Consider the following 224,674-nt stretch of genomic DNA (forward strand, 5'->3'; position numbering starts at 1 on the left):
GCCTAACACCTGTTCAGCTGTAGACTCCTACACCATTAACTCCTATGAGTGACTCAAACAGAGGGAGATGTTCTGTAGCTGGCCAACACCCAGTTCCCCCTCTTTATGTGTGCTGGTATCGTGGTATAGCTGTGAGCAGAGGTCCACCTAGCTGTTAGCCACTTTCAGGGTTTCTGTAACATGTCTGCTTCTTCACATTTGGGATGCTGACACTAGTGAAGCAAATGTCAACTCCAGCAACTTCCTTGAGCCTTTGTTTTAGTTACACAAAATGACTGAAGGTCGAGTGCAGTGAAATCACCTGGTGCTTTCGTTTTTTTTAATAAGCTCCCTTGTTGGTCTGTGGAAGGATGTGATGTTGTCCTGCACAACTTAAGCCTCCGAGTTGTCATAAGCTGTTGTTGTTTCTTCACATTGGACTAACGTACTCAATGCTTCACTGCATGTTTTATGAGCGTCACTTCCTACTACTGCCATGTTTCAGAGTGTAGGTTACAGGACAGAGATTGTGCTGCACTTTGGATTAGATGACTACGGATGTTCAATCAATATTGTGGGTCCTGAGTAATATATATTGTGGTGTTTTCCTGTCATGGTATATTACATTTTTGTACATTTTTTGTCCTTACTATAACATCTTATAAATATAGTTGCATAATGAGCATAATGTACATTCTGACAAACAGAGACATAACCGTGATAATTCAATACCAGGTATTATGATTCCCCAACATAAGTGCATTATGATTATAAAAGCCAAGGGACATTCAGGTAAATATAAGGCTTCCTCCCCATTAAAACAAGCACTGACTGTTAGAAAGCCTTCTTGCATAAGAATTAACTGATTATTGAACATAAAGGATAGAACTGTACCATGCTGAGACATGGCTTTATAAGATCGGAACATGACGGAGACTATACAGTACAGAGCAGTGAACATACATTCTTGTAATGAAAGGTTGCATTTTTCTTCGACCTCCTCTCTAATGTACAGCGATGATTCCACAAATGCTATAAGTGACGTGATGGTCCACGCCTACTTCCTATAGGAGTCACACGTGTGATTACAGGTCATCTAACATTCCTGAGCCTTCACCTTCTCAGCAAGTGTTTATTTTCTTTAATTATAATCATGCAGATATGAAATGAATAGAATTGAATAAACAAAGCCTTGAGCCAAAGCGTGGATTCTATTTACAGTGGATAATTGGTATGGGTATGTCTAGACTCCAGCCTATTAGACACAGCTTAGCCGACCATGCCGCTGCTGATACCATTGCTCGTATTAATCTGAGCAAATAATGAAATGGAGAATGAAAAATGCACCTGAGGCAAATCTGTGGATTCTCTCTGAGAATAATAAGCGGAAAACAAAGATGACAAGCATGTGGCGGTGATGCATCAAGGAAGGCGCATGGGTCATGCGCTGATATTCATCACATCTGTTAAAAGATAGATGGCTCTCTCATCTTCCTCTGCCCTGCTTCTGGGAGAAGGACGTACGGAGCACGGTTTACATACACAAGTGTCGCTGTACTGTTATGTAAGTGAAGCCGTGTGATTGGCATATGCTCCTATTTCTGTCAGCAAGCTTCCCCATATGTTGTTTATCAACCCAGATGATGTGATGTATGCAATGATTCTTCATGCATTTGCCCTTGCAATGATATCATGTGTGAATTTAGACCATTATATTGAGTCAGCATCTGTCAGTATATGTATTTCTGTATAAGCATTGTTTTTATAAATCATCTTCTAATTGGAACAGTAAGTGTTTCATTTGCTTGGATTAACACTAGTTCGTAGATATGTTGCTTTACCTCATCATAACATCGGCATGTATTTGTGCCAAAATGCAGCTTTTAACACTAACAGTTCTACATGCATTTTTCTACTAATATAAAAGTGTGTTTCACTTAAAAAGTCCCACACAGAGATGAAAAGCGATGGACCAGAGTTGCACTCTCAACCAAGGCACCACATCAAACTTGAAACACAATGCTAATGTGAATATTAAAGCTTAAAAAAAGAAACGACCGATGGACATCCAGACCTATCAAGGGCTACCGTGACACTGACGGACTGATTTGTATGTACTGTTACACCACTAGTAATATTTTTAGGGTAGTTTTTGTATTTTCCAACCTCCCTACTGGAAGGTAAATGGTCTTATTTAGCACTTTTCTAGCTATTGGCACTCAAAGTGCTTTACACTGCTTCTTATTCACCCATTCGCGTTGGCCAGCTGCATAGCAACTAAGTTGGGGTTTAGTGTCTTGCTCAAGGACACTTGCGACATGTGACTGGAGGAGCCGGGGATCGAACCAACAACTGTGAGATTGGTGGACGACCGCTCTACCCAAAGGTGAAGTGGGAACGTTAACTATTGTGCCTTAATGTTGAATTGGCCTTGAGTTCTACCTTTTACATCCTCCCTCAAACTGCTTGCTTAGACAAGCTGTCTCATCCCATTTTCTATTTTTTTTTTTTTTTTTTTTATCTCAGCAGTTTCTCTGCTGAAGGTGAGAAGTGTGTGAAAGCTTGAAGGCTGTTACAGCCCCAGCCTGGACCTCCCAGAGGGCCAACAGTGGCACTGGGTGACGTGGCTCCGATGCCATCACAGAGAGTGCACGAGTCCGCTTATTGACCCTGTACATCTCAGTGGGCTTTGGCGTGTTGGTTTTGAATGGTGTGGTTTAAGGTCCCGCCTGCCAGCAGACTGGCTGAGTCAACACTCACTTGTTTTTTTGCACGCGGGAAAGATTTATGATTCATGAGGGTAAATTATTACAATTTGTTTGTGTTTATTTTGAATTACTGCTTTTCCCATCAACACAGAGGCAACAACTAAAGGCCACTACATGGTTACTGCAGAAGATGGTTTGGGCCTTGTAAGTGCCAGACCTCTTTTCAAAATGCCCCGATAACAAATGTATCGGTCATACAGCCTAAATAAAGCTCAGCACAAGTGATGTTCAACATTCACATTCTGAAACTGTAGTTTTAACAAGGACCATCATCTTCACCTTCACCTGCTTTTTTCCTTCTACAACAGCCTTCTGTGTGCAGCTGCATACTGGTGCAGGGCCAAGAGTTCATGCAAGTATAAACACAGATTGTTGTGGACAGTATACGAATACATAGATTTCCTTCTACGTTAACTACGTAGAAGTTATAATTATAAGTTATTACAAGTATTTGCAATAATTCGCGACACAAAATTTGCAAATGTACATTTTCACCAATGTTCTTGACCCATTAGATGTGTTTTGGTGACAGGATACAGGGTCAAAATCAAAAAGCTTTGCGGGTAAAGTATTTTTCTTCTTTTGGTATTTACATCCTCTAAAACAGCATATCGAGCGTAGCACAGAAAAGATGCTTCAGAAACTCCACGGGCAGGTTTGCCCTATGATATCCTCTATTTTCCCATGTACACACAGCAGCAGTGGCTGGTTTTTCCTTTGCCGCTAAGGGTCCAGTAACATAAGCAGTCACTTGGAGGGGTCGAGAAAGCTGTTTTTAATGATCCCCAAAGGCAAGCAGTATATTTACCATAATCCCAAGCCTGAGGGAGCATCAACTTCTAATCACTTCCATCTTCCCTCCCCACTGCAGATAAAGATCAGCGTCCATTATAAACCTCATAAAGCACCAGGCTTTAAGATGATTGTCTCAGGCTTTTACATACTGTAGGAAACACTGCATTCAAGCTTTGTGTGTGTGTGGCGTGGTGTGATTTTTCACACCATTTGTTTTTGGAGACGTGATGCAATGACGAGGAAAAATACTTTTACATGTTGTCATATTTTCTAAATATCACTGTTAAATTATATAAGCACATGAAAACATTCTAGAATTCCTTTAGTGGTGATTTGTAGCAATATAACATTCTGATATATCAGACCAAGGTTTGACTAGATTGAGTCTGATTTGCTCTTTTGTTTCACAGTGTCATTCAGTTTGACTTAAAGTAAAAGGACACGCTGGGTGCGTTGGGATTGGGCTCAAATATTCATACAAACTTTCTGTTTGGTATTTTGCAGGCATGGGAAGATGATTGGTATAGATAGAGGTAATCATCACTTCCTGTACTGCACATACGTGCATTTCACGGAACTGTTACATATCATGTATTTAGCCCATTTCAACAGGTGAGAGATTATGTGAGGATGGAGTTAAATATCGCCATGTCAGGGCCACTCATCAAAGTATGACATGGCTAAATTAAGTTTCTTCAGAGAACAGTAATTGGGTTATAGTTAGGTTTGTACAAGGAGGAGAACATATCACTTCCTGGGGGGAAAATTGTTGGTCCACCATATTGGCAGATCAAGCAAATTAATCCCTTCTTTATTCTTAATCCCCATCCTTATCATAAGATTATGAAAATCCAGATCCCTCCCTCCTCTCAGATATTAAATTGCACCCATAATATAACTCCTGGCTTAAAGAGAAAAAAAAAAAAAGGCCTTAAAAAAATCAGCCCAGGCCTTCAGCCCTCGCAGATCAGGCTCAAGTGTTCTTTGTTTTGAATTTCTTTCAGTCATTTCCAATTCCTCCACTCCACATGCCCATTTCACTGCACCATGAATAATGTCAGGGGGCAACCAGGCTTTGGTATTCAGTAGTTGACAATCTGCTTAAACAGAAGCAAATTGGGAAAAAATAGCTTTCAAATGCACTTTTATTCCTGTGTGTGGGGGAGAGGTTGAGGCTGGGTTCTTTTCTCAGCAGAGGGCATTTTGCTGTGACAACAATTCAGCCTGTATGTGTGCATGTGTGTGTGTGTGTGTGTGTTTGGAAACACAAGGCTGTAAATTTTAATCATTACAAGGTTCATTCAGAAAATGAAAGTGTTTACCGTCATAATAGTGTTGTGCCTTTGTTTTCTTGTGCTATCACACATACAGACTTTTGTCCTTCTGTGTTGTCCTGTCATGTTCACACGTGCCAAGTAACGTTTGTTTCTGGAGATTCTGTTGATGACGTTGGTAATTTACGTTGACGTTATTAGGGCTGCATGTAAGAAAGGAAACTGAAAGTGTTCTACATTTTCCTGGAAAAAAATTCATATATATACTCACGTTGTTTTATCTGACCAACAGACAAAATGTAAAGATCTTCCTAACAAAAATTGTTCTTATGCAATTTCACTGCAATCGCAAATATTTTTTGCTATAAATGGATAAACAGCCGAACGGGTTATGTTCCTTTGAGCATATATTTTTATGAACTTTGATGTCCTAAACCTCTTAATGGATACAGAGTTATAAGCATTCTTGTAAATGTGATATCTCAGGGACTGTTTCTACTAAAATAGAATAAATGCCCACTTGGTGTCAGGCATGATTAGTTTGTGGTGGTCAAAGGACAGAGATCCTGGTCATTGTGGCCATTGAAGGTCACATTTATCTCTGAAATAGAATTTAGAACATTACTTCGACTCTGAACTTATTAGAATATGTCTGGATGTACGGTCAGCATGGACAACACGATGGTGGAATAATTAGCGCTGAGGTCTCACAGCCAGAAGGTCCCTGGTTTAAGTCTACCTGCCCCCCTGTGGCCTTTTTGTGTGGGGTTTGCATCTTCTTCCTGTGCTTGCTAGGGTTTCCTCCAGGAATTCAAAGTCCAAACATGCATGTTGGGTATCTGATGACTGGAAATTTCCCCTGGGTGTAAATGTGAGTGTGAATAGTTTTCTGTTTGTGTATGTCGCTCTGTGTTTACATGGAGAATATGTGGATAGATGGATGGAAGCAATGACATATAGGATATAAAGTGAAAAAGTCTCTTAGGGAGACGGTGGGACTTTAGTTTGAGACGTTGTAATTAATGATTGTTACACAAAGTGATGCGTGTAGTTACTATAGTGTCACATTTTCACTGTACGTAGTTTTTATGTAGTTCGTCTGGCAACTTAACCTTACACTCAAATTTGTCTGCGTAATCGTAACCCATGTTGTCATCTGATGCTGTGGGAGGAGAACATGTCGCAGAAGTCCAGTGTAAAGCACAGGTGGAGAAAGAGACAGAGAGCAAACAGTAACTATGACACCTTTAGTCTGAATGTTGACCAGAAAAAGAAACACATTGTGAACATTTGACTGAAATGATCAACATTGTAAATTTGTTAATAAAAAAAACATAACCTGATCGCATTCCCTATGGAACATGTTTGCATTTACTGTTTGGTTGTATAGACCATTCATTCTTAGATAGATAGATAAATAGATAGATTTAGTTTTTTCTTGTGATGTGAGCCAGAAAACCTTTTTTTAATTTGCTTGTAAATGTGCTGTTTTATTGGCCTGGTACCCTGTGTTTGTGTCCCATCTCATGCTAATATCAAAGGCAACAGTTTTTTTTTTTTTTTTGATTTAACTAACATCAACTGCTATTTCAAAACACTTGGTCAGGAAGTCGTGATGATGCTGTTCTAACAATCTGTGATAGTGAGCAACACACAGCTGCACACTGCGCATTGTGCCTTATTTTCAGTATACAAGGAAAATAATGCTGACGAGCTAATTTGAAGGACAAATCTAGATGTTTTATAATTCTGCATTACATGACAGAAAAACAAGACAAACGCCGCGGGCATATGGGATTTCTAGCCATACCTGCTGTGAACACACACAAACTGTCAAAGTAAAATTGTTGCTGTACAATTATGTGAAAAGATAAGTCCACAACCTTTAAAATCACATGTTCAAGCTTTGTCACGACGGTGACTTTTACTGCTGACAGCCAAGTGACGAGGAAACCAGGCTGTGTGTCATTTGAGCAAACCCTCTGCCACCTTTCGTCTCGGGTTAAATCGAACCTTAAGAGGGCAAACAAAAGAGAGCTGCAGTACCTGCCACTGGTGGCGTGGGGCTGCACTATTAAAATACTGCATCATTAGCACATTATTAGTGTTTCTAAATGTCACACAGCCACAGAGGGGACAATGAACCATTGGGAAACAACCTTCATGCACAAGGCGAGCTCCTATTTAGTGTGAGGTCTGCGTTGACCTAGCAGAAAGTCACACTGGAGATCATTATTAACCTTCTGCAGACTGTGGCAGAAAGGGAAATCTGTGTTTCTGTGTATGTTATGCACAATGAGACACAGGGAGAGAGAGGGAGTGGGGTCTCTGGGTGGCCACAGAGAGAGCGAGAGGGAAATAAAAAGAAATGGAGAATACTCATAAATCAAGTCCAGCAAGTTGCAGCTTCAACTGTGGTTTTTTTTTTTTTTTGCCCTTCTCCATGTTTCCCGACATTTGGCGCTTCCATCTTCTTCTCTTTTAATCTCATCAACCGCCCGGCTCAGCGGCAGGCTGTCCACTGTGTCAGATGAGGTCTGTCGATATCTCTCATCAAACAGGAGCTGATCAAAGGCCCTGCCTATGCCCATGCAGGCAGAAGGATTAAGCCACATCATGCTCAACCTCCTTGACAAAAAAAAAAAAAAAGAAAAAAAAAAAGCCTCTCTACGCACGAATAAAGAGATTAAGTCAAGAGTGAAATCTAATTCAAGGGGAATTATTAGAAGGGGCTTTTGCATTGTGCTCCACACCTGACAAGATCTGTGTATGAGTGTGTTGCATTTGTAAGCTTTGTGCTGATGGCTTCTCACCGCATACAAGCAGATTTGATTTGCTTTCAGCTACTGTATTGATTAACATTGCATTGTCATAATTCTTGGTGCTGCCAGCAAGTTGTTTTCCAGGTAAAGCCTGTTTTACACAAACCAAACCATTTCCACTTTCACATAATAGACAGTGATATGGGTGAAACATAAACAACTAGACAAAGGTGATAAGCGGCTTACACAGCCAACTTATGGAGTCATTATTTCTTCATTTCATTATTTAATGTTTTAATCTGAGCATAACATTTGTTTACATGTTAGAGGCTTAATGCACCTTCATACACTTTTTGAGCATATTTATGCAATATTCTAATTAAAGATTCTCAATGTTGACACAAACTCCCAGTTTATACAAGTTTACATGTGTGATCTCCTCATCCCACATTCTATGTTCAGACCCCTTAGTTCTGCTGATCAGCTGCTCCTGTGTGTTTCATGCCCTGAGTCCAAATCTAGAGGTGACAAAGCCTTTTCGAACAGTTCCCCCCTCACTGTTGCCCATCTGTTGCCTTTTTAAATCCTGGCTTAAGAATCACTTTTATGCAGTTGCTTGGATTCCCCGTAATAATTCACTCTTTAAAAAATGTGAAGCATCAATGATTTCTGCTGATTATTGTGTTATGAAGGATTCTTCTTTACGGTAAGACGATGACCACCTGCAGCACTGGTTAGAACATGTCGGCAGTGTAGCAGAGCAGAGGGGATTCGTTTTTAGTCTCATGCTAATGCTATCTTAAGTTGACCGTTGGAATTATTTTAGTATTGTAGATGCAACTTCAGCTAGTGCTAAAATGAAACGTAAAATCAAGTCACTCTGCTATGCCGAGGCCTCCTTCTCCCTGCTCTGCTCTGCTCCCACACCTTCTGTCCAGAACTAAAAGTCACTCTGAAATTACAATAATAAAGAACACAATCATTCTGTAGGGTTACTTGTTGTTATCTGTCTGTCACTGTTGATGTTAATCATTTTAGAATTAACTTAACTTTAATATGTTAAAACAATACCAAGCTTTCTATTTCTGCCTGTGAAGCACTTTGGTCAGCACTGGTTGTCTTTTAAATGTTCTCCCATAGGACACATTTAAATTGACTTGATTTGTTTCAAAAGTTACCTTGTAATTGCAGAAATGCTTTAAAATGATTCAATTATAATTTAGGCAGTCATCCTTCGAGTGGGTTAGAGCCACACTATTGGTCTGAGGATCAATCAAAACATTATCAGTCCAAGGGCAATCAGAAAGTGGCATTAGCTGGGGACTGGACTTCCTCGGATCCACTCCTCACAAAAGCATTTACAGGATTTGAATTGTCAGTCATGCTCCTGTACAATATCACTCTAATGTTGTAGCACAATACACTTCACAGACTCACAAGACCAAATCAGTGCACTGGAGACACATAGTAACGGGTTCATTTTACAGACATTGGAATCAGAGATACAATCTGTAAAAAAGTTAGTTTACTGTTACCCACCTTTTTATTTAGAGAAATCTGAAAGGTAACAGGAAAATGACCAGGGCAACAATGGCCACACTCACTGTTCATTGGATACAATGTGGCTTTGAAGATGTTTCTCTTTGATGTAAATAAATTACATAAAAGTCGAAATCATGCCTGATTAATTCGCTTTACAAGGAGCAGATAACGTTAATTTGCTACTAGCATCATAGTTGTGATCACTGTTGTATCTGTAAAAAAGGAAAGACAAAGCTGAAACATTCCAGCTCTCACTTGTTTCTCTGTGCATCATATTAATTATAAGGGTAAACCCAGGGTCACTATCTCTGAACTAATGGCACCATCAGATCCCAGAGTTTCCTCCCAGCTTACTGCTGATGTTTAAAATAATCTAAATTTTTCCTAGATAGGTTTTATTCCATCAAATGGGAGGATGTTTAAAAAGAGCATCTGAAATGTGTTTAAAGTTTAAACTCGACTGGTAATCAGGACTACATCTACAAATGCACAGAAATAGTTTTGCTAAGAAAGTGGAACAAAGAGAAACAAAAGTAAGAAAAGAAAAAACGACAATATTATTCAATTTACATGTTTGTGCAATTTATGGCTCATTCTGCTTTGTGATGTCTTCAACATTGCCTGATGAACATTTCCTAGATTCAGGTGTTTGCTTTTACACTGTCTGGGAAAAAAAAGTATCTGCGCCAAACTTTGAGCTAATTCTCATAGATGTGAAGATATATTTGACAGGTGGAACCTTTGACTTGCTGGAATAAATCAGAGAATCCCCAACAAATCTAGAGAGCGATTCTCTGGGGAACCCAAATATATTTACTAAATGTTACGTCAGCCTCAACCGTCTGTGTGGTCCAGGTGTGGCTCACGTACCTCATGAGTGAACAAGTATACCAGCTAATCAAGCAGTAGATGCATGTATATGGAAAAGAGTGGAAAACATGACATGTACTTTATTACATGTTTGCTGCACTTGAGATTTGTTAAGGCATCTGCTTGACCAATCGCGTATCTCCCCACCCAGTAAATACCTGGAAATGTACTTTGCACTACCTCCTGGTGGTTACTCCCCAACCTTTTCCCCCAGGCTGACAGAGAACAGTTGAACCAAAGTAAACCCAGGTCAATCTGCACAAGTTCAGTTGCAGGTCACTAAGCCAGTGTAGAGGAAATAGTTTAAAATGAAGTTGCAGACATTCAGCTGTGTTGAAGGGACTTTTGCCACATATTTTCTGGCTGCTCTGTGATGTTCAGTATCCTGTTTTAACTCATATTACTTGAGCCAGAGTTGCACACATCATTCAGTAAATATCAAATGAACAAATCTTTGATGTTTTGCTGCACATTGTGCTTAATGTTCCCTGAAGGTGAACTGGAAGTCGCACAGCTACAGGTCAGAGAACGCGACGTGTCAAACAATACAGCGTAGGTGGCAGACTGAGGCTAAGCATTTATCCACAATGAGTTATGAGTTTAACGTGCTGAATTCTGCAGAAATATTGAATCAGGAACTCAATCAAGAATAAATATTCTGTTTTGCAGAAGCTAGAAGCTAACACTAGTCCTAACACTGGTTCTTATTTAAGTTGTAGCATTTGTGAATAACTATGTAGTCACAAATAAATGTCCTTAATCCATCAAATTCTCACATGAAACAAATCAAAGTTGAGAATAAAATTGAATTCTTTGTTTACATGTAGCCACTAAATAATGTACAAGCTTGTAAACATACTCAGCAAAGAAGCGTGTACAAAAAAAACATCCGATGGACACACGGTGGCTTGGGAATAAAATTTGTAATGGAGAGGATTAAATCAGCACAGATTCCCAATGTGTTTTCCTCCAAAACCCGCTTTGGATTCTGGCTGTGATTTGTGAAAATGTGAACATTTTACACTGAGATATATTAAGATTCTTTCTCAGGTATCTTTTACAGCAGCACTTTACTATTTTCGTAAATGTCTTTTTTCCATTCATCTTTTTCTATTTTAGCCTTGCCCAGCAATTACAGCACCCATTAATGTGTCCATTCTCTCCCCTGCCCTCCATAATATTCCCCAGATCAGTGTCAAATGTGGAGGACTGAAATAGTCTCTCTATGACATGCATGTAATATACCAGCCTTGAAGGATGATTCACTATTTATTCAAAAATGTTGGAAAGCAGAGGACCTAAAGACTAGTAATGTTTCTTCTACAGTTACAAACGGGACAAGAATAGCTGCACTGCAACATATTATTTAACAGAAATCAGAGCCAGACAATCCCAATATCTGGTAGACATTTTGTCAATGCAGGCACAAGTGAACATCCTTTATACTTTATTTATATAAAGTCATTAAGTGCAAAAAAGACAGACCACCAAAAGAATGGCTCTGCATTTAAAAGGCTTTTCTGCATCTTTATTCTTCTTCTTCGCTCAGTATCATCATGCTTCATTTCTTCAGTGACCTTCAAAAGTTGCCTTGACATTAACAATGTGTGCATGTGAAGGGATGGTTTCTCGCTGAGGGGTTTGCAGAAAACTGACTGATCATTTTGCTGCTGGGATGTGTGGGCGAAGAATCACGGGCAGGCAACTGCCACGGGAACTGCAGTATATGATAGTGATGCATCGCACCAACACTTGACAAAAAGGATATTAAAAAAAAGAGCTTAGCAATAGTGGGAATGTATCAGACTTGGCACCAGTAGACCTAAGTCGGGGTTACAGTCCATTCAGACAACTGGAGACAGCGGTGTCCTTAACTGAGAGAAGATTGCAAATCTTGTTACATAAAACTCTGATAATGTCCCTTCATGCCCAAGAGAGAGTAGAGTGAAAGTGAACCTTAAAGAGCCATAAATTACTTGGGGAAAAAAAGGGAAAGCTTTAAGACATAGTAAGAATATTATTTCCTCTCGACAGAGAGTGTGAAACTATCAGCTCACCAAATACACTGTCCACAGAAGACTGTGCATTAGGACAACAGGCCTACATGAATACCAATCAAGCCGGAACGATCTTAGAGGTGGGGAGAGGAAATATCAACCCACAAGCTGTATTAACTCATCTCAGAATCCACAGGATCAGAGATTATTAAACATACAACATGCACACGCTGTACACCTGATAATCTTAGCAATTCTAAAGCACTGCACCGACTCTTTAATGGACTAAAACAAGCAGTGTCCATGTAACTTGCTCCACTAGCTGCTGTGGATAAGAGAACCAACTAAAATATGAATCGTATCCTTCACCTGCCTGTCATTTTTTTTTTTTTTTTTTTGAGTGAAACAGGCTCATCATGTCCAACCTTTTCAAAGGGTTTCTGGCACTAATGAGCAGTCATTCATCACTGTAATAAAACCAGCCGGAAGATTATTCCTGCAAGTTTCTGTACTGCTGGTCATCAGCATGAAGTATGGACGACTCTCAGGTGACATTATGGGCTGCATTGTGTTTCCGTGACTACGGTATCTATCACTGTATCACTAGGTCCATGATTCCCTCTGTTGTTAATTCTATTTTGACTTTTAAAGATAATGCGCTTTAGTACAATGATACAATTCAGTATGTGCTAAATATATACATATTATCAAATATTTAGGAGCTCAAAAAATATTTTAACCATATTCCTAATTAAACTAAGTAATTCATATCATGCATATTTGAACTGTACATTTTCTATTTAATCACGTAACATTAAATCTAAGAAATTGAGGTAATTTCAATTTAGTTTGAGTCATATCAAAATTTTAAATAGGACTATTAAAGACGACAGTTTTAGGACCATGCAGGTGTAGACAACGGCAAAAAGGGAGAGAGATAGATGCCACATTGTGTCCACTGAACAGTGAGTGTGGCCATTGTTGCCCTGGTCATTTTCCTGTTACCTTTCAGATTTCTCTGAATGAAAAGATGAGTAACAGTAAACTAACATTTTTACAGATTGTATCTCTCATTCCAATGTCTGATGTCTGAGTGTGGTGCAGGCCACCAATGAATATTTTTAAAGATGTCTTCATATTGCAAAATTCCATGGTTTATACCCAGTGATACATACAGGTAGTGATAAATTGCCATAGACATGAATCCATCAATAATGACCTAATTGTGTGCATGATTCATGATGACAGCACTTGCTGGAAGGTAAGAGAGCAGGTATAAGACCTAGACTAACCTAGTCTAGACCTAGGAGGGAAGAGAGAGATGATCCTAGAGATTGATTAAAAGGCACATGAGGTGTTTTCAGTATTTTATTCACACTTTATTTACTCTAAAAAAATGCTCCCTCTTGTTTACTTATGTGCTCTCTTTTTATTCTGTCTCTGTCTTTCTTCCTTAGCACTTAGCCAATGGGAAACCTGATCATTGTTTCTAGTGTTGATTTATTTGGTCTAGACAACTACAGGAACATGCAGTTATTGCAGATGATAAAGTCCAGCTTTTATAATCCAATTCAGCACTGGGTTTGAAGAACCAACATAACAAAATAACCAGATCTAGGATGAGAACATCCAGCATTACTCATTTGATCTTGGATCTATTGAGCCACAGCCAAAGAATGAGGTCCTGGTTAGTTAAGTGCTTATAAATGCAATCAATCTGTACAGGCCCTGTATAAAAAATGGGAGGCTGTCAGGTGAGAACACTCAGATGTGAGAACTGACAAAAGATTGTGCTGTGTTGGCTCTGGACAATATGTCAGTTAAAAAAGAAGTTCTTTAAGCTTGTAGGGGAAAATAGAACTATTGACACAAAAAAGTTGTGTTTGTCTATGTGAATTTGTCATTTTGAATACAGCCACTAGGTTTACTGGGCAACTGTGGTGCAGGAAGTCCCCCACTAATCTCCCAGTTGTTGGTTCGATCCCCGGCTCCTCCGCTCACATGTCGAAATGTCCTTGAGCAAGACACTGAACCCCAACGTTGCTCCCGTTAGTGTTGGCCCCCATTGGTGTGTGAGTGTGCGTGAATGTGTCAAAATCTAAGTCACTCAGAAGAATCTTTAATTGCTTAATGACTGAAGTTACCACTGAGCTAAGTAAAAATGTGCCCCGCTGCTGTTTCATGGCCACAGATAATTAACAATGTCAAAGTAAAAGAAGCTACATTCTACATATATATGAGTGATTATATGAGTGAGACAGTGTTCAAAACCTGCAATATTCAAGACAAATATGTGACAGCACCATAACTATGATGCTAAGGAGACAGAGATAAAGGAAGGTGCATCTGGATGTCTGAAGCTGTAGCTCCAGTCTGACTTAACCGACAGGATAATGGCTGTAATAGCAGCATCACTGAGGATAGTACTGACACAGAATCATGGGGATAATGACAAAAAATAACTGAGAAATTCCTGTCAATTTGCAACCTCAGGCAACTGTTTATATATCACCGCAGGCTGCCTTGCTCACTCTCTAAAGAGATGAAATCTGGAACTTTGTGCCAGCATCCAGGCCTTTTTAAATACAATCCTAATTCAGCACATTTATTCTTCATTATATTATATAAAAGTTGTGGCTACGTTTTTCAATCAGTATTGTTGCTCACATCAGAAAATACAAACAAACGGTTAGAATTCGCGACACTGCATGCAACATGCATGTGTGCACATAAACCTTCTGCATACATTGTGCTGCCTCCGAACACTTGCACGAGGCGGGAAATGTTTCCTCATCAAAGTCGCTCTTCTCTTCACTTCTGTCATGGAAACCCAGTGGGAACCTGGGAGAGAGCAATGCTAGTGCTCTAAAGCGAAGGCCCACGCTGCTGCCTGGCTTTCACACTGAAAAGTAAAGCCATCATAGTTCCTGGCTGGTGCTTTTCTTGCCTTTTTATGGAAATGTCATTTTGTTTTAAGTTCTTTGTGTTGGGTAAACAAAAAGACTAGATGGAAATGAGAGTTTAAGATAAATGGTGGAGCCTAGTTGCTATGCCTCAGGGAATGTTTTCAGTGTGTGAACCCATTGAAAGAAATGTCATTTTTACTGCTTTTATTGTAGAACAAACTGTTCCCTGGTGAGCCCTTTAAAGCATGTATTTTCTCATGTAAAGTTGAAATAATTAATTTTTTTTTTTTTTGCTGCTCTTTCCCTGTGTTGCTGTTGGAGAATTTAAAAGCTCATTGTTGTCAGTACCTTTTTGTTCACTTGTCTGTGTTATCTTTCCTTTGAGGTAAAAAAAAAAAAAAAAACTCTACTGTGAAGTGGGAAATGTTTATTTGTCTGTAATAAATCCAGTGAGGAGAAAATACTTATTTTTCCTTTATCAATCTGCTTGCTGATCTTTGTGTGCCCGGGCCAGTGAATCCAATCAGAATGCAACCCTTAAGCCCTCTGATTCCACCAACAAAAGTTGATGGTCTCCCAGCTTGTAAGCTCGCTATCAGATAATAGGGGGGACTTGACTACCAGCCAGTGTGCCTCAATGAGGGTGGTCCTGGTGTTTTCACCTGACGTCCACTGTGCCTTTGCCGGCCCTGTCTCACTGTTCTCTCCAGGGAAATCTCCCTGGAGCAGCTGTCCTTATCAATGTGCCGGCTCCCCGCTCACTGCCTGCCTGGGTTGCATTCTCCATGACAGCAGCACTGAGGTAGCGGTAATCTGCCAAGACTTCAACAAAATTAAACCGCCAACCAGGCCACCAGGGGAGAGGCAATGGGAAAAGATTTCCTGCTCACTGTGATATGGCAACAGAGGCCACAGACATTAATATGGCTTTGCATCTGCAAGAAATAAGCACTGCTAAAAGTACAAATCTTCTACTGCTGGATTCGTTTTGAAGGGTCAGCTCACCAAGTACTGTAGAACACAACAGTCTTTTCTCATGACTGCGATCTGTCATCCCACATATTGTTGCTATGATTTGATTGAATTTGTCTGATGTCACGTCAGTATAACTGAGATCTTTGAAGTTCAGGTTGTTGTACCGTTGGCAAATGGCTGCTTGTTACCAAAACACATTTGCTTTAAACCACCACATTTATAGGATAACCTGTTTAAAATGCCTTTAAATACATATTAAACGTTCGGTAAAGCCCTCCGTTTTTTCTCCTTCTTTCCATTTGTTTAGAATAGTGTTAGGCAATCTCATGAGGATGTTTGCAAGGAACCATCACAACGGATGGTGACACTGCAGTGTGCGGGGGGGGGGCAATGAACGGGGGTTTATATCTATATATTTTGTGGCATTTCATATTGTCAGTCAGCAGTTATATCCATCGCAACATTTCTAAATGTTAGCTTTGGGGAGATCACTGAAATTAACATCATTCAGCAGCATAACATTAAGATATAGGTAGACAACACTAGCAGCTGTAGAAACACTACAAAGTTAATGATATACTGTACATAGTTATAGAGTATGTGGTATAAGGAGATTGGAGTGTATGGATGGGTCCCAAAACCAAGGATCGTAAGGGACTAGTTTTAGAGTTGGACCCAAAAGGGCACTTGACACAACAGCTTACCTAAGCCAATTGGCAAAGCAGGATTGAGGTGTAGTAAGTCCTCCGACTCGCTAGGTGGTGCTGAACTGCAGTCCCTGAGAGGGGAAACACAGATGAGTGTCTTAGCAGAGACTTGTGTGATATGGAGTCTAAAACATGAGACAAGAGCTACTAAAGTGAGTGGGGAGGCGAGCAGAGTCTGCAGGAGAAGCCGGGGTCTTTATGGGGGAAGAGTGAGTAGGGTCCTGGCAGTGTAGGTAGATCCCTGCATGCAGAGAGGGTGAGTAACTTGAAAGGTTAGGGGAACAGTGGGAGGGGTGTGCACTGGGGAAGTTACAGTGGTCTGGGCCCGTAACACAGAGGCAGATCTGGTAATGAGTGAACCTTGACTGTTCTGAAACATTCACCATGTTTGTTGCAACTGTGGCAACAAAGTACATTAATGATATACGTATTTTAGTATTTTTACTAAAACTAAGCAAGTAGTTTTTGTGTCTTAGTGTAATTTGATGTTTCCATAACCGTAACAAAGTGTTTTCTATAACGACAAAGGTCCAGTACATCAGTCGCCACTATAGTGCTATTTGAGGAGGTGCCTGCTGCCTATGAGGGGCTATGTCCTCCACACCCCAAGAGACGCCTGGGATGTATTTCAACAGATACCTATTGCCATAGGAATGCTGCTTGGAAAGACAGCTATAGGTTATATACAAGGGTAGTGACAGAAGTCTTACAAACTTAAGATGGAGGACTTGCTGGTTTACTATCATTTAGTTATGTTTGGTAGGTTTTAGTACTTCAGATAAGACTATATTAATATAACGTGATGAAGTTGATTGACCAAGGCAAGAAACATTCCAAAAATAATCCAGAGCTGACTGAATGAAAAGAATAAATATTTTACCATTTGGAATAATCTGTAACAGTGTATGGTCTCTTATTACAGCTGGAACAGGTTAAGGGTGATTGGCAAATTAATTTCTCCACTAACAGAGTTTTTCCATATACGCACACAACTAATGCGAATAAATGCAAAAGCAAATGCAAAATGAGGGAAATTAACACTGTTACTATCAAATAACACCATGCTGAGACATGGTAGATGGTTTGTCATTTTTGAAGCTCTTTTTGCCATATTCAAGCTTTTTCTGAAGCCTTTTGTTACGCTCCCCGTGCTGTCGTTGAACCTCCTCACCATCAAATGCAATCAGTTATTGAATACCAAACTGAATTCTTCTTATTTGAAGTATCTCGGGAAAGCAGTGCAGCCTATTGAGGGCTAAAACAAGGAGAGCGAAGAGCGGCATGAGGATTAGATAAAGTCTGGCACATACTGAGATGATAATAAGCAAGGCAGGAAAGTGAGGGGCAAGAGAGGGAACCAGAGAGAGAGAGAGAGACAGGAAGAGACACAAACAGATGAAAACAGAGAGGGGGTGGATATAAAATGATTAAGGGGCATGCTATACACAATATCATGATTTGAACAACACAAACAGTTCTGTCAGATGGCTCTGCCTCACCATCTGTTCTCTGCTGCCAAAATGTACAGCGAGCGAAGATTTGTGACGCTTCATCGTTTTAAACTTGAAACATAAACAGCTCCGTAATTCAGCATTGCACCAACTAAGGTCATGTGTTTGTACATATAGACACAATAAATGGGAATATTTTGAAGCATACAGTGAATGTAGTGTCTGGTTCCCTGCGGTATCAATCATATTACGTACGAGTGAAAACAGCCCTGAAAATGTCAATTCCACATATATCGTCAGATAGTTTGTGTTGTTGGCCAAAGCCCAAGAAGAATACAGCAAATGAATTTGAAAAAGAGAAACACAACTAATAGGTTACAATGAAAGTTCATGTCTAAGAAAAAAAGCCAGTTCATCCTTTATTAGTGAGATTCAATTGTTTTTCATATGTTTTTTTCCGAACAGGTCTGGTAATACATTACCTGTGTTGTTGTAGAGTTGTGCCATTTGTCGCAGATGATTCTTGGTTTTGGTTGCTCTACCTATATGCACCTTACCCACATTTTGAGGTCACCAGTATCCACAGGTACAGTGTGTGGCACCGTGCTTCTAGTTAAGTGCAGCATGCGTCATTCTGTTCTTCCCAAACACTGCTGTAACTTGGCTTCACTCATTTTCGGTAGCTGCTGACGCTCATCATCATCCTATCCGGTTTTCCTCATCAGGTGGTTCCTCGTGCATGCAATTCGATTTTTGTTATATAGAAATTATACTTTAATCTGAGTAAACTTCTCAGTTTAGCCTTTTGTTGTTCAATCCTTAAAAATGATATAACTAACATGAAACATGATACAATTTTGAAAACATCAACATCTTGGTGATATTGCATATTGCAATTATGTATGAACAGATATACTGTACAGTGTGCTCACATACAGGAAATATGGCGGCAGACTGTATTAAAAGCTTGACTATTATCATAAACAATAACAACACCATTGAGTATAAGGTTAACTGTGCTGTAAATACTCAGGTATTTTTGCGCCTCTGGCCCCGTTTTGTCCGGAGCCTGACAGTCTGGACACACAGACTAAGGGCCAAAGTGCTGCTGGTTTCCTAATGCTGCATAGACACACACATGCACGGATACACACACACACACACACACACGCACAAACAAGAGCGACATTTCTTTTGCATGCCCCTTAGCCACCCACCCCCCTCCCCAGCATGTAAAGTGCACTTGGTGTGATCACATATACTAAATACAGTACAAGGAGAGAACACAATATCACCTCGCAGTATCATTCAGAACTATTGATTTTTTACTTTTCATAAGAGGAAGGTGCATTATAGTAATATGATGCCCGCTTATCCCTGCATTATGATAAATGGGTGTGGATAACTCCTCAATCATTTGAGCGTCTGCTTACCCTTAATGTGCGCAGCTTCAAAGGTAATTATTTGAAACTGGGTTTGGTTAAAGCTCTACACGAATTATGAGTTATTACCATACTCACTATTTAAAAAAGAAAGCAAATCAGGATCATCGCTCATTACATTACACCTGATTTGGAGGAAATATTGCCCGACGGCCTTAATACACAAAAAAGAAGAGGTATCCGAATCGTTGGCATCTGCAGAAAAGAACTGAAAGGCCGACGGATCGAAAACTTCGTCAGTACGTCCTTAAAGCTACATACATGTGTTTTTGACTACTAGTGGCAAAGCTGAGCAAAGTTTTTAATTGTGAAGCTGTATTTTTGCTGCATCCTCCACGTCCATGCAGGTGATAGTCCACATATGGAAATGTGAGGGTTGACTTATGGAACTTAACTATGGACAATGGAAGTTATACACCGACTAGAAATACATGCAAAAGGTCCAGTTTTAAGACACTTATTATTCATCAGGGCTCTAATTAAAAGCAAACTTCAGTTTTTCAAGACATTTATGCAGTGTCACCGGATGCAGGCAGATGCCACTGCACTATTGCAATTCATTTCTACTCAGACTCTTAACAGATCCTCAACGTTTATTTTCCACTTACTACTACTGCTCCTCTGTCTTTGTCCCTCTTCCTGGGAAGGTTGCCCAGCTTTCCAGTGGGATACTGAGGCACTTCCAGGTCAGATTAGGTATGTGATCTTTCCAGTGTATTCTGGGTGCACCCTGGGGTCTCCTGGCAGCTGGACATGCCCAGAAGACTTCCAATGGACGTGCCCAGAAGGCACTCTTATGATCCTTAACATGCATAGAAATATTAATGAAGTTATTTCAGCTTAGTTCATTCGACACAAAGAGAAAGATGTCCCACGTAGCTGCAAATGTTACGGTTAACACAACAAAGACTCATTTCAATGATTGTCCTTTATTTATAACACATTATATCTCAATACATTTTGTAAGTTTGTAAGAGATGTTTGCAAGGCTCAGTCTTCTAACCACATTAGTACATTTTGCAGCAATAAAAAGTCAAGTCAAGCAGAGCGCGGACTCTAGGTGGAGCAGAGTGCATTCATCTCATGCTAATGCTACAGTAGCATTAATTGCACATTGAAGCTAAAGTTTAAAAACCTGTTGGTCATGGTAAAGACCAAGAAATGTAGCAATGTGGTAACAAAGAGAGTGAAGAAGAAGTCTGCAAATAAGCAAACATGCTTCTAAACAATGGTTCTTTTGTTTCTGGTAGCAATTACAAAAAACAATAACACTGAATTAATTATGATGAATATGATCAGCTGTTATAAATAATTAGTTAATAATAAACTTGTCCTCACTAAAAATTTAAAGTTAACAAATCACAGAGATTAGAAACATTGTATCCTCATGAATTATAAACCAAATATTGGTTAGTGATTAACAAATAGTTCCTTCATATTTTATGAATCAGTTGTAAGTATTCCATTATTTTACAAACATTTGTTTTCCCTTATATATTTACAAAAAATCTATACAGAACTAAGTTCACCACAGCTTTTCCAGGCACATGGGTGTTTTAGGCGAGAAGTAGTTGAGGAATCATGACCTTATCACTGCATTATTGACTCCTACTGGGTGGTTATTGTGTCTGTACAAATAGGGCAATAACATTAACCTCTGCATGTTACGTTCTATCAGTGAAGCATCTGGCATGCAGGAAAGAAGACAATGCTGTTGACTCCATGTGTGTCAGAGAAGACAGCTGTCCCTCTCCCGGCCTGCAAAAGCAGTTAGGACTGCAGCACGGATTAAAAATGGGTTATGTGCAGTAATAAATCTTTCTTATCTGTTATAACTGATGTGTGGGTGTCTAGCTAAATCATTCACAAAGAATTCTGCATCCCCCTAATCTAATGTGTAAACTGTTCTACCCATGTAAATATATTACAAATCATTTGTAGATCTTTCTTATCTTTACAAAGAATCCGGAAACCTTTCTTCATCCCCCTAAGTAAATGCTCTGCACTTATATAGCGCTTTTCTACCTATTCGCACTGAAAGCGCTTTACACTGCTTCTTATTCACCCATTCACACTCACAATCACACTCACACACTCATACACCGATGGGGGAGCTGCTATGCAGCTGGCCAACACTCACAAAGAGCAAGTTAGGGTTCAGAGTCTTGCTCAAGGAAACTTCAACATGTGACCAAAGGAGCTGGGGACTGACAGTCTCGCCTGTGAGTGTAAACTTGGCATTTTTTAGCAACATGTAGCATTGTAACAGATGAAGTAGAAAGGTCTTCATGCCATGAAGACCTGTTGTGAGTATGGCCATTAAGACATGCTGCATTAAATGTTTTTAGCAAACTCCAACATTAAAGGGCCTCACCAATTTTCAACTTGCTCTCCATGACTTTACTTTAGGGTGTAAATGTGTATTAATGCTTTTAACTTCGAAATATTAAAATAATCCTCTGATTCTAGCTGAAAAACTCCTCCAGATGACATTATCTGGAGGAGTTTTTTATCGTTAGGGGTTCAAATGATGTCATCTGGGGGAAGCTTTGGAAAAGCAGGTTGACCATGAATACAAACTCCATAGTGTGAGCAACAAGAGGATGTAATGTGAACTGAAGGCTCTTTTCAAGTGATGTCATCTGGAGGCATTTTGCAGCCAGAAATAGAGATTACTTGATATAGGGAAGTCAAAGGAAAGTTTATTGGAAGTGACGTACATGTACTAGCCACACTACAACAAAAAGTAGCAACTTCGAAATCAGCGATGACGCCCTTTAACTCACCGTGCTACACCATAGCAGGCATCACAAATTCCATACTGCTTAACCATCTTCTATTTAGGGAAACATCTGCTTAATCACACCATCACCACCTTTGAACATGCCAAACCTAAACTCCAAGCTTTTCCAATAATCACATACTGTAGACTGTGGGCAGAGCCTTCCCATTCCATTTCAGTACAGAGTCATTGTGTAAGGCATCTCAACACTTATAACGAACGCTTTCAGCCTCTGTCCACAGACTGGACTCTGCTCCTTTTCAGTCGCATGCAAACACTAAGAACACACACTCTTCCTTCATAACATGAATAACATAGTGGAACAACCATTATTTAAGCGCACAACTTCTTGCACTGGAGCAAATATATGAATACAAAATAAAAGATTAGTATTGCATACAAGCCTATATTTGTGCGTACTAGCTGAGGTGTGAGGTGTGTTTCCATGGTAGTCGTGGTTGTGTACGTCATCAACCTCACATGCTTCAGTCTTACTGACTGATGATGAGGCCTACCAGCACTGTTCCTGTTGTAATTTTAATGTTTCTGACATGTCCAGTGTGGAATCAGGGTTGTGGGATACAGTACACGAGAAGTTTGTCATAATTAGAAAACTAAGCTGAAGGAGCAGGTCAAGTGGCCATAAAGTGAAATTGAGAACTTTAAATGGTTAAAAAGTAACTTAATTGAGGTATTGTAGCAGTAAATAAATGTCTGTCATTTCCGAAAACACTGTGAGAAAACACTTTATACTGTAAATTGGATGGATGCAGAAATGTTCGCATACATTTACAGGTTGTTTGTAAAGGTGGAGAAAACCTTCAAAAAGGACCAAAATACTTGCAAGTAATTTATAAAATATGCACAAATTACTTTATAACCATTTTTTTAGTAATTCAGTAATAAATCAGTAATAATTAAAAAGAAAACAAATATACAATTTTTTATAGTTACAACTGAGCATAGTGGTGGGAAGGTTAGCGATGCCACCTCACAGCTAGAGGGACCCTCTGTTTGAATCTACTGGCAGGCTGTGGCCTTTCTGTACCCCACCTCCCACCTAATGACAGCTGTGATAGGCTCCAGCCTGCACGACCCTGAACCGAATTAGTTAATACTAGATTATGGATTATGTGTCCCGGTTTATTAAATTTCTAAGTGATTTTCTGACAAACCACATTTTTTTAAGAATGATTAAGATTAAGATTCCTCTGTAAAATGAAATGGCTTAATTTACACAATCAAAAAACATCTGAGATGTCATGAAATTCAGAACAGCACTGCAGCTCAACCAAACATGCATTTAAATAATCAACCTATGAACATCTAAGAAGATTCTTACTCAGCAGTATCAGTTCATAAGATGTTACTATGGCCGACATTAAAAAGAAAGGAGAATGACTATGGACTGGGCTATTCGCAAATGGTTTTACCTTCATAGTCCTCCTAGATGATTGCATCTGCAATACAGGAGGTGAAATAAAGCTGTACGGCTGACTCTATAGCTACCATCAGATGACTTAATCAGGCCATAAAGAAGGCCCCACTTACAGATGCTGTGTTGCCCCTGTGCTCCACATTTCATCAGCCCCAGGGAAGGGTGAAATATGCTTCCTCTGAAGGTAATGTGCCCTATCTCTGTCCACGCGGTGACAAATTTATCGCCCCCCCCCCCTCAACTATTTACTATCCATCTGAACCATGATGATCTGGCTTGTGTTATTTAAGCTGCAGAGGTACAGCCATGTTGATAATACGCCTGTTGTGAGGTGCCAAACAAAGGGGCGCAGCAAAAAGAGACAATAAAAATATATTTGTTTTCCTGTGTGAGGTTTTGTAGTCCCCGTAGCCGGTTTGCCATGACATGATTTAAGTAAAACCAAAATTGGCATGCATTAAAGGACTGAAATCAAAGACGCATTGCAGCTTGAATCATAAAAGCAAATGTATTCAGGTCAGTCCACCTTACATAGCAAAGCTCTGAAGGTGGGATGATCTTATGCTGCTACCACATTGTCATGGTCTTCTAATGCCAGCTAAACTCTGCAAATATGCTACAGTGCACTGTAGGTGGCCACTGTCAAATTTTAAAGTGTAGTAAAAAGTCTTCTTATTTAGCAGGACTCACCGAAAGAATTGATAGTTGAAAAATGGTTTAACCTGCAGTATCGGTCTTTCACACTCTAGCTTCGTTTTGTCTGAAGATAAAGCTGAGTGTGTGATATTCCTTTCTCTTGTATCCAGAAGATCATACCTAATCTGAAAAAACTGATTAAAACTATAAAAATAAAACTATATCAAGTGCTGACTGTGTGACTACCTTGGTTAAATAGTTTCCAGAAAGCAATTAAAACTAAACCAGAGGCAGGTGATATTTTTCTCAAATGCAACAAGAATTTCTCTCAGAAAGCTAATTAGCTAAATGTAATGAACATAATTAGGCACATTCCAAACTACTCTTCACTTCGCATTATTAAAACATTGATTTACATATGCATCTAATATAAATAAAACCATAATTAATAAAGAATTATTTGCCCATTCTATTTTATAAAGGATTCGTGTTGGCCAACAGTGTCTCAAATAGGTATTTACATATTAAATTAAGTGTTCAGTCTCCTTGATTGGTGTCTAGATGTTAAATATGTTGGCGAGCTCATGCATTAAGTCATGTACTGTCTTCAACCTATACACACCGTACTGCATTCACACCAAGCACATGATCCACCTCAAGTGCTGTGCAGAGTTGTCACGATATGTTAGCACAACACAATCTCCTGGACAGAAAATGGTGTAAGAGCCACTCCAGGTTGCTGAGAAGGGCTGAACGACTAAATGAGCAATTATACTGTACATTTAACATACGCATAGTGCTGCGAGATGATTTAGTTATAAAAACCCACTCACACACACTTGCATGCAGCCATTACATTGGGGTATTGCCTTGCTTTACAAATTTGTTGCCAGTGGCTTTTGGGTGAATTTTTATTTTTTTTGTACTTCTAAAAGATCACACATCCTTCTGTACAATAGGAAATATAGTTCCAAACAGAAATTTCTTAATAGGCAAGCAGTTCAATTTTCAATTCAACTTTATTTATATAGCGCCAATTCACAACAAAGTCATCTCAGGGCACTTTACAGAATAAAGTCAAGATTATAAAGCTGTATAGAGAGAACCCAACAATTCTACCTGGAGCAAGCCATAGGCAACAGTGGAGAGGAAAAACTCCCTTTAACCGAAGAAACCTCCAGCGGAACCAGGCTCAGGGTGGACGACCATCTGCCTTGACCGGTTAGGGTGAGTGGAAAGTGAAGAGAGAAAAGAACAGAACAACAAAAGCAACAACAAACCATTGGGCAGGTTGGTAGGACCAGTAGCTGCACACTGGAAGACACACAGCTCCAAAGCCGGGGACACCTGCAGAAAGGGACAGAGAGAGGACAAAGAAGGACAAAGACAACTATGGGAGAAAGAGACACAAAGTTAATGTCATACAGTGGTGACAAATAAATGTCGGGTGAGAGGAGAGGAGAGATGGACGAGAGAAGGAAAGGAGCTCAGTGCATCGGGGGTGGGTCCCCCAGCAGTCTAAGCCTATAGCAGCATAACGATAACTAACTATAACTTTTATTAAAGAGGAAGGTTTTAAGCAGAGACTTAAAAGTAGAGAGGGGGTCTGCTTCCTGAATCTGAACTGGGAGCTGGTTCCACAGGAGAGGAGCTTGATAGCTAAAGGCTCTACCTCCCATTCTACTTTTGGAAATTCTGGGAACCACAAGTAGGCCTGTATTCTGAGATCGAAGTGGTCTACTGGGATGATATGGTGCTATGAGGTCTTCAATATATGATGGAGCCTGACCATTCAGAGCCTTATATGTAAGAAGCAGGGTTTTAAATTCTATTCTAGATTTAATGGGAAGCCAATGGAGAGAAGTTAGTGAAGGAGAAATATGATCTCTCTTGCTAGTTCCAGTCAGCACTCTTGCTGCAGCATTTTGGATTAATTGCAGTGCTTCTAGTTATGACACCAAGATGCTAATATGCTTATAGAATCAATGGCAATAAGCTGAGGTTTAGCAGGCAGAATGTTTACTATATTAATTTAGTGTTAACATACTAAAATTTGCATATCTGATGATAAGCACTATAAACAAAAGTACCGTTTGATTTAGTGGTCATATTACAGTTTCCGGTCACAAATCAAAGTACTGGTTGGGTCACTATTTAGGAGACATGGATGTGTGTACCAGCCAAATGGTTTCAAACATTTCACTGAAATGCAGAACTAGAAATGTCAAATGGCACAAGAAGAAATGTTGGGGAATCACCAGAGTCATTAGGTTAGATATGAGTCTAATTTCAAGTCACTGCATTCAATAATTGTTTAATACAGTCACCTGAAAGTATTGGAACAGCAAGGCTAAATGTTTATTTATTTATTTTCTTTTTTTTGTTTAGTTTTGTTTGTTTGTTATGTTGCTCACAGATGACATCTGGGTTTAAGATCAAAAGATGAATATGAGGTTGAAATACAGCTTTTTTTTGACAATATGTGCACCTTGATATGGTAAATAACAGAAAACAAAATGCCTTTTGAGTTAGATGACCCAATTTTTAGGCTAGATGAGTGTTTCTTATTATCCATTTGTGGCTTTGATATTGATTTCCAAAATACACAGCTGTAAATGACTACTCTTACTTTTGGCAGTGGGTTTTATTTGGGAAGACTGAGAAAATGATAAATCCATCTAAAAAACAGCTGCCAGCAAATAGAGGCACAAATATTTCAGCATAGCCAATAAAAAAAAAAAAAAAATGAAAGAAACCACTGGTGCTCTGAGCTACATACCCAGAACAGGTCAACAAAGGAAAACAACGATAGTTGATGAACAGAAATACTGTTACAGCTGGGAAGAAAAACACCAAAATAAAATCAGTGAGATCAGACACAACTTCCACTTAAAGAAAAACGACATGAGCAGAAATTCAGAGGCCGTGCTACAAGATGGACACCTCTCATCAGCAGTAATAATCAGGAAGTTTTATATTGTCAACACAATGACTTTGCTAGCGGGAAAAAGTGGAAAGTGTTAACTTGTCTGAGTTAATCACCAGACTGATGATGTTTTTCACCTGCTGAAAAGGTGATGAAAGGGGCAAAAAAATGCACCTGAAAAAGGCTGATGTCACAGCACTTTTGCTCATTTAAAATGTAGGTTGTTGGACACAAAAGGTGTCATCCTCTGTGTTGTTGTGACATTTTGAACATTCCTCTCCTCCCCATCTTCTGATCTTAAACCCAACTTTGTGTTTGTCTGGAAGAGAAACACACATAATTGGGGGAAAAAATGTACAATATGCAAATAGAGCTGCGAAATAAAAGACTCTTGTTTTCATGCTATCACTTATAATGTTTAATGTATGACAAATACCTGCTAATAAGAGAGAACAAAGGATGCAGGGTGAGAAAAAAGAAAGACAATGAACTGACGGCTCAGATGTTGATCAGGACCCCTGTGCTCAGTGTTAAGTGTATGCTGTTGCCTTATGTTCTCTCTGTCTTAGCTGTTTCCTCTCCGCTGAAGGAATTGTTCACAAGATCAGTTTCATCAGGAAAAATCTGCTATTTACTATCTCTGGCTCCAATGTCTGCTGTTTCACATCAAACCATCACCTAGCGTATAACAGCCCTCAGAGAATATGTAGCCTGTTCATCTCCCCTTAGATACTGTATCTCTGCAAACTGACATCAGATCAGTATTTGCTCCACAATTTAAAGTATTCTTCTATTTCTTCAAAGCTGTATTGTCACTAAGTCAGTTGAATATCTGTTATAGGCTTTTATTGCCGCGCTTGAATGGGAGAAAATTTGCGTTTGCACCACTAGAAGTATTAATAATCTGCTTCTCCAGATCCGTGCAGTAGTAATGAAGAACACATACTTTTATGTTGTGAGACAGTCAGAGACAAGACAAAACAACAATATCCCACTGGTGAAGCTAATAAACCAGACAAATAACCATTCTGGTGTTTAGAAAAGGAATGAAGTGAATAATAGTTTGTGTTATTGCCACTTCAATATTAAGAACTATATAAGGGTATTACTCAATATACTACAATGTAAGTCTCAGTTTTTTACTCTACAGGTTTAGATTCGGCCGAAAGCACTGTTTCGAAATGGTCATTGCCTCTAATCAGAAATAAATCTTTATTTTAATCTAAACCACTATCAATACCTGAACATAAGCAAGTAGTTTTGTTCCTAAACAAACTGTAAGAGCCCAAAAACCTTTGACAGCCTGGAACCAGCTCCCAAACTGATCCAGCTATCAGAGGCCATCCTTAGTTTTTATTTCCAGTAGAAGTTTTTCTTTTTTTTCCTTTTAAAAATTGTGGATATGTAGAAGTTATGTGTGTTTTGTCTGTGGCAGCGACATTAAATTCCTGCAGCATATTCAAAGGGCTTCTCTTTTGATTTCATTTAGTGATTCGCTGCATTTCTCACAGTGCCTTTTTGATATCCCACAGAGAACAGGCCTTAACCTTGTTGAATCACTTGTGGTTTATATACTGCGTATAAGTGGTAAAAAGAATAGAAAATTTCGAAATACCTCGTTCTCCACTTGTCCTCAGTTTGAATCTTTCGGAAAGTGCTGTGGTTTCTAAATTTCCCATTTCTTCATAAAAATTCCATTATTCCATTTACTCAATAGCAATGAGGTGATTGTTTGATTTTTGTAACTATGATGTTCGAGCTGCTGTCCCCATTTTAAAATGAAACTAAAACTTAATCCTGCGAATGAAAGGCTGTCATCAAAGAAATAACTCAAAAGGATATAAGACTGATATTGTAATCAGTCTTATATCCTTTTGAATTCTTTCTTTCACCTCATTGCTATCAAGTGCATTTCTGTCTGTTGCTGGATTAATGTATAATTGGCTTTTTGAACACAGCAATCACAAATCTCTTTTTGATACTTACCTGACTATGGGTTGCACTTGTTCTGCGTCTGCTGATTTGAGGATTCAAGTAAAAATATTTCAAAACATTTCACATCTGAATTTAGTCCAGGTTTTGCACTTTGGGGAGAAATATACCAATTTGATATCCAAGGCTTGATTATTGACAATTATATAATCTAGGGTTAGGCAATTTCTACCAAACTGACAAAGCAGAATGTCTACAGTTCGACAAACATTGTGCTGCCTCTCCTCCACCATGATGGATGATGTTATTGTCCAATGGCCCAACGCTTATCCATCCAAGTCTGCCCATTCTCCAAGCATTTAAAGTAACGCTGGTGGCACTGATTTATCTCCTGGTGTTTGAGTTTCTCATTGGAAACTAAAATTACATTTTTTGTGGGTGAATTCAGCTCTGTGCCAGTGCAATGCTAATACCCAACCGTGTATATGGTTTATGTAATTATTCACGTCTACTTCTTCCCCCTGTAAAAAATGTTGGACTTTTTACTGTAAAGTCATTTTTTGTATATTTATTTATTTACTGTGGGTTAAAGAGAAGCTATTTTTCCAATTGCTCCTTATGTCTGGTTCCAGTGGCAGAATTGACAAAGAAGTTGACATTGAATTTAAATAACAACATCAGTTTCACGTGAGGCAAAGCAGTTAAAATTACAGCAATAAAGTTTGGCGACCGAACTCTTTCAGAGTGAATCACTAATGTAGCAATGCAGGGTGAGAGATCCACTATACTGGATGTACTGTAGTGCATTGATGGCACTTGAGTAAGTCTCGTCCAACAACAGCAGTGGCAGGTGAAACGAATCAGCTCTCAACACCTTGTGTGATGGAGGGTAACACATTGCCGCCCACTCCCTCCCCATGCCAACAGTAGGGTTAGCGGTGACAAGACTTTTCACATTCAGTTAAAAGTGGGGCAAAAACACTGACAACATTACCTGCAGTGGCTTAAGCACCAATCACAGTTTCCTTCCATTACAAACCAGGTCCAACTCGATATGCTCAAGGATAAGCAATGTGCTTGTCTTTGCCTGTCAAACTGACACAAAAAGTAGAATAAATGACTGAGCCTCAGTTGACTGGAGTTTGACATGCTGTTTTTTTTTCTCACCCTTCTCAACATGTGGGTTCCCAACAGCCTTCACCTCATCCCTTGTCGATATAATTTCCTTCCACTTGTCCTACTTGCACATATCTCTCTGTAGTAACTTAGACTTTATGATTGCTGCTGCCTCTCAGTCACCTACACACACACACACACACACACTTTACTCCCTTTATTGTAGCCTCAGATCCCTTGCTTACCTCACTCTGTCCATCCACACCTCCACCGTTCACACAGTTCCTCTCCATCCTCCACTCACTTTAGTGCCTTTGTGATCAGAGTGACAGCCTTTACAATATGTCGCTGTGGATCCACCTCACCTTTAATATTTCAATAAATGCCAATGCAGGTTGATGTTGGACCCTGGAGAATTAGTGGCGTACGTCTTTTCTGTCTTTTTCTCCCTGCCGGTGTCTTGTTGTCTTCCTTCTACCTTTTTCCATCATAACAACAGACTAAACAAACAGGCCCAAGTAATTATCATATGCAATACAGAAGAGTGATGGATCCGTGTTCAGTCAAAGCTAGTGAGAGAAAGTCTCGTTAAAGATTCTTAAGTGTTGAGAATTGAGTAGAATTCATTGAAAAGCTGTATGTGGAGGTGATGAGTTTGAAATGAAAGCCACTAAACACCAGTCTTCAAAGTAGCAAATCAAATATTTACATTTAATCAATAGAACATTTTACAGTGAATCGAAGGTTAAAAATATCGAATAGTAGAGTAGTAATAGTAGAATACTGTAACTTAAAATGCTACACTCAACTTAGTTTTGGGTCTTAGCCACAGTTAGTGTGGACAAGTATTGCAAGGTTGGTTGGCTGGTTTGTTCTGGGTGAAAATTGTATCTTTTACCATAAACATTTGTACACATTCATACCTGAGCCCTTGGTGGAACCACCGAGGGCTTTTTATTGAAAGATCTCAAAAACTAGGTTGAATTCTTATAAAGTGTGGTTAAGATATCCATGCTCCAATCTGGTCGAACTGAAAAATCTTTGGCAACTTGGACATTTCAACCAGAGCAACCGCAGGCTACATTTTAAGTTTGAATTTATGACCAAATGCCTACAAAAATATCCCCAGCTCTTATTTCTATTTAGTGCTAATTAGCAAATGACTGTAGACTGTTAACTGGGAATTTCCTTCGAGGTTGTGCAAGAAGGCACAATATTCAGGTTACATCAAGCAAAAGTTGTAAAACGGTAAACTGAAACATAATAAGATACCTTTAAGTGGAAATTCTCAATGTGTCACAAACACTCTCATGTGGCAGCACATCAATAGCAGAGCAACAGATTAGCCCAACTTTCACTTGTACAGCCAACAAATAAACCAAACCACTGCCACACTTTACATAATCCTGATTTACTGCCAATTACTCATCACAATGAATATTGGTTTTATCTGAGACATCCTTCAGCTAAATATGGTTAAATCTCCTTGAGTAAACTCCTGATAACAGATGATATCTGCAACAGATGACTAAACACCATGACTAAAGAGCATCTTTACTTTTCATTATCTTCCATCAGCATGTCTTATTATTGGCTTATTGTCACAATCGCTTTAAATTAGGCTGACACATGATTCTATTTTTAAAATCACGGATGTTAATTTACAATTTTAGTTATTGAAGAGAATTGGCTTATAATATAGAGGGGCAACATCTGTGGGTATGAAAAGGAGGAGCAAAGCAGCACGGTATGGAAGTGAGACAATGCTCCAAACTCCAATATTAGAACATGGCCTGGGGATAATGGTTAGCACTGGGGCCTTTGAATTCTTAATCCAGAAGACAAGAGGCGTGGATTAATCGTGGAGGAAATCTATCCCAGCGACAGGTCAAGTATGTTTGATAGGCATTAACAAGGGGCAGGATGTTAATACCCAAGTTACAAAGCTACTGATGTGATCACTTTAGCACATTTTTTGAAATGCATCCACTGACCTAAAAACATAACAGAGTGTTAACAGATTGTTTGTACTGGTATTAGACAGGAAAAGGAAAACAGAATCAATAAATACATAAATGAATAGTCTGCACTTTAGACCGACTTTGTAAGAGTCGGGTTGCAGTTTGCACCTAAGCTGTATATTAGACAATACTTTAAGGGTTAACGTAATACAAATCTCAATAATCGTTCTAATGGTTCTAGAGTAAGAGGGGATTTAGGATAAATAAATACCCTAAAATTTATAATCATTTATTTGATACCATTTCATGTTCTTTATTAATAGGTATCTGCTAATAAAGACTTTGATCCAATAATTATTATTGACTAAATTGTTGATTATTTGTAAATGTGACAAACTAATAAAAAAGAACAGTAGCCTGCTTCATGTCACAAACTGTAGTGTCCACAAAGTGCTGCATCAAATTATTGAAGGTCCCAACTTTGGCTGAGTACGGACACCAAGTGCAGAACACACTTTAACATTTAGCATTAATTTGAGTCTGTTACTCAAAAATTACTCACAGAATTACCATTAATTGGCAAGATTTATCAGTTATCATTTAGGAGAGCTGCAGTTTAACAGACTGAGGGGACAAAACACAGTCAATTACAATAAGGAATGGATCAGATTTTTGATCAGATCAGCTGTATTTTAGTTGATATAGTACATTACAATATGTTTCGATCTAATAAATACTGTAATAAAAACATATGGGTTCACATACTAATGCCTGTGTATCAAAGAATATCTTTCATATTACAATAAAAGATTGGAAAAATTCAATTTATTGAGGAAAAGGGACTTTGTTTGGCTCTACTGCAATCACATATTCCAGCTTCTCGTGTTGTATTTCTGTTTTTATCGTACTACAGTGCACTTGGCACAGCTCGAAACTCACTGTGAAGAAGGTGAACTGGGTTATTGGTTTGTCCAGATTTAATGGGACCATGAAGCCAAAATATTTTTTTTTAATTTCCTTTTGTGATTAAATGGATTTTAACTAGTTTTCCTAATCATCGGCCCCACCAGCCGGCTGATGAAGCCTCCTTGTTACAGACATAAATAACTGGAGGAGTAAGACTACACCCCTGTTGCCTTCCTAGTTTATTCAGACACCAGCTTGATCAATGCCCTGGCTCTGTGTGGACTAGAACTGGTGTTCGTAGGCGTCACTGCACTCGTTTGTGTGGACTACCTTATAGACCCCCTTCTCCCTCTGGGCTGATCACACTCTAGTAGGAGACCTTTCAAAGGAGAGTTGCACAAGTTAAAAGACTCACTGATTCCTGATAATGATGTTCTACCACTTTCTTCACAGTTAGCTGTTTTCTGTAGCTGTTGGTTTTAGCATTTGTTGTCTTTTTCTCTCGGTTATAATGAACTTTGAGTTCCACCGTGTGTGACCTCAGTGACAAGATAAGTAGCAGCTACAGTCGGTCGATTGTTCACCGATCAAGCATCGAGATGACATCATTATGCTCTCAAATATTAGCCGCAAGCAGCGCTATCTGCCTTTCCCCACATTCCTGTCATTCCTCTCCTGCTCCTTTTTTGCATATTCATTGTCTGTGTAATCTCCTTGACGTGTACCCAGGGGAATCAGGGGGATAACCTGAAGAGTTCATCTGTGCCTGTGTTTATCTGGGCCACGGCATGGGGGTGGGGGTTTAGGGTGCAAAGCAGGTGAGCCAGAGCTCAACTGGGTGTGTGCATACATGATTTATGTGGCTTACACACAGTGATAGAAATGACCTTCCTCGGGGTCGGCGCCATGTTAGAAAGCACATGATTACTGCAGGCGTGGTGCTACACATGAAATAACACGTTACCACAGGTTGGCGACATGTCGCTTCCAGGATTCAATCAAAGCTTTTCTTTTATAGCTGCAATCTTGTGTTTTATACCCAGACTCAGAAGTGGTTCTGAGTAAGAAAAGATGTGCACCTCTTTTATGTTTTATGTTGCTCTTAGTTGGTGATTGACACTACATTGATTCATCCCACAGCCACTTAATAAAAGGTTTCACTTTTAACAGTGTGCTGCATCGACATCAGCTCAGAGTCCATTTTAAAACAAGGAGAAAACATCAAACCGCTGTTACTTCATTATTACAGTGTGACCAGCTGTAGCTCATGTGCAAAGTGCAGCACCAGCGTTAAACATTGGCCACTTAGCGTCTCAAAATGAGAAATATGACTAAATAGATGGATCACACAGGTTGTAATATCTCTCAGAATGCACAAAGAATTCCATGAGGTTATGTGGGGCATAGCTGAAAGAACAACAGAGTAATTAAATGTGTCCAAGAACACATCCCAGCCACATCTACGTGTTAGACTGCATGTGAGCTTGTTAGGGGGCCGCTAACGGCTGCAGTGGTCATACATTGTTTTACTAAATGAACATGCTGCTCCTTTTGCCCTTTAACTCACTTTGGCAATTCAATCCAAAATCAATTGTGTGCTGAACCATATGGTGTTTTTTTTGAACCCTTGTCAAAACAAGGGGACAACTTGTAGTAAATGCTTGTGGTTGAGACCTTGTACGCAGTTCAAAGTGTCATGATTGCAAGTGGGACCTTGCATTGATGGTTTCAATGGTTGTTGACATACAGGCCACGACAAAATGTGTTGAACCAATCACCTGACAAGCTTTAGACAATATCTATAAAATCATGTATTTATAGTGCGCTATAAATAAAGAGAGGATGCTCATTCTGCTGCTTTCAAATCAGCTGTAAATTCACGTTGCACTGCTCCTTTTATTTAGTTGATTCTAATTAAATATATTAAAGCACAATTTGACACAAATGTGGATGGCAGCTCTTTAGTAGTGATTAAAACCTTCCTCCTTGTTGATTGTACAATTTAGGAGAAAGGGGTGTAGAAAAGAAACAATTCAACTGCCTTTATTAAGACTGAACCAATCATCCACAGCTCATAACACATTGGATACACCATATTATATGCAGTTGTTTATATGACAGTGTTGTCACAGCTGTCAAACACAGGTTTTGTAAAATCCCAGACAAAATGGAAATGCAGGCAGCATGTATCATTCTCTGCGGAGGTGGTACTGTAGGTGACATGTTTTTCCTTAATTTATGGGTGAAAAGTGTGTGTATGCTTCTTTTTAACATTCCTGCTGAGAAACTACTCATACCATCCAAACCAGTATTACACTGGGATGCAAGTGTAATATGATGGATATGAATATTCTGGTGTTACAGTACCTAACTTTTCCAAAGTCTTAGTTTAGGAACTGGACTTCGATTGTGCTGTATGTGTAGACCAGAACATCTCTTTTCATGTTTCAATTGCCAGGTAATTTTATTCAGCTTCAATAAATGTCTTGTTTGTAGCTTGACACAGATAACACTAAACTTACGGTGAGTATGTGAACATCAGGTTTTTAAACTCTAAATAGTCTTGGCCTTTCAACAAAAGTCTGAGTTTGATACTTTTAGATGTTTAGGTTTTGTTGCTTATTTAATGTCAAGTTGAAATTCCCTAATTTTTATTTTATCTGTTTTGGTTTGTTGTAGGCAACAGTGCAGAGGAAAAAACTCCCTTTAAAGGAAGAAACCTCCAGCAGAATCAGGCTCAGGGTGGACGACCATCTGCCTTGGCCGGGTGACCGGGGGTTGGGGTGAGTGGAAAGTGAAGAGAGAAAAGAAAAAGAGCAACAAAAAGCAACAACAAAACATCGGACAGGCTCCAAAGCCCGGGACACATGCAGAAAGGGACACAGAGAGGGAGAAACACAACCACAGGAGAGAGAAGACAAAAAGTTAATGTCATACAGTGATGACAAATAAATGTAAAGAGAGAAAAGAGGAAAAGAGAGCAGCTATTTACCTGCAACATAGTCCCTCCTAGAATGATAGTTTCAGGGGGACATCTAGGAGGAGCTGTCGGCTTATCATCCAAAGGTGAGGACACCATTACATCATGGCTCTTATCGTAGCTCCTCTGCTGCTTAGACCATCTTTTGTGACAAACGTTTGCAGGCTTAAGTGTCTGAAATCATCTCATCATCATCAATCTTTTTGGCGTTTCTGCATCTCTTGTTAGTGAAGCTCAGCGTGGCCTAAAACTCAGCTATTAGCTTCTCACTTTTACTCAGTCACAACTACTGGTTAAATGCTAATGTTAATTCACTGACTTAAAGTGACGACAGGCCAAAATAAAACGTGTGTGTGTGTGTGTGTGTGTGTGTGTGTGTGTGTTGTCTGCAAGTCTGTGGTGACAAAAAAGTGAACCTAATGACTGTATATGAAGTAGGAAGTATCACTACTTAACTGAGGGGACGTAGTTGTAGTTGTAAACTGTTTTTCACCTTATAACTGTTGTGCATATCAGGTAGGTTGCTGCTTACATCAGTTCTCTCAACCTGCAATAGTTTTAGTTACTCACGATAAGCTATGTGCATTTTGGTGTGTGAGATACAGTTTTTTCAAGTGCCAAAACATATTTCTTCACCCATTTTCTCAAAACCCTAAACACAAATCCCAAACTTCAAACTACATTCACTAAATCCCAGACTTTTCAATCAACACCAAACTATCACCTTAAAACCAAATATCCTGTGTTCGAAACGAAACAATGTGTTCACATCATACACACAGCGAGTAAAAACATATTCACCACAGGACATTCGTTAGACACAACATAAAATAATCTAGGACACAGCATCCAGGGCAGGTAGTTACAGTGACCGTAAATGTTTATTGTAAATGTAATTAGGAAATAATTATCATCAGTCAAAGTGAAAACTACATTTAGCACTTTCCTATCACAATCACTGTAATTGAGACTCACAAGGCAACTGCTTCCCTCATTTTCATCCTATAAACGAGGTTTGTTCTTAGTCTCCCTCGTCCACTTCCTCCTCGTACATCCATTCTCACACGAACACATGGAAGTTCATCACACGAAACTCTCTGTATGTCTCTGTACGTGTAAAAGATCACAAGTGTGTTGGAGTTGTGTTCTCATTTTGCTGCCAGTGTTTTTAATTTTGCAACACAAGTGTGAAATGTATTTGGTGACTGTTTTGTGTTTAAAGTTTAGTAAAAAAAAAAAACAGTGGATGAGTTGTGCAAATTGTGTCTGAATACCTGAACAGTGTTTAAGGTTTGGCTAAACGAGTGTTTGATTAGAAAAAGGAATTCAGGCCACTGAAAATATGGTTCAGAGAATGGGGTTTAGTGTTTTACTGTTCCTCCCAAACTGGACAACTGAAAAAAACGGTGACATATCTGTTTCTGTTACTTTCACCTAATATTAGTTCATGCAAGTTTAATGCAAGCTGGACTATAAAACAGTGCATTCAGTGGATTTGCACCACCATTACAGCCTGTGATGCTTTGGACTTTACACACTGTAAGGAAAAAGTATCCAAAGGGACATTTGAATTTATTTCTTTACAAAACAAAAACTCGACTTTACTTTCTTTTAAAGGGCGACTTTACCATTTTTTTTAAACTTGCTCTCTGTGGCTTTAGTTTAGGGTATAAATGCACATTAATGCTTTTAAATGCTTTCCCTCCAACGTCCCCATATTAACATGTTTCTCTGCTTTATCTGGGGAAGTTCTGGAAAAGCAGGTTGACCATGATTACAAGCTCTATAGTAAGAGCCACAACATGACATGCTTTACAGTGCATCCAGAAAGTATTCACTTCCACATTTTATTATGCAAAATTCTACAAACAATACCCCATAATGACAAGGTGAAATAGGTTTGTTTGAAATCGGTGCTAATTGATTGAAAATAAAAAAACAAGTATTCACCGCCTTTGCTTAATACTTTGTTGAAGCACCTTTAGCACCAATGCTAAAAGCTTGGCACAGCTATTTTGGGGCAGTTTCCATCCGGTCCATCAAGTGGGATGGGGAGCCTACGTGCACAGCCAAATGGCACTCCTTTCATATGTTTACTGTGAGCTTAGGGTCCTTGTCCTGTTGAAAGATGAACCTTCGCCCCAGTCTGAGGTGCAGAGTGCTCTGGAACCGATTTTCATCAAGGATGTCTCTGCATTGCTGCATTTCATATTTCCCCTCAATCCTGACTAGTCTCTCAGTCCCTGCCACTGAAAAACATCCTCACAGCATGATGCTGCCACCACCATGCTTTACTGTAGGGACGGTATTAGCCAGGTGGTGAGCGGTGCCTGGTTTCCTCCAGACATGACACTTGGAATTCAGGCCAAAGAGTTCAATCTTTGTTTCATCAGACCAGTGAATTCAGTTTCTTGTGGTCTGAGAGTCCTTCAGATTGCTGTTATGTGACTTTTACTGAGTAGTGGTTTCCGTCGGGCCACTCTACCATACAGGCCTGCTGCAGAGATGGTTGTTCTTCTGGAAGGTTCTCCTCTCTCTTGAGCTCTTTCAGAGCAACCATCAGGTTCTTGGTCGCCTTCCTGACTAAGTCCTTTCTCTCTCGATTGCTCCGTTTGGCCGGCCTGCTCTAGGAAGAGCTCGCTGGTTCCTAACTTCTCCTATTTACAGATGATGAAGGCCACTGTGCCCATTGGGTCGCTCAACGCTGCAGAAATTTTTCTGTACCCTTTCTCAGATCTGTGCCTCAATGCAATCCTGTCTCAGAAGTTTAAAGACAATTGCTTGGACTTCATGTCTTGGGTTGTGCTCTGACATGTACTGTTAACCGTGGGATCTTACATAGACAGGTGTATAACTTTCCAAATCATGTCCAATTAACTGAATTTCCAACAGGTGGACTCCAATCAAGTTTCCATGTCATAGCAAAGGCTGAGAATACTTATGTACATGTGATTTTGTTCATTTTTTATTTGTAATAAATTTGCAAAGATTTCAAACTTCTTACACTTTGTCGTTATGGAGAATTGTTTGTAGAACTTTGAGGAAAATAACTAATTTGATGCTTTTTGGAATAAGGCTGTAACGTAACAAAATGTGGAGTGAAAATGTGAAGTACTGTGAAAACTTTCCGGATGCACTGTACTGCTGTTTGCATTTAATTTTCTTTATATTTTTCACTTTTCACTAACTGCAAGTTGTTTGGCTATAGATGGTATGAAAATAAAATTGAAAGGAAACACAACAGCAGGGAATATAGCAGAATATAGCAACTGAGTTGGGGTTCAGTGTCCTGCTCAAGGGCCGGAGGATCCAACTAACAACTGCGGGATTGGTGGGCGACCGCTCTACCTTTCTGTTCCACAGTCGCAAAGGCAGTAACAACTGAGATTACAATTACCTCGTTACTCATTAAGGCTAGTCATTGTTTTTAGCTTCCAGATCGGGATCAACAATTTCGTCATATACTGCTGACCCGTCTTTAGACCACCCTAAGAGGGGACTTCCCAAATGGGCATCCAAGTTCAAAGTTTGCCAGTGTTTTCTGATAAAGTGCCTAAACCCATTGGTTCTTGGGATAGTGCTGCACACAATCTTGATTTTTCTTTAGGAACTAAGATTAAACATTTTTTGTTAGATTTTCAACAAAAATCTTTTTGAGAAACCTAAAAACAAACCCGAATATGCACCTGTCCTCTGGGGTTCTATATGTATGAGCACTTGTATAAATCCCTGTGCTTTTCCACGTCCACACAGCACACTTGCCACTGCCTTTTATAAAATGAAGAGTCCTAACGGCGGAATGTATTGTGATGCCAAGTCATGTTCCGGAGACCTTTTTGCCATTCTAAATGGCTTCACTTCCTTATTTATAGTCAGCTGTCCCATACTGCTGGCACCTGCCCATGTCCACACTGCACGTCAATCTAATAAGAAGCACATAAACAGCCTGCTATTATTCAGCAGCAGAGACTGACTGCATATAAGCATGTTCGTGATTTATATTCACAGTCACACTCTGGCCTACAGGCTTTTCTATAATTTGGGTGAAATACGCTGGCAGTGTGAACCTGTGATTAGAGAGGGTGTCGTGTAGTCCAGAGGTCATTACCATCTAACAAAAATCTCATTCCAAAAAAAAGCTGCACTAAATTTATCTCACTAACAAGTGTGTGTGTGTCCACATCCCGATTTCGCCGTCCAAAAAACTATTAAAAACACATCTGGGAAGATTCTCAGTCATCCAGGTCAGAGATAACCAAACATGCTGTGGCGACTGAAGACTTGGGGTTTTTGTTTTACCCAGCGTTCATGCGCGTCATTAGGGTCATGTACTGCCAAAGTCAAAGTCTAAGCAACTGTTAAATGGTGGTATACTGTAGACCACCTTTTAAGTGGAGAGAGGAGTGTTTCCATTTGACATAAATTGTCTACTTGTTGTCTAACAAAAAATGTTTCTGTCTAGAATTTATATATCGCTGCCTTCAAACCCTTAACTTTCAGATTTAGCTCATATGTTACACTGGCTCACATGTTCAGTATGACTATTATAACCAGTGACTTCACCACAGACAACAATCTTATAAGTCTAAGTCAGGAGGCTGTGATCTGTAGCAAAACAAGATAGTGAAGCAGGGGATTTTAACAGCCGTGTTTTCAAATGTAAAATCTGTTACTCAGAGACATAGACATCACCAAAACAATCGATGTTCATAAATGTTACTAAACAAGGACAAACACATCAATGCAGTAAAGTAACTGCTTTATCGTGTGTCGTTTGGCAGATTGAGCTGTTTTTCCTCCACATGCTACCTGTTCAACTTGACTCAACTCTACTCACCCACCCGATGTCTAAAGGAGACGTGTCATGTGATGAGCAGCTGCGCTGTGGGAAAATATATCTGCTGTGGAGAACAGAGTCCAGGTACCATGCCGTGGCAGGATGCTTTTTGACAAGACCACTGAACAGAAAGAATGTCATGAGAAAGGAGCTTTAAAATTGAGTTCAATTCATGTTTTCCCTGTCTGCATGTCTGCTAGGACATGAATGACATACGTTTGTCACCTCCGAAGTCCATACAGACTCTAAACGGATGTCTACGTGGGGCTCAAACTTTAGTGTTTGCATGGACTTGGGTGGGCAAATTGATCCAAAAAAGTATTGATACCACCAATACTACGCTTTGTGTTGATTAACGATAATAAGGTAAAGAATGAGCATTTCCTGATTACTATGCTACTCGCCTGTTAATGCACTAAAAGTGAGCTTCCACTCTAAAATTCCTGCTACAAATTCTGGGAGCGCTTGATTTTCAAACATTTCACCGCCATTTAAGGACAATTGCATCCTGTTCAAACAACAAATACACTCCAGGTAAAACAAGTGTCCCCCACTTAGCTTCTAAGCTTAACTTAGAAAACAAGCAGTCAAGGGATCCGATTTGAAATCCTAATCTAAAACAAGGGCCTATCTCATGAAAGACGAGCCTTGTTATGAACTACTAGAGCTGTTTTACAGTTTTCTAGTTGTAAAATTGCTATATTAGATTGAAAATAATACAGTCTAGCTCCTATAACCTGGGTTCACACCACATTAAGTTTGTAATTAATAACAAATCGTCAGACATTTGAATCTGAATTGTGTTTTATTTTCAGAGAGTTATTGAAGGGATATCAGAGATGAGAAAGAAAATAAGGAGACAATCTGAATGCAGCATGTTGCAGTAAACAAGGTGCAGCATTTAAGGAGGGATAAAAAAAGAGAAACTGATTAAGAGTTAGGTAAGAGTGAAATGTGTAGACTAAAAGCCTGATTATTTAAGGAAAATCGAATCAACTTCAACAGCTTAGAATTTGCTATATAATACTCGGCACTCAACGACTCAATGATACAACAGCTAAACGGCACCTTAGTAGCATGTGTGATAGAAAAGGGACCCTGGCCCGGTTGGATCTGATTGCAACTAAACTTTGTGGTATCACTGTTGGCGACCATGAGCCTAAGCTAGAATTGCTGCACCAAACTGCACCACATCACACTATCAGCTTTAGGTACGTTGGGCACTAATTGGACATTTACTGTCACAGGTACTTGGGTTGTAACGTTTGAATGTAGCAACTTTATAGCAAATGAGGTACTTGAATGCCCACAAATAAAGTTGGAAGATGTCTCCTTTTTATTCGGTATCTACTGTGAATAGCAGCTTGAGGTAGAGCGAGTCTCCGCTCTATCAAATGTCTATGGCGGAGGGAGAAATGATCTGAAAATAAAACACCCTTATTGAGAGTGAAAGGGACCTGCCCTCGGATGTCTGCACACAGCGTGGCATTGACATATTTGATAAATAGAGGATAATCACAGTCTTCTTAAAGCGTAAGGGCTTGTGACGAAGAAATAAAAGCACACACTGTAATTACCCTCTTAGTCTCTTCTCACATCCCCAGTCTCGCATTTAGGATCCTCGCCGGTTTGAACTGGAACAGAGAGGAGCGGGAAAAGGTCCTGAGGTACCCAGGCTCTCCATGTGACCTGGCCAGCTGGATACCTCACTTCACGCTGTGACTCAAACGCTTTGCCTCTGATCACAGCAGTCCCTTAGGGTATAGACTAGGACATGTTTACTGTTGACAACCCGAAAGCTGTTGAGGAAAAGTGGAATCTTGCCTTCACCGTGCGGGCTGGTCACTGACTAAGATATTGTTTTTTTTATTTAAAGGTCAAAATCAGCAAACACACACACATTTATACTCGTCTAACTGATTGCATTTTTTTCTTGAGAACCACAAATTAACAGAAATGTTCGCACTAAACTCTCTTTTTCAGTAGCCACTGATCCATCCCCCTAACAGTGGGGTGAATAAGGAACAGGAGCATAAATAATGCTGAAAGGCTGAGGGCATATGTGAGAGGGGGGAGCTTATCCATATAGACCTGTTTTCTTTGGGCCGTATTAAATCACATGGTCTCATGTAGCCAGTGGTTGAGGCCGCTCACAGGGCCACAGGCAACTTTTAATGGCTGAAACCTCCAGCCTGACAGTGCTTTATTAGGCTGTGGGCTGACACTTAAGACTGTGACACAGGGACTTCAGCACTACGTTTGGAAAAGACACCTTGCTCTTCCTGGCTAGAGAGTGTCCGGAAAAGTTATGAAACAATCTGCAGAAATATCCTGGCTGTGGTGAAATCATAGGATTTTAAATGAGATGTCAAGATGCCTGCCAATGACAGCTGAGCTGGGAGACGGATCAGAGTTCTGTGGGATGTCTGGTCTAACAGAGTGGTTGTAAAATTTAAAATTACAGTTGCATTACATGGTGAATGTTAGGCTGTGTGATGAAACTAGTAATAGTAGTGTGAAATAGTGAGTCCCTGTTTTACATAGGAGTCAGTGATTATGGCCTCAAGTGAAACCAATCTCACCAAAAAGGGGATAAATAAGCAAAAATCTCCAGTCAAGTCACCTGAAAGAATCAGAAAGGCTGTTATTACTTGAGCCGGTGCGATAAGAATGAAAGAAGACTATTAATGCCACTGCGTCTAACATCGAGAGAAATGGAACGAATCCAAAGCGTTCGCTTAATTGCATGCAGAGATACGTCGTCTGCTACTTCAAAAGCCAGAACTGTGAATCCTGCCATGAAATGACCTGACTGTATGTGCACCCATGAGCCGCAAATGTTCATTATCCTCTCCCAAAGAGGGCATTTGAAAGATCCGTGCTTGATCAACAATTTTTACAACCTCTTCTGGATTGTGGTGGAACTTATTACTGAGGATCTTGCTAAAGGCCATCCCTCAGAGCGCGGGAGAGAATCTACTGTACATCAATGAAAAATGCAAGCGCTGCTGCATCAAATTTTTAAATATGCTGGTAAAGCAGTCTGATGTGTTAGGTGTTCAGGGCGAGTGGTGTCCTGAGACTTCTGTGCTGTCATGCACAGTGACCTAATGGTCTGCAGAGCTGTAACTGGAGCATACATATTGTTTCTAGTTCGCCTTTCCTCACCTCCGTGTCTAAAAAGTTGCCTCCACGCGACCTTCTAAAACTGATTCACTGCTCCTGGCTGCTGCTTCTTTATCCCTATCCAGATGAGCAACTGTTGTAGCTGTGGCTAGTGGAGCTTGGGAACAAATGCCCCCCTTTTAGAGATTATTCCTATCAGCCAGCTGTGCATTGACTGAGCTCCTTGCAATGTGAAAGAATCCCGCTGCCTGTCCCAGATTAGAGCCCTATCGCATCACATTTCCATTGCAGGGGAGTAAAATGTAATATACCAAGCTGTCACTCACAGGTTATACCATGCTAAGAGAATATGGAACTGGCAGGTCAAAGGCGGTAAGATAAGCAAGCCGTAATATTGCAGGTGTGGCCTCTTTAGTGCCAAAATGTGTGGCCGACCTGCCCCTTGTGAAGAACTAATGTTTCCAATGTGTTACATGATCTAACTCGACTGATTTCTTTCGTCTCTGGGCAAGAACTATAGATAGAGTAAAGCACATCCGTTTTTACATACGCTGTAAAATTAGCTGTCCTAAATTACATTATTTAGTTCACATTATATCAGTTATCAACAATATTCACTTTGTACTAGTGTTGGTCAAGTTAGAGGCAATTGCAGGGCAGACAAACCCATTTACTTATTGTTTTTGAGTGAAGATAACTCAAAAATATCAGATACAGTAGAAACAAATGAGGCAATGACACTACTGTACCATTGTGAGGCAGCAATTCACAAAAAGGTGCTTAGGGAAAAAATGGAGGGAACTATTAACAGGGTCCACACTTTACACTATGGTAGGAATGATCTGAGCACTATCCAGATAAATACAGCTCCTTGACATAAGAAGCATTCTTACTTTATCACATCAGAGATAGATAGAGATGGTGGAAATGGGGCGGGGGGGGAGGTCTGGACTCTGACTTGGCGACTCCACAACATTTTCTTTGTTATTTGACCATTTCTGTTAAGTTTTGGCTTTTTACAAGGGGTCATTGTCTTACTAGAACCCCAGTCACAGTTCTCTTGCAGACTTCTTTATGTTTTGCTTCATTTATTCTATCCTCTTCTTTCAAAAGCCTTCCAGAAGCTGCTGCAGAGAAGCATCCTAACAGTATGACGCTGCCACCACCAGGCTTCATGATGGGATGGTGTTTTATTGATTATGTCCAAACGTCTGGTTTCTGTCAAACACAGAGTCTAGTCTGATGAGTAATCTCCGTCGCTGAAGCTTGTAACTGCTTGAAGAGTGTCATAGATGTCACAGTGGTCTTCCTCACTAGTTTTCTTACACATACACTTTTTGAGGACAGCTTGCTCAAGGCAGATACTTGTGCCATGTTGCCATTATTACTTAATGATAGATTTAACCGTACTTCTAGACGGATTCACTGAAATGTTCTTGTATCTATTCCCTGACTACTTCTTTTTAATAGGTTGATTGAAGTGTTCCTTTGTCTTCGTGGTGTAGTTTTTTTGACCATGATATGCATTATTAGCCTTTCAGCTACAGACATATTTCTACTACAATAATTTAAACCACACTTTAGACACAAATTAGCTGCACCAGTGTTTATTAGGGTCAGTTACGAGGGTAAAAACAGTACTTATGCAATAACTTATTTTATGTTTTATACCTAGGAACCTATTTTAAAAATCTGTTTTCACTTTGACATGAAAGAATTTTTTTAAATTATATTGTCCACGGTTCAGTGTCAAAAATGAATAAGCAGAAAACGTACAAGGAGGTTGAAAATCATATAAGTATTGCTGTAGAGGTGATCTTACTCGTATCTGATGGTCCAACAAGTACTTCACTCCGGTGAGCGTTTTATGACAAACGTTGAACATTTATTGTATTTGTCTCTCAACTTAGCCGACAACAAAACTACAGTAATTGCACAGACAAATTTACAAACAGTAATCTCACAAACACGTTCACAAACAGTTTCATCAACAAGTTTCTCAAAGTATGGCTGAATCCACAGAACTCGGTAACAGCTACACACTGAAGCTTTCACTTCTACCTGGTTGTGGTCCCCATCACCTTGTAGTCATTTCCTTTGCCCCAGCTACCATGTCTCTTGTAGTCCACGTCTGTTCCTTTCTATAGATGAGCTGAACAAAACCATTGCAATGCATTGTTTCCTTGACAACTGGATGAACCCCTTTAAAAGGTAAAGCCACATGATGTCACTATGGACATTAACAGTACGCCTGAACATATACCTCCCAATCCAATTAACCTTAGAAAACACAAGATAAACCCTTACTGCTTTACTGTATGCGTCCAATGTTCAAAGGTTGTAACATAACAATCTTAATCCAGCAGAACAAATGAATTCTTTCACAGTGTAAGAAAGCTGATAAACAGAAAATCAATTTATCACCTAACACTGCACTAAATCTTTCAGAGTTAAATGCTCACCCCTGTAGGCCTAGATGTGAATTTTAGGAAAGTAATTGAAACCATTAAATACCCTCCTGACGCATTTAATACAGAGATGCGTTTTACCGCTCACGTTCACACAAATCTTGCAGAAACACCTGGTCCAAATAAGCAGTACACTGTCAAAAACAAATGGCCAATTAGTCAGGATGCACCACCGAGTTCAACTTTTGAAAATTAAGGAATCATCATTGCACAAGACAGGGAAGTTAACATAAATTATGGGATATAGAAATAATGTTGTCTATAGTTTTTAGCTTCCGTTAAAGATTCTCCACTTGTTCCAATTTTGTGCTCATTTCATCAGAGCCATGATGATGCAGACTGGTTAAACAGATATTTCTGGAGACTAGCAATGATCCATCACCTTCAGCTCCCATATAGCCTTGAAATGTAAACTGAAATGTACTTAAAGCATTTACTTCGTTTTGTATCAGTAATATGAAAGATTGTAGTCTGTAAAGCTTTTCAAATGCAAAAATAGCACATTGCTCACTTGCCATGCAGGTCATTGCCACACACAGGCTCTTTGTTAAAGACTCTTCTCCCATGGAAAGTACACTTTGCATGGCCCACAGGAATGCACATGTGATAAAGCAAAGGACTGTAAGTTGGCGCTTTCCTCCGTTAATAAGGCTTTTTCTCAGTAGAGGGCAAAAAAAAAAAAAGAAGTGTGCTTTAGGGACTCAATTATTCCTCGTGTTCCTTACTCTAGTAATAGTTACATTGTGACAAATTCATTGTTTTGAACTATTTCAAACATATTTACAATTAACTGCACAATCATATTTTAAAACAGTATCTATAATTTTGGCCCTCGTGCATACAAGTAGGAATGGATGACCAAGGATGATAAAAAGCCATATTTAAAAATTCCAGAGGACTTCAAAACCCATAAACAAAATCATTTCATAGTACTTTGGCAAATTGTCTCAAAACCTATTTGGCTTTACCTGTTACTGCATGCTGACCCTCAGTTAAACACAAGGCTCCCTTTACAGCTCACTTCACATTTCATCCGAGAGACGGAAACATAAACCAGAACAGTACATTTATCTGTTTGCTGCAACTGCTGAGGCAAATGGACAGGAAATCGTTGGCATCAAAACAACTCTGGCAAAGGTCAGTCAAATCAGGGAAATGAAATTAGTCACCTTGAAGAAAAGCAGAGACCCTGTAGCAGATGTGGGGGACAGGATGGGAGGAGGAGACCCTTAGTAAACTCCATGTGATGAAATGTATTTATTTGTGGTTGACTGTGTGTGTTTACAGGCTAATTAAGGTGTATAATTGGGCCATTCCAATTTCTTAATTAGCATGACTATAAAAAGGATTAAACTGATGAATGCCGCTGATTGCTTACATTTGAAAGAAGATATTAAGAAAAATCTACTCTACTCTATTTATCTACTCTTTTGTTGTGCTACACAAATCACTATTGAGCACTGCAGGAATTTCTACAGCCAAGAAATGATTAAAAGTACGAGTTTGCAGCTGAAGACTGATAATGTGAAGCTTTTGGGATATCTTTTAATAGCAGTTGCATTTAATTTTTCAGACAGTATTGCACAGTCTCATCTTCCGGAGCAGTTTTGTTCATTCGATTACCAAAAAAAAAAAAAAAAACTGTAGAAAAAGGTTGAAAAGGTCGCGACTGGCAAATTTGTTCCTATTGTAGGAGCCACAGAGGAGCTGCCGGGTCTTCAGCGAGGGGATTCATTAGACGAGCAATTCATTTGCTTGTTAGCAAGGTCTCATTATGTCAGATACACAAAGGCTGCAGCTATTCATAAGCATGTTTCAAAGTTGTCACACACCACATGAGGCCTGAAATTACACACAACATAGGGAAGAACTAGAAAATTTGATCATGCATTCAACTATTATGAAGTAATTTGCCTGCTAACAGCACTGGTTTCATTTTCTTTCCTCACAACAATGTAAACTTCTATAAAAATGCATTGTTTGTTTTTTCACATTTATTATTCTGTTTACTTAGGTCTTCGATGTAAAAGAGTTGTTGCAGAAGTTACTGATGTTACTTTGATAATTATTAAATGTTCCACAGTTTAATAATTGTAAGTTAAGAAATAAATGATTTACCAATGGTGTTACTTTAAAAGTCCTTACTGTGCGTGAGCATGGCTTGATGAGTTGGTCATTTGATTTTGTACCAGATTACCAACTCATAATTTATTAAAACAAACAGGAAGGATATGAGTTTCAGGTGCAAAAGCTACTTAGGGCAAAGGTTAAACTGCAGTCTTTGTCAAAGCTACTGTACAATATAACCATCCCTGATTCCTGATCTTCTGTGGTCTTCTTGGGTTCTACACAGCTCTTTGTAGTGTTCATTTTCAAAAGTATAATACGTGAAAATGCTGAAGAACTAGGGATTGTTGAAATTCTCTGAAAGACAAACACTGAGTTGTATTCACATGCATGAGAACAGTTGAATAACATCTAATGGTACGAATTAGATTTAATAGATGTATGTTTTATATTTTAGTCTGCTGTCTCAGAGTGAAGACGTGGGCTTTTCTTATTTAAAAATGAAGAGTTTCATGACTACACAAGATAAAGCCTCAAATGCTTATTCATCACTATGTATTTATAGACAGTTGTGGTGCTGGATATGATGGCGTTTTCTATGAATGCTGCTGCTGACAGCTGCATAAGACTCAGAGTATGAAATTAAATTCAGTTGCTGTGAACCAATTTTACATAACAATTTCAACACTTGAAAGTGCTAAGTGCAGCATTTTGTGTTTCTAAAACACTGAGGCCACATCCCAGTTGCCTGCACCTCTTGCTCCAAAGCATCACTCAGTTAGAAGAGTCGGATGAAGAATGGAAGAATTATTAAAAGCTATTGCTGCGACTGTGTGCTCTAGATCGCATCTTTCAAGAAGTGTCAAATACATTTTGAGCCCTTAATAAAAATCTGTGTGCATTTGACCAGCTAAGCTGATGTCATGTTGGCCAACACTCACCAGGAGCATCTAAGTTGGGGTTCGGTGTCTTGCTCAAGGACATTTGGACATGTGACCGGAGGAGCTGGGCATCAAACCAACGACTGGGACATTGGTATAGAATCGCTCTGCCTTCCTGCCTCACAGTCGCATGTATGAGTAATAGTGTTACTCACAACCTAAAAAGTTACTTTAAGTCATGGGTAATACATTACATTTCCCAAGTAACACAGTATAAAAATGATTCCTGAGAGTCAATAACAATGGCAAACATTAACACAATGAATAAAGTCGGTCACTGTTGTAGTAATTAAGTTAATTCTGATCTCCCCCATCCTGTTTACCACCTACCACCAAACTGAGAGTGTGCTAAAGTCCCATAGTCCGTAATTTACACCCGTGTTATGCCACAGTAATAAAGGGATGCTCCAGGAGGGACCCATTCCCTGATGCAGTTAAGAGAGCTTGATCCAGCCGAATGTCTTCTTATTATGCTGGGAAAAATAGAGAGGAAAGTGAGGAGTGAGGACTCGACGATTACTTTTAGCTTATTAGCCAGATGCAGTGGGGCATTACTTAGCTCCATGCTGTGCGGCCTGCCATCTCGACTGCAACCAGGGACCTGACAGCAGAATCCTGTCATCTGCAGCACATTTTAGGCCTTTGCACTTTCCTTCCAGACAATGTGGCTGACTCCTTTACTAGCTCTCCAGGGACGGAGAATGACCAACTTTAACTAAATGTCCTGTGCAGTGGTCCAGAGTAGCCATTTAGGAATGCAGTGTAATGTTCCCTCCGGCACACGCCGCCTCTCCAATTAGAGGTCAGAATGGAGACACCGTTGTAGATAGATGATGTCATTGTTTGGGAACGAACACAAAGTAAAATGAGGAGTCATGGCTCACTGGCTCCCCAAGTGCAACTTTTAGAAAGCTCGACTATGGCTTTTTCCAGCAGTTTTCTTTTGGCAAGTGTTGCAGTTGGGCAGGAAAACACAAAGAAATTCAAATAAGAAAATCGGCCTCTTTCCTCGGTGGCACACTTCACGTTGACTTATGTAAAAAATAAAATAAATAAATTATATGCAGCTTCAAACCAAGCAGGCGGCTGCTGTGAGGTTTCTTTATACATGCAAACAAGTGTTATGTGGGGTGGACTGTGTGTTTACTCTGCCTGAGGACACTGGCTAGATTTGCCTGGGGCCCCCCCCATAACTGCCATGACGAGTTCAAATAAAGACATCAAAACCACCTACGGCAAGATATGTATAATTTACTTTGAGTCGGCTTCATGAACTTACGCAATTAATCATACGGAAACACAAAGTGTTCAAGAGTGACGTTTTCGTTTTTACATGAAGCTGGGCAGCAATATTACTAACATTTGGTTGGACTGAGTGATCACTGTTTGTGTTTTTAGCGTTTTATTATTCACTGTAAGGTTGAGTTAGTATTTCAGGTACCTATGCTACGTAGTCGTTAGACCACAGGTTTTCAATCTGACCTGGTTTAATTTTTCAACAACAAAACATGTTTTTCTAAAAGAAGTTGAGTTTTATAAGAATATGTTTCTATGTTATGGTAGAAAAAGGCTAGAAAAGTCTATCAGCTTCAGCTGGGTGATGCCAAAATACCAAAATTTGATTTTATCGGCTCCATAAAACAAATTTCTAAGCTTTGCAATGTATGTTGGATCATAGGACTGGACACTGATTGACAAGTGGTCTTCCCAATACTTTAAAGACTATTTCTTGGCTACACGAGGGCAGTGGCTTTTGATTTTAAGGGGACCAGGACGGTTAAAGTAAGGCCTTTATTCTGCAGCAGTTATTTAACCGTGCTGAGTTTAGTGCAAGGGCATATTCGTGTTCATAGACTTGAATTATTCATGCAGAACTAAAACAGCATGTGTCACTCTAAGGTAAACAGACTAGCTCAACGAAATCGCCCTCTGGACCACACTGTTATATTCATCATATCTGAATTGTGTGGCCGATTGTGGTAAAAACCTTTTATCTGTGTATTTGAGGTCTTTAATTTCACAATTCCATTTTATCTCGAGGAGGTTGTGCACTGATCGATGTGGGCACTAAGACACACAGAACCTAGCAATTATCAGTTGTGCTAATGTGCTTGCATGGATTTTCTAATTTGGTTGGAGGAAAGCAATACTGTAACAGCTAAATCTCTGGCCACTCGTCCTCAGTCAGCATCTCCCTGACAGTACAGTGAGAGATGTCGAAAGCAACCGTGCCCACACACTACAGTACTCTACAGTTCCTCTATCTGACATTTGCTTTTATCTGCAAAAACAGAGCTGGACATTTCATTAAAAGAAAACAGAGTCTTGCTGCTTCTCAGAGCTTAATTGCTTTTTAAAGGAAAAATTATTTGGACAGTGATTTGCTTCGGAAACTGCCAAAATATTTAAATTAAGTCAATTTTGTAATGTTGATCCTTTTACCTGCTATATAAAAATACAAAGTGATTTTTATGTTGTTATTTTGAAAATGAGATACTTGGTGTAAAGCTGTATAAGTCTATTATCCTTCTGTATTGAAAAGATAAAATTATGCGACATTTTTTAAGTGGTATCATCAATGGTATCACAATTTCCACATCCACTTCAGTAACCAGGTTACTCAGAGTTGTTTGGACTTCTAAAGACCACTTCATATTAGTTTCTGTGTTCATTAGACTCTGGTTCTAAAACTACATGATCCTTTTTTATTCGTAAATGTACTTGTAGTTAATATGAGTGTCCTGGCATCATATACCTGTGTTTGCCAGCCTACACCGGGCTGCTCCACCCACCGGTGGGAATTTTCCATTCAGTGTCTGCACCTATAGCCACAGTGGACATGGAAAACTGGATCATATGGGCACTACTAGCCTGGGTTACTCTCCTGCTTCAGCCATATGTCCGTCAAAGAGGCCAGAAAAAACGGACATGGATGGTAAGCTGAAAAAGCCTTTTAGGCCTCAAAATAAAAGTATGTCTGAGAGGAGCTTTCCTGGAAATTGAGGAATTGTACCAAAATTGCCAAAACCAAGACAGCCTAGGAAAAAAAGGAGAACCATCACAAGCCCATTCTACAACTAAAGAGCCAGGATTGATTGACTACATCAGCCGTGTGTCTCGAATACCTGGAATGGCATCACCAAAAGAAGACAAAGGAGGATGATGGAGGTTGACGTATTGATTAAAAGTAAATGCATGACTAAGGTTAATTATTAATGAAATATAGCCATAAAGATGTGTGACTACTTTTGAATATATCAATATTCCCTTATTCTCAATTAACCAAAAATGGTTGAAAGGATTTGAAATGTTATGTGTGATCAGACTTTGACCTATGCTTTACTGGGTGTGTAATGCTGGAATAAGGAGGTTCCAAAGAGGCTGTGCAGACACAGGCAGCTGGAGAAAAAGGGAGTTACCTTAACAAAAATAGAATGATGGCACTGTAGCAATTAACAAATGCGTGCTGCATGAACGGTGGATGGGAAGACGTGACCTAATGTTGTTAGGATTGGATAAAGTTATAGACATGTAGGTATCAGCCCTCTTCCACGAGCTGTAAAGTCAGCATTACCTAATGTAGGAAAAAGAATATTAAACCCCTAAGCTTTCTGCTAGTTAGACATGCATGGGGACACTGTGTCAGTCAGCATCAAGATTTCTGATACAACCAGGAGTGCAGCAAGACCGACAGGAGACATCCAAGACCCGCCTACCTAGGCGAGACTGCTACAGGCAGGTAGGCCACTGGGCCTGGAGGTGAGACTCCAACACAGAGGAGGGAAACAGATGATGGGATCAAGCTTCAACCACTCATTTTTAAATTTTTACACTCTTCACACAGCCTTATTCTTCAAACACCAAGACGGCTGTGAGTAGAACGATAGCCAAGATAGGGCAAGAATTTTGAACACTATAAACACTTTTTAATGTTTGATGTTAGCTTTTGCATCTGCTAAATAAAGTACAACATCTGCAGTCAAAGTAAAATCTTCCTTTCTTTATGGATACACTTTTTTTAAACGTTTCTTTAAAGTGTCCGTAGCGTCTCCTCGTTAATGTAAAAGAAATAGATTACGTGTGACTAAGCCAGGTTGACTAGATGAAGACTAATATCTCCTAAGCAGTAAAAGTATACTTTCATATTTTATTTAATTTTATTAGTAGCTGTTACATATAAGAAGGAAGCTGCCTTTAATCAGTGCGACTTTATTAGTATCTGTGGTTTCAGGCTTATGCAAATGCTAGTGAAGAGGCAGCAGGGGGAGCATCTGAATGAAGGTAGTGAACAGCTGGATGAATTCCTTCGCTTCAGCCCAGATTAGATAGCTGTTCTGTTCAGCCTCAGGCAGGCTGGTAATTGCCACTTTAATGTGCTGGACTGGATTCCTGTACCTGAGTCCCAGAGTAACATCCTGTAACATCATTGCTCCAGTATTTGGAAGCCAAACTTCTACAACTACGACGATATGCGACTTCTTCATCGGCATTCTGGCCTGACCTCGGCATCCTTCATCTTCCTCCTGATCATAAGTGCATCCACAGAGGCTCTAGACCTAGTTAGGTCACATAGTGCTAATGCAGTTTGCTGTACCGGCATTTTCTAGATAGATTCTCTGCATTTCTTGCTACTCTGAACGTTACAAACATTGACTTATCTAATCTCACTGACGGAATTAACAACCTGAACTTGCCCAATATCCCCTATATAGATGACTTGTTTTACACTACAATAATGGACTTCATAATATGCTGGACACACTTTTCTTCTGAAAACCCGGAGTGTTGCTTTCTCCCACTCTGCTCCATTGTACACTCCTGCCCTTCGTCAGCTCAAAAGCAAAAGGCCGCAACCTGGAACGTTTGTACAAAAAAACTGGTCTTATTATTTACAAGGACGTGTTTCTCACACACAGAATTCACCATCAAGAGGCCACATCATCTGCTAAAACTATCTACTATTCATTCCTTAGTAACTCTGAGGAAAGAAACTCTCAAGCCCTTTTTTCCACTATCAATAGCAAACACCCGGACTCTTTCCCATTACACATGTATTCCTCTGCTCTTTTTAATAGTTTTGCCCACAACCCTGGTCAAACCTTGTCTCCCTTCTTTGTCTTCTTTCTTATCATGCCTCCCTTACTTCACGTATTGTCATTTTGAATCCATTTGAAAACTGAGGTTATTACTCCCAGTCTTAAAAAACCTGGCTCAGACCCTTCCAATTTTAATTAATTCTTATTGAAAAAAACAATCAACTGTTAGCTGCAGATTCTGGACTACTCACTATTCTCATCCTCCTTGACCTTACTGAAGCATTTGACACAATTTCTCACCCTATCGTCCTTAACCGTTTCAATTCTATTGGATTCACAGACACTGTTCCCACCTAGTTCACTTCATACATCTCTGGCCGCTCTCAGTTTGCTTCATTAACAGAACTACTCATCTCAACCTGCCCCTGTTAATACTGGTGTCCCTCAGGGCTCAGTCCTTGGCCCCCTCCTCTTCATCATATACCTGCTCCTCCTTGGTTCAATATGTAAAAAACATAACATCCAGTTCCACTGTTATGCAGATGATACCCAGCTCTACGTGTCCACCAAACCCACCATCGCGCTTCCTTCCTCTTTTCCGACTGCTTGTTGGAATTTACTGGTTTTCACAAAACTTAATTGCAAAAAAACTGAACTTCTTCTTGTAGGAACTAAATCCATACTCTCCAAAACCAGAAGTTTGTCGATATACATGGACTGTTAGACCCTCCCACCCTCCCCAATAGGTTAGGAGTCTGGATGTCATCCTGGACAGCAGACTCTCATTTTCTGCCCATCTACTTCCATCTTTATAATATCAACTGTCTCCGAACATCACTCACTCCCCACAGTACAGCCACACTCATCCATGCTTTCGTTACATCCCCTTTAGATTATTGTAATTCTCTCTTCTTTGGTTTGCCTCAAAAATCCACCTATAAACTTTAACTGGTTCAGAATTTGGCTGTCCGTATTCTCACTACAACCCCTTTCACAGATCATGTTACTCACATCCTCAGACAACTCCACTGGCTCCCAGTCCTTCTCTGCATTGACTATAATATTTTACCTCTAGCATCCAAAGCCCTCTATAACCTCACACCCCCATACCTGTCCGACCCCCTTCAGTAACATACACTGTCACGCTCCCTACAATCATCCTCAGCCCATCTCCTGTCCAACACCACAAGCTCACCTGTCTTCTATGGGGGCTGTTTATTTTCTGTTTTCTTGTATACTACTATCACTAATCTGTTTGTTTCTTTATCTTGTGTCTGTAAGGTGACCTTGAGTATTAAGAAAGGCACCTATAAATAAAATCTATTATTATTATTATTAATATTATTATTACCTTACTCAATCAAGTACATGGTTTACAAAAGTAAAGCAGTAATATGTAAGTAATATGACTTATATTTTATATTTATGTTATATATTCATTATTATAATTATTATTAATAACATATTATATTGTACAATAACTTTTATAAAGCAATCTCTAACCACATAAATTGCCACATAAATTGCAGAAATCAGGTTTCGATAATCATTTACCCCGATTATGGAAACTTTAACATTGTTGAGGATAAGGTGTAAACTAAGTATAAATGAGCCCTAAGTCTATTGGTAACCAGATCCCTGCCATTTTCTCAGGATGCACCACAATAGAGACAAACAAAGGCTGCCTTCAGAAAGTCATAAATCAAAACACTCGTGGGTTCTTCACTAGTGCATACAGGATGCACCAAATCATGATCAAGAGCTCATGTAGTAGGTCAAGTAAGGTTCTGCCTATTCCACCTTTACAGCACTTACAACAGCACATTTTAGAAACCGGGGCATCGTATAAACATGACAATGAACCCAAGGTTGCTCCAGGTGGGTCAGCTGCCACTGCTTGGATGCCATTTGATTTGAAATTGGTTCTATCTACAATAAAAGAAGTAGAATGTGAACACAAACTGATGACAAGGACGGCTTCAGTTGGACAATTACAAAATGGAGCCTATGCACAAGATGGTGTTAATTATAAATTACGTTTTTTTTAAAGTTGTTAGCTACGTAAAGAAATCTTCTGGTTTTTAGAAGTATTAACCTTCTTGTGTACATTCTGAAGGTTTATCTACGGTGGTCCTAGGGACAAAGCACATACCAAAGCAAATTAGCAAACATTAAGAAAATGTGCTGCAAATCAGAAAAAATAAAATATGAAAATGAAAAACCAAAATAAAATACGCTGCAAAAACAGCACAAAGGTTATTGAAACGCACTATAACACATATTCGTAATGCCACAGATAACAGGAAAGGTATTATAATCAAGAAGCACAAAGTATTGGACTACAATACAATGACAATTTAAAAAACATCAAGTCAATACAGCTGAAATTCCGAGTGCATTTTTACATAAAAACAAGCTCTCTACATTTATCAATTAGGAATTTCAGCCATTCCTTTAATAGTATAGTGTTTATTTACATTGCTGTCAAGACTTTGTGCTTCCTTGTGGACAAAAAGAATTTGCTTGATAGTTTTTTTAAATATAATTATCATCCCACAACAGCTTAAAATATTGTGAAACATATGTCCGAATTGCCAACTCTTGTTTAGAGGGAAGCAGAACAGACAGGTTTGTATATGTTTGCAGCTCCTAATGGCAGAGGGAGGCTGGTGTGATTTGAGATAAATGAATCTGACCACCTAATACCTGCATGCGGGCATTAGCTGCTGAGCTATACTCTAACCCTGCCCTTTAATATCTATACCAGGATTTCTGTGTGTCTGTGTCTATCTGCTCAGATAAACCCTCCACTGACACTACCACCACAGGTTTTCTCTTCCCCCTGTCTCGCCTCGTGTAGAAGGCGCACGCTACTTTAACAGAAAGTGAATACAGCCTTGTGTGCTTCTGAAAGAGCATTGATTTTTTACTTTGCAGCACCCAAGGTCAGCACGAAGAACAACCCAGGAGGATCTTATCACCTTAGAAGTACAGGTCTTTCTCCCAGTCCATTTAGTGAAGGGAAAATAAACACATGAAGTTGAGAACACAGTAGTCTGACTTATTTTGACCTTGCATAATGGTAAAGTAACAAATACCGTGCTGTGGTTTGAATTGCGAAAAAAAAAAAAAAAAACCTGAACAATGTGTTGTGGAGTTACGTATCCCTTAATTCATGGGGCTCGTGCTGTAAGCTGCATGTCCGTCTGTTCACATTGCTTTGTCTGCTTATCTGCATTTTCTCCAACAAGATTTGCCTCATACCCTCAGACTTAGCATTCCCACGGCAGTTTGTGATATCATGCTTAGTAATGGATCTAATCGTGGCAGGTAACAATGCCTCTAAATGAATTCTTTCCCAGTGAATGACTCAAACTTAGCTCAAAGTGCCTGAGCAAAACTAGAACAGACAGCAGGAAACAGGAGGTAATGTTGCATCAAAGAGGGAGAGAAGATGCAAATTCTCCAAACACAAACATTACTCATTACACGATTGGGTTATTATGGAAATTCCCTCGACGCATACAATACAACTATAAGACTGAAAGAAACACATTTTGAAAAAACAATTGCTTTACTCTTATCAAAAAAAAATTAGCACATGAAACCATGCTCATAATGGATTTCACAAATTATAGTTTATGTCAACCTTGCTTCTGTATGTACATCAAATAAACACATAAGAATATCATTTATTTAAGTAAAAGTATTGTGATGGTTGCCCCTGCTGCCACACACCTGAATTGAATGTTGTCACCTTAGTTTTGTTGGGTGACAATTAATTGACCTTATTTGAGTTGTGAAGACCTTAAGTAGAAGTATTTTAGTAGTAGTGCATAATAAATAAATCACACATTCTTTGTTTTATGCAGCATTGTTACTTTATTTTATACGGTTGACAGTGCAGACGTTCTATTTGTAGATGCATTAATTTGAGTTACCAGATTGATGGGTTCTGCTGTTGGCTGCTGGAGGGACATCTTGTTTGGCCAGAGCAAAGGATGCACCCCTGGAAGGTACTGAAGGTCAGTGGAATGTAAACCTTTATGTGGAGGCATGGATCGGTCCTGAAAAGTGAGGCTACAGGAAATGCTTCAAAGTTAGTGGGAGTTTAGTTTGGTGACAGAGACTCAACTTCTGAGCACAATACAAATATTTTCTATAGGTTTTAGTTCAGGACTTTAAGGAAGTTATTCTTAAATCTTGCTTTATCAATTGCACAATCAGCTTTGATAGTGTTTTAGCTCATTGTGCTGTAGGAACATCCAAGTGTGTCCACAGGACGTGACACTCCAAGCTGACTGTCTGCCAGTGATAGGCTGTTTGTCGGCCTAGTCTTTGTGGTGTGCCTCACCTTTACTCCTCTAGGAAACTCTTCTGTAGTCGATCTTTAAGTTGTCACTTTTACAGCAGGAGCTGCAGCCTTTCACTCCATAATGGGAAAGTCACTTGATTGTAAACAGTGGCGTTGGTGTTCATGCACTAACCAGTTCACTCTGTCCTGTTTCGGAGTCGTTTGAACCAGTTTCCTCTCAGCTGCGTGAGATAGTTTGGGTCTTTTTTTCCAGACCCCTTCCCAGTAATTTGTATTCATGTACACTTGTTTGAACTGATGATTTTGGAATCCGCAGTTGTTCAGAAATGTCTCTTGGAGCCTTTTCGGACTTGTGTAAATCTGCACTGAGCTCTTTGGACTCTGTCACTGTACTGTGTACTGGTCAATCCAATGAGTGCAGTGCTGTCAAACAAACCCTTTTTATGTTGTCACAGAGAAGCCACCAGCTGCAGTCAATCTTGATCACAACACATCACAACAGGATGTTAGGGGGCTTTGGGTGATGACAAAATCCTTTTTACAACATGAAGAAATCCTGCTTGCTATATTTTTAAACAATGTAAATTACAGACGGTTTTTCCTTTAATCAGTAAATACATTTATGTAGTAATTACACATTTACGCCTGTTGAAAATTGCAATATTATTTTAGGCAAGATAAATTCCCCAAACTCCGATGTCTATATGTGGAATCATCATACAGTGAACTTTACTGTATATAGTATCTGTTCAATTGTGTACTTCTCAAATAGCTCCCATTAACAAACAGACAATATTTCCATTTTACAAATTGTAAGGGAGTCAGCATAATACCCCGCTGATGCTCCATAATGGCTGTCATATGCAGGTTGTACTTAGTAATTTAATCTAATTGCAGTGTAATGTAACTGAAACCGGGGTAGCGTGATGGAAGTGAGTCCGCGGGGAAAAGGATGTAATTAATGAATTGATTACCGGTGTTCTTCATTGACAAAGCAAGATCTCAAAGTGATCGGTTGGGGTGACTGAAAGATGTAAGGCTGAGAGGTGTGTGTGTGTGTGTGTGTGTGTGTGTGTGTGTGTCTGTGCTGGTTTGTAGACTGTGGCAACAAGACGAATGAAAATGCTGGAGGCAAAAAATTTAACTCTGGCCTTTGTTCCACTGATAAGTAGTGGCATGCACACAGTGTGTATAAAGGGAGATGTCAAAGCAGGGAACTAGATAACACACACTTGGAAAAGGCATCCGGATGGATCCATGCGTGAAACAGTCTTTGGGTTGAGATGAATTATATTTGCTGTAAGAAACAGATGCATAAGAAGGTGAATAAGAGATGGAAAGTGTGTTATGACACACACCGCATTCACAGACGCAGGCTCTTTCTCTGGGAGTGAGATATCAAAGTAGCTTGGTATTGATCTCCGGGAACAATCGATATGAAGCCATTGCACCTTGCTATTTGTTGCTCAGCAGTCTGCCTTCCCCTGAAACGGGTGATCATGACACCAAAACCGATGGCTGTGTGCACCTATATATTCTGTACAGTGTTTGTATGTCAGGCGACTGTGGGCTGAAACGGCCCTCACATGCTGTTTGTGCAGCTTGCTCTGCATGTCTGCTATTTCCATCCCTCTTTATTCACGTTATCACATTTTGTTTATTTCACTTTGTTCCATTGCTGATGTAGCCTCCCACTTTGTCTCTCTCTCCTCACAATATACAGTAAGAGTACCACACACACACACACACACACAAACACCATCAATTCTATAATTCAGTCTCCACTAGCAACTTTTGGAGCTTGGGGAAGGAATAGAGGAGGAAAAAGAAAGCTGGTTATCGATTTTTACATGACACCCCTCATTTTCCAAAGTGATTGGGCTTCCACCTCTCCCCCCACGCTTGACCAACTCTCGCCTCAACCACATTTTTCCACCATCTCAGCTGCCTTCAGTATTATCTGTGGATTTGCTCGACATGTTTCAGGCACAGCGAGGGCAGCGACTCTAGCAGACATCTGTTAGAGTCACACCTGCATGCTTCACTATGCGGGACTAAGATTTAGATGTGCAAACAGGAATTATTATTCAAGATTAATTGTTAGGATTAATAATTGGGATATGAATTTTCCATGTAAAGATGTGACTAATTTTATGAGCAAATATGCTCAAATGAATGAATTTGTAGGCAGTGGGGGAATCGGATATGCTGTATATTTTGAGTCTCTTCTTTCGGTTGGTTCCTTTTCATTTTCAAACACCAACAGCTTGTGTGGGAAAAAATCCTGTCGTTCCTGTTGGATGATGCCCACGTTGTTCTGTACCTACAGTTAGTGCCAAGTAGTGTCAGTGTTTGGAGTCAATGCAGGAAGCACTGTGCCCTTTAGCCCTTTACTTGATGTAGATTATTAGACCACAAGGGCTGCATACATCACCCACCTCCTTCATTCAATGCAGTCAGACACAGAAATACAAATTAAGAAATGAACAAAGATTTGGAACATGATAAAACTTTTGCAATGTTTGTTGTGTGTTAACTTTCCATAAGTAAAGGAAACCTGTGTTCTCAGATCTAAATAATATCCTCTTAACTGCATTTTGTTCAATGTAAAGTGAGTGTCACTCTATGAGTGTTTTTAAAAGCACTGTCTTAAAATACAAGCTAGCATCTCTCTGAAGGTCTCACCTTCAAGTGTGGCCATTTGAATAACCTGCTTTTTCATTCTGATGTGGTAGAAATTACTTATTGTTTGATGCCAAGTAAGCTAAAGACCGACATACAATTTGTCATCACTCCTAAAACAAGTTTTTGTGCCCTCTAGCCAAATGAAGCAGCTCTTTTCCTCAAATTATGAATGGAACATGTTTACTGATGTACTGTATGTCTGAGGAAACCACAAATGAATCTCAAAACTACACTCCCCTCCCAAATTATTGTGTATAACTGTGTATTCCTTTATTTTGGCTGTAGACTAAAAACATTTGGGTTTGACATCAAAAGATGAATATGAGGCAAGAGGTCAACATTTAAGCTTTTATGTCCAGGTATTTACATGTGGTTCTGATACACGACTTAGAAAATAGCACTTTTTGTCTGAGCTCACCCATACAGAGCTCCAATGCAAGTGGTCTATGCTGCTGTGAGTATTTATACATGTGCACCGGTGTTGTTCTGCAATTACACGGACAAACTTGCAGTTGGCAGTGGGATTTCTGTGCCACCGTGTTGAGTGTTTTTTTCATTTTGGTGCACTACAAACAGTGGCAGCTGAAGGGGTGAATATTTAAACATGGTCTCATCAGTTTACTCCAACCTATTTAGGACCTTTGCGTTCCCCTGTTAGACTTGAAATAAAAAAACAACATTTCTAGTCATACGGACCCACATTAAAGTAGTAGAAGGTAGCAGCCATCTCAGTGGGAGCTGGGTGTTGGCTGTGTCTTGGTCTGGAAGCAGTTCTACCTGAAGCTTGAGAGGAGAAGTCACCATGGCCAACAGCTGCTTGTCTCTCTGTGCTGTCTACCAGCTTCAATGCCTGCAAACCCTCCTGCCAAGTGCACGGAGTCACAATCTGAATTCCAGTGACGGAATTTCACAGTGCAGTAATCTGTCCTGTTGTACACGTGTGTTCCTCCTTTGCACTTCGTCCAATTCTGCTTTTGATCCAGTGTTTGTCGGTGACCAGCTGTGATGTGTAGCTCACTTTAGGATTACGCTGCACTTTTAGGTAATGTTTTCTGTTATTGGAAATAAAATCTATCCAAGAGGGAAAACTGGAGCACTAAATATAAAGTCAGTGTTTACTGCAAAGGTTTGTCTCTTTTTCCCTTGATCAGTTTATGGTAAATTACTTCCCTGCTTTATTTTCTATATAGTTTTAAAAAGACAGGGTTATCAAATGCACACATTTTCCCAGGGAGCATGTCTTAAAGGCACTATTGGATACAAATTTAGAAGCATATAAATGTGCAACACCTACCTCTCCACCCCCCCAACACACACGCACACAGCAAACAAATTTCCCTGCAATATTTTCTTACTTTGCAGTGTTTCACATCATTCGTGTTTTAAATGGTGGTCTTGAAAACGACAAACCATCTAGCATTTCGTTGTTTCTCTCCTCCGAAACCATTGCTTTCTTTCCCTCTTTTCTATTTTTTTTTTTCATCTTTATGAAATGGGATCCAGCTCCTGCTCATTTCTGCTCAGTATCCTTTGCCAAAGATCTCTGAAACAAAATGGAGACGCTCCCACAGGACCATCTACAAGGGAAGAGAGCTGAGGCAGAAGCAGCTGTGTTCTGTCTGCCATAACTTCAGAAAAGGCTCACAACTGGTAATGGCCATTTTGTGTGGCTTGTTATAAAATGTTATAAGACATTAGATGTTCTATACATGATTGGATCCCGTATTAACGAGTGGAATGCGGTAAATAATGTATTGCTCCATTTGAATTCTTACAGACGGACTCAGAAACATAAATCTGAGCAAAAACGATATGACATAAAATATATCATCTGAATCAGATATTAATTCTTTAGCATCTTGTGGGACACATGCAGTGCAGATTTGTGTGTAGAAAATAAATATGGCTGTAGAGCAGGCGTCCACCAGTCCCAGGGTTGTTGGTTTGATTCCCAGCTCCTCCTGTCACATCCTGTCACACCAGTGTCCTTGAGCAAGACAACGAACCCCCCCAATTTAGTTGCTCCCAGTGTTTGTGATTATGGATGAACAAGAAGTAATGAAAAGCACTAAATAAGTGCAAACTATTTACCATTTACTAAGTAGAACTTGTTGTGTTGTTGAGTGTGTCAACTAAAAGTGCTAAGTACTTAAGATCTAAGTACTTCTGCTTAGGTGAACTTAAAACAAGCACCAGTTTGAAAAATGTGTGTATGTAGATTTATGATTGTTACCTCATCAATCAGACAGGAATGCAGTTGAAAATGATGGGCCCTTTTCTTAATGTTTCTCTTTTCTGTGCAATAACTAGGCTGCACATCAGTCCGTGGACTTGTTTGTTTACAATTGTGGTGTATTCAGGTACACTCTATTAACACCCTGTGGACAAAGCTGGATTACCTCCACAGGTAAAAGGGCCATTTGTGTCACTTGGGTAAAACATGTCTGGGGCCGTAAAGTTGGTCACTACACCAACCAGTGGTAATTTAATAAGCAAAAACGATAAAATTATTCACTGACAACCTGTTTTTCACAAGACAGCTATGATGAAATTTAACAATAAAGGAAAACACATTAACCCTTAGATGCATAAGTGGGTCAAAAATGACCCGTTGAGGTATTTTTCATCTTTCAACATCTTCATAATAAAAAGTTGTTATCATGTCATAGTGCAGCTATATCTCCAAAATCATGTTTTTGATATCATGCCACTTACATTTTTAACTTACTATTTATACATTTTACAAAATTGTGGTTTTTGTATTACTACCCAAAGCTTGTATATGTGGCTCTAAAATGTGGTAAAATAAAATTCTGTGGACCTATCACACACTCTTTCACACAATCGTCATGAATGACCCAGTACATTCACTTGTGTTGCCATAATTGTTGTTTACCTCAGAAATGCGTGTGCTTGTCCTTGATGACTACTGTATGAAAGAGTTTCTTATAATCTATCATCAAATTTGCCTACTTTATAGTTTGCCAAAGTAGGTAGCCAACATTACAGTACTTATGGCATGTGTGTTTGTTTGTGTGTGTGCATTTATTTATACAGCTACATATTGATCATTGGTTAATCAAGTTAAAAAGATCGTAAAGTCAACAGTCGTTGTGGGAGATGCAATGTACCTGTCTGCAATGATCACAGGCAGAGACAGCTGCATACAGGGATGAGACAAGAAGACAAGAAAAGACAGCTACACACACACATATACTCTCTCTCATACAGGATGTGAGAGCGTTCTACATGTTGACATTGTTCTAATGCTTATGTGAAATGTTCCTTTCAAACTTTCAAAATGTTTTAAAAATTTTTGATTAAAATATTTCAAACATCAAATCATTCTTGTGTGGACCAAAATATAATATAAAATATAATACAAATGATTCTTTTTCATCTAAAGTGTCTAAGTCTGAGCATCTTTGGGTTTAAAGTACTTTGGTTTATCCCGTGAGTTCATTGTCTGATTTGGCACAGTTTTTATGCCCTTCCAGATGCAACCCTCCCCAATTTCTACCAGGCTTGGTACTACGGCACTACACAGCTGGGGATGGGAAATGGCTGATGGGGGTTCAGTGTCTTGCCCAGAGACACATAGAGCCAGGACCAGGGATTGAACCAGTGACCCTATGGTCCATGGATGACTGCCAACCGAGCCATAGCCACCCCCTGAGCTACAGCCACTGAGCATCTGTGGAAGACTTTCTCCAACATTGAAAATATTTCCAATTCAAAGTTCAGTTAGCTGCTTGACCTGTTTCACATCTGTTAATTAAAAGCACTTTCCATTAAGTAATTTTCTGTCTCTGTCATCTCATGTTACCAAAAACTGGTTTATGAGCTAAATTTATATACAATCCATTTAGACATAGAAGAATGAGACAGAAAACCCACCTCATATAAACTAGTCAATATTTTTTGGGATGCAACATTAACGTTGCGTTCAGTCGGATTTCTTTATTGTTACTATCAAAATGAATAAGTAAATTCTACAGTGTTTCTAAAGGATTATTGAATCAGTATAAATGTTATCAGTAATTTGGTTGTGCCTCTCAAGTGGAACAGCATATTAGACTAAATGTGAGTAAGTCCAGCTTCTGAATCAACAGCTGGACATGTTAATATCTTTTAAACCAATCAGCTCTCCATATATCACTCAGTGTAACGTTTAAGGGCCCACTGGGGCAAGCAGGGAAAACACTAATGTGTATGTGCACGGAGCTGCACAACATGCAAGCTCATGTGCCAGGTGAGCAATTTTTCTTCAAGTCTGGTAGAATCCCTGGAGTGTCCTTAAAGCCAAATGGTTAAAGCACACGCTGCATGACTGCAGCATCCTGAGTTTGATTCCAGCTTACAGTAGGATCCTTCCTGCATGTGTTACCCCCCCTCTCTCCTATGTTTCCTGTCTGCTCCGTACTGGTGTCTCTAATTAAGCCAGAAATGGCAAAAAAACTTTTTTTTTTTTTTTTTTTTTAGTCTGGCATCATCCCTATGATACATCAATGCTTGCTGCAACCTTAATCTTGTGAGGTGGTTACATTTGCAATTCAGAATCAAGATCGTAAGAAATCTCGCCCACATGAATTTTTGTCTAGGCAGGTCGGACTCTTCTCAGACAAGCCTTATAGGTGTTGACACATTGATATAGAGTAGTTGCCTGTATGTGGCCTCTCAGGAAGCTGCCGCTCTGTAGACTTTGTAGTGTATGAGTATGTCATTTTCATGTTCTGTCCTTAGTGGACCTTTGTTTTCAGTTGTTTTTTTCCACTGCCAGAAACAACGGAGGTTTTCATAATGTATTATTCTGAACTTGCTAAAGACACCACACAAAAAAAGAATGTGAAAGCTGTAGACCTTTTCCATCAGCCTAAGCTCCTTTTTGGATGCTGGACTAAACACATCTCTGTGCTTCAGTTTCTGCTGAAATTGTGATGATCACAATTGGCGCTCAACTGGCTCAAGGTATTTGCATGAATTTGGACCGTTGTCAGCATCCGGTTGTAGTGTCGCTGGGTACACTGAATCTGTTGAGCTCCGTGGAGCTGCAGGGTTGCACTGCCAGGTTTTTATATGCAGCTCTGCTAAGAGGGTGCTACTACTTCTATGTATATACATGGTGTTCTTTGCACTGCTGCCATGCTGTTCAGCTGAACCCTTTGACAGTCACTCTCCCCATTAAGATACAGAATGTACTGGAGCGCGTTTGTTCTAAAACAAAAAGCAAAAAGTTACCCGCAGTACTGTGGGAAGCTTTCAAAGAGCCCAGAGATCTATGATTATCCCTTTAACCTGTATGAGCTCGTATTTACCAGCTTAGCCGTGATAGGATCAATCTACAAAAAGAGTGGAGGTGATTCAGTTTTGCACACACCAAAATCCTTTAAGCTGACATAATATTTACATAAATTATATATGTTCAATAAATATAGTCTGTCTTTGCAGTGACAAAACATGGTCTAATCACCCACTGCTTATGGGTTAATCTGATCAGTTTATTTAAAATGCTATGTTAAAAGAATACTTTCATTCGCATGGCAATTGAATCATATGTAAACATATTGTCATAAATTAAATCTTTTTCACAACAGCACTAATAATTACCATATTAAATATAATATTTAAATGTAAAAAAGTAGTTATTAACTATTAATAATTTTAGATTTAGAGTTTGTGTAGGAGGTTTGGTGGACAAAGGCGTGCAGACAGTAAGCCATACTTCCTAGTTTGACTAAAATGTCATGATTTCTTGTACAATTTTATGCAAATACTATAGCTGCAATGGTGGAAACTGAAGATATAATGGATTCCAGTGAATGGTTAAAAATTTTCAGTGTGACTCAAGACATTGTCTGGCATATGGCAGCCATTTTATTCAAATTTTAAGTTTTTTTTTTTAAACCAAATTGTCACACCAATGACATTGCTGGGTCTATTTATTTACTAGCAGTATTTTGTTGTTGATTTGGCATGTAATCATTTCTTATAATTTTATTGTGATTTATTATAAATCACTTTTTGATAAGATGTTTAATTTGTTTGAAAGAGAAACTGCTGCAATTGTATTAAATAATGCAAATTTTAAAACATTTTAATTTGTTTCATTATAGTCCTACTCTACCTTTAACTAAATATATTCAAGTTGTAAAAAGAAAGAATAATTTTCATAAACATTTAATGCTGGTTATATTATAGACCTAGTTAGAAAGACACAGCAAAAAAATAATAAAAGTTCATTAAGCTCTACTTGTGCATTCATCAATTTTAGGAGTTAGTTTTTGTTCATAAAACGTTTTGTACGTAAGAAGAAAAATAAATTTTATATTGAAATGCATTTTGTGTCGCCCATATTTTACTTTCTCAGCAGAATGACCCGACAGCGACTACAGTAACGCGACTACTGGGTCATATTCCTGTGGTTGTGGGAATTGTAGTCATTATTACGTGCAAGTGTTTTCCTTAGATACTATGGAAGACTACAAGTTCCAGATTCCCCAATGCGGAAGTAACGCATCACAACACAGCAAGGTTGCTGCACGACGGCAGAGAAGATGGCTCACGTTGTAAAGAAAAGAAAATTAGATAAAACCCGGCAGGACCGGCTTTATTTTGACAGCTACTCCGATGTGACGATCCACGAGGAGATGATAGCGGACCATGTTCGAACCAACACATACCGGACGGCAATACTGAGGAACAGTGAGTCCATTCGGGGCAAAGTCGTGCTGGATGTAGGGGCAGGAACCGGCGTTTTAAGCGTCTTCTGTGCACAGGCTGGTGCGAAAAAAGTGTACGCGGTCGAAGCCTGTTCTATCGCCGAGCAGGCGGTGAAAATCGTCAAACAGAACAACATGGAGGACAGAATAGAAGTGATCCGAGGCACCGTGGAAACGGTGGAGCTCCCGGAGATGGTGGAGGTGATAGTGAGCGAGTGGATGGGCTACGCTCTCCTGCACGAGTCCATGCTCAACTCGGTGCTGTACGCGCGCGACAAGTGGCTCAAGCCAGGCGGCCTCATCCTGCCGAGCAAAGCCGAGCTCTACATCTCACCCATCAGCGACCCGGTGGTGGAGGACCGCTTACATTTCTGGTACACCGTCAAAGACCAGTACGGTGTCGACATGTCGTGCATGTCCGACTTCGCCCGGAGGTGTATCATGAACTCTGACATCACGGTGAACTCGGTGACCGTGGAGGACGTGCTCTCTCACCCTGCCCGCTTCGCCGAGCTCGACCTGTACGCGGTGACCGTGGAGGACCTGCGCTCCGTCGGGGGCCAGTTCCGGTGCGAGTCTTTCGGCTCGGCGGCAGTGAACGCTTTCTGTGTCTACTTCACGGTGACTTTCCCTTATCCGGACAAGCCGCAGGCGCTGGTGCTCTCCACGTCTCCGTTCAAACCGGAGACCCACTGGAAGCAGGCGGTGCTGTACCTGGACGCCCCGGTGGATGTGGTGCAGGACACGCCGGTTACGGGAACAGTTAGTATGTATCCCTCGAAGGAAAGCGCCAGACATATCTGCATCCACGTGGACTACACGATAGGAGAGCAGAAAAGACAGTCCAAGACCTTTTCCATCCCGGACTGGAGCTCTGAGACTCAGCTATAATTTGGCACCGACCTGCCAGACAGTAGTACACTGAAAAGTTACCTGTCACTACTAACACTGTGGGGCTTTTGACAAGTTGGGTAAATTATTATTCCTGTCATACATTCTGCATCACATTATGTTTAGGATAAGAGAAACCTTTAATCGTCCCACAGGGGGGACATTTCAGGCTAATCCAGGACAGATTGTGGCTCACACACACACACACACACACACACACACACACTCACAGCATTAGATCTTCTTTTGTCTTCAAACAGTTAGTGCATTTCCTGGGCCCCCAACACAAACACACAGTATGTGAAGCACATTAGGTTGGAGTTGTTATGTCTCTCCTTATTTTCACCGCAATAAATAATTTGACACCTACAATGAAAGAAAAGTGCATCTCTTTTTCACCTTTTCTGTGTTGCAATGCCGTTAACAAAGGAAGAATAAAAAGAAATCCATTTTATCGATGTCTTTTTAGGTATGGAAATAAAATGAAAATTAAAAGGCTTAATTTTTTCTCACAATCAAGTCTCAAAATATCTTTTTTAGGCAACAGATCAGCATTAGAATGTGCCGGATGTTTAAACAGGGACCTCATTGAGCTCAGGGGTAAATGCAGGAACTCTGGTCAAAAGAGTTACAGTTAAACTTGTGGCCAGGCCAAAAAAAAACCTGTTTAAATGTTGTCACAGGAATTCACTTGTACACTATTTGCATTTTGGGACAATATGTTTTGTATATTAAGAAAATCCACGTTATTTAACTTGGATTCTCTACCTTTGATGGTGTGTGGACATACTGAACTGCTGCAATGTGGCTCGTTTGCAGTGTGGATAACCGGAAATGGGGGCAGGGCACATTGTTATACCCCTAATGGTATAGTTTGATGTGGGTATGTACACCTCCTTATTACAGACTAAACATGGCTTCGTTGGTGGTTTTACACGTGTGCTATATACATTTAATACAATCCTGCAGACATCTGATATTTGAATAAATTCACTTATGCATATTGTGCAGAATCTGATCAGGCTGCTGCATTCAGATGAGGATCAGGCCAATATATTGACTTGGACTTGCTGTAGTCAGGCAGGAAGTAAGTGACTTTGGCTGCTTTTCAGTTTTTAATGAAGTACCCATTATTTTGGTTTAAAACTAGCTTATATGTTGACACAAACAACAGGCTTAATTAAAACTAGAAATTCAGCTTTCTGCAGAGGTGCATTGAATTGCAAAGGGGACAGTGTTTGCACAACAGAGTTTGCAGCTGCCATGAGCAAAAGCTTTCTGTAAGAGTGTGAGCTGAAGAGTGATTGTGTACTTGTTAGCACTGTAATATGTTTTTTATTTTGGAGGCCATGTTTACATTTTTTTTTTTACAAATTACTGCTCAAAATGGTATCTGGTCATAGATCACCAGTTCATTTACGACATCACAGAGTCAGTGGATTTGGTTTGGGTGTGTTTGTTACAGTTTATGACAGAGACAGGGTTTGGTAATAAAGCACCTCTGTGTGTATAATCAGAGAAACTGTTGGCTGAGCTCACTGCTCATCAAATTACAACACAACAATTGCTGAGATAATTAAGTTAAGAAAACTAGCCTTACCACAGTGAAGAAATATTTTCACACATAAAATTACTGTATTCATTTTTTTTTAAATTGATTTATTTTGGAAAATGTGCAGTAGTATAAGCTTAGGGGCGGCAGTGGTAGAGTGGTCACGCACTGACCATAGGGTCAGAAGCACAATAGCATAAGCTGAAATACTAATACTAATACAATAAGGGTTTTCTTTATGCAGGTGTCATTAGCAAATAAGATTGTTAAGCTGTAATTATTGATGCTTTAATGTGTCATATCTTAACTTGTTTAGGATCATAAGGGGCTGAACTGCGGGAGGATTGGTAAACCTTGGCAAGGTCTCCTCTCTATCTCAGGGCCTGCACACAGACAGAAAACCATTCACACTCGGATTTACATCTAAAAGATTAAATGAGTAATGCTGGATGTTCTAATCCTAGACCACATAAATCAACACTCGAAATGCTGGTCAGCAGGTTTCCTAATGGCTACATGCTAATGACAAAAGGCAGAAAAACAGATGGAGAGAGAATATAAAGAGAGCAAATCATGTATACGTAAAGCAGCAAGAGATTGAAAGCACATTCGTACAGCAGCTATGAAGCATTTAAAGAAGCTGCAAAATGCGGATAGACCACGGCAAAATGTGTCTGACAAATAAAATATGAATCCTACTGGCACCAAGATAACATGTCCCCTGATCTGATTGTGAATCATTAATATAATCTGTGCATTATATTCAGAGAACCTGCGAACGGGTGAAAGTAAACTGGTGCATGACTCTTAGGCCTATGCTAACTATAAGAACTATTAGTGGAGAATGTGCAGGTGAATTAAATGAAATTCAGACATTCCTGTGTATTGAATTGTGTTATCGTACCCATACACTACTGTTGCTGAGCCAGCTACATTATCCAGTTAACCTGTTAAACCACATACAACGAATAGGGCCCAGGTCCTCGAGGGGCTGCAGCCCAGTTTGTTTCCACCCACTGCTGACTGACTAGTAGTGAGCACAGCCAACAGTTTCTGGTCCAGCTATAGCAACAGGTTGAGCACAACACAATTGTCAGTAAATTTCAATTTATGTCTAGATGCTGGTCCAACCTTTGTCCTATATCCATAACCTGCAATACAAACCTTTATGTCTAAGTGTCCATAAGCCTGTTATGTCTTTACCATTATGTAAAGTGTAAAATTAGAAACATGTAAAAAAGAGTCCAGACAAAGTTAATACCAGATTTAATACCAGAACCATTCTCTTCATAAAATACGCAGCATTTGTATTTATATGTTTTCTAACATTCACTATCCCTGCAGGTGATTTATTTTATTTATTTCTTTGCTGTATAATACTATGTGACTTCCAAGGGAAAGACAAAATGTTGATTAAGCCTTTGTGTAGCATACATTTAGCTGCATGTGAGGATTAGAGGAGAAAGCTCCTAATTATATAGCTGTTAGCAAATACTCATAGATTCTCAATATGACAGTTGATCATTCAGCTCTATCATCACTGAAAAATGCTCTTCGTATCTTTCTCTGTCCCCAGAAACAATACGAAGCTGCTCTTTAGTAAACACATTGGAAACTAATCACAAGTTGCAGTTTCTACAAATCAGGGAGCATTGTCAGCCAGATTGTTAATGAGTGAGTAACTAAACTGTAGCTGTGCAACTTCCGGTTTCCATTTGGATTTAAATTAGCAACAAGACGAGTATCATAGAAGACGCTATCAAAGAGGCTAATGTGTATTTCTATAGTCAGATTTCAATATGTTACATTATTTCTGCATCATAAACATGTTAAAGCTTGTTGGGTGAGATACAGTTGCACAATGCACCATTTTAAAAACCACCCAGAGATTTTATAATTTTAGTGTTGTATGTATGTATAGAGAAAACTAGAGGGGGTTGATGTTCGCAATCTTCCGAAAAAGTTGCAAATACTCTGCCCAAAAATGTAATAAAAGTACCTGTAGGTCTAATCCATTGTTCCTTAAATTTATTCTTATAGTATTATACTGCAGTATGTGAGTACATGTACTATAGTTACTTATCACTGCTAGAGAAACACCAGATAAAATAGTTTAAACATAATATTGTGGGAATTTAAAATACAAATCTGGTATAAACTTGAATGTTTGTAATTTCCTATGAAAGTAGACAAATTGGCTTTATGTTGTTGTATGTCCGTTGTAAATGTAGAAATGATGGTGAGTTTATGAGTTTGGAGCCAATAAGTGAAAATTTATCAAGTTCTTCACACAGAGGATTCAGTCTCCTGATAATCTGTCATATATAGAGTACAGCTGAGTGATGGCAGCTGCAAATCCTATACACAGTACTCGTGTGTGTTCACTCTGCATAAAGAAAGCACAAAAAACAAACTGTAGAAACTTGTCAAGAAAACGTTGTCCTCCTTGAAGTCCCTCCTGTCACAGCACACTGATGACAAGTATTTCTTTGGTAAACTCCAGCTATAGTGGCCAAGAGGCACCATATGGAGCAAACACTCACAGCTTATATAGCTATTAATCCACTTCATGTCAAATATTGACTATTTCCGTTGTTCAACGATGCTTAATAAGCAGCTGGGGAGGGTTGCGTCAGGAAGGGCGTCTGCTGTAAAAACTGCCAAATCAACATGCGGACAATGATCCGCTTTGACGACCCTGAACTCACGGGATAAGCCGAAAGGACAAAAAAAATAAAAAATACAACTATAGAAGTTACTGGGTTAAAATGTGAACACTTTAACACAACACTACACACTAAAATTAAATTGAATTACATTTATTCAGTACCAGTGAGTCACTGTAACCCAGTTGGGTTTGCTCCTTTGCTTGGGTCATTTTACGCATGGTAGTATTTTCACTGTAGATGCCCAACTCTGGGTCAGCGTTGTGTTTCTGTGGCAGCAATAAAACATTGGGTTTGAGTCTCCGGTATTTTCTGAAACATTTTGCATCATAGGTTTGTGTGAGATCACAGTCTGAGTTGAAATTAGCAAAGACATTTCTACCAGATGATTGATCATGTCCAAAGATGGGCCACAGTCTTTGTTATTTAGATTTCAGAGGACAGTGACAATAATTTAACAGAGGAATGTGTAGTGAATCTGCAGGAAAACCTATAGTTCTTTTAGCATCATTCCAACAGAAGTGATCACAGCAGTGTTTCTTTTGGCTTCTGAATGAGTTTATTAGTCTCTCGATGAAAATGTAAATTAGTTTTAGGCAAGTTTTGGCCATTTGATTTCTGGTTAATATAGTTTTTTTTATTTTGTCACAGAAACAAAAGACCTTTTATTCTTGTCCTGCATTTTTAATATTTTTTTTAACATTTCTAACTTTTAGGCATTAGTGGCTACAGCTGTCACCCTCTTTGTTGTGCACAGTTACCATGGTTACAGATGTTCTTGTCTATTACAAGATTATTGAAAAATCTGTTACTGGCATAAATAAGAAGAACAGATTTTTTTTTTTATTACCTTCTCTGAGACCACAGTCTCAAACCAAAATCTGTGATATTTTATACAAACCTGAAAATATGAAAAGTTCTGACATGTGAATTGAAGAAGATACAGTTGAGTGCGAAGAGTTTGCACCCCCTTGTTATGAAATGTCAAAAAGAGTAAAAGCAAAGATTTTTTTTTTCCAGCAACTTTAGATTTTATTTACATTCAGCTAGTACAAATGTTGTTTCATAAATTTTACGTTATTTGACTATTTCTGTTACTTCTGATAATGGAAGAAATATTTGTGCGAGCTGAATGTGCATCAAAAATTTGCCCCCAACTCTACAGCGCACTGCTAGCTGACTGGTTGCTGTGCATGCTACCTACATTTGAATAAAGGCAAAAGCTAGAATGTAATATTTTAGTAAAATGTATAATTCTGACAGTTTCTAGGTCAGAAATCAAATTTGTGGTACTGGCCACCTTATTCAATTCAATTCATTTCAACTTTATTTATATAGCACCAATTCACAACAAATTCATCTCAAGGCACTTTACAGAATAAAGTCAAGATTATAAAGATGTATAGAGAGAACCCAACAATTCCCCCTTGAACAAGCCATAGGCAGCAGTGGAGAGGAAAAACTCCCTTTAACGGAAGAAACCTCCAGCAGAACCAGGCTCAGGTTGGGCGACCGTCTGCCCCGACCGGTTGGGGTGAGTGGAAAGTGAAGAGAGAAAAGAAAAAGAGCAACAAAAAGCAACAACAACTGATGTCTTATCCCTGTTGCACAGTGTCGATGGCATTGAGTTTTATCCAGTAAAAAACATGTTCATGTGACACGTATATGGATTTGATCGACTCATCATATACTTGTTCATTTATATCGACTTGCAGCCAGTGTTTACCTGTTACAAATATGGCTGTGACTCAAGGTTCCACCACAACATTAATGAGCAGAGTGGTGATCGGGGGGAAAGATGGCATCAGAAATAAAGCAAAGCTTTCATAGTGTCAAATGCTGCTGGGTGGTAATAGTTCCTTTTAATCTAAAGCATGAACAGGTAACAGTCAGAAGATCATCTGAACCACTCAGGGATTGAAACAAAGCCAACACATCCCAGTAATTCATAGTAGATCAATGGGAAAAACTCCTGTTCACTAATGAATCCAAGAGTAAGATTTATGGCAGTAACTAAAGGGAACAGGAGAGAGAATGACACCGTAGGGCTTCACAGCTACAGTGAAATGTGTTGGGAGGAATATTCGAGCCTGACTGTGTTTTGCCTAATCTGGAGTTAGACACCTGCACTGGATTGACAACCCTCTGACTGTCATGGACTTTACCCCACAGTCATCTGACCTCAAACCCAGCGAGCTTTGAAAGAGGCAAGAATCCAAAAGAAGGTCTTTGTATTTACGGTGACTTCACATGGGTTACCAGGCTTCACACAAACCTACAGAGTCCATGCAGCCTGAGTGCATGGACTCTGAAATCCACTGTTTACAGACATTTTATAATATTAACTTATAATGTTAAGCAAAATAAAAGTATCATCACTCGTGCCCCCCGAATATATGTACTGTATTCCAACAGTCTGTGGACATTTTCTTTTCTAGTCATCTCTGCTGACTTCTTATAGCTTGTTTTCATGTCACCCTGTCAACTCATTCTTAGTTGTAGACCTTGTGACATCAGGTCTAATTAAACTGCTGTGAGATGCTACTTATTAACAGTAGTGGCCACATGTCAAGCAGGTAAATCAGCTTTTTAACAGAAAGAGATATTTTGGGCATTTGAGGAAACAGGAGCTACAGTTTGTGATTTCACAGATGCTGCATGGGTTGGAGTGAGACTTTAAATTAAGAAAATAATTATTTGTGTCCATTTGTCAATCTTCACCTGTATTGTTTGGTTTTATATGTTTCTTTTTATTTATTGCTAAAAAAAAAAAAAAAAAACAGTCAAGACAGTTGCAAAGGTAATTTAAATTTTAATTAATAAAATAATTTCACAAATTTCAAAACATATATTTTGAAATCAACACTCCATAGCAAACCCTGTCTCCCGTGAAACTTCACTACAAAACAAGGTTATGTTTTTATGCGGAGGGTAATCACTCGATCAACGGAAGACACAATACATTTATGGATGGATAGGGAGTTGCAAGGAGATGGTTTGGTTGATGGAGGCCATAGAAAGTGCCGGAATGACATGTGTCAGACCCGAGTTTAAATCCCAAGTCTCGTGTGTGGTTTAGGCACTTTGTAAAATTGGAAATAAAATCTAATTTTGTTTAAAACTAAATGTATATGTTGCCTGCGAAGTCACTGCGAAGTTTGTTTTCTACTGAGATTATTACAACTGAGTAATGGAAGAATCTTCTTTATTACACCAACAGGTTTCAGCAAACAGCCTTCATCATTTGGAACGATTCTTTCATTAGTTAATCAGCTTTGCCAAATTCTGTTCTCTGGATTTACTCTATTTGAGCACCTTGTTGACTGGTTAAGTAGTTAAACCACACCACAATCAGTCTAAACATCCCCGTTGGTACTGAGAGGTGTTGGTGGATCCACAGGATTTGAACCATGTTCTGACTTGCTTTCAAAAGTCATCCTGCTTTGGGCCGACTTGAAAACCGCGCTTGCGACTAAGGTCAAATCACTGATAATGTCAAAGAGGCTTTTTTTTTTTCCCTGGGTCACTGCCTTGTTGTGGAAGGGACACATGGAGTGGCTCTTTGCAGTGGCTTTTTGTTGCTGTCAAGCGCTATTGTGCCAGAGAAAAACCAGTAATAAATCCATACATTTCAAAGTGAAATTAAATTGCGCTCTTGCAGCTGGCTTAATGTGCAGCCACACTGGGTGACTCTCTGCTCAGCTTTTACTGGTGCCTGAAAAATAAAGCCCTGCAGGCAGAACAAAGGAAGGTGTCCAGAGAATGGAAATGTCAAATGCAGTGGAGGCAGCCACGGTTAAGCCTGGAATCACACTCATGCATGCACAGCCACTCTCAGCTGTTAAATGCTAAACTAATTGTCATCCATTCCTGCCTGAAATGATTTGGGAACCATTAGAAACAAGTGTTGAAACTTGAAATGGGATTATTTGTCTTGTATTGCTCTGCAATTTAGTGGCCAATCAATAGACAATGTGCTTAATCTAACTGATTTCAAGACTCATTGTAGAGTGGAGGACATCTGAACTAGCGGGAAAGACGGGAGAGTCCAGGACTTGAAACAAAGTCACAACATATGCAATTGTCTTCGGGGCATGTGTTTGAACTTTTGGGGCTAAAATGATGGGATTAAGATGATCAAATGGAAAAATGATGTGCCCACGTGCCTCACTTACATCCCACATTTTCTTTCTCAGACAGTTCTAGGGACATTAGCTCTAGCTTCTCTCAAAACTTCACACCACAGGGCTTTTTTCTCTTTGCATTCACGCTGCCAGTAGGACCTCCAAGGTGACACAGGCCGCCCAAGATTTGCTACGCATTTATGTATTCCTGTATGGATTGGTGGTGAGTCTTGCCGACTTTTGTAATATATTTTTTCCGCTTTCCCTTTTGGCAAACTGGCAGTCAAAGATCAATGGCTTTGGGCTTGTCCCTTCAGGGGCCGCCACACCGGAGCGTGTATTCGCACATTGATTTGGCATCTCTTCCCATATTATTCCGGCTTGGGACCAGCACCTTGATGGCTGGGTGGGGCCACACCTGGTGGGGTAGGATTCGATCCCGTGGCCTTCTGGATCCCAAGCCGGTGCTCTACCCACTGAGGCACCAGGCCCCATAATTTGGCTTGTCCCTTTAGGGGTCGACACAGCGGAATTGTGATTGTGTGGCTGGCAGAGAATGCTTTCAAACCTTGGATGACTGACACTTTCTATACACCGGAACCCAGCATCAGAGCTCCCACAATAATCACCTGACTTCATACTCGCGATGGCGCGATAACATACGCACCTGAGATGTGTAATAGGGTTTGAATAGAGCACTGTAGTCATGAAACACACGTGGCATAGGTGACACGGTTCAATCCCTAAAGAAAGATGGGAACTGGCAGTGGTTTTTATGTCACAGTAGTGATATGAGTTTGTCCTTGTGTTGTCAGCCTCTAAAAGGGAACACAGTGCACAGCTGTGTTGACCACAGTCTGTGCCATTCAGCTCATTTTACAAGGCTTCTACTGCTCTCAAGATTTGGATAATATTGTGTTTGATGTCTCGTATAACAGCAGCCTATTAAAATTATGTCACTGTAACACAATACTCACACAAAACCACCTTCACTTCAAATTATTTCTAATATTTGGGATTTTACTAAGTTGCCAAAAGGCAACTAATTAATCGACATTGTAAAGTGCGTTGTCTGTAAACTGATGGTTATTTTGCCTCCATGTGTGTTGAATACACAAATTATTCATTTTTAAACAAAAGTAGCTTTTTCATTTGATTTGAGATAATCATTAAATTTCATCTGTAATTTGTTCCTGTTGATGTTTTAGGGACCAGGTAAACTTGCATTTCCAAACTCTCCATGGGTCCTACAGTTTAAATCTCATCACTCATCACATAAAAACTGAGAAATCATTAAATGCGTCTCGGCAGAGATCATTTTCGATCTTTGTTGAAACCTGACTGGACTCCGGAGCCACACAGTATCTAATCATGGCTGCTCATTCATCCTTGCATGCTAATGACACCATGATTAAGCCAATAGGATTCAATTCCCACAGTAGGTTAAAGTAACCAATATTACTGTCAGCATTTCCTGCGAGGATAAACGGAAAACATGGTATTGACTAAAGCTAATTTGGTGGACCAGCCCCTCCCCACGAGATGTGGACTTCATTTCTCTTGGGCCCAGCAGTCCAGACCATTTGTCATCATTATCACTGGCACAGGAACTGACCCATGTGTCTGTTGCTAAATCCCCAAATAACTCTGTCCAACTGTATGTCCCTATACTTTGTCTCACCAGTAATAAAACAGTACGAAATTTAAATGAGACTCTGCATTTATTCCAGCCCCCAGCAACAAATCTCGGCCGAGAAAGCCACTGCTTATCGCAAATGCATCCAACGGAAACCATGGAGGTGTGACTTCATGGACGGGCAAACACTGGACAACGAGGACAGATCTGGGTGGTACCTGTTAAGAAAGTAAATCACTCGCAGGGCCACCTAAAATATGACTGGGATGGTCCAGATTCACAGTCTGAGGCACACGGCCCTCAGATTGTGACCAAAGTACAAATCCAGCAAAGTGTGTGTCCACATCCTCCTCCCTTCTCACTAATCCTTTTTCAATCATGCACTTTTTGGATTATGCTATTGTGTGATTCTTCTCAGGTATTGTTTCATAACTCAATATGATATTTCAATTTGGGCAAGTTGGGTTATGGGTTTAGGACACTATGCAGGATTAGATAAGCAGCAGCAGTCTGCAGGCAGCAGATTGGAGCGTGTTAGTGCCAGGCTGAAAGAAGCGTGACAAACCTTTGACACAAAGTCCAAATGGAGCAAGTGCATAAGGGTGGTGAGACTGACCTGATTCCGTCCTTCCAAGTCCTCCCATGTTTCACCATGAACCCTGTATTTGTTCTGCGTCTTTCTAAGAGTCTCACCTACCAAGAGACGTTTAAATGCTTTGCATGTTCAGACACTTTTTAAAAGAAGTAAAGACAGCAACTCTTCATCCACCTTGATGGAAATGAAAGTGAAAGTTACATACAACTGAGCGTGTGTGTGTGTGTGTGTGTGTGTGTGTGTGTGTGTGTGTCTGTGTGTGTGGCTGTAATGTGTCCAAGTCAGAGATCAACCACAGTAGAATGTAACTTAATACATTTACTCAAATACTCGGCAGAAATTTGAGCTATACATTTGCTTCAATTCATTTTGTTTCGCTTTATACTTATATTTACAGTATAGAGTAGGCTAAAATTAAACCTATGAATACATAATATTTTATAAAATATGGTTTCTTTTTTCTAAATTAAACATAGAAATAAAATAAATAAAGCATAAAATAAATATGTATATATATGTATATATACACATATATACACATATATACATATATACATATATATATATATATATATATATATATATATATATATATAAATCTATTTAAAAGCAAACAAACAAACACTTCCTTTCTGCTCTTTCTCGCACTTGCATCTCATAAAATGTGAACATTTTTCTGATAGAACTTTGCTTTGATGTTTTCTCCTTGACTTAGATTTTTGCTGCCTTGTACCTCACTTGTAAGTCGCTTTGGATAAAAGCGTCTGCTAAAAGACTAAATGTAAAATGTAAATGTAAATGTATAAAAGTTGGGACGATGTGTAAAGTGTAAATAAAAACAGTTGCTGCCATTGTATTTGATGGCAGCAACACATCTCAAAAAAGTTGGAACAGGGTGATGTTTACCATTGTGTAGCTTCCCCCTCTTCTTTTAACAAGTGTCTGTAACCATCTGGGAAGTGAGGAGACTAGTTGGTGAAGTTTTTTTTTTATTTTTATTGGCAGCTACTAATTTTCTATCATTTGTTGCCCGCAATGTTTTTCAGATGTGTTGCGGTTAAAATTCAAGATGAGCTAATATTTTCGATGAAACGAAATAATGTCTCGGTTTTAGATAAACCTATATAAAATGTATTGGCTTATTTTACCCCAGTGAAAAAAGTATTGAAAAATAATTATTGATGCATTAATGTGTTCACCACTTTCATATTGCAGCTTGTAATGACTGAGTTGATTTTAACATATTTCTATGTTTCTTTATGTTAATATGTTTTAAATCTATGAATTTGAATTACTTTACATACTGCTGGGGAGCTTGTTAATGTAATCATTTAAAGTCTGATGATTAAATTCCTAACCTATTCAGAAAAGTAGCTATAGCTAACAAAGGAATTTAGTGAAATAAAATCCGATATTTGCCGCTGAAATGTAGTGAGGTATAATGTAACAGAATATGTAGAAGTACTCAAATAAAATAGAAATACCTCACAGTTGTACTTAAGTCCTGTACTGTACTACGTTACTTTATACTATTAGCACCAACAACATACAGCAGTAGTAATACTCTAAATGTATGTAATTGTATAGGTTAATCATCTAAATGTCAACACTGTCCGTTCTGCACATTTGTTGGCCCCATCGCCACACACACGATGATGCAGCTGGAATTTGGTGCAGAAAGGCTTAAATACTAGATTTGTATTTAATCTACCCTGGACTTACAAACACTTCTCCAGATGAATGCTACAGTATCCTACAACTGAGCAGACATAATAATCCAGTACATCAGTGCGTGTCATTCAAAGCAGCCTTAACCACCAACGTCCCAATAACCATCACAGGATATGATGAGAAGAAAAAAGAAAACTAGGAGATACTGTGAGATACATAGACCCTGAGCCACGTGATTATCGGGCTCTCACGTAAAGAGCCATGTGTTGAACCCACTGATGGATCTGAGCACACAAAGGCTCTTGTTGTCACATCCTCCTTTCATTGTCCTGGCTGACCTCTTGTGTGACACAGTCTCACACTAGGCTGTTAATATACCCAAGATACCCACAGGTGTTGAAGTATTTCAGTCTTTTCCTGGAGCCTGTTTCCATTTACAGAGCAAACCTTCTGCCTGCGCTTAGTGTTTTTAAGCCTTGAGAATGTGCAGATGAGCTTCACAACTGTATTGTGAGTGGCCATATTATGTGGTGGCTTCAGTCAATAATTGGGAATTAAATGTGCTCTTCACTATAGTTTCCTACTGTGCACTCCTCTTTCCTGTCGCTGACTGAATTAGAAAGAGACTCGTGTCGGCCAAGTTGCCCTTGAGCTCACAGAGGAGAAAGACAAAACGAGAGAGGGCAGCTGAATCCTTAACCTTCCCTCTGTGTGACAAATAAAGCGAGAGATTTCAGCAATGTGTGAACCATCCCGTGAAGCAAAACGACCATGTTAGGGTCTTTTATGTCTATTTTATTCATTCCTCCCAATGACTGAACTGAACTTGGTTTGGTTTTGAGATGTCTGGCTTTGAGAGCTCGATGCTCACGCTCTCAACTGTTACTGGACAGAATTCATTTCCTGAAATGCTGGAACTGCTTTACCTGAAACACAACAAAAACGACATTCTAGGATTTTATTTCAAACCTTTATTTAACTGACTTTCAACACTATTTTTGACACTGTTTGGCTTTTTTAATTAAGCAAGTTTGCTTGTTAAGTCACCTTTTAATCATTGGGGAACTGAGCCCAGTAATTGGTGCAGTTTTGCCCACTGCTCCTTCACCTGCCACTTGCCTGGCAGTTTTCTGGCAGGCAGACCACTCAAGCACACTTACAGTGAAACAGGCAGCATTTCTGCACAGAACTGACGTGCAGCCTCCTCCTTGTTGCAAATCTGGATACGGTGGTGGCAATGTTTTTCCTAAGTCCTGTGACTTTAGTCATCAAAATCTAAATGTGCTTGAATTAAAAAAAAACAAAAAAAACTTAAAGTCACCTTAAGTTAGTTAGTTTGGTTCCAGTTTGGATATTGTACATAGATGCCATTAAACTTTCCTTTGACTTCCCTCTATTAAGTGATCTTTCTACTTCAAGTCAATAAATGCCTCCGATGATGTCACTTGGAGGAACCTTGAGTTCAGATTATTTTGCTCTTACTATGGAGTTTGTAATCCTGGGCAATGATGAACTCCTAATGATAATGATAATCATTTAATGATAAATGATTGATGATTTTTCAGCTGGAAGCAGAGAAATATTTTAACATAATGAAGTCGGAGGGAAGTTTAAAAGCATTCATGTACATTTACACACTAAACTAAAGCCAGAGAAAGCAAGTTGAAAATTGGTGTAGTCGCCCTTTATGTCGACATAGAAATTGTTTCTTTGTATTTCTGCAAATTACCAAGTTACACATCTTAATTTTAGTTGCACTTTAGAAAAAGCATTTCTGGAAATGGGGTTTGTAATATACTCAGAAACCCCACCAGCTCTAAAGCCTCTCTGCTGCCTGGTTCTGTTGGATATCACTTGCTTAAACCTTCCACATGCATCAGTAATGATCATCCACTTCTTTGTGGTTCTGTGAAAGTGCTATTTTCATAGGAGATTGAAACTGTTCAGAGATACCTATGATCATAGTGAGTGGCAGCTTGGGCAGCTGTTCAAAGTAAAGACCACATTAACCAGAAACCTTATTGCTCTCTAGCTCTCGACAACAGTTGAAGATGATGTAGCCCACCCACTTTGTAGTAAGCCGAATTTTTTGTACAGTTTTTGTGCAATGGAACAATAGTATCACTTGTGCCATCAAACCACCTAATTAATTTTTCACATGTTGCTCCACTAATGATGCTGCTATTTGCCCCATTTGCATCCGATCTCAGTGATATTTACAGTCAGATGTGTGTCAGTGGTGAAAGTTCCCAAATTCTAAGACAAACGAACGCTGCGGTGGATGTGGCTGTGTCCACACTCAGCTGCTGCTCACAGGCGAGAGCGAAGAAAGAAACTTGAGGTGAAAGTCAGTTGTCAGAGTCTCACCGCCTCATTGCGTGTGCGAGCAGTGAGTGTGGTCACTCTCTGCTGCCTCTGAGGCTCTTACGAAGCACCGGCTTGGGATCATATTTTTGATTAGCCGCTTCATTTTAACCAAGTTAAAGAGAAAAAAAAAACTAAATTAAACGCTACATCTCACTTGGAGGGATTTTCTCATGTCGTCTCCACGCGTGTGTCCAGCTGTAAGAGTCGCTTAGTGAGGCTGAGAGCTCTCCTCCATTCCCCGGGAGCGGCGGAGACGAGCGTGTCGCTTCTCTACGCGGTCAGTCTGCCGTTCCTGTGCCGCGCTAAGGCTAAGATGTCCCGACTAAAAGCGGATTTATTTGGCTGCAACAGGCTACACAACTGGCTATCCTCGACGGCATGAAGCTCTGAGGACCAAGGTGAGAGCCCCGGACCCCTGATTTCTTTTGATCCTTTCATCTCTAAGCGGATGCTGGGGCGCAGAAACTTTTGAAGCTATTTGCTGCGACGCGCACTGAGTGAGTGGGCGGTCAAATTGTGCGTCGTGATTATAGAAAGTATTTGGAGAACAGGTGCTTTTTTGGCTGACTACCATTGTGTGCTTTCATTCATTACTTATCCATGCGCGAGCCACGCGTATGGTGCTAAAAGCAAAACCAAATGAGAAGCAGCCTTAATGCTGTGGGTTCTTACCACTGCAACAGAGACACTAGCTTTTCACTTTCACTGAGCAAACTGCCATCGCTAACTCTCTTTAAATACTTCAACAAAAATTGTTCCGTTTTTCTCTTCTTCTTTCTTCAGCTTCTTTAAATGTTGCAAACATGAGCACAGCTCAGGTTAACATATGTAATTCGGGCCTCCGCGGGCCTATGTGGGCTGCATACACACTGCACACATTAGGTTTTGTGGTTAACTTGTGCTCTGACTTGACTTCTTCACATCCTCTCAGTGGTACATTTTAACCAGAGGAATCCCAAGTTTAAAGTTGAGCTTTTTGATCAATTATATTTAATGCAAGACCAATTTGTCCTAACTGGCCGCTTGATTTTCCCAGTGACATCCTCACTGGCGCCTTGGCACTGGAGAGACCCTTTGTTATGATGAAATAATTATTCGATTCAATTAGAAGACCCACCCCCTTTGACTACAAAGTGCTACAAAACTACAAAAGCCTCCAGTGCGTCCAGATCCTTTTTTATTTTTGGACGTTTGGGACAATTACGCACCGTTTTGATTTATTACATATTATACCGTTCTATTTTAGTCCCGTCACAACGGGTGTTTATGAAGAGACAAAAATAAATTTGCACGGTGCTTTAAATATTTTTCTCAATTTTTGCTTATTCAGTGATTGACTACAAATAATCACCAGAAGTTAGAGCTTCTCCTCCTTCTGTTTAACGCCCGTGTTTCTTTGCTAAATTACCGCGATGAGGCGAACTCCATGAGTTTCTAACAGTCCCAAAACAGGTGTACTGAATATGTGTGTTTGTGTGTGTTTGTGTGTGGATGGGTGGGTGGGGGTAAGAAGGTGGTTAAGTGGAGAACGACTAGATGGGTGGGGGAGAGAAAGTATAGGTGAGTGTGTGCGTGGGGGGGGGGGGGGGGGGACAAGCTGAGTGTGCGTCTCATCTAATAGAGCCTCGGAGCGCATTATCTTCCCCGTTATCTCCGTCTGGGCGGTCGCAGCTATTCGTCGTGCCAGAGAAACGAGCAGGACTAGATGCGTTAATGTGAGCGGATATTCTCAGCAGCCGGGTCTAATTGGTGTGATTCATGTCCCCGAAGAGTGGCCGAAACCGTTCAAAGCCCACAGAGAAGGAGAGAAAGAGAGAAGGGACGAGATTCGCCCATAGAGCCGCACACGCAGGAGCAGAATGAAGGAATTATAAAGGAGGAGGAGGAGGGTGCACACGCCAGCGGGTCAAAGTTTTGTTTTGCAGTAGGGGCTTCATTTCTGCGGACATCACTGATCCCTGATGGAATGACACTTTGAGAGAAGATGATGGACACTTTGGCACCGGAGCTGCTGCTCAGAAATCCTCCCGTTCCCATCAGGCGCGGTGCTGACCGAGCCCTCAGAACGGTGATCACTCATTTGTTTTGAAGTGGCAGGAAAATTCCCCACTTGATCGTACCCCCCACCCCCCACCCCACCCCTCCCTCGGAAACGCCAAACCGTTGTAAGAGATGGTGCGCACAGCGATTCCTCGGAGACTGACGTGCGTACTCATCACATTCCCGTTAAGGAGCGCGTCTTAAAGAGCTTCATTCTTCATTCATGTTCATTCTGCTGCTGTGAACTTGTTGAACGGCATTACAGAGCAGGGGCACAGGGAGCTCCAGGTCCGAGAGGGGCGTTTAAGAAATGTAAGTTTCTCCTTTTGCTCGTAAAGTTTGCTTTGTGTTGCACTGAAGCGTAAAGTCGTCACCTAGCGTTAAAGTAACTGATAATTATGGATGGGAGTTACTCTGCTCTGGCCTGGCTGCGTTTAACGCCTGTAACGAAGACATAAAGAGAAGTTTCTTTTTGGACAGTTGGAATAACTTTTAAGATTTCAGAAAGCACATATGATGCCTTATTCATGTTTCCAAACGATGGGACCCTGAAATATTCCAAAAACTTAACAATTTCCTTGGGTCATGTTTGGAGGCGCCCCCTTGTGGAACCTGTTTCCTAATCTTTACCTATTCATCAGCCATGATTGCATTTGTGTCATGCTGCAGCCAATTGGCCTCCCTTTAATACGTCATTACATGAGCAGCCTATTCTGGTTAGAGTTGTTTTGGAACGTGCTGTCAGTGTTGGCTCCATCTACATAGGCTTTAGCTTCTCATTTCATTCAAACCTGCTTGGTTTCAAAGCCGATTGGGCTTTTTGGCCCAGTGAGTTTAACTTAAGGCACATTTGTTACACTGCAGCCTGTGGCTCTGCATGCTTTGTACCTGGGATATTAATTTATAATAGCTATTATGTGCCAGACCTAGATGACCTTTCCTTAGCCTTCCATTGGGTAACACTGAACACTTATTTTTGCTCATAACCATTATGATAAGGCATAATTGCCTCTGTGTTCAGGGTGAAGGCACAATATTGTGCATTTCAAGTATAGTATTGGCAGCTGGTTATTTAGAGGAGGGTTACTGATTTTTTATATGCCTACATTGTATGTTTTACTCACGTTATAAAATAATGACAGCTAATAAATGAGTCATTCTTTGTGTCACTTTAAAGCATGTGGCTGTTCCAAACGTTTGACAATATTTCCAGCTTGAGAGAGCTACCTGGGTGAGCACATTCTTTTGAGCTAAAGTGGACATTCTGAGTATCCAGACTTGTCACTGTGGTTGCAGAATAATGTGCCAGCAGCCTTTTAGGAAAAGTGTCTTTAATAATGCATGTGGTGTTCCTGTGTCGCAAAAGAGAAGCGTGCTTGCTGGCAAGGGGAGGCGGAGGGAGGCTGGTGGAGCCTTGTCTCGCTGTCTCATTGGGTGTCCCGCATGCTGGAGTAACTGACGCCCGAGGGTGTCCAGCGTGACTTGTGGGGAGCATCGCCACAGTCACCCTGTCAAAAGCGCCGCTCTCGCACACGCAGAGTGCATGTGGCAGCTTCAGAGGGCTGTGGCTGATGCAGCTGGTGGAGGCCAGTGAGGCACGTCTTCAGCAGTCAGGGACCTGCTCGTCTTCAGAGGCCTGACCTGTCTGGCTCCAGCAGACACTGGATTTAAGGCGAGGCTGCAGCCACACCCTGCTGAGTGAATGATCTCCTACTTCTCGTTCAAAGTGGGGCTTTTTATTAGCACACACTAAATCTTTTCAGTGATTCTCCTGAACTTTTGGTCACATTTCAACGAGGAAAAGCCTCAAACTAAAATTCGAAATTCTTTTGGGTTTAATAGGAACTCATCACACCCGAGGACCCAGTACAGGCCTAGTCTGGCCCAACTGAAACAGCTTAAACAGCTTAAAGCTTCCCTCCCATTCCCAGCAAAGTCTCTAAACCAGCTGTCAGCACTCCACCCATTCGCTACCTGTCGCAATTATTTAAAGATCATAAGTCCGTCGACTGAAGGTGGCGACATTTTAAGAAGCGGAAAAGAGCGCTAAGCGATGGGCTGACTCGGAGGCGAGCCCCTGGGGTGCATTTTAGACATGCTTGCTGTTCCACAGGAACGCTGGCTGTCATGTTTGCAGGTCCATGCTTCACTCTCCATATGTTTATTCATGAGGACAGCGGCCCTATTGGCAGGTTGTTAACAGGCAAGATTAGGGATTCTGGAAAGGCAGGCAGAGAAATCTGGTGTGTGGAGCACAGAGAGAAGGCAGGAGGCTTTATTTTTGTGAAGCCAGGCCAGCTTATCTTTATCTATCTTTCATCTGTTTCTCACTGTCTGCCCTCCTGTCTTTCTGCCCTTCTCCCTCCCAAGCTCTTGTTTCTCTTTTAGTGAAGCACTGGTGGGGAATATGAAACAGGTAGAGTCAGAAGAGATGAAAGTGGGTAGAGACAGGACAGGAGCAGGGTCAGAAATTGCCCTTGAAAGTGCATAAAATGTGTGAAATTAAAAACGAAAGGGGGGAAAAAATAGTCCAGACATCAGTGGCAACCTTGTCATTATTCCACCTTATTCTGGGCTGAGTCGGCCCTAGAGTAACATTTTGTAGTATTTTTAATTCCTTGAAACGTTGAATAGTTAAGCAGGAGTGCGAGGACTGCCCCCTATGGACCACCATAGATAATTTAGGGGAGATTATGACCTGGGCAGTTCTTCCCAGTGGGAGTTGGGTTTGAAAAATGTTCTTCTTTTTCATTAAGAAATAACTTCAAATTTGGAGCAGTGGACAAAGTTGGCGCAACGCAGCCAAGCAGCAGGAGAAGATCCTGCATCTACACAAACCACTGGTCAACAACAACAAGAAATTGAAAGGTGGAAGGTTGGAAGATGAAGTGGTTGTTGAGAGGGAGAAAGAAAACTCTGTGGCTCAAAACAACAAACTGTGTTTCTTTGGCAATTTCAAGATGTTTCAGTGTTAAAGTAACAAAAAAAGAGGAAGAGGGCAGAAAATGAGGGCCGCATTCCTCCATTTGTTCATTTGATGATATGCATGATTTACAAGTGACTCCCACTAGTAGTAAAGAGCAGCTCGGGGGACATGCGTGTCATGATTTGGAGAAACACTCAGTCATGCTCGAGTGGCCCCGGGGATGGAATGGGAGTAGACAACGGGGGCTGTTTCTCCGGCCCAGAGACAGGCAATAGGTCAGATGTAATGGGTGGATGTTTGGGTGGGTGGGGGGGGGGGGGGGGGGGGCGACCTCGCCTGGCAAACAAACCGCCACCCGGGTCGACCTGGGTCAGCGCCTTGTGAAAAATGTATGTGAGCTGAGCTCGCAGGTTGCGCCAGTGGCAAGTTGGCACCTACAGTCTGCTGATGCTCAGTTTAGAGTGAGTGCACATGTCACCAGCTGCTCTGCTGCAATTTAGGGAGCCTGAAACTGCTAATAGCAACTTGTCTTTGCTAGAATTACTTTAGCCTAAAAAACAAAACAAAATGCACAACTCAAAAAAGTATTTGGTCTTCAGAGCACCATGATGAACTTATTTGTCAGAGTAGCTGCGTCTGTAGCTTGTTACTGAATATCACTGAAAAAAATGTTCAAATCGAAAACCACCTTAAAATGGTTTTTGGTGTTTCTATCCTTATGTCTGTCACATTCTTTCATGTTTTCTCCACTTAAATGGGTTTTACCTACAGACATGTCTCCGGCTTGTGTGCAGTTAAGAATGTCTGAGCGTCACTGGGAGTAGGAAGCAAGTTTCTATCACAGCATCAAAGCTTATTGTTTGGGCATTTGTTCAACGTGGACGTACAGTAAATCAGCTGCTACAAACCTGTAAAACTGTAAAACACACACATCACAGCCTTTGAGAGACATCTGCCAACTAACGTGACACATGAGTATTTCAGAGAAAAGTGACAGGCGGTACTGTAGCAGTGATGTTGCTAAACGAGGCGATACACAAAGCCAGAGAGCGATGAACTGTGTGTGTTATCATCATGAAACGCTCGTTGTGGTTGTTATATGTGCAACGTCAGGAGGAATGAAACCCTGTTCTCTGATCCAAAGAAACCAGGCACTACTGCAGTAAAGGAAAAATACCCCTCACATTGGAGCTAAGTGCAGGCTAAACACACAGATTCTGTCAATGATCGATCTGCATTGGTGATCAGTGTTAGGGTCATTGATTAAGACCTACAGGATCAAATCTCTTGACATTAGTTAATTTTGTTCTCCCTGGAATATTCTGGTAATGTCACGCATTACAGCCCCTGACTTACAGCATTATTAAACAGAAATGTATAAAAGCAGCAAAACACACTTTGCACCCGAAACCACCAGTCATTTTTAATAAACAGCCTTCAAACACGCAGTAACGTAAAAACATCCACGTGTGTTCGAAGCTAACAGCTAATCGTGCACTTCGAGCTACAGTAACAGGCAGGTTCCCCTTCATCAGATAACGACCGCGGATGATGGCGTGGCACAATTTTCGGAGCTAATTCAGGTTCAGTGTGCCGTTCACAGAAGTATATGAACACTTCTTGTCCTCAGCAGGTAAACTTTTGAAGTAACTGACTCATAGATTTCAAGAAGTATGTGAATTTTTGCAGCAGCAGCCACAACAACAACCGTTTTTTTTTTGGTGGTAAAAATAGACACATTATTATTTAACATTAAGTGTTTTGATGTGTTTAAAATACTATATCTTCAAGCATTAAAGCACTTGAAGCATTTTTTGTACCTTCCCACTCATTTACTTCATATAAATAGCTGTAAAATGGAGTTGAACCCATAATGTTCTTGCTGTTACACCTTAAAATTCAATCTAAATGTTTTCTTTTATGTTTGACACTTAAATGTTTATATCAGTTTTCTATACATTTTTATATTATATTTCATATTATTATTTTTATTTTATTTTATTTTTACATTATATTTCACATTTTTTTTAAGTTGTTTCAATACATAAGGCAAGTTATTCTAAATTGTACGCATTCCTATTCACAGCCGAGCGAACAAACACTTTGACTGCAGACCCCCAGCGACCTCTCACACTTACTGGAAGTGTTTAACACTCTGTGCCTACAGTTCAATATATATATTCCTGTACATGGGGGAACATCTGACTTCCTGTGAGCATGTTTTCTCTGATGTCCTCAAACTCTAATCGATGGCTGGAGGAAGCGACCTGCCCTAAAATAAGCCCTTTTCTCACTTAAAATGCACATCCACACTTCCTCCATCTGCTCTCCTTTTCTCTCCCTCACCTCATCTCCTCAGAGGGTTATAAGCAGGGAGTAATGAGAGGAAGGGGCCGCTGTGTCCAGGATGGTGGAGTGATAATGACCCCACTTTTGTGATCTCTATTGCTTGTTATCGAAGCCTCGCCAGCGCTTGTTGTCTCATTACCCGTGACTGGGACCCGTCCTCATCCGGAGGTTGCACATGAAGCACACGCTCTCTTACACACATGCAAACACTCGCTGGCCGTCGCTTTAGTCTCCTCCTTAACACGCTAATATTATGTCTCTTAATGGGAACAGGGAGCTCGGTGCCAAGAGTTCCTCGGGATAATTGGCTGTTTCCTCACCTGCTGACATCTCCCCCATTCACATTCTTACATTTTACATATCAGGTGGCTTCATTTCGTCCACCTTTAACCTCCTCCCCCTTCCTCAGTCCTCCGGCTTGCAAAAAGCTTGTGTCCTCTGTAATGATTTTACATTGTCTTTCTCAATAATCTGCGGCAACACTTAATCCTGGTTCCCAGCCAGACCTGTGGATTATGATCAGTCCTTTCTTGAGGGTGTTATATGATGTTCTTGTTCAAGCTGACACTAGTGGAATTTCATTTTGAATTGGATCGAATCTTCAACAGCAAACAAGGTAGAGACAATATAGAAATGACATAAAGAAAACAAAATACAAGGTGTAAGTGTGAGACAGCACAGTCTGGTGCACAGTCTAACACAATCCTTGTGTGGGGGGGGTTGTAATAGTTGGAGTATTAGGACAGAGAGTAGGAACAATGTAGCAGTTGCATGAGGTCAGCTCTTAATAAGTGTGATGCCCTGTGGAAGAAACTGTTCAGCGTCTTACAGTTTTAATTCTTCATACATTTGTTCACAGATGGATTGTTGTTATGCTGTAAATGGAAAGGACAAAAATAATAGTTGTCTTCATGAGGAATATTTCTCGATTCACTGTTTCATGTTTTCGGGAACCTCGTCTTTACCATTTTTCTGCAAGTGCTATGTCATTCAATTAGCATTAGCATTAAAATTAGGGAGCTTTTGTCTTTATTTAATCAGGTGACCTCATTAGGAAAATGCAGCTGGTTTCTGATGCACAGAATTTACATTTTAAGGAGGAGAATGCAAAAATCATAAGTATCATTATTATCTCTACATACACATGTAAAACAGTGACAGTGTGTCCTCAAAATGTCTTTTTCATGCATATGTCAAATGCTCCAATACTGCTTATCATTGTCTCTGTGTAATGTGTCTCTGCAACAGCAGTGCTATATTAATATAAAACTAATATAAATGCATAATATATATATTGGTATATATTTTTACTGAATTCATTTTTTATGTATTACTGCTTATTATTCATTATTGGTAAAGAGAACATTTGCATTGATTATTAAGTGTTTGCAGTTTTTGCAATAAACAAGCTAAACACACTGCAGGGTATGTTCACCACAGCTACACACAACAAATAGATCACTGATGATTGGAAGTTGTGTTTGGTCAGCACACGAACACACACAAACACACACGCACAAACTGACTCAGCTGACTGATTAAGCAGCACTAAAATGTCTGCTGGCCTGTCTCTGCCGCCTCTGACCGTTGACTCTGGACTCCATCAATCACCTTCAGTCAGGTTGCTGTGTGAAGGCAGGCAAGCTGCACATAGCTGTATCAGCTGGGTTACTGCTGTGTTTCTGGCCTGACAGATATCACGGTGCACACACTTTGCAGAGTGTGTGTACGACTTTTAAAAGTAAATCCAGTAACATAGTTTTAAAAAAAGAGAAAACGTGTGTTTAGGTTTCTGATTGTTGCCATTGGGATTTTAAAAAAAAAAAGACAGGAAAGAGAAATGTGTTTCACGCTGAGGGTCAGCTACATTGAAATAGGTGCTTAAATAGAAAAAAAGTTAAACAAAAGGAAAAGTGAGGCCACAGCTCACAATGCTAGGTGGTTATAAATGGATGCTGCATACCCTCAGAAATAAATCATTGTCTGTGATGTAGTGTTGTGGCTCCACTATAGATGGATCTATCACTTCAGATATAAAGCCTGAGTGCATTATGAAGCTATTTTTGTTAATTGCCATGTAGGACTACTTAAAGCAGAAGGTAGTGTCTTGTGTTGGTATTTTTACTGGAAAGCTGCAATAGTCACCTTTTTTATATTTTTGACTTGAACTATAAACTGTTGTTACAATATATGTTGACTATGTATCACCTTCATTGAAGAACCCAGACAGAAGCGTAAGAAGAATCTAATTTCACGCAGAATGACATGTTCAGCTCACTCTTTTGGTGTTTTGGCTCACAGATTTACTGATTTGGCCTCCTCTTAACGTCCTCATCGGCATCTTTGCAGTTAGAGTATAGGCTGCAGTTCTCTGCTACCTGCTCAGCAGCCAACAGCAGACAGACACAGTTTGACAAAGCTGGTGGACATAGTGCGGCATTAGTACATCACCCAAATTCGGTGGGTACCAACAATAGCAGTAACAGAGAGGGAACATTGGGCAAAGGGTCATCAGGTGTGCACAAACATTTTATGGTTAATGGGTTAATGGGTTGGGCCCCACAATAATCCGCTGGCCTAAATCGAACATCCATTTAAACTTCACATCCTCTATAGCCATTACTTGGGAACCTAACAGTTTTCTAATAGCTACAATAAATAATTGTTTCATCAAATGCCGCTGAAAAATTGTCCCATTTCTCGTTGGACATGCAGCAGACTGAAATGAAGCGGCGTTTTTACAGTAGCAGTACAGGATGGGGCTTTCGATTGGGGCAGCAATCTTGTCTCGTCTAATTATAATATGAGCTCTCTATCATTCCAGCCCATGCAGTGTTGGTTTCTAGAGGGGTGTGAGGAGGGTGTGCAGCACGTGGGGTGATGGGCGGCAGAAAGCTGTAACAGTAGGCCTGACACTGCTGAGTGAGATGAGCATTTGGTGTGAAAGCAGCAGGGTCCAATTTACCCCGATGGCCTCACTTACTGATTTTCTGTGTTTTGATGGACAACAAACACCAACATGGCACCTCTTTCCTGCACCCGTCCAGCTTTCTCTTCGCACCCCTGCCACGGCATCAGCTAATGTTCTCTCACTGTCAGTTCTGTTCCCATAAGGGAGGTGTATTTACCCCCTCTTCTTCTGTTTCCCGTTTTTCTTTTCCGCAGCACCCGATCGCCACGCGGGACGAGGACCATGACTGACAGCCAGGCAAGCTGAGGAGACCTGTCACTCATCTTCGTATCAGTGTGTCAGAGGGCTATCTCCTTCACGCCTCCCCCTTATCCTCCTCCTCCTCCTCCTCCTCTACCACCATCCTCCTCCCTCCCTCAGCCCTCTCCTCTTATCTTCTGTATGGGCTGGTAACCTCACTATCATTGTCTGCCACTCCACAAACCTCAAAGAGAAATAGTAAGAAGAAAAAGGAAAGAAAAACAAGAAACTCCTGAGCCCACCTGAGGGGAGTTTGGCATGCCTCCTACCTCCAGTTGAATAAGTTGTAGTAGGTGCAAGTAGAAGAGGGATTCCTTGTTCGAGCGTTTCAAATAGGACAAACAGCTCCTTGTGAAGGAGCAGAGAGAGGACCAGTCATGCGTTTCCATTTTGCATTGATGCTCCAGGCGCTGTGGACCGGTGTTTGCCAGGCGGCCATGCAGCACTACCCTGCAGCATGGGGCCACTACGATGTGTGTAAGTCCCAGGTTTACTCAGATGAAGGCCTTACCTGGGACTACATGGCCTGCCAGCCGGAGGCAGCAGACATGACCCAGTACCTGAAGGTTTCTCTGGACCCCCCCAACATCACCTGTGGAGATCCTCCAGAGACATACTGTGCCCTGGTGAGTACATGCAAGTGCAGACAATTTCCTTATGTAAGTCTGTGTATAGACAGTTTACTTTGCTCATTCTGACCCCAGAGCTGTGACAGACAGTATGACTCAGATACTGTATGTGGCTGCCACTGAAGAAATAGAGGTTTGTGCCCATTGACGTCATGCTCTTCTGTTTGAAGAGCTGTTTCCCAGTGTGCACTGCAAACAGTGTGTGATTTTCTGTTGACGCTGCCTAGCTGCAGAAAAACATGGTGCAATGTGACTTTACCAGTGAACACACACATCTTACTCTGTATCAGTCACAGCAGAAATACAGTTGTGTGATTTCTAGGCTTTTCTGTTGCATGTGTGTGTGTGTGTGTGTGTGTGTGTGTGTGTGTGTTAAGATGGATGAGTGAATGCAAATATTCAAACAATGCACAAACTAAAACCCCACCAGTCCTGATGAGAACTTGAACAGGATTTTAACAGCAAATACGCATATTTAAAAATATTTGCATCCCATTAACCACTGTCGCAGTTTCTGTGTGAAAGTGCTTTCACGGCTTTGTTATTGTAACTCAAACACAGTGGATAAACATGACAGGACTGATCATACACCTACATTGTCATTTTCAGCATTTATATGTTGAATTGTGCCACATTTTGAGCTTGAATGCAGCTGTTTTTCAGCATATTTCTTTCTTCCAGACGATCAGTCTGTACTGTAAAACTGCTGTGGGTCTCAGCCCTCCTGTTCACAATTCAGTTCTCAGGTCGTTTTAGTCTTGAAACAAGCTCAGTGGCTCTGCGTGGATACAGTACAAATCCATGTTAGTTATACAGGCTGAATTATTTCAACAACTCACACGTGTTGCCACACATGAAGTCTTTTTAAGATGTTCATAGTCCCCCACAGGGTGACTCATACTGATGTTGGTGACTTCTCCAGTGGCGCCAAAGTGAGGTTGACATTTGTGGAAGTAATTGAAATTTATCATCATCTGGAAGAAGGCATGAACCTTTGGTACAAACAAATGTTTGTATCCTCTCAGGATAAGTTGTGACAACATTGGTGATTCTTTAGCATTTTATCTAGTGCCACCATCAGGTCAGTCGGCATGCTAACGTGCTAACATGCTAACCTCAGGGGATGTTCACACCGGTGGTTTGTCTGGTTCAATCCAACTTTGATTTCCCCCTGTAGTGCGATGTGTTTGTGAGAACCCAGCAGCAGCACCAAGACCCTTTACTCAATGTGGTCTCATCCGATCCCAAACAAACTCCAGTGCAGTTGACTTGTGGTGAGAGCGCGATCTGATCTCAATCCGGCCTAAAACGGCACATTTTAACTAAACCGCTAGTTGAGAGCTTGACTTCTTTAAGTAAGCAGTGTCTCGTTTTCCAGATGTTTATTCAAAGTTTTTTCAGCATCCTGTTGGCTGAGATTTGCTTGGTACTGTCTATTGCCCAGATAATCAGCATGGTTATGAGCAAAAGCCAGTTGTGCACTTTATCCATGTTGCAAAGCTATTTTTCACTCGTAGGAAAACCGAACAGAATCTTTGTCCTGTGTTTACTTTCTTTTTCTCACCCCATTTAACCAAGGAGCAGATAAGACAGTTCTTGCATGACCTGTAGTGATGCATTTTGAATCACTTGTATCTGAAAAAGGAAACTGAACCAAGGGGAAATGGGCCAGGTTTACAAAGTGGACCACAGTAAATAAACCACAGTTTTGAAAAAGCACTAGCGTGATAAGCCTGGTAGATCTCCATCGAAGACATAAGGTTAAAAAAGAAAATTAAAGGGGATATCAGTTATAATATTTAGTTTTCTTTTAGAAATATTGAACTAATTAGATCTTTTTCTGTTGAATTTCATAAATAGCAAAGTGGGGGCCCTTCAACACTAATATCGAGTTGAACTACAGTAGAAGTGATATTTTGTGGAATCAGAGCACAACAGCACAATAAATAGCATAATTGCTTTTTTCTTTGAAGTTTCTGTGCTGCTGTTGGTTCTGCAAATTACACTGCAATCATGAAAATCGCTAATTCCTGGCGGAGCTGAAAATAAAATGAGCAAAAGATGCATATTAGGTCAAGTATTTGATTAGCAAATGGGCCTCCTCCTTATTCTGGGTCCTTTTTGCTTTGAAAATCACAGCTGGTCGCCTCAGATTATTGCTAAATGATGAATCCATTTTGGGCCATCGTGTGTTACCAAGTCATCAAAGATTCTCTGTGAACAAACGCACTCCTCAACAGTTTCAAGAGCTCTTTAGATAAATAGTGAGATATTCCAGGAAAAGTAGTAACTTGAGGAGTATAAATAGACGGTTGCCATCAGCAGAAAGTCAGCAGAGAGGGAGAGACAGAGGAACAGAGACAGATTAACAAAATACAGATGACAAAGACAGTGAGCAAATGATCAAGAGGGAAGCGAGCAAGAGCGAAAATGGGGGAGACGGAGACTCAGAGGACTCTGTGCAAAGCATACGGCGACTGAAGAACTAATATCTCCTGTGTGGGGCGGGATGGAGGCTCTGAAATGTGAATAATTCAACATGTTTTGTAGCTAATGTGTTTTATTCATAGGACACATTATTCAGCACGACGTCTCTCGGGCACTTTTCAAAATTGCTGACTCCCATGATCAGCCAAGGTTGGCTGAAAGCAAACGGGGGTGGGCGGGGTGGGGGGCTTCTTGGAGGTCATTTTCAAAATGGTGTCACCCCGTGTCGTGCCTCGGGCAGCCGCGCGACCTCTGATTGATCCGCATTCAAATCTGAAGTGGGCCTCGTATTTGCTCTGGTAAACTGGTGGCTTCCTGGGTGATGGGATCCTTCGCTGTAACAAGTGTATTTCCAGACACACAGTTGAAAGCGAGTTTATTATTATTATTATTATTGCCAGCCTCTTAATAGTCGGATGATCACTTATTGAATTAGCGTCAGTTAGCGCTGCACTGTCGCCCTCGTGTCTCCGGCAGTCGATGTGATAGGAGTGCTTCAATTAAGCAGGCAGCGGTTAGCTCCCATATAACCATTTCCTCTCTCTACTGTCCTCTACTCATCACCAAATCACACTAACAGCAGTGAAATATGACCCCTGCCGCTCACTATTGAGTCCAATTCTCTGCAATTGGTTTGTGTTTACCCCCGGCAGTAACGTGGCTCCAAATCAACATCGGAACAATTATCTTTGATATTCCAGCTACTCTGACTGCCAGTACGCTGCTGCAGTGCCAATAGTGGTTTGTCAGATCATTGCAGATTCGGGGCAATTATCATTATGCCGCGTTATCGGAGAATTTCATCTCCCTAGTAATTGATTTTGCGTTTGTAGAAGCGGGTGTATTTTAAAGCCTGGTGTCTGCTTCCTGGAGTGCTGAAGGAAACAGACACCGAAGCCCGATGAGAGCAGACAGAGAGGGATGAGACCGCTGCAGCAGCTCGAGGGCGTGGCGCTGGTATGAGCATGGTTATCTCAGGTTGCGGCCTTCATCCCAGGGTCACAGATTAAGGGAGACAGCAACACACACACATATGTGTACGCACACACACACACACACACACACAGCACTCTCCCCCACAGTGAAGTTTTTATTCTGCTTCCAGCCCGGTGACCTTTTCGGTAGCAATAAGCTGGCATTCACTGAACTCTAGCACAGGAATCTGCCATCATATGAGATTTCACTGTCCCCTCCAGTTAGACTCAGACTGGCCTCAAAAAGCCTGGACAGGTCACACAGCCTCAACCTGTTCATGATTGAGTTTGTGCCGGATTCAAGGGAGCACGTTCACTCTAATGTACATACAAAAAAAAATACTGCAACATCCCATACGAGGCTGATTCTTATCCATAGATGTGACTAATTGACAGCTGCGAGTCAGTGTGTTTGCATCTTTACTGTCGTGAGTAAGCTGACTGAGAAACCCGGTGAGACCAGGGGAGTCAGACCAGAGGAGGAGACAGACATTCCTGGGGAACGATAGGGAGATTAGTGGAGTTGAGTCGCGTTACAATTACGTCATTTTACTCATTTTATAATGAAACTTTTACCATTTCATAATGAAAACGAATCACTAGACAGACAGGCACAGTTTAAAAGCCATATTTGACAGATTAACAGTACTCACAGTGAGCTGGTATGCAGTCATTTTACATTTTTGCTTCTCTTCTTCTCACTTGACATATAATTTAGAAGTAAAACTGAAAAAAGCATCAGATCATATAGTTAATCACCTTTAACCCATCATTTATGTGTATTACCATTATTTAATGCTCCCCGAACACGAAGCAGCACAGATCCACAGAAAAGGACAGAGAGAAAACAAAATCAAGTACTTTCAGTTTTAACACAAATTTACTTTTACTACTCTACATTATTGTTTGTTTATTTGTGCTTTTACTTAAGTACAGTTTTTGAGTACTTCTTCTACCACTCCTCCTATTTAAGTCTGACCAAAGTCTAATTAAAACTGAAACTAACAAATATGTTATTTAGACTGTAGGAGTCTAAATAACATATTTGTCTATATAACATATTTGATCTACATATATCCAAAATAAGTCCATTGTGGTGGAGAAATAAAATTTCTCATCTGCTGCAAGTATCATTAAATTTCCAGTAACCTGTGATTGTTAACACACTAATCAGTGTAAAAACACAAAAAGTGACTTTGTCAAGGCAAATTGTGTTGCATTGAAATGAGGTGGCCAGTAAAGGCAGATTCAACTACTCCTTCCAGCTTCTGTGCCATACAGACAGAAGGATGCAAGGGAATTCTGAATGTTGCATTTCTGCAGACATGAGGTTGAAACTAACTTTACATCCATTCCAACACTGCAGGGATCAGTACAGTGTGCAGTCCAGATCAATCAGCAAAGCCTCACGCGTGTTGGTTGTTCTTTGATGCACCAGGCTTTAGACATATAAACTATATAATTTACACTCAATTTAAAAACCTTGTATGTGTGTGTGTGTGTGTATTACTTTGTGTTTGTAGGTGTGTGCGGATGTGTGGATGTCCTTATGCATTTCTATGCAAGTACTGAATGTCTTTATTTGTGCCATCAATTTACAACCAGGAAATGCTGATGAGTGCTGAAACCCGAGTCCCGGCAGGCCGGTGCATTTCATAGCCAATCAAATCTAAATGAGGAAACGAAGGAGATTATTAAAAAAAAAAAAAAAAAAAAAAAGGCTGCACAGCATGTGGCTTTTTCCCATGTAAGCACAGGAGAAGTCATAAGAACTGTGCCATGATAAGAGAAGGTAGATCACAAATACACATTCTGCTTAGCTAATGAGAAAAGAAAAATAAAAAAAACTTGGGAGCCAATTTAAGCTTCAAAAGTGAACATCTGGCTCTTTTCTAAGCATTAGCAATTCTGCATAAGCCAGTAAAGGTGGACATATTGAAGCGTGTGGTCCTAAGGCTGCATTTTCACACAAACCTTCTTATTTCCATCCAAGTTATGTGTTCAAATCCTTGTGTTTGACGTGTGATATAAAGATTTGGGGAATGTGGTGACTCATACTGTATACTACAGTATGTACTCTCAAGCAGAAACAGTAAATATGTTTGAAGTGTGACGGCAGGACACCGCGCAGAGCATGTGTAAGATAAAAAAAAAACACAGCATGGTTTTTGCAGAAAGGTTACATCAAAGGCAGAGTAGCGATTTTCCTCCTAACAGTTTAGGTTCACATGTTACTTCAGTTCTTTCAAACCTGTGTTTTGCCAATTAACCACTTTACAAGTTCACATGAATGGACAGAACTCAAGCTTGCAGGGTGGTGTTCCTTCTTTCTTTGTTTCTAAAGATGTTACTGATCATCTTCTCATTTAGTGACTATATATTACTTTATATATATATATTACTATATATTACTTTGTCATCATATCATAATTGAATACTTTAAGGTCACTCCTGTGCTTACTTGAGCTAATGGTATGTTCCAGGTTAGATCAGGCTGAGATGTTTCTCAGTTTGCTGAGAACTGGGACAAGAGGTTGCAGCTAATGTGAAAGGTTTTGTTTGGTGATTTTGCCTCTTTAAAAGCCTGAGTTATGCTCATGCCTCAAATCTACAACTTAGGTTCTGCGTAGCCGCTTACCCCTGTACAAAAATCTGACATGCATGTTCAAAGAAACGTAAACACGCAACATGGATATGTGGAATGAAGCTGTGGTCCACTCAGTCTTTCTGTCTCAGTTGGTTCAGTGTTAAATAGGATCATTTGCTTGATGTCATTTCAGTAAAAGTAACTGCTGTTCCACATCTGTTAGCTCCAACTTAACATTGTAATGAAATCTCACCACAGTGGCAAAGAAAAGTGAACACGAGGCCACAGAACCCTCGACATCAACTAGCAGATTAGCAGTGTGATTGCACCGTGACACAGACAATAGTACACGAGTCAAAATGCTCACAGTCCACTAGAGCGGCTTCTGTGCACCTTCAGGAAAACAGCCTGTAGGTCGAGTTTCTCAAATAAAATGGCGCATTGTTACCATTTTAAACAAAAGGAAATTTGTGAGCAGAATAAAAATCACCACAGGTTGAGGGTGAAATATTGTAACTCCTAAAGGTCTGTATGCTTGAATATGGTTCACCAAGCAGGCAAACAGCTCTCGTGATGGTAATTTAGAGTCACAGCATGTTCACTGCTGTCTCCATGACCAGCATAATATCCATTCAGGTTCAACAAGATCTTTTCGCGGTGTGTCTCCCAATAAATGCATGTGAGAAGTCCGACGGATTTACACTGTGATATACAAATCTGACCTTTTATTAAGCTGAACCTGATTAGAGGTTTCACACAGACAAACTGCCCCTCTTCACCCCCACTGTTCCCCACCACTCCACTCTCTTGTGCAGCCTCTCAACAGGCTCCACCCTGACATTTCCTTGAAAAACGAGTGCACTGTCAGCAGCAATATGTCTCATTTCATATTGTAACATTCAGTCAATGCACAGGTTAGAGGATGATGAGAGGGAAAGAAAAAGAGACTGCAGCTTTTTTGCAGGGCTTCACTGATGTTTGTGTGTGTGTGTGTGTGTGTGTGTACTGATTGACTTTAAACAAGGTCAGATTTGAGAAATGTCGTAGCAATTAACCAGCATTGAAAATCTAATTACTCGTGCAATTGAACTGTTTAACATCAGAGGATTAAGTCAACGTGATCCTTTTTGTGAAGCCTCTTTCATCTTTGCCAAACCAAATCAAAGGTTTATTGAAATTTGCGACGGAGGCCCAGAATGTGAACCAAAAGCAGCTTAAAAGGAAAGACGTAGGAAATTCAGAGTTTGTGTGATTAGTGATAACTATCTGGAGTGACAAACAAGGCCGGAGTTATTATTTATGTATAATTCACAGTGCAGGCAGTGTTGGAAATTTTCCACGTATGATTTTAATCTGTGCTTCGGGGAATTCGGTGTTTTATGTGATTTTAATTACCCTAATCAACGCTCACCAAACATTTTCAATTCTAACGTAAGGTAGCTCACACTGGCCTGCACAGCCGTGGTGGAAGAAGCGCTCAGATCATTCCCTCATATAAAAAAAAAAATATTTGAAGCACCCAAAGTAAAAGTACTCTTTATGCCGAAGGGCAGTTTTAACATTAATTACTAATTACTGATCTAGTATTGTGATCATCACTTTATTATTGCAGCTGGTCATGATTATGATGTGTGTTGAAGTATGAAATTTCAACTACATTAAAAATCTTCATAACTGCATTAAGTATAATAGCAAACTTTAAGAACACTAGTATCCACTGACAGGTATTGCCTCCTTATGAGTCGAGCAGTAATTGTCACCCTTAGGGTCTGTACTGATGCCCACTGCCCAATTGCTGCTACCAGAATCTTCAACTACGATCCTTTTTTTTAAAAAGAAAAAACGAATTCGGCTGCAGCTTTTAAAATCTGAGAATTCATCGCTTTTTTATTCAAACCCAAATATTTTGGTTTACGAGCTGAAAGAAACGACAGGCTTGTGTCACTAGCTTCTGACATTTAGTAGGCGAATGAATCAATGACTCAATTCAAATAACTACTCCAATAATCAATAATTATAATAGTAAGCTGAGAAGAACACAAACCAACACAAACTTTTGTTATTATAAACATGCTGGTGATTTTAATGGCAGTTGAAAATGAAAACAAGCCAAATTCAGTTTTATTCTTGAAACCTTGCATCTCAAGGCAGCTCCATCCAAAAGACAAACATACAGCACAAATATCATACAACGATCTCAGTACTTATAGCAATCAGACACAACGCGGCATATTCAGTTCAGATCAGGATTTCAGATCTCACCTGGCACCACACTGATTTAAGAGAATATAGGAAGATATAAGAATTTTCAGCCTGTTTTGTTTAAAATCAAGTTACTCATTGCTAATAGCTGAATCCCTGAAATCACATTAAACAGAAATATTATAAAACAAATGAGATTCAGCACCTACATCTTTTTCATGTTTACCTTAATGTGAACCAGCTTTCACTTTGTAACTGGATACATTCATCTGAAACACCACCAGCACAGTGAGAATAGGTTGAACATTGTCTGGCAAAACATGGAACAGTCGGACAGTGAGTCTGAATCTATCTGGCCAGTGTGAAGGTTATACACCTGCTGGTCACATGAGGATCACATCATATTCTCCCCAATCCATCCCGTGCCATAAACTTTGCATGAGCACCGGGCGCCGTCTGAATTTTTATCACTTTCTTATTTCCTCCAACCTCTCATTCTTCCAGGCCTTCAAGCTCCAACACAATCACAGAATTGTCAGGCAGCCCGGGCCAGGCTGAAGAGAACTCTATTAAACAGGTGTTGGCAGAAAAATCCCACACTTTCTGTTGTGGGCATGTTGTGGCTCAGCCTTGAATAATCCACAGTGGGAGTAAGACCGAGCAAACAAACACTCAGTCTTACATATTCTTGTAGACATTCCGTCACATTTATGCAGTTAGGATTTCCTGTTTGTCTTGAAAATGATCGTGTGGTGAATGTGGATCAGGTCTTTTCTCGGTCATTAAGAAAACATGATTTTTTTTTTAGATACAAATGATTTTAGTAAGAAGCTTGAGATTTGTCTTTGTTGTATGTTAAACAGGAAAACCAGCTACATTCATTCATTCACAGCTACAGGCAACTTAGGGTCATTCATTAACCTAACATGCATGTTTTTGGACTGTGGGAGCAAAGCACAGTACCCAAGGTAGATTTAAACCAGGGGCCGTCTGGCCGCCACCGTGCTGCCCCCAGCTGAACCCAACATGCATGGATCCACTCAAAAAGAGATCCGGCCAAGTGCAGCCAGACCCGAGCCAAGCAGTCCCGAAGACTATTAGACCTGATCCAAAATGCGGTTGAGCCAAACTGAGAGGGAACATAAACCCCAGCAGCACCATGTTGACTAGTCCGTTAATTTGGTCAATTAACGAGCAGTCATGGTGGAGGAGAGCAGCAGTATGATAAGAAATATGTTGTAAGAACCAATGCGAAGTCATAGACCTAAAAAGATCTGTTACATAAGAGCCTGCAGCCACAGGAAATGACAATGAATCCAGCCTCACCTTGCTTGTCAGGTGAAATTTACAGTTCTCACTGTCCCTCTGCCTCACTAGGAATCTCACACCATGACTGTGTTTACATGCACTTAATAAGCCTGGTTACTGGTGATCTGCATATACATGAGGCAGAGGAGCAACCTGCTTTCTCCTCCACCTCCACTTCTTTTTAGAAGCCTGGCTCACTGCCTTTAACTGTGTGGCGACAGAAACGCTGCTTTCTGACTTTTGTGTGTGTGTGTGTGTGTGTGTGTGTGTGTGTTTGTGTCACAGCAGAGTGACAGCACTGGGGGAGAAAAATAAAAAGGGGGGAAAAAAAACGGGGAGACACGTGCAGCTGATCCACAACAGATACTTTCTGAATTAAAAAAATCGGTGAGGGAAAGCAGCTTATTTAGACTTGTACACGTCAATTTGTGTTAGTTAAATGCTCTGTTCGACTTCCCACAGAGGCCACGTCGCCCTGATACTGATCTCTCCTTTTATTCCGTCTTCTTGTTCCTGTCTGCAGCTTTTGTTATGCACATGCACAGCTGGAGAAAGCTGATTAGACGCCTGCCTATGCGTGTACATGGCAACATTTCTGACAGAAATCGACCTGGGGGAACCAGATTTCCCAGATCCCCTACCCTGATTTTAGGAACAGGTTTTCCGCTTACATGATATTTAAACACAATCTGCTTTCCCAAGAAAGCTGACCATAACCTGGAGACTTAAGTCCATGTAAACGCAGTCCATGTATCCTCTGGTCTAATTACACCCCCCTGGATATTCCCTTTGTGAGTATTACTACTCATGCCCTAGATACCACTGCAGTAAAACTTTGTCTGACCTGTTAAGGAACATCTGAACCTGATCCACCTCTGGTCCCAGGTCAAGTCTCTGTTTATAGTCCTGTTATAACAGTGAGCAGTAACCAGGTGCTGTGTAGTTTGAATATAAAGTACTGTTAATAATTACTGGATTCATTGTATGAGATACTACGTGTGTGCACGAGTTGTATTAGCAGGACAGAATGGATGCTGCATAAGTAGCTAACAGAAATTGACTTGATCTCGGACTCTGTTGTCACAATATAAAGTCAGTTAAAACATTTTGCAATACAACACTAATGTGCTTTATACCATCAACCGGAGCAATATCACCTCTATAGCCTCCAATATACATGTATGTGATCTTTACTTAGGGTTGTGTATTTCCATTACAATCCTCTGCGAAAAACAGAATATCGCTTTCTTTTAAACTAGGCTTGTTAATCCTCAAAGTTAATGTTGCTGATGTCGAGATTATGGGCAGGAAGCGGCAGCATCGATAGCTTCCCCGAATTATCAAAGAGATGTGAAACTTCTGCTGAGCTTTCTTTTAGTCCCTGCGTAGCCACGAGCTGAGTGACATTTTGCATAGTGTTATTTTTTCTACGTACAATCAATGCTCCCTAGAAAGGCAAGATATGAGAAGTAGCTACGACACTCGGATAGATATGTAATAAAAGCAGCCAAGTGTGAGTGTAACAGCTGCTTCTCCTGACTATAAATGGAGTATTGTAAAAGGAGGACATTTTTATTTCCACAGAGAAAAGTTTCCAAAAGTGAGGTTAGTGAAAAAGTTTGCATGCAGACAACATCAGGTGCTGCTTTGTGGTGTTGTGCTGTGAATGTGTGACTCGTCTATCTGGGCTCCATCAAGGCACTGAGTGTTGGCTCACCGTTTACACCACCATAACAAGATAACAGGAGGCCGCTTTGACTCCAGCCTCCCACAGGGCTTTTTCTGTTGACTTGAAAAAAGAAAAAAAAAAAACATTGTGAAAGTCTGGGGCAAATCATGCACCTTCTTTGCCATAAAGTATGAAGCTAAACGCTTGGAGAAGCTGAGGAATGAAAAACTTAGTACTTTTATTTGTTTCGATGTCCAACTATATGTTGGACTGTGAAAGAGCCACATAGAAAACATTCTCTTGCACATGTGAGAACAAAGTCAATAGGAGACGGGCTACTGTTTCATTATGGGAAAGAAAAACATAATATTTCATCCTCACACAGCTTTTGGTTTCCAGATACTGAAATGATGAATCCCCAGAAAATTATTATTGAATATAAGTCAAGGAAAGAACGATCTGTCATAGCACAGATTTAGCTGCTGAATATCGTAAAGTCTCCTGCTATTGACAAGTCACCCAGAAATATCACTTAGTCTGACTGTTAAATGTTCAATGCGCCCAGTGGATAATGTGAACCAACCATATGGACTGTCTCTCTCTCTCTCTCTCTCTCTCTCTCTACTGTATGAGTTATTATTTGATGAATGCATTTTAACCTTCTTTCCTCTTCTGTTTCTTTTCTCTTCTATTGCTCTGTGGGCTAAAAATCCCTCTTGCAGTTATGTGGGCTTTTGTTGCATTTTACAGATCATTACTCATGGAAAATTGTGGTGTAGAACCCCCCCCCTCATCCCACCATCCACCTTTTTCCCCTGTGGTATTTACACCTCTGTGCATGAGGGTTGGAGAATAGATGGCTAGAGACAGTGGGGAGTTGCTGGAGAAATCAGTTGACTTTTAATTGCTCTCTGAACCTCTGGGCTGGATTTCCCTTCAGAGCAGATTTTGATTTTCCCTCCCTCACTGGGACATTCCTAACAAATGCCACACACACACACATGCAGCAAAGACCAGCTGACTGAGTTCAGAGTGTGGCATACAGTCACAAGCATATTTAGAGGCACTCAGGACCTCATTTATTGCTGCTGAGGGCCTTTATTGGCAATGTGAATGGGGCGACCCCAGTGATTAGGGATGGGGCAATATTTCTCTGGAGGTTATTTGAAATATAATATAGAGTTAGCAATATGATATATCCATCCATTATCTGCATATCCTATTTGGGCAGCGGGGAGCTAGAGCCTAACCTAGCTGTCATCAGTGTAGCACACTATGGACAGGTCTCCAGTCCATCTCGGGACTGCAGAGAGAATTACACAGACAGACAACCATTCACAATCACATTCACACCTACGGGCAATTTTACAGTCACCAATTAACCTAACATGCATGTCTTTGGACTGTGGGAGGAAACTGGAGGACCTTTCTGTGCAAACTCCACACAGAAAGGCCACGGCCGACAATATTGGCCTGTGACAGCTGGGATAGGGTCTAGCCCCCCGTGACCCGAATAAAAAAACATCAAAAAACATCAAAAAACAAACATCTGAAAAGCAGAATGCAAATAGTTTCTTTTAAAAATCTATCTGCGAAAAAGTAAAAAAGGGTAATATAAAATCAAATATAAATATAAACCTAAATCAAGAATGTGCCAGTTACTGTATATGCAGACTGCAACCAGTTTTACAGATTGTTGAAACACACACACACACATGCACCGATTCAAAAAGCTGGACCAGCTGCCACTGCTATAAAATTATTTTGCGTCGTGAACGAGAGCAGACACAACAGGGGAAAAATCATTCTACATTTCTTCCACAGCATTGGCTCCCATGTGCTCTCTCCTCTACTGAGCAGCATTTCAAAGCAGCATAATATTGGAACAATAAATATATTTTGTGAAGTGAGTGTAGGCCGTGTGGCTGCATTTGTGTCTGTTCCTGCATCCACACCACAGGCTTTCATGAATTCTGAACTGCAGCTTACATCTCACTATTCTAGTTGACTGTTCACATCTATTTTAGGATGTAAGCTACTGTATATGCCAGAGTAATGGGAACTGCTATGATGAAAAAAAAACATTTCTTAACACCAATGGGTCTTTCTGTCAAACTCTAACACTACCATTACAACAATGTAGTGATAGGCGTCTCAGGTGAGCAACATTCACTCACTGTCATGGCAACACTGACAAATCGAGAATGCAGCGTTAAAATACAAATCACATGTAGGCCACACACCTTGGGATCACTTTTACATATTCATGTCAGATACAGTACAATTGCAGCTTCTTCCCGCTTCAGATGAATCGGAAAACCATAAGATCTGTATCAAACGGGAGGGAAAAGCACTGCAAATGTGACAGCTGCCGGATTAATACATGCTGTGTAAGAGATTCACTGTGTGTGTGTGTGTGTGTGTGTGCAGTTCTCTTACGTCAACATTTCAATTCACGAAGCAAGGAACAGAACACCCGCTGAGGTTTTTAAGGAATATCAAATAATTAAGGCTTTTAAAGGCAAAACGGGGACTGACGTGGTGCCAAACGCAGAGTGTGGTGTTGTTGGCTCGTAGCAATAGAGAGCTCACATTTTAATCAGAATAAAGATAATTAAAATAAGGGCAAATATTACAAGTGAAAGCTACTTTAACGGGAGTGTAATGTTTCCATGCGTGTGTGATGTGGCTGGCTTTGCTCCGTGCAGGCAGCTTTTAGAGCCGTTCTGTCATTCTCCTTGTTTGAGGGGGAAATGTGAGGCTGTGTACTCTTCACCCCGCCAGGCTTTGTAAAAGACTCCTGGGTTAGCTGACATTGACTGACAGCTCTCAAACCCTAAGATCTGTTGTGTCTAGCCCACGCTAAGCACAGGGCAAACTCGGAATCAATAGCAACGCTATCAGTGATGGAAATTGAATGCTCAATCCGAACGCTGAGTACCCCCTCATGAACTGCGTGAGAGCACTTTTTTTCCGCTGCTCATCTCAGGTATTTCTCTCCCTGCCAGGCGCAAGCTAATAGAAAGTGTAAAGTTTGTTGGAACACTCACCTTTTTTTTTTTTTTCCTTTGGAGCATCGAAAATAGAACCCAGGAAGATGAGAGGAGGACACAGATGGAAGAGTCTTTTTTCAAAGTAGAGAATCAAACTTATTATAAAGTGCTATTACACTTTCCTGGGTGCACAGGTTAATCCTAACACTGACAATTAATTTGACATTTGCTGCCGTGAATCATTGTGAATGACTGCTTCCCGATGGGGGCAAAAAAGCTGAAGTAAGCAGACAATGGGGGGGGGGGGGGGAAGTCAAACGCATACAGGGATAGAGATTTGGAACTTTACAGAACTCGGAAGAGCTGTCACTGAGATTTCCTGTTTAAGTCAATGCACCTTCTGGGGGAGCTGTAAATGCCTCCTCTCTGCACTCACTGAAGATGCTTTGTAAGCCAGCGCTCGTCCAGCTCAGGGAACTGGAATGGTCGGAGCCCAAGACGGAGGTCTGGAAAATGTGCTTGTTTAATTAAAGAAGCCAAATAACCAGTGCAGCTATTTACACCTAATTCTGACATAAATCTGCAGTTATCGCACTGGTGAGACTGTACTTTCTCCAATTTAGGAAGGACCCGGAAGCTTTTCCTTAATAAGCAATCCTCCTGATTAAGCTGGGGCAAGAGTTACAGTCTCTCTCCGTGGGAGAGAAAAGGACAAGAGTTGCTGAGTTTAACTAGAGGGGAGGTAGTTAGCAAAGTGCCATTATAGATATTGAGATGGTTTGCGTTTTATTAACCCGAGTCAGGACAGAGAAAGAGCAGTTGGTAAATTGGGAATAGACTTTGCAGTGTCTGCAGGACCGTGGCCTAAGGCTGCTGGGATACAGATCCCTGGCATTTCGACCTCTCCATCTCCCAAGACATCTCAGGCAATACTGGCCGCCTCAGTCCATTGCTCCGCTAATTAGCAACTTGTTTTATTTCCTGTGGCTGCTAAACTGGTTTCAGTCGTTTTATTTCAGGCCTCGCTGTCTGGAGAGGACATGCACTGAACAACTCCCACAAGGTGCCAGGCACTTGTCACAGAAGCACGAGGCGACAAGGGTGCAAATGGTAATCTGTTCATTATGTTCGCAAGGACAGCGAGCGATTGAGAGGCTTGGCATGGAAATGCATTTTACATCCCCTCTGTCTGCACATCAGAGGCTTTAAATGAAATGATTTAGCTGGAGGTGCCAGGCATTAGCTGCTACTCTAGGACACGCATTGTTGTCACGTTGAAGGCTTCTCTTTCAGTCTATTCCCCCACAGTAAACACGACGGAAAGACGCCAAGCTGCAGACACTATGGAAGCGAGCGTTGGCGTTTGATATGAGACCGCCACCACCACCGCCCCATTCTAGCCTGAATTCCCATAGATCTCATCGAGCTTCCTACTACTTATATAATTACCTGGCTTGCTCTTTTGCCATCGCCCTTACTGTTCTGCAGAATATCAGTGAATATCAGTTGTCGACTACATAAATGTCAGATATTTTTACGGATGATGCATTTCTGTCTGGCCTCTCAGCTATCAGCACAGGCTCATCATGTCATGTTGGGTTATTTCCTCAGATGAAGATGAAGATGTTGGAATTAGGTAGGTACCATCCAGCACAGAGAGAAGTTCTCTAACAACTAGCAGTTAGTCATTTGTTCCTTGAGAACAATCCCCGTGTTAATTCTGTGAATTTTTACCATAGGTTTGCTTTATAACAACCGGCACTGAGGAGTTTAAGCTGCAGTTTTTCTTTAAAAAGCAGGCTTTTCTATTTATACTGCAGAGGATTGTTCAGGACCGGAGTTGCTCAGCCTGTTAAAAGAAACAGTGACTTCTGGCAAAATACATCATTGTCAGTGAGGCAACAGGTAGTCAACCCCACCTGGCACCACATTTGTACAATTCGCTGTTATTACCAAAGAATTGAACGCTTATTGCTGTTATTTTCACACTCTGGGCTCTTGACACAGTGAGCATGGGCCTCTCATTGTGGAGAACTCTGCAGCTCCAGACAGCAAAAGAGGATAGTTTGCAAACTCAAAATAATGTTGTCGCTTTTTTTATTTGCTTCATGTTGTTGCATTTCTGCAACATATCTGCATATCTGAGAGAAAATGTACAATTATTAGAACACCGAAGGTAAAATGTACAGTAATGATAAATAACAGCAGAAGTCAGGGATTTTTATGTAATAACCTTCAGCAGAACTATATTAATGTTTTACTTAAAGGACTTCTGTGATGGGAGGACCACTAATGATGAGAGGACCTTTTCTCAATTCCCCTCCATTCATGTGAATTATCCACATAGACTAGACTGTGTCTCATCCTTTTTTGCTATCAGCAGCTGATTAGCTTAGCATAGCATCAAATATCTTGTCATCTAATCGGATTCGTCAAAATATTTCTGACCCGAGAGAAAAATATATGAGAAGATCAACAACATTCGAGGCTGCAGCTGTAGTGTGGTGATGCTCTGTCTAATAACATGCTGCAGAGAACTGTCTCGCCAACAATGCACGGTGAGTGACGGTGAGGATGGAGCATGACAGCATATTACTTAAACCATTAGCGCCTATGATTCACAGCTACAGTGATGGGCTGTAGCTGTGCTAATCATTTAAGATCATTGTATCTGGTGTTGGAGCAGCTGCCTACAACTGGCAACATAGTCATTTTGAATCACACATGACATCGCTAGTGTCACTGAATCCCACTGAGGTCGGCTGTGTAACCACACACTGTCTCACTGCACATACCGGCTGTGCAAAATGTGCAAGTGCTCTGCTGTCAGTTATTCCGAAAGTCATTTTCAGTTTTCCTCTGCAGCGACGGAGAAATGTGTTGTAGTCCCAGCTGAATAAAATACATCCTGCTAATAATCCTAATTAGCTCCTCTAATGTCCTCCCCCCTCCTTCCCAGCAGACTCCTATTGGTGAGCAGTTGAGGTTTCTTGCCACAACCTTTTGAACTTCCTGACTGACTGATGCTGAGACTTTTAGAGAAACTTGTTGTAAGTGTTGGAGATTTGTACTAATATTTGTGGTTTTTCAGATGATGAATGTCTTTGGTCACTTCCTTGATTTTTTTAGCGCCACCTGTAGGTGGCCACTTGTGTTTTTTTGGTTGAAATGAATCGACCGTTTGCATGAATTGCCAAGAAATGTAGTTCAGCCATTCATGTCCCTTCTAACGAAACCTGGGATTCTTATGCTGTAATGCTCACTTTCCCTTACCGCCTTTACTGGCTGTTGCTCATTTACTGCTCTACAGTGAAAATGTTTCGCCTTTCTCTCCATCTGCTCAAAGACGATAACGTTTAGAAAGAGTTTTAAAGTTTATTGTTAATCTTATTGTGAACAAAAGAGACACCACAACCACATTTAGATCAGATATTAAACTAAGAGGGAGTGACCTACATTTGCAGCTCCATTTATGATAAAATGGAGCAAAACCTGGCCCGAGCCCCTGATTCGCTGCTACTGACTCTTTTGAACCTGCGGAAGTGTGTTTGGGGAGTAGATCATGAAAGTGTTTGTCTATATATGTGATGGTGTGTGTGTGTGTGTATGTGTGCACAATATTGTAGCACAATATTGGCACAATAAATACATTTTGTGAAGTGTCTGTAGGCTGTGTGTGTGTGTGTGTGTGTGTGTGTGTTTGTATGTGTGTGTGTGTGGCTGTCTTGCTGTGTATCCGGGTGCCATGTGGCATTGAGCAGCTCAGCTTTGCTCTGCCAAGAGATAAGAACACAGAGTAAGCCGCTCGCTGTGCCAGCCTACTGGATTTCACCTCTGAATCGTCTTTGTTGAAAGTTGTAGGGCTGCTCTATTACTAATGTGGCAGTTCTTGCAGAGGGCCTTGTTGATTTTGTACGCTCTACACGCTTAGCGCGAGAATCTGAAATAGATTATCATTGAGGAAGCACTTGAGAGAAATGAAAAAGGAGTTAAATCCTGCAAGGGCTGCATATGGAAATTGTAAGAATGTTCGAGCATTGTTGAAGTGCAATTTCACATGCTGATGAGGAATATTAGCATGTCCTAAGCAAGTCTCATTGTTTTGATTATGTAAGCGCTTTAGTCTAAAGCATGTTGGACTGTATTATTAAAAGATCAAAAAGATTATGTGACAGATCCACTGTGTTGCTGCAGATCCGTGCACGGTGAAATGAAAGGCGACCGGCTCCTGAAGTAAAGGTGTTAGACCGTTGTGCTGACTGGATTCATGCCTTGCAGAAGAGTTCTGCCAGTGAAATATTGGCGGAAGTCAGCAAACAGCTCTGCAACAAGAAGGCTGTGCCTGCTGGGAAGTGTAGGCGGAGGCTGGCACATGGCTCACCACTGCTTACCCTTGTTAGGCTGCCTTTTCAGCTTGTTTCACGTGTGCAGGACTGTCAGGATTAAGTCCCATACTGATCATTTCATGTCTGTGGAAACTGTGCGGTCACTGACCTCTTTGTCTGGCAATATGTGTTTTTGCAACGCCGAAGACTTATTTAAATTAATTTAACTAACAGCTCAGGTCAGCAGAGATATCTCAGTGGATGTGCTGCTAAATAGCTGAAGAAACATTGAAATGTATCAGTAATTGGTTTGACGCGTGTGTCCATTGAGAGATTACTGAGTTGGCCAAGTGGTCACAGGATCAAAAGGTCCAATGGGCCCTGGATCAGAATCAAGTGAGTGTGATTATGTCTTGTTGGCTCTTTGAGAGACACAGAAATGGCCACAAATAGTCTCGAAATATCCACAAAGAATCTGAAAATTATCATAAAGAGGAACACGATTGCCACAAATTGCCACAAAATGACCAAAAAGAAGCACAATTTGACTGAAAATGATAACATTTAGTGTCTGTCAGAGGTTTGGGACTTTTTTTGCCTGTTGGGCCCATTTTCTAATAACCAGTCCATATATGTGTCATGTTTCTGTTTTTTATAATCTTCTTATTCTCATGGGCCTTACTTTGTGTTCTGCTGCTCCTTTGAGTTTAACGTTCTTCCTCAAGCTTCCAGGTCCGGGCTGATACTGAGATCTGAGCTGAAATCAGCAGAGTCACCTTCAGTGTGTTCAAAGCCACAACAGCCGCGAGGGCATCGCATATTTGTTGAGCCCTGAATAGTGTCTCTCAGGCGACGACAGGCTATGCTACCTTGTTAGTATTGATTACTACAACATTGTTGAAGTTACATTCAGAACCATTAATTAGGAAATACATTTCACCTCAAGGATACACAAGTGTGTTATCAGACACACTGGTTGTATCAGTGGACACATTCAGTTTAGGTTTGTTATAACTATCAACACAATCAACATGCTCTGCTGTGCAGCTGGACATGTCAGCAGTGGTGACAGAAAGTGAAGCTTTTTAAAATCTTTTTTATGATTCCGATGCAACTGCCATCATTAATTATAAAGTATTAAACTGCATTCCATGTGTTTTGTCACCCAGCACCAGGCAAAGCTATTTAAAGCTTAAAAAAAATAAGTCTGACAAGAATCAGACGATACCAACTTTGTTTCCTGGCTTATATTTTTATTTAAATGTTAATTTGTTCCTAATACAGTGGAAATGAATATCATTCAAAGACAGGCACAACGCCCTTTGTAATAAAGATGCATTCACAGAGATCAAATTTATCATCGAAATATGTTTTCATCTATGACTGCTGTACCTGTGTTGTCATGGTAACGTTTAGTACATTAGGTGTCAGATAACTCATGTTATTCACCCTATTCCTTTTTTCATGTGGCCTCTGTGGACCTTTTGGTGCACAAGCACAGCATGGAACTAATATGATGTGGACACTTTAGTGCTCACTGTAGTTATTCATATTTAAGTTCATTACATCCAATAAGTTGTTTTTTTTGTTTGTTTTTTTTGCAGAATATCTTTTGGGAAACTGCTTTTTTGCTCTGACTTAGTAGAATCTACTTAGCAGAAACTATTCTCCTAAAGACTCATAGACAGTCCAGAATTACGGAAACCTGCAGCGACAGATGACGTGACATGAGGATGTTGTCCTAGCCGACTTGATATCTCTCCAGCTCTAATATTTTAATGTGTTCATCTTAAAGCATTTATCTAATTATAATGAACCCAGCTGCTCCTCTCTAACTCCCATGGCTGCTTCCTGAAACAATTGCTGTGGATATTTAAATGAAAAACTTCTTCTATTTTGGTTAATGTACACTGACCCTCTGCATATCTATTTGTTCCATAATTGTTAGTTCTTTTTTTTATTTTAACCTTTTTACATGTCCTTACAAGTTATACCTTATGAATATTCAGCTCAGAAACTTTTACATAAAGACCTGGTAGAAATACGATATATGTTTGAGTGACAGCTTCTAAACAGCCCCTCTCCTCCCAAACCTTGTCTTTTCAAATCCCTTCTGGACACCGCCTGGCTGCCTCCAGCATAAAAATTTAAATCCCACCTGATAATACCTCTTGTCACAGTGACAGCTGTCATCAAGCCAGCCGTGTTCACTGTTTAGTTTGCTTTTCAAATTAGCAAGTGTATATTCTCACAATGGTCTTTGTTTTTCTTCCTCTGAAAAAGGGAAAATGCACCCTCAGGGAATGCATCCAGGCATAGAGCAAGTTTTGTTCACGTTGCTGAGAATTGACAGGCAGTTTGATTTGACATTTGCTGCAGTTTGCTGCTGCAATTATTGAAGCTCTTCTGAGTGTTTCAGTTTGGATACTCATGGTACTTTATTACGTTTGCTGCCCACTGCAACGTGGCACCAAATGCCTGCTGCCATATCTGGATTTTTCTTTAGGGTTCATTATAGAAACTATAAAGCTGTAAATCCTAATCTCACTCTCACAACCCTGTGAGCTGTTGACTGGACTGTTATTTGTGTATAGCTGCTTTGGAGAAAACTTCATGCAGTGTCCACATATGAAACCCAAATTCAGTTTGGACATGTATGTTGTATTTTAGTGAATATTGGATTTGAAGTCTTGCTGTGACGTACACTAATAAATAATAAATAATGAATTTTGCTTCAGATGTACAGGTTGTCATATCAGCATCTGCTCAGTATAAAAATACCTCGGCTGCATGCAAAATAGCAAAACAAACATCATGTTCAATTGCGCCAACATTATGGCAATGATTTAGGCTTATTGTCGGTCATAAAACAGTGTAAGTGGAGCCTGTGGAGTAATCAGCTAATGTTCTGAAAGCAACAAACAATATTTAATCAGTGCAGTGCAGTTACCTCCAACCAGGTCTGATCTATTTGTTTTAACACTAATCGTAATCTGTAAATTTAGTGGATATTTACAGAAGTGCATGTAATACTAAACGCAGCAAATACAGTGTACTGGGGATGTTACAGTACACGAGCCAGTGCCCAGCATTTGGAAGTGAGTTTGGATGTGCAGCAGGCTTCAGCCAGGAGCAGATCAGCCTGAATTATTGAGATCCAGCCTGGCTCCTGATCATACCCTTCCTCCGCCTCTGGTAGAGACATCCTGCTGTGAGGAGATTCAGGTTGAGGTAAACACTGCGCTGTCTATCTGTACCTCATCTTTGTTTCTTGTATCTTTCAGCGTTTCCATAAAAAGTTATAGAATTTTTTGATATTTGTTACAGTTTTAACTTGTGTTTTCAAAAACAGGCCTTGCACCAAGTTAAAATCCATATATTTGAGCAGAGCTCCCGGAAAGTAGCAGTGCTTCTGCTGTGCTCCCGTGCACACGCAAATAAAAGCTGGCATATATATACACACAGATGCACATCTACTGTACGCTGTGTGCAGCATTTGAAGCTCCCTTCTCAGTCTCCGACTGTCAGTATTAGCGTAAGGGTGGACCCCAGTGAGACAGCAGAAAAAGACGCAACAAATCAGAAGAGACCAAGTAAAATTCCCTCCAAGAGGGAGGAAACAAAAACCGAGTGGCCCATCAACTAAACATGAACACGGCTGGGAGAATAAGGGCAAACTAAATGGAAGCTAAGCTGAGGGACGGAGGAACTAAGGGAAACCAGACTCTGTAACTAAAAGGGCTAATCATGAACAGGTGTAGACAACAAGGGCTGGACATGAGTTGGTGTAATAAACGGAAATCTAATGAAAGTGAACAAAACCCAAAGAACAAGCATTAAGCAGAAAAACTAGGGAAGCTAAACATTGGTGGACGGCAGGGAAACCTGTGAAAGAAGTGCAAACTAACTCAGCAGCAACAACATGTAAACGCGCCAGAACAGACACGGTGAGGAACAACTGAAAAAAGGAAATCAAAAAACGTCTCCTAACAGGTACGAAATCATCTATCTAAGTGCAGAGACGATCAAAACTAACCAAACCTCCGACCAGATGTGAACAGGCGACACAGTCTAAAAACAAGAGTTCAGGAGAACCAGAAGGCAGCCTGGGAGAAAATGTAAGGATCTGTGGGGTGAGCTCCGTTAAAAGGCCGGGGAACAGGTAAAAAAAAAAAAATCTAAATTAATGAGGTGAGGAAAGCGACTGAAAAGAATATAAAGAGGGAGCAGGGCTGAGGGACTAAGTTTGGAAAATTTGCTTGGAGGCAGATGAGCACAGCTTTATTTTGCAATACATGAAGGAAGGACAGTACACAACCTTCAAACAGAAATCTTTTTTTTTTCCCTCTAGAAGTAGAAAGTGCACTTTGTTACATGGCTGCCTATATGTTTTTCCACAGAGTTTAGATAGCAACTCAAAGATGTCATCTTCTAATCAAGACGGTTTGGAAGTAACACCACTGGGTTCAACTTCAAGTTCATCATTCTCATCCAAAAAGTGGCTAGAAATGTTAGCAAGTGGCCCCCTGTGCAAAAAGGATTAGCACTTAGAAATCGTAACGAGAAGAAATAGTGGGTACATGGCTTGAAACACTTGACTGTGTTTCCTGCGCTTGAACACAATATAAAAACTTCCTTAAGACCACAGGAAGACGTGGAGTATCAGGTAATGTATGATGAGGGTTGGTGATATTATAGTGTGAACTTTAACAGTTCCAGCATCACTTCTGGCAGTGAAAACCTACTGGCTGCAACCTAAATGGAAACTTTCCAATTCTGTTCAATTTTGACACAGCACCACAGCTTGTTTTTAGCTGTTTATTGATATTTAGGAGATTTATTTATTCAGGTAAGTTGGCTGCAATTTTCCATTAAGAAGTTAAAACTGGGAGGAGGTTTTGGCAAAGCTGTTGCGTCTCGCTGCCAACAGACTTTCTCCAAGGGTTTCAGCCTGGAACCACAGACACTCACACACACACACACACAAACACACACACAGTGTAAAGTGAGTGAACAGCACAGCTCCACTGTGTGTGCAGGTGTGTGTGCAAGCAGCTTAGGTCATTAAGGCACAATTTTGTGGATCAGAGTCATATTAAAACCAAGTTTTATTAAAGGGACGGTCAACGATGGCCCATTTAGTTCTATTGTACGACTAATTGCTAAAATATGACAATAAGGACACAAGGAATATGAGAAAAGAAATACTGTCACAATGCCTGAGCTTGTTCAGTGTTGTCCGCCTCATATTTTCAATACGTCAATAGATCCTTGTAACCTTAACTATGTGGTCATATTTGATTGCTGAGTACCTCGTTGCAAACACATGCACATGTTCCTGGTGTTACACCAGCCCAAATTCTTGTGGAGCAACCTTTTCTTTTTTTTTTTTTCCCCAGATTCTGGAACCTGACTGCAGGGATTTTCTCCCTGCCTCCACAGCAGTGAGGTTGGGTGATAAGACCTGGCTTTGCGGAGGCCTTTTTAATTCTTCTAGACCAAACCAAAAAGCTCATTCCTCCGGGGATATGGTTTTGTGCACAGAGGAATTGTCGTGTTCAAACAGCAAGGGCACAAATGCAAACTCCGTCTACAAGCTTGCTATTGTGAGAATTAGTATTTTTAGATATGAAATTAGTGAATCGAAGTTTAATTGGGAGAATGTGACATCTCACTCTCAGCCGTTGATCCTCTGTGAGGGAAGAACCTCTGCTATATAACACCACTGTACAGTTGCAACTGGACCGAGTGCATACACCCACTGAAAAGTACTAATGGGATTCAAATTAATTAGGGGCAGAATTCTGCACCAGCTATCAGTTGTAGAAGTCGACCTTATTTTTGCTAATCTAAGGGTCTGAATTTAGTCCCACTGCACAAACGTGTGATTTTTTTTTACATACTCTTTAATTCACAGCACACAGTACAGTATGAGAGGGAGGAGAGTCTTTTTTAGCTTATACTAGTGGATAGTTATGGTGTATATATATTTTTAAATAAATGATGCACTACATTTAGAAGCAGCGAGTTTCTCTAACCTAATTAAGTGATGTGAGAATCTACACACAGTCTTAAAAAGTTTAATAAGACAAACTGATGTTTGTCACATCAGATGGCTTGGCAGACATAAATATGTTTTCTGTCTATATGCTATTGATATGTTTGGCATCCTAGTATTTGATACTTTTCATTTACTTTGCCACTTTCTGACAGTTTCAACCCCAAAACTGAGAAATTATAATCTTGTAAAAGCAAAATTCAAGGCAGAGCGACTGTGTTGGATTGGATTATATTGCACAGGTGGTCATAATGTAATTCCTTATCGTTGTAAGTCAGTTGTTGGACCAGTAGAGAGGTGAGCATTGGAGAAAAAAGGATGTGTATTTATGTCTCCTTCTTTTTGTTCTTTTTGGTTTCTTTGTTTTTATTTTTTGCTTTGAAAAAAATGAACTTTTTCTCCTGTTTATTAGCTTCTTTTTCTTTATCATCAGCATTAACTAAGAACTGAAAGCTTACAGAGCCTGAGTTTTCTCGCAGCACCTTTTACTTTTGTTTGTGTTGAATATCCGAACAGAGTAAACCAGTTGACTTTTTGGGGTTTTCGTTATTTCGTCTAAGAAGTCATTGAAATATGTGCATAAAGAGACCAAAGCGACCATGTTTAAACTAACCCCACACGCACAGTCCAAAGGCCAAAACGTCCCTGCAGTGATGAAATCGACCTTAAATTTGTCAAAAACAGCATAAAGACACACGCAGAGCTAAGCTTCAAATGCAGTCAGTGGACGGATAATGCTTGAGCGATTAGATCTATAAGGAAGGCTGAATTACAGCCGGTCCTCAACCCCGGCCCCCCAGTACTGTTGAGTCAGAGGAAAGGTGGAAGTTTGATACTCTGCAGTGATATGCATTAACTTTATTTTTTCCACCGCCGCGTCAGTGACACCTTATTTACGTTGAAATGAAACGCCGCTTTGAGTGGTATTGACATTGTTGATCTCTGTTGCACCATAAAAAGCTGCAGCTATTTGCTTTGTGCTGCACCGTGCTTCTGATAATGTGTCTTGTTTGTAGATGATGTTTTGCTGAAGCACACAATAGGTCTGTTTAACCAAATAGTGAACTGTGTTTACTTTTTCTCTGCATCGTTTGAACCAGGAATTTTTTTCCCCCCTCAGCATCTAGCATCCCCTCTCTCCCCCTCCCCAGTATCAAAACTAGGCCAGCTAAACAGGGTAGGCCCATCACAGTTTGCCGGTGTGGTTGAGAAGAGAGATAAAGGCTGAAGTCAAAGAGGCGGTGAAGAGGCAGAGCATCTCCACCGATATCCCAAGTCGCATCCGAGAGCTTTCGAGGCGTTTGCTTGCTGCCATGTTTGGGGTGGTGACAGAGCTTCACATCAGATAAAATCAACTTTCAGAGACAAAAAGGAAAAGGTGGAAGAGAGAGGCACATACGAGAGCAGGAGAGAGATCTATCTTTCTTAGTTTTCTTTTTTTTTGGGGGGGGGGTTGCTTAGTGAGTAGGGGTTTGAGATGTTGTTGAGGCTGGAAACCTCACTGCAGCACAACAGTGTCACTGTCAGTCACAGACCAAAAAGCCCAGCCCTGCTTTGGGGGGGGGGGGGGGGGGGGCTGGATGTGTGGGTGGTACTGAGGAGCTAAGCAGGAAGCCAAGGGTGAGAATAATACAGTGCATCCAGAAAGTATTTCCAGCCCTCAACCAAATTCAAATAGAAGTGGCCACAGTAATCTCACATGAACTTTATTATAAAACTACATTGGGTTTGTCCTCAGAAACAGCAGAGAAAGTGTTTTACATACATGTGAGTCCGAATAGCTGGATCTTCCACGATTCGATCTAAGAGCCTGATTTTGCCCCACAGTAACATTGCAGATACATGGTGGAGCTGAATGTCTGATTTAATATAGAATTGTTTGGCTTCCCCAAATAATCATGATTACAGGATAATTAGGTCTAAATATTAAACTATTAGTAGTTCTATTAATAACAATTTGAAAATGTAACAATTATTGGGACTAATTGGGATTATGCCTCCCTCTCTCTCTCTCTCTCTCTCTCTCTCTTTCTCTCATTCTCACTCCCTCCTCACTTCGTGTTGAACCCAAGATCTAAAAAAGTTTTTTTGGGGGGTCAAGAAAGGTCTTAAATTTTGAGATGGAGACTCTTTCGAAATTACATAAATTCAATGTATTAAATGAAACATAGTTAAACAGAAACCTGTTGACCTTTACCCTCATGGAGACTTTTATTTTTCCTACCTGCAGATGTTAACCAGCTCTCCATGTTCTATCGATTTCTTTAGGAAATAACAGGATTTAGGAAGAAAATAAATCCTTTGCCAGTGACGCTAAGCTAAAGACAAACTGATTCAGTGGGTGTAAATATATAACATATATTAAATACAGCATACAAACACCTATATTTATACAGGAGAGAAATGCTGGTTCAGCTTCTTTGTCTGATGGAAAATTGGGATTCAACTGTTAGTCGACCAAAGCGTAGACCTGACAAATCAAGTTCAACTAAGAAAACTTCTAGTTGGGCACAGCTCTAGTGTTATATGTGAACTTTTAATGCTTCTCCCAGGTGAAACAATCTTCCTTCCTACAGTCAGTAAGACATTTCAAGCCTTTAATATTTCTGCAATAAAGTAGGCGTGTGTGTGTTCTATGCTTCTGCTCTACATATTCTATATTGCTATTACATCGATTTTTCTTCCAAGTCTGGACTGTCATTTACGTGTTCAGTATGTGGTCCACAAATGCTCAGGGGGTCTTCAGCTGAGGACCCTGGTCTATGTAATATTCTCTCACCAAACCATTTTTAAATTATTTCATTCACATGAAACACAGATAAATCCTCTGTATCTCTTATGTACGACTGTACTGTGTGTGACGAATTCCAGCAAACACCGGAAGTCAATATCATGTCCATTTGTCCAGGTCCCTATTTCTAGTTTCTTATGACATACAGTCACATGAGTCGGTTCAGGCTGTTTGAACTCTCTGCGTAGACGTCTTTTGGACGTTCATTGACGCATAAGAAAAGGCAACACCAGGATGTCTCTCTGGGACTGTTCTGGAGGTCAAAGCTCCAAATTTGTGTCCCTGACTTTAAACAGACAATAGATGTTCAAAGTTCGTATTGTGTCTATGCAGACAACAATTAATCCAAAGACAACCAGAATGGGTTCAATTACTGGAGGTCTGTAAGAAAAATATTTAATTGGTTGTTGTGTTTCGAAAACAGTATATATAATGGTTAATGTTCTGAACTTATATAGAGCTTTTCTACCTATTGGCACTGAAAGAGCTTTACACTGCTTCTTATTCACCCATTCACACACACAGTCACACACACACTCATACACCGATGGGGGAGCTGCTATGCAGCTGAATGTCTGATGTCCAAAATGAATGTTAGGACGACTTCAGGGTGTTAAATTGAGCCAAACCTTGGTACCGGCACATTAATCTGCAGAATTATCAGCTAATTGTTATTTGAATTAAGCTGCAAACCTCCCTAAGACTTTGCAGTGTAAGGTGAAATCTCACTGTAGCTGCACAAATTCGGTGTTGATAGCGCATATTTCTCCAGAAGTTCATAAATAGTCCAGCACCAAAATAGGACATGGGAACCTGCAGTCAGCACTGTCCCCTTTCATGATACAAAAACCTACTTCTAATACCTCTGCATACCAGAAAAGATATATCCAGGGTAAAGTACTTTATTCCGTGTCCCAGATCACACTTCACACTGTAAGACAACAGTTTAGCAGATGCTGTTCATATGAAAAGCTGGAGAAAAAGCTGGGGATGATGGCACATTCCCAGGACAGCTAACTTTAGAAAGGAGATCCTAGAATGTGGTAATTTCTACTCTTCTGTTTTTTTTTTTTTTTCTACTTTGAGCTGTGAATCAGTGAACACCTGAATGATGTTCATCACACAGTTTCCCCAGAGTCACGATCTATAAAAACAAACTCACTTCAATAAGTCTTTCAGATTTTCTTCTAGCATTAGTCAGGAGAGCAGACTCGTCTGATATGTACCAATCAGCTCTAAGTTAACACGACTCCCCATCTGTACGACTGTCAATCTGAGCAGCTTCTCATTAGCGGAGAAGCTGCTTATACGAAACAACAAAATGACATGTTCACTTGTGCTGGAGATGAAAATACTCTTATAGTTTCTATAAACTACAATATGGAGTCTTTACTAAAACACAATAGTAAGATGGCATTGAGGCTTTTTCTGTAACATTTGTTTTTTGAAATTATCACCTGATCATTACCATTGTCACCTGACATACACTAATTTCAGATCAGAGCACTTCTTAAAATTTAAATCTGAACATACTAATCGCACACACACACACACACACACACACACACACACACACACACTGCTGCAATCAAAAAAGCTGATTAATGAATGATTTGATTTTAAGTGTCAAATGTGGTGCAGTAGAAGAAATGCTTAGCATGAACTTTAGCATGATGCAAATATTCCACACTGTAAACCAACACGGAGCTTCTCTCTTTGTCTGCACAATCTGCAATATTTATTTATTATTTAACATGGGCCAATCGGCGTCTGAGGTCTTTTTTTTATTTTTTCTTATTTTGGCTTCTTCCTATTTTATACCCAATCTCTGGCTCTTAAAATCACACCAATGATTGTGTTTTCCACTTAAAATATTAACCAAAACCCCTTTGCAGGTGAGGTTCATAGACAAAAGATTTTTTATGATCGGATTTATTTATATGCACCGTTCAACATTTTAAGTGTTGATATTTCAGCATGGTTAGTTATGAGTGTAGCCATCCACTCCTTCTTCATCCTGCAACATAAATAAAAGCAAGCTGTTGTGTATATATTAAAAAAAACGGCAAAATGCAACAGATCATCAAGCTCAGAGCTGACTAGCCCCTCTCTTAACGTGCATCAGCAACACACACACCAAGGGCTGAGAATAAACTCCGTGTTTTCCCCACTGCATATACAGTGATGCCTTTAGCTAGAGCTTCTATCACTTTTAGTGAGAAATTGTCATCCAAAGCATTGGTTGTGCTTTTTGAAATATTGAAGGAGATTTGTGATGTTGCCTCATGTGATCACTACACTCTGCCTTCACAGCTGTTCCTGCAGTGCGTTACCCTATCGTTCTGTTTGACACTGGCCTCTTCCAGGACAGCACCAAAACCCAACTTGCCTGCATCTTTGTCGGCTCTTACTGATTCCCACATTGCATGGAGCCTGCTGGTAAAGCCTCTGATGGCTTAGAATCTGTTGGAGTGTTGGAGTTTGAACGTCGAGCTTTGGTAAATTGCAAAATATAGATTTCGAAACGATTAGTTGCTCAGCCTCAAGTACAAGGCCCATTTCCAGAAAAGCTACGACAATGTGTTAAATGTTCATAAAAACAGAATGCAATGATTTGCAAATCTTTTCTTTTTGTTTGTTTTTTTTCTGGCGATGAGAATTGTATGATCAACATCACACTGCAGAGATATTTATTTCAGCTGTTTCAGGACTGTGTGTTGCAGCCTGTGCACAGCATTCACAAGTGACCCCATTAAAGTGGGTTGCAGCCTGAAAGCAAAGTGGATCTTCAGCTTCTGGTGCTAGAAATGTACACAAGAAACTTGTGTACATTTTTGTAGGCCAGCCCCACTCAAACACACACACTGCACTGCATGGTCTCATTAATTACGATACCTTGGTTTAATTCATAACTAACACACGGCTTAATTCATCTATAATTTGGGTAGAGTGGAGTTGATTAGTGGAGTATTTCCCTCTGGCCCTGTTAAAGTGTTTTTTTCCTATTTTTGCATTTTTTTTCCTCATCTTGTGTAATGGCAGCTCATCAGGGGTTCTGAGACAATCAGCTGGTGGAGAACCCTTGACTTGCTTTTGACGGCTGTGATTAGCGAGACGGTGGATGCTTGAAGTTATTGTCATGGAATCAAGTGGATCTACTTGTGTATTAATGCAGATGGCTGCAGGCTATTGAGATCTCCCTGTTTTGTTGTTTTTATTTGATGGACTGATGCCTTTTTTACCCTGGTAGGTGGTGAAACACAGACGATCTTGGTATCAAACCTGTGCTGAGGTGCACCTTACTGTTCCTGCTGACATTAACGGAGCCTTATCATTCAAATTAAAGGATTTATGATGATATGTGATTTGTTATACCAAGGACTTTTAAAAAGATCTTCGTAACTGTAGTGATGATGGATGTCTGTGTTAAACAACACCAAGCTGAATGTATTTGGAAGAAATCATCCAAAACCTACGTTTGCTGTCTCTGTCTGCTGTGTCGAGAGACTTTCCCAGGGCTTCTAGAGACTTTTCTGGAACTCAGTCCTATGTACAAATGTCTGAACTGGAAAAGATGAGACTCAGCAGGGGTAGGTGATCTGGACTCCTAATTAAAACACACACTATCAGCAAACATTGTGGTGGGTGATTAGTTGAAAAGTCTGTTTATTTGCTCACATGGTCTGCGACTCAGAAATAGCTTCACTTATATTTTGTCTAAAATGATATTCGTCACTGGGTTCAGCTTGGGAGGTGAAGCTAAATCATTTGATAACTTGAATACAGCAAGACTTCTTTAGGAAGCAGTGTTGGCTAAATTTCATTTTTCATAGTCGACTGCTGCATGTTTATTATAGACTTATTATAGGCGTTTTTTTTTTTTTTTCATTATTTTTTATTGTGAAATTCTCAGTGGGTTAATCTCAGTGAGCTTCTTATTAAAGGTGGTGCAACAGGCCGTGCCAATAAACCCACTTTTGAACCAGAGACATTATGGGCAGAGGAGGAAACTGTTCAGTTTGTGGTTCCACATATTCTGCAGGACAGTGAATAAGACATTAAACACTTTCTTAAAGTGCATTGGTTCATCTTTTACATTATCGTTTATTTTTTCTTTGTTAATGAAAAATGTAAAACACTGTCATAGTTTTTGTTTTCACAAAATACTTTTTGTTTAGCTTTAGTTTCCTCTTCATCAAAATTAACACTTAGAAAAAAAAAAAAGAAAAAAAACACTGTTAAAAACGAATATCATTATTTATAACTTAGGTTATAAATAAAAGAATATCAGAAAAGTCAATTCTTGGCCAAGTTTAGAAATTTTTGAAAATATACAATGCTGTCAAGAACCATACTTCCAAGGCAATTCCTGTGTGTGTGTGTGTGTGTGTGTGTGTGTGTGTGTGTGTGTTTGCCCTTATTTTACTCCAGTCTTCTGTGTGACCCGCTTTAAGATGAATTTGTGTGTGTGTGTGTGTGTGTGCGCGCGCGCCGCCACTTTGCCTGTCACTGTGTTTGAGTGTCGTGATCCTGCGAGCTTGGAGAGAGGAAAAGGCCCGGGCTCTTTTTCCCAGGAGTCGTCTGCCAATCATTTTCTCAGACTCAGTGGTAAAGGAGAAAAAATGGAGGAGAGGCAAGAAGACAGCAAAAAGAATAAAAGGGAAAAGAAAGAGAAGAAAGTCTCCCTGTAGAATGACTAAATAGACCTTCGGTGATCTGACAGTGAGGCCTGGAGCTGAATCCCAACTACACTCTGCACAGTTAAATATCCACACAGGGAATGCAGAGCTTTACCACACTATTGATTTTAATCATCTCCTAAAAGCTCAGACTTTGAAAAATAAATACAATTTAGAGACCCTAAAGACAGGAGTAGAGAAAATAGAAATTCTGTGAATCCACAAGATGATTTTTTACTGCCCTGTCTCTTTCTTGTGACCCCTTTGAGATAATTATAAGGTGCTAAATGTACCCTCTGCTCCTGTTGCTGCTGAGCCAGCCACAGAAATGCTTACTAACAAAAATATATTTTGCATGCACTCAGGACGAAAGTGACTCACTTGGTAGAGTGGCCACCTACCAACCATAGAGTGGGAGGTTTGCGCCACCCGCTCTTGCTGACCACATGTCAGAGTGTCCTTGGGCAAGACACTGAACCCCCAACATCATCCCCATCCCCAGCCAGTCCCAAGCCCGGTACAAATTGGGGAGGGTTGTGTCAGGAAGGGCATCAGGTGTAAAAACTGTGTCCAATCAACGACCCTGGCGACCCTGAACCCACAGGATAAGCTGAACGGACGAAAAATAAAATCATTAATTCATTTTGCATGTACACTTGAGAGGTCTGTGGAGCCACACGCGTTCAGTGAAGTTTAAAGATTAAATATTATTGATTTATTGATTGATTAAAAAGTAAAATCAGATGGCAATTTCTGCACATTCTGCAACTTAAAAAGTTGCATCAATCAGACTGAAAGCAGTGGCATCTGTCCGCAAACTAACATCTCTTTATCGGCCTGAAGATTAAAGCAACTCTTTACAGGGGAATCAAGCATCTGTTAAACTCAGCCACTAAAGGCTAATAGTTTTCTATTCTTTAATTGGTTCGATCTGAAATTCCATTTTAGTTCATTCCACAAGTGGTTTCATTAGTGTCAGTTTAGCTTTTAATTTGTGGGCTCCTCTGTTCTGTTTGAACTGTTTAGTTCGGGCCAAGTTATGCACAAGGCATCAATAAAGCAACGCTGCATGGTTAACTAACCCTGTTATTAACACCCCAGTGCTCTTGGTTGCACTTCCAGTTTTCAGCAAGCTAAATTAATTAACACGTGCGGCTCTCAGAGTTTGGGATTTAACGATGATACCATATGGAAAATTAAAGGATCATTGTAGCAGAGACACGACTGTCTGTATCAAATTTTCAAGATTCAGATTCAGTAGTTGTTGGCACATTTCACCAAAAATGTTTTTGTCTGTCATTTCAGTGACTCAATATTTCATAACACACATTCTTTACATGCTTATTTATCATCAGTTTGCATTCCATACACTCACATGCACATGTACTTTTAACTGAATTTTGCGGGTCATTGTAATCTCTGTACACCTTGTACCTCTGATCCTAAATGATGTTGTTAACTTTTAATTTTATACATTGTTTATATATATTCATATAACTGTCATACTGCTTACAGATGTGTAAGCCACAAATACAATGTTAATGTAATCTTTAGGTAACTACGTTACCTAAACTGCTTTCCACTGCACCCACGAGGAGCCACCAGCGACCCTACCGCTGAAAGATGACTGCTCTAAGGCCTGAGCCAAAAACTTACACCAATATCTTCATTTGGCATCAGCTGAGGTCTATGAATCGTCTTTACATTATCAAAGTGATGACTAAAGGACCTATAGGTAGAATTGGAACGGCAAGGCCAATTCACTTGTTTCAGCTAACGATACCTGAAACGTTTACCCTTGGCTACGGTTCGAATGTTCTTTTGTGTTTTAGGGTTTTTATCTCCACTGGCAAATGATCTACTAATTTGTACAGTAGCCTTATTGCCGCAGGCTTGTGAAGGTTTGTATCCATAGGGAAGAAGCTGGGGCAGCTTCCTGTACCGAGCTTAGCTTCTTTTCTTGGCCAAGGTGACAGTGATCCATGTCCCTCTGGAGGACTTCTCTACAGGATATGTAGTGTTATTATACCATTAAAAATACCAGTGGATGGAGAGACAGCAATGGCGGATGGAGTGTCAGGGAGAGTGTGATATACTGTAACCTTTGCTTCATGATGTCAACTCCCGAGGGATTTGTCTACTCAAAGATAAGGGCTGATCATGGCTACAGGCTAGGATTGTTTTCAAGTCCTAATGTAGAGTGAAAAACTCCAAAGTCCTCATGTTATCTGACAGGACAGTTTGATTGAGAGGTGTTCCATTGCAGCAGCCAGCAGATCGATTATGCCCTGGTGTAATGGTGCACAGCACAAATGTCATTTTAATAAAAGATGAATGGCACTTGTCTTGAAAATGGTGGAAAATAACTGTGATCAAATCCTGGTTTGTTTGGGGCGACTGAAATAGCCATTAGAAATTGTGCTTTTATTTTAAACTGTTAAAGTTTTAGATTTTTCTTTAATCTAACAGGCATATTGTTCGGGACCAGATCCAGAGACTCAAACAAAAACTACTTTTTAACTTTTCTTTTAAATGGAAGTTACTCATGAATTACTAATGTTGAATTACTCCGTTTGTCTGTTTGCATTTTAATCTATGATCCTCACTATTATTTAGCTGTGGGATCGCTACTTGGGAACACTGTCTATATCACTGCTTCCCAAGTATAAGCAGTTGTACGATACCCCAAAGGCTACTTCTGCAGTTTGTAGGGGAGGAAATATTCTAACATAGTATTACAAACCTGGAAAAAACTAAATTACACCTAAAAATCGAAATATCCACATACACACAAAACTAAATACAAACGTGTGACTGGGAGTTTGAAAAGCAAATAATTAAAGAGCATATTAATAAAAAACAAATGCATAAAATGTAAAATCTTGAAGAACAATAAACAGTTAAAATGGTTAACTAAAGGTAACATTTGCAGGAGATTAAAAAAAAAAAACTGCCATTGCATTATACATTAGCATTAATCTGTCAACTTAACTGCCCGTATTAAAGACACACTCTGAGCCATCAACCAACGGCTGGCTGGAGCCGTTGATGTGTGTACTCGCCTCACTTTCACAAATATACTATCTCTTAAGCAGGGGGCATCATCCTCCAACCATTTTGCAGTTGCACCCTGTGGGTCTTGCTCTGCCGTGTAGAAGATAATGGAATATAAAATTGTTTTATATCCCCTGAATGTGCAGAGGCTTCCCCTGCTATTGTTTTAGAGCTCATAAATCTTCGAAATCAATGCCACTGATTGCGGTGAACGCAACACGAGGACATTTACACATCTTCTCGCCTCATAACCCTCTCTAGTGCCGAATAAGCAGCCCACAGTGTAGTGCTCAAGGTGGTTGAACAGTGCATCTCACTGCCTTGGATCATAGATTACACATTACATTTGCTAAAATTCTGCAACCGAGTATATAGTTTTTCATGTGTTGGACTTTTAGCTGTCAGTTCACACCCCAAAACACACGCAGAGAAACAGGTATAATGATGACAAGCGATAGTATAAGGAAAGAATATTAGCATAATCTCCTCTTAGTGGAGGTTTTTTACTTGCTCAGTGCCAAAACATGTCAGACAGGACCGTGGATGGTTCGTCTCCCTGAAATGCACGGCCACCAGGCAACGCATGGTTCTGGTTTCTAATATTGCTTCTGTGAAATGCGTTCTATGAGCATCTGATCAGATAAATTGGAACAGAATCTGATACCCTTCAGTTATTGTGGTTAAAATTAGTGCACTTTTCTGTAAAATTACACCGAGTGCATGAACCACAACAGTAATTGCTTGGTGCGGATGTCAGCGAAGGTTTGGTCATTTTTTCGGCAGGCGGAAGAGAAGTTACCAGAATCTGTTGGTGGCATTGTGGAGCTTAAAGGGGCGTTGGTGGTTAATTAGAACCGTTACCCCTCCTTCAGGAGGTTTTTTTGAATGGCCTCGTACAGTTCGTGGTGTGCAAAAACCTCGCTTTTTCTTTAATTTTCTAATTTCACCATCAACAGCCTTGTATATTCCTTAGTCTGTTTGTTATCAGATATTCGGATCACGTCCTCTGGTTTAAGCAGTTTGTAATTTAAAAAGTTCTTTGTCAAACTGCTGTATTAAAATCCATGAAAATATATGCTAAACCATGCTTCTTCACAGCCAGAATGTAGTGTGTGTGTGTGTGTGTGTGTGTGTGTTTGTGTGTGTGTGTGTGTGTGTGTGTGTGGGTGTGCCACCTGAGGTCCCCTGTCTCCTTGTTGACCATGGTCCAGGCCAGTCGACCTCTGGTCGACCCTGAGCCATTTGAAAATATGATTGTAATCCTTGTGAGGATTTGGCCTGGGTGTCTATTACAAATGTAATCTGTCACACTGGCATCCAATATTCATTCCACGTCCAGGTTAAGCCCCTCTGTCTGTCTGCTCCACCCATCACTGTGGGAGAGAGAGAGGGGATCCGGTAAAGGTGCTGGCATGACTGAAGAGAGAGAGAGAGGTTTGAAATTGAGAGAGCACTGCTTCAATCAAGCCCCTGGGTCGGGGTGAAGAAATCTATCGAGGAACACAAGGTCTCATTAATGCAGCAGGGATAGCTTTAACCCCCACCCCCATCTTGCGTGCACACACACAATAACACACACACACACATATCCACCTTGCAAAGGAAAGAGAGGTGAAACATAGAAGTGCAATGGTTACCTGTAAAAAATGACATTATGCCTTTCTGGGCAGATGTTGGGAGAGAAAATTAGAAAATGTAGACCGTTATTGCTAAAATCTGTCTTTTTTTTTTTGCTCCCTTACTGTTTTGTGCCATCAAACATTATCCTTTTGTGAAGTACAGTAATACAGCTGTGATCCTGTCTGTCACATGTAGTGTTGGCTCAACTCGTTTTATTTAAATCCAATTTAAATTGACAGTGAATGAGGCTTATGATCCGTAATCTTGATACATTAGTGCATTTTTTTTTTTGCAAACTATGGGATTTAAAATAAAAAAATAAACTCCCTTGAATTCAGCAAAGGAAGTTTGACAGTGGCAGTTCAAATAGTTCATGATACTGAAATGGTCAGGTGTCCTTAGGACTTCTTAGGCTCTGGTATCAAAAGGTATTTAGGGATAAACTCTACTCAGTCTCCGTCTCTCATGTTACGTGTGTGTTATGGTTGTATTGCCCCTCATTGTGGGGGTACCCCTGTCCGTCAAAGTGACCAAAACAAAATCTCACCTGTCAAACCACCTCAGGGGAAACATTTAAAAGAGAATTTTTTTTTTTTATCCTTTCGTTACGACTGCAAATGAAGAGTTATTCTTGTTGAGGTCTGATATGTGTTTCATTCACTTTGTCTGCAGCAGAAACTGATGCTGTTAGCAGATATGCATCACAGTAATATTGTACTATTTTTATGTATGTTTTTAGAAGCTTTGAAGTATGATTGTCACGCCAGTTACATTGAAATGGGGCAAAACTGGCAAACTTATTTTTTAAATGTAACTTTTGATTAAATTATTTACAGATGAAAATATATGATATGATGGTAGTAGTACTAATATTTGTTTGAGCCTCAACCTTCTAACCGGTCAGAGAATTATTTCAGCTTATATGGTTTAGAGTTTAATGCTGAAGTGCTGAACAGAGCAACTGTAGCAGGACGGAGCAGGGTGAACGAGGGCTGGATGGAGGAGAGTCACAGTGCAGTGCTGGTTCCATAGTGTAGCTTTAAAAATCAAATGATAATGTCATTACATTACATCATAGGTTACTGTTGATACCTATTGTTGAACGCTATAAATTCTAGATCGTCCTTGGTGCCAGCGCTAGTATTCAAATCTTAATATGAGTGTTGGTTTAAGAAATGTGCAAACAGCCCTGCTACAATAGCAATGAAATAGCTAGAAGTAGTTTTGTTTAAACAAATATTATAAGTTTTCAATTCAATAAGGTCCAGTCACGTTTGTATCGGATTAGCACCATTTCTGTGCACACTGAACACTTATGAAGTGAAATGTGCACAGAAATAAAGAGCAGGCTGGTTTGATTGGTGGAATCCCATCTATCTAAATGGCTTGTCGACACTTAAGAAATTTATATTGCCCCAAGTCCCATCTTCCATCAGCAGTTACACTGTGGTCGGACAGAGGCTGTCAGCCGCCACAGTCATATCTCATTCTAAAACCAGACGGAGGCAAGTGATCAGCAACTTATTTGCTCTGTACTTCTTTTGTATATTCACTGTATATCTACCTGTATATGTTTTTGTGACCCATGTGAGAAAATCGGAAAAATGAGGTGCAGTAATTGTTATTACATATTTAGGTTAATTAATAAATGATGATGTTAGAAGTCACAATAAACTGAAAAGAACATTGTAGCGGCTAAAGTTCAGGTGCCTGTTTCTATTTCATTTTAAGCAGAAAGAAGAACATGTTCTCCTTAGACATGTATTTCTTTAAAATATTGATTATTGCTCATCGACATTTTGCATTTGCAGAGACTAAATCAAAGATCTCAAAACTGCAAAGTGCTTTCATTTACTGGTGTTCTGGAGCCTGAAACAAGTGAATTATCATATCTGTAACTTGTCTAAAAGCCTTGGCCGACATAGCAAGAAATAAACACTTACTGACCTAAACGGGACAAACAGTGTCAGTCTCACATTCAAGTGCAGCTGGATAAAATTTGTCAAATTCATTACGCTCTATGTTGTTGCATTGTTGATTTTCATTCCTCCAGCCAGTTGGTGAAATTAGCCTGAACAGTTTGACAATAAAGGGGAAACGCCAAAGGAATTTAGATCAGATTCCCGATGATTTGTGAAATCCACCCACAGACACATATGTGCTGGTACCCATGAACACCACACACACACACACACACACACACACTCGATCCCAATGCATCATATGCTAATAATTGGATTAAGCCCATGTGTTTTGGGTGGGACAACAGCATCTCTATTAGTGCTAATTTAGCGTGACCTCTCTGCCCCAGCAACCTCAGCTGCTGGCTTTGTAATCTGGCTACCGCAGCCTCCCCCCCCCCCCCCCCCCCCCACCTTCCTAGCCACTTATCATCACACTGGGATTAATAGAAACATCTTTTGTAATTACAGAAATGTTGCTGTGCTGGATGCTGTCAATTATTTAATGTGTGCCAAACCATTAATCGGCCAACGGAGGCCTGAGAGGTGCCCTACAGTAAAACACAGAACTCTCCGCCATTGATTTTCGCGAGGCCGTGCACTCAGCATTTTATCTCCTTTCTCTTCTCCGCTCTGACCACTGATGTTATTGATCTTCATACGTAAAGGCAGTATTTTGTCATTAGGCGAGAGGCAGAGGAGACAGTAATGAAAGCATTTTAACCTGTGTGCTCGGGGAGAGCTGGACGACTGGCCAAGGTTGCCAGGTGCTAGACGCAGCAGATTTTCAGCTGCTCTGCCACAGAAATCGATAGGGATACATCTTTGTCTGATTACAGAGATGTGCTGGTGAGGATAGACGTGTTTGTGTGTGTGTGTGTGTTACTGTAATAGCTGATCACTGGATCTGCCTGATTCAAATGCAAAGTTGCAAAAGGTTCAACCTCAGCCATGATAACAGTCTTACTCCTAATGCTGACCGCCTGACTTTCTGGAGCAGTCTGCATTCATGAGCTGCATTTAGTCACATTTACTGTACAATTCTACTTGTACGTGAGTATTTTCACTTTCTACTACTTTATACTTCACTTCATGCCTGAGTACAATTTAGTCTTTTACTCCTTCTTTGTACAATTGCCTAACAGCTACTTATTTTGCAGAATATTTTAGACCTACAGCATTAACATATTATCATCAATAATAAATTGTTAGAAATTAACATGTCCAACAGTATGACAGCAAAACACTGCTTACATATTCATGGATCAGTAATAATCCAACTATAACTGGATAATATAATTATAATTTTAAAAAAAACATGTCATTCTATTAATTTTACTTTTACTTTTGTTTTTTTTGAAGCATCAGTATATGACTTTTACATTTTTATATGTTTCATAACTTATCTTAATGTGGTGAGGTCAAAGACTCCTTCTTTCTAAAACATTAACAAAAACATAACAAAATCAACTAAGTTTTTCTTTTTAACTTAATGTAAAATTGAAGTTTTACCTGAATTTATTAAACTTAGAATGTCTGGTTCAAATTTTCAAAGGACTTTACAACGTCAACATGAATTGTTGGAAATAAGTTGCATATCCTCTCTTTGACTGTAGTTTGAAGAAAACATGATAGAAAACCTGTGTCTAATAATATAGGATTTAATATATATATATATATCAAAGTAGTAGAAGTATAATTGTAAACATGTTAAAGCTTGGCGTTAAATTTAATCCCAATCCACTACCTCAGATGTTGTTCTTCTACAGTTCACTTTCAACAGCTGCAGCTTTAAGACCCTTATGAAAAATGAGAAACTGATGATTTACAACCATCCATACAAGAGTCCACTTAACTCAATAAGTTTTACATTTTCAGAACTCAGGACTTACTATTAACCTAAGATCGTCTATTCCTAATCTTATGCTAACGCTACCTTAAGTTGCATGTTGTAGTTTTAAGTAAATTTTCCCAGGAATTTTAATTGAATTGAGTGGATTTGATTTGTAATGTAATATCTTTGAATGCAGTAATTTCAAAAGTTATGAGTACTATTTATCAGTTAGTATAAAGTAAAGGAAAAAAAAGGAAAAAAGGAATATTGTGTAACTGAATTCAACACAAAATGTAGTTTATATTTAAATTTCCACATTTAAACCATTTGTAAACACATTAGGCTATAATTTCAACAAATGTATATATTAATGTTACAGTTTATGTTATAGTTTTTCAGACAGTGTGACACAGTAGAGAAATTAATTACAATAATTAACTGGGCCCAAAAAGAAACATGTTTTCTCCATCTCCATCACTGAACAGCACTTCTAGGTTTCCCTCTATGAATTCTCGTTTACAACAAACCACAGCAACACAGTCAGTCCTCCTGTATGCCAAGTGGGTTTTTTAGAGACCCTCCACACCCACTAAGCAGGCATAACTGTCACCTGTGAGTTATTACACATCTGTCCGTGGCTCCGCGGTGCACCAGATGCTGCAGTTAATGGCACACCTAACCCCCCACCACCACGGTCCACTAAAACCCAAGTGGAATTTTCCACTGCCTTTCTTCCTCCTCCGTCCCCCTCGCCCCAGCCACCACTGACCAGTGCTGGGAGAAGCCTGCAGGGGATGGTCCAGACAGGATATTAATGGGGCCCGCCAACAGTCAGAAGGCCTGACAGTGCCTGGTTTCATTGTCACCTTGCCTTGGAGGACGAGGGAAAAACTTGCAAAGCTTATTAGCTGAATGGAGCTGTTTCTCCCTTTAACTTATGCGATCTCTGCCTCACTGCTTCATTAGGCTGTCTTACATCAGAGGCCTGCTCCTGTCCCTGTTTCCTCACCACTACTTCTCCTTACACACACACACACACATGCGTGCACACACACACACACACACACACAGACAGGGTGACATCTCCCACCTAATCAAGTAGTGGATTATCTTGTCCTGATAAATTGGAGCTTGTAGCACTGGAACGGTCCTCTTGGAGGAGTGCCTCCTCCCCCCTGACAGCTAGATCAAGCCTCCAGGGAGCAAAGAGTGAACATTGCCTGGTAATGATTTGTGGTAAATCGGACAAATGTTTTTAGCGAGACCTCTTACATGCAAGAGGCTGGATAGATTTCAGTTTTAAAATCCTATTCAGATCATTAGGTAGGTTTACAAATAGATTTTGAATTTGTTTTTTTATGCCTTTTGACCATTTAGAGTACACCATGGGGGAATAATACACACTAGATTACAACATTTGTGAGAAAGAAATTAAATTTTAGATAATTAGAAATTAAGTCTCTATTATTGGTTTGGGCATGAGATGATATGAAATAGAAATACTGCATAGTTAACAGAGGTGGTAACTCCTACAAGATACGATAGCTAATGTAAAATTATTTTATTCATATTTAATGAACACTACACACATAACATTGTAGATGCACATGATGACCTCATTTGAGAATCTGATTCCTAAGCTCTGCAGAAAAAGGTAACACATAAAATAGAGAGCTGGAGAAAGGGAAAGCCTGCCATTCTTAAACCGAGTTCCCTTAATGATCAACTCTGAAAATGATTAGATTTTTTTCTTGTTGCTGGCCATGACTAACTCTTTTGTTTCTTTGCACTCCCTCTATTGCAGGAGAACCCGTACATGTGTAATAATGAATGTGATGCCACCACTGAGGAACTTGCCCACCCTCCAGAGCTCATGTTCGACAACGAGGGCCGTAACCCCAGCACCTTCTGGCAGTCCACATCCTGGAAGAAGTACCCAAAGGCCCTTCTGGTCAACATCACTTTGTCTTGGAACAAGACCATTGAGCTGACTGATGACATTGTGCTCACCTTTGAGTCAGGCCGGCCCGAACAGATGGTCCTAGAAAAGTCTCTGGATTATGGACGAACCTGGCAGCCATATCAGTTCTATGCCACTGACTGCCTGGATGCCTTCACCATGGAGCCCAAGACGGTGCAGGATCTGACCCAGCATACCCTGCTGGACATCATCTGCACTGAGGAGTACTCACGAGGTTACGTGTGGAAGTATGACAAAACTGTACGGTTTGAGATCAAGGACCGTTTTGCTCTGTTTGCTGGGCCCCGGCTCCACAACATGGCCTCACTGTACGGCCAACTCGACACGACCAAGAAGCTGAGGGACTTCTTTACCATCACAGATCTGAGAATCCGGCTGCTCCGGCCTGCCACTGGGGCTACTATGGTGGATGAGAACAACCTGTCCAGATACTTCTATGCCATTTCTGACATCAAAGTGCAGGGCAGGTAAGACCTAAATTTTTCATAGCTTCGCCTCTAAGTTAAGCGGGCAATAGCCCCAGAAGTCCCAGGTGTGCATGTGACTGGGTTTGGATAATGCAATTAATGCGAATTTGAAAGAGAATTTGCATCTTTTAATCAATTAAAAGGGGTTATTAAGGGCCCCAACAGGCAAATTTCTGCCCTTGGATGCCCTCAGATTAACCCAGCCATGTCTAAACTAATTCCCCGAAGCATTAATGCTTCTAAACGTAATGGTAATTCCATGGGCCGATACCTCAGTGGTTTTGCTGTGGTTTCATTGCAATGACAGCACACCTATCTGGGAGTAGAGAAAAATGCTTTTTCCGTTACCATTCCTTCCAATTAGGCAGTGGATCTATAATGATGTGCAGAGTTCGCCAGTTGTCAGCATGTCTTAATTAACCGAGCCGCTTACGGCTTGCTGAAGCACTTTATTTTAGAAGCCACATTCACCCGGCTGTCTATTAGCCCATGGAAGGCACTAGAGGTAGCATTTCAGCCGTCAGGTTGCACGTTGTAATTAGTGTTTGATTTATAGAGTCCGCAGAGGGTCATATAACATGAAAACAAGTTGCCATTATACTGTTAGCGGAAAGACCGACAAAAGCTTCGGCCGCTTCCTGATGCTACTACAGGAGTCGCTGGGGCATAGATTTGAGTGGATCTGGTTTTACAATGTGTGGTTTTTCAATTAAACAGAAGCGAATGTGGTCGAGAGTAGCGAAGGGATGAAGATTTAATTACACATGTTTTGCTCTTCACACACGAGAGAACATCAGAACCATTCAAGGATATGGGTGGAAGTGTTGAAGTCAGGCTGCCAGACTGTGGCTCACAACAGTGTTTGTGTGCGTTGACTCTCTCGGCCTCAAGATAGACTTAGGAAGTGGACTACAAATAGAAACAGCAGCAGCACCCTCAAAGCAGACATCCGTTACTCCAACCAGTGTAGCTGTGTGGAAACATAATCATTTTCTCAGCTGATGAAGAGGGTCATCATCAGCTGTCATTGTACAACATTCCCTAATACGTACTGTAGTGGCGGCATTAAAGAATAGAATACAATGTCTTTACTGTCACTGTACGAAGAACAGCACAAAAAAATTGAAATGCAATTCAGGTGCCAAAACAAACTAAGAATAATTAATATATTAATAATTAAAGTTAATTAATTAAACCTAAGAAAAGTAAAAACACAGTGTGGATTTCACTTATTTATAGTGTCAGATGCCTTCAAGCCACTAAATGAATCTCTAATTTGTTGATTTCTTCAATATGCCATTAAAATGGAGTACAGCACATTGCTCTTGCACTATAAATGGCCAGGTACCCTTGAGCACAACGGGCCATGATTATGAATCCCTCGCTCAGAAATTGAATTTTTGACTTTTCTTGTGATTGAGAAGGTCATTCAGCAAAAATAACTAGAGGGAATATCCTAACACAAAAGAGGCCGTTGAAATGAGGGGGGGCTGTCACAAGCACAGATTATTTATTCTATCTGACTAATCATGACCGAACTCACATATCCCTGTGGGGCTGTAGAGCTGAGCAATGGCTGTGCGCCACCATCGGGCCGTTTACCAGCCCGCTGCTTTTAGAGTGACGCTTGCCTGAGTAATGTTCCCCACTGTTTACCAAAGGTAACACACAGTTCAGCCATAATGAGACACATTCTGCACAGAGAGGCATCACTCTCCTTTCCACCCCTCCCACAGTGAATCAGTGCTCAGCAACGATTTCCGGGTGTCGTGTACGAGACGCCAGCTCCTTAACCCCTGGAATACAGTCCTTTGAGACTTGGCGGGAGTGTTTTTTGCAGGGGCAGTGAGGTTGGCATATTTCACTGCGCTGGACTCAGCTGCCATCAGCCTAGATCAGGAGTGAGGGCGTGGGGAGGGGAAATACAGTAGGAGAGCTCGCCGATTGTCTGCCCTTGCCACAACAGTGTGAGAAACAAAGAAAATAAACCTTAGCTCTTCTTCTTCTCCAAAGTAGGTCAACCTCGAAAAGATAGCGAGGGGAAGGGGAAGAAGCAGCACTTTGCAGACAGTTCTGCCTCTGCTCATGTAGCTAAAGTTTTCCCTGGAAAGCCCGAAGAGCCATGCATGACCATGCTATTGTGGATGATTACAAGAGAGGAGCAGACCAGAGGCGCGGAGGGGGAACGGAATCGATCCAATGAATTACAAATCAAACCAAGCGTGGAGCGGCGAGAGAACAGGAGCAATGCACACCTCCCAGTGACTTAAATGAATTTGACACCCTCATTGTTTCAATGCATTAGCAGTGCTGAACAGGAGAGTTGCACAGAGAGTTGGAAGGATTGTATCTACTGTATGACTTTGGCAATAATTGCTTGGCCTCTCTTTTGTCATGTGTCTTAATGTGACTACATTCAATTATTTCACCAACTGCATCTCCCCCCTCCCCCCTTATGTGTGATCAATATAGTGTCATAAAAGCTGGAGGAGATTCAGACCACTGGATCTCTTTCTCTTTCTCTGTTTTGCACTCTGTCCCCCCGTCCCGTCTTGCACGGTTTCAGCATTGTCTCTGAAGGGGCTCTGGGCCATTGCCTTGAATTAAATATGAAGCCCCATTCCATTCCTTTGCCACTATTTAAGGTGTAAACACCAACCACATACTTGTGGAATAACGCTACGCACCACAAATTCACCTAATAGCAAGAATTTCTCATGGTATTTATTAATTGCCTAAATCCACCAAAATGTTCCTTTTATTGGCTAAAGTTTCAAATGACCTCCTAAGCCTTGCAGCGGGTTTTTTCGTGGGTTATTAGTTTTAGACCTCCTTCCCACCGTTTAAGTGAGCAGAAGATAGAGAAAGGACGGTTTGTTTCACCAGTTCACCTTTGCTGCAGTGGGAGCTGTGATTCAGTTTCCAGAGCACATACAGTACGTGTGTTGGGCACTATCAGGTCTGAAGCAACCTCACAGGTTCACAACCACTTTGACTGCAGGGTAGACATGAATTTTGAATAGACCAACCTTTATTTCTGCTCTAGAGTTCCCTCGGATTATGGAAAGAGTCCTAAGCAGTGACAATGAAACTGAGACTGTCTTGTAAAATGTGAGGCCTCAGTGCAAATAACACTGTCACCTACTATTTAGACACAGAATCATTATATTTTAAATAACAGTTCTGATGTCTGAGAGAATATGAACAAAAAAATCCATACTGTATATGTATGTTAAGGGTGGAGGACTTGGGGACATTGGGGTTAGTGTGGGGATTCAGCAACATCGCTGTGGCTGATTTGCTCTCTAGTTGGAATTTTCACCAGGTCTGTTTACGGGCGATGTCAAATACAGTATAACTTCATGTCAAATGTTTCGCTACTTATCCAAGCAGCTTCTTCACTCAGCTTCTTCACTTCAGATCTCTTATCACATTTATCTTCTTTAAAATCATGGAAATGTTTACTACACACATTAACAACTTGGCCAAGTGGAAAACCAGCCTGTTTAAGACCAGCATGTTGCTCGATAAAAAAAAAAATTCATTGATTGATAAATTGATGTGTATTTTTATATATAAGCTTTATACAGCAGATTTCTCTCTTTAGAGAAACTGAGTAGGTTTGGTTTAGGCTAAAGATTAAAAGTGTGAAAAGGATGCATACTGCCAACTACAAATGTTGGCAGAGGAGTTGCATTGTGGGTAATGTAGGTATCATGTTTTGACAAGACAGAAGGCTGCGTGCGGAAAAAATAATACATCTGTGGTTCTGCTGCCTTAACTGGGTTTGATCAGAGGTGCTGGCAGCCAAAAACCGGGAACCATTACAGAGACACTGGTTTCCAAAGCCCTAAAAGTGAGGCTGGTCCTTCAAACCAGTCGGAGAATTTCAGTTCTTTCTGCTTGACAGGCGGTTTGTATATATTCTCCTTTTATTATACAGGGCAGAGTGTGGCAGAGCACATCAGAGCATGGAGAGGGAGGCTTTCCAGAGCTGATTGATTTGGAGTTTCATGCTAATGTAGCTTCATTCACATTTGCCTAATTGTATGTTTTGCAGTGAGAGCACATACTGTTAGTGTTGTGTTTAATGCATTACGGCACTGGACTAACACTGGGAATAAATTAGCCAACTAACCAAAGCCGTGATTCTACTCTTTATGTGTTTTGGATTAAGTCCATGCTTGTGCAAATCACTAATATCCAAAACTGTGATGAAGGGATGCTTCTTATCTGAGGCATAGAAAAATATACCATCTGTTAGAGATTAGACAGTTTGGCCCTCTCCCAGTGCACGGGTCATGCTTTTGGTGCATTCTAATTGCAGTGAAGTTCAGTGCATGTGCGCTTTGGATACAGCTGTTTCAACTACAGATCAGCAATTTGGTGAGCGATGGCTCTATCGGATCTCCCCCTAAGGGAGGAACAAACAAGAAGTCGATCTGCCTTTTTCTCTCTCCCTCCCTGTTCCTCCACAGTGCTTGGCTTGCTCTTAGCCCGGCCTGTAGTCGACAGATAATCTATTTGTGCTAATTTCATGTTTCTTGCTGCCCTCTTCCCTCTCGAATACGTCATTCCACTTGTCCACCCCTGTTAAGTCTTGCTTTCTCTGTACCACGTTCAGTCACCTTTCCCTGTGCTCCACATTTTAGCCTTTTTTAATCAGTAGTGATTGTGGTGAAGAAAGCCATGTTTGTGGGACAGGCAAAGTAATTGGTCTAGATAAACTGGGCCATCTGTTAACATCCATGAGTCCATAAGTTTAGTGGCTCTAATCCAATGACCCGTAGCTTTTTTGTTAGTCTGGCAAAAACACGCTATTCATTAATAAAGGAGGTTTTCCAAAGGACATTAATTGTGAACAACAAACTTAGGTGATTTGGTTCGAAAAAATTAGTAATACCCCACTGAAATACCTATTCAGTAAAGTAAAACTGCCGTAATCAACAGTGTACTAGAATAATATCATGGCAAATGTATTTAATGGACTTAAAAGTACTTTAAGCAAAAGTCTGTTTGCAGATATAACGTCTGATAAAAGAACACATCACTGAATATGTATTACTGATGTATCCATGTATAAACTTTTGCACTTTCGGTGTCTAAATCATTTTTGGTAAAGCTAATAATGTTATAGCCATCAAAGGTAGGAAAGCATTCGACTTGTAACATTAAGCAACTTGCATGTTTTTAGGTGTCGTTCAGAAGATGATTTTATCCAAACAAGCAGTAAGTAAGTAAGTAAGTAAGAAGTAAGCAGCAGACACGAGGGACAACTTTGGGGTTCAGTGTCTTGCCCGGACACACTTGGACTTGTAACCAGGAGGACCAGGAGTCACACCACTGACCCTGTGGTTCATGGGTGTTTCCCATCTCAAATGTAGTGGAGTAGATTTCATAAATACAGTTCACAGTAAATAAAACTGTACTTAAAGGTGTACGGACAGCTAGTAGTGTGACAGAGACACTACAGTCTCTGCCATTGTCTCTGGGCGCATCAAGTAGCAATAGGTCATAAAGTATAACTAAGCCATCCAACTTACCGACTGAGCTACAGCCACCCCATCATGGCGTCCACGACCTCTTCCAAACTGTGCTACTTTATTGCCGCCTATGCATTTTTCAAGCAAATATTAGCAAACAATTCGAGGAAAATCTATTTTATTCCAAAGGTTTAGTCTGATTATGGGATCACATTAGCAGGTTGCACAGTTTTTAAAATGGTTAATTTGGCAGCCTCGGTTACACGGTTTTTTTATTTTTATTTTTTTAAAAAAAACAGAAATACACAATTATGCCTATTAAATTGTGCTTCTGCTAACGGAGCTCCCTCTAAATCCTACAAGCTGCTCCTTAAGAGCAATATTTGTGTGAGCATACTTAATTACTTTCCTCTGCGGCTCATAATACGTGTGCTACTGCACATCTATTATAAGAAATAGCTTTTTGGTTATGTGTATGTTGACTTTTGCTTCATACTATATTGTAGAAAAAAAAATCCATTGTCCATGTTTGCATTTTGTGAATGGCATAACCAGATGAAAATCACAGAGTGCCTTCTGACCTACACCTGCCTTCCCCCCTCCCTGCCCTGTTTACCCTTCCTCTCACTTCAAAGTGCGCAGAGAAATATTTCTCTTTATTTATTTCTGCTGTGCTTGAGTCGGTTCGGTTTGAAGCTCCGAGCTGCCCTCCTACGCTCGCTGAGTCCACTGGGAGTGGAAGCGTGGGTTGGTTTATCAACTGGTGAACTCCAGTTTGTAAGTGAAATCATAACTGTTCATTGAAGGTTGATGGTTGCTTGCCAAGATTTTATAGGTTTTTTTCTTTTTAGCTTTTTATTCAACTTTCAACCCCTAAATTGGTTTATAGGATAAGTGGGATAAATGAGTGGGTTTAATTCTAATATGGGGACTGAGAAGGATTAGGGCTTTGGTGGAGGTCATTGAGGGTCTCTTCTGCTTTTGTCCTGCTATAAACCTTAATTTATGTCCACATGGTACAGATCTGTATCTCCTGGCATCTATATTACTGACATTACTCACTTGGCCTCAGATGCTACCATAAGCCCAGACTGCATCTTTATTCCCTTTGTCTCTTTCTGCCTCCTTCCATGAACACCTCCATCACCTGTTGCTCCCGACTTCTGCCCAGCGCCTTTCTTCACCTCCTTTGCCTTTGATCTTCAGCCTTTGGTTCATCTCGAGCTGCCAAGTTGAGGAGCTCAAAAGAAATTTTTATCAGTCGGGGCAGGAACTTTTCACTTAGCCTGTCCACTGGAGGTGCCTCTGTGATCAGATCAGATCTTTGAAAAGTATACATCAAGTTCACCAACAGCATCTTAAAGTTTTTGAGACCAACCTCCTTCATATGATAATAAGTATTTGGATCTGTCTTCAACACAAAGCCACGTGCTTTGCTTTTCTAATTCTCATGCACTGCCTGCTTTGGCTTTCTCTTTTAAAACTATTTATAAATATAGATAAGAATATCATGCATCAAGCATTTACTACATGGGCCCGATTGGAGCTGACGGTAGCGGGTGTGTTTGTGTGTGAGGCAGGATTGATATAGAATAGTGGTAAATTATCGTAGAAGTCATCCCCTCCTCTTCAATTAACTAGATATTTCCAGCAATAGGAACTTAACCTAGCGTTACACGTGCAAACCGTCCATGTGGAAAAAAGAAAATGAGGACAGGCTGGATTTGAAGCGTGATAGGTGGAGGCAGAAAATGAAGTGCATTGTGACGGCCGCATCAGAGTGTAACACACCGTATCTACAGGCCACAGCTGCCTGTGCAGTGTCATCTGCATATGGCTGCTGGCAACATCAGGCCTACATTGGTTCTTCATGACAACAAACAAAAGGACGGCACGATTTCTGGATGGTGGCACAAAAATGTTTACTGTGGTGATGTTTCTGCTGTCAGTCGAGCCTCGGCTCAGTGGATGACACGTTAGACCAGCACTTTGGTTCAGACTGTAGACTTGCTGTTTCATGAATCAGTTGCTTAGTAAATAAAACCAGGAGCGTTTTCTGACCTTGATAACATTTTTTACCTACCTAAAATACCTAAACGTTTCAGCACACAGGACTTTGGAGTGCAACTCGGGTCTGTGGTTTAACAGTCCTGTGCTTTGTGCACCCACTATCCACCCTCATCAGCTCTTTTCCAGTCAGTTTGAGGTAATAAATGTAGACCCGTGTTGCTATAAAACATGTTGCAGAGACATAATCCATCCAGTGATTACAGTTCCTAGCAGTAGCAATGTAGTGGAATGTAGCCAAGGTTAATCCAGGGGTTCTCCAGGATACATTTAGATATCAGAACTCTTCATCTGTTGTCACCATTCGGAGCTTTATAGGTTGAGATGGCGTCTCAGCAAGACACAGATGAGTCCTGGTAGTCTTGGTGGCCTCCCTCACTAGTCTTAAGACTTATTTTCACTCCGTTTTTGAGGATGACATGCTCTATGCCAGGGGTGCTCACACTTTTTTGGCTTGTGAGCTACTTATAAAATGACCAAGTCGAAATGATCCACCTACTATAAAAATACAAAACATGTATTTATTTATGAATATATTGAGAATTCTTTATATGGACAATATGTGTTGGTGTAGCTTGCATAACTACATGAACCCATATTGCACAATACCACTCTGTACATTCTTTGTAATTACCTTACTCGGATGACTCTGAGACGAATTGGGCACCACTGCTCTAGGCAAATTTAAACTTTTCTTTTATACCTATATGATGGATTTATTAGTACTCTAAAGCATTGTCACTGACTATAAAACTGTAATAGTATCCATGTCCGGACTTCTACTTTTCACCAACATTTTCATAGAGTTGCTTCTTGAAGTGTTCCTTTAGTTTTCATGGGCTAGTTTCTGACCACGTTACTGATTCACCATTAATTGGACCTTCCAGGTGTATTTCTACTACAATGCTCTGAACACACTGCACTCAGATGGTCTCTGTTTGACTAATTAAGTGATGCTTGTAACCACTGTTGAACGCAGCACTGATGGTTTAGTTACTTTAAAGATGGTGAATACTTACACTATTTCTATTTTCTATATTTTTATGGACCTGGGTCACTTTGTTTAACAACTCCAGTCACTATGTTTTCGCTTTGACATTAAAAAAAAAATGTGTGGTTCAGTGGATGACAAGTTGTACAAACACATAACCATCATATCAGCTATTATATCGGTAGCGTCCCAATGCTGCACTGTACTGACAGAAAAGTGGGGGAAATAAAAGCATTTTGTGTTGTGAGTGTTGCTGTAGGTAGGAGAAAGCAGATATCCCTTGTATGGATGTTGATTGTGTTTTGTTCCAACAAGCAGAAACTTTATGCTCAGTGTTCAAGGGCATCTGTCTGAGGAGCACATTGTATCCGTCCTATATTTCTTTAGAAGGTGAATATGAGTGTGAGTGCTAAACTGGACTTTTAAGTCCTAGACTGTTAAACTATCCTTTTTTCCCCCCAAACAGATTCTCTTGGCTGCTTTTTAAAACCTCCTCTGTCTTTCCCCACGCCTGCCTACCCATTTCACATACGAATGGTAGGATGAAAGGAGGATGGATTTTGACCGCCTATAGTCTCTGTTTGCTGAATTGTCCTTTTTCTAAAGACAGACCAGCTTAAAGCTATTGTACTGTACTTTCACAAGGCTCAGTTTAATTTTTTTTAATATTCATAACACAAACAGCAGTGTTAGCTTTTTGTTGTTTCTTATCAACAATTGCTGCAGCTACGGCGTAGCTGCATATAGAAAGCTATGTAGGCGTAGTTTGTGTGAGGAAAAGCTTTGAGGTAAAAGAGACCATTTTTGCTTTAGAGATACAACTTTAATATTACTAATGATTTGTAAAGCAGATTGGTTTATTTTATTAAATACATTTAAATTCAAAACACATTCAATTTAGGAATGAAATAAATTATTTTAAATATAGACTATAAAAAATGTTTGTGTGTATATGTATATCTAATATTGTGAATTTTTTTTATATTTTTGGCTGTTGTTTAGCCTTGGAAACTTAAGATAGCAGCAATTAAAGTAAACTTGTACATTGTACCAACAAACCCCATTAGTTCCATTATTTCACAAAATAATCTGATTAATCTGATCAATCACAATGAAAATCCAGGAAAATTAAAAAAAATGATGAACAAGTTTTAAAATAATTGTTTATTATTTAGATTATTTCTTTATTCAGTTCAGTTGACCAAATTTCCACTGGATTGTCCTGTTTTATTTCTAAGTATTTAGAAACATACTTCCCGGCATCTATTTCATCAAGGTCCTAGATGTTTCATATAAAATTACATTATAGTTATTCAGTGTCTTTTTGTCTATGTGTCACAGGAGTCAGAAGGTTTTCTTTAATATTTTAAGCTACAACACTGAAAAACACGTTCACACACCTCCCAGCAATGTTGTTCTTAATGCCATTATTCAGAAGAATAAGTTCCTTCGGCTTTTCATAACTGCTGGGCCAAGTCAACAAGTTATAAAGTAACAGCTCAAACAATGTAATTAATGTTACTCATATTTCAGTAAATTAATTGCTGTTGCGTCGTATTTTCAAGGTTTCTTAACTGTTTCTTTTTTAAAGCGTATTGTGTGTTTACAAACCAAAAAAGTTTACAAAATGCCAGTTGCAAATAGTAGAGTTCAAAAATTCCACCAGATACACTTGTATTAATTGTACTGCAGATTTAATACATTTTGAAATTAAAAAATTTAGATGTTTCTTTGTTTTGTAGGAAGCCAGTAAATTTTGCAGTGAAGAAGCAAATCCCAGTGATTTTAACCATAAAAATTATGTCCTGGGAACAGTGTCAATGACACAGATGAGATCAGGTATAAGATTGAATCGAGTACACTGAAATTTGTCTGTACAAACAAAATCTAGCCGCATGCTGCCATGTTGCTGACACTTAGCCCACAGTAGGTGCACAAGCCAATACCTTATTCTTTATCACGGGCCAGAGGAATCGACCGAGCCCAGAGATATGAAGTGACACGAAGATTTTTATCAGCATCAACAAACAAATCCCTTTGCCATTCTGAGAGATGGGGCAGCATCCATTTTTCACTTTAGAAGCTGAAGCTTACACTTCAGCTTGATACAGTATCACTTGTTTTCCTCCTGAGTGCTGCTTTGCTGATAATGCAGATCTTATATTTTGTACATTGATTTCTCCCCCAGTGGGTTCACCATTATTAGTAGCCAGCACAGACAACAAATTGGATTTATGTCTTAGACTGGAAGACTGCACTGGAAGATGTGCCCTGCATGACCAGAGAACTCAGGCTTCACTTGGATGTATAAGGGATGTGGTGGAACCGTATCTGGTGTTTCCATAGCTAAGCCTGTGTGTGCATTTCTGAAAACATAACCTCCAGGCAAGATATATCTCAGATCTTGTTCCATAAATTCAAATCCAGTTCGGCAGGATTTTAAATCTAAACTCCCTTCAGCACATACACACTTATATGACAGGCAGCATCTTGATACATTATCACTGCAATACAAGACAAATGATTAACTAGTCTCTGTTTCCCATTGGGTTACACTCAAACCATCTCACTGGCTACACTGAGGTGTTTGTTTATCAAAAAGCTTTTGTAGCCAGTTTCCTCTGTTGGGCACAGAAACCGGACCCACCAAAGGAATTGTTCTCTGCCTCCCTGTCACCACAGTACATTCAACATTCATGTTGTGACCCAATTCATTAACGAAGATGCCTTTTTTCTCTGCGTCTTCTCTGCATTCATTGGCTGTAGCTGCCCCTATAATGGGCCCTTCTGTCAGGTCATGACTAATCCCCTCTGTGACCTCTTCCTCACTCACAGCTTCCACCACAAGAGTGATTCACTTACTAGTGGAGGATGTTAAGCAGAGCTGTCTGACTTGGCGATGCAGGAATAAATAACAGGTGCATAAAAGGTTGCAGTCATTCACTTGCATTTTTGTCTTAATAGTTTAAAACTTTTTTCCACATTTGTTGTGTGGAAAAAGGAGAAATGTATACTTTTTACATTGGATCTATGTTGTATTGCACCTTTTGCAATTTAAAGTCTTTTAACATAACATCTTCATTTTGAATTTTTATCCTCGTAACATTCGTCATGTTTAAAGTAGTAACGAAGTCCACCTCTGTGAAACTTGGGGAACTCGCTGAAATCCACACACTGTAAATCCTAATTGAGGAATTTTGTGGAAATATTTAATATTTTTGAATTAACTTCATTTAAATATCTACATTTTATATTTGAAAGCTAATTAAACTTAAAGAACCTAGTAATGAGAGTTGTTCTGACTTGAAGTTTAACTTAACTTTGGCACGACTGTGACGCAGGAAGGCAGAGCAGTTGTCCAGCAATCTAGCAGTTGTTGGTTCAATCCCCGGTTCCTCACATGTCAAACTGTCCTTGACTGAAGCAGTGTAAAGTGCTTTGAGTACCAACAGGTAGAAAAGATCTGTATAAGTGCAGATCATTTAAAATGATGAGTTGAATCAGTGCATTTCTGAGTGTTTATTCAACTCATTAAATTAAGTTGATAAAACACAAATCTACTGTATTGGTAGATGGTTAGAGTTGAATTCAGTCCCATCCTCTGTACACTTGTCAGTCATTTGAGGCACGAATTTAGCAGGTACTTTAATGTATATAACTGCAGCACCAGAAATGTTAAGAAATAAACACAATAAATCAAGGCTTGCACAACGGACCACTGAGATGAACCTGTCATTGTTCAAACAATTAACAATAGCGATAATGTTATGGCTGATCTTTGCCATTTCAAAAACTCCACATGAACAAATAAAGTATCATTTACTGCAGGAATTTGAGTGACTTTGTTTCACCTAATGTAACATGTGACACCTGACAACCCGAAAAGTAAGTGTGAGGTACTGAACAGGACCCACCTTGTCAATTGAAAGAAAGTGGAGCGCGGAGTTTTAAAGTAGTTCATAATAACCAAATACCCAAAAAAAGAGTTGGCCATCCTCTCCTCAGTCAGACATCCCACTGAGTTAGCCATATCGGCATGGGCGACATGAGAAGAAACCCTCGTCAGTGAAGAAAACACCATATGGCAGTACTTCCCCCTTGCAAGTTGATGCAGATACAGCACTTCTAACAGAGGGAGATGTGTTGACAGCGTCATCATACTGTTTCTGTTTGTCTCACTTCATGTACAGACACACACTCTCTCTCACAGATACACACACACACACACACAAACAGTGACAGCACTGACATGGTACGATCCTCAACCTCCCCGAGCGAGATATTTGATTCTGATCTGAAGATGACAGGGAGAGCGATGAATAAAAAACTGCTTGATAATGGGACCATTGAGTCAGGACAAGTGATTCGGAGCCAGTTATCTTTGCGGAGGCCAATGAATGCAAGAGCTCATTATGTATGGCCATCCGACGGTGCTTCAGCCCTCAAGCTGAACGGGAGCACACAATAGAGCTGCAACTGACAAAAGAGACGAATAACAGTCAAACAAAGAAAACGTGGTGTATTGAATTTTCCAGACCTCTGCTCCATTAGTAAGGTAATGTAACTTTGTGGAGCACAATGACTCAGTGTTGATGTGGGGTGATGACTTAGATGATGTTGATTGGAGGATCTGGGCAAATTACCACCACCTGCAAAAAATTCGGTCTCTGCTGTTTATCGTTTCGCATTTCCTGGCTCTTGAAGAACGTCAGTGCATTCACATGAACTCGACTGCTAACATCTGAAACTACAACGTATGCAACTTAAGCTAAAGACACTATAGCAAGGGATTGTGCATCATTCCTACACATTCAGCCCAAGCCCCTCTCTCCCTCTTCACAGCCCTTCAGGTATTGGTTGCTATCATTCTCAAATAAAAACAAATGTTTGTTCAGTGTATGTATGTGTTGTTTCCCATGAATCCATTGTGCATGTGTACATTTGAATCCAGCACTGGAATGGTCGATTCAGTAATTAATTGATGATTGGCACAGTCATTAATAAGTGTACAAACAAGTTGGAAATGCTCTCATACACTGATTGCAAATTTCACTTTTTTTTTTTGCATTCAGCAGCTCTTTTCTTTTTTTCTTTTTTTTTGGCAGTTGGGCTCTTGTGACGTTTGCTCAACTCCAAACTTTGATGCAGTCCCAAATTAAATTTAGATCAGTGCTATCTAACTCATGAGAGACTCGCTGTCTTTTTCACTATTTTACTATGAACACCCGCTTCAGATGTTATCAGCATGTTCACGGGCCAATGGTCATCAGTTTGTCATCAGGACAGTAGGTGAGGATTAGCAGGGTTTAGGCAAAACAGTTGCTTAACTAGGTTTAGAGATGGATTGTGTGTGTGTGTGTGTGTGTGTGTGGGGGGGGGGGGGGGGGGGGGTGTTACTGATACTATCAGAAACAGGAAACAACAAAATGCACTGCCTATAAAAGTCCTGTGTTTTGATCCAGTTGTGCACCTCCCTTCCCCACGTGTCCAGTGACAAATACACCTTTTCTTGCTGCTAATCTGCAAAGCTGATTCATTTCGATGAATAGTTGTTTAGCCAAATTGACATCGCTGGTCAGTCAAATAATGGCCTTCAGATGTTGTCTAATTAAAAAGGATTTGCGGCCGTTTCTAGGCTCTAACTAATCACAGTCTTTGCTTCGTGCTGACCTGGAATGCACCATTTAAAAACCTATGGCCCATATGTAATCACACACACACACACCCACACATCCTCTCTTCTTTTGCACACACCTGCCTGCCACTTTGAAGCAATTCTTCACATCTCATGCTGTTCTCATTAATCACTAGGACACCATGCAGCCTCTCAAATCGTTTAGATTAAATGTTGCCCCCTCCGATCCATCGTGGGCTCTTGGATTGAACTAAGCAATAAAGGCCGCAACCGGTTCAGTTATTAACGACTCTCACGGAGAGTTTTTAGAGGCGAGGTGATGCTAAGAGCAGAGTTAACCCCTCTGCTAGCTGGGAACCTGCCAACATTGTCGGTAATTACACCTGCGCTTTGGGTCCTACCCTGGATTCCCATTCTGGCCCTTTGTGGGCATAACCATGGGAAATGTCTGCTACTGACATTGGGATTAGCTAAGCAGTGAGACGGTTGCCACAGTTTAATGGCTGGTGACATTTTCAAGAAGCAACAAGATAACAGAAACAATTAAGGACTTTTTAAATACGTTCTGTATGTTGCAGGGTTTTTCCGGAGCTCCTCCCTCGCAGGTTTAGATAAACATAAGAAATGAATCCACTCAAATTGTCTTTGTTTTAGTCCATATAAATGTGAAACATTATGCTAGTGATGACTTCTAACAAATCGGTGACACTGTCAGATTATTAATGGGAGAAGGAACCGCTGTGGATGAGGCAGACGCTTTTGCTGCTACAGTGCATGTGAACTCACTATTTCTCTCTCTCTCTTCACTCACACACACACACACACACACACACACACACACACACAGAGGTCAAATACAGTCTAACCTCTGAGAATCTGCAGACAAGCTTCCAACCCAAAGTGATCAATGCTGCAGGATCTTTGGGTAATTCCCTCCTGTGAGGGCTCCAGTGATGTTGCTTATGAAATGACAGGATGAGTTATTGTCACTTCTCCACATGACCTCACCTTCAATCTGTATCACACCACTCTTTTACCAGTGATGGAGCTCTCTCCCTCCTGTACAGTGTATTTTCTGTCGCTGGGTCCACAGCCAATAGTCTTTAGCTGAAAGCAGTATCACTGAGGCGCAGCATGTCGATTCTATTGAACTGGCTTGGCATGTCAGAGCCAGTAAAGACCTCTTGATTGACTCCTGCTTGGATAGCATGTCCAACTCCATACATTAGTAATGCTGAGGATTCAATAGATGGATGGTCTGAGCGGATTGATGCAGGCAGGCCACACATTTACCTCGATGTAGGGAACTGAAGATGGAGTGGTGACAAAATACCCTGTAATGGTATCTTAGCATTGTCATGAAGACTAAGATTTGTCTTTTTTATTTAGAATAAAATTCGTTTGAAAAAAAAAGAAAAAAACTACACTCGAATGTAGCTCAATAAAAGAATCATTAAAATAATTTCATGGGCTGCAGTTTTGAAGTTTACTGCCATAGTCCAGCTGCTGGGTCACTATTGTGGGCCATTCGGTGGCTTAATTGGTTACTTAGGCGTATCCTGTTTCCAATAGGTACTTTTCCAATGTGAGCACAACTGATATAGCTCATATTGGAGCTGAGGTAATTTGTTTATAGCCGTATAAAAGCCGGTTCAAAAATGAAGAGGAGTCATTGACATTTTTTAGTACAGGTAGATCTCGGGGGTTCTTCAACCAGCAGAGTTGTATCAGAAAACTCTGACACAAGAATGAAATTTGTTGCATGTAATGTCTGAGTAGCAGATGGAGAAGATAGCAGAAAATCTAATAATGTTGATTCACAGGACACTGAATAAATAATAAAAAGAACCTTTGATAAAAACAACCTGACCTTCCGATAATACATGGCAGTAACAGTGATCCAGCATAAGCTGTCAGAACTTCCCTCGTTGCTTAACAATTTCCATAAAAAGGAAGAAACCACCCTCCATCTTCTTACGGACATTTTTCAAGCAACATGTTAAAGTGTCCTTGAGCAAGAAACTGAGCCCAAACTTAGTTGCTCCTGGTGAGTTTTGGCCAGCTGTAGAACAGCTCCCCCAACAGTGTGTGAGTGTGTGTGTGATTGTGTGTGCAAATGGGTGAATGAGTTTCAATAGGTAGAAAAGCGCCATATAAGTGCAGAACATTTCCCATGAAGTAAACCTCTGCTATTGGGGTCTAAAAGACAGCAATAGTACAATTAAACTTTGCTGAAGATCTTGAAAAGATTCCTGATGAATATTGGCAGGCCATTCTTTAGTTGATGAAACCAAACTAAATGAGATTTAATCACACGGGGTCCGATATTTTTAGCTCGCACATGGCAAGGATTAGTCCAGTGACTGCACGGTGCTTAGTGGGACATTTATAGATGTACTATAAATGCAAGTTTGTAAAACCCAAGTACTGATGGAGGAGGTGAATCCTAGCAGGGGAGGAGTTTTCAACGTTGACTGACGGAGTAAAAACTATAATCTGGAAACGTACTGTGAGAGGTTTAAAAGAGCCGATACGTTTTCCAGTTGTACATGCAAATGTCCCGTTCTTGTAAAGGCATTATCTCAGGAAGAGTTTGAGGAAACTTTAAACTTTTGTTATTGCTGTATGTGCCAATATGATTGGCCTTCAATGACCCTAATTGTAGGGGTCATTGTTTCATTCATTTCTGTTTAAGGAGCCCCCTCAATATTTGCCCAGTTTGCTCTTCCTGATAGTACACCTGTGCCTAAACACCATCGGGGTGCTAAAAAGCTGCTGAAGGGAAAGCAATAAAAACTCTCCAGCAAAAAGTAGCTGAAAATAATTTTCGGTTAAAGGTAAAGATATAAAAAAATTACAAACATTCGAGACTGTAATCTCATTAATGGTGCATTTACTGAGTTTGGTTGCAGTTTGTTCCAGAACATGAAACTTTCATTATGCTTTAATTTGTCGAACATTGCAAACCAATAAGCCTTATTCTTCTTGCGCTTTGGCTAAAAATAACTGTTCAATTTTCTTAAATGGACAGGATTTGTACAGTTCCAAAGGTTGTATGGACATCAATCAGTGGTGCACTTACTTGTTGTACAATGTCCATTCATGCATTTTATATTCCAACCTGCTTATATATTAGTGAGAAGGGAAGCAGGGAGGGGGGAAAGGGATAATTAAAAGGGGGTTTAGGGGCGAATGGGGTCCATTCTTGGAGAGCTGGTGCTGAGACCCAGTTCCTTCTTCTTCCCACAATGCACTGAGGGCTGGGGGAAAGAGGCGGAGGAGGCAATTAACAGGTAATACGTTAGCAGACATGCTGATCCGCTTTAAGCCAGTGCAGACGGCAGCTGCAAGCTACATGTCAGCGGGGAGGAGCACAGACTTGTACTTTCTAATAGAGCAGTTTGTGCTCGGGGAGATCAGGTGCAACGAATATATTGTACCGTAGATTTCATTCTTTGTGTGTGTATGTGTTGTAATTATCCATTTCGCTCACAACAAATCACCTGCACACACATGCAGCTCAAGGTCTTTTTCCCCAACATTTCATTTTCATCACACGTAATTAAGCCCGAGTGTTCTCAGAACCACCCCTCTGCCCGCCCCTCACAACCCCAAGTGGGTTTCCGCTCTGTTATAGCAGACACAAGCTGGAAAAAATGTGCATTAACAGGGTGTTTGACCCAATTGGCTTTCATATGAAAACACCTGGGTGTTAGATTGAAATGTAATTGCTTCACTTAGTTAACCCACTTAAGGGTCGTGTTGAGTTTTTTTCTGCTTAATTTGTTGGGATCAGCAGCTTTTCTGTGTAGACTTTTGCAGATAATTACTATTAATTAGTGGCTTGCACATTGGGCTTTGAAGCCACAATGAGCAAAATGCAGTAAAGCTGAAGAATGAATAGAATCATGAAATCCCATTTTCCCTTTGTGTCACCTTGTTTTTTGCGTGTTGTTTCTGAAATCATCAGGGGGAGAGCACAAAATGTTGTCTGCACCCACGGTGTCAATCAGAATCCTATTATTGCAGAGGTCATAGTCACACTGCTCCAGGTAAGCTAAGTCTCAACAGGCTGGTCTGCTCACATTTCTGCAGATAAAGAAATAATAAATCTGTGCCCAACAATATTGTCCCACATCCAAGGAAAATTTTGAACCCTTGTCAGTTAGAAGAAAATGTTTTCTCCTTTCTCTCAGACAAAATATAATTAAAACTTCAGTCAAGTTTTTTTTTTTTTCCCCCACCAGCCTAGCAATTTGAGCCCCTAGCCTCATGGGTAATTTTATGAATACATATCAGGACCTTTAGCTCACAGGCAGTGGCTGCCACACTCAATAATGCCTTGAGCAATATCACTTTGAGAGCACCACACAAAAACAAAGATGCTTTGGTTTCCATGAATATTTATGAACGGCAAATAGCGGTGCAGAGTTAAAAATGACAGACTAATAGGTGGATGGGGAAGAAAGATATGAGGGAAACGATACAAAGACTGATGGAAAGTCAGGAGGAGACAACCCACAGAGCGTTCAAAGTGAAGTAAAAAGAAATGAAGACACATGAGGAACTCGGGAGGAAATTTGCTATTAAAATGCTGTTAATTACACGTTTACTCAACTGTGTCTCTGAAGCTGTTGCTGCTTTGGCAGTGGTGTTGGAGCCTCCCCTGGTATCCACGTTTAGGTGCCACGGAGCGCTGGCGGTTACGAGACCCCATGGGCCTCACTGGCGGTCTCCATCATTATGCCGGCGGCGCCATCCTTTCTGGAAGCTGATTAAAATGTTGGCGATGTTAAAAAGAAGCTGAAGGTTAAACCACAAAGGGGCTGCATGTGAAGTCGTTTCACGCCGCATCACCTTTACACAGATGCTAACTGGGCAGCTTGTAATAAGAGAGAAAGTGAGAAAGCACAAACAACAGAAAGGATTCTAATCTAATCTAAAGTCATTATTTTAGCCATTCAGACATTAACTCAGCTGCTGACAAATGTCTCAATCAGTCTGACCGTGTCCACTGGATACAGGCTGCTGAAAGTGTCATCAGTCCCTGGAATGTCACTGTTGGGCTTATAGGCTGCAAATAGGTGATTGTGAAGTGGACAAGAGTTGCTGCTCTTATGACTTTAAATATCCTGGTTGTTGTGACCATCACTACTTAGATTAGGAAGTTACAAAACACTATTGAACTAATTTTAGTTTAAAATGTAAATAAAAACCGAATGCTATGATTATCAAATCTCATCATATCATATTTTACTCACAATAGGACACAAACAACACATGAGATGTTGAAACCGATATTTTACCATTTTATGAAGAATATTAGCGCATTATGAGCAGAGGCAACACAATGCTGAAAAAGTAATTGCTGCAAATAAAAAAAACTTATTCAGGAGCGTTTGACAAGTAATTTGTGTGGGCCACTGTGGTGCAGGAAGGTAGAGCGGTTGTCCACCAATCTCAGAGTTGTTGGTTTGATCCCCACCTCCTCCGGTCACATGTCACAAGTGTCCTTGAGCAGGACACTGAACCCCAACTTAGTTGCTCCTGGTGACTGATGGCCAGAATCCTTTCTCCCCCATCGTTGTGTGAGTGTGAACGGGTGAATAACAAGCAGTTTAAAGTGCTTTGAGTGCCAATAGGTAGAAAAGGTCTATATAAGTGCAGAACATTTAATTAGGTTTTCTGGCAACAGGTCAGTAACATGCCTGGATGTAAAATGAGCATTTCAGAGAGGCAGAGCCTCTGGAATTAAAGACGGGCAGAGGTTCACCAATCTGCAACAAACTGTGTCTAAAAATTGTGAACCATGTTCCTCCCCATTAAAAAAAAAAGATTCAGAGAATCATGAGCAATTCTCTGTGTGCAAGGGACAAGGCCATAGGTCAAAATGATCTTTGGGCCCTCAGGTGGGATAGCATTAAAAGCAGGTATGATTCTCTCCTGGACATCGCTGCATTGGCTCAGGAACATTTCCACAAATCCCTGTGAACACGGTTCACCGTGCAAAATCCACAAATGTAAGTTAAAGCTGTATAATGCAAAGAAGGAGCCATATGTGAACACGATCCAGAAAGGCTGCAGTGTTATTTGGGCCAAAGCTCATTTAAAATGCTCTGAGGCCAAATGGAAAACTGTTCTGTGGTCAGATTAATCAAAAGTTAAAATTATTTTTGGAAACCATGGAAAAGCCATGTCCTGCAGACTAAAGAGGAAAAGGACCATCCAGCTTGTTATCAAGAGACAGTTCAAAAGCCTGCATCTCTGATGGTGTGAGGGGGCATTAGTGCCTATGTCGTGGGCAGCTTACACATCTGGAAAAGCTCCATCAATGCTGAAAAGTACATAGAGGTTTTAGAGCAACAAATGCTCCCATCCAGACAATGTCTCTTTCAGGGAAGGACTCGCACTTTTAGCTAATCCACATACTCCATCCACCACAACAGCATGGCTTTGCAGGATAATAGTCTGGGTGCTGAACTGGCTCGTCTGCAGTCCAGACCTTTTACCAATGCAAAACATTTGGTGCCTCATAAAACGAGAAATCCAGCAACAAAAGCACAGGACTGTTGAACAGTGGGAATCCAGCATCAGACAAAGATGGGACAACATTCGTTTCCTAAACTCCAGCAACTGGTCCCCTCCTTTCCCAGATGGTTACAGACAGTCATTAAAAGAAGAGGGGATGCTGCACAATGGTAAACATTGTGCAGCATAAACAACTTTTTTGAGATGTGTTGCTGCCATCAAACTCAAAATGAGCTAATATTTTCCATGAAATGGTCAAATGTCTTAGTTTCAACATCTGATATGTTGGTTGTGTTCTATTGTGAATAAAATATGGCTTAATGTGGCTTGTTTTACATTTTACACATCGCCCCATCCTTTTTTGATTCGGGGTTGTAATACATTTACAGGTTTGTAAAAGATGTTTTAAGGATGATGACTTTACTAGCAGTAAGACTGGCAGTAGTAGTAAAATATGAAAGCTTTTAGGGATCTTTTTGTCTAATTTCAAGAAGTATTCCTGAGTGTCCATCACTAAAACTTCTGAATTGAACTGAGCTTGTTGCCTTGGAAAGCTGAAACACTGTGGTCTCACATGTCACAGCGTAATTACTGTTTACAACCTGCTGCAAAGTTAAGCACAGCAAATAAAATGCTGATTAAAATAAATGTGTCTTGCATAATAAAATAACAGGTGTAGACTCCTCACTTTTCACATTTGAGCTACTTGCTCCAAATGCTTCACATCCCTCATGAGAATATTTACAGTGATAAAAGCTAAAAATGTATTATGACATGAATGAAACTCAGAAATAAAGGAGGACAGTCTACACTTTTAGCCCTGAGCCCTGTCTTAACAGTTTTAGTACATTTTATTGAGTTTTGTTTTATTGCTTAGCCAATCAAGTACATTGTAATTTTACAAAAGGATCCATATGTTCATTACACATATTGATTACACACACACACAAAGAGGTTAAACAAACCTCAGACCACTTTACAATTTGACTTTTTCTCCCTTGAGTCCTTCCAACTTGAAATGATGAGTTGAATGAACAAACTGACTTCCCAGCATTCAAAACTTAAACAATGCATTTTTTCCAATTCAATAAAAAGCAATCAGGATGCAGACTTTATATGTCTTTAATATGTATCGCATTACTCCTTTTCATAATAAAACAATAGTAACTATGATGAAGGTTCTCAAAGAAATTCAGTTCCTACTCACAGACATTACCAAAGAAACTGATGATGTCTTTGTACTGAGTTTTGTAGTAAATAACTTCACCAGCTGCAGCTGGATGTTCTTTATGTCTCTTTCAACTACAAAATGGGAAAACAATGTCTTTTAAATGACCATTGAACTTTAAATTTCGGAGTGAAATAATTGATATTATGGAAGATTTGCAGCTAAAATAAACTTGGCGTTTAGTGGCATTGAACTGACAGTAACAAATCTAGCGCTTCAAGTTTGAGTAAAAAAAATAAAAAATTAAAAATATAACTCTCAAGTTTCGCTAGCGACTGAGGTTCCTGTGGGAGTCAGTGACCTCTAGCCAGCGTTCACTATCATGAAGGTTGAAGTGTCTGGATGGCATGCAGAAAATGACATAATGTGTTTTGGAAAAATGAATCCCTTTAGAAAACAAAGAAATAATAATAGGCAGATAAGAAACCTAAATGTGAAGCACAATATTTATGTTGCTTTTTCAAAGGTGTCAATGATTTAATAAGCCTATGAGCTTTGTGAATCCACATACTTTATCCACCTGGACCTAAATCTAAAATATAACCAGCTATCAGACCCTGTCCCAGTCGGACCACGGTCCTTAAATTTGGGGACACGTGTCAGGGTGATGAAGCAGTGAGTGGTTTAAGACTGTGCTTTTCCCTTGAATTGTTTTATTTATTCAAGGATCAACCTAATCCGCGGTGAAGTGCAGCGGGTAGGAGGAAAGTGTCCAGCTGTTACCAGAGTTCCTCAATGAGACGTTAGCAAACACAACTGCTGGGCCTCTGTCTCCACTCTCCACATCCCCCTCCGTCTGCCTCCTTCAGGAATGAATGGAGAGATGTCTTCCACCTGGATGCCAGCTAGACCTCTTTCATTCATCTGTGTTTTATTTTCTGAGTGGTGCCATTTTTGTCTGTCTCTGAGCATTATTCCTAAAAAAAAAACCAAAACCAAAAAAAAAAACAGCCACAGTGCCATTAATCTATGATGAGTCAGACCTTTTGGAAGTCACATTTCTAGTCTTCATTTGATGTCGCACCAGCATTTGCAACTTCAGCTAAGGTTGTTCTCTAAACTCTCTTGTATTAGGAAATGTATACAGGAAATGGAGGGGAGATGGACAAAACAATCAGAACACTGTATTAAAGAAACACGATGTTGTGCTGATTAAAAGATGTGTTAATTCCAGTATTTCAAACCACACACTGATCCAAATCTTTATCACATTTGCACAGACAAGTTTTTACTTACTGTAACTTAGTGAACTTAGTCATCGTCTTCTCTTTTCTTCGAAATGAGGCCAAGCAATTCAAAGTTCTCTATAATCCTCAGAGTGCTTTATGCAGCACGATGATCATAAATTAATTTAACAGATAGATATCCCCCCAATACTCATCCAGCCACAGCAGAAAATGAACTTGCTGAGTTGATTGTAAAACGAAGGTTCTGGTGAACAGGATGTGAGTGAGAATTTAGTGCACCTTAAGGGAGTTTCCTATTTCCACGCTGGAAATATGCTTCTGAGATCTCATCTCATATTCATTTGTCATAGAGAGCATAGCCGTGCTGTTGCTCCATGCCGCCCTCTGGCTAACTGAGCTACAAGGCTCCATGCGTTCATTGTCCCGCTGCTTTTCCTCAGCCTTACACCTCTTTGTCCCTCCTCCTTGTGACTGTGACCGTGCATCCTCCAGTGGGACAATTAAAACTGTGCTACCTTCCAGAGGAAGGAAATAACGATGCCACATTTGTTTTTGCAATCAGCTGCCTCTTTTGAAACAGCTCCTCTTGAAGTTGAAGAAGCAACTGTTTTCGCCGCTTTACGCTCCCAGTGCCACAGCTAGTCAAGGGCACGCCGCCCTTCAGCCTTAACAAAATAAAACTCAGAGCCAAAAGATTCACTCATGTTGACGTGGTTGTCCTCTTTCAACCCACTTCCCTTTCCATTCTCTTTAACACCCCCCCCTCTCTCCCTCTTTGACAGGTGCAAGTGCAACCTTCATGCCAACAGCTGTGTATATGACAAAGAGAAGTTGAGCTGCGAGTGTGAACACAACACCACGGGGCCTGACTGTGGCCGCTGTAAGAGGAATTACCAGGGGCGAGCGTGGAGTGCTGGCTCCTACCTGCCCATCCCCAAGGGCACGGCTAATATCTGTGAGTAAACATACACACACGGGAGTCACGTGGCAGAGCAGCAATTAATTTACTTCCCATGTCCCATGGGTGGGACCTTGTTGCATTGCGAGTGCTATTTTAGGTGTGTTTTGTGCAGTGCTGGACTCACGACGTGTGCTTCTGTGTGAACCTCAGCAAAAGCCGTTGAGTGTGTTGCTTGGTTTTCTTGGACGACCCTTAGATAGTTTGTCACGTGCTTAACTTGAAGCCACATTTTAATTTTAGGTTTAATACCAGTACAGAGAAAATACGAATCATTAATTTATGTGGTCTATTTTATATTTCATAGTATTTGCAAATGCAGCTATGCAGATTTGGCCCTGACTGGAGACCTGTCCAGGGTGGACCCTGACTCTCCCTATGACAGCTGGGACATGCTCCAGACTAAACTTCACCCAAACCCCAACATGATTTCTAAAGTTCTCTCTGAACCTCAGGTTTCGTTCAGTCTGGTTTGGGTGTCCACTCAGTCTGCACAACTATTCAGTGTTGGACAACTGTTCGGCTGCTGAGTTTATATGAGCATGTCCTCTTTGTAATTCCCACTGCTAATATCCATATTGTTTCTTTTTTTATAATTCTTTTCTTTCTGTCCTACTTGTGACACTCTACATAACGTACTGTAGACCTTTCTAAAGAGACAAGCGGCTGCATCAAAGGCTGCAAAATTTAAAACCATTTGCTGACTAGCAGGAATAATCAAGGTGCTACAACTCTTTTCGGCAAACTCATTTTAGAGTGTTAAACATTTTAAATGAAGCATCAGGTGCAGATTGACGTGGTCTTTGCTCAAACACAAGCAAGAAAAGCTAAAAACCTTAACAGTGATGGATGAGTTCTCGGAGTCCAGCGTGTAGTTGTATGAAAACGTACTTAAAACTTCCAAGAACCTATAAAAAATAAATAAAAGAGACCAAACACCGTCCAGAAAATCTGAAGAAGCAGAACTACAACACATTTAACAGTTACAGTTCCTTTGTGTATAGATTGTACAGGTTACTGTTTAAAAGGAACAGAAATCGAAACATGAGGTAGAGGGAGTCACAGACCAAAGTACAAGCAGTAGAGAAAAAAATTGAAATTTCACATGAGATTTTTAATCAGAACAACAAAGGAACCTTCAAAGACGAGTGATAAAAGTTGAACACCAATTACAAGTATTCTGCATGTCATGTTTGAAGGTTCTGACAAACAACACGTTAACTACGTAGACTGTGAGGTTTCAAAGCAATATGCAGCAATTACCAATGATTCACAGAGATAAAAAGGCAGAGAAGCAAAGACAGTTGAAAGATAAACCAAACTGTTTATTTGCTCGGGCATCCCACTTTCAATCTAATGTGTCAAACCACAGACCAGAACATAACTAAGCTCAAGTACAGGCAGAAATATTCCATTCTTCTCCGATGGCTCTTTTTATTTGTGACTAATTAAACAGTTGCTGCCATTAGTCGAACAGTTTCCAAAATATGCTCAATGAGTATCATTAGTATTTGCAACGAGACTTTGTGCAATATTTGCATTGCACAAATGTACAATGTACAGCAAAGCTCTTTTTTTAATTATTGACTTGCAGCAGTGTAAAGCAGTTTCCGTAGGTTTATAGTGAGAAGCTGAGTCCTGCCAATGCAACTGTACGAAAAAGCTGCCCAAACCTAAATACAGCACAGCAGCTGCCCTGTGCCTGACTTTACCTTTTTTGCCATCCTTTACAAAGACTCCCACAACATCAAGTCAGTAGTTTGAAGGAAAGGGCCATGCTCTCTCGCTCCTCTGTGTGTGAGCAAACTGAGGGTTTCATTTCACTCTCTTTTTCAATTTCTAGTTTTTATAACCCGTATTCACCTGGGAAAGTGACTTGTAGACCCCATGAAATCAGCTTTGCTTTGATGTGTAAGTGGGAACATTATTTTAACAATTAAAATACATTTTTTAAAAAAAAGTGATTTGTGGTGCTGATCTGTCTCATCACACATTGAGTACATGCCGGTGGGTTCAGTAGATCATGTGATAGTGTGTCACAATGGCTCACGCTTGTCAGATTTCCAACATCTCAGTAATAATAACAATGCTGGCAGGTAGTAAGTGGCCTCCTGACACACTTACACGTAAATTGTCTGTTTCTTTTTATATAAACTATGTTCTTCTTGTTCCTGTTGTTTAAAAAAGTGATGACAGACTATAGGAAGTACGTGACTTGGAAAGACTGGCCTCCTACTTTGCCCAAACTTTGCCATTCTAGGCCCCACAAAGGGTCAAGAGAGGAAATAATGACATGTACAAGAGGGCTATTATTAAAAAAAAAAAGAAAAAAACCCTGTAGCAGGACAACTCGAGTCTATAATAAAGCTCCATTACGTCCAATTATAGTGGCCAGTTGTCATAGTTCCATATATTTACTCGTTTACACACGCAGCTGACGGAATGATCTGGCATAATTATTATACAAAGTGCCTGTTGATGTGGGGACACGAGCTATGTTTTCCACTTACACACAAAATGTAATAAATGATGTTCTCCAGCTGCAGCTGCAGTACTAATGTAGACTCAAACCAATAATTTATTTGTGCCTGAGCTATCGAAAGTCTTGAGTGCTGTGTTGACGTCACATGACATAAGGAATATTTCTCTGTCTTCTCATAGAAGCAGGGCTGTGGGGGGGGGGGTCTTCGCTGAGATTGGCCTGTTTTTGATGTGGCAAAAACCATTGATATGAATATTTGTTGAACAACTGGATGATTATTCTGTTTTCCTATTTTTAATTTCTTTTGGCTCTAATAGTGCAACTGGAACACTGCTAAATGTGTTCTGCCTCTGACTGCTGAGGATTTGAACCTCTGCACATCTTTTTGTGATATTATGTAATATTTTTGTGAATGAAAGAAACTGAGCAAATTACTTAAACTGACCCTCCCACCTTCTGTCTATTAACAATTTCCCCTTATTTAAAGATTCTCTGCACAACCGTATAGACGACGTGAAGTTACATCCTCTGTAACTTCTCAAACATGAAATAAATTCATAATAATAAATTAATAAATAAATGCACTAAATGAATAGCACGAGATGTTTGAATCAAAAGTCAGGCTGGAAAGGTGGGTTTTAAGTTTGCTTTTTTAAAAACATCCAGACTATCTGCTGTCCTGAGACAAGTTGGTACATTATTGAATCACATCATTCAAAAGATGTTTCTCATCGTGGTTACAGTATTGACCATGGGGTGCACTAGGTATAGGCACAAAAGGACCTTAAAGTTAGATTTCAGGAATAGACACTGCTTAGATAATGTGTTCACACTTCACATAAATTGTCATTGTAACCAATGTTCTACTAAAATAGACCTATGATGAGAAGCAGGGCTGGAAGTCTGAGCATGCAGGCATTTATCTAAAAGCCCCCAGTTTAGTTCTTGTCCTGTCTCCTTTTGGCTTCGACCATGATTTCTGCCCTTCTCTCGATGTTGCTCGAGGACTCTCTGCCACCAGCTGATGACTTATTCTGCCTCCCAGAGGATGTGCGTTATGAGACTCGGGGAGGGTTAGTGAAATGGCCATCCCCAGAGCCCAGACTGACAGCGCGTTATTAAAAAAGGTGACACACAGGTGCTCATCCGGATCTGCACACAAACTTTAAAGTGGTCACGCACGCATTCATATTGGCACAAGGACACGCACAGACACACACAATTCATGAAAACAGACTTGTGCATTATTATACTTTGTCTTGCAGGGGAAAAAATCCATAATGTAATAACGCTGTAAAAAAATCTATAGGAATGCAAGGCTATTCCTCCTGAATGAAAAAAAAAAAAAAACATGCACAAGGCTAAAAGAAAAATGCACCTTGTGCTGTTTTGTGATTTTCAAGCTCATTCAACACCAATCCAAAAAAAACACCAATCCTCATTGGCTCTCAGTGTTTTCCCCCGGACCCAGTGAGCATATGGCAGCTCTGCAGAGACAAATTTGTCAAAGATGAAAATTTAATTAAGATTTAATTTCTTTTTACTATGCCCATCAAGTCGTCTGATGCGATAAGGAGATCGATGAATCATCATCTGGAGGGGGTGTGGAGTTAGGCGGCATGATATGTCGCCTTACAATGGTGCTGCATTGGGAGCAGAGATGAAGAAAAAGAAGTGGATTTAAGTGATAAAGAAAGAAAAAGGATGATGGAGATAGAAGGAGGGGAAGTGGGCATCGCTCTCTGTCACAGCTAACTCAGCCTTCTGGGGTGGGCTCCGTCTCTCTTGCTTTCCCTTTCTCTCTGCGCCTCCCAACCCCTCCCTCCCTCAGCCATCTCTCAGCCTCACTCATTCTCGCTTCCTCCCTCTGTGGAGACAGAAGGAGAGGGATCAGTTTGAGAATTAACCATGGCAGTTCATTTCACTGCAGGGCTGAGGATACTGAGGGAGGGGGCAGTGCTGGGTGGCCTCTGGAAAGTTGATTTCAAATAGTGTAAATGTGTCCTGAAGGTTATATTAAAGGCAGAATCCTAAAATACACTTTAAATGGATAAGTGGATTTGGAGCGTTTTACTTCTTTCCTGTTTGGAGTGTGAAGTACTGTATGTTGAATGAAGAGATTAGCTTAGCTTAGCTCAAGTGCTGGATGTCTACAGTATGATATCAGGAACTCTTGTCAAAGTTAGGCAGGTCGTAGTAGCCTCAACTACTTTCTTCTTTTTCAACTTTACACCCAGTTGTCGAATGTCAGAAATCTGATGTCTTACCAAGAGACTTTTAGAGATTCTTAATCTGCATTACACTGCATCACATCACCTGCTGGTGTCCTCATAGGAAAACCTGAACACTTCTTCTTCAGTTATTGGCCTTTCTGTGATTGAAACATGGCCTGCAGCTCTCAAATAACATGATTTTTAAAAAGGACCCTTCACCCTTTTCTTTTTGGTTGTTTCAAGTCTGTCTTTGGAAGTTTTTTTTGTGTGTGTTTTATCGTTTTGCATGGTTTTGTTGATGGATGTCTGTTTTTAAACGCCTCTTTTGCATTTTCATAGATTGTTTGATTTGCACATCATTTTGTGCTTTTGTTAACTGAGCTTTTTCAAACAAGACGTATGAACAGTAACTTGACAACTGACTGTGATCGGCCAGTCAGTTGTCCTGCGTGACCCTGCCCCTAATGAGCGTTGACTCAAAAATGAAAAATACAAAGCGTGGATGAACAGAGGACCAAAACCAGGCAAAGCCTTCTGCAGAAAAGACCTACAGCTTCTCACCATGGCCACAAGACACATAAAAGGTGTGTTGTAAAACCGACATTTCGAGTAAAGTTAGAACAACATAGTACAAAGACCAAATTTACCACAGCTGGAAAGCACTGGAAAAGCTTAAAAACTGCTTAAATTGTAACATTTAAAAGGTTTATGAACCCTGCTAATCCAAAGGATGAGCGATAATATTCTCAGCAACAATAATAAATCAAAAACAATAATGAATTAATTGTATGTAGCCAGAGCTTGTTATACATTCTCAGAAGTCGGGGTATAGCAAGTATAGCAAGAATCAATTTCTGGCACTCAAGGTACAATGTACACTAATGTACCCCCTAAGGCTAATTATTGGATCTCAAGGTAACTACTGTATGTGTACTATTTGAGAGCCAAAAAGGTTTTTCCTAATCAGTAAAAGGTACAAATACTTCATGTATCATTTATTCAGTTTATCTACAATTTAAATAGATAGTCACAAATGAAATTTTGCTATTGCAATTATCATCTCAGTAATGCAACAAGTCAAATAAAAAGCAACAATGTAAAAAATTAAGTATATGCACTCAGAAAAATGATGAAATCACATTGATGAGCCTCACTGTTGCATTGGGTGACATGTTCCTTCATTGCTGATTAACGTGCTGCAGCTTATTTTGAGTGAAATTTCACACACTATTCTGCTGCTGAAAACACTCATGTGTTGGCAAAAACCTACAGAGGCAAAGAACATCCCACTCAACCAAAGAGTGACACAGGGTGTTTTTAACCAAAGTCAAAATCCAAAGCACATAAAATAAGGCTTACACACAAACACCGGCACAGATCCCTAGTGTGTAATAGGACTCCAGTCTTATGGTATTTATGGTAAGTATTTCAACAACAATAAACAGAGCTAATAAAAGTACACAAAATCAATACTGGAGTAAGATCTTTTTTAAATCAAAAAACTCCAATTGAACAAGAAGAGCCCCTTCAAATTCTTTACTCAAGATGAAGTACTACTTTAAGTAAATGCTCTAAAAGATACTTTCATAAGAAAGTATAAAAAGTACACGACATAAAGTATAAATGATCAAAACAATAGATTTCAAATACTGTCTATTGAATTTAAAGCCTTTTTATGACAGAAACGTAAAAGTCTCTTTTAAAGGTGAAATGTTTGCAAATAAAGTAATTATAGTAATTACAGTAATAAAAACACAGAGGTCCCTGTTGTTATAGAGTCTTAATAATCCATAATAACACATCCTCATTTATAAGTTGATTAAACCTACATCTGCTAAGGAAATAATGACTAAAAACTGTCCAATAAATCTAGTGCAGTAAAAGTACACTATTTTCTTCTGAACTGTAGTGAGGTAAAAAAAAATGTCAAATTAAATAGAAATAGTCCCGGAAGGTGCAAGTACCTTAAATTCATGTACAATACTTGAAGTTACGTAGCATTACTTATTTACTGATCACATTTATGGAAACTTCACAAGAATAAATCCAAAGTTTCTACACTAAAATGTGTGATATTGCCTGTAAACATGCTCGAATTAGCCATGTCGATGCAAACATTTCTGTGTTGAAATGCAGCACATTTTTAATTATTTTTATCCATTATTTATTACAACTGAAAATGCATTTTGATGTCCTACACAATCATGTTTTTTTCAATGTATTTTCAAATGTATGACAAGTTGAGATTGTGGGAAAAGAACGAAAAAAGCTGTTGAAGTTCCAACCTGTCCGTACATGTGACAGTGAAGTTGAGGGTGAGAGTTTGCAAATGATCAAGTTCTGATTTGTGTGAAAGATTATAAGGCGACCAGTAATACAGTATTCTCCTGACAGCATGAAGTTATTTTATGATGCTCACACAGTTGTACATGATGTACACAAATGGATACATTGTTCAGGACAGAATAAGGAAACACTTCAGATTCAGATGAAGACAGCTTTAGAGTTTATGAATCTCCTATGGTCAAAGCAGTAACAGAGGACAGAGGACATTGAAATACACTGGTATTTCCTCTGTCCCACTGAAAATGAAAAGAAGCATAGTCACATCAAGAGGTGACAGCATGGATGCATTACTGACTGGGGCTACTGGGCACATGCCCAAGAGGCCCAAGAGGCCCAAGAGGTCCAAGAGGCCCAAGCCTCTGAAGTTACTGTTCATATTTTCTTACATGAAAAAGCTCAAATAAAGAGAAATAAAATGGTGAAACAATGCTGCTGTACCATACAGTGTATAGATCTCACAATAGAAACGCATTAAAGCAAACAAAACAAGAAAAAGCAGAGAAAAGTGCTAAACACAAAGATACAATTAGCACACAAAATGACCAAAGAGATGCATAGAGGGCCCCTCCACAATCCATCCTGGGTGACAGTCACAATTACAAACATTATTTAATATAACTTACACACACCAGTTTCTGCAGTTTTGTAATTACTGTATATTAATGCAGAGCTACCACATGCTTCAGCCTCTAGTACAACTGGAAATGCTAATTATTCAAAGGTGACCAAATACCTTACACACATTTGTACAGACAGACATAGATTTTAAATGTTCTAATTGATCTTACATACAGTGTACAACACAGTGAACTGCCTTCAAAAATGACTTGTTTGAAAAATACATGTTATAGCCATTGAATGGTTAAATAAATCCGCGCATATTGTATGTTCCGTTTATTTTAACACCAACAAACTTTTCAATTTGAGTGCCGTTCCCCTTTAAATCTAAAAACAGTCATGTAAAGTGAAGTGTTTTTTTCTTTAAAGCTCTGCTGTGTATTCAATTAGTGCCATGCATTCTCACACACAAACACCACCTTCACACCTTCTACTTGTTTCACACACACACACACACACACACACACAACACCCATTCATTTGTGCTTATTCTTTCTCCACAGCTATTTTAATTTTCATTTTACCCCATTTTCTGTATTTTTTTTCTTTCTACGACTCTCATCCCGCTGCCCCTTCTTCCACACCTTTCTCCTCTCTCTCTTCTTTTCCTCCTCTGCCTGTTGTACCATCTCTTGGTTTTGCTTCATGCTCACATTCTCTGTCTCTCTCTCTCTCGCGCGTTCTCTCTTCCGCACAACACTCCCACCCCTGCCCCACCCCCTACCACCCCCAGAGACCGAGCTTGTTTACTCTGTCTCGGCTCTGTGCAGCTGTGACGGTAATCTTTCTTTCAAATATTTGTTTCTCCCATCTCCAGATTTCCTTCTTCCCTCCTTCCCCCACCATTGCTGCCACCACGGACGTAAACCTCATTCCATCCCTAAAATCTTAAATGTGCTTCTTCCAACTTGGCTCCTGGGCACTTTAAGACTTGCCACCTTCAATTCAGATCTACACACTGAGAGCGAGTGACTAAGTCGGGCACTCAGACGAGGCAAACCATAATTTTGCTCCTGAGGAATTCAATCAAGTTGCGTGCAGTGTGCTTGTCTTTTGGCAGCCTTTCCGCCGCTAACCAGTTAGCAATGCCTGTCACCATCACTGCGCTGTGTAGAGCCAAAGAGCTCAAGATGATGATGGATTGCTGTAAAATAATGGCAGCCACAGAAAGTAATTACCAAATTTTGCCTGGGGTGGAAACTCAACAGATAAGCCCTACTCCAGGGTAGTCCAGGTAGTGCCAGGGCAAACAGGTGAAACACGCTGAAGGTCAAAACAGAATAAACACCAACAGCAATGACACCTAGAATCACGCACACAGGTTCGTAATTCTATTCTTGATAGGAATTTTACTTACATAATGCAATTCCCTAGCTTTGAACAACTAAAACGAAGTCTTAACCCCCAAATTTATCCTCAAGCCTGTTGAGACTGGCACTTTACGAAAAGGTTTTTGGCTCTAACAAAAACAAGCACACACACTCAAACACACTAACTACTTATGCTGATGGTAGCAAAATCCGGGAACCATGTGGCAAATGTAGCAAAGACATCACTGAGACATGCTAAGAGCACATTTAGACACATTCATCTGTTCAGAGAGGAAACATGATACATGCTGAATATGTACATCCAATTGATTTATTAGATTACAAATTATAATGGGTTATGATTGCTGATCATATGTTGTGTAGGATATCTGCGGTCATATGCTGAAAATACGATCGCAACCGATCTGAGTGGTCGCAGGCCAAGCTGTAGCCTGATGCAGCTGCTCCCCCTTTTCCTTAAAATTACTCTTCCTTTTTCATATTTTTTTGTGTAGCATTTTAGTAAAGTATCCAGTTTGTCGTGTAAAGCTTACGCTTTACGATCATGCGGTTGGAGGGAGTTTTTAATCTTTTTGTCATCGCAGCCTTCTCTGCTTTTTTTTGCTTCAAGAGCTGTACGGGGCTGGAGCCGCCTCATTTGTTTACAGTCGGGATCAGCTGATCGGGGTGCAGCAGTCCAGCACCGTGAATTTAAATGTCGTTGGGACTTTGAGGATCCAGGACAGAATAAGAAGGACAACAGGGAGAGGTCAGAGAGCTGGTAAAAAAGAGGGGTGGGAAAGAGAACAGGTGAGCGAGGGTGAGAAGATTCAAGCCGCATCTCCCATCTTTGATTATGGGCAACGTGAGGTGTCTGGAGAACACGGTGGATGAGTTGACTCCACTGGTGAGGAAGGAAAATATCTCTGGAGAGTGTAAAGTAATATGTTTCAGGACAGTATGCCCGACACAAGCATCAGTATTGACTGCTTCAGTACAGAGGGAAGGTGGGGGCCTGGTCCTGTACATCAACAGGTGGTGTCATACTGGTCATGTTACTGTGAAAGAAAGAGTCGATTGCCCGGACATCGAACTGTTGGCGGTGGGCCTCCGTCCTTACTATATGTCCAGAAAGTTCTCACACGCCATATTGATTCGCCTGCTATATTCCTCCCTCTGCCTCCTCAGATGGCGCATGTGATGTCATACACTCGGTCGCTGCCAGAATCCAGAGCCGACATCCTGATGCCCTCTTTATTATCTCAGGTGACTTTAGTCATGCAACCTTCTCCATGAGCCTCCCCGCTTTCACACAGTATGTGGGTTTTCACACCAGCAGGGAAGAAGACACTGGACCTGATGTACTGAAATGTTAAGAGGCCTACAGCTAATATTGCTTTACTCCTCTAGCTGGGTTTTTTTAAGTTTTTTAATCCCCCCTCCTTATTTGTGGATCAGTAGTTTGTATTTGTTTATTGCCTTGGTTGGTCGTTCTTTTCCTTTCTTTCTACTTTCACGTGGAGAGCAGCTGTATCAAGGCAACACAATTTCCCTTTGGGATCAATAAAGCTGTTTAATCTTGAATATCTAGAACAGAAACCAGGGAAGGGGGAACATTAAAGTGTGGGCAATTTTTTTTTTAATAAATAATGCCTCAGGCTCTCTACTGTATTTTAATGGACACATTTTTAAAGTAACTGATATGTCAGACCAGGAAAGGCACGGGACAAGCAAAGGGGTTGGAGGCAAAAATCAGACAGGGCGGCGAAAGGTGGCTGGAACTGGCGTGTATAATCTGAGTCGAGAGAAAAGGTTCACTACAGCAAAAACTCTTAATAATCAGCTAGGATGATGGGATTGGGTGGTGGGAGATTCTCAACAGGGAAGCCAGCACACCAGGAGGAGAGGAAGCCAACACAGGTGAGTGGACAGGGGAAATAAAGGTGGATGAAACAATCGGGGAAAGACAGCGAAGACAACCACAAAGTAACGACTAAAACACAAAATAGCAACTAAAATTACCAACAAAGTGTCAGACGGAACAAAACGAGGAGAATCACAAAGGCCTAACTTGACTCACGAGGAACAGGAAGACACTCTGGCAGGGAGAGACAGGTAACCAGGGCATATATAATGGGGAGGTAGCAGGTGTAGAGAGTCGGGGCTTATTAGGCAGCACAACGGGGAGGAAGAGACAGAGGGAGATCAGGGCAGAGAGAAGAAATAGTGAAGCTCACCAGGGCAACACAGAGCAGAGTCACAGTCGTCACTGTGTGTGTGTGTGTGTGTGTCTGTTTGTGAGGACCCATGTGAGTGGACCGCTGGGGTCCAGATGCTGGCTGGTTTATGCTTGGTGTAATGTTCCCACCATCTCAAAGGACCAACAGGAATTGCAGAAATTCATGTTGTCTTCAGAAACACTGAGCTACATCATTGCAAACATACTATGTTATAGGTTCAGGTTTAGGCGCTGAATAAAGGCGGCCGGGCTAAAATCCCTGCTTCCTTAAGAGAAGGCAAGGTGAGTCACATGGCTCATTACAACAACAACAACACTAGCAGTCGTGTCAAACTGGGCTCAAACTTTGGTTTCCGTCGGAAAAGACCTTTTCGGTTTTATCTTCACTACAGTTGTTAGATGTCCCTTGGTGCAGTACTTATATGTTGCTTCTGCAAAAAGTCTATATAGTCGTATATTACAAGACAACAGTGTGGTTTATAGTGAGAGTTCAAGTGAGGTTGAAATTATGGTTATGCAAGTACTGGTTAGGTTAGGGCCCCAAAAATTAATGCCAGTCAATGGGTCTGTGTGTGTGTGTGTGTGTGTGTGGCATGTTCTGACCCCACACTTGCACCGATCATGTTCACAGAATAAAACACCCCCTCACAGATCACATTCCCTACCCAGTGGCTTGCAACCCCCCATCCCTACACGAGTCATAAAAATCAATGGACCACGCCATAGACATAAGCAGCTCCTAATGCTCTTCCTGTGCGATAGGGCAAAATTAGATTTCAGCCGTGTCCCATAATGGCGTGGCCCAGGCAGGTGAAGGGGATTGGAAATGACAGTGATTGAAAATTAATCGAATGACCCGACATGGGATCCTGGACATCTGCTGGAACCCAGCGGGTTGTTCCTGAAGCGGCAAATAATTGGACTGACAGGCTATTGGTGTTCCAGATCATGACCTGAAAGTAAAGGTTATTTGGGCCTTTAATGGCGAAAAATTGACAAGGGTTTAATTAACAGATGAACATCCACTTGATTAACACCTGTACGAAACATGATTCATAAATATGTCGTGTTTCCACCAGAAAAGCCAGGGAAGTGTTACAGTGCACTGCAGCACAATGACATCATACATCAGTGATAAATCTTTGACATTTAGCGGATGGCAAACAGAGGACACATACAGCACTTTGTGAACCTTTTTCTCTGTATAAACACTGTTATAAAGAAAATTCTCTCAGCTCCAACTGTGAATAAGATGCACACTAATGGAAGTCTGCACCATGATACCAACAGCAAGTCACTTCTTTCTCTCTGGTTTTATATTTATATCCCACTCTACTTAATGTAGTGGGTCCCCTGCTAATCTTCCAGACGAGATGTAGATAGTGGCTGTGTATTATTGCTCTGTCAGCTCCTTAAGCCCCTTTTTAGCACTGAGTTTATGGCTTTTTTTCTTCCATTTTCTTACAGTTCGGTTACGGAGCTAAAACAATTCCACTCTTACATTTTTGGCTTCGTGAACTGAGCTGCAGGAATTTCATAAATGCCTGTTGTGCTCAGCATAATTAGAGTTTGGACTGCACGTGTTAGCAAATGATAATAGTATCCATATCTGATAAAATCCTACAGATATACAATGGTGTGGAAAAATATTCAACTCGATCCTGATTTCTTCTTTCTTTGTGAAGTAATGTGTGTGCACATTACAAGTTTTACATGATAATTGTATTTACTGATGCTAAATCCATCAATAGGTTCATAGTAACGGACCCTGAATTTAACACAGTAGCTAGTTAAGATGTATTTTAAGACTTTTACGAGGCCACTCAACTAATTCTTACACTCTCACACTATGGTCTTGCTGCATGACACAGTTGCAATTGTGCTTCAGTTCGAAGACTGATGACCTGATGTTCTTTTTCCGGATACTTTGGTAGAGAGCAGAATTCAAATATTCATCCATCATCTGTTTGGGGTCACGGGGGACTGGAGCCTATCCCAGCTGGGTGAGAGGCAGGGTGCACCTTGTTGCTAACATTTGTCGCTACCGAGCTGTTTTTGTCATGCTAATACAAGCTACCGTTAGGAATGTATGGGGAAAAGGTATTTGATTATTTAGTCAGTTCAGTCTGATTTCAGGATGGCATTAGAAGGATGGAATTGTTTTTTAATCTGTCTGCAGACTCAAAGACCGTTCATTCCACCTGGCATCCCAACAAGATAGACGGAGAGCAAGAAGGTTAGGCCAGAGGTAATGGAGGAGTCACGGTCAGGCTGGGGACATGGTCTACGTCAATGTGAAAATGTGAATCCCTCTCCAGAGTCTGTGTTTGGTTTGTTCATTGTGGGCCACTGTAAAAACATGATAGGGGACCCACCCCCTATGTGGACGTCAAAGACTAAATAAAAGAGAAGAAAATGCAATAATATTTATTTATTCCGTGAGTACACACAAAAACCGAATGATCAGTTTTATATTCAATCGATCCCTCTGTATCTTAGGCCCCCACCAGTGCCACCACCACGACAAACCAAGCCGACATCAAAGACCTAACACAGATGAAGACCCACTGGTGCATTGGGTCACATTGACTTTTTTTTTGTCATCGGCTTGGATTGTTATTGCCTTTACACAGCTTTACACCTTTAATGCTCTAGCAGAACCATCTTCCATGGATGTTGGTGGAGTCATGACAACTGACCTTTATTTGGGTCGGAGACGCCTGCACTTCCTTGGATGTGTTCCTTGCCTCTCTTTTGCCTTTCTTCTGGAGTATTTTTTAGAATGTTAGTGTCATCCTACGACCCGTGGTCTAAAAGTCTCTCTCTCTCTCTCTCTCTCTCTCGCTCTCTCTCTCTCTCTCTCTCTCTATATATATATATATATATATATATGTAAACAGATGTAGAAAATGTAGTGTCTGTGTTTTTCACTGTTCTGTTGAATCAGTGTACAACAACGCTGCCAAGTCAAACTATACTTTGTGATTAAGGCGATTGTAATTTTGATTGTCCTTGCACTCGTCCTTCCTCTTTTCTGGTTAACATCTGCCCACCCTTGAGGTTTGACACCCATTAGCTCCATATGTCAGCGTAGCCTCCTGCTACTTCACAGCTCTCAGGCAGGTCACAGATTTGGCTGCTGTCAGGCGGAGATCAGAGGAAGACTGATTGAATGACAGGAGTTTGATCACAGTCCACGTACACCAAAAAACACACACACACACACACACACAGTTTGGAAATCCTCATGTTTCCCTTGAGTACTTGGAGATAGTATGTGATAACGCCATTAGATGAAAGACCCACCACAAAAATCCTGCACAGATGCCTTCTTGCCTCCTCAGCTTCCTCCGCCGTAGGTTGGTGGCAAGCGGATGACGAGGGAGATACAAGCGAGAGAGAGCCCTTTAATTCCATTTCTTCTCTGGTTTTACGTGGGCATATTTCTCCTATTGCCCAGCATGCCTCCCCTCCCATGGTGCTTGTTTTTGTGGGCAGACTGCCTTATTGAGGGCAAGGGGTAGAGTGAAAGGGAGGGCGGGCCTCCATTCAAACAGATGATTCGAAAAAGCGGAGCTGGCATTGATGTTCAGAAAACACATTCCTCTTAAAATGAATGCCGAGCAGAAATACCACACCAGTGTGCTCGTGTGCTTTTTGAAGAATAATAACAAGCAGAGAAGAAAGCTTGCAAGCGTTGTCTGGGCTCGAGTGTCTCTGAAGCCACCACAAACGTGTGAGCCCTTCATATTTACATACGTAATGAAATATCAATCCAAGGTGTCAGCAGTTGGTTGAGATGCTGAAATGAACGGCTCAAGAAGCCTGTGAACGTCTCAATCTCCTCAAATCCACAGCCAGCCATTGTCCTTGTGTGGAACAGATCTGGTCACCATGGGGATGAGACAGACTGTATTATCTGCACACTGGCAGTCTAGCAAAAGGGGGTTGCTTGATGGAGGGACGGACAGGCAGGCAGCAGGATAAGACATGTCCTCTGCTGGCATCACAGGCAGAGCTTGCGATGTATGATGCTATTTGATGTGTGTGTCTGTGGTAGCATACGTTCATTGTATCATTAAAAATTAAAATAAACGAACGAATGAACTGTTTTTGCTGTAATATTGTGCGGCCATCTTGCTTTAGGTTGACTGTCCTGTAAGATACGACCATATTGGTAATTTGTACCACAAGCCAAAACCAACCTAAAAATCCATGCTACTTTTTGCCAATGTCTGTACTGAAAATAATACTGTCACCTAGTATTTATAACCCCCCCCCCAATTCCAAAGAAGTTGGGATGATGTATTTGATGATGATCTCATCAACCCTTATTTTATTCACAATAGAATATGAAACAACATATCAGGTGTCGAAACTGAAACATTTTACCATCTCATGGAAAATATTATCACCTTGTTCCAACTTTTTTGACACGTGTTGCTGGCATCAAAGTCAAAACAAGCTGTTTACCATTGTGCAGCATCCTCCCTTCTTTTCATAACTGTCCGTAAACATCTAGGAGTTTTGGAGACAATGTGATGTAGGATTGTAGCTGCTCAACAGTCCTGGTCCTTTGTTGCTGGCCAAATGTTTTCTATTACTGAAATGTCTGGACTGTAGGCTGGTCATGTCCGGCATCCGGACTCTTCTCCTGTGAAGCCATGCTGTTGTGATGGAGGCTGCATGTTGTTCAGCATTGTCTTGCTGAAATACGCAATGTCTTCCCTGAAAGAGAAATAGAAATGTGTGGTGCTTCCTTGTACGAAACATTTGTCTTGCACTTGATGAACACTAGCAGCCACGTTCAGATTTTGATGCCTTCAGTTGACTTGTTGTCTCTCTCTTCCTCTCTTGCAGGTATTCCTAATTCCATTGGTCCAGTTAGTAAGTAAACACTTAGAAATGAACCATATGAGTGTTTGATGCTTTGCTTTGTGCCACCCTTCCATCCCTGAACTAAATAGCCAAGTGTTCATTTCTGATTTTAATCTTCCTATGAAGTATCACTCTACCTTTTTTTGAGAAGAGTGATAAGCAGAAGCTCGGGGCCATATTGTCATGATATGTGCATATTAATTTACTTTGCCCACACTCAACTCAAACAGATAACACTTGCCTGGCTCTGCATGTTGAATGCCATTTGTTTTTCCTCCCTCTCCAATGCATTATAAATAAATAGCATCTAGACTTTATTAAAGTGCCAAGACCTCTCTGGCAGTATGATGTCACAGGGGGTCATTTTAATATAAGCCACAAGCACCTCGGCTGGTATTATCTTCCTCAACCAGTAGCCCCTGAGGAGGAGAAGGAAGAACAGAGGTGCCTTGTCTAAAGTTACCGCTGCCTGGAAGGCTGTGTGGTGCAGGAACCATAGGACTGTATTGAACAACTCAAAGTACATTCACAGCCTGGCTCAATTCTCCTTAATCTTTTCTCTCATTGCCTCATTCTTACTTCGATTCCCGGGGCAACGGATTGATTAGTAAAGTGCCTCGTCCCCATCCAATCCTGGACCCACATAGACTGGCCGGTTAAAAAGACATGCAAGTTTTTGATCAGACTGCCCAGCGAGAAACTTAGCTTTTAAGTGATGATAAAGACAGCAAAGCCTTCCTGCAACTGTTATCTCTGTGGTAAAACATTGTTAGTGGCTTTCATGGAAGGGTCCGGAAATTTAGACACTTTCGCCTCCGCATCACAAAGCCAGATGGGAATCATTTCAAATGAATTATCATTTAGCCTAAAGAAGTGATTCCTGTACAATTGTTTTTTCTCTGCACATCTTTTACCTGGAAGTCAATTCATATACTGATTATGACATTACTTTGATTCAAAATATAAAAACTATTACTAAAAATAATAACTCTATAATAATAATAATAATAATAATAATATACAGTACTATTTTAGAAGTTTTTGTGTTTGTTGCTTAACTAAATGAATTCTTTAATAATTATTAACTTAGTTTTACCTTAAATATTTCAAATTTTAAAATCCATTCTCTCTAAAAATTCTATCATAATTTACTTTACAAAATTGTGGCGACAAAGGGACACGTAAATAAAATGAGCAGTAATAGAAGTTTAAATGAGTAAAATGTATGAATTAAGATAAGCAATTAACTAAATCCCACACTAAGTATTGGGTTTAAAAATATTATAGAAAATTTGGAGTTGACATAGTCAATATAGTAAATATCAATTAATTTAATTTAATTCAGACTATAACTTGTTTGTGTTTACTAAATATGTGGGTAAAATTAATTGCTTTTACTAGAAATACTATTAAAATTTTTATATGATTTATATTTATTACATCAACTAAAATTTCAGTTTTACACAGCTGTGGCATGTTATTATGACACACAACAAATGCATTGTTTGGAAATTAAGCCAGAACAAATACTTCGGTATCGTACACATACATGAAGAGAGAGACTCGTACTGTAGACAAGCGTGTCCACAAGAACCAGTCTAGTGTTTAGCAAACCAGCATGTACTGAATGTACTGAAATAGAATTAAACAGGAATTGAAATGTAAAGTTACCCCAGAGTTGTGTTCATATTTTCTAACCTCTCCTCTGTGTATGACTGCATACAATGTTCGTGTATCGACAAAGAAGCATAGTTTCACCTTTAGTCAATTTTAATTGACCTTGCATTGTTAGATTGTTAGACATTTTCTATTCAGTGCTAGATACCAGCTGAGAACCTAGATGTCACGCTGTCTTCAGTTAGGTTTCCGTAACGGTGCTGCTATACAGCTAATAATATATATATATATATATACATTAAAAAAACATTAGACATGGATTTGTCCATCTCAGGGTTAGAGATATGACACCTGACAGTTCTGACACAAATGCATTCTTATGAAGCTGTGCAATTTTGTGGACAGCCAAGTGCAGCCCAGCTCTGAGTCTTTGTGAAACACATAAACTTTCAATCTGCTCTTTCGTTCAGACAAAATCCAATGTGGTCAAAACCGAAAAGCTTCGGCTCATTTAACATGCATGTGTTGTGAATCCGGGATAAATGGAAGCCATTTAAAACCAAAGAGTGTCCATTCATTTAAAATCTGTAAAGTTTTTTGTCTTTGGATTGTCTTAATTTTAAATCTGCTCAATATAACTGGACAGTTTTTCAGCAAAAAAAGTACTAAATTTATTCAGATGTGATCCTTTAACTATAATTTGAATATTACATTGTTAGTCATACACCACCTTAAAACGGGACCCAAAGAGGGAATTTTCTTCCCCTGGAATAGTGTTGACTGTTAATGATTTCAGCCAGTCTTCAGGTCAGTGTAACCCATACATGTCTTACTTTCAACAGTACTCCATGGGCGCACGTCCTTGTAAGCGATGACAGCTTTAATATTGGCCCATTTATTACATTCAACTGAAAGATCTGTGCAGAGAGCAGTTGGAACGAGCCTGGTTCTCTCTGGGACCATCAGGGCTCACTTATTTTTGATCAATGAGCTCTTTGTGGTGTTCGACCTGCATAGTAGATTTTATGACACCAACTTGCATCTAAATGTTATCAATCAACTACTTTAGTCTTGTTTATTTGACTTTAATAAAACCACCAAGTCTTCTAATCTAACTCTCAGCCAAAAAAAAAGTGTTTTTTAAGAAAACTGATTTCCCAAAAGCTAATTCCTGATTCTGGATTTAACTTGCTTTCAATTTCACTTTTGCTTTCTGCTCAAGCGCTACCTAGTCAAGGTTTTACCAAAGGACACTTGCACAACATATGCACACGTCTTGTTTTCATCACTGAAATGCTAAGATGACCGCTGGGCATGTTTCCCAAAAGAGAGGCCCAGGTTGCAGACAGATTGTTCTCTGGTGGCTTTTAATCAGGCATTAGAGTGGCAGCTTACACATGAAGTGAACACTGCTTATAAAGTTTGATGCTATCTCATGAGTCGGAAATGGACATGTGGCCAAGAACCAAACCCCCCCCTCCCCCCATTCTTGCTCATCTTCCACCACTGCTCCTGCTCGACCACCTCCTAATACCTTAGAAATGCTTCCATCCCACACATGGCCTTGCCTCGAGCTTAGAGTGTGTGCATGCTCATATATGCTTCATCTATATGCATACATATTCACATCAGTCCTCTCTGTCCCATCCAAATGTCAGGCCAGACCATGTCCAATGGCTGTCCTTAAATCCTTTACAAGGAGAGTGTGTATGCTTATACGCATGTGTGTGTGTGCGCGTGTGCATTGGGTGGGGGTGGGTGACGCAGTAGGGACACTGACACGTCTTCACGTCTCATCCAGATTGGCCTGCAGGGATTTAGGGTTTCTTGTCACACGCTAAAAACTAAACAGTCGTTTTTTTGTAAACCTCAGTGAGAAGCGTAAAGCTGTTGCAGCTGTATATGCTTTATTTATTAGGAAAAGCGAGAATAAAGTGGACAAACGCAAGGTTAGCGTGTCCTTGAGGCTATGTGGATAAAAAGAAAGCACCATGTTGTTGTTTGAAGGTAATTGAATTCCTTATTGACTTTTCTCAATTCTATTTCAAGTTTATTAAGCCAGGCAGAATTGCCTAATGCGGACCATTAAAGTGAAATTAATATTTAAAAAAAACAATTCTAGCTCTGCAAGATTGCATTTCATTATGGATATTGCATTGATTAAAATCCGTCACCGCTCATTTGGCTCACCTTACCTGAATATTCCCCAATACAGAATAATTAATAGAACCCCAATGTGTATCACATCCAGTCAATTGCACTGAATAATTAAAAATGAACTTAGTTTACCAATTAGGCATTAACGATCTGGACAGTGTGGTTTGCCAATTGCCCAACACATAGTGTATGTAGATACTTTGTGTTGTTGTCGTAGATTAATTGTTCGTGTCCTCGCAAGTCTGTTTTGTTTATGGCTCTTCCACCAAGAGCTTCGCACGGCAACCAAGGTCTAAGACCAAAGAGTCCGCAGCCATTTTCAGCATTATCATGCCCCTGAATGGTAAGTTATCGGTCATTATCAGCTGACGGTTATGCTTTGGTAGGTCATCTACCACCTCCTGGCAAAATTATTGTGAGCTTAATGTGTAGGAAGTTACTACTGTCCGTATTAAATATTACGGTGCTGTGCTGACAAAACTGAGAATTGAAAAGCCTGTGTATGGAGGAGGTCGGGGCAGATGGATAGGTCCCAAAACACAGGACTTAGAGACAAGAGACACCACTTTTTGTCCAATGTAATATTGCTAGTCGATGTTGTTTCTGTACTTTACCCATTTCGAAATTTTGAAACAATGATTTAATGTGTAAAATGCCTTTCGGCCTTATGAGCAGTAGTCACATTCTCCATTCACCTGTAGTCAGGCTTCTTGCCAAGACCCCACTGGAGGTTAATTACCCATGATTACATGATTCATGGAGTCGGTAGCAAAAGGACAGAAAGATCAAGTGAAGAGATGAAGGAGCACAATGACGATCCATAATCCTGCCGTTGCTTGAGTCCTCTCCATTTCCAACCACAAAGTATTTCCCTGACACGGAAATACTGACTTGTATGTAATTATGAGGTTATGCTACCCACAGCAGTCCGTCATTCCCAACACCTGCCATTATTTATTCATTGTTATTCCTCCACCAGAAATACACTGTAATTAGATATTGATTACATAGTCGACGTGATGAATTAAACAAAATGCCCCCTAACGACTTAATTCACTACATAGTTAGACTCGCTTGTCTAAACCATGACTTAAATGCAAAGTTTAAGAGGGTTTTATCTTATTTTTTTCTCTTAAGTTTGTCACTCATCTTAGCCATTTTCATAAACACACATATACTGCAAGCTCACAGCAGTTACACAAATTGCATACAACACATCTCCAATGTCCTTTAACAAGTCTTTGGATGCATTCTCTTTGCTGGTCCATGTCCGCCCTGCCCCATTGTATTTGCTGCTATCTGATTTAGTGGTTTGAGTCATGCAGGATATGTTCGTGTCTCCAATTGTGTGTGTCACTATCACGTAGTCCCCCTCCCCCGCTCCTTCCCCTCTCTCTAGAGTATCTGTAAAGTGCATCACCAAAAGTGCACATGAATAACTCCTGGTTTCTCTCAATTGCACGCAGTTCGGCCGAACGTGTCATCCCTAGGTGTCGCTAACCGAAAAGAAGGTAGGCATCTAAGATTATGCAACCACTGTGTTTTTCCACAGATTTTATTAACCTAGAGTGTGTTTTATACTGTCGCAAGCAAAAAGTGACTCTTTAGTGGCTAAGGATATTTGTGGGTAGCAATCAGAAAACTGGTCTCGTCCACGGTGACGGGTTTCGGCTCAGCAGAGGCTTGTGTAACCCCTCGGCACTCATGTTGCAACATGTTGCAGGGCCGTGCATTGTCCTCTTTGCACTGCACACTGACACATACACATTTGAATTAGGTGCAGAGCTCGCAGCCCCCATCCTATCTCATTAGGAAGAAAAGCAGTCGAGGTGTCATGCTGGTTTTATGCAGACGGATGTTAGCTTCAGCGGATGGGGATGTGTAACCAGCAGGACCATGACTGTAGCCAAGCCCGCAGAATAAGTGTCAGGGTGCTTACAGTCTATCAACCAGTGCGGAGGCTGGGCCTATTAGTTCTTTTTCCCATGGTTTGTTTCACGAGCAGAAAAGGGGGATTCATCAGGGGATCGATGTGTCCACTGCGAGTCAGTTTCCTCACTCACACTCCTGTGCACAAATTTAAAAGGTGGAAATTCTCGGCCGGTCTCCACAGAGGTTGGAAGCGATGATTCGTCTTAGCAGGAGATTTCTGTCAGGGGGAACCTACACAGAGACTTTGGGAATGTTGCAAATGGAATAAAGCATAAAGGATGGACCTTATTATTAGAATTGTGCAGCATCTGAGGCGTTTGTAACAGATGCTGCTACATGCAGCCAACTTCCCTTGGCAGTGTCATACCTTATTTCCCAGTGCCATCATTCATTATTGTGTATATTTCATTTTTTCTAGAGTTACATTTATTCTTAAGCGTGATGCTCAGCATTTGGAATACTTTAACTTTTTTTACGTTTTGTGTTTAATTCCAATATCATGTTTTATTTTATTTGTTTTTTTGTTTTTTTCTTTTGATTTGTCTAGTAGCTCCTCAGGTTGCATTGTCCACTGCCCCTTCCGTCCACGTTGCAAACAGCAAGCGAGGTAGGAGCTCTGGAATTCATTGAATACTTAGACCCCCGGCCCCCGTCCACCCCCCCTCCCAAGCTTTTTCAGTGTTTCTGTCAGCCCCCTACCCCCAGCTGTAAGTCCCCCTAACCCTGCAGCTCTCACCTGATGCTCAGTCCTGGACTGATTGCTCCCACTGTCTGGGGAACATTGAGGATTCATTCATCTATGCAATGCTTTCTAAACACCATAAAAGTCCCTTGAAATCACATCTCCTTCAGTGCAAATAAAGAGGATGTTTGAGTCTACAACTATTTTGGGGGAACGTGTATGTGAGTGTTTTTATTCCCCTCGTGTGCATGATTTATAACCTTAGCCTATTTCTGGAAAGGAGATATTATTTGTCTTTGTGTGTGTGTGTGTGTGTGTGTGTGTGTGTAAAAGTGAGGTATCTAACAGAGATAGCTTACAGTCGGACATAACTTTCTGCTTTAAGTAAAAGGAAGACTGGACTTGCTGCTCCTTCATTTTCAAGCCTCTTCAGGTTGTTAGTGGTCAGACAGAGAGTCCTGACCTCAATCCAAATCCTTAATAACCGCAGTCCTTTGGACAAAAGCCCCTCTCGCCATTCGCTCCTATTCTGGATCTGTAAGTGGGCTTTGTGTCCAAGCCACTGCCAGCAAGGCTTAAGGGTCACATCTGTCTGTGCTGTGACACATGGTGTCAGTGGTCACTCAGCGTGGCAGACTGATCCCCACTCATAGAGCTGAGCTGGACCTGCCCCCCCCCACCCCTTAATTCTGCAGCCCTTAGGGCAGGGCTGCCAGTGACTATCATAGACGGCAGCATGAGGTTTCGCAGTCCAGCTGTAACTCCATGCTTCTAATTTAGCATGACAGAACACTGTGTAGCAGGCAATGACACACTCTCCCAACTGCAGCTCACCAAACACTCACTTGTCTTGCTCTCAGAAGAAGTTGGGTTAGAACAAGCAGAGGTGGCAGTAAGTACACTCACTTGAAATTTAAGTAAAAGTGGAAATATTGCCAAGAGTGGTACTGCACTACAAGTAAACGTATGACTTCAAATTCTTTATTCAAGCTGAAGTACTACAGAAAGTGCATGCTCTAAAACTTTCAAGTATCCCCCTAAAGAGATTTCTCGAAGCATCAATTCGAGGGATTACTGATGTTAAAAAAAGTATTTTAAACTCTACTGAATTTGATGCATGAATGTACAAGTCATGTCCAAATCATAAATACGGTTTCTGCAGAAATCTAATTCATGTACAGATTCAAGGTAAACCTGGTTTATGAGTGTTTACTGGGAAAAATCATCAACATTTGTTTCATTTTTTCTAATAACAGAATTTAGGTTAAAGAAAATGTTTCCTCTTAATGTAAAGCTTAACAAATAAACATACAATCGTAGTAATTGTTAAAAAAAAAAATGACTAAGGTCTCTGGTCGACCATCTTGCTTCTGGCTCTATACTGAGCAGTGGTGTACTCAAATATTTTAATACTTATACTGATACAGTAATTCCCACAGTGTAGGAATATTTAAAATTTCTTTCTTTCTTTTTTTATAACTACAAATGCTCCAATTGGGAGGGAGAGGTGGAGCATAGCAGATGGTAGATAAGCAGATAAGTAGAGCAGGAAGAAGGGGGGGGGCTGAGTGGGCAAGAGTGGATTAATTTTGAGTCTAGGGCAAGCAAGTTTTGTATCTTTACATAAAAGTACATAAAAGTATTAGCGGACAAGTAGTTTACATATCATAGTAATACGTCAATATTTATTTGTTAATTATTTTTTCTTAAGAAGTACAATATTTCCTTCTGTATTGTAGTGGAGTACAGTTAAGTAACATAACATGTAACTACTCAAGTAAAGTACCTCAAAATTGAACTTGAGTAAATGTACAAAATTACTTTCCATCGCTGGTAACAAAACAACCATCACGCTTCAGAAATTAAGTTTCGGGTTTCTTGGAATTGACATTTGATTACAGAGGACTGTGACCTGAATTATTAAAAGTTTCATCTCAATGCCTCTTCCATATTTTTAGGGCAGATAAACCCTGACACTTGACACTCGAGTGCTCAATTACACACACACACACACACACACACACACACACACACCACTCCTGACTTGAACTGCCTTACACTGTGTGCTGTTCCCGATGTGACTGTGTCTCTGTTCCGTCTTTTGGGAGCCTTCCTCGCCTCGTGTTATGTTGTGCTTGTGTTGTGCCTCTACTAACGCCGTCTTTTTCTAACTGTAGCTGTGACCAGCCTATACCAATCATAAGCCACCCTCCCTCTCATCACCCCCCCCCCCCCCCCCCCAGCACTGCCTTTTCCTCCAGCCTTCATTTCTAACCTTGCATGCCGTGGCGCCTCGCTCAGTCTTGCTAACCCCACCGCCGTGACACTCGCAGCAACTGCAACAATTTCTACACTTCCTGCCGCGTCTCTCTCTCTCTCTCTCTTTCTCTTTCTTTTCTTTCTTTCTCTGTCCCTCTCTTTGCTCACTCCACTTCCTCTCTTGTTGCAAGACTGCGAATGCTTCAGCCACTCCAACCGATGCAGCTACATCGAGCTGCTAAACACCATCATTTGCGTGAGCTGTAAGCACAACACTAGGGGGCAGCACTGCCAGCTATGCAAGCTGGGCTACTACCGCAATGCCTCGGCAGAACTGGATGATGAAAATGTGTGCATAGGTTAGTCCCCCACCTGGGCCCCTATCACTTCCATTCAGCTTTTACAATCCCACACACTCTCCTCATCCCACCTCCTGTCTTTGAATCATCACCTGAGAAAGAGTCACCTTTCATCCCCCAACACCTCATCATCCGTACACCTTCCATGTTTTTCAGTGGTCTCCATATCTTCCATTTGTGCTCCTTCTGCTTTTGCACAATGCTGTCACTCATTCACCCTTCTCAGATAAAACCAGTGTTTTGTAGAAGACAGTGACTAAGGTTTAGTAAGACATTGAAATGTGATGTTCTTCAAGTATGGCCTTCATCCACTATCTGCAGACTGATTTTGGCTTAATGAGTATTTATTTGATCATTACTGATTAATGCTAGTATGATTGGATTCAATTTTGTAATAAACACAAGAGATAAAAGGATGTGCACAAAATAACAGAAACACCTAAAATGTGAGAAAGAAATCTCTTAACCCTAGATTATGTATTTAGAAGTGGGCCCGTGCTCTGGTCACACCTTCTTTTCAAGAGTCACTTTTTTGAATAGTCATAGGAGGATTAGGTTCCAATGCAACGTAGTTTTTGAATAAACGAATGCACTGTTAGATTTATTACCTAAAACGGAGCTACAAGGAGGTGGAGGAGTTCGCGTGCATGGTTAGGATTAGCAAATGGTTTGAAAGGACTGGGTATGGTTAGAGAAAGACTGTAGTTTTGTTTTAATGTAACTAAACAATGTTATTGTGATATTATTAAACCCGACCACTATTTTTCTTTAATCCCAGTCAAGTGCTATAGACAATCATAAAAAACAATGTTTGATAAATAATTCATTTAAGCAAACTGGATGCTGATCAGATATATCAGTAGAAGAGAAATTCAATGTCTGTGAAAAGTTTACTAATTAAGTATCAGTACATTTGCAACTTGTCATTAAATATAATTATCAACATATCCTTATTATAGTATTAAGAAAATGTGTGACATAAACATTACAGAAGATTGCAGACCAATATTAGTAATGACCAATGTCTCATATTTCTACATGTTTGTTTTCACTTTTTGACTTTTTCACTTTTAGTTTTTTTGTATGTCATTACATCTTAATTTGCAGTTGTTTAATGACACTAAAAAATAACCCATTCTAGTTTTTCTCTGTGAACAAATTACTATTCACATAAGTGGATATGAACGTCTATTAATAAGCTTTTTCGTGTGAATTCTTTTCCCTTTTTTTTGTAGAAATATGCTACAAAATAATTATTAATTGTCTTTATGCTTTTCAAAGCCTCCTTTGACCCAGAATTAAATGAGCAGCATCACCAGCACTAACACAAGGCAAAAACAAAAGTTTTGAGGCTCACTTATCCAACTAGTCATAGATTTCGGATTGATTATGAAGATTTCAAACATTAAAAATAGTTTTCTAGAGAGCTGGACAGAGCATTTAGTAGAGTGTAGCAGGTCAGGGAGCACCAGCTTAATGGTTGCACATTATAAATGTAAACTTGCATTACTGTCACAATCGCCTGTGGGGTGCAAGGTGTGGCCCTGCACTCTGGTGCAGGTCCCGAGCCTGGATAACATGGGAGGGTTGTGGCAGGAAGGGCATCTGGCATAAAAACTCATGCCAAATCAATGTAAGGTGAGGGCAAAATGCTTTATTTGTCGTTATACATCCAAGGTTTACAACGAAATTCCGTCAGAGGATCAGATGGAGGGTTAGTCCTGAGCCCCTGCAACTAACCGCGCCGCCACTATGGGCCACCCTGACCTGGTCCCTGACACACTTTTTTAGAGGTAGCACTGAATTGGAAACCGTAGCACCTGGAGGAAACCTACGCAAACACGGCGAGAACATGCAAACTCCACACAGAGAGGCTCTGTCTGGTCTGGGGATTGAACCTCTTCCGCTGCGCTGCCAACATGTTCCACAGTTGCGACCTTTAAAGAGACGAGCCAAAAGCCAGTTCTGGCCACCTCCACACAGTGTTGTGCAAGTCATTTAATTTAACAAAAATACATACAACTCTAACTTCCATGGGATGAGAACTGATGATTACTTAAAAATAAATCAGTTTGCAAATCAAAGCACAGAAGAAACCATAAAAACCATAACTCTGCTTACCTGATGACCTTTTCAAACAATGCCTTATGCTCACACTGACTTCTCAATCTGACAGGTGATGAACATTCAAAAAATCAAATCATAAATGGGACGGTGATGCTACATTTGAGTGGATACCCATTTAATGTAGCCCTTTCAGCTTAAAACCAGTCTTATGTCTATGGTATGTATGAATTAGAGAGTATAAATAGTATAAATACTGGATACAGACTACTAATATGTATTTAGGAGTGTAACGAATACCTGGTGTTTCTGTTATTTTGTCCATGGCCTTTACACAGGCTTTCACCCACTTTATGCTGCATCATCTGTTTGTATTTCGTGTATTTCGAAAGGGAACATTTTAGTTTTCTTTCGGATTCTTCAACTACTGTAGCATGTGGAGTGAGAGTTGTGCACACTTATTGCCAGGTGAGTCCTGAGGGAGGAGTCTGACAACTAACAAGAGTTCTCAGAGAAATGTCACAGGGAAGTCACACGGCCGCTCAGAGGTGCCACACAAGTGCGTATGTCATATACATGAAATGGCCTCAGGAGCAGCAGCTGAAATCTGTCACGAGGCATTAAGAGTCACCGAGGCGTTAACTTCACACCAAAATCACCAGAACCCTGCCTCTCTCTCTCTCTCTCTCTCTCTCTCTCTCTCTCTCTCTCTCGAGTGCTCCCCTCCCTGTTTGTCAGTTGCCGTCACCTCGTTCCTCTTGCCTAACCCCCGGGAGTCACTCGGGTACAGCTAACACCGCCGCAGAAGTTGCAACGTGATGGTCAGGGATGGCCGGAGTACAGTAGGTGTCACTCTGACTGCAGAGTGCTCCGGTTGCTGGAAAGCCAGAAGGTCAGCTGAGTACAGGACACTGGAGACACTTCGCAGACTGTGTTCTGAGAGCAGGCTGTTGAATGGATGTGACAAAGGCTTAGGCCCATTAAGTGTTGTTATTGGTGAGGAAATATTTGAAGGTTAAACCAAATTCTGATGTATCTTAAGCAGGATAAAATGAGAGAATTCCAAAAATATGCCCATTTCAATGTACTGTCCTCTCATTCCTCTACAACCTCGACACCCTCTGTGTTTGTTTCATGCCATTATGCATCGGATATGTGCCCATCACATTTCCCGCCTCGTCTGTCCATCTTTTTCTCTCTTCCTGTATCAATGGATCAGATTTTAAAAAGCATGTGCAGATTAGCCCATTATCTAGAATCAAAGCTACTGTTAATGCTTTGCATATTTGCTCATTGCACACTTTTCAGTATAACAGTAAACTACATATGATAATTAATACAAATTTTCTTTTAGTGATTAAAAATGTGTTCATGCATCTAGAACCAATGTCACCCTTTTCTCATTCTTTCTCCATTAAAGTTGAAATGGTAGCATTTTTGAGCTCCTGATAAATCTCGAGGACTATGAGGATGTGGAAGTCAAAGCACCACTTTGTCTGCAGCCTGTGTGTGTGTGTGTGTCTTGTTTTTTCAGAGTGTAATTGTAATCCCTTTGGCTCAGTCAGTGATCGCTGTAATGGCACAGGATTTTGTATATGTAAGGAGGGCACTACAGGGCCTAGGTGTCAGGAGTGTCTACCCGGCTATTTGTGGGACAATGGCTGCAAATGTAAGTAGAACCGTAACCTTCCTTCCACCGCCGCAGCTCCTGACTGTCCTCCCCTCAGCTCTCTGTCTTTTTGCTCTGTCTCTGATTTTTCTCTGTGAGATTCCTGAGCTTTGCCTGAAAGCCTGTGGTGCACATGCGCAGAACATTAACGCAGACCTAACCGATAACAAGAGCTGACCCAATATACTAAGCCATGAACACAAATGATGTCGTGCCAGCAGGTGCCCTACAGTATGTTGCTCCAACGCAGAAAATGCACTGACACAACAGGACGCATGCTGCTTGCTAACTCAGCTAACCCAGCTATGGTGCGACTCAACCACTCAAACAGCTGAGTCGATGTTGACAGGCTACCTGATCAGTTTGAGTCTAGGACAATGTCATCCCGCACCAATGTTCGGTTCTTTGTTTTTTGCTTTTTTTCCCAGTCATGTTGAGTTGCAGCCCATTTCTAACTGTCTGAAAGTTTATGTCTCCACCAGTCATTTTGTAAAACATGCCCCGTGGAGCCGTTTCATTTTTAAAAGGTCACCAGCTTTTTTAGTTTCCTTCGAGTATAACGTCAGTAAAAACCATGAAGTGGACACCTTTGACGAGCGTATGAAGCATTTAAGACATAAATCTACGTTAAACAAAGCTCATACTTGTTTTCTGCTGGTTTACTCCAGTAACTAATCGTTCAACCAGCTAATAATTGCTGATAATTGGCATGTAACCAACCATGACAGACTTGTTTGGGACTGTAATTTTGCTATTTAGAGACTATAGATATACAGACTGTATCCACATCCTCTGCCTCCTGTGTGTGTGTTTGTGTGTTTATTTATATGTATGTATATTTTTATATATTTCACCAATTAGTGAAACGTTTGGTGTCCTTATGTAACCCTGTCTCCTACATTTTTGTCCAACTTAGCTGCAACAGTAATTCTGTTTTTGTTGGGAACCTAATGTGCTAATTCACACCAACTTTTATTTAACAGTTGTGTGTTTAGATTAAGGCAACAAAACCCAGTGAAAACAATCATGATCTGACCGAACCTCAAACAAACGTAATAATTTGTTGCGTGTAATGTTGCATCTTGCATTTGCCTCTATCAAGCCGGACTACAGTGTTGTCTAACCTTAAACAAGCGCTGCAGTCACAAATACTGAATGTTGTTCTGCAAGATCGGTTCGTTTGGAGGCGAAAAATGTTCTTAGGGCACAAATTATTCATATCCTTGTAATTGAATTTTAGTAGCATGGCTGAGTTGTCTATGACATGTTCATGCAAACAAAACAAAAAAGGCTGAGATACTCTGATCCAATCAGGAGTCTGAATAAGATCAGTGATATAAAAACATTCAGCAAACTAAAGCCTGAAAAAATAAGAGCCGCTTTATAGCAAGAAGAATGTAAAGAGAACTATGAAGATCAGCTTCAATTTAGACGGAGGTTAAAAATCTTTATAACTAATTATTTAGCCTTAGTCAGTGTGCAACATGCTGGTAAAAAGGTGCTTTAGGGTTCATCGGGATTTAAATTCAGTGTAAAAGCAGTTTATTTTTGTTGTTTCTGACACATATGGATCATTGAAATGCACTGGTTTTGTCTCTTTCTTAATTAATATATTCAGCGTGTATAGTGTGATTACACAGTGTCAGCTTGCACATTTACTTTGACAAACAAGTAGTTGTGAAAGCTGCCATGGCTCACATCCACTGACATCGTAAGATGGATCCATATACAAACCCTGAGGCTTTACTGAAGGAAACCTATAGCATGCTGAGCAGCACAAAAGCAGTGCAAGGCTAAGTCAAACAGGTGAGAAGTCATGTACAGTGAGAGATGAAGAAGTGAATTAGAAAATGTGTTAAGTATTTGTCTCCTCGAGCTCTAGCATGCGTCAAACGTTTACTGTTCCCTCAGTAAGATCAATGACGTTTATGGATCACGCCTGAAAATGTGCAAAATGCAAAATTTGCACCCACTTTTATTTCAGTTTTCACATCTGACTTCATTCCCCAGATTGATTTGTTTTAATCATGAAAGAACATTGTGTCATAAGCCCCAATATGTGGTTTAGGTTATATTTATGAAATCATTTCAGTCACTTGGACCTTCATCAAGTGTCTGGGGAAGGGAAGTTATCATTTCACTGCCAATATTAAAGCATATTGATGATGTTCATTATGTGAGTTTTAGTTTTTCTGCAATTTGTAAAATTTGGGAATTTGAGAAAAAGGGGAACAAAGCTCTGCTGTTAGAATTTGGTGCAGGTCCGCTGTGTTTTATTGCACTGCACTAATATTGTGGAGAAATGGGTCTTTTTTTCCTTCTCGCTGCATTTCTCCCTATGTTCTTGTTGATGCTGTAGTAACTTACATTTCCTCTAATGCTCTGGCAATAATATAAAAAAGCTAGTTTTAGGCAAAAAATTGAAAAATAATTGAAATAACAAAAAAAAAAAAAAACTCATTCTCACATTGACTGCACAAAATGTTGTCCACAAAAAGTTGAATATAGAAACTAGCTGAAGTAAAACCTGCACGGGGAGCTCGAAAAAACAGTCTGGAAACTTTGCAGCCTTGACCTTCTGTAGCTTCTCTGCTGCTGCGGTATTTTTGTTGTGCGCCCCACACTCCATCTGCATGCAGACTGAAGGATGCAATTAAAAACCCAAATCTCTCATCAAACACATCACGGTCCCAGACAGGCACACCTAGCTGATCGGTCCCGTCTCTAAATATTATCGTTCATATCAAATGCAAAGCGGCAAATCTTGTCATTTACTGCCTGTGCTGGCTCTGTTTACATGCAGAGAAATTGTTAATGTGGGGGAGTGAAGGAAGGTAAGTTGCAGAAACTCTCTGAAGGCTTCTTCGTTCCCCAGCTGACTGTTCACTCACATTTAAAACATTCAGCTTTACTGTATCTGACGCATGTTTTCAAGTCCCTCTTCCCTTGGAGCAAACAAGGCTTCCTTATCCCTTCAAAGAGCCACATTATCTTTAATCTCACTGCCCGTACATCTTTGACACCTGGTATTGATGCGTCTTTTTAAATAATCAATGGCTCTGTTTTATTTGGGGCTTTAACTTTGTTTAATTGGCAACCAATGGAGCACTCAGCCTGCAGGGCTCACCCATTACCTGAGCTTTCCTTTGAAGCTTGCTATGCAGTGCTGAGCATCATGCACAAATCATTTTTACACTAAAATCAAAGGTCACTCAAAGGTCGATAGCTGTATGTGCACATAATGCACAACAAGTGAACCATCAGGAACCCTCACCTTAAAATAAACATTAACTCTTAATTGAACTAAACTCAGTGTGTAGGTATATTGAATGTGGTCTGTGATGGTGGAAACTATGTAACTGCAGTCATCTGTGGAGGAGTGATCAGTCTGCTCGTGACTTTTACCTGGAATTCCAACAGGTATTTAGGTTTGGGCATCTTCTATATTATGTTTTAAACAATCCCCATAGACACTGAAACCAAGAATAAATTCCTGTGAGTGAAGAGGAATCTCTGTCAGTCTGCAACCTGGATTTGCTTGTTGGTTTGCCCCAAATCCTCCTAACTTTTTACAGAAGTCTGATGTCCAGTGAGTGAGCGTCTCTAAGCACTGCACACATGTAAGTTCATTTGGGACAACATTTTTTTACCAGCCTGTCAGCCAACTCTTTTAAAATTCAGAAAGCAAGCAAAATGCTGCGTCTGGCTCATTTGTATTTCATCTTTTTTGGACAACTAACAGAGGTCTACAGCGTAGATGAACAAGTTAACCTAGGTTACGGACTGACAGAGGGAACTCATTGTTAGATTTGACACCTCTGTTGGGGTTGTTGAAAATGGAATTGATATAGAAAACGAGCAGCATTATCATGTTATGTAAAACAGTCTTATCAAAGTCTGAATAGTAAACACAGGTTTTCCATCTTTTGTAATGAAAACCAAATTGGTGATACGATTCATGTATTGTTTGAATACCATAATGTATTACAGAGTATTGAAATTAATATAATTGTTGCAGCCAAATACTGTTGATAAGCTGAAGGTTAAGAATCTGTTACCTTTGGGTATTTTATTCTTGCTGTATCCCATTGTCCCATTACTTTTTTGTGTTCTTCATACCATGTCATCATGATTATAGATAAAAGTTAGATTAAAAGCATGAATGAAGTTGGTGAATAGGATCAAAAACACAGGCCTTTACAAATAGCTGTCAGCATCTCCAGTTCTAAGAGAAGGAAGCCATTTGATTCTATTGATTTGCTCCTTCATTTGGCTTTGCCTCTTTTCTGGAAGATAGTAAACCATTTGTAAGTTGAGGCTGAATGCAACCTGAGGAGAACATTTATGCTGTCGATGGGGCTACTGGAGCTATTGTTAGCTAAAATTTACTTCCAAATCCACTCTGTATTAAACAATGCACTTTGCTTGATACTAAAGTCTGGCTGGCTATCAGTTAACATTGGCAAAATGCAGTTAAAGCTCAGTCCTAGTCCAACCAATGATTTCATTATCACAGTATAACCATAAAGTCACTGCCCAGGTTGTCTTCAAGCTGTTGTCTTCCAAGGAGGCAATGTCATCCTGGTGGAAATCAAATGACTCACTGTGGATTCTCAGAGCAAACCTTTATCTAGAGTGTTGCACACGGCTCACTTTTATTTTTGCACAGCATTTCAAGTAATTTGTATGTTAGATTAAGAGCACAAAGGGCTTAGAAGGAATTATCCCCAGAAATCCACGGCATGTTGACATTTTATTAGGTGATGGATATAAGCTGGACAAGATGAAGGATCCCTGTCTAATTGTAGTGATTTTATCAAGGCCTCCTTTAGACAAAATCTCCTTCTCTTCCTCGTCATCTTACTGGAGACTTTTTTTTATTACTGAGTGGAGCTGTTTCTTCACGATGACCAGAAGATTTCCCGAAGCAACAAAGATACTAAAGTCACTTGATTAAAGTGCTGAGTAGTTGAATTAATCGTGAAAATGTTAAGTTGATTTTTTTTAAAATACAAAAAAGATCAAGGTGGAGTTTAGAAGTCTTACTGTATTTGGGTGTAGTTGTGCACAATAAGTGACAAGCTGTCACCCAGAGCACAACAGCAGCTCCCATCTCGGCAGCCAGCAGAACAGACGGGGCACACAAAGTATTCACAGAGTCAATGTTTTTTAACAAGCCTCCCATCAAAGCCCTATTTGGCGATTCCTGGGAGACAGCATGCATGCAACCTTCAGTATTAGGAGAGAGGCCTGATATTTGTTATTGTGATATCTATGTGCCATAGAGTTCATAGATTGCTCACCGCATTGTTTTCCTCTCCCGTAAAAGGACTGAAATGGGGAGAAGTGGCCCTGTGTTTATCACTGTTTATTTGTCTCTGTTGGTTTATTAGTTTGTGCTGCGCTGCTTTGTTTGCCTCCAGCTTGCTTGACAGCTTGCCTCCGCTGGGAATATAGTGGCCTCGCTGTCCCAGCTCTAAATATACACCAATTTTCACCTGACGTTCAGTTTGTCTGAAGTCAGTGTTGTTTGGGGAAAAGCCTTAAAGGCTGTGAGGAAACTGGATTTCTGTGCAGCGGATGTGATGCAGCTTTAATAAGGTTGATAGAGAAATGAAATAGAAAGGTCATTGACTCCTACGACACACGGGATGATTGCTGCGTGTTTACATGCAGAAAGATACAGTCTGATGGGTTCTACAGGCTTTTGTGGTCATTGTCATTCCGATGGTTTCTGGAGAATGAGACAGTCCCGTAGTGGCATCTTAGGCGATTTGTTCCGATTTGATATGGTATGCTTCTGCACAGGGTGGCTCAGGGTCAGGGGTTCACGCCCCCCGGTCACATGTCAGAGTGTCCCTAAGCAAGACAACGAACCCCCAAACCGATCAACTCCAGCCAGTGAGGTTGTGCAGGAACACGCGATGGTTTTCCGAATCAATGCGTAGACCACGTGAGTCGATGTGGTGAATTCAAGGCTGCGGAATAAGAGAGAGAAAAAAATGATAACGTATGAACTGCAGAGTGTAAAGGAATCCTACCTATACATGCCACTTACTACTTTGTGTCAGCATGTATATTGCTTAATAGCATGCGGAAACACTAGCTTGATCAAATATGTTTATTAAAGCTCTGCATGGTAAATATGATACAGATAATTAGCTTAGCAGCTGGAAATACTGGTGGGAACCAACTACTCTGGCTCCTTTTAAGTGATGAAGAATCCAGCTAATTAAGTAATAATTCATTTTATTTTTTTATTTTTTTATTTTTGTATAGGTTACAGGACTTTATAGAATTTTTGTGAAATGCGAGTAAATTGTTTTACAGGTTTCGTGTGACTATTTGTAGAAAATATTTTTTTTTCACATTTTTTCACTTAAATGTTTAACTTAATGTAAATGTGCTGGAATAGCAGGTTTCCCCTATTTTTCCAGCTCTTTATGCTAAGCTATGCTAACCAGCCGCTGGTTCCAGCTACATGTGTATTGCATCGAGGGGAGGGGGTTTTAATCTTCTAATTCAACTCTGTGTATTTCTGAAGAGGAGTTTAGAAGGATCCAAACTGGAATAATATGTGGCGACACTTTACTTGAAGAAAACCTGCAACTTTTGATAAGAATCCATCCAGAATTCATATTGGAGCAGTTGTATAGAATAGTTAATAGAATACAATCCTATAAAATGCAATTACTATTTTCATACTTTTTCATGTAAAGTATCATCTAAAACTCTCCACATGTCTGACTCTCACTCCCTTCTCCTCCGCAGCCCGGGTGTGCGACAACGAACTCCTCCGCTGCCAAAATGGTGGAAGGTGTGTCAACAATGTGTACTGCAGCTGTCCCTCAGACTACACAGGCCTGCTGTGTGAGAAGCCCCGCTGTGAGTCGGAGCTCGGCGGCTGCAGGGACGCCAATTCGGGTCAGGACACGCTGCCGCTTGTGTCCCCCCTCAGGCTGCTGCTGCTTGTGCTGCTGCTGCTGGGCGAGGTCTCTTGCTGGCCCGCAGTTCTCTAAAGAGACCTAACACTTGGTGGGAGTGATATACCCCCACCCCCCACCCCCCCTCCGCCTCCACCATAACCTTCCCAACCCCCTCTTTCAAATAATCAACAACCATTAAACAAGAACAACCATGAGCTTTCCGGACTGTTCTGAGCTTCTTTGCTTTCAGACTTAATGGACACTCCCACTGACGAAAAGGGAATGTGCCAGACAAACGAGTGCAAGAACTTTCATTTATTTTCACAGAATATATAGAATGGAATACATAATTCTAAAGATGCCAGATATTATTATAAAAAAGACAAACTGAGCGTTTGGCTAATAAGAGTAAAATACGCAAAGAACAGTAAGCCTCCCTTCCCCCTCTAAGCCATACCAGGTACTTGAGCTCCTTCTAGTTTGAGAAGGGATAACTGAAGATGACAGACTCCTTTCTTATTGCCACGGCAACAACAGCTGCAACCAATCAGCTCTCGCACGAGCCGACAGCGGCCGGCGATTCCCCTGGGATGTTTCTGGGAGTTAATGTTGGCTGGACTGACGCCGAAGAAATATGAAAGAAACTGTCCCCCCTCCCACCACCCCCATCCCCTCTCCACTCCCCCCCCCCGTAGAACGGCAAAGTCTCTGAAACACAACCTTAACACTTAAACACAGCAACAAATGGAATGAGGAGTAAACACAGGAAGCATTCTTTGCTGTCAGTGCATTGTGGATAGAAGGAAAACTGTCCAAACTGCCACTTTGTGACACAAAGCCCCTCCTTGCCTACTTCCATGCCCGCTCTAACCTTTCTGTCTCCCCCTCAAGCTCTATTTTGTCCTTCTTCCCTTTCATTGTCCCATCCAGAACCGCCCTCGCCATGCTGCCACTGACCTGTGCTTTCGTGAACGTTACTCTGTAAAACCTCTGTTGGTTGAAAGATTCCTTTGTCTGATGTTAGTGATGCACATGTGTAAGACGCTCACTCCCCCCTCCCCCTCCCCCTCCCCTTCTCTAGCCCACCACCACTCACCTCTCTTCCAACTGGAAACTCAAGTAAAGCTCTCTAATTCTGTTCTATTCGAGAGCCCAGATGCTCGTGGACTGAGGATTATTTTCACCTGAGCAGATGAGAAGTGCTTAGAAAACTATTGATGTATTTGCAAGTTCTTTTCTCGACAGAGCAAACGAAAAAAAAAAAATATGAGTCATGTAGTCCTTTTGTATCTTTGCCGAACTGTGATTGAAAAAAGGCAGCCTTCAATGTATCCAATGAAAACATCCAAATGCAGAAAAAAACTGTATATGGTTTTCTTCTCCATTTCTTTCATTCACTTATTTTATTGGTTTACTTTACTTTTAGTTGTGCAGTTGATTTTCCTTTGTATTGGCAACGTGCTGGCATCAAAGAATATAAGTTTACATATACAGTATTAATAAAGTGTAATAAAATCCCACCAAAGGACATTATAAATGTTTTGTTCTTGCTTTAACACTTGAGAATTTAAGTGAATAAAAGTTTAAAAAATAAACCGAGTGGATCATCTGTTGATTGAAGGTAGGTTCTGCACATTGTTAATTCTGTTCTTTTAATTCTGCTTGGGTGTTGGTTCGCGTTTTTTCCAACAAAGCCAGCTAAAATATCTTTTTTATCTTCTCTAGATAACTGTATACTTGGCCGTCAGTTCCAGTGAATAATCATTCACGCTAAAAAGAGGAACATGTACAACAGCAAAATTAGTCTGTACGCAGCAGACACTTAAATATATACTTAACCGATCAACCTAATAATTAACAAATAAGAATTAAATATATGCATCGATGCTTGTTTCTGCCAAGAATGTTATCATAATGGCATTGTTCTTTCCTTGATATTTATTCAAAATTATCTGGATATGATGAGAAATGTAAAAACGTTTAAAATAATGTCATTATTGCAACTTCAAACGTAAGCTACACATGTATTGGGATTGACCTTGAATCATCAGGGGAATTATACTGTATGCGATCACCACATTACCACAGAGTTTGATGAAAATGAAACTGCCTTTCAATATATATTAAGTCATGTTGTCTTATAAAAGTTTTAATAAATTGTATTTTTGTCAAGAACTGAATTTACTGTGACTAAAGTTATAGATGCAAATTTTGGGGATATTTATTTAGTAGAAAAGGTCTTTAACTTGTTGTGGAAAGGTGCCGTCATAGACTGCTTAGTCACAAGCAGATGTGAAAGACACGTAGTATGAGATGTCACATGGTTTAACACAGTGTCAGTGTTTGGCTGCCTGGGTGGGTTGAGTTTGAGTCTCATGCTACAACTAGAGCTTGATCACCAAAAGATGCATAATTTAAGTTTCTATCAAAGTGAATTTGACTGGTTTCACATTCCATGAGACAATGCTGAGCTAATTATTCAACTTGAGTGGACTCAGATTTATTCAGTTTAAAATCTGTCAGTGTTTGTTTTCCTTTTCTTTCAAATGACAGGTACAAAGCATCATGATATAGTAATACTTTTACAGATAGATGTAATGGCATTTACAGGCCAAAACATTATGACCACCTGCCTCTGACACGAAATTAGAGCATTGCTGTGTGTGACTGAGTGAGCTCAGAGTATTGTCAGTGCTCATACTGATCTGTCTTTGGTGAAAAATACTTAGGGCAGCAGAGTTCGTCCGGGCTGAGTCGTTTTCCCTTAGTTTAAATTCTATTGAAAAGCAAAATACATTTGTTACTTTTCTTTTGCTTTTTGCTCCTACAGTCTAAAATGCTCCAAACCCTAAAGCTGCTGCAGAAGAACTGCTGACATAGTTATAAACTAATATGCCAACGACAGAACAAAACCATATGAAAATCTGTGTATCAGCTTTGGTGATATTTCTTTGCTGGTCACTTCAAATTCAATCTGGTCAAGATTTTGTTTTTCACTGGCAGGGCCTTGTCGGAGGCATTGAATTAAATATTTACAACCATCGATGTCTCCTTGAGAGCCTGTGTTTAAACTTTATATAGTGGGTCTGTCAGACATTCGACAGTTCATCTATATCCTAAAACATCGAAAGTGCAACTTTGTCTAAACACACTCCATCCTTTTGTTGTTTGACACGGAGGAAGGAAAAGAACATAATGTATAAATTACTTTTAATTGTGCCAAAAAACTATTCATTCATGTGAAAGAATGAAATTATGTTGAAACTATTTTAATATATTTTATCCCACCTTTAGTTGGCCAGGTAATAAAAAGTATCAGTTGCCATATTGTTTTCTTGATTGTGTCTCATGCAGGACCACCAAGTAGTATCCAAATCTCGTGAAAGATTTCAAATCAAAGCTTCCTACTGGCTTAAACTGTCCTTGAAAGTGAAACTGGAAATAAAGACCCTTTAATGCAGTTGGGGTTTCTCTGCAAAGGTTTTTTCTTAAAATGCAGAATTTCTTTGGCATTTTAAAAATATTGTATTAAATTTAAAGGGCATTTGCTGTGGTTTCGGCATTTGTTGGTTTTTGAAATTCGAACGACTATTTTGGGAGGAATCGATAGCAACCGTGTCTCACAAAGAATAGAGAGCAATGTTTTCAGATAGTACAGCAGGAACTATTTCCTCAAACACTATTGTGTGTGTTAAAAAGAGTCTGACTCTGGGGACACCCTGATAAATCCAGTCAATGTCACTTGTTTGTCAAGGTCCCCTACAGTGGCTCTAATTTTAACCATGTGTGCAGCCCAGGTGTCAATGCAGCCTGCTGCGTGGAGAATTAAAATAGAGTTGACGTCGTTCAGGGAGAGGACTTCATCCTAGATATCTCACCTCCAGCAGCTGCTGGCTGACCCAACCATGAAGCATCAGTGTAATACCTCGGAGCAAACCCTCCGCTGCCATTGGATTGTCTCCTCCCATAATGTGCTTTGTGAAAATGGCTGGTGAAAAGTGCTTAAAAAGGCCAAGGAGTTTTTTTTTCTTTCTGGCCTGTAGCAACAACGGCGTGGATTTTCTCTGTGGGGAATCAATGATTCAAAGGTATTTCAGCGACACACACCATGAATGTGTCTTTGGGTGTGTGCTGTAATTAACTACAGTAAAATTATATCTGTTTGTGTCCCTCACAGGCCACCATAGCTCAAGGGGACATGTGTCTTTGACTGATTTAACATAAGAGGGTGAGTGTCAGATCGAACAGTGCAAGTTAAAAATGGAAAGAAATCACCAAGTATCACATCATGCTCCTAATTTCTCATCCACCCAGTGTAGGTTTTAGAGGGAATCATGGGGTTTTGCCACGACTATATGCTGCAGAGAAAAACTTGCTGATTGATGCAGCCAAACTAGTGATTTTTAGCAATCCACCATTTTTAAAAGGCAAAATTTGAAAATGCAAACATTTTGCACAAACACTTTACGATGGTTAAGCACACAGTTGTTGTTTTAACAGTCAGCTGGCTAATCTCATATCATAATCTTATTTAACAAATTGGTGATGGGGTTAGTGTTCAGCTGGTTACTTACCAATATATATATATATATATATATATATATATATATATATGATGCTGCTATGGGTTGAATTTGCTACATCTACCACAACAGTCTTGTTCTTGTATTTGTCCACAACTACTGTCTCGGGTTGGTTGGCCATTACCAGTTTGTCAGTCTGTATCTGGAAGTCCCACAGGATCTTAGCTCTGTCATTCTTCACCAGCTTTTGAGGTGTTTCCCATTTTGGCTTTGAGACTTCCAGCCTGTAGTCAGCACAGATGTTTCGGCACACTATGCCAGCCACTTGGTTATGGTGTCCCATGCATATCCTGCCTGCCAGCACCCCTTTCACCCCGAAGTTAAGTCAGAAGCAGGCTCTATGTACAAGATCGATCAACAGAGGGCGGGATGCACCATACCAGGCAAGAGTCTACGTGCAGGCTGTGACCCTGAGACAATCCTGTCAGGATCACTAACTTTACTTCCACCTTCATGATTTTATTTTGCACTGACCATCTGCTTTGGTTCCTTCACGTTCATACTGCTTCACTGATTACTGGTAATCAATTTCACCTGCTCTCACTCTTCTGTTCATGTACCTCCTCAGTTCCCTTCCCAAGCTGCCAGATTAGCGTCATTCTCACCGCAACTTTCCAGCCTTCATTGACTTCATTCTATCCTTTATCCTATCTGCGGTTTCGGATCATGCTACATTTTATGGCCTGACTCTTCCTGCCAAACTGGTTTGTGAATAATCACACTCTGTTGATTCCACCATGTCAGGGCACTACTCCAGTGCCTCCTTCACAACCAACTATTTGTCAAAGCAGAAAATTGTGAATTTCATGCCATCACTGTCACCTTTCTCAGTTACATCACCAGGCAGAATTGCTATGGATCCAGTAAAAGTACATGCAGGTAAAGACTAAGCGACCCCTGACTCTCGAGGACAACTTCAAAGGTTCTTAGGATTTGCCAACTATTACCGCTGTTTCATAAAAGTATACAGCTCCATAGCAGCGCCTCTCCACCAACTGGCATCCTTTAAGGTCAAGTTTTTGTGGTCTACCCAAGCTGCCACCACCTTTGATAGACTTAAGTCTCACTTCACTACAGCCCCCATTCTCACCTTGCCAGACCCTGATCCTTCGTTCATTGTGGAGATTGATGCCTTTGACAGGAGTAGGAGCTGTTCTTTCTCAGCATTCTAAGGAGGACTATAATGTACACCCTAGTGCCTTCTTCTTCGTCTTTCGGCGGCAGAGAGAAGGTATGATGTAGTGAAAAAGAGCTCCTGGCAGTCAAGTTGGCCTTGGACATTGGATGGAGGGAGCCAAACAGCCCTTCATGGTCCTCACAGACCACAAGAGTCTGGAGTATCTCCGCTCGTCTAATAGTCTTAATCTTTTAGGCCCGGTGGGGCCTGTTCTTTGGCCGTTTACTCTCCAAAAAAGTGATTCCTGATCCTGCATGTATATGGATAAAATTTAGGACCCCGACTACATCCTTCCATTTTCAGTTCGTCTTGCCACTGTGAAAATTGACCTTGAGGAAGATGTCATCCCAACTCTCACCCATACATCAACACTCTCCACTTGTCCCCCTCACCTTCTTTACATTCCCAAGAAACTTACCCTGTCACCCAAGCACCTCACGAGCTCCTTTCATTGTTCAGCAATGCTTGTGGTGGCCCCCCATGTACAAGGACATCAAGGAGTATGTTGCTGCATGTCTGGATTGCGTCCAAGATGCACAGACATCTTACCATAGGTCTTCTTCATCCCTTACCTGTCCCTAGAAGACATTGGTACAACATCAGTATGGATGTAATTGTACCTTCCCCTTCTAATGGCATGACCACCATCCTTACAGTAGTCGCCCGCTTCTCAAAAATGGGCCCACTTCATACCCCTTCCCAAGCTGCCCATCTCCAGTAAACTGCCGACATTCTCCTCACCCACGTCTTCCGCATTCATTGCCTGCCTGCTTCTTCATACAGAGCTCAGACGAGCTCAGACGAGCGTTCACCACTTGTTAATGTAATCTACTGTTGATTGAATCAAGTGTCAAAGACTGCTCTAGTAGAGTTGGAGTTTATGTTGTGTCACTGAAGGGATTGTAGAGTTCCACCAGGCCTGTCTCTGCCGCTGTTACAGATCCAGACCACTACATCTTCCTCAGCGGACCCCCTTCCACTGCTTTCTACCTTCTTATCAAACTACTTATCCTCATTGCAAATAAAGATCTATCCCATAAAACCCTGCATCTCCTCCACACTTTGCTCCTCTCCCCACTTATTCTAGTAAATCTTGTTTGTTCTATACTCCATATCCCAAAAGTCGTTCCTGAGTTACTCATCCATATATTCTCTCTCATAGACTGGAGTACAGCGCCACCCAGCGAGTCGGAGGGCTTATTACATCCTCATTCTGCTTTTTGTTTTAAAAAATGTAATTCTTAAACTGAGTAGTTGTGCCTGGCATCTTATTGGGTCTCAACCTCAAGACCAGCCCCCTTACAAATATTTATCTATCTCTCTCTCTATCTATCTATCTATATCTCTATATCTAGCTATGTATATCTATCTATGTATATCTATCTATCTATATTTATATATAGATATAGATATAGATAGATAGATAGATAGATAGAAATCAAGCATTTGATGCTTGCTACATTTTGAAGCGATGTTTTTTATTGCACACACCCAACTCAAACTCCAGAAGCATGTTGTACTGTATTTCATAATGTGAGGATCAACTAGCTGATTTATAAATGAACCAAGCTGCACTTCATGCTTTGAGGATTCCCCCACTGATACTGGCCACAAATCCTACAAACCTTAACTCCTTCAGATACACAGTTTTGCCACAGTTGCAACCTGTTCTTCTTCACCGTCATGTTGCACAGAGATTTCAGTATTGAGTCTAATGCAGTGTCAATATTCAAGTGACCTGTTTACTGCTTGATACTAACTGTTTAAAAAAATCACAGTAATGTTTTTTGCTGGAATAAGATACTATATAAAGTAAATTGAATAATATCACTAAACCTAAAGGTCACATTACTTTGTTCTCATGACGGTGATATTATGTATCACATCCCTCAACACTGGTTTCTTTCTTGACAAAGAAGTGTGTTTGTGTAATACCACAAATCTACAGCACCATTAGCAGAACATGATGTGTTTTTATCACTACGAGCAGCAACATATTCATATCACCCATTGTTAATAAAAATGTGTTACACTGGACCCTTCTGCAGGTCTGCAACCTTCTAACATTTCTTGAATAAAAATTCTTCTCTGACACAGTACTGGCTTTGCTCTCAAGGCAGCAATGTATATTGTAGCAATCATGTCTTCATCCTTATGTTAGGATGTGTCACAGAATGAATCATTCACACTGTTACTGATTTAGTGTGAGATGCCAAAAGTAGGCGTCAAAGGTAGAGCAATTAATTCACGCTGCAGTTTTCCAAAGATAGATAATACACGGTTGCTCTTTCACTCTGCATTTCCTAACAATTTAATGACATAATCTGCATTAATCATAGAATATAATCAGCGTCAGCAGACATCTTGCATGGCCCAGATGTGTGGTGACTGGAAACAAGGCTAAGCAGACTTCCACTATGTCGGGGGAAGAGGTGCTGACTTTGCCCCAGCTCCCTCTTTCTTGCTATGGTTGGGATGTGTTTGTTTGTGTGATGATCAATGCTCTTATTGAACCGCACACAGAACTTATTGATCAGTGTTTCTGTTTCCTAAAGCGGGCGCTGAGTGGTCGGTGCTTTCTCCCCATGGCGCAGTTGTCTCCACACTGAAACCAGACATGCAGCATGTCCATTAATAGATACGAAAGCTGCTACTCAAGCAGAAGCCTTCACAAAGCTTTACTGAAATTGTTCGACTTTCACATTTTTTCCTTTAGAAATGGCTCTTTTGAGAGGCTGAAAAGAACTTTTTTTTTCCCTCTGGCCCACATCTCCCCTTTTAAAATCACACTGGCATTAGCAGGGTAATCTCAATGCTTGGCTAACTAATGAATACTTTCAAGGCTCGATTTTTCAAAGGTACACATTCCTTTGGAGACCAGGACACCTGAGAGTTTCCACAGTAGTATTATCGGGGTAATATGCTGCTGATTAAGTGTTACACATGTTGGATTTTTATAGAGTTGAAACACGGTGGGGAAAATGTCAAATAGTTCCTGTAATTTAAAAAAAAAATAAATAAATCACAGCTTATTCAAAAAGTTAGGCAACCAGAAGAAATCTGCAGAGGATGACTGATGTGTTTATTAAAACGGATCTGTATTCGCAAGGCGTGGTGATAAACACAAGTATGCATTTTACAATATACAATAAATACATCCCTTCTTATTGCCTTCACAGAGCAAATGATACTGTGCCCTTTACTAGACAACTAAGGTTTACACAGATTTCTTCTCTGCATGCAGGACCACAGCAGCAGTCGACTTGAAAAATGAAAAACTTCATTATCTTGTGATTCAGGTAAACAGTCTGTTTACTCAGTGCTGAGCCCCATCGTATCAACAGAGTTAGACAAAGCGAAGGAGAAGTGAGGCTTCAGGGTGACATCGTGTTGAAGTGAAAATATTGTGCAGCGCTACGGAGTTAAGCCATCGGGATTCAAGATTTACCCATCATACTCTTACCCAGTACTTTAGAATACTTGACACACGATTTTTCCAGCTGTGTGCAGAGAAAGTGTTTGAAATGTAAAATGTGAAATCCATTGTGGCTCAACACAGTTGATGGATGTCAAAAAAGGGCTGTGATGGCAGGAGATTCGGGAGTGAAGGGGAGCCTTCATCAGCGAGCAGGTTTGATGTCGCAGCTCAGCAGCGGCAACCTTTTCCTGGGCCACTGAAAGATGCGCCTGTAACTGGAAACCATGGCCAAGTGTAACTCTGTGAATGAAATTACAATAGATTGAGAAATAATCCTATTTATGATGCAATGCTGGCTGCAGCTGCCTGAAATATCTGGGTAATGGTATAATGTAGCTGCACACGCAGAGTGGAAGGGAAAATAAACCATCGTATGGACTGAATTAAAGAAATATTAACAAAGACCCAGAGATTTGGTATTATGGTAAACACATCTCTGGAGACGTGGTAAATAAATAGAGCCAGTTTTCAAATGAGGTGACACAGAGACACAAGTCTCTGTAGACTTGGTTACACAGATCTTACTGTGGGATCTGATGTGGCTTTAATTTGCCACTTCCTGTCCGTAGTTTTGTCATGATAGTCATGATCTGTTGCACGGTCATTTTGATTAACACTTCGAATTAGCACGGTGGATGTTCAAACCACTTATGTTATTGTTTCAGACGAGACACTAAAGTGGCTGCACTCTTTTCTCCAGCAGGTAGATAAAGCCATAAAAGACTTTGTCTTTAAATTATACTGAGTCTTTAGTGGGCATGAATATGAATTAGAACATCTTAAATTCATGGACTTTGAGGGAGTCAATATGCGCAGACACAGACTGCTGAAGCTCATGTAATACTTTCTGAATAGAATGCGAAAGACAAAGTTACATTATTAATCAACAGTCAGTGGGTGGTGGAGTCGTACTGCAGTGCATTATACTAAGGGTCCTCTTGTTTCATTTCAAATAGAGTAGCCAAAACATTAAAACCACGTCTTAAAATAATGCACTCCACCACCCACTCTGACCTCAATAATAAACCCAGAGTAGAATTATCAATTTTCTGACTGTTTCAACTTAAAACTGTCAAATTCTAACTTTAAATTCACGGCAGAGCTGCTGGGTCGGACTGCATTGGTTTGGACAGGTGGACCTGTACAAGTGTCCAGTGAGTGCATGTCTAAATATCAGTGACAGATCACTAATTAAAAATCATGTCTTGTGTTTGCTTTCTCTTACTGTGTATTTTGATGGATCGACTGATGTTTTACATTTATGCGGTTTCATATCAAATCACTCAGATAGTTTATAAACAGCAGCAAACTGATATGATGATGGGTTTTATGAGAATTTTTAATCAAATAAACTCAAGTTGACAGAGTAAAAACTCTTGCAACAATCAAATTGAGACACTAAGTACATAATCTTTAATAATTATTTCATGTCATTTTATGAAATGGATTGAACTAACTTCACTACTTATGGAAAATGTAAAAAACTGTCTTTTCTTTACTGCAGCTTTTTCTCATCACTTCCTGCTGCTCATGTCTGCTTGGCCCTGAAGAAGGAAGTGATGTGACACTTTTAATGCAGGTACACGAATAAATAAATATTAATCAGAGTAAGATTATGATAGAGATCCTAGAGATTCGTTGAGGGTTTGCTACGTCATGTTAAAGTAACCCAGCTCTGAAAACAGTTCTGCCCAAATAATGAGTTTCTGGGCTCTGTGTATCACTAGTCGTGTATGTGTGTGTTTCATGGAAAAATACACCATTAGAACGTCGGGTCTGAGAAACAGAGGGACAGAAGAATTTACACCGAAGTTGGTGACAACAGATGAAGCAAATCAGTCTCACGTCACACTTCAGTCAGTTGTATTTTCCATATCAAAAATAAAGTAAATGACTGGCTGCAGAAAAGCCGAGCTTTGCTGTAGCAGACGGTGTTTGTTTTCTCTGTCATGCTCTTCTCTGCAGGGAGCGAGTGTGTGCGCGTGTGCATGTGTGTGTGGTATCAACCTGAGTACACACTGGCTATTTTCCACAGATGTCGACAAACAGCATGTGCAACCAAAGCATCAACACTCTGATGAAACTGATAGACTGAACAAACGCGGGGTCAAATAAAAAGCCTCAAAGCTCCGATACCAGAACGACGTCCTGTGAAACCAGATTGTTTTCTGTCTTTCGTCTCGGCCCTTTATGGCTCTTTCTCATCCGCTGCCTTCTTCCTTTGATCACTCTGAGCTCCTAAAAAGTGGGCAGAGTGTAAACCCCTCAGTGTCAGGATCATTGTAACTAGTTAATTAAAGGCCTCAAGGATGTAAATTAGTAATTTCTGTCATGTTACTGTCACTCAGGGTGGATTTATTTTGACAGTAATATGTTGCAGCAACAGGTTCGTTCCCATAAAGGACGTCGCATGAATTTCCCTGTCACAACAGACAGCTGTCTCATCAGAAATAGACTTGATTTGGTGCCTTTGGCAAAACACCTGATGTGCAAAAAACCCTTTCGGGCATAAAAACTAACAGCTTCACTACTTGTAAAACACACAAGGAGAAGATGAGAGTTGCTGTTTGAATCGCAGATTAATCAGTTATTGATAGAAAACATATAGACCTTAGATCTAATGTGTTCACTCTGTACGTGAGGCTTTGCCAACTAAACAAATTCCTCTTTTACTTGTTAGTTTTCTGTTTGTTTTGGAGAAAAACGAGGCCACACTTGACAGGATTTTATTTTATTTTTTTTTTGATTTTGATTTGAAGCTTCTTTCACTTAAAAGAGAAGGCGATGGAGGGTTAGAGAATTAGCATCGGGGCAGCATTGTTCACCTTCAAAGAGGCAGGCTAATTCCCGCTGTCTTTGATGTTTCTGCAGGTGCACCATGTACTGGGAGATGGGAGTAAAGGGTGACGATCTGAGGGAAAGAGTTGGGCCTCAGACTGCTTGCTAACTACAAATGAGGGCCAAGATGGTCGTCTGCGTCAACATTCCAGTGTCTTCCTTTATTAGCAGAACAAAAAAAAAACTATCTGGTGCCGTAAATACCGTTTGTGCCGCTGCTGGCATCTTAACGGCTTTAATAAGGATGAGATAATCAGCAGTATTGTGGTCCAGCCCTGCTAATGGGAATATCTATGCAAAGGCTCTGGCTATGAATCAAACACGAAGCCATTTATTGGATGGTCCATTGGCCTGGCCACTGGACCCCCTGGGCAACCTCCAGGGTTTGGATAGCACAGTGTGTTGGTTGGCAGCTCAGCAGCGACAACCAGGAAAAGTAAATGAAAACCTCCCACTCTGCTTTTCATCTACTGAAACGATGGTGCCCTTGTGCAAACCACGTCCAGCCTGCTAGAGTGTGACTGCTCTGAGCAACCATCAGCTCCTCGGCAGCTTTCAACAAATGCGGGAAGATGGTTTTCCAATGATTGAATGTGTTAAGGAAGCGTTGAACTTCTTTTGAAAGCCCCGGTTAAAAGGGGTAATCAGCAAATTCCTAAGACATTTGTCGTTCTCTGAATCTGGTGTCCAACCAGCTGAGAATCTCTACCTAATGTGGTTTCTGCTGATGAGCAAATGCAGTCAGTAACCTAGATTGTTGCCTAGCGAGAGCTTCATTAAGGGGAAGCAGAAAATACCTTTTTTTGCTTTTGCGCATCCCCAAGGACACAAACAGGTGTGTGGGTGTCATAATTATGCATGGCATGTTGCACTAAAGTCTTCTGCAGTTTAGTGATATAAATATGTCTCAGCCTATATTCCGATGGCTTCCTTTTTTAAAGCAGTGGGAAAGTAAAGCCAAGTGAACACGTGTAAACTGGTGCATTGGAAACCTAATCTTAATGTTAAAGCAAAGTTTTTTTACCTGATGATGAATTAGAAGTGGCAACATGGGGATCTTCAAAGTTGTCACTAGTAAAATACCGGGGAACGTAAAAACTATTTTTTATGTGTGAGAAAATCTCATGGAATCTTAAAATGCTTGAACGACTGGAGAAAGAATTTATGTTGCTTAGCCCGAGTTACTTTCTACTCAACTGTAATGTTATCAAGTTGAAATAAGATGGTTAACTAGGAACTAAGAACAATGTAGCACATTAGCCTCACATTCAGATCAAAGTACTGTTTGGCTAATGTGGTCGTGGACTCGTGAATAAATTAAGCTCAACACTAAACATAATTGTATATCCATCCGTCCATAATTCTACCTTTTTCCAATGTTCAGGATGATGGGCGGCTGTCACAGGGCGAGAGGTGGGGTCCACCCTGGACAGGTCTCCAGTCTATCTCAGGGCTAACGCTGAGAGACACACACAGACACACAACCATTCACACCTACGGGCAATTTAGAGTCACCAGTTAACCTAACATGTATGTTTCTGGACCGTGGAAAGGAACCGGAGTACCTGGGGGGAACCCATAGTGGCCCGTGAAGGTTTAAATCGATGAGGACCAAAAGTTTTTACTGGCGAATATTAATCAATCAATCATTCCCCCCCCCCCAAGTTTCCCAATTTAACAGTTTTTGGTCTTGCTGCCTTCAGCTTCTTCTGAAACTAATTCCCTCCATTGTTTCTGTGTGTCGTGTTGATGATGACACCGCCGCGGATTTATGTGGTGTCGCTATGACGACCAGCCACATTGAAGGGCTACTATATCTGCATTGGTAAACGGTGAAGGGTCTTTCAGAATCTCAACAGCAGCCAGAAGGAGTCTTAAGAAAGCTGTACTTGATATGTAAAGAGGGGGGGGGGGGAAGGAAAAGCAAAAGACATTGAATATATTAGCATGAACATGGACGATTGACATTGACCAAGAACACATGGGACCACACAGAGAAGAAAGTCCAGCTCACTCATTCGCACACGTTAATGTATCAGTTATATTTCTGCAGAGGTCACAGAAAGACAACGTGTTAATATTTTAGCTCCATGTGACCAATGTGCACTAATGAGGTCAAACTGTCCAACCCAGTACCCTTGGACATAGATAGTAATAGATGTTTCCAATAAAAACATTTATCCTCTTGCTTCTAATCACTGGAAACTGCACAGCAACAAAACAGAAATGGCCTCTCAAGCTCCTCAGAACAACAAATACAGATCACTGACATTAGCACTTGAAAGAATTTATGACAGTCAGAAATAATAGGAGTATTTGCATATGACCTTGTGGAGTGTTTTGCTATGAGACGGAAAGGTGCTTCTCCGCGCACACATCTAATCAGACAGCGTGATTAAGCCCGTGCAGACCCCCTGTTGCATCAGGGATTCGCAGCTCACGCGTTTGAGCATACACTCATTAAGAATCACTTGTGATGGTAAATGAAGTCAGTTAAGGTCTGAAATGCACTTCGTAGGTGTCTCCGTGTCTCGGCATCGCACCTCCGCACCAAAGGTTTTCTACGTCTTTGTGGTGTCTGTGTATATGCTGTTAATGCCGCGGTTTGTTTTTTAGCGCTGTGTGTGGAGCCATTTGGTTCCGAGGAAGTCGGGGTGGAAACTCTCTGGTGTCTGGCTTCATCACAGCAGGTCTCAGGTCTGTGCATCAATAGGTCGGGTGCCTCACTGGACTCAAATGGACCCCAGCAATCACCCCAGGATGAAAGTGAGTTGTTTGAGAAGTGAAACTGTGAGCTTCATATCACTGGACCTTTCATCTTCTGATGAGGGGGGGGGGGGGGGGGGGGGGGGGAAATCAGCTGCCTATTATCTTTAAGGCCCTGTAAATAATATACATGTATTGATTTAGAAATGTGAAACAGCTCAGAATGCTGGGCCTCATTAATTGCACCTCCACGTGATGCAAGAGAATTCGAGAATTTTCGAATGCATCCAATATTATGTAAATGAAAGTAAAATTGGTGCTTCAGACCTACAGTATCATACAAGCCAAGAAACATGTCTCCTGTGGCTGCGTCAGGGTCTTTATTCGTATCTGTGTCCACTAGAAGATTTGGTTTTAACACCTGACGATGTGACATCACGTGCTGTAGCTGACACATGTACATCTTTTCGTTTGCTTCAGCAAGATGTTTTTCTAGTTTCTACCTTCGTTTTACCGTCTTTATTTCTCTCACATGTACTGTTTGTATGTCCTGATTGTTTTGTCTCCTTTAATGTGACTTCTTGGTTTTGTTGTTTTTTGCAAATGAATCAGGTGCCACAGTGTTTAAAACAGCAGGACCAAACTGTAAGGAAAACTTTATTAGTATAGAAGTTGGTGAATATGAATATAACATGTAGATAAAAAGATTTTAAAAAATCACTTTCTCTCTTCCAATCAGGTCAGATTTATTTGAGTCTTTATTCTAAATCATGTACACTAACATATATCATTTAAATCTTTTAAATACTGTACATTTGCTTTACTTCTAGTTTTCTTTGGGTTTTTACTTTCTTTTTCTTTCTTTTAGTTTTTAGTTAGTTTTTAGGATTTAACTGTCTGAGTCCTTCCTATTCACTATATAGTTTGACCAGGCAGCATTTAAAGTTGTTGTTTGACTGATTTGTCTTCTGTCTGTGGGCTGGAAAGGACCTTTTACATGTGCTATTAGTGTTGATTATCTTAAGATCTGATCATTTCTGGCCTTCTGAACAAACAATCACCTGTCTGTCATCGTTTTCTCCCTTTTGTCCCAACACTGCTCGACCATCATCGCCAGTCCTCCTCACATCCTTCTTCCCTCTGCTCGCTCGCTCGCTCTCTTTCTTCCTGTTTTGCTCACATTTTCCATCTTTGGCACTTTGGCCCAAGTTGATCTTGTCACAGGTTCCTCTGCAAAGTGAAAAATGACATTTTGGGTCGGGGACTTCAAGGATGGTCAAGTTAATGAATGGCCACCAGATGTCCCTTATTAGGCTAATGTGTTCCCCCTCTCTGCAGCCCCAGCTCTCGCCTAGGGACTTCACTTGCTGGCAGCCTCTGTGTGTGCGTGCGTGTGTGTGTGTGTGCACGTGTCTTTGTCTATTTGAAGTCTTTGACAGATCTACAGTAAGTGTTAATGTTCCTGTATTGCTGACCTAAACCAGGGTAACCTGAGAGGATTCTAGGACACAGTGTCTCTACTTAAACTCAGCTCCTCTCTTTTTGATGGGGTCAACTGTCCACCACGGGAGCCAGTGCTGTCCCGGTCACTCCGGCACCCGGCCGACCCTCAGCCCTCAGCCCTCCCCCTCTGACAGCCTGACGCCAGACACCACCACCGAGCTCAACACGGAAGTTTACGTGCAAAAAATAGGATTCAGAGAGTGAGCAGCCGGCTCTTTCCCCTCCGATCTGACAGCGTGTTAATTGCTTCATTTATAATCCCTGCTCATCAAAATGAGTAATTGTTGTAATGCATACATCTACTACAAAGACCTTTGTTAAACACCAGAATTATGCTAAACATGGTAATTAATTGAGTTTAATTTATTAGATTGTCGCCGGTTTATGCTGCCGCTGAGTCTTTGTGTTTCCATGGGTGAGTGTAGATGCGAGCGATGACAGCAGAGCTGTCAACTCTGTTTCCAATGAGGCTTCACCCTCTTCTCTTTCTTCTATACTAGTCAAATATCCTGTTTAGTGAGTAGAAAATGATCAGCTAAAGCAAAACAGTGTCTACATTATATGTAGTCATTATTGTTATTATTGTTATTATTATCATAATTATTGTATCGATGCACCATCAGTGTCATTGTTGGGTTTCTTGTGTCCCCTGTATATGTCTGGATTTAAAATGCTATGCAGACTCAGGTCTAATCACCCCCCGACTGAAAACAGAAATTCTTTCTCATGAAGACTTTGTCATTGACTTGTCTTGTGATTGACTTGTCATCATCAGCAAAAAACACTAAACTTCTTTTACATGATCAAGGCTCAGTTCCCTTTAGTCTGGAAAATGGTTTTGTTCTGAACTGTAAAAGACACTTCCAGATACTTGGTGCTTGGTTGCCAGTGTCAGTTGCTGAGGCTAATGTGTCATTGGACGCAGTATCTTAGAAGTTGAACAACTTGACTTCCCGTCAGGAACGACTTTTTTTTAGATTTCTACAACACGGACGCTGTTAACTGGTCAGAAATGGTCAGACTGTGTCATCTGACCGTTTTTTTTTTTTTACTTTAATTTTATTCTGGTGAATTACTTTATTTGATTTGACAAACATATAAAAACAGCAGGTTTCACGTTTTTGTTTTAGGGTCATGTTAAAAACCCTGGTGCTTATCCATTATGTGACTGCATGTCTTCAGATTTCTGCTATGTTGAAACTAGCAATACTGCTGTCGCAGCATTTTTTGAAAAGTGACCAGAAAAGTACATTTTCTTCTGACTTATAATGGAGTAAAATTAAAAGCGGCATAAAATAGGAACAAGTACTGCAAAATTGTGCTTCAGTGCAGCAAATAAGTAAATATATTTAGTCACACGCTGTCGGTATAGTCAGGACCCCAGCTACAGTACAACACAGACTCTCAAAGATATGGAAATGTTGCTCCTGGAGATTCTAGTATTTGTCAAAGCTCCAGCAGAGACGCAGAGCCTGACAGTAGCTTCTTATCACTGCTACTGTAACTCACACTGTTCATGCTACACTCAGCAGTGGTCAGTCTCCCACATGTCCCCTGACCCTCCACCTCACAGGCCGTACTGGTTCTGCATCTACTACATACTATATGTACTGAGTACTTTGCGTATTTCAAATGTGATGTGATGATGCTCAGTGCAAGTAAAAGTTTTTACATTTGTTGAGATAATTATTTGTACCTTTGAATGAAGTTAGCAAAAATATACCAACGTGTATCTATATTCTATCGTGACACAGTAACCTGAAAGTATTTCAAAGTGTAAAGTGTAAAACAGTTAAAATGCTGCTGTGGAGTAAACTGCAGCAGCAAGTCTCAACAAAATGCACAGATAGGAGGAATCGAAGTTCTACTGTCTGACTCTGGTTGGTGAATCATTCGGATTTTGTATCTTTGTCTCAGATTAGTGGCCATTTGATCCCAGCTTTGACACATATTCATCTACGTGTGGTTGTGATGTACTACGGCCACTGTTAGAGTGAAGGAACTGAATCTGCTGGTTCCCTGACATGACTTACTGGGACACTTCTTGCAGCATCATGAATAAAACTCGCTTCCCCAGCATGACACATCAACATTGTTGCCACTAAAAACCTCTGTTTGCTATAGCTCACACCTACCTCCTGCTGTGAGTCTCTGGATGCAGCACTCACTAATAACCAGAGGAGAGGAGGTAGTGGTAGAAAAAAGGAATTCTGTTCATAGAACTCAGCTCCTCCATTAAATGCAGCAGTGTAGCTAAGAAAGCAAGTCAGCACACAAATGCAATGCAGGTGAACGAGCTGTTGATGCGTGAGCGTGGCTGCCACAGCAGACTAAATAAGGCAGCAACGTCATTATTATCCATCACGCCGAAGATATAAAACTGTAATAAGGGAGAATGGTGACCTCAGGCAAGGCTGAAACTCTTCATAGCGGTGGTATGCTGCCGTTGGTCGAGGTTGAGACATAACTGCTGACGCCACCACAATTCCAGGAATGACAAATGGGAGCTGAATACATCTGGAGGTGCTTCAGGGGACACTGGGGAATGGGCACATTGCAAATGGCATGATTGCCAGTTGAAGTTAGAAGGGAAGGAGAGAGGCAAAGCAAAGAGTGGGCTTGACTCAAAGACCCCAAAATAGAAACTCTGCCTCCCACATTTCCATCAGCCCTTTGCATGCCGTGCAGGAGGAAGTAGGGGTCTGCATATATAACACAGAGAACTGTACGAATGCACACAACAGCCACAACATTAACACCACCCGGTGGCATTAACGGGCACGTTACACAGCGACACATGATGCACTAAGTGCATGTTTCGGGTCAACATTGTTAACCTGAAAATCAAACCAGCATTAAGGAAACTTTAGCCACAGAATGTCTGCAGCTGACACTCGTGTGCTGTAGCTAACAGTGCTGGAGAACAGTGGACGAAAATGAGTCACGGCCTAAGGTGAAGATGTTCAAGGGTCTGGGGATCTTGATCATGCGTGAGGGTGAAATGGAGGTAAAGTTTTTAATCTAATTTAAAAGTCAGTCAGCATTAAGACCCTGAACCTGTGGTCATGAGCTGGAGGTATTGACTGAAAAAATACGATTGTTAATACAAATGGCCCAAATTAGTTTCCCACGGAGCTTTAGAGAGAGGACAGAGTTTGGTTATCTTCTAGTAAGGATCACAGTACTTTGGTACCAAGGCACCAAGGCACTAAACAATTGATAGACAATATTTCATCGGACCAAGAAACACATCCAAATCTCACTGCAGGAGCTCGAACCATTGCTGTATATTTGCAGTTTCAGGTTCTTGGACACAAATAATTTGACCAAACTCACTTCCAGTCTGCATCTGGCTTATATTTGTACGTGTGATTCAACCCAGTGTTTCTTCAGCCATCATCCAGACAATGTGGAAAGTTTTTCTCTATGTTGTTTTGAAAGAAACTAGTGATGGGTGACACATTCCACATCTGAGACTCAGATGCAGGAGGTCGTGGCTAATGGCAATCTAGAATATAATACAAGGTTTGCAGACGGTTGCGTGCACGTGGAGACTTTCTTAGAGGACAGTGAATGAAAGTCTGAAGGCTACAACATTTTGAACTAACAACAGCTGACGAGGTAGAGTGGAAGAAAATACATGGCCTGTTTTTTTCTTCAGATTTGTAGAAACAAATGTAAATGCTCACTTATATAGTGTTTTTATCCAAATCCAAACAAGGACACTTCGACATGTAGCCAGGAGCAGGGATCGAACCACTGACCCTGTGGACGACTGCCTTACCAACTGGGCTAAAGCCACGTGCACAAATGCACATTTGTGTTTGCATTATTTGTCTTTATTCTGCCATGTTCCCCTGTGGACTTTGCTTCCTGCATATGTCATTTCTTGTACAATGTAAAATCCTCCAAACTGTTATTTTGCTTCAGGCTAACTGAGATAAGCAGGAAAACTATAACAACCAAGGGGCTCAGTCAGAGGTATAGCTTTTACTCAAGATTCTGTTAAGAGCAGCTTAAAAAATCCTGAACTATTCCTTTAAAGTTTGGTGGAGTCTGACCTATGTTTCTGTGCACTTGGTCACTGTGAGAAACCACGTGTCTCAGGTAATCCAGGAACAGATTTACATGCATTTACATGTACAAGCAGCAGCAGAGTAATCTGATTTCTCCTTTACCTCAGAATCCGTGAGCCAGGGTTTTACATCAAGTGTATAATGTCAGAAATCGACTTGGGGAAATCAGGTTTCTCCAAATCCCTGTCCTGATTACAGAAATCAGCTTTTCCCAAGAGAGAAAGAAGGTGGGAAAGTGCATTGAATACAATAAATGTGTTTGAGTTTGTCAGTAATTTCCATGTTTTGAGATGTTCATCACAGTTCTGCTCAAGTTAATACAAATTACAGTGTTTTAAGACCAGAATCATATAATAACACTGGAGAAAACAACTTGACACAAAAGTGTAACAGATCAAAATGTAATTGTTGGTTTTACATAAAACTCTATGGAAACTGTCAATTACTAGATTAAAAGAGATTTAAAAAAGCACCTAAACAAACATCTCTAGCATCAAAATTAACACGCATTATGTCATAGGTCATAATGTGTCGTAGTCAAAGTTCCTTCATCTCTTCTGCCAAATTGGAGTGGGTCAGTCAGTGTGAGTTCCAGGCCACCGTACAATCCACAGGGAAGGGAAGAATTCCAGGAGCAGAGTTCAAATGTGTGTGTGTGTGTGTGTGTGTGTGTGTGTGTGTCCCAGCCTTGAAGCAGTGTCACATTTGATTTAAAGAAAATATTCATACACATGTTTTTGAGACTGCACCTTTATATCAAATGTAAAAAATCTGCAAAGATTTTATGCACTTTCTGTGTGTTTGGCAGGCAGCAGGTGGCCCAGACGTGTCCTGTAAGCACACTTCTATCACATAGGTCCCTTTAATCGACTAAATATAATCAAGTTAGTGTCTGATCTTTAGAAACAAATTAGCATCAAGGATCTTTACAGTGTGTGCAACAGCGACACCCTCTGTCTCAGCCGGTCAAATCAGCTAAAGGAAACTCCTGCTTCCCAAACTCTAATTAAATTTTGATTAATTTCATTTTAAATAGTTAGAATCACTCATTTAGTTTTATACGTTTTATTTAAATGTATATATCCATTCCAGGTCGTTAATGTTAAGTCCTGTCTGCTTTTTGTTTAAAGAATTTCCCATAACACTATAGTTCTGATTAGTCATAAAACTCCTGTTGAATTACAACTAGTAATATATGTTTGAGATATCCATAAAGATAATCGATTGCCAAATTAAGATAGCTTTCATTACGATGTATGACTCTTTTAAACATACTGTGTATTTATTCTCAGATATCTGAAGATATTCACATTTCACAACAATTGACAAATTTATAACTGTATTTTTTTCACTGGCTAAATCTTCCCATTGAAAAAGCGAATTACATATATGAATATCCAGTTAAAAACATAATTGCTACGTTCAATATGTTCCGCGCAAATCCAGTCAATGTTGGCCCTTGTACATGTTAAAAGAGCTTCACAGATGGCAGAGAGCTACAGGGACCTGAGGAGACAATGAAGTGAATTAACACAACTGGGCTAGAAAATCAGGACTCAAATTTTAAAGAGCTGCCTGAATTTCTACTAGAATAACCTGCATTGTGCTTCCAAAATGTGCTCTGTAACGAGACTCTCCGTCAAAATGAAATGTGACTTTTGTTCCCTGTCTCTTCAGTGAACAAAGCACAAACTACCAAGAAACAGCCAAATATACAGTGTAGGATCTTTTCAGCATTTACTGCATCAGACTATTTCCTGGGCATTGCAGAAGGATTAGCTATTATCCATTTTCAAAACGAGAACGATCTCCTTCCAAAATGGTTGTAGCTATACTTCAAAATGGGACCAGATGCTCGACTTACATACATTACATACATTATTAAGTGAAATGCACATTCCCACAAATTCTGTTCACGCACAGTGTGCTAGAGCGTGAACACCATGTTTAACGTCCTATTGAGTAGAAAGAGGTAGCGATCGTATGTAAAGCAGCCAGTAATAAATGGTATTAAATAGTGGAAGTAAAATCAGAAATGCCCTTTGTAGTAGTACAAGAAACTAACGTCATAAAATCGTATTACTTTTTACACTTAATCCACCTAAAAAGTTAGTTTGATATTTAATTCAACTTTATTTATGTGTTATTACCCTAAATTATGTAAGTGTAGCTTGCAGACAGATTTCTAAATCCTGTAGGTCACAGACACACAAACACAAACACACATGTAGAGCCAGACTCTCCCAGTTTGTCCCTCTTTTTATCTCGATTCACACACACAAGAAAATAAAACAAGTGTGGGACACAAGGTGTTATCACACCCAAGTGTTTATTCACAGCACAGACTGAATATAACTGCTGCAGGCATCATCTGCGCATGTGACTCTGACAAAGCCTGCCGTGCATGCAGAGCTCCTCCGTTTAATTGTGCGCAGTTCTTAGCTGTCTCAGCTTCGGCTGTGCTGCAGACTTTCTGCCAGGTATTGACCTGTTGACCTTGAAGGTGAACGTGGAGGTGTGCAGTTAAAACCACTGAGTCTTTTCTGCAACTTCTCAGAGGATCCGAGCAGAATGTGGTAAATATTGCAAGATACTATGTGGGCACATGAAACTTTAAGTGCAGATACAGTTTTAACAATTTTTTAATGCTGATTGTTATTGAAAGTGTTTGTGCCACCATCTGTTGCCAGTGTGCATGCATGTCTGTGTGGGGTGCACATTACAGCGCGCGTGTATGTGTGTGTACAGTTTTGTGTGAATAAAAAGTAGACTGCAGCTCGGAAAAGGGCACTTGGGTATGCGTGAGGGTGCAGCGTGATTTCATGCCGGTGCCCGTTGAAATAAAAGCAATCACCCAGCACACACTGTGTTTTTGAACAAAGCCAAGTCAAAATGCGCACGTGGGACAACAGAGGACATATGTTCTCCAGAATCAACGCAGCATGATACACAACTATGAATGAGGATAAACTAAAGGCTCGGAGAAAAACGCCTGTAACAGCCTATACCGGAAGATGTGTGTGTGTGTGTTTTATGGTGATGAGCTGTCTGAGTGTGTTCTGTAGACATCACCTCAGTGTTTATGCAGTGGAGATAGGCTCCGGGAAAAGGAGGAGGGGAAAGAGTGCTGCTTGATATTTACACACAGCAGCCAGCGTCTGGCAATGATGATGGTTCCCTCATGACCTCAGAAGACAGCAATAAACCCAGAGAAGGCACGCGCCAGACGGACTGAGAAATAGACTGCTGTATAGAGAGTGAAGTCGGAGAAGTCGAAACGTGGCGGAATTTATGAGATACTGGGATTTGGAAAGGGAAATGGAAAAAAAAAAAAAAAAAAACAGGAGACAAATGATTGCAGTGCTAAACTGAAAGGAGAGAGTTCAGCCAAGTGAGATTGTGTATAGATGTTCTACCTGCCAAACGTTAGGTTTTCCTTTATTTTCCTGTTGTGTGAAAATCTAATTACACACTTAAAATCTGTGTTAATCATAACAGTTATAATTTCTGTCACACAGTTTAATGTTTCTGAATGTTTCCTTGGTGACAAGCCTGATATGCTATGGTATTACCATCAATCTTTCCACAAATATGTAATTATTATTATTATTATTATTATTTTGTCCTTTTGGCTTTATCCCGTGAGTTGAGCGAAGCCACAGTGGATCATTGTGATTTGGCAGTTTTTACACCGGATGCCCTTCCTGGCGCAACCCTCCCCCATTTCTACCGGGCTTGGACCGGCACTGCACAGCTGGGGAGGGGAAGGGGCTGTTGGGGATTCAGTGTCTTGCCCAGGGACACTTCGACATATAGCCAGGGCCGGGGATCGAACCACTCACCATATGAGCTGGGCGTTTCTGGAAGCTAGCGTTATTCTCTGAATCCCTGCCATGTGTTCTGTGCACCTCCCTCCATGTCAACTTTAAAACTCCTACAACAGGCTGCAGTGCATTTGGTGAGAAGCAAACACACTTACGCTAAGTTGAAGTCCTCACACCTCAAAGATTTGACGATAAAGCAGATTTTGACTGTTCACACCATTAAATGGGGCATAATGTTGATTCGGTAGGTGGTCTTTTGCCGTCCAGTTATGTAATAGAGGGGAACATTGACAAACCAGTGTGTGAGTGACCATTAAAATGTTTTTTCATATGTACTGTATGATATTACTCGACTGTCACGGCAGTTGACTGATGGAAACATCCTCAACACGCTCGTTTCCTCGTTTCCTTCCTGACTGTTTGGGATTCAGAGCAGGGTGCCGCACAAACGAGCTCACACACACGTAATGCAGACTTTGTACTATGGGATTCGCAGAATAAGATCCGAATAATGTCACGAGGGGTCTCACTCTGACATTTGCGTTCTCACATACACGGCCTTCGGACAAAGTCCAAATTTCAGGATTCCAGTGCATGTGTGAAAGAGGCTTCAGTGATTTAAAGGATGAGAAAAACCTTAAAAAAAAAAGGCCACTTATATTAACTGAGACTTCTATGTGATCTGATAACTTTCCAATCACAGAGATGATAGGTTGCCTCTTCAGCAGATGTAAGTCAGTTTAACCTGACACCCTCACTAAGTTTCACCGTGAAAACAAATATGGTGCTTGTGATAAAAAGCATGCGTGTGTATGCATGTATTTAAGTGTAAGATTTAAACCAGCACTATTAAAATTATAGCGAGTGCACTAAGCAGGTTAGATACAGGACCTGCTGCACAGTGTGTACCTGCCCCTGCTGTTCCATTATCAGTGACAAGAGCTTCTGGTTCCATCGGTGTCAGCGAGATACAACCTGTCTTATGCTACAGTTCCAAAAAGTTGGGTCTAACAATCTTTCACTGCCACGAGGACTGACGCTGACACCCTCTCATCAGCCATCTGTCAGTGGTGGTCTAGCTTCAGCTGCAAACTGTGCGTGTGATCCAGACTGACCTGGGTGAGGCAACCCCCCCCCCCCCCCCCCTGCTGGGTATTTAAAACTGCATCTCTGTTAATTCCTGCAGGGTCTGCAACACTGGCTGCTACAACACGAAAGCGCTGATCCCGTTTGGTGTCTCAGTCTTGGTCCTGCTACAGCAGGGGCAGGTAACCGGGCACCAGATGGCCAAAGAGACCACCACCCACACATGGGCACACACACACACACACAAACACACAGGACCTGCACATGCATGCACATTCATTTTTACAGAGAAGCTACAGTAAGCGTCAGCATATGGTCTGCGTCTTGTGCAACTATTCACTGTGTGTTCTCACACACCCACTGCACTGCGAGCATTCACCGCTTGGGCTTTAATTTTAACGGGCTATATTTAGACGCTTAGTTAAGCGAGTTCATTCTTTTCAGCACGATAACAGCAACAAGACCCACCGTTTATCCCCACATTTATTCACACTTATTAGCCAATAAGCTCGTGAGAAACAGCCCCCCACTGGCTGCAGGTTATTTAAGTCCTGTGGAGGGAACAGCAGCCAAACACAGCAGAAACACAACGACAGACATTTTAATGAGCACTGGGTCCAGTTTTTTAGTCACACAGTTAAAAAAGATGATACTGACCATGGTGCTGACGAGCTGATTCTACTCACGTTCCTTTTCATTTATCAACATTAAAAGACTGAATGTGGTGCCAACCAGCACAGTGCGAGCACTTGAATTTATAAATAGTTTAATTGTCAATATTTAACACATTTTTTCAAATCATCAGTGCCTGTGAAGGAACATACAAATTAATTTTAGAAGTTTAAGAAAATGGCATATTTAAAGGTTAAAGGTCGACTTCACGGGTCATTAACTTACTGTGGCTCTAATTTAGGGAGCGCACATTAATACTTCTATCTAAATAAAATGCTCCTCCAGATGACGTAACCCGAACTGCGGAACTACTTTAGTTGACATCATCCAGAGGAGCTGGAGTTCTGTTTATGTCACCTGGAGAAGATTTGGAGGCACAAATTGATCAAGAGTAGAAGGTTTGTAATATGAGTAACTACATGACAACTAAACCTAAGTAATCCAAGCTTTTAAATTATTATTTTTTTTTATGATGTCGTCCTTTAAGGTACTCATTCATACTTATTACGTTATTCTGACTCGTGTGTGTATCCTTGTGTTGTTCTTAAGGTATTTGCCCATTTGCTAAATTATCAATCAAGTACAATATACTTTCAGTTACACTATATGGGATTTGGTACATGATGTACGATCCATTTTACTGTATATGAGCTTTGCAAAGGCGTATTTTATTGTTGCTGTTGTCAGGTAGACTGGTAGAAGTCATAGCGTACATAGAAATTTGAAGTAAATCAGTTTCAGCATTATTAGCTAAATTTCATAAAAACTCAAAACTCATGTTTTGGATGTTTGAGGTTCACTGTGCAGAATGATAAAGACTTGATTTTTACATTCATCTGTTAAAGTGTCTCTGTTACATGGAAATGTGAAACCTTGTTCTACTGTTACAATGAAGGAATTTTCTTTCTGTGAAGTAG

General features: G+C 40.5%; 2 protein-coding genes across 5 annotated transcripts; both read left to right on the forward strand.

Annotated features, from left to right (window-relative positions):
* The first annotated feature begins 68,113 nt into the window (after nucleotides 1-68,113).
* prmt6 (protein arginine methyltransferase 6) lies at nucleotides 68,114-73,617 on the forward strand. Its single transcript, XM_067486868.1, has one exon. The coding sequence runs from the start codon at nucleotides 68,175-68,177 to the stop codon at nucleotides 69,228-69,230; it is 1,056 nt and encodes a 351-aa protein (XP_067342969.1). The 5' UTR covers nucleotides 68,114-68,174; the 3' UTR covers nucleotides 69,231-73,617.
* An 11,815-nt stretch (nucleotides 73,618-85,432) lies between these two features.
* Nucleotides 85,433-199,917, forward strand: ntng1a (netrin g1a). 4 transcript variants are annotated; one of them, XM_067486828.1, is made up of 8 exons: nucleotides 85,433-86,193; nucleotides 94,322-94,993; nucleotides 137,343-137,986; nucleotides 161,888-162,060; nucleotides 178,132-178,158; nucleotides 186,988-187,155; nucleotides 190,754-190,888; nucleotides 197,660-199,917. In XM_067486828.1, the coding sequence occupies exons 2-8, from the start codon at nucleotides 94,745-94,747 to the stop codon at nucleotides 197,905-197,907; spliced, it is 1,644 nt and encodes a 547-aa protein (XP_067342929.1). In that variant the 5' UTR covers nucleotides 85,433-86,193; nucleotides 94,322-94,744; the 3' UTR covers nucleotides 197,908-199,917. The 4 variants fall into 4 exon arrangements, with proteins under 4 accessions (XP_067342929.1, XP_067342931.1, XP_067342930.1 ...); XM_067486830.1 differs by lacking the exons at nucleotides 186,988-187,155; nucleotides 190,754-190,888 and adding an exon at nucleotides 183,390-183,434 and having other exon boundaries at nucleotides 197,660-199,916; XM_067486829.1 differs by lacking the exon at nucleotides 186,988-187,155 and having other exon boundaries at nucleotides 197,660-199,916.
* Nucleotides 199,918-224,674: the final 24,757 nt, after the last annotated feature.

The sequence above is a fragment of the Channa argus genome, chromosome 19 (genome assembly GCF_033026475.1).
Source record: "Channa argus isolate prfri chromosome 19, Channa argus male v1.0, whole genome shotgun sequence".
In the NCBI taxonomy this organism is placed as follows: Eukaryota; Metazoa; Chordata; class Actinopteri; order Anabantiformes; family Channidae; genus Channa; species Channa argus.

Coding starts and splice junctions, on each gene's coding strand:
- prmt6 (XM_067486868.1), top strand. CDS start 68,175: ATGGCTCACGTTGTAAAGAAAAGAAAATTAGATAAAACCCGGCAGGAC.
- ntng1a (XM_067486828.1), top strand. CDS start 94,745: ATGCGTTTCCATTTTGCATTGATGCTCCAGGCGCTGTGGACCGGTGTT. Junction 94,994..137,342: donor CAGAGACATACTGTGCCCTG/GTGAGTACATGC, acceptor CCTCTATTGCAG/GAGAACCCGTACATGTGTAA. Junction 178,159..186,987: donor TAATTCCATTGGTCCAGTTA/GTAAGTAAACAC, acceptor TCTTGTTGCAAG/ACTGCGAATGCTTCAGCCAC.